General features: G+C 37.1%; 22 protein-coding genes across 26 annotated transcripts; 10 read left to right on the top strand and 12 right to left on the bottom strand.

Annotated features, from left to right (window-relative positions):
• Positions 1-40,648: 40,648 nt before the first annotated feature.
• Positions 40,649-43,985, top strand: LOC124637691. Of its 2 annotated transcripts, none has more exons than XM_047174311.1 (2): positions 40,649-40,826; positions 43,191-43,985. In XM_047174311.1, exons 1-2 carry the CDS (start codon positions 40,649-40,651, stop codon positions 43,892-43,894), a joined length of 882 nt encoding a protein of 293 aa, XP_047030267.1. In that variant the 3' UTR covers positions 43,895-43,985. The 2 variants fall into 2 exon arrangements, 1 of the variants encoding a protein (XP_047030267.1); XR_006985276.1 differs by lacking the exon at positions 40,649-40,826 and adding an exon at positions 41,907-42,040.
• On the bottom strand, positions 40,807-44,528 carry LOC124637690 (protein ALP1-like). The gene is made up of 2 exons (XM_047174310.1): positions 44,002-44,528; positions 40,807-43,046 (listed from the first exon to the last, which is right to left on the bottom strand). The coding sequence occupies exons 1-2, from the start codon at positions 44,307-44,309 to the stop codon at positions 42,140-42,142; spliced, it is 1,215 nt and encodes a 404-aa protein (XP_047030266.1). The 5' UTR covers positions 44,310-44,528; the 3' UTR covers positions 40,807-42,139.
• Positions 44,529-51,207: 6,679 nt separating this feature from the next.
• On the bottom strand, positions 51,208-67,665 carry LOC124637702 (protein hairy). Its single transcript, XM_047174320.1, has 4 exons — positions 67,404-67,665; positions 53,278-53,373; positions 52,654-52,948; positions 51,208-52,480 (listed from the first exon to the last, which is right to left on the bottom strand). The coding sequence occupies exons 1-4, from the start codon at positions 67,512-67,514 to the stop codon at positions 52,200-52,202; spliced, it is 783 nt and encodes a 260-aa protein (XP_047030276.1). The 5' UTR covers positions 67,515-67,665; the 3' UTR covers positions 51,208-52,199.
• A 5,342-nt stretch (positions 67,666-73,007) lies between these two features.
• LOC124637562 (sialin) lies at positions 73,008-83,138 on the bottom strand. Its single transcript, XM_047174128.1, has 11 exons — positions 82,785-83,138; positions 82,354-82,559; positions 81,853-81,933; positions 81,299-81,542; positions 80,712-80,926; positions 79,061-79,225; positions 78,631-78,763; positions 78,000-78,113; positions 76,818-76,948; positions 76,252-76,350; positions 73,008-75,896 (listed from the first exon to the last, which is right to left on the bottom strand). The coding sequence occupies exons 1-11, from the start codon at positions 82,876-82,878 to the stop codon at positions 75,822-75,824; spliced, it is 1,557 nt and encodes a 518-aa protein (XP_047030084.1). The 5' UTR covers positions 82,879-83,138; the 3' UTR covers positions 73,008-75,821.
• Positions 83,139-83,374: 236 nt separating this feature from the next.
• On the bottom strand, positions 83,375-85,479 carry LOC124637752 (transmembrane protein 19). Its single transcript, XM_047174389.1, has 5 exons — positions 85,104-85,479; positions 84,650-84,898; positions 84,395-84,544; positions 83,989-84,309; positions 83,375-83,904 (listed from the first exon to the last, which is right to left on the bottom strand). Exons 1-5 carry the CDS (start codon positions 85,243-85,245, stop codon positions 83,744-83,746), a joined length of 1,023 nt encoding a protein of 340 aa, XP_047030345.1. The 5' UTR covers positions 85,246-85,479; the 3' UTR covers positions 83,375-83,743.
• Positions 85,480-86,199: 720 nt separating this feature from the next.
• LOC124637509 (arf-GAP with coiled-coil, ANK repeat and PH domain-containing protein 2) lies at positions 86,200-106,832 on the top strand. The gene is made up of 20 exons (XM_047174023.1): positions 86,200-86,390; positions 86,495-86,611; positions 87,174-87,347; positions 88,366-88,450; positions 88,909-89,052; positions 97,670-97,765; positions 98,022-98,281; positions 98,543-98,659; positions 98,933-99,127; positions 99,462-99,568; positions 99,783-99,871; positions 99,954-100,048; positions 100,448-100,594; positions 100,875-100,945; positions 101,033-101,167; positions 101,941-102,098; positions 103,243-103,356; positions 103,706-103,812; positions 104,188-104,336; positions 104,455-106,832. Exons 1-20 carry the CDS (start codon positions 86,338-86,340, stop codon positions 104,472-104,474), a joined length of 2,433 nt encoding a protein of 810 aa, XP_047029979.1. The 5' UTR covers positions 86,200-86,337; the 3' UTR covers positions 104,475-106,832.
• Positions 106,833-108,583: 1,751 nt separating this feature from the next.
• Positions 108,584-113,316, bottom strand: LOC124637839. 2 transcript variants are annotated; one of them, XM_047174540.1, is made up of 7 exons: positions 112,968-113,316; positions 111,944-112,073; positions 111,517-111,615; positions 111,315-111,434; positions 111,030-111,178; positions 110,073-110,250; positions 108,584-109,874 (listed from the first exon to the last, which is right to left on the bottom strand). In XM_047174540.1, the coding sequence occupies exons 1-7, from the start codon at positions 113,016-113,018 to the stop codon at positions 109,690-109,692; spliced, it is 912 nt and encodes a 303-aa protein (XP_047030496.1). In that variant the 5' UTR covers positions 113,019-113,316; the 3' UTR covers positions 108,584-109,689. The 2 variants fall into 2 exon arrangements, with proteins under 2 accessions (XP_047030496.1, XP_047030495.1); XM_047174539.1 differs by having other exon boundaries at positions 112,828-112,971.
• A 3,999-nt stretch (positions 113,317-117,315) lies between these two features.
• On the bottom strand, positions 117,316-125,362 carry LOC124637701. Its single transcript, XM_047174319.1, has 3 exons — positions 125,190-125,362; positions 119,049-119,182; positions 117,316-118,470 (listed from the first exon to the last, which is right to left on the bottom strand). Exons 1-3 carry the CDS (start codon positions 125,256-125,258, stop codon positions 118,362-118,364), a joined length of 312 nt encoding a protein of 103 aa, XP_047030275.1. The 5' UTR covers positions 125,259-125,362; the 3' UTR covers positions 117,316-118,361.
• A 13,585-nt stretch (positions 125,363-138,947) lies between these two features.
• Positions 138,948-140,242, top strand: LOC124637747 (transcription elongation factor SPT4). The gene is made up of 4 exons (XM_047174385.1): positions 138,948-139,212; positions 139,313-139,419; positions 139,631-139,686; positions 140,072-140,242. The coding sequence occupies exons 1-4, from the start codon at positions 139,144-139,146 to the stop codon at positions 140,188-140,190; spliced, it is 351 nt and encodes a 116-aa protein (XP_047030341.1). The 5' UTR covers positions 138,948-139,143; the 3' UTR covers positions 140,191-140,242.
• Positions 140,243-140,606: 364 nt separating this feature from the next.
• Positions 140,607-141,830, bottom strand: LOC124637748 (TP53-regulated inhibitor of apoptosis 1-like). The gene is made up of 2 exons (XM_047174386.1): positions 141,562-141,830; positions 140,607-141,038 (listed from the first exon to the last, which is right to left on the bottom strand). Exons 1-2 carry the CDS (start codon positions 141,706-141,708, stop codon positions 140,940-140,942), a joined length of 246 nt encoding a protein of 81 aa, XP_047030342.1. The 5' UTR covers positions 141,709-141,830; the 3' UTR covers positions 140,607-140,939.
• A 123-nt stretch (positions 141,831-141,953) lies between these two features.
• Positions 141,954-145,915, top strand: LOC124637743 (ESF1 homolog). The gene is made up of 8 exons (XM_047174382.1): positions 141,954-142,517; positions 142,622-142,745; positions 143,243-143,345; positions 143,578-143,689; positions 144,218-144,408; positions 144,557-144,764; positions 144,945-145,139; positions 145,219-145,915. The coding sequence occupies exons 1-8, from the start codon at positions 142,064-142,066 to the stop codon at positions 145,905-145,907; spliced, it is 2,076 nt and encodes a 691-aa protein (XP_047030338.1). The 5' UTR covers positions 141,954-142,063; the 3' UTR covers positions 145,908-145,915.
• A 3-nt stretch (positions 145,916-145,918) lies between these two features.
• On the bottom strand, positions 145,919-162,721 carry LOC124637742 (DNA (cytosine-5)-methyltransferase PliMCI-like). Of its 2 annotated transcripts, none has more exons than XM_047174381.1 (8): positions 162,506-162,721; positions 154,334-154,433; positions 153,683-154,145; positions 151,376-151,589; positions 148,283-151,286; positions 147,619-147,799; positions 146,681-146,862; positions 145,919-146,164 (listed from the first exon to the last, which is right to left on the bottom strand). In XM_047174381.1, exons 1-8 carry the CDS (start codon positions 162,514-162,516, stop codon positions 146,081-146,083), a joined length of 4,239 nt encoding a protein of 1,412 aa, XP_047030337.1. In that variant the 5' UTR covers positions 162,517-162,721; the 3' UTR covers positions 145,919-146,080. The 2 variants fall into 2 exon arrangements, with proteins under 2 accessions (XP_047030337.1, XP_047030336.1); XM_047174380.1 differs by lacking the exon at positions 162,506-162,721 and adding an exon at positions 155,046-155,345.
• Positions 161,026-163,356, top strand: LOC124637744 (serine--tRNA ligase, mitochondrial-like). Its single transcript, XM_047174383.1, has 4 exons — positions 161,026-161,773; positions 162,304-162,491; positions 162,717-162,884; positions 163,029-163,356. The coding sequence occupies exons 1-4, from the start codon at positions 161,171-161,173 to the stop codon at positions 163,342-163,344; spliced, it is 1,275 nt and encodes a 424-aa protein (XP_047030339.1). The 5' UTR covers positions 161,026-161,170; the 3' UTR covers positions 163,345-163,356.
• On the bottom strand, positions 163,347-164,574 carry LOC124637745 (KRR1 small subunit processome component homolog). Its single transcript, XM_047174384.1, has one exon. It carries the CDS (start codon positions 164,449-164,451, stop codon positions 163,411-163,413), a length of 1,041 nt encoding a protein of 346 aa, XP_047030340.1. The 5' UTR covers positions 164,452-164,574; the 3' UTR covers positions 163,347-163,410.
• Positions 164,575-166,417: 1,843 nt separating this feature from the next.
• Positions 166,418-188,690, top strand: LOC124637319 (NFX1-type zinc finger-containing protein 1-like). Its single transcript, XM_047173680.1, has 27 exons — positions 166,418-166,651; positions 170,101-170,132; positions 170,875-171,042; positions 171,187-171,827; positions 171,932-172,163; positions 172,364-172,409; positions 173,166-173,391; positions 173,855-174,028; positions 174,124-175,188; positions 175,507-175,659; positions 176,147-176,300; positions 176,445-176,528; positions 176,960-177,228; positions 178,103-178,249; positions 178,872-179,046; positions 179,308-179,450; positions 179,802-179,956; positions 180,329-180,518; positions 181,096-181,224; positions 181,497-181,619; positions 182,163-182,321; positions 183,037-183,274; positions 183,802-183,964; positions 185,262-185,373; positions 185,588-185,805; positions 186,442-186,725; positions 186,815-188,690. Exons 2-27 carry the CDS (start codon positions 170,114-170,116, stop codon positions 187,555-187,557), a joined length of 6,210 nt encoding a protein of 2,069 aa, XP_047029636.1. The 5' UTR covers positions 166,418-166,651; positions 170,101-170,113; the 3' UTR covers positions 187,558-188,690.
• Positions 188,691-191,349: 2,659 nt separating this feature from the next.
• LOC124637340 (DNA (cytosine-5)-methyltransferase 1-like) lies at positions 191,350-201,716 on the bottom strand. 2 transcript variants are annotated; one of them, XM_047173707.1, is made up of 5 exons: positions 201,501-201,716; positions 198,907-199,006; positions 198,256-198,718; positions 193,886-194,099; positions 191,350-193,797 (listed from the first exon to the last, which is right to left on the bottom strand). In XM_047173707.1, the coding sequence occupies exons 1-5, from the start codon at positions 201,509-201,511 to the stop codon at positions 191,475-191,477; spliced, it is 3,111 nt and encodes a 1,036-aa protein (XP_047029663.1). In that variant the 5' UTR covers positions 201,512-201,716; the 3' UTR covers positions 191,350-191,474. The 2 variants fall into 2 exon arrangements, with proteins under 2 accessions (XP_047029663.1, XP_047029662.1); XM_047173706.1 differs by lacking the exon at positions 201,501-201,716 and adding an exon at positions 199,781-200,084.
• LOC124637342 (serine--tRNA ligase, mitochondrial-like) lies at positions 200,182-202,351 on the top strand. Its single transcript, XM_047173710.1, has 4 exons — positions 200,182-200,768; positions 201,299-201,486; positions 201,712-201,879; positions 202,024-202,351. Exons 1-4 carry the CDS (start codon positions 200,346-200,348, stop codon positions 202,337-202,339), a joined length of 1,095 nt encoding a protein of 364 aa, XP_047029666.1. The 5' UTR covers positions 200,182-200,345; the 3' UTR covers positions 202,340-202,351.
• Positions 202,352-202,405: 54 nt separating this feature from the next.
• Positions 202,406-202,816, bottom strand: LOC124637502 (KRR1 small subunit processome component homolog). Its single transcript, XM_047174013.1, has one exon. It carries the CDS (start codon positions 202,814-202,816, stop codon positions 202,406-202,408), a length of 411 nt encoding a protein of 136 aa, XP_047029969.1.
• A 965-nt stretch (positions 202,817-203,781) lies between these two features.
• On the top strand, positions 203,782-228,583 carry LOC124637339 (NFX1-type zinc finger-containing protein 1-like). Its single transcript, XM_047173705.1, has 27 exons — positions 203,782-204,042; positions 207,580-207,611; positions 208,394-208,561; positions 208,706-209,346; positions 210,465-210,696; positions 210,897-210,942; positions 211,024-211,249; positions 214,112-214,285; positions 214,381-215,445; positions 215,757-215,909; positions 216,397-216,550; positions 216,695-216,778; positions 217,210-217,478; positions 218,289-218,435; positions 218,674-218,848; positions 219,110-219,252; positions 219,800-219,954; positions 220,393-220,582; positions 221,164-221,292; positions 221,561-221,683; positions 222,245-222,403; positions 223,105-223,342; positions 223,867-224,029; positions 224,852-224,963; positions 225,160-225,377; positions 225,993-226,276; positions 226,359-228,583. Exons 2-27 carry the CDS (start codon positions 207,593-207,595, stop codon positions 227,099-227,101), a joined length of 6,210 nt encoding a protein of 2,069 aa, XP_047029661.1. The 5' UTR covers positions 203,782-204,042; positions 207,580-207,592; the 3' UTR covers positions 227,102-228,583.
• A 370-nt stretch (positions 228,584-228,953) lies between these two features.
• LOC124637343 (serine protease persephone-like) lies at positions 228,954-239,099 on the bottom strand. The gene is made up of 10 exons (XM_047173711.1): positions 238,687-239,099; positions 238,243-238,321; positions 237,942-238,036; positions 237,816-237,860; positions 237,522-237,613; positions 235,057-235,166; positions 234,058-234,201; positions 233,431-233,546; positions 231,338-231,495; positions 228,954-229,136 (listed from the first exon to the last, which is right to left on the bottom strand). Exons 1-10 carry the CDS (start codon positions 238,748-238,750, stop codon positions 228,972-228,974), a joined length of 1,068 nt encoding a protein of 355 aa, XP_047029667.1. The 5' UTR covers positions 238,751-239,099; the 3' UTR covers positions 228,954-228,971.
• Positions 239,100-239,635: 536 nt separating this feature from the next.
• Positions 239,636-248,914, top strand: LOC124637341 (aryl hydrocarbon receptor nuclear translocator-like protein 2). The gene has a single exon (XM_047173708.1). It carries the CDS (start codon positions 239,946-239,948, stop codon positions 241,524-241,526), a length of 1,581 nt encoding a protein of 526 aa, XP_047029664.1. The 5' UTR covers positions 239,636-239,945; the 3' UTR covers positions 241,527-248,914.
• A 23,657-nt stretch (positions 248,915-272,571) lies between these two features.
• Positions 272,572-278,867, top strand: LOC124637579. The gene is made up of 6 exons (XM_047174161.1): positions 272,572-272,794; positions 273,044-273,092; positions 273,303-273,431; positions 275,680-275,861; positions 276,246-276,420; positions 278,809-278,867. The coding sequence occupies exons 1-6, from the start codon at positions 272,729-272,731 to the stop codon at positions 278,841-278,843; spliced, it is 636 nt and encodes a 211-aa protein (XP_047030117.1). The 5' UTR covers positions 272,572-272,728; the 3' UTR covers positions 278,844-278,867.
• The last annotated feature ends 3,612 nt before the right edge of the window (positions 278,868-282,479 follow it).

Below are 282,479 nucleotides of genomic sequence, written 5' to 3'. Positions count from 1 at the left end.
ACTTCACTACAAATAAACTAAATGTTTAACAAAACTCAAACTGCAGATAATTCGAAATTATACATCAATATGACATTACTTTTTTCCTTATAATGCAATACAGTTAAATTTATTCTTGTACAAAAATACTACATACAAGCATTAAATGCTGACTGCACAGCAAATTTTCCATATGTCGTAGCAAAATAACTATCCCAGTCGCATATTAACCAGTAAGTACAACAAAACCTGTTCATCATATTTGTCTTAATTTTCAAGAAGCCATGCTCGGCAAATTTAATGATTATTGTAACCAAAAAATCCTGTCACATTGCATTATTTCTAAAAGCAGAACAAATTAACCGAAAAATTGAAGCTAGCAACGAAAACGAATCGCTGCAAAACCGACTCCACGTAGTCTTTTTTGCCCTACCCTTAGAGTGCAATTCAAAACCGCGTAGGCGCGGAGGGGCGAGGCGGCCTGCGAGCTGAGGCGCAGGTAGTTTCAACGCTCGCCGACGCGGTTGAGGCTGGCCGGCGCTGCCGGCCAGTAAGCCGAAGCTGCGGTGGTGAGCGTCAAAACCATCTGCGATGATAAGCTCGCATGGGACCGCCGGAGCCACGAAGTGCCGGAGCCGTGACAGAAGCCATGCTTGCTGCATGTTGCATGCTTACTTCCATGTTGCATGCCTGCTTACATGCTGCATGCCTGCTTGCATGCTTCAGACTTGTTTGCATGCTTCTTACAGGAAAATAAAAATTCCAAAACCATGCCAAAAAATGATTCTGACTATAAACATTCTGAAATATGATAGTTCTGCCTTTTAATGACTACTTATATGAAATGTATGCCAAAAGGAAGTACTGACAATACCTAAAAATGCACCTGACCCATTTTTTTAAGAACTATATGTGCAAGCCCCCCACCCTGTTGACCCCATAGTCAAACCATTACAACGGTTTTGTGGGGCTTAGCACATAAGATAAGGCTACATTTGTGATATAAGATAAATAAAAAAAAAGCATATCATCGGACTTGCGATCCGACTCAATTACGTGGCGCCACCTGCAGAAGCTAAAAATGTGCCTATTGGGCAAAAAAGGAAGCGTGGACGCTTATTAATAATTCAATAAATTACAATTTTGTATTTAATTTTATATTTTTTTGCTGATCTCATTATGTGGTAATTAATAAATAATACGATGACTGTGACTAATAAAATGCTGTTTTATTCAGAAAAACTGCTGTAAATAATATAAAAATAGAAGCTACATTTAAAAGAAAAAGAGTTAACATGTATAATGTGCATTAAGATTGTTAGCTGTGCATTGATGAAAAAGCTTTTGCTTTAGGAAAAATCGCTGTACGCTGCGAAAATAAATTGTAGTGTGTTTAGTGATATTTTGAGTTGAATATTTTGCTGTGCAATCAGTAATTTTGATGGGAATTCGGAATCTTATTGCATAGAAAAAGGATATTTTTTGATTTGCGTTTAAATACTACCCTTTGTTATATTAAGTTCGTAATAATGTGTTATCATTTTGCAGCATTTTGGGAAGTAGTGTCTAGTAGGTTGATTATTAAAGAATGTAAAGTTTACCTGCTGCAACAAAAGAGCCATCGCCTAGGTATGATATTTTTTAGTTAAATTATACCTAATTAATCATTGACTTTGACTTTGAGCGCAATTTAATTTATTTGATACATGTTCATATTGCTAATACATCATAAACTCAATTATCCTATGCTCCTTTTTTTAATATCCCTACCTAACGCGATCGCCATAAAATCGGGGAGCAGTAACGGCATTTCCCGGTATTCTTGTGAAGCAAAAATTTCACTCAATCGATGCGATCGCAAAAACGAAACCACAGAAAGGTAAAAAGTAAGAAAACAGCAGGAAACCAGGCGGCCATTGTCAACGTAATGTGTGCTAATAAAATCGGCACGTAGTTTACCGCTACCGAAATCTGGTCGGCGCAGGAAGCGCGCGCGTGCTCGGTACATCTCGGCGTTCCGACGCGTGCATTATTCAATACAATATTATCAATAAATTAATGCTCACATTCGGACGCCGGCACACATACTAATGGCGACACGCGGCGAGTCTCTTTTTGTCCCACCATTCAGCTCCATTGATACGGACCATGCAAAAACTGGTAGCTGATCATGTACGCGAAACTAACTAACGTTGCCAGTTTTTGTTTTCGTTTCGACAAGGACGTGATCCGTTTTTGTTTTGGTAAAGCGACGTGAATATAGGCAGGTACGTTTACAATTACTGGTATTCGAGTTCCAAGAGTAGTTATTTTTAGGTAGAGTAGGTTCTCTTTTTGTTTGTTTGCTTGGTCAGGTACATAAGATAGAACTTCGCCGTATGTTCATATTGTTCATGCAGAAATATGTGCTAGATACATACTTACATTGATAATACATAGTGATGAAAACGAAATGTGTAAGTTATCCTATGCTGCTTAAATATTACTTTATTTTTAAACTTAATAATTATCTCGGGACTAATTAAATAAACAGCTGAATGCCTGACACCTTTAAACACTTCAGGTGGTACAACTCTTAAAATTTTGCGCCTCGTATTTTTAATGTCATTAAAATGATCATAACGTTACAATGTATTTATTTATACTTTATTGTTCTTACGGTGGTGTACAGAGGCGAGTTTAATCCAGATATTCAATATGTATCCATAGATAGGCGTATATTATTCACATACAGTATATTACAGTATCAGAAGGTCTATACATATATACCTTCTAATTCTTAATATTAGAACAGGTTTGTAAACAGAACCAACCATGAAAAAAGAGTGTAGACTTCATTTCAGATGGCATCTCAAAAGAAGAGGTAATTAGGTATTTATGTAGTAAGTAAGTAAGGTGGAATATATATGAAACTCATATGAAAATTCTTGCAATAATTTTGGAGATTAGATATCTCATTAACAGACAGACAGTTAAGGACTTTATTTTACAACATGTAGTGATTTAATAGCCAAAATAGGCCGCGCAATAAAATGAAGTAACTCTTAAACTAGGATGGTAATCATTTATTGATTGCCGATTATAATTACAGCCTCTAACGTGTAATATAAAAACCATTAAGAGCAAGTTTCACGTTTGCTCGTATTGAAACCAAATTATCGTTACTGCTAAGGCATGCGTAATTTTTTGATAATTTATTTACAATGAGTCTACTATTGATGCGTTATTATTATATTGATTGCAGATTTTCAACACAGACATGTTAACTAAGTATGTATTTATATTGCATTCTAGCCTTCCGACTTCAATTATTTATTTTTTTATTATCTTTTCTATTTCTTCTTTATTGTAGTATGAAAAGCAAATAAATAGGTAGACGTCTGGGCCTAGCCTTAGTTTTATTAAATCTATAGTACAAGGCGAGTCGATTATAAACTTCGGCCGTTCAGAGAATGCGTTCCTGACACCTATCAGTTAGTCACGACTAGTGATGGGCACAACATAACACTGAGTTCGTTACCGTTCCTTCAAAATGAACCGCCGCATTATTTTAAGATTATTTTCGTTTTAAATTGGCGGAATCATTTGTTTTATATTTTAGTTATTTAAGTGGAAACCAAAAAAAGGTAATATTCATATAATAAAATTGTTTTATTTATTCTTTGTTACAAGTACATTGAATTGAATGTGCGAACAGAATATTAATCAGACTCCGATTTGCTTGAGGAGGTGGTGTCTTCATCATCATCTTCGCCTACATGTATAATTATATTATTATCAATAACAGAATCAATCCTGATATCTCGGTCTAACAAAAGCCGGGTAATCAAATAAAAACAGATCGAAAACACTTGAAAAACGTGGTCTATGCGCACGAAACGACAACGGACGACTGTTTTAGCGTCACAAAATGGCGGCCCATAACGCCATTTGGGGTTACCATTTTTAATCTAAGTATAAAAATGCGGTTTGGTCATAGTTTTATTTTTATATTTCATAAACGTTATAATTAAGTCTTATAGTCCATTATTTTCCAATTCTTAAAAAGAAAATCAAAACGTATTATTTTATATTATAACTGTATAAGAACAGATTACGATACTTGCCTGTTATTTTTAGCACAGCACTACAAAATATAAACCGCTGACATAACCTTGTAATAGCGCAGTATAGATTTAGAAAAATATTGTTTACCAAGTTATTTGACACTCAGTTTGGCACAAAATTATAACATTCATTGATTATTGATATAATAATGTTGTTTTAATGCTCCTCAATTGTTATACTTCGGCCGTTCAGAGAATGCGTTCCTGACACCTATCAGTTAGTCACGACTAGTGATGGGCACAACATAACACTGAGTTCGTTACCGTTCCTTCAAAATGAACCGCCGCATTATTTTAAGATTATTTTCGTTTTAAATTGGCGGAATCATTTGTTTTATATTTTAGTTATTTAAGTGGAAACCAAAAAAAGGTAATATTCATATAATAAAATTGTTTTATTTATTCTTTGTTACAAGTACATTGAATTGAATGTGCGAACAGAATATTAATCAGACTCCGATTTGCTTGAGGAGGTGGTGTCTTCATCATCATCTTCGCCTACATGTATAATTATATTATTATCAATAACAGAATCAATCCTGATATCTCGGTCTAACAAAAGCCGGGTAATCAAATAAAAACAGATCGAAAACACTTGAAAAACGTGGTCTATGCGCACGAAACGACAACGGACGACTGTTTTAGCGTCACAAAATGGCGGCCCATAACGCCATTTGGGGTTACCATTTTTAATCTAAGTATAAAAATGCGGTTTGGTCATAGTTTTATTTTTATATTTCATAAAAGTTATAATTAAGTCTTATAGTCCATTATTTTCCAATTCTTAAAAAGAAAATCAAAACGTATTATTTTATATTATAACTGTATAAGAACAGATTACGATACTTGCCTGTTATTTTTAGCACAGCACTACAAAATATAAACCGCTGACATAACCTTGTAATAGCGCAGTATAGATTTAGAAAAATATTGTTTACCAAGTTATTTGACACTCAGTTTGGCACAAAATTATAACATTCATTGATTATTGATATAATAATGTTGTTTTAATGCTCCTCAATTGTTAAAACGGTAAACAACCAGCAAAAATATTTTTATCGTAACTGCAACGCCATTGCAAAGTTACGTCGTCAGTTCAATCGCGACGTGTCAGGAACGCATTCTCTGAATGGCCGAACTATAAAACGGTAAACAACCAGCAAAAATATTTTTATCGTAACTGCAACGCCATTGCAAAGTTACGTCGTCAGTTCAATCGCGACGTGTCAGGAACGCATTCTCTGAATGGCCGAACTATAAGTGGTTACAAATCTATACATTATACATACAGTGTGTGTTGCCTCGTTGGTCTAGTGGTCGCAAGCGCGGCTGCTGTGCTCGAGGTCTCGGGTTCGATTCCCGAGTCGGGCCGAAATCGCTTTGTGGGTTTTCTTAAACTTTCACAAAGCAGCCAGTAGTCTGGAAGTTGGTGATTGATTCACCCGTGCATCGGAAATGTGCACGTAATGTGCACGTAAATGTCGGTCCTGCGCCTGATCTCTTTCCGGTCGTGTCGGATTGCCGTCCCATCGGGTTATGAGAGTGAAGGAATAGGGAGTGCACCTGTGTCTGCGCAAATGCTCGTGCACGTCTCGTTAAATGAGAACAGCCGCCGTGGTCGAAATCGGCCGTGGACGCCATTACAGTGTGTGTTGGAGAATTTATGAGAAATGATCGTCTAACAAAATGCATACCTACAAAATGAATGCATACCTGCAAAATGTATACCTACTTATATATACTTACCCATATCATTATTTCAACTTTACAAAAAGCCTGAAGACACGAACCCATTATACTACCTGCAAATTCCTTGCATATTCCTTTACCTTATCTTAAACATTTCCTCAGTCTCATTAAACACACATCGACAGATATTCGGCAATGCTTGAGGCGCGTCTCATTAACTCACGTTATTATTCCATCGACGCCATCTTGTCGCGCGTCAATTCCCGCGTCGCGTGTGTGCGCACGCGCCGATCGCAGCTGTTGTGCTGTAACTGTGCTTGAGATTTTTCGAATTTGATTCTGTTTTACTGGTTTTCAGTCTTGAGGCTGTCACGATATGTTGAGACGCTGTTTGTTAAATTTAAATGAGTTTGTAGCATATGCAATGGTGCACATGAAATTATTTTTTTTGTCATATATAAATTGTTTGCGTATATGCCTATCAGACATTACCAACCAAAGTCATGGGTGGATAAGTATAAACACCGTGGAATTATGGACTGGAATTAAATACATCTACAAGTATACACAGTGAATCGAAAATATCAAGACATCCAAAATGAAATCTCCCCGTCAATTGTACAAAACACAGTGCAGTAGTAAAGACATCAACGAGTGTGATTGGAGTGATATTCGAAATGACTCGGTACAAAAACTCATGATCCTTTTCTTTCATTGCAACAATACGAGGTACGAATGCCAGATATAACATTATATTTGTGTGATTAATCGGAGTGGCTGAGTGAAATCTCATTATTTTAATAATATCCAGTAAGTTCAGAGAGCCAATCGAAAATAAATTCTGCAAAAATGATTATCAAGTTACGAGTATAACCTTTAATGTATTTTTTAGCTCGTTGTATCTTTCCACAAAGACATTAAGCCACTGGAGTGCATCGCGTCCTCCACGAAAATGACTCGCGACAAATCGAAGGCCGCGTTCGTGCTTAGAATTAAAACGTGTCTAACGAGCTAGTCGACCTCCCTACAGACATCGTTTAATTGATAAATTCTTGAGAATAACGGCTTTGTATCTAATTGAATATGTTGAATTATTTCAATAAGAAAGGGCAGGCGGCGGCGCCGCGGCAAATTGTGCCTACCCGTGCCGTTTTCCTTTTGTAGTTGTTGCCGCGCCGACGCCCATTGGTCCATTTTAATGAGCTCCGATCAATGGGCGTAATTATTTCTTGTATCATTCTTTGTCCGACGCGAGCGCGCTGTCATCCTGTAAGGCCTGCCTTACATACGCACTTGTGCGAGTTTTTGCAACGGTTTTTGGTGAATATCCATATAGAGAGGTCGGAACAGGGCCCAAGGCGATATCGACGAGCGGCCTATCGACACCAACTTATGGCTGGCCGATATATCACGGTGCGGCAATCAGTCACAGTTAATCACCGTGAAGTATAATCATATATTGGAAGCGATTTATAAACACGGAACCTGCTGACTGGAGTAATAAGTCATTATCGTGACTGATTATTCGAATTTTTATTCCAATAAATTAACGTTATAATACCTAGTTAGTTTCCGAAGTTCCATTTTCAATATTTGCTTTATAAAATCCTTGGCGATATTTTTCAAATCGATTGAAGTGCATCGCTGGCGAGTCGAAAGGCACCTTGTTCGTGCCACAGATAAGTTAGCGAGTTCCAATTATCGAGTAGTGGCCGTGCGTATGGAGAGGAGGCAGCGCACCGATGTCGAACAATGCATAACAGACAAACTGCACTGCACAGGACAATGTCCGTAGGTATAGTACATAGGGAACCAAATGACTAGCGGAGATGGCATGGATGGGATAGGGAAAATCTCCTAAGAACGTAGCGTACCAAAGTACGAGTGTTCGGAGGACGAGGAACGTTACTGCCTTCCTTGGAATCTGGCCACTTTTTAAATGACATCACCGATCAATCGAGATCAATCTTTAGTGGATATCTCAGGGACCCCAACGCCTCGTTATTTTTGACAATGTAAATGCAACAAATACCTATTTTGGGAAATCAAATGTCTGGAGTTTACTGCTTATCTAGTACCTTATTTTGTAGTTAAGGATGGACCACCGTTCATATGTACGTACCGTGAATTGAATTGTTTCAATATGAAACTTCTGTTAATTTTCTTCACTATACTTTCGCCTTGTTGCAGTTGCCGTAAACGTAGGTCGAGGCACTTACCTACTGTTTTCATGTCACTTTAATGAGACGTGCGTACATAAGTAACTGATGTAAAAACTTTACATAAACTATAGGTTTCACTCTTATTTATTGAATACAACCTCTTTATGTACTGACCGTTTGTAAAACAGGTGAAGGTTGAAACAAAGTGACGTGGTCCGTCATTTATTTAAAAATGGAATAAAATAAAATCCCAAGAAGTATAACATAGCCTACACTATACTAAATTTCTAAATATTTGATTTTTAGTAGCAATAACACTTATGTTGGGTAAAATAAATCATCAAAAACTGGATCTTACTCTTTATATTTCTAGGTGGTCGTAAGTGTTAAAGTGGTTTTAGACACTAATTCTCACATCACATCGTAAAACAAGAATTCCAATTTTCTGTTTAACAATTAACGAGAACAGCAATGTATGACCAACATAAATCAAACTTCAGAAATTATTTCGGACCTCCTTTCACACATCCCCAAATTTCAAACAAGTCATTAAAAACGTTTTACAATTAAGAATCACATAAAATTTCTGCAGGTGTGATGTGTTGTAAAACTTAAATTATTATTATTGTTCGTGTATTGCAGTTTATTGCGAATCTTGTGGGTTCAATGGCCGAATTCGGTGAGAGAACGAAATTGAAAAACTTTTATTACTTATGTCAATGGAATATTAGGAAAAACAAGCAAAAGAAAGTGTTAAGTGTGCAAGTAGATGGATTGAAAGGGAGAAGAAGACCAAAGAAGATGAAAGATGACATGAATAAGAAGGGAGTGAGGTTTCAATTTACAGATTACTTAATAGTTACATATTGCGGCAACCCCAAATAAAAAAAGGTACAGGGATCCCTACTGTTTTTCAAAGTAGATAATCCAATATTATAGACCTCCTAAAAATCTCAGGAATACATAAATATAAATTTGACGCAGTCCTTGACATCTATGCTTTTCTAAGCAGTCAAGGTACCTACTGGTATAAGAGAAATATAGTTTTCAGCCTCACCCGAGCCTCTTTTAACGACCTACGCAATAAAACCTCCATAAACCCCGCATTTCTATAATTAAACAAACGTCGATCACTAAACGCTACCAATTACCGGGCTCCTTTGCATCGTAAATCCAGTAGTGTGGGTAATCGCCACCTCGAACCGCTCATTACGTTAATTCCATAATCGTGGTTTTAATTGAAATGTTAAGCTACTTCGATAACGATGCACGCGTTAATGTCCACCGCCGATTAAACTTAGGGTGAGTCTACACGGTGCACGTAGCTTGGGTATTGAGGCACATGCGCAGGTAACATGCATTTTAAAAACGAGCGGATCTAGCGACTCAAGCATGTACCAAGGCAAAATATCCACCCGCGTGCTCTTGTCGCGTCACTTGCGCATGTTAACTTGCTCCAGCTACATGCATCGTGTAGGCATACCCTAAGTTTTATCTTTTTGACAAGAGGTAGCTTAATGAGTGTAATGACACATTACTGGGCTGTAGTGTTGCCAGAGTGCTCGTGCCAATGTTGCCCACTTAGCGAGTTCGCTTATCTGTTGGGTATTATTTCTTGTTATTATGCTGTGAGCGTTAATGACTACTGGATGAGCTCGCGAATCATAATTGCATTAAGGGCGTGTTTTTTTTTTATTTTGTATTTATTTGTTTACTTCTTTTCTGCGTATATCCACATGGATAAAACAATATTTATATCCAGTTTTACCCATTATTTTCCATTAGCCAAAATTGATCTATTAATACACAGGTACTATATAGAGTTCAAGAATTGTTGAAAAAAACAAATATAGTAGTATAAAAACAACTTCCTAACGGGACGGGGTCATTTGTGATACACACCAATTGTTTAACTATTGTTCCTTTACCATGGACACTGAAGTGGTTAACTGCAATATAGATAAAACAAAATAACACTTCCAATTGACATATTGTAATGAATGTTAATTTCAGTCGTAGTTATTAGCAAACTATAAATCATATCGAGAAATACTCAATCAACGCTGTTTGTCTGCGCAGACGCTTGACGTCTCAATACGCGTCTTATAAGCAACAGTTGACAAGCCATCAATCTGCTTCTCTGTTTAGATCACAATTGCAACAAGGTTATTACGAAAAGAATATTATTTTTATAAAATGACTATTTTTTACATAGGTATAAGATTAACATTACGTGCGTGTTATGTAAATCTGTGTACATAATAAAGGTTTACCTATATTAAAAAAAAAAACGCGAGTTTAAAATAAAATTGAACTTAGTATTTATTTTTAACCAAACTAATCAGCGTATTTAGTTAAATAAAGTAAACAAATGTACACATATTTACAGAATACTTAAAATAAACTTATCAATAACTAAATAAAAATCTGCATTAAGTCAATCAAGTTTATTTTGTGTTCTAAAAACATTGCTCATTTTGCATTCTCAATATTACCCGAATATTATATAACAGCTTTTGTGTCCTATCGATGCTTTCTTCAGACTAAACAGCTATTCAGAATCTAGTAAGAAATAACACGCCTTTGAAATTGCCGTCCTACGCGCATGCCGCATAAAACATGAGAAGTACATAGAGCTGAAAATAAAACAACTAAAAAATAAGTTCTCGTGTTGATATGGCAGTAAAAACTGGTGCCATAGAAAATACCAGCAATAATAAATCGATAAATCTACAGTGCGTTAAACTTTTGAATAATTTAAGGCCCAAGCCGACAAAATATTCATCAGCTTTCTTGAAACAACTGTTTACTATGAATATTATTTATTTATTTATTTAATAGTTCATGTACACAGATACACACACAGAATACAGAAAAGAAGAAAGATAGAACACATAGTCTTATTATGTCTTATTTTCTAAGTAAACAGCAGTTTAAAAACAAAAAACGGACGGAAAAATGGGCCTCAGTACAGCACTACATGCCTACATTTATTCTACGTATTTTCAAATCTTGTCATGGATCTGTTGATCAAGCTCTAAAAACTCATTTCAAACTAAAAAAAGCAAACACATTCGATTAAATCACTCTCACAATAATGAAAATAAATGAGCATCAACAGGAAGTCTTCGCTGATTTATCGATACAATCAACAAACAGGCAATACCATGTCCTGACGAAACTTAATGTGAGCTTAAAGGCTCTGCCCACGCGCCGAAAGATTAAAACATCCTAGCGTTACCGCTCAGTGATAAATTCAGTACCTTTTATTGATTACCGTGTACCTCACTCCCGACGTTTGAAATAAGAGTCGTTTCGATCGATTTACGATCGCGGTATACCTACCTCGCGATTTGCGAAGCTCTTTTTCGTTTTAAGGATAAGATACAGAAATAGGTTAAGTGTGAGCGTGAAATATGTGCTTCGCTTTTTGTGTAATTGGACGCGGCATAAAACCTTTTTCGGTTGGCGATAGTTTTTTTTATAGGTTTTATGGTTTTAGGTAGGTCGATTACTGCTGGAAACTTATAAAAATACTTACTACTGAATGTAATAAAACTGTCAACATGAATGATCGTGCGGTACCATTAGATTGAAAGCGGTATTTAGGCGTGTGAAACGATACAGAAAATTAAATTGTATTAACATAACGGATAACAAGTTTACGGACACGGTGATCCGTGAGGAAGTGTTATTTGTTCCCCAAACAATGGGGTTTGGTTATAAAACGTAATAGCCTATGCGCACACTGGATATTAAACTGTCGGCTGACTGTTGGCCCATCGTTTGGTCAAAATATATTTTTTTAGAACATCGTGAAATCAATCACAGTTTTTAGTCTGTCTGATACCGGACAAATACCTGATCGTTGCTACGTGTGTACTTCCATTCATCTTCACACTGATTTGTAAGCCGAAACCAACTATCGGCCGGGTAACTGTGTTGAGGAGGTCAGATAGGCAGTCACTCCTTGTAAAACTCTGGTACTCAGCTGAGAACTGCATCCGGTTAGACTGGAAGCCGACCCCGACATTGTTGGGAAAAGGCTCGGAAGATGATGATGAAACCAACTATCGGCCGACTAAAAGTTGGTAGTTTGCGCGTACTGTTAGTGTTCAGTTACGCTTGAGTTCGGCTTCGTTCATGAGGAGGCCGCCATTCTATTGTTCTGCCGCTAATTGAATCGATGCCACTGATAGATTGCGCGGCGCTTGTGGTCGGAAGCTCCGGACCACGTTTAGTCTTCAATTTCACAGGAAAGTTCAAAGAGTTAAATGTTTGTTGTACGAGGATTTTTTTGATGTAAATATGTACTTACTTGCGAGAAAATATGCTGCGACCCCAACTAGCACACTAGTGGAAATAGCAGCCTATTTTGCAACTGTTAGCTGTACAGTAGTGCTTTAGGGGTTCCGAATGTAACTTTAAGTTCTACTATTGCTTCCGTAGCTGCTCATAGCTGTAAATATCACTTAAGGCAGCAGAAACTGAACCAAATGGCACTCTAGGTTTTACAAGAGATCATTCTACAACCCATTTGCAGCCTACATCTTTAAAAGAGAGTTCAAACAATTATGTTAAAGGTTAAAGCTGCTAAAGAGTTACTATTGCCGCTGATGTACGCGTTAGAACTGCATAAAGACTCTAATTGTAGACTTTTTAACGGAACTGTATAAAAGATATATTTATCATTTTTCTGCCACTAAAGGTTCCATTGCAGAAGTGATTTGTTCTTTTGTGCAGACTTAAGTAGGAATTTGATCCTCTGTTCTACTTATAGCCACATTAAGGTTCCACAATAGAAGCAGGTTAATAGACATTGCCTGCTCATTTGGATACATTCTGTTATTTTATTCATAAACACAAGCAAGGGTCCCGTAGATTTTGTTTTCTCAATTACTGATAACGAATCAGTTACAGAGGAAAAATAATGTTTGTTTTGAAGTAATAAAAAACTTATAACAAAAAATATGTATTTATTCAAGAATATAAAAAAAAATCAGTAGCTTTAGTAGTTTTTTCCATTTAGATGGACAGATGCAAAGTTCTTGTTTATTTTGTTGTGCATTAAAAGTTTGAATTATTTTGAACGGTACTCTGAAAACAAGGTAACACATGGTACTTAAGTGTTAAACAATTAACAATAATATATCATCGTATTATAGAGTTTCCAACTACTTCTACAGATCTCTAAACAAGTAGTCATTAATAGTGTGGTTTGATATCTGCAGTATCGCAGTGCAGACTTGAACTGCAATAGAGGTACAGATATGTATTACTTGGACCTTCAGAAGAGTGAAGCTTAGCGCTATGACGCGCAGAGAGGAGTTTTTAAGGTGGAAGTTGCAACTTAAAGCTGCTTTCAATGGACGCCATGTTTACAAGATAATTATTTATTAGTAGTCGAGAAATTTATAGGTTTTTATCGCATTTGTAGTAAAATACATCTAAATATCGAACAAGCAACTTACTAAAAACGAATGTAGTTCAGTATGTAATTTCAATATCGTGTAGGTATGTGATACAAAAATATTTATGTAATAATAATTTATATATTTTACGATATTCTGAGGTAATTATTGAGGCGCGTTAAAAATACATGAACAATATCAACTATATTCACGATAAACTGATCTGCGTTTGTAGCTACTTACCATATAATACAAAATATAGCTCAAAAACACTTACCTTCACTTAATATTTATTTGTATTCAGTAATGTATGACTCAGGAACAACAAATATATTTTATAAATGAGAGACAAGGTGAACGATCAGTGAAGTTTTCTTCATTCGGCTAAATTTTTCATTCATTCAATCATCGCCATAAGAGCTTTAGTATGGTGTTAATTATTAGTTGCCGCTCCTGTATCGCTTTTATACCTCTACTATGAAGTTCTAATGGAACTATAGACTGCAAAAAGTTGTGCCCCTTTGGCTGCAAAGCTGCTGCATAAGGTCTGTAGAGCACGCTCTGGCGCTTGATCTTGGCACCTTTGGTAATAATCGGATTGGCTCTAAAGCTCTTAAGCAACAGTTGTGTGCTACTTGGGACGACCCTATATAAAATGGGGATAAAGACAGGAGGATGATGATATATTTTCTTACTTTTTGAGTCTTTAGAAGGATTCAGACGAGATTATTCGAAAATATAATATTGACTCTAAAGCAGTACTTACATATTTAATTATTAGGTACTCAAAACAAATGACCTAGATAAATATACAAGGTGTTGATTTGCATTTGCGCCATAGTTCAGGAGGAGGTCATAAAATACGTAAATAATCGATTGGAATTACAGTAGACGGGAAATAGCTAATATGCACTGGTTTTTTTGTCATTGTTATGTCGTAGTTTTTCAGAAGTAATCCAATTTTATGAATGATCGTTGCGTATGCTTTGTGTTTGCGTTTGTGTGAGGGCGCAGCACGGTTTTAAGGCCAGTAACACACGCGCCAAGTTTAAATACGGCTAGATGACATTGACGGAATTCCGAAAAAAAAAATAAAAAAAAAATTACGTACCAATTTTTTTGTTGATTTGGGTCGAGAATCATTAGCATAATTACGTCCTTTAATATGGCACGGATGCAAATCAACAGCTTGTATAGACCTTGCTTTTTACGGCACAAGTCATTACTCTATTCTATTCACCTACTACGCACGTAATTTACTACACATTATGGACGTATGTATGTCAAAACATTCCAGTACCATCTTCAACTACAAAAAAAAGGTTCTGTTTACGCAAAACATTAGACATTAGCAAATCAAGTGCTTAACCTTCGTTTAATGGTGCAACCAACCGGTCCCGTGACGAATCGTTAGAGCCACCGGACAATGAACAAATCGAATCTGTCACGGCGCGCGCGCAGTGCCTTACTGAATGTACCGTCCGTGTCGCTATTACACGCGAACAATCGGCTAGTTGAGGTGGCCTAGTAGGTAAAGAACACACCTTTCAAGTATGAGTCTGGATTTGACTCCAGGTCAGGCAAGTACCAATGCAACTTTTCTAAGTTTGTATGTACTGTGTAAGTATATCTTGGACACCAATGATTGATTAAGGGTGAAGGAAAATATCTCGACGAAATCTGGACTATAAAGTCTGAAAACACCAACCCGCGTTGGGCGAGAGTGGTGATTAACGCTCAATCCTTCCCTGTGAGATAGGAGGCCTGTGCCCAGCAATGCGACGACAAAAAGGCTGATAATGTTTGCACATTGCAATAGCAAATCTTACTGGCGACTGCAGATCATTGGTATTTTGAACAACCTCTGTGTGTTGGTACCTACTCTAGTTGAACGAAGGAATGATAAAATCTGTTGCAAATATCTCAAACCTTTTTAAATCAGAAAAATATCACTTCAAAACAACAATCTACTTGGATTTGGGACTACTTCTAAAATAGACAGTGCGAACAGATATTACAATTTCCAGCAGCTACACTTATTTCAGTTAACACAATAGACTCACTATTTGCTGTTCAACGATAACAAATGCCATTAGCAAATTCTATTTCTGTCACAACGTGAATCTACACGTGCAACCGGAATAAACCGGATCATAAGCCTTTGTAGAGCCATGAAAGTGAATGAAATACATTCCCAGTAATAGAATTCAGAAAATAATAGCACCCGTAACTTCACATTAAACGAGATTGAAGAATTAAATTATCAAGACAAATGTATTGGATCGCGGTGTAGCCGTTGACGAGAACTACGCGAAGCTAAATATGGGACGATAAACTGGAGCTCAGTAGTAACTTACTGTCTCTTCTAATTGAAAGTGAAAGAAATTAGCATAAACAGAGCGACATGCTCTGAGTTCCATTGCTCGATAATCCTTCCCCGAGAGAGGCAAATGTTCACTGTTCCCTTTGTGTTGCCGTTAGTGTAATCGACTTCATTAAGGTTAAAAACATAATTTCGAAAAGTAATTACTTCAATAATTAACGGTTTGTTCGTTCGTACAGCTCAATTGACATAGGTCTTAATTTGCGTGAAGGCGCAACGCATTGATTAAGCAATCTATTCTATAATTCGTTATTACATTTTATTGTATAGTCGGAGTAATGTACGACTAAATTGCATTGTGTGCGGTGCTCCTTTTGTCTCTCATTTGTGTGAAAACAATGAGGCGCAATAAGACTCCCAAGATTGGTTCATTTTTGTTAAAATTGCTTCTGATTCGATATAGGTAAGTACATATATATACCTACACAGTTGCTGCCTCCCAAATAAGAATAAATAAAATATTATCAAACCAATGTAATTCTAGGCTTATAAAATTGATTTAGGTTTGCAACCTTTGTTCAGATCCATCACTACCAAAAGTTTACGAACCCATTTTTGGCATAGGTATGTTTTGAATATAAATCAAACGGCTTTCTATAAAAAATAATACCAATCAAAATATTTGCAACAACACAACACATACGTAAACCTATTTTTAGGACGAAATAATTAATGTAAAAGTAATATGAAAAAAAAAATATAACCTGATTTACGTTTAACTCGCGTAGATATTAAGTTCCGTTGATAATAATCGACACCTGAAACGCAGCAGTCAATTAGCGAGATAGCAATCGAAGATGAAATTTGCGTGAATTAGAGTGGGGCTCAATCGAGTTCCGATCGTATCGAGACACGGTGAATGTCTTGGACGAATAATCGTTCCGTAGTTGTAAACGATACAACACTATTTTGCTAAAAAACCTGTATTAAAAAAAAAATGAATATTTTCATTCTCATAATGGATAATTAACAGCATTAGGATAATTGTACGAAATATAAAGAGTGACTTTATGTTTACCGAGGTGAGTCCGACGGACACATAAAACGGTCGTTTCTGAATAAGAAGAGAAATTATAACGGACCCAATACTTACAGTCTAATTACCAGAAATTGTTTTTCAAGCTAATTTTACCTCATTAGGGAATAAACAATTTGGCAAAGGTTGTTTTTCTCATAAAAGTTGATGTGTTAATTGGACACGATATTATGGTAAATTAGGCAGCTCTGTCAAAAATGCAAAGTTGTTGGCAGCTACTATTTCAAAGCTTTTACTATAAGTGGAATACATCCTATATTTCTGCAAAAACTTGGATGTCGTCCAGCTAATACATTAGAGCCTGTTCATAAACTCGAGTTAACTATCTGCTAATTAAACGGGGATTATGTAGCACGCGTGTAACCGATGTTCATTATTTTTTACATGCTCGATACAACCTCCCGTAATAATCGCCGGAGAGATTTATCGATACACAGATTAATTATAAATTATCGTTAATTTAAAATTGTTAGACGAAAATAACTTTGGTGGTGCTTAAGAAAAGTTATTCCACTTTTGTTATATTCTTTTAGTAAATAAGCCTTTGTTTCCTCTGTTAAAGGTTTTGCTAAATGGAAAATTGAGAAAAGCTAAATGCTAGATTAAAGCTAAATTGAGAGGAGCTAAATGGGAGCAGTCGATTAACCCTTAAAAGGCAAGTATTCTTGCAGTTATATTGTCAAAACTACTTATATTGTCAAGACGTCTCGAAGGTAAAAGTGAAATAAACGCTTTATTGTCTCGGAAAAGTTTTCATTTCAAGCCAACAATGATGGAGATGGAAGGTTTGGTTTTTGAATGTGCAATTATTTATCTTTTCTGTTTTCTTTCAGTAAATAACCAGGTGTCACTTACTCAGAAAAGTAAGTAGGTAAGCTTGATAGTACCTTTTTGACCATAAGGTATATATTGTAAGTAGGTACCTACATTTATCAACAATTAGTCGTATGCAAACCACGACCGGATGTTATATTGTTATTAAATCTTTATTTATCATGAAAGTGATAATTTATGCCTCCAGGAATTTCAATGTAGGCTCTCATAAAATGGATACTAAATACTTACCTATAAACCAGAAATAAGAAAAGCTATAAACAGGGCAAGTTCCCGATCGATTAGACACGCTCAGGGCAAAGGTGTGAATCGACATTTAATAAAATAATTTATATGACGCTGATGCGTTTTTAATGGCCGCCAGACGAACGGACGCGTTTTTGTTACTCGTGTAACGACTAAACTGTTAGTGTTAATGGAAGGAGAAACAAGCAGTTACTGCTCATTGAAATACCATATTTCAAGGTTTTATCTACCTACTTGAGTGTGCACGCGCAAACAAATTGAGAACAGCTACATTATCAAATGATCTAAGAGATTGTTTATGATTGCATAAGTTTTCTTGCACATTTAAGCACGCATCATCACATTTAGCTTTGCATAAGTAAGCTCAAGAAAAAATACTCCAGTAAGTGAAAGTTATCGTCTTTTTGTTGGTCGTAAATGCCGTCGCGTAGCTCACTCATTGCTCAGCCATCAGCCGTAATTACATTGAAAATATATCATACTCAAAAGATATACACACTTTAGCATGATATAAATAAATGATACGCCAGTGCCACCTTCCCCCACTCGGTGGGTATCAGAGATGTTGCGTTACTTTTATTGGAGGCACCCGATGCACGCACGTCGATAGCACGGCGTCGTATCGAGAGACAATCAATTAACTCGCCTCTGCAATTCGATTATTGATTTTGTAATTAAATCGCGTCGGTGGGCGTGTCGCGCACCAACTCACATGAATTATCTTTATGGCAGAATTTTAGTGATGTTTGTTGACTTTTTCAATTAAGCCATTACGAAAGAGAAAACGCTAAAGGTTATCTCGGTGCAAGCAATCTTTTAAAATATTGTTCGGGACATTAATCTTCCAGCGCTGACGTCGAGGCATACCATTATATTGCACGGGATATCTGGCAGTATTATACATTGCTTGACAGTGGAGCTGAATGGAAATAATTATGGCGTTACGGTGACCAACAAAAAGGGACCGCACTAACGTAATTATTTACCGAGGGATTGCTTTATAGCCGTATATGCAAACATTTTAACTTCGTGCCCTGACTACAATCGCGCCACGAGAGAAACGTACGAGCACAAAAACTCCGGCACTTAATCATGTCTCTCTTAATCGATTTTTGAAAATGCTCACTCGATTCTTATTTTTCACCTCTCAAACCTGAGCGTATTAAATAATCTCGAGGTACAATGAGACTAAATTGCACACAGTTTAATCTTGTATTGTAGATATTACGGACGAACTTTAAAAAGCAATTAACGATTAATTAAGGGTTCTTTTTATTGTCCGGTCGAGTGTTACTACTTACTACGAGTTTTGAGATGAACTATAGATAAATAAAGTTATTTTTGAGAACCCTAGCTTTGTATTTATAATGTACCTATGTACGCAATACGAAACTGACAATGGCGGTGTAAGCGACGAACGAGACGCCGAAAAAGTCTGTGTATCACAATAGATGAGAGAGAAATAATTGTGTGCTCCAGTGTAGGAGGAGGCAGCCGGCAGCTCATCAGTATGCGCGCAGCGGAGCCGCCACATGCCACCGCCGTCGCCGCAGCCATTCATCCGCGCCGCACAATCCAAAACAAATTGCCTTAACCAGAGCCAACTCTTTGTGGAAATGGAACGCGCCGATCCTTTTTGGGTAAAAAACCGACGTGTCGCGCGTTTTTTAAGTCGGCTATATGAGTAATTGAGGACAAGTCCCGGAGTACGTGACGCACCGCCTCGGTGTCCGAGTGTGACCGGCCGACGCCGCCGTGAGATACGCTGATACTCTGCTGTTTATATCCATTTAAAAGTCAATCATTGTCACGAAAATAGCTTGTTTGAAAAGTTGCATTTGCATATCCATTTATAGGATAACCACGGCTGCAGCCACTTAACTTGTCGTTATATGGGAATCCTTAGTCCGGAACAAACGACGATTGTCCAGTCCACTAGTAAGTGAATAAGTAAACGACTGCTATACAATACGGTAGTTGTCACCGGCAGAGAGAGCTATCGTCTCAACTGAACGTAGCTTAAGGACAACAAGTGCTTATCTAGAGAACCACGTACAGAGTTTAATTACCCTCAAAATGGGTGCTTACGAAGCGCAAATTGAATAAGTTTCATTTTAAATAAACGCTTTGAGACAAGAGTGTGGAGTGCGGCCGGGGGTGCGCGGGCGCTCCACAGCGGCGGCAGCCAGAGTGCCATCAATTAAATTTTAATTTTCGATCGCCAACGAATGAGTCGGCAGTGCCGTAATTGGTCCGCCCGTCCCGATGATTACTTTATTGGTCACACGCATACCCCGCTATCACGTGAAGCATTTTGTTGCCAATTTATTTCTATTCGCCTTTATTGCATTCGGATGTAAAAAGAAAAACGCAGTCAGTGTTGAGTCTGCCTGTGGTCGATGTAGGCGTAGCGGTTTCGAGACAAGAGCCGAATTTAAATAACTTGTTTCGGCTACCAACCTCTTTGACATAACCCTTGAATTAGAAGGGATGCAGTATTTCTTTCCTTCTTGAAAGGTTTGTATAGTTTATCTCTTTCTTAGGCGGCTTCATCATTTTAGACGGGGCCGAGGCGGCATCCTTATAATAAGCTTCCAAAATGACGGGGGCGCAGGTAGCTGGTTTTTGCAGGTTTCTCTGGCCTAATCTGAAACCGCAGTTGTTTTTTGTTTGTATTGTGACCTCGTGCAAGCTTGGTGCGCGCGAGCGTGCCACGTGACTTGACAAATAGACCGTGTTTAGAAGAGCTGCTTGAGATTGTTCAACATGCAGTGCGTGCGATACGCGTGTCGCATGCAAATATACTGGACTTGATTAAGGATGCATCTTTAGACACTGTGTTACTACTAACATGCGAAATTATTAAAATGAATACAGATGCAAGAATTCAAAACATATAAACTCCTTTTAATGGAAATATACTTGAGTAAACCTGTTGCAACATAATTTCTAATGGTATTTCACTATACGATATTCGAAGAATGCCTCCTGCCCGGTACTTTGAATACAGAGAAGCAATATATCACGATCTCAGCAACAGGATCGCGGCTGTCACATTCTTTACTATCGCTAACACTAGCTTATAGATAGAAAATATCTATGAAATATTTAATCTTTTGACCTAAGTATCAGATTTTTCTCAATATGCGTACTTTTACCTACCTATTTAAAATTACCGTGGTTTGTAGTTGTCGTTATATTTTTTTTTAATTTGTGTTTGTTTCCGATATAACACTTCTAAGTTCTTCAGCTTCTAAGTTAATGTATGCAATATAGTCAGTAGATGGTAGAGCAATGAGTAGGTAATGGCGCATCTATATTTTACTTCAAAACTCAACCAGGTGTTTGTAATAATAAAAAAAATATTCCACTACGGTGTAATAAACTACAGAAAATACACTATATGGGAGTTTTAACACAAATCGAATAATCGAGAAATAGAGATGAACACAGCATTTTATTAGCAGGTGAAAATGAATTTATTGTGAGTGCAACTGATAATTCAGTATAAGGAATTAGTGTGGAGCACGACACGCATCGTGTAGGATCGCGAGGGAATTAAAGTCAGGGCTACAACAGACACACTACATCACGAGTTTCAGCTAATTCAATTAGCCTGGTTGTGTCAGCCATCGACTGACAGAAGCAGAATACAAATGAAGTTTCTTTAAATTCTTTAAAAGCATTGAAATATATATTGTCGCTGTAATACTTTATCATTGTTTTCATGGGACGACGTTAATTAAGAAATTCGGGAATTATTACCTACTGTAACAGCAACAGATGAAAGTTTCGCATGACTCTCTGAAATCTGGACACACCAAAAACAATTGACAAACCTTTGTCAATACATTAGTGCTATCGGACATCTGACCAAATCCAAATAGCCAGTAACTATCCTTAAAAAAACGTGCTGCTTAAACAAGTGTGGTCCAGCCTTAACCATTCGTTTCGTACAATGCAGATGAAGACGCGGTGAGCGTGCCGAGACTCCCGGCCACTTGTTCAAGCCAACATATTGTTCTTTACATCTCACGACACGACACAATATATGTACGGTAACCTTCTTTATGCGCACAACTTTGACGTAAATGTTCCTTACTTGATATTGATAGTAATAAAATAAGTTGCACTCAGTGTGATATTTGAAGTAAATTACGGTTTAAAAATGCAATTCTTTAGTTTATGATCCTGCTTTGAATATAGATGTGTCGATAAAATGTATAGGTCTGTGTAAGTTGTTAACGACTTTGTTTTGCAGCGAAGATACTACAATTGATTGGAATAAGTTTAAAAAGCAACCATATAGACTCCTATTTACTTGATATAAATGTCAATCACGGCAATGTCTCATTCCTGCATAAAATAAATGAGGATCAATTCCCAGCCGCTTAAACCCATCGTAAAATCGTCTTGCATATGTGTGTGTGCGCTGTGTGACATATCTAAGAAGTGCATCCAACATAGTATAACGTGATCCTAGTGTTCAGCCGCAGAGCTAATAAAGTAAACAGATTGCATCTCTGTTCTGTTGCCGTAAGTGCCTCTGGCTGCACGCGCCGCTCAATAGGCGTGTCGTCTTTGAAATCACTAAGCCGAAAGGTAAATCGCTTGATATCGAGCCGAAAAAGGTTTTTTTTGTAATGGATGCGTCAATATTGTAGCTCTGCAGGGAGCAGAGGTGCTGTACTTCTATTTGACTTGGAAGGTCAATAAGTGTGTTCTCGTATATTACTGTAACTTCTTCTAAAATAGCTCAACCCTTTGAGTGCATTTTACGGTAAATAAACTGGGTGCAAACTTTTCTTTAGTTTCGTTTATATAGACTCCCGGTAGGTAAAGCATGATAGCTAGGTGGAAAAAGAAACAAAAGAAAGTCTAGAAGCACTGCACCTTCCAATTTTAAATTCATAAAAAAGAACTATAAGCAGCCTAGCATAAAGCAGCCAGCCCTAGTTGAATGAGATGCGCAGAATCACGGAGCGGCGCGCACCTTAACATGCCTCCTCCGAGATAAGTGCGCGATGGCCCTGGATTACCACAGGCTGCGCCCGCGCCGACTTTGAACCGTTTTGTTACTCTATTCGTGTTTATTCATCGCTTAGTTTTTGTTGCCGCTGGCCTTATCAAACCTGCTACTTAGATATGCTGTGGAATAATTGCTTTTGTAAGGATAGCGCCTTTGTTCTAAGGGATTGTAAGGTATTTATCATACCAGACAAAGAGTTCCAGATCCTTTACGTTTAAGTACTTCAAGTCGCTCAATAGAGCGACTTGAAGTACTTAAACTAGAAATATCTAACAAATTAACTTTCATAATGTTAAACCGAATAAGTGTGGCTACTTTAACGAAATCACTTAAAGTCTTCTTCAACAAGACTAAATCTTTACCTTAACCTTTCAATAATTAAATGCGTATTTTATTACACAGCAACTGATCGCTCATTCTTTCCAGCCTTTTCCACATACACTTTGGCCACATTTTAGGCTCATAACATATCAGGCTTAATGATGATGTGCAAGAGAAAATGTTAGTGCTTATTGTGTAAGTCGAGGCAAAAAGCTCGGGGCGTACTGCCGTGTACCTATTAGGCCTTAATACACACTCGAGGCTTCGTGGGAAACTACGTAACATTCTTTTTCGGAGTCCGAACAATCATGAGCGCTTTGAAAAATAACGTTTGCGACTACATACAGTCTTTTGTTTCACGATTCGCTCGTGTAGACGTAGCTTTAAATTCGCGTGCTATGTACTATTTTTATATCTCCTAGTGAGTGCTAAAATGATTAATTGGAGAAGTAAATATGTTACGTATGTCGCGGATTTGTTTGCTGACAAATAGAAGAATTATGCTAATAGTGTTAAATAGCAATAAATATTTTGGTGACGTAAAATGGACTTTAAGCCGGATGAAGAAAATTCTCCTATGTGATTTTAGAAAAATCGATAAATAAGTGCAAGATAAGGATTTAGTTACATGTGACCTTATTAAAAATGCAGAAAGTGTCATCATCTTCTATCGTTCTTTAAAAACCTGCCTCAATATGAACAGACATACACACAAACTTTCTGTTCCTATTTACCTACAATATATTCACCATATAGCCCTCATATACTTACACTTATTATGAAAGTACACGTCCAGTTCATGTACACTTGATAGCAGATGATTACAGATACATCATCTGCACACACACATACATATAAATATTTTATAGCCACGTTACTCAATAAGACTGATGGGCTTGCTGTTTTCCTGATAATCTATCACTGGAAACAAAGAAACCAATACTTAATTAATATTTATTAATAATATTTTACGTCTTCTTCTGCCTATAACTTTTCTTGTATGCCCAAAGCACGGAGGAGAAAAGACTAGCGGAGGTGCCCTAACGTAAAATCTCCTAACAAAGCAGCGCGCCAAAATTCGGGTGAGCGGGGGACGAGGAACGTTACTGGCTCCACCCGTGCTCCACCCTTATACGCCTTTTATGGGAAGCCACCCATTTTTTGTAAATCCATCTAGCGTGGAATAGGATGATTAAAATCTAACCCTAAACTAACATCGACCACTAGTGACATACTCAAAAGTAAAGTAAATACTCAAAATTAATCATTCTTTTAAAATAGTAATTGAATTAGAAAGTTTGAAGAAGCATTCATTTGAAATGAACAAATAAAAAGAGAGAGATAAAAAAGTTAGAAAATTAATTCTTATATAGGTATTATTTTGTGCAGAGAACTTGCCCCACAACAATTTATTTACTCCCCCAGAAATGAAATGGGTATAATTCTACTAGGAACCATTAAACGGAGACTCGATGAAAAATCATTTTTATTCACCACGGGTCTAAAATACCCCCATGGTGTAATTTAAGTAACAACTATTGTCATTGTGTTAGTTCGTCTACTAGCCACTATGGCATCACAAGCACGAAAATTCGTTCTATTTGTTCTAGAACCGTGCTGCGATGACTGTTGTTATTTTCGATGTTGCCATATTACGAAATTCACCAAGAAAAATGGAAATTAAAATTATAGGGACAGTACCAAATTAGAGTTTTCACAACTGTATCATAACGGCGCATCCACTAAGTAGCAGACTTTATGTGAGTCGGGTGTTGCTCTGAGTAAAGGTACATTCAAAAAGTATGTACGGCAAGAGAGATATACCTATATAAAAATCTTATATTTGTTATAAATTTTTGGAGCCATTGCAAAAATACTGTTTTTATAAAATGTAGTCTTAGATCTTATTACATGTAACTGATCACAACGATGCTGCCTGGTTACTAAAAGAAATACATAGTTAGAGTTATGATTAATTTTAAGATAATTGCAGCTTTTTTAAATAAGGCCTTTTTTAAGAATGGGTGATTGAATTTTCGATGTCTGGTAGCACTTAATTTTGTAACGGGTGTCTCTGTCTTGATGAACACAATTTTACTTCAAATATACGTAAGTCGACTACTTACCGAAAGATGGTGTTTTTATAATTTTAAATTTTCATGATAATATATCATATGTTTTGGTTTGTAAATAATCTATAAAAAAAACTTGTAGGATGCAAGGAAAAATGAAGCTGTTTTTTAAGGCAAAAATTGGTACCAATAATATACATTGATACAAGATTCATACGAAAATAATACAAATTCACTTAGAGGTTCTAGAAATGCAGCTATTCGACGACAGATGTCTCTAGCAAAAAATATGCTTTATAGTAAAAATATTACTTACACGTGAAATGTTATCCTATGGTATGTTTGAGTTTGGATCCTGAGCAATTTCTACAATTAATGATAGCGCATTTCGTCGTTTTAATCGAGTAACAAATAAAATTTGTTGAAATTGTGGTAAAAATACAACTATGACAAGATGTCAGTTTGATGTGAAGGACGGTATATGGGCGGTGTCCAGCCACGCCTGTCGTGACGTAGTCGTGACGTATTTGACCTACCTGAAGGCGCGTGACCTACCTGCGTTAGGGCATCTCCGCTAGTCTTTTCTCCTCCGTGGCCCAAAGACACGTGACAATTAAGTGCATCGATCATTTGAAACAAAAGAGCATCTTTGCGCTAAGTCTTCTTCTTAGTAACTATGTGGACGTCTCATACTTAGTTCAACGTTATCTACTGTTATATCTTGTTTGGCGCACAACTAAGGAAAATTTCATAAAACAGGTATATGTAGTTACATCCATCAAAGAAATGTTTGCTAACCATTCAATCTTCGGCTCAACAAATTAATGGTTGCTGGTGAGTGTTCGGCGTTAGGAGGCGGTTACCCACACAGATGAGGCGTAAGGAAAGGCAGTTTCGGTGTGGCACGACTTGCCGAGGGGCGGGGGAGGAGGGGAGGGGCGAAGGCGCAGGTCATAGAGGCCGTGAGAACGTGCGCGCGCGTCGGGTTCCCAGGCACGCGCCGGCTGCGCGCGCGACCAACGCACGCCTCATGCTGCCAGTGGAACGTATGATTGGGCTTGTGATTTGGTCTTGTAAGTGGTTGCGTGACTAAGCAGTAGCTGTTTGGTGACGGTTGGTACGGGTTATGTATCTGATCATAGCGTTACTGTTAGATTGATTTTATAGAAAATTATAAATAAGTATACAGATCTTAGCTTATCCGTATGATCTGTCTTCGTATTCTCTAAAGAAAGAAAGAAAGAAAAGGTTATTTATTGACACAACACAAGACATACATACATATAGAACCAGCTTCTGCCAGCGGTTTCACCCGCATCCCGTGGGAACTACTTCCCGTACCGGGATAAAAAGTAGCCTATAGCCTTCCTCGATAAATGGTCTATCTAACACTGAATGAAATTTTCAAATCGAACCTGTAGTTCCTGAGATTAGCACGTTGAAACAAACAAACAAACAAACTCTTCAGCTTTATAATATTAGTATAGATAAATAATACAAAAACAACAATAGGCTGCGCCAAATAGATCCAGTTCAGCATTATGCCAGACAGCTAACATGGAATACTTTTGACACGCGAGGATGTCAAAAGATAAAATCAAAGTTCGATTTAAATTTTCGCTGTATATCAAACCTGCCTCAAGCCACAATGTATTGGCGGTGTACTGAATCTCGGCAGTCGGCCGGGAGGTCGGGGCGGTCGTCTCCTCGTGGGAGCTAGAGGTGAGACGCTACGTGCTTCGCCCGCATTGCAGCTACGAACCTGCCTTGTTATGTTACTTACATCGTATTTAGATAGCGTGAGATGTAGTCTTGCAGTAATAGGGACGGGGCCTATGCCCAGAGAATGTAAAATTTCATTGAAAATGGTCGAGGGCACTGGGGAAGATTAAGTTTGAATGAAGAGACTCAAGTGCCGTAATTGGAATCACATAACAGATTCTCTATCGTTATGTCCCGATGATACTAGAAAACCCAAAAAGACCAAAAACAGTATTATATTCATCCTCCCATATTTTAGCCCTTTAATTTCCTCAGCATCTCATACACGAGTCAGTGATGCAGTCACGCCGTCAGTCGGCGGTGACGGGCGTCATTTCTAATTTATGCACGGTCGTGCGCAGCTCGCCTTCTCAGACGCACGCGCCTCTGGGAGGGCTGCTACACATACCTGCATAAAAACATGCCCGCTACCTTTTTACCTGACTGCTTTATAGCCCTATTTGGATGTACGCTACTCCTTTTGTCGTTCAACTTTTTTAAGTTCGTTTAGAGGAGATTCTGTTGACTCCTTGGTTTTGGAGACGATTTGCGGATAAATAAGAAGTTTAACTAACAAATTATTATTTGTTACTTCGAAAGGTGAAGGCAAGACTTATAGCGCAACTTATTTTTGCTGACCCAAAAAATCTTAAGATGTCCGAGATATTTTTTTCGTTTTTCGGTCGCCTGACCGTGATTAGCTTCGGCCTAAATATCTGAGTCGCATCCCTGAGTCGTGACGCGCCAACTCGACCGAGAATTAGATCCTGCCGCCTCTCTGTAAGCCAGTTGACTTTGATCTTCAGAAAGGTGACAGAACTGCTTTATTCTGGTTCTTTCTACAATGGTTAGGGAGTACAAAGATTATCGCACGTGTGGCGATGCGTGAGGATTGTTCAGTCACGGCGCACGTTCCAACGTTCTGTTGTATAGATATTGCAACGCTACTGCACTGATTGATGTGTTTGACTTAAAATCTTTATCTTCTTAAGAATATTTGCTATAGTAGTTTACCGTGAAAGGGTGCTCTATTCGCACAATGAAGTTAGTGGGGCACAATAAGTAGCGGTTTGCTCTTGATATTTTGACGTGGATGTAAAGACGAATTGCGTTATAGATGTTAATATGACTTTGCAGCTTATGTGTATTGAGTAGAATGAGCGATATTTGATAATATAGAAGTGTAAAGAATGCACAGACACACTTCGGCGTTTTTACAAAGAATGACAGAAATACCCCAAACATTGTAACGTCAACATAGAAAATTATAAAGCAAATCCGGCAGATGTTTGCAGCGATAATTTCTAAGTCCAAAGTATACCCTTTCTTGACGGCAGATATAAAATTATCCGGAGGTAGAATTCCTGATCTCCTAGAGTTAAGGGTTCAATTTGAGGCTTCGGCTGTGGAATTAAGTCGGCTCGTGATGATGCGCCGGTAATACCAGTAGCCACTGCGCTTGCGCCACGACTCCAGTGTTGCCAGGTCACGAAAACTCCTACAGAAATCATATTAAAATGTAAGCACATTCAAATAATGATATAATGAGTTATATTGTACTCTCAACATATATTAGTTCCCTTTCCTATAGAAAATTCGAAAGAAAACTTAAACCTAAAATAAATAATCACGATTTTAATATTTGATTGATGTAATCGCACAAAACAATTTTAAAGTAAAAGGACAAAAATCAGGAAGCATAAACCAAAGATGACAAAGTAGAATCAAATTATTATTTTAAAATGATTATTTTGGAAATTCCTGCTTCACTGCGCTTGCAACACCAAGTGCAAAAAGGATTCAGCAGAATTACAAAGTTTGCACCCGCTTATTACTGCGCTATATTATTGAGCAGAAGCCGTGACGGCGTATATGCGTGTTTTAGAATTATTTCCATCGAGACACAGCCGACACGGGCCTTGTTACATACCATGACTTTGCTTTATGTTGGCTTGCATTTCTTGACGCATTAGGAGTTGGAAATGCATTGAGGATAGTATTTATAGTGATAATTATGTCTAGGAAGAAATGAAGAAAATTATGAATATTTTTCTGTAGAATATTTACGTATATTATTCAATATTTCAGAGTCTTTCTATCACGTAATAGTTACCTTTAGATTTGAGCAGAGAGGACTCGGTCTAGACAGCAGAAATATAACAAACAAATAAATCTTACATTGTCATCTTACATCTTTTGAATTTCATCAGTGGCGAATAATTGGCAAAGTTACACAAGTCAGCAATACGGGGGCGTGATCGTAAGCTTAGCACAGTACGAAGGAAGTCAGTCAATCATAGTAGTTGTCAGGAATGTCAGGCACTTTCGATAAACATAGACAACACTGGAACACTGGTAGCGGCGTGAGGAAATTCTACATCTAGCAGACTGTTATTATCTGCAGATATTTCATCGTCAAGTGAACAGCATTAACATAAAAGTACCATAAAATTAGAAAAACTAGGAATTAGGAGTATTTTTGCAATTATGTAATCTATATAAAAACATCGGTGAAGGTAAATAAAAGCTTGTAAAAATTATGTACCTTTGTCAATACAAAATGCCTAGAATTTTGATATCAGCTGTCATATCTGCAGAGATGATATGGGTATTACATGGATTTAAAACTCAAGAAATGCTCAATAATTATATGAAATATCGACGGCATGCAACGACAGGTGCATCGGTAGCACTATTCGGCATTTCATCGCATACAAATCCGTCTTACATACAGTCAACTACCCACCGTCCGTAGAGGTGGTCCAATTTGCAACCCAGAATGGAAAGACGATTATTGTACTACGAATAAATAAATGAAAATATCCGCGAGTGCAACAAAGAGTCACCGGCTAGACCACCCACGTACAACTGCCAGTAAATGCCAACTGCCAATTAATTTCAATCCAATATCACTTACAAATGTTACAAAACATCATTTTGAAATACTAAGATTGCACACCCTATCTTAACATTTTAACGGATCCAGTAATATTCTTACTTACGATGCCACATAAAATGCTCAAGTGAGAGGGCACTCGGAATTATCAAGGATGCCAGATATTAATTTTAAGATACTATTCAAGGCATAAAATGTGAACTGTTTTACGTCCTTCTTGGCACAAACGCCATTATAATTTATCGATATTAAAATTATTGGTTGTGTCTTTAACGTGGCCAATTAATTTGTCCAAGATAAGTTTCGTTGATTTTATTACGTCAGAAACGCTTTGCAAATTAAAGTAATGCATGTGTAAGAACTTTGATAAACTAAACAAATCCATATATCAGTTATTTTGTCCAAATAACATAGGTATACTTATTTTAAATAAGTGAAAACTAGTTGAAAATAGTCACGATATGTTCAGGTAACAATTATTGGGAGGCTTTCTCCCGTTTCTCCATTACATGTGCGGGTCATAAACTGCGCTTAATGGCTGTAGGTACATACGCAGGTATGTATGTATGTATGTATGTATGTAGGTACTTATATCAAGACGTGTCAGTGATGTACTGTGATTTAATGGTCGCTAAAATGAAAGTGAATGCGATTCGATTTAGTCGAAATATTTCTACTAATGTGGTTCGAGGCTTTACGCTCACGAGAATAGACTATATAATACGAGAATAGTATTTACGCTGATCAAAGCCTTCGAATTATCATTTTACCTCTTTTACTCCCAATTCCTCGATTTCGGGTAGTGAATTACAATTACAATTTAAGATTTCAAAAATGTAAGGCGGCGCCATACTTTCACGCCGGGATAGAGCTTCAGTGATCACCTATTAAGATATTGCTACACTTAAAGGAAGCTAGTCTTTCAATAGTTTTTGTGAACCTTCAACCACAACCAAAACAATTACATTTCCTCACACAACAAAACAACGCAAAGATTTATAACAGTACTTATAACAACAGGTTATTGGTGCTTAAAGCGTTTCCCTGGCCGATGGTTATCAGTTGTCTGATGTCTCAATTACTCCGTCTGCGAGGACAGAGGACTACCCGCACTTTATGAACGAACGAGTTCCGCGTGTCATTCGTAAGTAATAGCTGTAAGGGATATCTTCGTACGATATCTTTGACGATGAATAACACAGAAAAAACCTTGAGGGTAATGTTTTTTGCCGCTTTTTTGAAATTATTGTGTCTGTGAACAAAGTTGTCGTAGTTAAAACTATGTTCAACCATGTTGCCTGTTATTGTATGACTGCTCTCTGATAGACCTATGAATTTTCATTACATTACTAATTGTTTGATAGACTCCCTGTTATATATAGTTTGAGTTAAAAAATAACAAAACATAAATTACAATCACAATTAAAAGACGAAGTCTAGCTCCATCTCCTGGAACAAAACAAGAAACAAAACTTTAACCTAGTGAGACGACAGCTGAAGAATGGAGGACTATTAAAAACATTGTACTTATTACTTACAAGTAAGAAACATGGTAAAAAATAACGCCATTACACGTAGTACCGAGCACGAACAATACATGATATATGTAACTTCCCTTGGGGTAACACAGTATCGATGAAAAAACGCTTACAAAAACATCGCGGTTCGTTTCTCGGACCTGTTATTCTATAATTCGTGTGGCCCTCGGGCCCGTAATAACAGTAATAAGACATGCCACGGCCACCATAAGTCACATCGACTCCGAGTAAAACGGAGCCCTCATTACTAAAAGAACTTAGTAACTGCACGTGAAATATTTTTTAATTCTCTCGGGAGATGTCAAACGTGGGGTTCAAAGTCGTTCCGTCCTTAAAAGATAACAAATTGTAGCCTATTAAGAGAAAATTGTGTAGAGCGGTTAACAGGTATTCATTAACGGAAAAAGTTGCGCGCTTCAGCAAAATGCAGTCTTGTATGCAATGGTGAGCTTCATAGATAAGATTGTATTATGAAAACGATATTAATAAATGGAGAATCTTATTAAAACAGTACACTTAATCCTTGTAAATGAAAGACCGCTATTGTGAAAAGACATACTTATGTATATTACAACAAGAGTTTTTGCGATGTTCTCATTAAATACCTGTCAAAATATCATAGGCTTAAGAGCTGAAAGCGACGTACATAATGAAGAAAGTAACAGCTTCATTATGTGGAAATAACGAGTGTGGTGTATTTAATAGGTTCCCAGTGGCCCTCGGAGCGCCAACCGCATTGTGTGGGTAAAATAAAACACACTTATGACACAGTGCTGCAGTGAGAGCCGTCACGTTTCTCGTCGTCTTCCTTCGCCTCTCCCACAGTACTAGTCACGAACTTATACTTCACTTAATTAACGTAAATAAGACAGTTTTGCGAATGAAAAAACAAACGGGGCCGAGAGGTCGACGTTTCTGAAACCGGATTCGCGGATTTACCGAAGCACGGGCGGCGACGTCTTAGCCCACACTTTATGTCAGTTTTTATTTTTAACTAGCTGTTGCCCGCAACTTCGTCTGCGTGGGCAATATAGAATAGTCAAAATACTACTTATCCCGTAGGTGCATTCTTTCACGTGATAGTATAATTAGGATTAGCACTTAGCAGTCGCATAGATTCATTGATCAAGGTTGTGTTGTGGATGTGACCATTTATCTAAACAAAAGAAGTAAAGTTTGTGACGTTGTGAATATCTCTGGATCTAGTCAGCCAATTTGGAAAATTATTACGTATGGTGCGTAAGTAATTTTCACAGGAAACAGCTATAATCTATGTCTATATGCTTTGAGTCTGACAAAGCTGTCATTTGTACATTTTCTGCAGCTGCTGCGACTAATCAGAAGCCAGAAAGTCTGTCAGTCTTACCATGGATATCGTCTTGTGTAGTTGACTGGATTGAAGATAGGTAGATAGGTAGTCGCTCCAAGCAAAATATTGGTACTCAAACAGATTCGGTGACTGGAAGCCAACACCAACATAGTTGGGGAATAGCTGGATGGATGATAAAATGAGTCATCATCATCAGCAGGCGCATAGGGTAGCATAGTTTCACTACTGGGGAGAAACACTTGTATGACGGGGATTTTCTGTGCACTTACTCACTATGATAAGGCTGACCCCACATTAGGCGTGCGTGATCCTCGGGCGTGTGAGTAGCGCGGGCGTCGCGAGCGCGCTGCGTGAACGTCGCGTTTTGCTGCCCTGCGGCATGTGTGAAGAGTGCAAGCGACGCGCTCGCGGCGAGCACGCGGCGCTCGAGTTGCGTTCTTACCCCTTCGCCTGCTATCCCCGCCGCCCGCTAAACGCCTTAGCAGTTAAACGTCAAGGAGAGCGGTGCGTGCGCGCCGCGAGCGCGCTGCAAATGCCGCAGGGCAGCAAAACGCGACGCTCACGCAACGCGCTCGCGACGCACGCGCGGCGCCCGCGCTGCTCACACGCCCGAGGATCGCGCACGCCTAATGTGGGGGAGGCCTAAGCCGGGACTCCACCAAAATGTTTGCATTAGTTCACGAATAGGCAAAATGTACGTATCTGTGAGAGTCCACTTCATGTGTTCGTACTTGAAACCTGTAGTTTTGTCAAGATTTTCAGAATGTACGCTCGCAATTTGTCATTTCTTGGTGGAGCCAGCAAATCAAAAGAAACATAAGTGTTGTATACTGTGCGTCACTACCGCACACCAGGAAAATTTCGCTCTTGCGGAGGACGTTTATATACCATATTTTGTGTCACACGTAAACTGGACGACAGTAAGTATCCACCGAAACACTTTCAAAGATCTGATGAACGAACAAATCAGACCTGACTTGGTCACCTGGGGCCAATCAGAGCTCTATGAAGTGATAATACGCTTTGGCTCCTACTGTTATTGTGGTTTCTGAAAATTTATTCACCTCATTCAACGATGTAATTCTGATGGTACTATTAAGAACACTTGCTTAGCGCAGAAGCTGACGTTGGCAGGTCAACTCTTTTGACTTCTCGAATAGGATACCATTGGTTTTTGTGCAATGCACACCTGCAATGCATTCTGGATTAGGATAGGATATAGGTGGATAGGATTTGCAACAGAGAACAATTCTGTCTTTGTGATTAAATGACATCAAACGTAGTTTTATATAAATGGTGTTTTTTTGGGTTTTTAGACTTGGCTCGGGTCTTACTGAGACTGTTCGTAATCGTGAACAGTGTATTTGCGATCAGAAGTTAAAAGTAAGCATGTCTCTGGTATGCGGCGCGTAATTTGGACGTTTTCAGACGCATAAAGCATTTTACGTGTGTATGGTATTAAATCGAGAAAGCTCCCATTTCTTATCTGCACTTTGTATCTGGGCTTGTTTTTAAAGCTACAGAATCCTACATTACCTACCTCACGCTTAGCAGCGCCTGCGAGAGATAGATCCTCATTTCTTCTAGGATTAATTTTACATATTTTGCATCAGAAAAAATAATTAATGTCTACTTAATACTACTCACTCAAAGTAATTTGTTTTAAGGCCACCACATTAGTGGAAGATAAGCTAAACTATGTTTATGAAAAAATCCTGATATGAACTCCATCTGTAACTTTAAATGATAAGTAATTGTTCCACTAAAGTCATCATTTTTGACATAATGTTCAAAAAATAATTTAGATGGCACCGTTTTAAATTTGGCCGAGAACTATTAATTTTCCTTTCATCAAGGTAATAATTATAGTTGGATTTTGATGTGGCACGGCAAACTGACAAACACAATTGAAATGTCTATCGAAAAATTACACTTCGTGTTAAAATATAGTGAATTACGGAAAATACACAACTCCATCTGTTGAAATAATAATCCTCTATAAAGAATGTATGGTAATATTGTCATTTACCACCTCGCTCCTTTGACAAATTGATGATGTATTTTATTTACCACAGATGGAGCTACTTTAACCTTGGCTAAACAAAATTTTCATTTTTTTTTTCTTCCGAAGTTACTTATAAAGGTGTGATTTTCTGTGTAAAGATTAATAATAGGCCGATCAACTAATATAAGTACAACATTCAAATGTACAGTTTTGACAAATAGATTGCGTGTCGTAATATTTTACATCTTGAATTCACAAAATTAATCATATCTTTTGATAGAGTGAATCGATTTCGATGAAACAAAAACTAAGTAATACCCCAAGTTACGTAGAATTTTTGTATATAAGCATTGTCTGCATTTAATTCGTAGATTTTACGTGAATCCCGAACAAACAAACAGATAAACAGACAAACAGACAAAAATTACAAAAATGATGGAAATGGGTTCTGTTAGTTATCCTTTAACATGCTGGCTATTTTTTTTGTCAATTTCTTCAATGTACAAAAAATACTTTTCTACAGATTTATTATATGTATAGATGAGAGTTTTTATCGTGACAGTAATAATCGTCAGGGAAATTAATTTAACTATCCCGTAATTATTAGACAGCCGGCAAAGTGGCCGCAAATGCTCCAGTACTCGGGGAAAATATTTTTGAAACATTAATTAAAGACCATTCTTTGCGACACGGTTTTATTTCAAAAGATTTATTAAAACAATCTAGGAGTCGCATACATATTTTTTGTATTCCAATATTAAAAGAACCGTGCGAAAATTGTACTTATTACAACTGTATTACTTACCTATATTTTGTTAAGACTTAATTACACAAAAAAAAATTGCTACCTAGGAAATACCCCGTACCATAAACACCTTTGACATTGCTAATGATCACCTTTATACTACCGTAATAATAAAATCTGTCGGTAACACCGTTATAACCCTTCACTACTGCATCAAGGTACGAAGATGCAAGTCACTGGTCGAAAGCACCCCAAATTATGAACGCTCTCTACCGTGAAAGGATTTGCGACGGCGGGCGTTGAAAGACAACCTCCCGACTGGTATATTTAAAATGCTTGAGTTGCAATTTATTATGTGAGTGCACTACATAATTGTGGCGAATATGTGGTGAATATTTTTATGTGAACTACTTTTGTAAATTATGAGAAGAAAAATCTATAAAATTATTAAGCTACTCAAGATTTTGATTAAAAGATTTGTATTTGTACTTCGGAAAATCTCTGTAAGTAGTTCCTCATTAGAGGTGGTGTGATTTAAATGAACATAGTTAGAAAAAAGTAGGCAGTTTTTTTTTTTGTTTTATATGATGTGACCTCATACGATAACATCATAAAAAATTAGTCTTTAATGCTAATAAGTAATTTAATTTTGTCTTAATTTGCTAGGAAATCCTAGCAAGGCAGATGATGAAATTAACACTGACTTCGAATCATGTATTTATATCATGTATGTTTAAAAAATATTGCTTGCTCAAATTAAAAAGCAAACTTTATTCAAAATAAATAAAAAAATACATATTTATTGCGCGAATTATTCTCACTTCGAGTAGTTATGTTAAATGCTGAAATATGTAAAATAATAAATTTTATATTTTTTAATGTTTTTGACATTTTACAAGACATATAATTTATATGTATATTAAATTAATAAAGATATAAAATATGCTTAAGTGCAAATCAGTTTTTAACTTATCTCAAAACATTGGTTTCAGGTTTGAACTCGTCTATGAATTGAAAATTGTTTGTACAAAAAAAAAAATATAAAAATGTTCAGATATTTTAATAAAAGTCTATATGTTTTATTATTTTTTTTTATATTACGAATTAAAACACAACACGTGATACGAATATAAGATTGTCAAAAAAATATAAATTCCCAAAAAAACTTTTGTTTTGCACAATCAAGGATGTAGGTGCAGGTTGTGGTTCGACCAAATCATCGCCATTACTTACCATCAATGATGATTTTCACGGCATCACTCGTAATTTTATCTTTGAAAAATATGTAAGTTCGTATTCTGGTATTACAGGAGAGATTTATGACAAGTTTTCAAGTTACCTCAAATAGGTGCCCACTCAAAAATGTCTATATGTCGAACTCTACACTCCGTTTGAGTATGATAATAAAGTCAATCTTGGTATGACTTTTACTGAAACAATCAGAGTAAAAATAAAATACGGCTAGAAATCAATGTAAATACCAATATAATCAATGTAAGTAACTAGGTATTACCTAATCAATTGAATTGTTTTTTAAGCAGTACTTCATTTGTTAAATATGTATTTGTCTAAAAAGTTCTACAAAGATTGTTTACCTATTCAAATACAGAATAGCTAACTCTTTTAAATACAATACCCATATACGTGAAAAGCAGCGTTCGTCGCAATGTGTAATGTTGCACGTAACGCTAGCAGTAAGTGCGGTGTGCGGTATTGCGCAGAGTGGACCGGTCGGCGCACGCACCTGCCCCGGGCACACGCCACTAAACTGAGTCGCACACTGATGGGAGTATTGAGTAATTATATTTTGATAAATTATGGTAAATAATAGTTTTGTAAATTATCCTTAGGTTTCAAAAATGTCTACCATCTCTCAGGCTACTTTAAATACAATACCTATATGTGAAAAGCAGCGTTCGTCGCAATGTGTAATGTTGCACGTAACGCTAGCAGTAAGTGCGGTGTGCGGTATTGCGCAGAGTGGACCGGTCGGCGCACGCACCTGCCCCGGGCACACGCCACTAAACCATGGCGCACACTGATGGGAGTATTGAGTAATTATATTTTGATAAATTATGGTAAATAATAGTTTTGTAAATTATCCTTAGGTTTCAAAAATGTCTACCATCTCTCAGGCTACTTTAAATATAATACCTATTATATGTGATATTTTAGGGATACCAATTGAAAGCTTCGGAAATTTTCCTCACATCACTTTACAATATCGTGACTTAATGTAGAATTCATTAACATTTAAATTTCGTTTCGTGTTCCTATATACTGAAACCTGCCATAACATACAATCCTCCAGATTATAATATTGATAATTTTATGAAACTTGGATGACTGTTCGGTAAGATGGATTTCTGAGACTAACACGAGCGACTCGTGCGGTTTTGCATTCAGTTCTAAAAATATTGATAGCCATCCTTACGATATTTTCCTTGACCATTACCGTGGTGGTAATGAAACAAATTGCCCATAATGAAGTACGCGCGATTTTCACCTCTACATGTCGCACTCGTATATCACATCGCACATTATCATTACGTACTACACGCGTATAATTTCAATTTTTATACTCCTTACTGGGGTACAATTACGGTACAGCGGTACCTTCATTACAGATTCCGCTATGCTCAGTGCGCGCACTGCCTTGCCTGTCCTCGAGCTCGCTCAGATAAGCCGGGACGTGCGCATTTTATTTATTTTAACATTTTTAAGTCGGCGTGGGCGTTTATTTCTTATTGGCAGCGCACGCGGCGGGTAAGTCACGACCAGGCCGCCACCTTGAGGGCTAAATAGCACCTACGCGCGCAACCGAGACCTACACACCGCTTATTTAATGCACACTTAAATAGATCCCCGCTGGTACTAAAGATACCTATATCTGTGTCATCGGTTCGGTTTTGTGGCTGCGGACGCAGAAATGGGTGAAGGCTTATCTGTTCAAAAGATCCGGTGGATTTCCACCTTTAGTCGTTTTGTTTAATGGATTGGGAGATAGCCTAGAAAGAATGAATGTGGAGTATTTTGGAAAATATGTATACCCGTAAGGAATATCAGCAAATAAACAAATGATATGACCGATCATGAATTTTCTGCATAAAAGCAATTAGTGTTTTATTTCAATCCGATTGACTTAACTCGTGTTATACTCGTATTCTACTATTTCTACTTACATGTCATTCGGGTGCTGATGTTTACGTTGTCCCTTGAATAAACTTGATCGTTCTAAGTCGTTAATTTCTTCGTGGCTTGGACAGAATGAATTAAGGGAAACATAGGCTACGCAATGAGTATTATCTTTCTTTTGTTTTGAGTTTATTAATGATTAACATGATACACAGATGCCGAAAGGACACATCAGCTTACCAAACCAACGTTACACGTCAACAAACGTTCCCACACTTCAACATATTATGTATTTAAATATACAGTACATACAGCGCACGACACTTCTCACGTACAGTCGCGTATAATTATAGGAGCCGCAGCTTCCCAGACTCGTGACAAGCCCGTCCTCCGGACAGTCGCGCACAACGCGAATTATTAGGGTCAATATTGCACATGGAGGTATAATGGTTATTGGCTGTGTGCTATGGTACCCTTGGTAATAATAAGCAAAAACAGCAAGGTTAAATTCAAGATTGAATTTTTTTTTCGGGAAATTGGTTAATTTTTGTTACTCTTGTAATAGATTTAATTATTAGGTACTTTTCCATTTTTTAAAATCATATATTCACAGTGGTTATCTAGTAATGTATTTATCAAGTTCGACAAACATATAGATCATTTGTAGAAAAAGGTAAAATTCTAAACCCATTTCAATGTGAAATTCGTCACGCTACATAAACTTTCAGCATCTTGCTTATGTTTACTAAATTACAAGATATCAAGTAACTTATCTGCTATTAACCAGCAACATTTAAGTTAATAATCTACGTAAAAGAATGAAAGTAATTTCCAAGTAGGTTATATTCAACAGTCGCTACACGTATTCTACGCTACGCCCACAGAAATGGGAACTTTGGCTACGCCCTCGTAGCAGCTACATCATCGTAGTTAAAATTCGGAGATTTTTCGTAGCTAATGAAATAATATGTTATTGCTTTAGATAGATATATATTAAGTTTTACTTACATATGTTTTATTGTTTCTTTGTTTACGTACTCATATGGATGTCACTTGTTGAAATAAAGATTATTTTATTTTTATTTCATTTAGTTCCAGTCACATTTTTATGGATGCCAAACTTTGTAAAGAAAAATCTTTGTAAGTCTTCGACGCACCATTTTACATTTTATTTTCAAAATGTGAAAGTTGTCGTTTTAAATATTTGTTCCTCAATTGCTTCTTAATGGCTGCACGAAATGAACTGAAAGCACGTATATAAATTAGGGCCTACTTAACTTAAAACATAAGTGATCATGGGAGATAGTAGCGAGTGAAATGTTGCGTTAACGAATGTTGTCTACAAGCTACTTTATGTATATTAGACATACATAAGTATATGGTTTCGAAGCTTATTTTACCTTGCAGCAGCCAGATTACTCACGCCGACCGATTCTCCGAACAATACTTATCACCACAATATATTTAAATGTTTATGAAGCAATAAACTTTACTATAAAAAACTATAATCCTTATTCTCCAGTCAAAGACCTTGATGATTCGACGTTTAATATATCGTCACTATTTTTATAACAATTATAGTTTTTACGATCACATATTCGCTCATTACTTTATAGTTACAAAGTATTTAAGTGCTTGCACAAAGCGTTTAATTGTCGATTATAATCGCGGTTGCTTTGCTAGTAAAAAATCTCACGTGATGCTGCTTAGGCCCATAGCACACGGCGTTTTTTAAATGCGCTGATAACGCGCGTTTCAGGAACGCGCTTCTTCGGCGCTGTAAACGCTAATTGTTGCGTTTGCATTGATAATAGAAACGCGCGCATGAAGCGCGTATACGCGCATTTGAAGCGGTACAAACGCGCGTACAAAGGAGCGGAGTAGGGCAGAGGGGGTGGGGGTCCACCACTGCGCCCGCGCCTCAGTTGCAATAATGGTTTATTGTGTGCTGCGCGTGTATCTCGTTTAAAATGGAACCCTTCGACACCGACCGCTTTATAACAGAAATAAACAATCGTCCAGCTACATGGAATTCACTACTGCCCGAATATTCAAACAAAGTGTTAAAAAGAAATGCTTGGGATGAATTGTGCCAAATTTTTTATAACAATTTTAATGAAAAAACCAGTAAGGAAAAAAACCTGGCAGGTAAGATTTCTTATATTTATTTAAAAATAATTTATTATAGTTTATAGTGCGACGGTACATAGAACAGTAAAACAGTAGAACATGTAAATAGGTAGGTACCAGTGGCGTAGCCTCCATACAACACGATTCCCATCGGCTTCCCTTGGCAGATTCTAATAGGTATATGTATTTTTTTTATATTTACAACAATAGCTTCACTGAGCCCTAGTCTTACAAAAATCTATTCGACTAATCTACGTAATTATCGCAAACAATATAATTACATTACACCAGGGTGACCATTTGTGGCAGGTTCCTGCCATTTTGTACAGATTAATTAAGGACAAAAAAACCCTGGCAGTTGGCAGAATTTATTTAATTAATTTACTGAGAGTCTCAGTAAATTAATTATATAAATTATTAATCTATGCCAGGCTTTTTTTGTCCTTAATTAATCTGTCAAAATGGCAGGAACCTGCCACAAACGGTCACCTTGCATTACACGCTTTCACAAAATATTCTTCAATAAGCTGAATACAAAATACGCAATGTATTTGAATCGCGCAAACGCACACGTATATTATTTTACGCGTGCCGATTTTACTCGCTCATATTTATGGGAATTCAAATGTTTGAAATGTATGCGATTCACGCATACATACACATTACTACCACATGCAAACACTGTCGATAATATGAGCCGGGTAAAGCCGATCTGTGATAGCTTACAATCTTTATTATAAGAATATTATTTCGTTTCATTTGTCCGTTGCAATATAATGTTGTAAGTTAAATTTGACCCACTTGTCGGTTTCCAATTAAGCTGAAATTTTGCATAAATGTGTAAATCGCATGACAGTGGAATATTATGATGATGTATGACGTAGAACTGATCTGATGATAGAGGTGGAAGGTGGCCATAGGAACTCAGTAATAAAGCGATGTACTTCCATCGAGTTTGGACTCGTTTCATTTGTCTTGATGAGTATTTTGTATTCAGACAGTTTCCAAGGTCTCATGATGGAGCTGGAGGGTGGCCATGGGATCTCTGTAATAAAGCAACGTAATTCCGTCGAGTTTGGGCTCGTTTCATTTGTCTTGATGAGTACTTTGTCTTCAGACAGTTTCCAGGGTCTGACGATGGAGCTGGAAGTCGGCTATAGGATCTTCGTAATAAAACAAAGTAATTCCATCAAGTTTGGGCTCGTTTGATTCGTCTTGATGAGAACTTTTATGTAAGTAATTTAATGACGTCTTGTTTATTGACGCGGTAAACTTTTTTTTGTGCTGGCTTTACTTTTCTTTTTTTTCACCCTACGCTACTGGTAGGTACCCTAAATTTTAGAATCTTGCCATGGTACTGCACCTTCATCACTAATAAAATAATCAGCGTACATATTTCGTATCATAGTTCCGCTTAATTGTCCCTGTGACCGTCTTGCACCAATCGAAATCAAACTTGCATCTTCAGGAGGATCTTCTAAACCAACTATACTCAAAGAATTATGAAAATTATAACCGTCACGTTCACGTATGAAATTATGCAGTACACAACAGGCTTTCACAATAGCCACACTGAAGTCCACGCTAACGTTCAGTGGCCGATTAAAGATTTTAAATTTGTTGCTTAATATACCAAATGTACATTCAATGTATCGTCTGGCACGTGTCAAGCGGTAATTATATATTCTTTTCTCTCGTGGCAAGATTTTTCCAGCGTAAGGTCTCTGTAAATGTTGAGATAATGCAAAGCCTTCATCTCCAACAAACGTAAATGGTATTGGCACTCCATTATTAGATATTGGTCTCGCATTTGGTATATTATAATTTCCTTGCCTTATCTTTTTGGTCCATTCACTACATTCATTTATTGTTGAGTCTGCAGCCTTTCCATAGCATCCGACATCTATATCGATAAATCTGTAATTTGCGTCACATATTGCAAGCAATACGATGGAAAAATATTTTTTATAATTAAAATACTCTGATCCACTATGTTGAGGTTTTATAACTCTGATATGTTTCCCATCGATAGCCCCAAGTAGATTGGGAAAATTTGCGTATTTCATAAATCCTTCAGCAGTTTTTAGATGTGATTCCTCGGTTGGTTCTGGCATACAGATGTTTTTTAATTTATCCCATATTATTTTCACTGTTTCACGGACTATGATGCCTGCCGTCGTTTGTCCACACTTAAAGTCATAGTGAATATCTGAGAAATAGCAACCCGTAGCTAAATACCTGAAAAGAATAACATTTTTAAAGCTTCTCTTGTTATCGTAAATTTTACATATTTAATTAAAATTAACCTACAACTACTTATTTCAAATGAATTAAAATTAACCTAATAAATAACTAAACTATTTACATTATTATTGTTTTCAGTCATTGAACTTCAAAGAAAATGGAAGAGCATTAAGGACGCTTATAAAAGAGACAAGGCGAAGAACAATAACTGTTCCAGTGGATCTGGAGCTAAACCTAGAAGACCCTACATATATTCCAATTTGCTAACTTTTTTAGACCCGCTTTACGAAATAAGATCTCCAAGTCAAAATGATGATGCAGCACTGGGGAATAACCAAGACTGTGATTTTCAAAAACCACATTCACCAAAGAAGTCTAAAAAGACTCCAAAACATGAAGACCCACAAGACAAATTGTATGAAGCACTGACAGCAAATCTCAAACAGTCTAAGGAAGCGAATAATACAATTTTATCTGAAAATCCCGACATACTGTTCTTAATTTCGTTAGCTAAAGATTTTTCTGCTATCAAAGAGGAATTTAAGTTAGAGGCCAAAGCTGATATGATAAATTTAATTCGTAAATATAAAAATATGGGACACTCATCGAGAATATTGAATGAAAATAGATACCAAGGTGCATTTCAATATGAACATCAGTATGGATACCAGTCTGGATATCAGTCTGAATCTGGATATCAGTCTGAATTTCAACCACAATATCCAAGTAATCAATCAGCGCCAAGAAACGAATCTGTCAGTTCACTTCAAAATTTAGATAGCAATGAATCGGTTACAAATGACTCCGATATCATATCTGACATGTATGATGATATTGAATAAATCTTTTTCTCTTATTCATAATCTAAGTGCACTTATAACATTTTACGATTGATTTAAAAATGTAACAGAACAATAAATAAATAAATAAATACTAGTTGTTTTCTTACCTCAATGTGATGAGCAAACGTTCTTCTGCCGATATACATGATCTCATTGCTGTATTTTGACGAGTTAACTCAGGTTTTAGAATCAAAAGAAGTTCTTGGAATGACGAATATGACATTCGATAACAATTATAAAATTTCTTCCATCTTCTATGTATTACCAATTTTTTAAAAGTTGTATGATAATGACCACTCAATCTTTTTTCACTCGTAAATGGATCTATCCAATAAATTCGCTTTTTTTTACGTTTTTTACTTTTTAAAAGAAGTACTAAAGCCAAAGTAAGCAGTGTTGTCTCAACCGACGCCATTGTACAACTGAAGAAGAGGAGTCTCTGATCAAAACGCAAAAGGTACGAGCGACTACAGCGCGTCTTACCGCTGTACCTGCGCGTATACGCGCAGAAGAGGCAGGTTTTATAATCGCCCCGTGTGCTTAAGTTACAAGGTTGCGATCCAATCTCGTTTGAATCGTGTATACGCGCGTTCTCTGCGCGTCGTCAGCGCGTTTAAAAAACGCCGTGTGCTATGGGCCTTAGTTGGTTGGACGATTAGTACGCGTATAAACGCTATAGTAGAGGATAGCTTATTTATAAAGATAGGTGTGTTTTGTGTTTAATAAAATAAGTAATATTAAAGGAATAAAAAAATCGAAAGCCAATTTTACATTGGTTTATATCTAAGTATTTGCTGCCAATTGATGAAGTCAGTTCCAAACTACTGGCGAAATCCCATAAAACAATGTAAAAAGCATTTCGATTTTCATAACTTAAAAAACCTGGAATAACTTAAAGATAAGTATCGGTTCCGCTTAAAACGGCCGCGTGTAAGACAATTAAAATGCGACAAAATTACTTTGAAGCACCAAGCAAACAGTAAGAGTGTAGTCTTTTGTTTTTCAAGAACCCATGAAGGCTGTAGTCGCCGGCTCGATAAAATTCCCGTCTCGTTTATTTTAAGTCTCGCATTAACAACGGAGGTAATTAAGCATCGAAATGTCCCCGTGGTTGAGGCGTCGTTCTAAATAATCGTCGCTCAGCAATTTGCCTCATTATCTTCACGGGTTAAATCATAAAATTCCGCGCTGACTTGTTGCAGAGATGATTTATTCTAAGATGATATTATAGGTAACTAGATCCCAGATTTAAACGCATGGCAGTTAATGGACCAAGTATTAGGATAGCTGCCGAAAACCCAGTTCATTTTAAAATCATTAAATAAGCTTTCAGTATTTGTAAAGCACTGGTTCTCAGCTGAATCCGGTTAGACTGGAAGCCGACCCCAACATGATTGGGAAAAAGGCTCGGAGGATGATGAAGCTTCCAGTATTTGTGCTAGTTCATTTAGATTCTTAGTTCTTGTGCGACTAATTACGAACTAATGCCAGGACACGCTTCACATTCCCATACCATTCAACTGAAGAAAGACTCCAAGCAACTAATTGCAGGCCACAAAAAAATTAAGTCAACCATGTAGAAATTACCAAACAATGCAAGTGTATCTAATTAAAGCACGACGTCAGTGTTCGACTAGAGTAATCCTTGGTATTCTACGGTTTGTAAACTCTTGTACGCGCGCACGACGCTCCGAACAAAAACTGAATTGCGCTTAATTCAATTGGTTAATCAATTCAATTAATTTGAAGGGATAGCTACCGAGCGATCGACGCAGCAGTAATTGGAACGATTAATGTTCGGTTCGAATGAGCCATTCTTTCTTTATATCGAGATCGGACATATTGAAGGCATGTTCGGAATGAATCCGCCTGAAAACTGACTACCTACGCTTTGTTGAGCTCAGATAACATCTACAGACCTCTAGGTTTTATTTAATTAGCTAGACTTATATTGTGTTATTTATTTTGCGCGAGTTGGTATTTATATATGCCTGATTAGCAATCTAATTTATCCAATTTTATTTTTAGCTGATTGCCAAGGGTTATACTGGTTGTACTTTTACTATGAATGTAATATTAGACATAGTTATGCGTATCTATTTAGCAGTACCTGCTCTTATTTTGTTGGTATTTTCTAAAATCATAAATTCATCACGTAACTCACGTTATTTTTTGCATTTAACACCTAAAGTATAGGTACCACACGCCTAACATATGACACTTTCAGCATTTCCCAGGATCATCAGTAAAGAATGTTCAGAGTAAATTTTGCAAATCTCAATTTTCTAATAAACCCCCTATACACTTAAACTGAGACCATTTCTCTCCATACAGTTTCCAGCCAATAAAAAAAAGCCCACACAAATCAGCATTAACTAAAAGAATGACAGCTTAATACATGACAGGACGTTCGCTAGCCCGGCTTGTCAAAGTGACGTGACCACGTGCGCTCGCCGCGCCTCCGTGGGTGGTGGGACCCCGGCCTTGTTTTTTCGCATTTTTTATCTAATGACACGTGATGACCATATAGACAGCCTTAGGCAGACCACCGACATGTATGGTTTGGGTAGGAGACAATTTTTGGGTGGCATTAGAATTAAAAACAAACAAATTACTGTCGGAGCCAATTAAGTATGACAACTTAAGTATGTCCTACTTAGTTTATTTATTATCTGAAAAAATATCGAGAACTTTAAGATGTATTTATTGCTCATATATTTTCACCAAAAACTAAAAGTCTTTTCTGAATACAAATTATAATTAGGTATCACTAACCATCGCTAATTTTTAAGCCATTATGTCCGAAATTACAAAAGAAGTAGTCGGTAACTGCCGGCAAAAATGACTGACTTCCTAACTCTCTACACATTACATTATGCAAATTTGATGAATAAATCAGAACTTATTAGCATGCTACCTTGTGGAGCATTTCTTAATGTTTGCACAAATTCAGCGTCATACGAGGCTCTTTTACTTACAGAAATTACAACTGTGCAGTCCGTACCCCAACCGGAGGTGCTCAATTTGGGTTCTCTTCAAATTGCCATTATTAAAAGAATAAAAGCCCACCAATCGGCCCACCCAGATAGCTCAAAACTGTATTTAAGGCAATTGCTTTATTAAAAAGAGTAAAAGTAAAAAAAGTATTTATTAAAACAAAGCTGTCTAAACTCGTCATTATGTTCACAATTGAGATGCACCTGCGGTCCTCAGCGGCGGGTGATCACGTTGCTACCAATATCTAATTACATGTAAAATTGCTTTCAAAGCGACTTTCATAATTTGGTGAAGCAAACGCAAATAACTTTATTGTATGTTGCTATCAACAAACACAACATACATGTACTATTGTCTGGGTACTTACACTTGTTCGTCATAAATAGAGGAAAATAAATAGTTAAATATAATACTTATTTTGTATTCAGTTAAGTATGAGAAATGCGTGACATACTAGGGCAAAAACCATTTGCTAAATATCTTTAGCATGCTATTAAATTCAAATTAGTATAAAATAAAAAACAAACGACACCGAAATTGTTTTATTTATTCCATCAAATGCGCCCATTGAATCTAAATGTCTTCAAAATTAAATCAAATTACTTTAGAATGACTTCAACATAATCTTAAGCCTGATCTGACGTGGATTTCGCATATCCTTTTATAATCTTGCTTGTAAAAACCTTAACTGACTTGGACAAATACCTACGTAAATGCTACAGATATTTCTAACCCGGTGGGCCTAAGTTTGATCAAAATTCGATCAGGCTCCGACCACCTAGATTTCGTACTACAAAGGCTTATAAAAACCAAATTAACTGGACCACCGCTGCCTTAGTGTGGTAAAAAGTGAAATAAAGTGTATACAGACGTTATTGAAGATTAAGCTTCATTGTACTTGTAAGGTGTATATGTGAAAGTTTCCAAATGTAAGACTAATTGAAGCGTTTATTTTCAGCGATATAGTGAATCATTTGATTTTTTAATTTTTCACAAATTATGGTTATAGGTATGCTCCTTTTATTCATAAACCATTAAAGTTATCATGTGTTTTTTCCTTACATTAAACAGTGCTAGATGCAATAAACATTTCACTGAATGCCGTGTATGTTCTATTTCAATTTCAATCAGCACCATAGGAAACATAGTAATTATTGGTAATACGGCAATTTGCATGCGGCCGCCATCCTCCCTGCTCATTAGGTCGTGTCACGCGTCATAACACTGATTAATTGGCCTCCGACGCTGGATGCGAATACAAAGAGATGTAAAAAAACAATGACAAGCAAGCAACGACCTTTCGGTAACGAGGAGCCGTCAGTCAGGCGGGCGCGCCAGCATACACTTGACAAGTTCAATTTATATGCAACTCGATGCCTACACTCGTTTCCACTTGAATGATAGGCAATAAAGTCACAGCATCGATACCTATCGAAATTATCGCCGAATATTTTTCCAAACATTATCATAAAATATAGGTTGTATCAACGAAGTTTCTTTTCGATGCGAATCTTAATGCGAATTTATATCTCGTGCTCATTAAACAGGTAATCGATGAGGCTGTTCAAATAATATATTCGAAATCGAACTTATTGGGAGAAAATTACACGGGTACGGTATTATGATAAGCAAGACAGTAGTTAGTAACAGCGCCCGGGGACTGCGCTCCACTTGGGTGGCTCGGCAGATGTTACTCAGATTGATAAAAAATCACATTTCAATTACTTTCATCGTTAGTTCATATTACGGACATTACACGTAAACACATCATCTTATGAATTTTAATGAGCTGTGTAATGAACGTGATCAGATGAGCCGGCTCTCGAGATGTGCGCGGAAAATATTTACTGAGTGGGTATCGTGTTACCACTTTCTAAATTAATAATTACGTGCTCGGCGACAACGACTGCTTCCAGTATATTTATGTTTACGTAATGCGATGACGTTTAATTAAATGATGATACTCGTTCTTGCCAGTTTTAATGGAAATTAATCATGTAGGTGTTACGGCGGATTGGACACCTTTCGTCTTCAACTTAAGATTGATACGCAAACATCGCGTGTCATAGCTTAGCAAACATTAACGTTGATGTTTGTCATCTCATACTCTTTGCATTCTAATTAACACTGTCCAAGTGAATTAAATCATCGAAACTTCATTTACTTAAAGCTAATGGTTGACAGACACGTAAATGGTGGCCCGAAACATAAAAGATTTATTTTCTTCGTTTGCCAAAAATAAATTGAGTTCTTAGACATGAAAATTGTGTAAATAATTAGTGGACGCAGCGATTATGGCAAATTGCAGCCGCAGGTGCAATAATTCTTCAATACCCGTCATTAGTGTCGAGACAGCGCAAACAAACGGTTATAATTGAATGTTTGACGAATTAGTGCGACCACCAAAGGCGACCACGCGGTGGTTCCATATGAATTGCTATGTATTTGATTTGTTTGCATTTATGTGGGAGGAGTTACAGTCCGGCTAAATCAAAACAAAAGCAACGCTGGGTCGTATAACCATGATTTAAAATGCTATGTTTTTCTTGCGAAGGAGACATAAAAGGCCTGGGTAGATTTCTGTGATCTTTTTTTTTTTTTTTTAACGACTTAAAAAATCATCAAATGACCCCTCCCGCTGTGGGTTAGCAGCGGTGAGGGAGTGTCAGACTCTTACCACAGATTATATAATAGTTACTACGTAACAGATAAATCACTCCATACAAAAAAGTCCATACCTACTGTTATAAGCACCTACAAGTTCCCCAACTACCTACAAATTCCTATCTGCGTTATAAAATGAACCTTAAAAGCTCGAGCGCTTGATTGTTATTCCAATGCGATAGCGCACAGTTCAGTGACCGCAACCGTGCCGTGGCCGTGCTTAGGGTTGCTTCTTACAATTTATTAATATTTAAGTAGGAAAAAAAAGTTACGCTTATTTTAAGAGAGCCATTTTTAAAACTGAGTTTTTAAATAAAAAGTAATATCAAGAATATTTTTCTTTAGTTAACTATTGTATTGCCTACTAAAATGGAGTATGGGTATATATTACTAACTAAATATTACCTAATACGTAAGCATAGGTAAGTACTTAAGTAAAGCTTTCGTCAAAATCAAAGTCGGTTTCCAACTATTTTTCGAGCACAAGTGCCATACCCCATATGGTACAACTCCGTCGAGTGTGTTGATACATACCTAAAATTGGTTTCTGCGTAGCGACACGCGTAATGTTCCGAGTTGTCATTAAGTTGGAACTATACCTACTTACACTCGAGATGTGTTTTGACCTACAAAACTCACAATACAGTTCATATAACTAAGTAGGTATCTAAAGTAAAATAAGTACCTAATGATCTCTGTTGTTAAAATCATAAAGTAGAAATATATTAATTTATAAAAAAAAATAGAATTACTAGATAAGTTCATACATATAAACTGTTTCTAAATCTTACAATAGTAGCATATAAACCAACACAACTCAAAATAATCCATCAGTTTGTGAGGTAGCTTAAAAAACCTAATAAAAACCAACAGCATAACATGCCATGAAATAAAAATAATAATATTAGAGCGCGCGCGGCGCGTGTGACTGTTGAAAGCCCTGAGCCGCGTGGGGCTACCGGTAACCCAGCGAGCGGTAGGCATTTATCGCGCGCAAGTACGTCGAGTGACAGAGGCCTGCTCTTACTGACTAAAAGCCGTCGTGTTCCGTCGTAGGCCTTCTTATGTGCTAGGGCCGCGGTACCTCTTTCGAACAACCCGCAGCCCAGATTTCTGTGATCTAGCAGAGGAATAGACATAATAATCATTAATTAACAAATAAAACGAATTTGTCAGCGAGATTATCTGAAACTGCTATTTCTATGCAAATTGATATTTCACTATACGCTCTTTTTAAGAAAGCTATTGTAATTTTTAACCTCTAGAGGCTGATAATATCCATTCACAGTAGGAAAGCGTGACTACACAGTGAGTGACTAGTGAGACAAGTAATTATGACGTATGGACGGAACAAACTATTGACAATGTTGAATTTATTCGTGGCTGGTGATAGCTACCGCCTTTGTAATTTTATCTAAATTTTTTCTTTTATATCCTTATATCTTTGTCATTTGCGAATTATTTAATTACCGCTAATTATTATGATTTTTTGGAACGTTCCAATATTTCAATAGTAATTATTAACAACTGGGTAAGTTTTTCCCAGGCCTGAAATGGATGCGGTTAGTTGAATGAGTGACTTTTTAAAGCTGTCACTGCTTTTATGGGTTTGGTTTCATGAAATGGGATTTTTGTAATAAAACTTTTCATTCTTATATTCATACTTTTATTTCTACATTAATGGCATATTTCTTTTAGGTACATTTATTACTCATATTCTTAAATAATATCACGTTATTCTCTTAATAATTTACATTGAGACGGCAAATTGTTATAATTGTTTACAACTAAAATAAACTACAAAATTGTTCATACAACATTCAATTAGTTATAATAATAAGATGCAAACATAAATACACATCATTTGACATTACTTAAGTATGTAGTACTATGAAAGGCTTAATATTTCTTCACTCTTACAATTAAATTAACTATAAACTAAATGTATGTTAAAAATAAACTGTCCTCGATCGGTAACTGGTAAAGGAAGACCATAATGACTACTGGTTTATTCCGGTAACGTAACTAAATGAATATTGAGCGTAAATCAATCAACAATTATTTATCATTGCGATCAAGTATATATTACATGTTAAACATTAACATACGCCTATGTAATGGAAGACTATACGATTTTGCTGTATAAGGCACACGGAATTCTATCATATCAATTACATTCAAACATTGACCGTCAAGCGCTCAACATTTGCATAAACTCGTATTTACAAAAGCTTTAAGCAAACTAATTGTACAATGAAGAAAAATAATTAATGGCACTAGTTATGACCTAAATCTATTTTAATGAATACAACGTAGTAATGCTACATGACGCTACATAAATGATACATGAAATACTGCCTCAGATGTCATCTGCGAATATACACGATAATATTCTATAAGTTACAACTAAAATAAACCTCTCGTTAAACAGAAAGGAATTATACACTCTCATCAAAATTATATCTATAAATTCTATCACACATTCTAAACTGTCCGATCAAGTAACTCAAGTAAAAGTCGTTCTCTTTGCCGAAAGCATTTAATCTGTACTATCTATCACTAGGAACTATATTCTGTCGTATTTGACATACTAATATATACAGCTAAAATATATCACAGAGTTATGCAAGGAATGGAGGGAGCGTCACCATGGTCTCCAAGGCTTTTCTTCTGGGGGTTGTTTCCTTGTGACGAGGGCAAGAGGGGCTGAGTCTTCGTTTGGTGGAGGAGTCCCCCAACCTGAGCTCGCGGGGGAATAGCAGCGGGTTTCCGAAGACGTGGAGGACGCAGCATCACGCGGGGATAGAGGTACCAGCGTAGGGAGGGCACCCAAAGTGCTGGCATTCACCCCCGCTGGTAGAACCAGCGCGATGTCGCCATTCGATAACCTCGTCGGTACCAGTCTCACGCCCGAACCAGGACCGGCTGAAATAATAGAGAATAGTTAGCACACTAACAAATACCTACAAATCAGCTTATCTTCTCTTTATTTATGTCGCAATTTGAATTCCCAAATGCGTATACCCATGACTCAGTAATGATTAATGTTTTAAGGATGTAACAACTGTTGACAAATGTTGAGGACGCCTAATACTCACCAGATATAAAAATAGTTGAGTGTTGAGTTGGTGGCGCGTCTTCAACGTCGGAAGGCGGCGTGGGTGCCCCGGCAGGCCTCGCTCCCGGCGCATTGACGCACCCTTCCAAATGCCTGACAAGCCTCCTCCTTAACGCAGGCTCTATGCCCTGAAACTTGGACACTTCGGTGACGCAGTGCCGGTACCCGGCACGGAACCGGTCCGGGGAACCCGCACCTTCTGACCGAAGCCCTTCTAAATGCTTCACAGTCATTTCTAAGATGTCAGCCTTTTCTAGTTTGGAGTGTCGCGCCGGCTGTAACAAGGACAAAATAATTGTTAGGAACCTTGACGTTCTACATAATTTGCTCGTCTTTGGAGCAGGATTAAATAAGTATTTAATGGCCTTACTACAAAAACTTTAACCACTGTTTTACACTTGTCTAAAAAAAATGTGGCTCCAAAATGAACCATATGTCAACGTCATAATTTGAAATTTTTTTAGACAAGTCTTAAACTGACGTTAAAAATTTTTTGTGGTAAGACGGTAAATGTTTAAAGAGATAATGAACGTCTAGTCGTCAATGTAAATGTTTAAAGCCTATAAATACACGCGCAAAGACCTAATATTTGGTTTGAACTTACGTCTTTTTTCATAGCATCTAAAATTAGCGCCTTGAGTTCGTTTAGGCAGTTATTGATGCGCGCCCGTCGCCTCTTCTCCATAATCGGCTTGTTGCTCTGTAACAACACAAACGTTTCGTTAATAAACAGTCACGGTTCAAACATACAGTTGATAATAGGCAGGTATCCTTGCGACTTGCGTCAACACGCCGCATTTGCATCCATTAGCAACACGTGTACGAGCTAAATGTTACACGCAAGGTTAAGGCTCACTCTAGCACAAAGAGGTAGATAGGATAATATGTGAATTTTACATTTGTATTACACGGTCACGCGACGTATTGGTTACCAAGCGGACAGTTTTGACACCATGCTAACTATTTATTAAATTCTTGACCGTTATTTGAAGCTTACTAGTTTGAGATAGGCACCTACGTGTTTTCCGCTTTTATCTCTGTCCTTTTCTACCCCATATCTTGCATCTCTCTCGCACACCGACCAGTTTCACTCCCCACCAGGCAGGAGGCGACGAGTGTTCTCGGCGGCCACAGTTCGTCATTGGCGTCTTGTTTTCCGCCCGAGAAGGTTGGTCTAACCAACCGCTGTAGTATTTCGTTGAAAAATAAACTCAGTGCTCTCGCAGAACACAGGTGAGTTTATAATATTTTATACAATTTGTTAACGGTTTTACCGTTCGATATTCGATTTTGCGAAATCAAGTGTTAATATTTTGTACATCTACCCCTTTTTTGTCACGAGTTTCTTCCGTGTACTTTTTTTTTTTTTCAGTAATTTGTTTTCAGAATGAGTGACTTATAAAGCAAATACGGATGCGGTAAATAATAAAGCTACCACAGCCCGTGCACGTGACTATGGAAAAGAAAGCAAGCCCGAAGTTCCTAAGGCACCTGTGGCCCTAGTTCAATCCTGCAAGGCGTTCAACTTTTTGACAAAAAAGAATGGTGTGAGGTGCGGTCCAACCAGCATCTCCTTAGTTCGGACTGGTCACTACCGCACTTGAAGAGGGCTGGTGGTGTCAAGAAAGCTTTTCGGCCTTGAAAGACTTGGTACGCTCCCCTCGGACTGCCAGTAAGTCTGTTAGCCACCCCCCATGGGGGTCGGCTCATTATCACGGCGTGTGATGGTTTTCGGCCTTGAAAGACTTGGTACGCTCCCCTCGGACTGCCAGTAAGTCTGTTAGCCACCCCCCATGGGGGTCGGCTCATTATCACGGCGTGTGATGGTTTTCGGCCTTGAAAGACTTGGTACGCTCCCCTCGGACTGCCAGTAAGTCTGTTAGCCACCCCCCGTAGGGGTCGGCTCATTATCACGGCGTGTGATGGTTTTCGGCCTTGAAAGACTTGGTACGCTCCGCCTAGGACTGCCAGTAAGTATACTAGCCACCCCCCGCAGGGGTCGGTTCATTATCACGGACCCGCGCAGGGTACCAATCTTGCATTTTGCGAGTCGCAGCATCATTACAAAGCAGGGACCAGTAAGTATACTAGCCACCCCCCGCAGGGGTCGGTTCATTATCACGGACCCGCGCAGGGTACCAATCTTGCATGTTGCGAGTAGCAGCATCATTACAAAGCAGGGACCAGTAAGTATACTAGCCATCCCCCGCAGGGGTCGGCTCATTATCACGGACCCTCGCAGGGTACCAATCATGCATGTTGCGGGTCGTACCATCATTGCAATCTACCCTCGCAGGGTGGCTTTTTGGATCGACTTTCGAAGAGTCGCCATTATAACCTTCCCTCGAAGGGAAATGGTAATCACACTCACGCTGAATGGCGTGTGACGCAAAACTCTAAAAGCTCCCTTGGGATATCACGAGTAAATTACAATAGGAACCATGTCCAACAGAGGAAACAGAAAGCGTCCAGGACCGCAGGCGGACTTTGATGCGTCCAACAAGGCACGTAAGTTATGACTTTCCAGGCGGGTTGCCTAACATTATATCAGGACCAATGGAAAGAAATGGGAGCTCCGCCTTTCTTGTTAAAAATAATAACTGGGTATCGCATACCATTGGCCAAAAGCCACCTTTGATAGATAATGCCAGATTTGACCAGAGAGTCCAAAGAGATGGATGTCGTCATATCCCAAATGATAAAACAAAAAGTTCTATTGATAGCTGCAAATTCTGCCAGCTTTCTTTCCAATATGTTTCTTGTGCCCAAAAGGCGACGGAAAGAACCGTCCAATACTCAATCTCAAGGTTCTCAACAAGTTCATAATTACGGAACCCTTCAGTTTAATAAATGTTTTTCGGGTGCTAGAGTTTCTTCAGAAAGACGAATGGCTGTGCAAGTGGATCTCGCCCAGGCTTACTTCTACCTTCCGGTAGCCGAAGGTCACAGATATGTTCTTCGACTAGTATACAGAAGAAGACTGCTTCAGATTACGTGCCTACCATTTGGCTTAAGCACGGCACCCAAGACCTTCGCCACAGTGACCAATTTGGGTGGCTCAAACTTTGAAAACTCAAGGGTTACTCATAATTGTGTATCTCGATTTTCTGGTGGCTCACCAAGATATATTTGCCTACTTTGGGATCATTTGCACCATGTTTTGGATGGCAAGTGAATAAATCGCAAGCATTATCAACAAGATAATGACAAAACGCACTACGTGACAAACAGCACGACAAACTTAGAAGACCTGCATAGCTTGATAGGACTTTTAAACTTCGCAAGTTTTCGTTGTTCCATACGGCAGACTGCATTATCGGGCTCTCCTCACTTTCCTCAATGCAGTGTTGAACAGCAATCTATACCTACCCTATTCATGGAACCGTGAGCCAAACGGTGAACAAACCATAAAAAGGGTTCTTATAAGTCACGATTGAAGTAATGATCATATTTTATAAAAATAACTACGAAAGTAATATACTGACAACATTAGAAATGATATTTTAGAACGATGTCTGTGGAACTTATGCAATCTTTTCAAACTTAATTGAAATCAAATATGTATAATAAATGCCGTAAATTATTTTCTTAATTTTAATGAAATATGTAGTAAATCGTTTACATGTAAAATGAACCTAGAAGTCTTGACTGTCATACATAGAACCCTACTTAATTGAAGACCACAGATACTAAGAACATTTTACATAAAAATGTGACGTTTTTGTCATCGGTCGGGTTATACCCACCATTTTGAAAAAGTGTCATTCTTTGGTTACATTGTGGGCTCACGGCTCGGTGAATGGAGTATAGCAATGTTGAACCTACCAGCAGATACCTTAGCAGATCTAAAGTGGTGGCTGGTCAGCTGCCACCAAACCTTGGATATTCATTCGCCACTTCCCTGTCACCTTATAACCACGGACGCCTCCGATGTAGGATGGGGGCACAACTGAACGGAACTCCCGTAATGGGTTCATGGAACGAGAGAGAAAAAGGCTTTCACTGCGATCTGAAAGAGATGCTTGCAGTATTAACTGGAAAATCACGGCAAGTTGCTAAAGAGATCAACAGCCATTTTTCAATGCAGAAATGGGACTGTGGTGTCATATCTAAGAAATCAAGGTGGCACCCGATCAAGGAGCCTACCGAACTTGACGTACAGAGTATTCAGTTATCTTGAGCTGTATCAAATCTATCACGTCGTGAATCATATACCAGCCCTATTCAACAGTCAGGCAGACCATCTCTCCCGACACAAACCTCCACCGGAGTGGCATCTTGTATCAGCAGTGGACCTATTTGCCTCGAAGCGAGCCCAGGGACACATAGTTGTGTACTACGTGCCCCTAGATCTGAAGGACCCGAAAGCGGGGTTCCACGATGCATTTTTCTCAAGTTTTGACTTACCCGCTAGCATGGGTATTACCGCCACCTTACCTTATACCGTAGGTCCTCAGTCATCTCAATTCAGGAACGGGAGTTAATCTCATAGTAGTTCCTTCGGTGGCACCAGGTATTTTGGCGAGCAGATTCCCGAAGTCCCGATCATTAGCAGTACCCTACACACTGATGAACCTCGAGCAGAAACCGATAGACACAGCAACGGGGATACCCCCTGCCAAGGTCAAGGAAATGGGGGGGGGGGAGGGACAAGGAGTCTCTCCGACTGAAGTCTTCTTCAATCCACACGCAACACTTATCAATCAGCTTGGAGTCGATGGTTAAATTGGGGCGAAAAGTATGAAATTGGATCCTATGAATCCTTGAATCCCTATTTGGACCTATACTTACCCAATTTTTAGCGGACTTACACATAGTAAATAAACTAGCATACAATACTATTTTATTACACAAGTCAGTTATAGCTACACTATGCAATGCAGAAACCACTCTAGAGCTAGGTTCACACGTTCTAGTCGGACACATTTTAAAATCAATAGCGCTGAGCAAACCTGTTCCCCGGGAAGCCGTCCATCTGGAATATTGACCAATTGGTAACCTACTTAAGTGCAGTAAACGTAGACGAGAATAATCCATTTGCAACTTCCAGGCACACTGCTGCTCTTTCTTTTGCTAGCTTGTTTCGGAAAGGCGAGTCCATGATCTTTCCTTGCTTGCAATAGACCCAGAACATTTCAAAAACAACAAAGATAATTTAATCTTATGGCCAGTCTTTGGCTCTAAGACCGACAGTTCTAGTCATAGGCAGTCGGGTTGTTGTTTGATGGATAATCAGGAAAATATAAATCTAAGTCCAGTGTATTGGGTCAGAAAGACTAAAGCCTTGTTAGAAGATAGACGGACATCGGCTAATTCCTTAAATTTATTTATATCCGTTAGAGGCCAACCAAAGGCAGGCACCCGAACGATGATACGGGTGGATTAAGACATTGTTAAAAGGGGCAGGAATAACTACAACCCCAGGAAGCTTCCACTCGGCGGTAGCGTCAAAATCTGTGTTGACAATATACCTTTGGACGATATATTAGCAAAGGGTAATTGGCGATCAGGCAATACATTTGCCCATTTTTACAGAAGGGAAAGATACCCACTAAATAGAAGTAGCAAGTTATCTCCATTATTTAATTAATCCAGCTGATTAATGTCTATATTTTTGTTACTATTGTTATTAAGAAGTATCGCAATGTTTTTGTTAATTACTATTAGAAAATGAAATCAATTTTTGCTTTTGTTCTTGCATCTCTCTTTTAATTTTTATTACTCATCCTTCGAGCCCCTTTCCCAACTATGTTGGGGTCGGCTTCCAGTCTAACAGGATGTAGCTGAGTACCAGTACCAGTTAACTTTGATTACATTAGTATTCCAGGACGCAATACACATACTTACATGTGATTACTCGTGTACCTAAGTACCTATTTACATACACAATTTCATTGTGCTTTTGCTCACATTGGCGTCCACTTCCACCAGGCGATAACAAACACGTCTCAAACTAGTAAGCTTCAAATAACGGTCAAGAATTTAATAGCAGCGTTTTACCTGAAATAAAACGCATATTAAATACTTACCTTATTTGAAGCTTACATTTTAATTTCTGCCTGGTGTTTTCGACTCAATGACGAACTGTGGCCGCCGAGAACACTCGTCGCCTCCTGCCTGGTGGGGAGTGAAACTGGTCGGTGTGCGAGAGAGATGCAAGATATGGGGTAGAAAAGGACAGAGATAAAAGCGGAAAACACGTAGGTGCCTATCTCAAACTAGTAAGCTTCAAATAAGGTAAGTATTTAATATGCGTTTTATTTCAGGTAAAACGCTGCTATTATCAGTCATACGAGTTCGTGGTAAGTTCGTGTATTGTAGTATTATTTATTCTGTGTATAAACAACATTGTTATCGCTTTATCGCCGGGTGACACCAAGTAAGGCGCGTGACAAAAAGAGCCATTAATCTCTGGTTACACGGCGGTGACGGCGCGTGCGACTGCCTCAAGGTGAAGGTCGTCCGTGTCGTGATTGGCTGCGCGCGCGCCGTGACGCTAAATCACGCGTGGCGGGACCACGTGATGATCAAACGACCGATATACCTACTAATGTGTAACACGGCGACGCCATCCCTTTGTTACATCCTGATAACTGCCTGCGTTTCAATCCTTATCAACTATCAGCGATGCGTGTCTCTCTTTTCTGGCGCGAATCCAAAGCAAGAAGATCAAATAATTTTTATATAAAAATTCTCAGAATTGGCACTACGTCTGATAAATAGTGGCCGTCTCGTCTATCACATTTTGATCTTCTACGAATTTGTTTCGTTAGCACAGTGGTTCGAAGTACACAGACGTCACGGTTACGCGTTCAAAATTAGCTCTCGCTAACGTGTGACCGATACGCCAAAGTCAGACGGTGAGGCAGTTTATATTTTCGCACGAAATATAGAACGTGGTGGAGGGCAGAGGCGCGCGCGTACGATGGCGGGAAATGCCCGACGCCTTCCGCACGAGACTGCTTCCGCAGTCGAGGATAAAGAACCCCCATGTTTTATACGCTCGAGCTTGCAGGCGAAAATAATTAGCGTCTCGATAACGATACCTACTTACGTATTTGCACATTCAATATTTTCGCCGTCTCTAAAAATAAGATCGCAAATTGAAAATCACGAGCGACTGTATTTATTTTTTAAATTCATAGATAAGTACATAGTACCATGCCTACAATTTTTCATTTATAGCACCTACGTAATAAGCGGCGAGCCTTTATCCACCGTCTCAAGTCTAAACACAAAACCTCTGATACTGAAAAACACCATATGCAAAAACTCTATAACATTGAAAGTATTTCATTTATGTTATGAAACCGATGCTTTAAACGAGTTAACAATAGATAAATGCATTACATATTACATCATGTCGATGTAAAAAGAAAATCTCGTCATAGATTTTCTAGTTTATATTTTCTGCGCGTGCGGCCGAAGCGTGGCTCACGTAGAGCACATTAACGTAATTACACTGGTGTGCAAATTGTCGGGGCCAGTGCGACATTACTCTCGCCTTCAGTTAGTGTTTATTGAGAGATGACACACAGATTGACATGCGCGTTATTTATGATCATCAGTGTTTATGATGATTTATCTAACTGCGTGTTCGAGTTTTGTGGCCTGAAGTGTACCTACGATTGGAATAAAAAAAATTGTTTAAATCGATAGTTGGAGCTCAATTGTAATATTAAGTACACACGTGCCAAGATGATAAATATCATGACAATGAAATATTTTATTAATAATAAAAAAATACACGAATAAAAAACATGAAATTGAAAATTCTCACAGAAACTCGCGTGCCTAGTTTTCCGCAGGTCGTAAAGACGCCGTGCCGCCGACGGCGCCCCAGCCGCGCGGAGGCGGCGGCACGTGCGGCCGGGCGCCCTGCGGCGTCGCGGCGCCCCGATATAGCCAACTCACACATACACACCCACATCTACAAGTCTACAGTCTACAGTCTACAGCCACCCACTTTACACCCGCCGCAAGTGCAAACGCGCCATTTCAATTATCGCCTATATTTCTGTATGTATTAGCTGCTAACAAAATACCTGTCATGCGGCTCAAAGAAAACATGACGTTAGTTACACGCTTACATTCTTATTCTTTATTGCACACTTAACAATAAATACACAAAAAGAATACAGACAGTTTATGTACAATGGCGAGCTTAACCCAGAATTGGGTTCTCTTACAGCCAACCAAAGCCATAGAGAGATTCGATAGTGGTAGGGTAGATTCAAAAAAAGTGCACAACAAACATTAATAACCAAACAAAAAATATATATATATAAAATAACAATATACTAAACATATATATGTAGTAAAACTACACAATACATAAACATAATACATATAAAAATATATATTATATATATACATACGAATCATATATATATCAATATATATATCATTCATTTCGATAAATAGTATTCCTTTACTCGTCTCTTGAATGCACCCAACGATGGGCTTTCGCGTATCGAGTGTGGAAGGGAATTCCACAGTCTCACAGCACGAACAGTGAACGATCCATCATAGCGGCTCGTAGTGTGGGAAGGGACACGAAGAAGGAGAGATGAGAGATGATACATATTACAATCGCCTTTACAAAATATCAATAATAGCCGCTTGCTAGAACGTGTCCGCTGTTCTTCAAGAATGACAAAATACATTTTAATATGAAGGAAACTTCATCACTTGTTATTGATGAAAATTCGGGAAAATTTTAAATACCAGCTACTGTATTATGTTTATTTTGATAGCGAGAGGAGTCAATGTCCCATTGACCCAAAACAAAAAATGTTATCTGTCGCGACACGCTATCTGTCACGCATTCACGACCGCGGCTCGCGCCATGTGAGTGTCGATGATAACGTCAGCTGATAGTCTCGGATAACAGGTGGGCGATAAGGGCAGCACGCAGCCTGTAATCGATAAGTACATGAACCCACGAAGATATCATGTGGAAGACCACCTGTGTGGTCACCTTTCCGAAAGAACAAATCACAAAAACGTGAACTCTTGCCTTGCTTTCTTGCGAATTGAATTCAGTCTTCCTCACTTCGTAAAATATTTTTTTTGAAGTAGGCTGGGTTCCTGGATTGAAGATTTGTGTGGAAATTACACTACGATTCTCAGCTCTTCAACCTTCATATACCAGTCCACGCATGCTTACTACCATTAACCTTTAATTACATCATTATCACGCATTGTCCAACGTCCAGTGGGACTTCTGTCCGGTTCGCACAACGGTTCGTTTACGTAACGCTTGGCCCGACATGCGGAATGGATTTAGTCTCGGGCGCCGCACACACGTGCCGTCAGGGTTATCAACTGTCTGCAGTGACTTAGTGGCTGTGGGTTATCACGCTAACGATTACTTTTCCATTGTTGTCCAAGCTCATAAATCATCCGAAAGTGTGAAAATCTTAACATAAACATTATATGAAGTGTACCACGAACCTGTTCAAAGATACGCTGAAAAGCTATTCCATTCTTAACTCTCCTATAAATAATTCGATCGCTATTCGCTTCCCGCTCAATTCCCCATAAGTCAATCAAGTGTCACTTCATCACACTCTGTACAAAATTCCCAGTGACATTCCTAATAGATATTAACGTGGATCGAATGGGACGGGAGACATGATCAAGCCGTCAATTTCTGTTGGCTAGGAGCTGAGTCACGCGATGCACCCTGGTTACGCAGAGCGCTGTGTCATGGGCGATGGCGCTCTTGAAAACAGGGGAACACAACATTTGTAGATGTTATGGTGTAGATTGAAGTTAACCAACTTTGCATCTTGAATGAATCCACACTTGTAATAAAAAAACAGTGGTTTTATTTAATGGAAATATGATCCTGGACAAGACGTTATAGTGCTTTTGAAAATTCCATTGATATGATAACTTACAGGGGTATAATTCATCGCTCATACATAGACAGGGGTCTAACGCCATTTTACCTATCCCTATTCATTAGTAACCACAGCTACGTTCGCACTTCATAGGTTGAGTGCCTCTGTGTCAGACGGTTATTTTGTTCTGTCTGGCAGTCGCCCAGTGGTCAATACATTCGTATCGCCTAAATCTGCACGTTTGACAGGTCGGTGCTAATGCACGCGATTAATAGCGAAGCGACGCAGCGACGCAGCCAGGCGCCGACCTTCTGAAAGATAAGTCGTTTAATCGGCGCATGCGTCGGTGTTGCTCCTACCGCTTTGTTCGCGAACGGACATGTAGGTGATTCATGATAGTTTGATGTATTGCGCATTGAGAATTGTAATGAAACGTTCATAGATAATGCAAGTGAATAAGTTAAAACACCTACAGTAAATAAAATAGGTACTATTGTACTTAATAAATACATGTAGCAGATTATTATATCTCAATTTGAAGCGCCTTTTATAATAGTGAACGTCAAGTTGGAAGTATGAGGAAGTAGGAATTGAACAAGTTATTACACCAACTTACAGCATCAATTACGCCGCCTCTATCATTAGTCGTAATGATGGCTCAGGAGATTAATTAACGTATCTTTGATGTGAAACGATTAATATTGAACGGTGTTACCTAAGAGGTTTATTTATACGGCGTTTAATTAAAAGACGTCAGTCATTCGGCGGATTCACAGAATCTTCGAAATATCGGCGAGCGGTGATCTTTGATGAACGTTATATGTTTGAAATAAAAGGTCCGCTGGGGTTTAATATTTGATGGATCTTATAAATACGTGTTCTTTAACGATAGACTATTTTCCAATTTAATATTAAATCTCCTCATCATCTTTTCCTTAACTTAAATAACGTATCTGGTGAAAGTACTTTCAGAAGTTAGCTCCTTCATCTCCAAGCTAGCTACAGCACCGAGCAAAGAGTTCGCCTTCTGCGCGTGCCAGTCAGTTGGCACTTGGCACTGGTTGCCAGTAGCAGCGGCTGGCATGCGCTTGGCAGCCACGCGCCGGCCGCGGCGTCGCGTGCCAACGCGTGGGAGCGGACGGCGAACTTCCGCCACTATAATAGTATGCCAGACGTCTAGATGTGCTACAAGACGATGCTTTTTTGTTTAGAACAGCCAGACGTGTTATGACGATGTATTGCTATGAAATTAGTTTGAGCCAACAATATTTATAAGTGTTGTAATCCTGTTTGCGTTTTGAGATTTCGATGAAGAAAAAACCTACATATTTGTGTTCAATCATATTTCTATTAATACTGGTAATTGTTAAAACAATATCCCACCGCTAAATAGTCTTTAAAACAAGCCATAAAAGGCGAGCCCCAAGCCTACGACTTCCACGATACAATCACGAAGCCTTATCTAGCCGCGGTAGGTCACTGTAGGCACTGTAGGCAGTATCGGTCTGTGGCGTCGACGCGTGGGCGTTAGGCCGGTCACACGCGACGCGCCGACGGCTTATCTCACGGCAGTCATGATGTTTATCATCACATGATGGATTGCCGGCCGCCTAATAGCTTCCTCCAGTCAGGAGACGAGACGCGTGTAATTACGCGTCAGCATCCATCTACTGTCTACGTGTCGTGTAGCGTGATTAATATGGAGACTGATAGATCAGACAGTTGATAGGACCGACAGCCTTTCAAATAGTATCATATTAACTGACGTCGCCTTAGCGAGAGCAGGGCGTGGCGTGGATGCATGGTTCTTTGATTGCTCACATTCACGTATTCGATTCCCTAGGATACACATACGAAAGTCACAAAGCCACATAGTCACAAAGAATCGTTCAGTAGTGCATTGCAAAGTCCACTTATTATTTTGGCGTTATACATACCTACTTAATATCAAGCGACATTTTTAGATAGTCACCTCTAGCGACAGTCGTAAAAACACATCGCTGACAGGTCTGGGGCTACTCATTCATTATGCTATCCTATGACGCATTCTAGCGTCCTGGTGTAGGCGACGGCCGGTGGGGGGAAGGGCGGACGTTCCCACGACAATTAGCCCACGGCGCGTCACCCACGCGACGCCCACGCCTCCACTGACTCACGCTCCTACCGTCTGGACGGCTCCGAGGGCTGGCGACACCGTAATCATATAATTTATGGATTTTGGCAGCGAATTTTAGAACGTGTATCTTAACAGAAGTATGTAGGTATGTCGGTCTGATCGAAGGGATGGACCGAGCTCGACGAGTTATAGTTACGTTTTCCAGTGCTAAAAAGCAATACATAAATGGTCCGTTGAAAAAGACGTGAAAGTGGACAACAACCACATTACCATGTAAACGGCAAGCCCACTTGGCACGTATTTCAGGAAAGTTTTCATGTATGTATCATGTGATATGCATACAAACAAGGAAGCGGTCTCCCACGTGCGTTATCAATACGCACATTACCTACTTGAAATAATTACGATACGCTGTATCTTTGAAGTGATTTGAGCTCATAATATCAGACCACTGTGCTGCTGCATAAGTGATAATGGTATAGAAGTGACTAGTAACCAGAGTGCCTAGTGCAAGTTTTGCAAGTTAACTTTTTCCATTTAATCACGTAGCACTAATCTTAGAATTCTTTACATAATAAAGACTGTCATCGGTACTTGGTCGTATTACATTCGCGCTCACTTTTGCGAGTAAAAACATTATTATCCGACAAAATGAATGAAGATGTAATATCTAAATCATGTGACGTAGCATCTATCCACCGAGCCTTATTCCCAACTATGTTGGGGTCGGCTTCCAGTCCAGGGGCCCGATTCTCCTAAGTTAATAATGTCAAAATCGAATAGAAATCGAATAGCAATAGCAGTTTTAACCATATCGGGCATTCTACTGCTACTAATAAAAGACCAATCCTATTCGATTGACATTTGATTGGTGTGCGATTGGTCTGCTATTTTGGTGATTTTGGTTTATACGGTAGTTTGCTGTACAATCATTTTGCAATCGTAAATCATTTGCAGACAAAATGATTCATTACTGAATGACACAAAAGGATAAAAACGTTTATTTCAAAGAAAAAATAGCGGAATGCCACATACGCTTCAATCGTAATCGAGTCGGGATCGGATCTCAGTCGAATCGAGTCGAACGTCAGTCGTATGTCGCTTAAGTAAAATTAGGAGAATCGGGCCCCAGTGTGATTTAGCATACGACTCTTCATTTCAATAGAGTTATAATTACGTGTTGAGTGCGAACGCTCACGAAACTTGGAATCGGTACTTAGGTGATAACCCTGGGCTGCTAGTAAGTCGGCTCGAGTGGCTGGCAAGATAAGAGGGATGCGATGTGGGTGGCGCCGCGCCGAGTGTTGCATTATTTGCTGTTAACGCTCGCGTAGGAGTAACCGCTCGAAGCCGAAGCGACGCTGCGTGGGAAAATGTTTGCGCCGTTTAAATGTTAATTAAACCCACAAGGATTAAAAAAAGCTTCCTACATTTCGCACAAAAAAACCTTGTAGTTTTTGCAGCGCGATTGGAAAAACAACAATTGCTGATGTTAAACATCGAATATAAAATTGGAAAACTGTTGAACATTAATGCGATTTAAAACGCACTACTAGCATTTCAAATTCTAATGTGGTTGTTTTCATACAAGTAACCGTCTCCTACGCTTACTTTTCGCGGCAACGTCACGGGTTTTCCTGAAAGGGGCTGGGTGACAAACGCGACAATTTCGCCGATACGTGTAAGCTGTGGTGTAAGCCAACTATTTCAGACATGACCTTCAGACAGTTTACAGTCAACACATCGTCGCTAGGATTCCGCGGTGCAACTGCAAATGTGTGAAAATATTCGTACAATACTTAATCCAGTTATTGCATTTGTTTGTGCAATAAATGAAAGCCTAAATAGTTATCATTATCAACAGGCGTATAAATCTGTTCCTCTTTATTTAATTTCCATTTTCAGGGGTATGTACTCTCTGAAAATCAGTTTTACGTTAAATAAAAATCTAAAAAAAACTGTATCTAGGAACCTGAAAATTATGGGCCAAAATAAGGCCTAGGTATATAGGTACAAGTCCTACATAGCATATTAGTATATATAAAACGGTATAGCCCAGTTCGTGATTTGCACGTCTTGGCGAAACCGTGACAACAGCCAGTTGGCGACGCCTCGCTAAAATATTAACGTGATGCACCAACCAGCGGAGCTAAGAAGGAATATATTCCAGTCTAAGTTAAACAATAAATACACGATCATGATTCTAGAGGTATTTCTATAGTTTAAGCTATCGCAGGAATAAATCTTTTCGCTATTCTACTTAGGATGTATCTACGCGTAACTGAAAAAAAAAAATATTTGGCTGACTTTTCAGCTACTTCCAAAGCAGTTACAAATATGTATATGTAGATGCCGCAATACAATAATTTAGGGTTGGTAGTTCCTAAAGAATAAATACAATCGTAGAATAATTAATGAGACAGCAATTAAATATTTCAGGCGCTACAAATCCGCGACGTAGAGTCTACCCGGCGCTTCAGGCTGGAGCTGGAGCATAACTACACTTTTGGACTGAACTTTTGCTAGCATTTTATTCTGTGTTATTTTATAAGTAAGTGGCATTATAGTAACAAAGTAAATAAAATGTAATTTTATTAATAAAAATTAAAAAATATTACGCGTTGATGTCTTTCTTTAATAACATAAAAAATCCTCTAAATAAAAGATAACTCTAAAAATATCTTATTCCTAAATAGTTATGTGTACCATATCGACTTCTAACATAATCACATAATGTAAACAAATAAAAAGAGAGATGAAACTTACCCTTCTATTATCACCACTCTTTTTCTGTTCAACCTGCGTCGCTGAAGGGCTCATATTCACCACCACAGGGTTAGAAGCCTGTTGGGGGTTGCCGGCAATACCCGTCACCATAGTTACTACTTAACACTTCACTTAAAAAAACATCCAAATTCAAGTCCGTCGTACGTAAGTGCAATCACAGCATCGTTGGAGCGAGGAGCGTGGGTACGTAGGTACGTGCGCTGGGTGCCGCGGTTGACGCGCGACTGAGCGGTGCTCGTCGTGCGGCTCGCTGGGACGCGAGGCAGGCACGCGCGCCCTGCACGAGGCGCGGCGGCCGCGGCGCGAGGCGTCTCGCGTGCCTCCGCGTTATTACACCGAGCTCCATTATCATACGTCACGTTTTGTTTTTTTTGGGTGTGAGATTAGTGCGTTATGCTAATGACGTCATCTGTCTTTTTGTTTGTTTATGTTAGGAGTTATAAATAGCCATATGTACGTACTTTCTTTTTATGTTGCTATGTTTAGCTGCATGCTACTCAGCTTTCAGCATCAGTTGGATATAGAACTAAAAAACCAAACAATATTGCGATCAGTTCTAATTAGATGACGCAATTAGCAAGGGCATTGAATGTGAACCACCTTTGATAAAAGATACAGTCAATGACATTTATATACCAAAACGGAATGTCTTTGACCCGTTTCGGAAAACGTAGCCAAATTACGCATCAGTATTATCAGTGGCAGCCGGTACAGGTCACGCTATCGTACAATGGAGCTGCGCACTTATTATTCAAACACGGCCGAGTCTGACATCAGTCGCGACGCCGCTCTCCTCTAATGTATTGACACTGAGCATAAATTTGTTCGCGTCTACCGACCGACATCAAAGAGGCCGCCCGTCGCTGATGCAGCCTCTGTTTTGCATATGCAAAGGTTCGGGCCAGCCCACCCGCTAGCATTGTCCTACATGCTTGAGATCTTTATTCAAATGATCTATTGTGTTACTGAACGCAGCTAATTAGGCCTTAAGAAATGTCAACTACATAGTGATGTAAGGACGGGAAAGCGCCTTGTGCACACCACACTTGCTAATTAGCAAGTGTAGGTACTCGGTTTCAGTCTTAAACCAGTGCTGTACTGGAACATGATTAAGTAGTTAGACTATTCTTAATGGCACGTATGTTAGTAAAATATTGAAGTAAGTATATTCTTTTACCTTCCTTTGATGAACTTAGGAGATGAATCAGTTTAAAAAGCAATGTTCTAAACAACAGCCCTTTAGGATTTATATCAGTTTAATAGTGTATGTACCTACATGCCTCTTAACATCTGTTCAGGGAGCCACTTTTACAGAATTTACCTCCAAATCCGGCATTGTGTTTGTAGAGAAGGTCTGTGGTTACTCAGAATTTGCACTATCATATGGAAGTGGTACACCTTACTGCATTTATTTAGGGACCGCTGGATTCATGAATTTATAGATGGACTCAAGTGTCTTTTTAAAAGGTGACTGTTGAATCCGATATGCAGCCAGTGTGGTAATATAGGCGAGTAAATCCACATTCAACAGAACTTCCAGTTTTGACCTACCTGAAAGAGCTAGTTGCATGCTCACGTTGCTCTATTTGGGAACATTTCAAAACCGGTGGTGATCTGAAGCAGAGCATATTACCATTAGGTACACTAATTAAAATATTTGAAACGTTTCCCTGTTTCTTTCTAGAAAGGTGGATTAGATATTTAAAGTTCACCTTTTTAGTTGAGTCGACATTCCCGAGATTTCATTTCAACACCTATTTAGTGGGACTACATAGTTGCATAGTTGGGCGCGGGAGACGTTTCAACGTAAATCGTGGACTTTCATAATTACTGCTGCAGCAAGTGCAAGCAATTGCGTCATCATTTACCACATACAAATACCATACTTACCTAAACCTCCTTTTTAAATTGCGTCAAAAAAAAAGAATATAGATGTTTTAAAAAAGGAACCGTTCAATTTTCATTATACTATAAGATTTCTTAGAATATAACAGTGTCGATTCATTGCGGTATTTTCGGAAGGAAGAAAAACAACAAACTGTTACAATTAACGGGCCATATTTTTTACTACTGCGATCCTGTATACTTGTTTTGGTGCGCCGCCATAAAAGCTTTTTAGACAAAAGTCCTGCTCTATTTAACTAATTTTTATGGGTTCAAAAATAGAGCAGTCTTTTCAATAGTTTGCTGTTACAATTTTTTCTTTTGTTTTTTTTTTATCTCCGTAATGCCGTTACCAAAACAGTTTTGTTTTCAATACCAATTCTACAAAACTTTTACGTAACATTTGTTTATGTAAAAAACTGAACTAAATTGCAAGAATTCTAAGAGTGAGTCTCGGTAGCATCTTAAGCGCTATCTCGACCTAGTTTCCAGTATGTACAACCGCAAATTAACAGCCAAAAGCGATGCACGAGACGATTTTCCTTTACCGTAAACGGTATTTAAATAAAATGAGGTTTTCCTATAATGTTTGGTGCTTTTAGACGAACGAGGTAGGCAATCGGCAATTAGGCAAAGGAAAAGTACCTAATTACCTGAATGTGATTTGTGTGCCCGAAACAAAATGTTATGCGAAATATTTAGATTTTCTTTTTGTTAGTTTGTAATTATGGAAACTAGCCTGCCGAAATCTAACCTCATAGGTATATACACAATCATTCGTTCTTCAGTAAACCCTGATCTATGTTTGTTTACGCAAACGATTAGTGTGTCTACCGACATCCACGCCAGAATACTTTCTTGGGGTTATGTGCCAACGTCTATTAACACTTCAATCAGTGGTAACACGCAACACTAACTCACTAACAACATACACTAATCGAACTCTCGCCATAAACGAGCCTTTACTTCAAAACTCTTTTTATAAATACCATAAAACAGATTTAGTACGGTGCGACTTAGCACACAATACATAATGACGTACAACTTTCTGATGTAAATAAACCTATCTCGGTGACATTTCGAGTCCATTCTGTGCAGAACAAAGCTCGGTACGGGCTCATTATGAGCATCGCGTTTCTGTGTCCCGCCTATTATGTCACACGACACGTTATTAGCTCCGCTCGTCGGTAACCGCCGCGTACACCGTTTATTTGTTCGCTGGTTCCACTCCCGCTGTTCGAAGAAGGTCCGAAATGCTCAAAAACAAACCCTTTTGTCGCTGACAACGCAAGTTTTATTGCTACCGAAACCGAAACCGCTTTTTGGAACCGCGCTATAATTACTTTTCTGTAGAAAATCTTGTTTCGTACGCTTTAATTTACCATCGGAACGAATCGGACAATGCGTTTGTTTGTTGTTAATTTAGGTAGGACGAACCCTGCTTTCTCCAGACTAAAATGAATGCCTAAAAAAAGGTAGCGTCATACGAACGTTTGAATGAGAAGCCACGTGTCGTTCAGAAATATTTTTTAATTAATCGAATTTTGAAGCGGAAAAGAAAGATCTAGTGTTTTTTATATTCCGATCAGTAAATGTTAAGCTATCTGAGCATTCAACAATTTCTAAAATACAGACAGTCTCGACTCGATAGACTCGTAAATAATTCAAAGGATAGGTGGATACGTCTGACACACGTGTTGTTTCCTAAGTAAATAGGTACCTATCTATAATGCTATCAGTGTCGCACCACTCACTAAACGAGGCCGTATGAAACATTATATCTTACTAAATTAATATTGATTTGTGTGCGCTCATAAATCTGTTCGAGGTGTTGACTGAGAGCTGATGCAATCACTGCATCATCGTATCTATTAGGTACCTACTATAGTAGCAATCAAATAACTACATAATCATGATTAAACCGACTTAGATGAACCATTCTGAGAAAGATCAAAACCTATACGAAGGTTACGGAAGGTCAGAAAACTGTGGGAAAACCATAGGTACATCTAGGTGTAATCGCATCAAAAGAATTGGTTGAAAGTTCGCGATGAAACACTCGCAAGGCCAGCATCACGTTTTACGCAAATTCTAGTCATTTGGCCAACCACAAACATAGAAATGTCGCGTAGCGAATGGCTTACTGCAACACGAGTCGAATAAGCTAAAACTTTGGAATGACCATAATTGAACATGTTCAATTTCAGGATCTATGTTCAACTTGGTAGCCTTAATAATTCATATGTATTGAAAGAAATGGTAGACGAACTTCTGAAATTTTCACAATGCAGCCAATGAAACTGAAACCTGAGGGCCTATTTAATAGACAGACCTTATGGGTTATGGGCTACGGCTATGTGCTTAGGTATCTCCTACCCACCTATGTAAGTATGGAATAGAATAAGTAACAGGATCCATTTGATAAAGATACCGACCGACAACACAGAGCAACATAAACTAGTAGAGACAAAATCAATAAAGCTATCGCCGACACGCGCTGCTCATCAAAGCGCGGCGCCTTTACAAACGTTAACGACATAGGTGTCAACATAAAGCTGAAACAGACACTACCTACACAGACCATAACAACACCGTTATACCGTCACCCCTAACCAAGGAGACCCGAACGCAACTATTGTTTAACATCGACACAACAAAAAATATTGTTAAACAGCCCACCGACCGCCATAAACACATTGGCCGTTAAGCTTTGTTCCTTGTATTCGCGTTACTCGCCTTTGGCGGCTCGTAAAGTTTTTCTTTAACTTATCGCAGATCGACCGACGACGTCCTTTCGCCCATTCGCACACTGAAATTGACGGGTTGAGGCGAAATCGACAAAAGAACAATACACCAAAATGTTGGCAAACACGCGCTTAACAATAATACTTTGTTAACAGTTAATTGCAAGGGTTTGCCAATAACCTCGTCTTTGTTGGCAACTCTTTTATTTACAAGTTAACGACGTCGCACAAGTAATGTTTTAAAGGTTCGTTTTTAACTGTTATTTTCGGCAATTACTTTAGGACAGTAAAAAACATACTAAAAAGTGCATAGATTTTTTTTAACTGCGGCGAACAAGGAACCTATAATTTTAAAAATAAAACCAACGTCGTTTAAATTCTAAGTTTGTGGACAGGTACAATCACGTGCAGAACAGAATGTGGCACCTGCCGTATTTGCAGCAATCATTCGGAAATTGACGGCTGTCATAATTATACGAGAGCCACACCTCGTTATAAGATAAACGCTCACATCCCGAGCGAGGCCTCACTTCAGGGCGTAAGCAAATATTAGTATTGACGCCCGGGCCTCCTGGCTCTGTAATTACGTGCGAAGGGCCACGGGCAGACGCCTCGCTGATAGTGTCCAGATTACCCGTGAATTTCGCCCCAACCCAAAACTCAAAACAATCAAAAGCTCTCATTCTATTTTACAATCCACTGCCGTTTTTCTTCCTCGACATTGTAACATCGCTATACCCAAAAAGGTAATGGACTGGAAATAATAATAATCGTCGCTTTCTCTCGTAGTGGAGTCTGCCCGCAAGTTATAATTTTCTCGCAGTTGATGTAAAGCAATTAGGATCGACAAAAAACTAACGCTACACTCGACATGGTTTCAATTCTGAATTTGTTATTTATTTTTATAATTTCATGCAAATTTTCAATATTGGGAGTGTATAATAAAAAAGTTAAGTATTTTTTGTAAAATTTATTGGCCTTCGCTAAAAAAATAGGTACCTACGTCATCATATCATATACATTTTAGTTTTATATACATTTCGCATTTAAATGTTTTATAATCACAGCAAATGAACTCAGTGTGTTTTATATTGAATTTTACTGATATGAAAAACATTACTGGGAATCAAACATGATGAGACAAGCTAGAGATTCATAAAAATAACAAAATTTGTTTATTATCTTAATCTTATAAATACATTAGGAATAAATGAATAAGTATAACACAAAATGTTAAGTATTATAGGATATCTAAGTTAAAAATAAAATTAACATCGTAATAAAGTATTTGTTGTATGATTACATTTGTATTAAGGTCATCACATAATGAATACTGCTGATCGCTTACAGTTGAACTCTTTGAAACTTAAATTAATTGAGTAAATATATTTCATATTTGTAAGCTTGCTATGTTTGGAATGATTGTATATTTTAAAAATTAACTCATATGTTATTTTTGGTTGATTCAGAAGAAATTATTAAAAGTAGGTATGGAAAGCCTATTCGTTTTAAATCGAGCAGAAGGATAAAGTGTAATTATTTTAATTTATTATGACATAACAGGAAAGAAATAATGCAGAAAGGCTATAATTTACAAAAATAAGACATTTATCGTCTTTGGCACGCACTACGCTACATCATGCCTATCTACATATAATTAAATGATAATAAATTGTGCGAACAAGTGTTTCGATTGACGATTTAATGGAAATGAGCGAAGATTATGTTATGAATATATGAGGAATTTAACGTGTATTTTATATACGGTATGATAATTTTGGCAGGTAAACGTGCCAGTGAGGTTATATCCTAAACCATCTATTTACGCATAGAAAATATCTTTAATCTGCAAAATTATTTCAATGACTACTTATACGGATGGACATGATATGTATTCTAATGAATGATGAAATAAAAACATTTTTAAAAGAAAAATTGTCATAACAAGCATATAACGATGTTTAACACCACAGAACATTTATTTAAATAACCCGTTAGTTTCGGTGTTTAGTTTCCTCTGAATAAGTAAAACTACAAGAAAGCATGAGAGCATGAAGTACGTATGTAAAGCCCCGGTGATCACATCCCAACTCGCATTGGCTATGTATAGTGACGTGCGAATGGCAGCATTTGAAACCAAGAATATTTTAGGATAGGTTGCTACTGGATTCCAAGATCTGCACAAAAAAAAAACAATAAAGATTTGCGCCACTCATTATTAAAACTGTTCAATGTTCCAGACCTTGTTCTCCTTAACTCGGGCTACCATCCGTCCGGGTTTCCCCAGATTTGTCCTCGTTTGGTGGCCGTCCGGGGGCCGTCCGGGCGGGGTTTCAAGAAGTGTCCCGAAAACCCGGACACTTTTCATGTAAGGAAGCACCTCATTGAATTTAAGTGTATGTTAATAGTAAATGGATTACAAATTAGGTGTTACTTTGTTTTAAAAAAATCGTACTCGTTCGGGGAAAAAATGCGATTTACGCCAAATGTCCGGTTTTTTAAAATGTTTGTCCGGGTTTGGCAAAATTCGAGATGGCAGCCCTATCCATAACCAACCTTCTTGTTTTAGACCACAAGCTCTTGCGAGTTGAAAAAAAATAATCGAGAATCGTTTTTCGAATGTCAGTGGCCAGTAATAACCAAATATTTATTCCGAATTTAAATCTATAGCATCAATTTATTCTGGCCACTTATGTGGTGACTAATCTAGAAATCTCTAAGAATCATGATAGCTAATGCAAGTCGGAACGTGTATGGAGGGATGCTAATTTTTAAATATTAATTTAATTTTTTGTATAGTTCGCGGCCGTCATTTGAACTTTGTTCTACAGCCATGTTTTTTATAAATAAATTGGCTAGTTATTTGCTACAACTTCGACACGCAATATACGCTAAACTTAAGTTTACTCCCAAATCTATCAAGTTATGCAATTTATTTTTTTTATTTTTGAGCAAAACAATGACGTTATTATTTGGACACTTTTCAGCCCAAGCAAAATAATTGACAGTTTTTATGTATACCCCTTTAAAACTACTTCACTAATAAAAAAAACATTATTTCTCCGAATTCTATACATAAATCATTTTTGGTTTTAAAAATACGCTACACGGATAAAACATTGAAATATATGTATAAATCTTTAAAATCCCGAATGATATTTGGCCGGTAAACGAATGGTATGTATATCAAAGGCACCATTTAAGTTATTTAATATGCAAGTAAGTTAATATAAAATTGAAATATGTACCATTTACTATACATATCATATTGATAAAAACACTTCATTAACATTATTTCAAATTAAAACTTTCTTATGATATTTCCGAAAGCCCCGTTTTGGCTATTAGATATCCCATAGTGGGTATATTGAGCTACCCTTTTCTCTTATTTTGAAGGAAGTAACAATTATAGACCACGGGCCCGGCTTAAGAACAATACAAATAGTATTTGACCGGTTTCCAACATTCTTACCTATCACAGACTTTTATTACGAGTACTTATCACACACATAATTTAAGAGTTAATCCGTGATATACACATTAAAACCTTAGAATAAACATAAAAAAGAACAATATTAATGTTATTGCTGTTCAAGTTATTTATAAAGCAGACATTATTTTTCAAAATAAAAATAATTATACCACAGTTAGTTACTGCATTGATACTTTTTAAATTAATATAAACCAGAAACAATACAAACGTGTATCCGTACTAAGGAGTTTGAGAACCAAACGTTTTGGTTTATGCCATCTGTATTTGTGACATTGTCTATGACTCGGGGAACAGGATGCTCTCGACGGGCGCCGGAGCCGTCATGTCGTCATTGTCGGACCGCGACCAATCCTGATAAACAATATTGTTGTAATTAGAAATTATTATTTTCCAGAGCTAGACAATTTTACAAAAAGTTTATGATTGCTCATTAGCAATCATAAAAATAATCTTATTGAAAAAATAATCTTATTGACATTGTCGATCTACCATTCTACATCGACAAATGTACAATGGTACATCGACAAATGTACAATGGTACATCGACAATGTCAATAAGATTATTTTTTATTTTATGTAGGAAACCGTAACGGTGTTGCCAAATTGTAATGTTATTTCGTCATAAAAATGTCAACTCTTTGTAAAATTACTCTTACATATGCCTGGGAAAGATAATATTTTAAAATGACTTTAGAAAGCAAATTACCTGTTCCTCCGTGCTCGCGAAGAATAAATAGAAGAGATTTGTGCCGAGATCGATGGCTGCCGCCAAGTAGAACACCTCACGCCATTGGCCTAGAGTTTGCTGTTGAACGAAATTTTAATGACAGACTTAAGTGTTATTTATTGCAAGAAATGTTTAAGACAGCATCTAATAAATAAATGATGTCGAAAAGTTTCGAATCCTCTATCTCTCTACTCACGTGTATTATCCCAAATTAGGTGATAACGGAAAAAATTATTACATCTGGGGCTCATTAAGAGATTGTGTGAATTTCGACATGGCTACAAAGAATGTTAGTTATGAGATGACGGCAGACAGAATAGTATCGAAGAAAAAAAGCGCCTACCGAAAATAAATTGGTGTAAGGGCAGGAGGATGATGATGGGTTCATTAACCGCATAAAACGATATGGGTAGAGCTTATTGCCATTGATCAAGTGAAAACCCAGACATTCCGTTTTTTGAAAAAAAAAAAATATTTATAATATATATTAATAAATATAACAACCTTTAAAACTAACTACAATGCTTTAAATCTAACGTATTTACCTGTTCAGCCTTTATAATATGGCCCACAACATAAGGGGCCATGAAGCCACATATATTGCTCGCCGCGTTCGTAATACCGTACATAGTACCCGCGAACTGAGGCGACAGATCTATGTGGTTCATCTGATTACCTGAAATATATGGTATATTAAATATTAGTACATAGGTATATAAATCTTACTAAGGCCTGAGTTTCACTGGGCATCGATAAGGTGTCAGTTATTTACCGGTAAGGTTCCGAGACCTGTAGAACCAAAAGTTGTAGTTTATCTGTCAGATAAGTTCCTGATAGGTTGTACGACCATTTCTCAGTAACCCATTGTAACCTTACGGTCAGTTTCTTCATCAAAAGTTAAAGTTAAAGTAATGTCTAAAGTAAAAGTAACGGTCAAATAGGTTTTTTCAAGGCTAAAGTGACAGCAAAACTAATAGAAAAATTGAATTTGACCGTTACTTTTACTTTAGACATTACTTTGACTTTTACTTTGACTTTAACTTTTGATGAAGAAATTGGCTGTTAATAATTCAGGTAAAGAGAGACTGAGAAAGAAACATAGACTATTTTTTTTATCTGAGAGTGAGCACTAGTTCCCAAAGTAATTATTAAAAAGTGAAGTGACATGCACCTACATAAGATTTTCCATCAAAGTTAAATGACCTATAGTAATTTTCTACCTAATCGTACTACCTAACTACTTACTTCCGTTACGCAGATCTGACTCAAGTAATAGATAGGAAAACAGCTGTCTAGATATCGAGGTCACGAGGGCACAAGCCGTAGTGACCTTACTTCTCTTTAGATGTGCAAAGCCTACCATAAATATTATATAACCAATGTGTTTTAAAACAATGTATTTTTTTCGGGTTAGGTCGCAAAAGTGGACCTTTACAACCCAGTTACCAGGGCGACCCGATACCCCTTGTTAGGCTTAGACTGGCTGTCAGACTTTCTCGCTTCTGACTACCCGTAACGACTACCAAAGATGTTCAAATGACAGCCAGGACCCACCAATTCATCGTGCCTTTCGAATCACGAAACAACTCGTCATGACAAGATCCATCCATGAACCGACCATGGCAAGCTTTGCCTAACCTCATAATCGGTCGATCCGCGCGGCTTTGACTTAGCCACGAGCTCTTCGAGATTGTTATAAATAGTTTTTCGTAAAATGAATAACTCACCAGCATAAGCGGCGCCACCGAAAGCCGAGGCGAAGCACAGCAGCAAGATGACAGCAATCCTGTCGCACCCCGCCCAAGCTATGCCCAGCAGACCAAATGCTGGGATGAACGCCGCTGTAACATTACACAATAGGTCATCACATTGAATGAAATGGCACATATACAATGTGAGAACTTAAACCTTGTACAGTGGACCCCAGTAATCCGACAAACGTTTTACGTCGGGCGATCGAATTTGTCGGATTATAAAGTACTGACCAAGACCCCTATAGTCCGGAATTTGTAACAAAAGAGCATCTTGGTTGTTATCGGGATACTTATTTGTTAAGCAATTCCCTTGGGATGCGGGTGAAATCGAGGAACTATTCATTGGTATGACTACGTGGATTGTTTCTAAGTGCCTTAGTAATATTGACACTAGATAATGAATGACACTATGAACTCAAAGTACTTGATCTAGCATTCTAGCTTTCGACTTTGGATGACCAAAACCAGTCCTTTATTATATTACTAATGCGTAATGAAGTTTTGGTCTAAAAAACTTAGATATACATATACGCAAGTAACCGATAAAAAAAATACTGCTATTTCCAGTTAAGAAATTATACTAAACTAAGTGGTAATTACTTACACACAGTATTCCAAAGCTTCATACTATTAAGCCTGGAAATCCACCCTTTGGCTAAGGTCCAGTCAGCAAATATACATAGCACGATACCGCCCAACCATGCCGTTAAGTACGGGAGTGCACTCAGTCTTGAATTCTGAAAAACAATGTTCATATAATACAGCTTCGATTATAATAAACCTTTTTTGTCAGTAAAACGAACAAAAAATCTTGAAAAGAGGTCGCTAAGTTGCTAGAGCTGATAAAATAGATTATCTTACTGGCCACTTTTATAACTCTCAAATATAATGGCTACTTCCAATTTCGAATCACCCAAAAAGTTTGCAAATTCGATTGAACATCTTACCATAGGGTCGACGTTCTTGTCTAAGTTTATTTTTAAATTGTGTTTAAATTTTTTCTTTACCTACTGTAATAGTAAATGATTACTTACAGCTACAATATCGAAATGCAAAATATTGTTCATGTACGATGGTAGTTCTGTGAACTGTGTGTAGAATACCCACGCCTGGCCACATTGGGCGATGAGAATGGCCCATAGAGGCACGCATGTTAAGAACTTCAGCCACGGGATTGACATCGCTGGCTTTTCTTCTTGCTAAAAATATAAATAATAATTGAGTAAGCGGACGAATTTCTCAAGTCGTGGAACGTGTCGAGGTCGTCTTTTCAGATATTGTCGTATGATTGTAGGAATCATTAGCGAAGTAAAAATTATATTTTACAGCATCAAAGTTCTTTGTATAATATTTCAAGGGTTACCTATGCTATATAACTTGAACTGTCCAACCGAAAGACGAATATTGTAGTAGAATATTGTAGACTTTTTATAATCTCCTTGCGATCGATTGGATCTTACCAAGTTGGCATGTAATATTGTGCCAATCGCCGATATTGAAGAGAAGTTCAATGACATAGTTCCATGCAAAATAACGGCATGAATGGACAATAAATTAGTTTCGTTCGCATTGCAGCAAAAATAAATGACGTTCAGTGCTATTTACTTATCATTTTCCTTGAAAGATTCAAGTTAGACAAACAAAGATTTTTCTAATAACAATCTAGGTACGGCATAACGTTGCTTACAATACATAAACAATATGCATGATGCATGTAAATGTGATCATTAAGTATAGTATCCCATAGTAATTGAGTGTTTACCAAAAACATGATGTTTACCAAAGCGGGTCAGATACATAGATAGTTACAAAAACAGACAACTGTATTATAAACTAGCAAAATGTAATGAAAACACACCTGTGTTTGCCTTATCTAATACATAGTAGTGATGTCTACGTAAATACCACTGCTCGAAGAGAAAACTAGCGTAATGTGAGCAGTACGGTACGTGCTCGAGCTATGGTAGTTGGCATACTTTAATTAAAATATTTGACGCCGTTAATATGCACTGACAACAGAAAACTATTCGTTTTAATTAATGAAAGTTTTCTACTATTATGCAACCCTTATTAGACTGCTTTTACATTATTTTGAATGCACCCAAAAACGAATAAGCCTGACTTCTGTGATGGCGATAACATGGGTGGGATAAGTATAATTATGCACATACAAATAAACCTGCGTAAGCGCAACGCTTTGATACTTTTAATATGTTTACTGGGTAAAAAGATATGTAATACAATTTTCACGTAATTAGACAATGCGTTATTTAATATCGTAACTATATTATGTGTAAACTGTATATGAAACGCATCAAAACATCTGTGAGGTCGAGCCGTGACTCACGCTTGTCCCACATTGTGATAACTGTGCGCGAATCGTTACACTAATTCGTAATTCATTTTTATTGAACACTCATTTATTTACAGTTATTATGATCAATGTTTTAAATTTAATAATATTTAAAACTTATTAAAAGTTTAGTGCATAAATCTAAATGTCTCCTCAAAACAGTATTCAAATTATCATCTGGTCTGATAACACATATCCTTGAACTCAATTTTTTATGTTTATATTAAGATTATTCCTGGAAGTACTTATTCTCAGTTAATCATCCAAAAAATCCATATTAATTAGATAATTCTATAAAGTATGTTTTAATATTTAAACTGAAAAAATCTCACCTGAGGGCCAATACTCCGTACAATATATTCAATCTCTTTGGGACAGATTCTAGGGTGTCTTTGAGGCGTATCAAAGACTAGCAGTAGCCAGAATATGAACCATACAACGCCAATACCACCAAATATGTAAAAACAGAGTGGCCAGCCGCCACCAAATTCTAGAGTACAGAGCCATCCTGATATAGGTAGGGTGATTACTGTGCCTATGTTCGAACCTGAAAAATACAAGAGTCGTATTTCTGTTTAGATAAATAATAATAGCTGAGGTCAGTTAAGAAGTTATTGAGATCATACTAAATTAATCTTGCAGCAGCATTGTATCATATGGTGAACTTAGGTAAAAAGTATTCTGACCATTTCATTTATTATCCTCAATCAGATAAACATGCCTATTTATTAATTCAGTACAGAATTGAGGATGCCATATCACTGGAATTAAAATATACTAATTTCGCTAATGTTTTGTTGAAAAGTTAATGACATTGATACTAATCAGAGTAAACAAATTATCATGCACTAATTCGTAAATAGAACACGAAAGTACTTTTACAATTAAAATAATCAAGAAACTAATTGGTGGTACATACCAGCATAAACATAAGCTGCAAACTTTGATCTCTCTAGCGGTGGGATCCATCTAGCTAACATGGCATGCATGGCTGGGTAAGTTACACCTTCTGCCAAACCAGCCAGTGCTCGCACAGCAATGAAGAATTTAATGTCTGTGTATGCCGCAATTGGACTAAGAATTGTAAATACTGCTGTGAAAAATATTCCTAAACCATAAACGAGTTTCCCTCCATACATTTCTGCTATTCTTCCTCCTGGTACCTAAAAATTAAATACTCATTAGTGCTTTGTTTGGACTGAAATTGTTTGAAAGTTTTCCATTCCAAACATTTTTTTATCTAATCTCATAATACTTATACACATCTGTCTGGTATTTTATTAAATTACTTATACATTGTGTAGGTACTAGGTAAATACTATTACATGTTCGTGGGTACACTTAGTTACCATTCATTATCATCACAAATTGATTTCAAAGATTCTTATCTTTGTAATGAGTGTTACAATCAAATTACAAATTATGTGTATCATTAAGATTCATTTATACATACAAATATAAGTATTCCTTTACCTGTGTTAGTACATATCCATAGAAAAATGAGCCTAAAACTATACTCTGTTGCTCAACAGTCCAGTTGAAGTCGCCCGGCCTCTAAAACAAAAGAAGTCACATGTCTAGACTATATTAACTTAAACTCAACAGTATTGAATACATGACTCAGTCTTTAAAGGCTCTCTGTATTAACAAAAGATGTATTATTCCAAAATAAGTACAAGAAAAGTAACTAGTTTTCAATTAAAACACTGGTATCATTTCAATCAATGTTTTGAATCACATACCTATATTGAGATCAAAAACAGCTTCATATCAATGCTATGTTATTGCTAAGATTTGTTTATGAATGTAGTTCAAAACAAAACTAGACCTATCTAACACAATATATATTAAATAGTGTGTTATTACACATACTTAGTAATAATAGTGTGGAATAAACCTCCATTGCTATGTTCAGGTACTTTTTACTTACTTAAATCTATGGTTGGGCATCCAAAAAGTTTTAAATAAGTTTACCTGTGGCACAGAACTGTTGCTGACTGGACTAGCCGGACAAACATCCACATCTGTTGAAGAGTTTGTGGGCGTAGGTGTTGTTGAATTAACCATAGCCACTATGGCCACAGAGAGGTTTACTCTCATGGCATAAACACTGGCAAAGCCCAGAAACCCCATAATGCCAAGGACAGTCCGACATTTGATCCATCCTGTTGTTTCTTCCACTAAAAGTAATTTATTACATATATGTTAATACTTCTACAATAATTTTTATTTAAAACCCACAGCAGTCAATCACATCTTGCATTGAGTTATTAACTGCATCTAAACTCAATGTAGACATCAAAGTGCGTATTTGCGCGTGTTGTTTAATAGAACTTTGTTAGAATTGACCTTTATAATTTCTGCTTTTGTTTTCAGCTGATCCAAAACTCATGACAAAACTTTACCTTGTTCTGCCTCCACCAAGTTCCGACGACTACTTGTAACATCATTTTCGATATCCGAGTTTATTATCGGACTTTCTTCTGCTGACGATGACATTCTAATATTCAGATTACAATAACAACACCATTCCGTATTAAAATGATCACATAGATTGAACCTTTGTCATTGAACTCGATATCAACAAACAATAGAATAAGTTAGGAAGTAACTTTTAAAATCTATAACACTGCACTCGAAGTATGACTCACAACGATAGGATTTTTTTATTAGAGAATTATTTAATTTGTTCGTAAACAAAGAACAGAGGCTCGTTTCCTGACTGATCGACGCATTCAGTCGTAACTGACAGTGACAGCTGAGTAACTGACACTCACTTGTTGTCACTGTCACTAACGATGTGTGTTGCCAGACCGTAAATATTAGATTATTAGCATCACAAAAAAATACCAAATAGGTCAGACCTACAAACATAATAGTAAATTATTATTTCAATTACTTAACATTCAAGTTTTGTATGGACATAATTATATGCATAGGTTATTCTTGTAGGTGATAGTATTTTTTATTGTTCTTGAAGAAATAAAACAGCTGCTTCTAGTAAAATGTATAAACCAAATAACATTTAATATTAACAAGACAATGTATAGGTACAATTTCAAACACAATTTAAATTATTGGCCATTCATTCAACGCCAGTAAGTACATGAAGTGACTGCCTAAATAACCCACTAACACGATAAAACTCTTTATAGTTCATATTCATACATATTTTGAAACAAAGGCAATATATTTTGCTTATTATGTTAATAAGCTGCCATAAATATAAAAAACATTCATATAAAATTAATTGACATTTTAAACTTCACAAAGTATATAAAATTCCCATTCAATCTACGATTTTACACCCCTATCAAAATTACATCAATCACTTATTAGTTAAAATTCTATACATAAATATTAGTTAGAAGAGAGGCCATAAGCTCTTGCACAGTGTTGGCATCAGTAGTCCCATGATCACTGTTGATATGAGATTAACACTATGGTTGTCTAAGATATTTCTGCCACTGATATGTTTCACTGTGAGACTAGAGTGTGATACAATTTTTCCATCTTTGTCTAAACCTGGAATAAAAATGGAAAGTATAAAATAACTTCATCTTTAAGCTAAGATATTAAGAAACTTACATAAAATACAAAATATGGTACCTGAGTATTGCAAAGTTGCTCCCATCAAAGAATCTATTAAACTTCCCAAAAATCCTGCAAAAGCTCCAAAGAAAATGATAGGCCACTGGGGAGGGGCATAAGTCCATAAAGACCTTTCAGAGAAGTAGTAGATAGTTAAATATTGGGACAACCCTATAACAAGACCTCCTACAGTGCTAAACAGTGTCCCCATAACGCTGATTCCTCCATTTGTTCCTTTTGGCACCTTTTTAAAAGTAGTGACTAGATAGGGATCTGAGTCTGAGAATACAGTTCCAAGTTCAGATGCCCAAGTGTCACCATTGCAACATGAGAATACACCTGAAATAAATAAATTATTAATTAAAGAATTTTCATTCTTGTCTTATTTATTCAATGTCAATTTGAAAATAAAATGGAAACTTACCAAGAACTCCTATAGAAAGCCAGGAGGCTCTGTAATCACTAACAAAGTCAATAGGTAGCTCACACGCTCCTACATCCAATAAGTATAGTAGAGCCAGTTGAGTAGCCATGCCTGCATTACAAAGTACTTGCACCCAATTCCTCTGTCCACCTATAAAGTACAAGATGGCATATTTGAAAAGAGAATAATATAAATAGAGAATAGTTCAACCAGATAGTTGCTTAAAAAAGAAAAAAAGTATCCTCTGAAACATACCTTCTTTGAAATCCTCCTCAAACTTCCTTTTGATATGTGGCCGGATTTTGGTGGCCTTTGATGAAGATATGAAGAAGGTCATCAAGCAGACCAGAAAGGAATAGTTGCTCAATGTTAATACAAAAGCAAACACACAGCCAAGCACTGCTCCGTTTAAAGTTATACTTTTTTTCCTGTATCCATGGACAGCTATTATGAGTGGTATAAGACAAGACGCCAGCCATCTCGCAGGGGAAATCACTACCGGTTCTGAAACATTGTAACATAATTCCATAAATAAAATGTCAAGATTTATTTTTACATATGAACTATTTTTCTTAACTGCAGTTAAATCTACCTATTTCCAACAAATTACCTCATGCAATTAAGATTATGATGAATATTGTCAATCACTAAGCGACTAAAGTTCAGAGTTCGCAGACAAAGATAAGTAAATATTAAATAAATACCTTACCATCAAAACCTTCATTCTTTGTTAGGAATTTAGAATAAACTAAATTGGTAATCCACATTGACATCGACAAAGGTATTGCAAGGGCACACAACATTACAGTAATTAAATGTTCGTCCTTTAAAAGTTTATTCTTTAGAGCCATTTTTACACTTTGATAACTTTCCACGAATTTATTTTTAAACAGTAGAATAATGACAGAAACTTGTCGGTTATTGAACTAGAAGTATAGCATACTACTTATTTATATTCTGTCGTTAAATTAGAAACACAAAATATACACGAATTTATAAATATCGGTGAAAGTTTTAACTACGGCGTTAATTTCCACATCCACAACCTATTTACTTTTTTTACTGACAAACTGACAGCTGACGGCTGGCTGGTAAAACTTCAAATAATGACGACCTAGTGTTGGTCCAATGGTCCTTGAAAATGCTGCTTTGGCTCAAAACTCTTGTATAGCATACGACCTTGTCGAAATATTCATATATTCAAAACCTATTTTCATACTGTTGTAAGTTTCACCTTTGTGTTTTAAATAAGTATAAATCACAATTCTCGTTTTGTATTTCTGCGGTATGGGCTTATTCAAAAAAGAGAGACATAATACATTACACAAACAAATTACATACAAGTTTATAAAATAACAAAAAGTTTGAAGTTAGTTTGAAATAGGAGGCACATTTACATCCTACTTGTATTATTATAAATGCGAAAGTCCGTTTGTTTGCTACGCTTTCATGCAAAAACTACTTAACCGATCATCATGAACTTTCTACACATATTCTTGGTGGTACTAGAATGACTATGGGATATGATACTTTTTATCAGCACGCTAGGAAGGTAGGAAGCTACATGATTATTGTTCAAATGTTTGAGTTTTATGACCCGAAAAAGAGACAGGGTATCATAAATGTAATATTTCCTATAGTTTACAACCAAATAACAAAGGTTGCTCTAAATCTCTACATTACTATTTTTGCCCTAACAGCAGTAAATCCAATTAAATAGTTGATTTTAATTATGACTCGGTTCAGTTACTAAAACGACTGACGTTAGGATGTGAGGATATTTCACATCATTACCTATTCAAATACCTGTCAGTGTAATGTCAAATCATTGTCAAATTAGAAGGAAAGAAGTGAGTGAAGTTTCGTGTGTATTGTGTTCTGTGTGGAAATGAATTAAAATATTCGCGTAAACGTACTAGTGTAAAACAAAGGTTTTAGCAAATATGAAGCCACTAATAGATTTTGATGAATGTCTCAGAGATTCGCCTAAGTTTAGGTATTATGAAATTTATAATCAATGAAAGTTATAGATAGAAAGTGAAATGTTGTACGTGTTGTGCGTGGTAATTGTTGTATAAGCCATCCTGTTTGTTATTGTAGGGAGCAGCTGGAAACTGAAGAAGCCAGCATTGATTCATTGGAGCAAAAACTTGATAAAGTTTTAAAAGCATGCGCTGTAATGATCGACTCTGGTAAAATCTACATGAGTCATAGAGGGTAAGGATTGTACTCCTTTCTTTTTTGTTTGTATAGTTTTTCTCTCACGCCGCAGTACATCTGTACGCATTGATCAATATAGGTATCATTTCCATAAGTAAACCGACCTCATTTTTGTTCTTCAAAAAAGTATGGCCTAGATTCTTATATGTAGAAAAACCTCCTTGTTCTTAGTATGTACTTAGGTTTAATAATTTGATTATTATAGTGTATTGAGTACTTAATGTTATCAGATTAAGTCATTGTAAATTGAATTTGCCTTTTTACTTGTAAAATGATAAAATCAAGCATTTAAAAATAACAATTATAAACATTATCTATTGTCAAAACTTATATTTTTTCCAAAATGGTCTCTCAATTAATAATGAGAAAAAAATTGTAGGACTACCTAAAAACAATTGGCTTGATCTCTATCAATTGATGAAAACAACAAAAGAATTAAATAACATGCCAAAAATAATCTGTCAGTAGGAAACTACAATAATAAAAAATACAAAAGTTTTTTTTTTTAATTTTTCAAACAGCATACTCAAAGAGGTTTTATTTTGTTTGTTATCTATAGCACATTTACAAATGCACTATGGGATTTAACGGGAAGTTTCTCAGAAGACCCTCCAGTGATGGCAACACTGAACAGAATGATCCATTCTCTGCAAGAGATGAGTAAATTCCACTCTATCCTGCTGGATCAAGTCTCTCGCACTGTGCTCAAGAATCTCACTGCTTTTATTAAAGTGTAAGTACATCTACAATATTTTCTTCTTTACGTTTTCAATTTGCAAAAACATATTATAGAAAACCATTTACTAAAATATTTGTGAGATGGAAACCTCCTCACAATGTGTGCTGTTTCTTACTACTACTGTTGTGTGGTAGTAGTTATTACACACTATTGCTACACAGAATAAACATCAGCATCCCGTTCTTTCACTACAAAAAACTTATTATGTTATTGTGGTAGTAAGACCCAACTTGAAACAACCATGTGTATAATTTCTTAAAAAATATTGTCATAGAAGCAATTTATTTTGCAAAAGACTTTTTAACACATCAATTAACCAAGAGTATTGTACGAAAATAAACAATTCTATTTTTAGTTTTAATAGCTTTAAGCTGAGTTACTGAATAATATTTACCTTACAGGTCATTGATTTATGTCCGTAACTTTGTGAAACCATTAAACGTGATGATAGTCATAAAATTATTTTAGGAATTATGTTTACATTATTTTTTCATTGCCCACATGAACATTAATGAACAAGTCAACATTACTTTATCATTAAACTTGATTTGTATTAATTAGCCTTTGAAAATCTGCGATATGTACATCACATCTAGCTTTCCTTGGCAATCAGCTCCTGTAGCCACCAGACAAAATTCTTAATCAACGGTTCTGCTACCTATTAAACTTAAAAACTTTCTAGTTTTCTACATATATTGATAATGAAACATTGCCAGAGGTATAGCATAGTCTTTTTCTCATAAGTAATTTAATTATTGCTATACATGGCTGTACCATATCAAGATTTGAAAGAAAATCTTGTGATAAATAATTATAATAATTTTTATGAGAACATAACCTTAGGTTTTCGATGATACTACGAGGAAATTCAGCAGCAATTCTATAAAATACCTACAATGGTAGTATACAAAGCTGAGTCACAATTGATTGATAGCAATGCCGACACCCCACTTCCTTTATTCATGAATATTATTTCATTTATCACATTGAACAGCTTTTGTTTTTGTTGCAGGGACATAAAAGGTGTCAAAGAAAGCAAAAATCACTTTGAAAAAATCTCAAATGATCTGGATACTGCTTTAAATAGGAATTCACAGGTAAGTTTATCAGAAACCTTTTAATTTTATACCTGCAAGTAGCTAAACCAAAACAAGAAAATCACGCATTTGCGAAACGCAAATTGCTACAAAGTCATATTAAGTCGTTACCAAAACACAGATGTTTATATAGAAAAAATAACCTTAGAAGTTAGAACGCTACCCATTGCATGCTTAACAAACCACTACTTCAATTTTTGAGTGCTTCTTATATAACTGCTACAATTCTTGTCAATCAACATTGCTGGCATTGTCGGTACTAATTTAGCTATTTTATTCCTCACGCATGTGCAAATGTTTTGTTCATTCACTTCATAAAGCCACTAGTAGCAAGCTTCAGAGCCGCAAAGTTATTTGACCAGTACTGACTGCCTTCAACCGTTTCTTTCGGATATCAATATTTAACAGTCCTACAACTGAAATCATGACGATGTATAACCCTGAATGTCGTTGTTCAGGTGTCCCGTCACAAATGTGCCGAAGTGGAGGAGGTGATGAATCTCTTGCTGGCCACTCGGTCATGCTTCCGTCACACTGCCCTCGATCATGTACAGAAGATCACCATGCTTCAGGCCAGGAAGCGCCACGAAATACTGGCCACTGTAAGTTTTTTTTATTGTCTTCAAAAGAGGTTGTAATGACGAGTATTTAAGTTCACAATCTTATTTCAAAATCGAGTGTTACTCTTATGATGTATGAACAACTATAAACTTTTTTTTTTTATACTATAAATTCAAACACTAACAACCCACCTGCCATCTAAATAATGATATGTGGTTAGTATGTATGAGCACGTAGGAGCATAATGACTGCAAACTTCCATAATTATAGAATAAAAAACAAACCGATAACGTATAAAAACATGGTATATATTATCACAAAACACACACCCACACCGCTATTCAATCACACACACATACCATTACTCATTCACACACTCACACACACACATACCATTACTCACTCACACGCTCACACACACACATACCATTACTCACTCACACACACACACACCCACAAACACACACACAAACACACATTATGTCAAATCTACGATTCACGCTAACTATCTGTGGAAATCAATAACGAGAGCCCTGGTACCCATACCACAAGTTAAATCTTACTTTGGGTACCAGTGTTCAACAAAATTATTGTACACTAGCTTTTGCCCGCCGCTTCGCTCGCGTTAAGAAGTATACAAACTTTCATCCCCTATTTTATCCCCTTAGGGATGGAATTTATCAAAATCCTTTCTTAAGGGTTGCCTACGCCATAGTAGCTTTATGCATGCAAAGTCTCAGTCCGATTGGTTTAAAATTGACAAACTTTCATACAAACTTTCATCCCCTATTTTATCCCCTTGGGGGTAGAATTGATCAAAATCCTTTCTTAGCGGATGCCTACGTCATAACATCTACCTGCATGCCAAATTTCAGCCCGATCCGTCCAGTGGTTTCAGCTGTGCGTTGATAGATCACTATGTCAGTCAGTCAGTCAGTCAGTCACCTTTGAGTTTTATATATTTAGATGAAGATTGTTATAACTGATGTGTGTTTTCCCTTGTGTGTACCTTTTTTGAGTCAATAAACTATTTTTATTTATTATTTATTATTTATTAAAAACGCAAGGAATGTCCGCGAGGGTCGTGCAACGCACAATGTGTTTCTCATCGACATGTGTGTTCTCAGCTATTCGATATCAACGTATTCGACTGGCAGTTTTAATATAACTGAAAATATTATATTATTTTTTATATAGAATTATCTAATCTACGTTAGCGACCCATCCCGGTTTTGTAATGCTCTTAAACGTTCCTCATAAATCTTCCTCTAGGTATGTTATAGCGAACATAAAGACAGATGCGGTATGAGACTTCTTGTAAAACGTCATATACGTAAACCAAGCAATACGTGATAAATAAAAAAGGTTATCAGTAAAACAATACAGCATATTTACCGCGACTGCGAGCAACCGCGTGGTCATTGTTCATTTCAAAATGCATGTTTATATCAAACTCTTTCACGGTATTGTTCACAGTATTTATTTAATCGCAATATTGTTATCATGCAATTAAGAAAATCGTGACCAAGTTATATTTTTTTATTGACTTTGTATTATAAAGCGCTGGTAAAACACACAAATGTAATTCCGATAAGAGGGAATTAATTGGAGTTTTGTATAGGTATATGTGTGAAGATAGCAAAAAATCCGTTGCATTAACAATTAAATGGGCGGATATTTTGCATGAATGTAGATATCAAAGAAAATATTTCAAAATAATTGAGTCTGATAAAAATAAGTCTCAGCCTGAGCTTTGTTGTCTATATGGTGTTTATTTCCGTTCATTAATTCAAAATTATTCCTCCCTCTTGTCGATTCTGTGTAAATATGTTGTGAGCTGAGCGATTGGTTCACTGGAATAACAATTGCTGCCAATCAAACCAACTGAAATGTGATTTGACAACAAATTAAATTAAATAGGCCAAGAGACTCGATTCTTGAGTCGGCAGGATGTTGGAAATTGAACTTGACTCGTGACTTTTGCACCTATGAATAGATTTTTTTGCTTTTTTTGGAGATAAGTAGTGATACCAAATCTATGTATTAACAAATATCGGTCATGCACTTCGATTTTTGACCTACAGCTTTTATTAGAAAAATGAAAATGGCACCCGGATGAAGCTAGCAATTGAATTTTCTAAAGCGCAGTAGAAACTCTAAGTAATTATAATAATATTTATAGTGCCACGCAACGCGGAGCATACTGGTTCCGGTTGAGTTGCATACTAAACCTACATAGACCATCGTTTTTATGCTGCAATACAATGAAATAAGCATAAACATCACTCAGATCATGACACGAAAACAACATACACGCCGGCTCCAGTTTTCCTCATTCTTTAATCAAAATGCGTTTAATAATAGCTTGAGTAAAAACTGGTTAAATCAACGTGCAAAATACGATACGTATGCAACAAAAACTGCTTTTATAAAGATGGTTCATGTTTACTTTTTTTGGTCACGGTACCTACGTAAAAATATATAAATATACACAAACGTACAAGAGATATCCTCATCTCCGGAGTCCAGCATAGACAAAAAGCATTTGTTAACAAACAATGATATTTGCCTGCCACACCGGTCAGTGTCAAATAACAATAGGAAGACAATAATCACGCTCCACTCCGGGACAATGGGTTAATAACCGTAAGTAGCGTATTTTGCGAGGCTATTCATAGCAGCTGCCCCCGATGCCTAATTCTGCTAGCATCGTCACGGCCGGCCGAGCCGATGCGCTGTCCTTAGACTGTCTACGTAAACACAACATTTTAGGTGCACCTACTTTCACTGTCACTTAAATACTGGTCTCAGTGAAATTTTTGCGGTTGTCACTTGAATTACTATTATGTTGGTTTGGTGTCTTTAAAGGGGTTTTTAATATTTTCATTTGAGTTTCTTGCGTTGAGACTTCGATTGTACAGGAGACCAATTTCACCTGTTTCTAGATAATTTTATGTGCACCTGTCCTTGCCAATCTAAGCAATGTCTCAAAAAATCTGCCGTCAGACGTCCTTCCAAGAAATGTTCGAGAATCTCTCCTTGTTACTTAGTAAGCCTGTTGATAAGTTCACCCAAATAAGACAAAGGTCGTCAGTTCAGATTTTACCAATCTGAACTCATGACCTCCCCTGACCTTTCGTTTTATCACTTAACGGCTGATCATTTTGGGTAGCTGCGCCTTAATGGAGACAAGCTTAGGGGGTTCGCTCGCTATTCAACCATGTGGAATTATTTATGAGACGTTGACTGTCCTAGATTTCTCATTTCACCTGCTCAGTAATAATCCGCTTACGAGTTTCTAACTCGTTTTGACTAATAGCCAATGCTCATGTTATATTTCCCTTGTAATGTCGATGCAAATTATGCATCAACATTAAGTATATATCAAGGACAAACCACTGAGGTGAAGCGGGCATGCACCGTAAAATAATACTTCGTTTTGAAGATAGCTGCGTATAGCTAGATTATAAAATATACGTCTAATTAGTGCCTCAAGGTAATTCATACTAGGTAACATTGTATTTGTGTTGAAATGATCGCTTCGTGGGAACAACTGAGACCGTGCGTTGTTTATCGCGCATATAAATTTAAAAAAAAAAATCTACGTGAGTCATACATACGTTTTGTTTACAACACTTAACGTGACGCTATTGTATAAGGTAGCCTTTTAGAAAATGAAATTGCGATGTCGAATTTCATGTAACTGTCTTATGCAACGTGTTTGCATTGTTAGTTTATGAATATGCTGCCGATATGACCCCATATTTGTTTAATTTAATGGCCCGTTGAGAATTTTAATGAATGACAAAGAAGGCATCAGTGCTCAATTGCGGGGATTGCCGTGAGCTCATATCTAATCGTACAGAATTTGTTATGCTTGATTTGCATCTGTGTATTAGTCATTTAGGTGAGCAGATCATAAGTTAAATCAATACATACCGGTCGCCTTATTGTGTAGAAGGATATATTTTAAATTAGTTGATTTCTCTAATTCAGTTCTTAGTTGATTTGAGTTAATTAATGTTTAGTACAGTGCAGTGGTGTATTGTCGCTTTAATCTTAAACCCGTTACACAAATATATTTTCTGCTGTGTGTAACTTAGGTCTTGGTGCAGCAAAGATTACTTTCACAATTAAGTCCTAACAAATATTATTGCAATGCTCCGCTCTTAAAGATGGTATATTTTGATTAATTTGTTTATCAAGCGGACTTCCGCGATAACGATAGCGTATCTAGAACATAGTTGTTACTCATTAGCACGGTATTGTCAGGTATTATTTTGTTCAGTTTTGCAACGCACCTCTTGTTAGCTTTACTGGCGAGTGCACATCTAATCTGACGGTGGCGTCTTCAGACGACAGTTATGAATCGTGTTGCTAAACTTAGCTGTGTTTTTTGTTGGGACAAAGTAACAGTGTTTATACTTGACTAGTTCTGTGACAAATCTCCGAATAAGTTGACGCTGTTTTGGATTTTGCACCTGTCAGGTAATTTTATAACGAATTTTTTTTTGATAATATTCCTATTTTTTTCTCAATATCATTGTCACCTTACCAATGTACAAAAATTACAGAAATATTTTCCTAAGTATTTTTTTTTAATATACTGACGTGTTTTTTTAGGGTTCCGTAGCCAAAATGGCAAAAACGGAACCCTTATAGTTTCGTCATGTCCGTCTGTCCGTCTGTCACAGCCGATTTACTCGGAAACTATAAGTACTACAGTGATGAAATTTGATGGGAATATGTGTTGTATGAACCGCTACAAAAATATGACACTAAATAGTAAAAAAAAGAATTGGGGGTGGGGCCCCCCATACATGTAACTGAGGGATGAAATTTTTTTTTTCGATGTACATACCCGTGTGGGGTATCAATGGAAAGGTCTTTTAAAATGATATAAAGTTTTCTAAAAAACATTTTTCTTAAAGTGAACGGTTTTTGAGATATCAGCTCTCAAAGTCGTAAAAAGTATGTCCCCCCCCCTCTATTTTTATAACTACGGGGTATAAAATTCTAAAAAAAATAGAGGTGATGCATGCTAATTAACTCTTTCAACGATTTTTGGTTTGATCAAAGTATCTCTTATAGTTTTTGAGATAGGTTGATTTAACTGTAATTTACGGAACCCTTCGTGCACGAGTCCGACTCGCACTTGGCCGGTTTTTTTCAATTACATTTAATACGTGCGTATTGAATACTAGGGACGTACACCTGTCGATAAATCCTTTCAAGCCGATTATGGCACAAGTGCGCAGCGAATCGAATTAGAGCCTATGAAGTAAAAATAGCTTCAGTCATATTAGAACTCTATACACATGTATTTAAGCCATAAACAGAGACTGAAATTGCTATCTTTTTAACACTCGGTAAATAAATGGCATAGATAATATAATTAGCACAACTTTTTGAATCACCGTTTCTAAGAAGGCAACTTACACAGTACTAAATGACTCACGGGCATTGTGTTTAAACCTAGAAAAGGAAACTAACAAACGACCCGTTTCCGTAATATTGATTGTCATTGAAATTCATTATCAGGACATTTTTTTTGGAATAACTGTATGTAGGTATAAAACATTATTTATTTGTGATCGGTCAAAAACTTTGGACACGTTATAAAAACAGATCTTTACCGTTGTGATCTGGTATTCAGTATTTAAATTATCTTTTCATCTAGAATCTAGTATAACGTTAGCTAATACTGACTTTCAAACATTTTGTCGTGTCTCGTCATATTATGTCGTGTTAACACACCCCGTATTAAGGGTTAATAAACTTGTACAGGTTGTTCTATAAAAAACATAAATATTAGGTACCCATCAAATGACACCAAAGAAGGCTTTATTTATAATTTTCACATGGCACCGATATAATTCATATTGTTTATATATCTCAGAAGCAATCTCGTTATATCAGTAAGAGGAAATCAATAGTGTTTGTGGTGTATTTATTACGTAACAGATAATTGATTTACTGCGATTAGGTCACTCCATATGATCATGTTTATCCGTGTCACGACTGACATCAGGTTATATCTTTTATAATATAATGGAGATTTACCTTTATATATAGGTGCATATGCCTATAAAGAAGTCACCATAACAAACCTATTCATTGACCCTAAGATATTTTCTCACCCAATAAAGTTTGAAGTGCGAATGTTAATCTATATTTTAGATTCAAATTCTTGAACAATGAACCAAAGAACCATCTCTAAAGTAAACTTACGAAGAAAGTCTGATTAGTATTTATAGGTTTTGATTTCGTTCTAAAATAGGTACCTACTAAAGAAACTTGCTTATCAAGGTTGTTCTCGCTTGTAGTGGTCTTTAATATATTCCTGAATGAATATTATATTATAGTTAATCACTTCTATTTTGTTACCTGATTCCTGTATGAATCAGTGATTACGTGTGGTTGAGGGCGTAACCTATATTTTGTTTGACGTCATTCAGGTGTTTCATAACTGACTGATTATATTCATACTTAATCTTGTTACTTGTGGTAAGACTGTTCGTACACCATTTACAAAAAAAACCGGCCAAGTGCGAGTCGGACTCGCGCGAAGGATTCCGTAGTCCGTACCATTATTTAGAAAACGGACAAAAAAATCACGTTTGTTGTATGGGAGCCCCCCAAAATATGTATTTAATTCTAGTTTTCAGTTCATTTGCTGTTATAGCGGCGACAGAAATACATCATCTGTAAAAATTTCAGCTCTCTAACTATCACGGTTCATGAGATACAGCCTAGTGACAGACGAACGGACGGACGGACAGAGGATCGAAAACAATAGGGTCCCGTTTTACCCTTTGGGTACGGAACCCTAAAAAAGTATTGTATTTACATCCCACGTACCTCCTCCATTTGTTGATAAATCTGTTCCGAAAAACATTAGAACTCATCATGATAAAGTCAGTACCTACATGAACGTATAAGGTTAGCAAAAAACTGCGCTGTAGCTGCCTTTGATAGACAGATACAAGTTTGTAATTAGAATTGCAAAATAGCTTCGTCTCATCAGATGATATGCTGATTTTATATACAAAACTTCGCGACTTAAACAAACACATTAAAATATGGACTCGTACAATTGTCATCAATTTTAGATTTGCCGTGTTCGGGTTAAGACTTTGCTATACTTATTTTTGTCGATAAATCATCAAATGTCCCATCCCGCTGTGGTTAGAGCGTATCGGACTTTTACTAACTTAAACCCACCATGTTTCTTCGGGAGCTCTTCATGTACAAGAGCCACGGTAACTTTGAACAACCCCGCAGCACCAGCAGGCTTCGGCCCTAACTCTGTTATGCTTATTCCATGTTTTCAACGTATTATCTTTATGATATAATGTAATAAATATTTATTGTTGTAATGTCTATCTCACATGCAAGCACACGCCGACGCGTACACAAAATTGTTAGGTATCGATAACGCTATCGTGACATGACATCACTAGTTTTATTTAATTGGACGCATTGTCTCATTTTATACAATAGTTTTTCTGTAAAGTGTAAGTTTATTAATTACTCTTAATAACATGATTAACTTATTGTATCTGGCTAAAATTAATATTTTAGCCCCCCTAATGACGGGTTATTATTTAATGCTATTTTTATGCATAAACTAGGAATAATTAGATATCTAATCTGCTATCCAATGAGCCAGACTGAATCAATGAATCTTGTATACCTACCCAATATTTTTTCAATTGTTTTTATACTAATTGATGTATATTTATGGTCACACTAAAGTAGAGTATACCGTAAAGAAAGCTCGCTTACCAATATCAGAGCGATTTGTTCGTGACTTTCACCAAGGTGTTGTATAAATAAAAACTAAAGCAACAGGTCACGACTCACGACACTTGCTTCAGCTTTCTTTACTTTATATTTTTTGACACAAAACACATCCAGTACATTTAGGTTAATAGACACGACAGGGTGTGGCCTAGGGCAGTGCAAAAATAGAGTGAATATGAAAAGTGATAACATAACTCAAATTGCGTGCGAACCTGCCTTTTTTGTTTAGTGCTGATAGTCATTTTTAATTAAATAAAAAATGTAGGTCACTATAAGCTAAAGATAATTTTAAAATGTCTAAGTAAATTAATTAATGAAAACTGCTATCTATTGTAGATGTTTGGGCACTCCTCCAAGGCTAAAATTGCAAGATAAGTACGTAAAGTTTGGGTTTGCAATCTTAATCCGATATTAACTGATAATGATAACACTACTTAATTGAGCAAATAGCGACTCGGAAATGATATCGTCTACATAATCTAATAGATAATTTAAATATTGGTGAATGTCCAAGTACACATTCAGTCAAAGAAGTTGATATGATCTCCCCAGCCTTTTCCCAACTATGTTGGGGTCGGCTTCCAGTTGATAGTGCTCCAAAATGACGAACGTATAAAGAAGTGCCAAAAATAATCGAATATGAAACAATGCTAATCAGAACAGAAACTTCAATTTTTTAGCCTGGATGTAGCACCAAATACCAATAAAACGGAAAACAAGTACAGTCTTCTTATCTCTCGAGGAGGCTCTTTGAAATAAACTTTCTACTATAATCTGATTTTACTTTCATCGTGTGAAATATTTCGAGTGACTTATTTATAATTACAAACAACGTTCATTTATCTATTGCAGTTCCTGTCGTACTTGCAAGCGTGTTGCACTTATTACCATCAGGGTGCCGACCTGTCAGAGGATTTGGAGCCATTCCTCAAGACAACCGCTGAGGATGTAAGTCTTATTTCATTCTAGAATAGTTGAGTACTCGATGAGCCTCGGTCCTAATTGAGCTATTCTATAAGTACAATAAAAATTGCACTTCTCGCCGTACAATCAACTTTATTTACTGTTAACGATGTACTTAAAATTGACAACATAACAACGTCAATTGACCGTGGTACACAAAGCGCTTACAGCAGCACGTCATGTTCGTTACGAGAAATATTTAATCAAACGAGTATTCACCGCTAATGATGCACATTTTCAGATCGCAGCTATGCGTAACGACACAAAAATACTCGACAAAGAGATGGAGAACCGCCATACGATAGTTAACAGTAAGGATACTGTGCTGCCTAGCTGTAAAGCCAGTGAAGCCGACGGGGACTGTAAAGACGGAATGTTGACCACGCCATGCCTTAAAAACTTACCTCGGATGCAAGGATACTTGTTCAAAAGGACTTCGAACGCCTTCAAGACTTGGAACAGGAGATGGTTCTACTTATACGACAATCGTCTAGTGTATAGGTGAGCTCTTGCGGTTTCCGATCACAGGCTTGTTATGTAGCCCAGTGACGTCATACTCTGCTAATCGGTCTTCTTCTTTATCCGTATTATTTATTTGTTCGATTAGATCCGTTAGATAAGATTCGACGAAAAAATTTGCTCAATTGTTTTGGTTCTGATCGGATTGGAAATAAAGTTGGTAACGAATCATTAAGTAACTATTATTTTGTTTTATCGAGCGTAATGTAATACTTACATAAAGTTGGGTGTTTGATTGTTCAGGAAAAGAACGGGAGAGCTCAATGTAACTGTAATGGAGGAAGACTTGAGACTGTGTACTGTGAAGCCGGTGCTTGACGGCGAAAGGCGATATTGCTTCGAAGTATTGTCACCATCAAAGTAAGTAATGGATAAATATTTTGGGAACATTCCCTATATTATCTTGTTCCTTAAATAATGATCTTGTTCCTTAAATAATACAAAAAGAAAATGAAGTAATTTCTATTAAAAAATAAATTTTGATTAAGTTGTGTACCCGCTAAAGAAGATCTCTAATACCCAATATGGACAATAGTTTATGCATTCGAAGGTATATGCCCAATATTGCCAATAGTGCAGGGAAAAAGCAATGCGTCATGAATTACATATAAGTGTTTTTTTTTTTTTCATCAGAAGTCACATGCTCCAAGCGGATTCGGAAGAGATGCTCAACAGTTGGATCACGGCACTTCAGAACGGGATCCGCTCCGCTATACAACAAGGACAGAGTCGGGAGCATCCTGACACACAACTCATATTGGTGCCAGATGACAGGCCTTCAGAGAGTCGACACAGTGTTACCAACGTTAGGGGCATGAGGAAGATCAGGTAAAACCTCTTTTAATAGCTAAGTTGGTGTTCAATTGTTTATTTTTTGTTTAGTATTGAAACTCTCCAAGAATTCATGCATTCAATAATTCTGATCTGTGTTTTCTATGTGCCTTGTAATGAATTCATGGATTCAGTGGACTGTTTTCTCAGTTAGATTTGGTTTTCAAAGTAACGAATATAAAATGGCGTCGACAGTTTTGCCCTATTTGCATTTTGTTTACACCAAAATTACACTATGAAACATCTGTTGAAATTTATTTATTTATTCTTCTTTTTCGAGATAATTTTAACTATCTTTTCTTACTATCTGCATTGTTATAAATGTTTGCAGGATATGGGAGCAACTTTTGAGCATACCTGGCAACAACTACTGCTGTGACTGCGGCAGCCCGAACCCTCGCTGGGCTAGCATCAATCTTGGCATTACTCTCTGTATCGGTAAGTTTCTACGCCAAACATTTACTTTTCCAATTTCATATAATTGCATTAGACAAACATTTTGCATATTCCTCTGTTCCTTAAATTGTTCCTTCATTAAATAGTTCCATACATTTTTACCCAACTTCCAAAAAGGAAAATTTTCTCTCATATGCCTTTTTAGAAGGTCATCGATATACATCGATTATGTTCCATTGTAATGTTCTGCTTCTAGAATGTTCCGGCATACACCGATCGCTAGGCGTGCATGTCAGTAAAGTGAGATCACTCACCTTAGATGACTGGGAACCTGACATAATAAAGGTATGCATTTAAATCTCTGCACAATTATTATTTGATAACAGGTACACAAGTCTATAATATATTTTTTATCGACTTTATTCAGGTAATGGCAGAATTGGGCAATAAAATTGTGAATATGATCTATGAAGCCAAAACTGAAGGAACGACCATTCCGAGAGCAACTCCAGATTGCGACACGTAAGACTGTATATCTAATACTTACGATTAATTTCCTGTCCCATTTTTATATTTTTGATTACCCTAGTACTTAAAGGTGTTATTTCAATTAAAGAAGATTTTTGATGAGAAATATATACTTTTGTCATTTTATGCTGACGCCGCGGTCGACTCGAGTCACGCCGTTCAGCACCATCATTTTAGCTTACTATAAATATTTTACTTAATTAACTCAATATTTAGTGTGTAGTGTGGGTTCAACAGTAACTACATAAACTACATAAAGTGGAACAAATTACTAAACATTGTTTCTGTACCATTTGGCGCATTAAACATCACCAATATCATCATTATTGGGATTTACGACCCCAACCATTTTTTATCACATAAAATCTAATTCAAAATGTTGTTTCGTCATAGAGGTGTCCGTGAAACATGGATCCGCTCCAAATACGTGTCGCTGCTCTTCGTAAAGGATTTGGTGGGCAGTAGTGGGGCGTTATCTACAACTACAGATAGTCCGCTGAGAACTGGCCGACGTTGGTCGGTAAGGCGAGCTAGACGCAGGTTTGTTGTATATAGTTTGGTTTTCAGATTATCAATTTTCAACCTTACAGTACTGACAATAAAGTCGCCTTTTTGACGAGTTTATGTATAGGGTGTTTTTGGGGGTGCTGTCCAATGTTGTTGACGTGAAAAATTGCTAAGTTAATTTGCCTAATTACAACAAACATATTGGACTTAAAATAACAGTGGTTAAATGACCTCAACGTAGTTGGAAAAAGTTTAGGCAGATTATGATCATTTGACTTTTGACTTAGGATTTCTTGTATTTTTGCTTTTTCAGGGTCCGGACTACACCTTCAGTGCCAGAAACAATTACGGATGAAAAAAGTGATGCCAACAGTAATACAAGTGGTAAATAATCGCAAAACATTACTAAATATTTTATTACGTATTATTATTGTTCCTATGGTTTATATTACCTTAAATTTCTTGTTCCAGTGTCAGAAAGTTCAAGCAAATCGGATGGCAGTCCTGTGTTGCTGATCGGCAGTGAGTTGGCAAGCGATCGGGCCGTTGATCTCAGCTTACCTTCCGATCATGACTCTACGGAGGGTGAGGACAGTGATGAGCTAGGTAAGTTGATAGTTTTGCTTGAACATTTTCATTTTGTAGATGGGAAATTTCTCGGGTGATTTGAGTGCCGCTATTACTGATTAATACCCATCTCTGTTATTTCTGGAACCCTTTAAGTACTAGGGTAACATTTTTGAACGCTCCCGTAACCTAGCTTTGGTTTCAACCATGACACCTTTGTGTTCCTTAACTGCTCATTAAAGACCACCGTCCATAAACCACAGACTGTCCGTGTATTCCATACTCGCGTGTGTTCCGTATTCGTGTTGCGTGTGCTTTGTCCAAGTTATGCACTCTCGCAGGGTCTATGAACAGTGGTGGTACGAGCAGCTTGCCGACTTTGCGAGCAAACTTGAGAAATAAGGCTGGAAACAGTGCTCGGCCGATGGTCAGTGCTGACCGTACGTCCAGACCAAATCACGCGCGTACCGTCAGCGTAGCTGTGTGCGCGTTCATAGACTTGCACAGATATAGCTACGTCAGCGGTCAGCGCTGACCGTCGGTCGAGCACTGTTTCCAGCCTAAGACTCAATAACCGCTTGCGTGTAAGCGCGCTTTTATGAAAAGTGTAATATTGTGATATTGACGGAGGGTTGCACCATTTTAACTATGACGATAACTGAACCATTTTCTGTGCTCAAATTGCCGATTTGACCGATGAGCGGCAAGTATACGGATGATGGTTTGGCTATCGTTATAGTTGAGTGTTGCAACTTAACCTTGTTGTCGTTGATTTCGACGTGGAGTATGAATATGTATGTGTTGTTTTTCAGCGGCAGAAGACATGTCCCGTCTATCCCCGGACGCGGTGTTGTACCTCGCGGCGCGTGCACACAACGTGGGCGTGATGCGCGGCGCCCTCGCGGCCGGCGCCGACGTGTGCGCGACACTGCGGGACGCGCGCACGCCGCTACACGCCGCCGTGCTCAGTGTTAGTATATGTCCCGTCTATCTCCGGACGCGGTGCTGTACCTCGCGGCGGCCGGCGCCGACGTGTGCGCCACACTGCGGGACGCGCGCACGCCGCTACACGCCGCCGTGCTCAGTGTTAGTATATGTCCCGTCTATCTCCGGACGCGGTGCTGTACCTCGCGGCGGCCGGCGCCGACGTGTGCGCCACACTGCGGGACGCGCGCACGCCGCTACACGCCGCCGTGCTCAGTGTTAGTATATGTCCCGTCTATCTCCGGACGCGGTGCTGTACCTCGCGGCGGCCGGCGCCGACGTGTGCGCGACACTGCGGGACGCGCGCACGCCGCTACACGCCGCCGTGCTCAGTGTTAGTATATGTCCCGTCTATCTCCGGACGCGGTGCTGTACCTCGCGGCGGCCGGCGCCGACGTGTGCGCCACACTGCGGGACGCGCGCACGCCGCTACACGCCGCCGTGCTCAGTGTTAGTATATGTCCCGTCTATCTCCGGACGCGGTGCTGTACCTCGCGGCGGCCGGCGCCGACGTGTGCGCCACACTGCGGGACGCGCGCACGCCGCTACACGCCGCCGTGCTCAGTGTTAGTATATGTCCCGTCTATCTCCGGACGCGGTGCTGTACCTCGCGGCGGCCGGCGCCGACGTGTGCGCCACACTGCGGGACGCGCGCACGCCGCTACACGCCGCCGTGCTCAGTGTTAGTATATGTCCCGTCTATCTCCGGACGCGGTGCTGTACCTCGCGGCGCGTGCACACAACGTGTAGTTTGTCGCCAGCGCGCCGCTTATCACGCCCACGTTGTATGCACGCGCCGCGAGTCGCGCTGGCGACAAACTACAAAACGAGTAATCGACCAAGTACTGCAAAAGCGATCTCGTGCGAGCGTCCCGAACTATGCCGCGGACAACGGAAGAGTAGGAAGGGAGCGGGAAGACTCCCCGTCCACGTTCGCGCATTCGAATAAATAATAACTTCTCCCGTCAAATATTCTCGCTCACGCGACGAGTGACGTCATCGGGATTTTACTGCCATCTATTCGAACTCATGCCGCGTTTCATTTAGCGTCCTTGATAATTACCATTCTCTGACATATTAATAATATCTATATCGATATCCTGGTAAAAGACAATGTAATATTGTTACAGGGTTCAGTAATGGCGTGCTCGTTCCTCCTACTGAACGGTAGCAAGATGAACGTGCAAGACGACCAGGGAAAAACGCCTCTACACCTCGCAACAGAAGCGGGACATACTGGCCAGGTAAAAACACAATAATAAGAATAAATAAGAAATAAGCCACCTAACATGCAAATATGTTTTATTCAATCGTTTTTTTTTTTAATTAGTCTAAGATCCTTGAGATTAGCGGCTTAAAGCAAAAAAACAAGCCTTTTGCATTGATTGCAAAAATTGATTTCGAGTCAAAAATATGAAATTTATGCCAATGGATGAAAGAGGAAATTATTTTGAAGCGATTTGAAAAATTCGCATACTGTTATAGCTACACTTTTAACGAGTAACATATGCTTTATTTACTAAAAAGTAGTTACAGTATTAAGTAAAAAGTCTGTAATACATTATAATTTATAACAAATGCAATGTTTCCCAGGTGTGCTTGCTACTGCGGTACCGCGCGGACCAGTCAATAGTCGACAATGACGGTCAGACGCCGCTTGACATCGCCGTCAACAATGCCAATGCTGATATTGTTACTCTGTAAGTCATTATTTATTTTAAGAACTGTTTTTCAAGCAAAAGAACTTTTTCTAACCGTTTTACCAACCGATTAGAAAAAAAAATCGAGTCGGTTGGTAAACGACTGAGATATAGACGACCAAATATTAAAAATAAATATACAAACATCTGTATTGATAATTCTTCCTTTTGGAAAGTCGGTTAAAAAAAGATCCCGACGAATTGAGAACGTCCTCCTTTTTTAGGAATACGGTCCTTCGAATGTTACGAATTGTTCGAAATTCAAAATATAGAACTCACAAAATCGAACTGATTTTCATGCTATATATACAATCATCTCATCTTTAATTCTAATTCTTCTAAACCTTATATAAAATTTCCTGTATTTATCAACAGATTAAGGCTGACTAAACTGAACGAGGAGATGCGTGAGAGCGAGATGTCGTCCAACGATGACACGTACAACGAAGTGTTCCGCGACTACACGCAGCTCGCGCACTCGCACCCCGAGCGGCTCGTGCGAGCCAAGCATAACAACAACGAAGGTAGGCCGGCCTATTGGACCATTTTTTTTGTTAAATACTTCATATGTACTAAGACCCGTTTTGAGTTACTACATAGTTATCCATAAAGTGTATGTTTATATCGAGCTTCTTTTTATAGGAGAACAGTCGAGCGAATGACGTAGCGTACCAAGCAGTCGACGCCGGTGGCTGTGGTAGCACCGAATGCCCCCGACTGTTCCCGACTGCGCCCGACTACGCCCGATCGCCAAATCTAAGCAGGCCTACTATCGTTCGCGTACTATGACGTCACTGGGAAGACAACGACGCATATTGCAGGTGGCAGCACTTTCGACTCGAAACTAAGGTATCGGTAGTAAGAATTTACTATGAAAGAGATTGGCCTTGGATTTGCTTGAATAATGGATGGATACTTAAAACATGGTGAATGACTGCTAGCTGTTGTTTGTTGTACTAGTTCTTTAAGCAATTGTCTTCTCCAGTAACGTGTGTTTAAATCGTCCGCTACGGAAATGTGCTAAGTACACTCAAAGGCTGTAAGGACCTGTCCAAGCGACGTGTTACGAATCTTTTTATACACATAGGTTATTTCCTGTACTTTTACATTGATATTGACAAATCATAGTGATATACTAATCGCGATTATCAAATAAAATTATTCCAAAAATCGGGTAGTTTAATTTCGACTTAATGTTTTTGTAATAAGGTTATTAATTATATTATATTAAGTGCTTATGTGGCCAGAGGTCGGCAATATGATCTCCATTAAAAATTTAACGAGGCTTTGAAAAAAAACTTGCTGCCAAACAGACATAATCATTTTATAATAATTTAGAGAGATTTTGGTAGTTGTTCAAATATGACTAGATTTTTGTATTTACGCAAAAACATTATATGAAGTTGAACAAATTCAAGTCTTTCGCCGCGGAAGACATTTTATAACTTCATAGTATTGAATCCCGGTTGTCAGTATGAAATAACAATATAATTGATTCTGTCCAACAACAAATATCATAAAATAAGGATTATCTATAGAAAAATTAAGCTTTCATTTTGATACTTCCTCTCTTTTCTACCCCGGTTAGAAAAATATAGATTTTTCGCGCAATAGAATCAGGGTGTTACATTATGAAATGCTAAACAAATACGCTTACAAGCGATTTCTTCCATACCTGTTGACACGTAGTGCTGTGTACATAAATATCGATATTATTATTAAAATAATTAATGTTACTATTGTAATGAAATCAATGCTGGAAGATGGCGAGTGACGTGTGACGTGTAAGCTTTAAATGTTAAGTTTTAAGTACGTAACTAAATAAATAAGATGCTGAAAACTGTAATCCAAAATTCATGTAAGCCAAGTGACGGCACTATTTGTTAACTCGAATTTCTATACAGCTTTTTGTGCGTTATGAAGACGAATGGTGATAAGATTATAGTGGAAATCTTGCTTGGTTGAAATCAAATCCTGTTAAAAAAATCTTCCTATAACTTAGATTCAACATAATATACCATGCTGGGTAGTAGTACATAAAACACTGTGAAGGTTCTAGTTAGTTTTTACCAGGCACAATGCTTTAGTTACGACCGATTTCTGAACACCTGTATCGATTTCTTCAAATGTTTGTAGTTTCCTATTCAAATACCCTGGTAATTAACGCGATGAATTAATTTAACAACAGTTAATATTATATCTTGGAGTCTATAAAACCTGTCCTAAAGGGTCCTAGTACAATTAAGTATGTTTTATTGTTAAAACAATTGTATCCGACCCGTCACTACAAAGTCTTCAAGTAGGTAGGTATACGTTGGCCATAATTCTAAAGGTGGTGTAATTAATCTTATAAACCAAAGATTTTAGTATTGGTTTTATATTGTTAGACAAAATATGTAGAGTAGTTGAAAATAATCAATTTGTTAAACTTTCTGGCCTATAAATTCTCAAGGGATTTAAGTTTTTTTATGGAGTTAGTATGAGTGGAAAATAATAACTAACATTCCTGTGAAAAGCCATTCCTAAAATATTGGCATTTAATGTATTTTTTTACAAATTGGGCTCAGATGTGAATCTCAATCAAAACCCTATTTTGTAGGTTATTTTTGTATTTTTTTTATAAATGTAATGTAGTTTTATAAAATACGACTTGCCAAATTATTGCAATATTCTCAACTTGCCATTGCAATGAAATATAGCAATTCATCCAGTATTTTGTTTTGTTATTTAGCGTAAGCTCACCATTTTCACACTAAAATCATACTTATTATTTGTATAAAACAGTAAGAGCTTTTGCATAAACATTTTATTCATATTTTTATTTACATGTCAACAGTATACTTTACATCATATCCAAATATTTTCATGAATTATTAAGACGCATTTATTTATCTGGTACTAAATTACAATATATATGTTACGGGTAATGCTAGAAGGTGGAGTAAACCTAGGTTTACCCGGATTGACTTAGTAAAAAATAAATTTTAATTCGGGGTTTTAATAATAAATGTTTAAAATGACCTTGGATTTTCATTTCTCTAATTAATTAGACAAATTTTTAACATTACCCAGTCAGAGTTGGGTAGACCTAGAGAATTTATTTTACTTATTATTCGGACTTTACCCAAAAAGCTTGGGTAATACTAAGTCATCATCATCAGCCTATAGCAGTCCACTGCTGGACATAGGCCTCTCCAAGTGCACGCCACTGAGATCGATTTTCGGCTGCTCGCATCCAGCTCCTGCCAGCCGTCTTGCGCAAGTCATCACTCCACCGTGCCTGAGGACGTCCTACACTACGTTTGCCGAGGCGTGGTCTCAACTCTAGAACTCGTTTACCCCAACGGTTATCGGTTCTTCGGCTAATATGGCCAGCCCACTGCCACTTCAGCTTGCTGATTCGGTGGGCTATGTCGATGATTTTGGTTCTCTGACGGATTACCTCATTTCTGATGCGATCCCTCAGAGAAATGCCAAGCATAGCTCTTTCCATAGCCCGCTGAGCGACTTTAAACTTGTGGACCAGCCGTACCGTCAGTGTCCACGTTTCGGCTCCGTAAGTCATGACAGGTAGGACGCACTGATTGAAGACTTTTGTCTTTAGGCACTGTGGGATCGACGATGTTAGGACTCGACGTAGCTTCCAAATGCAGCCCAACCCAACTGAATTCTCCTATTCACCTCGTCCTCAAAGTTGTTTCTACCTAACTGCAATGTCTGCCCGAGGTATACATATTTCCGAACAACTTCGAGAACGGCGCCGTGTATCGCAATCGGTTCCGGTAGAACATGTTCATTGAACATGACCTTGGTTTTGTCCAAGTTCATCCGTAGGCCGATACGTAGAGAAGATTCAGCCAGGTCGTTCAGCATCTGTTGTAGGTCCTGCAGCGTTTCCGCCATGATGACGATATCGTCAGCAAATCGCAAGTGAGAGATACTAAGTCAATACTAAGTCAACCCGGGTAAACCTAGGTTTACTCCATCTTCTAGGATTACCCGTAACATATACATGTAATTCATCAAATATGTTCTAGCTCTGTATGCGTTACTGTTCCCTGTATTCATATTTTAATGAATTTACCTAATATAGTTAAGTCCTATACTTAAATGCTTATTAGATGTTATTCCTACTGTGTGTATTTTGAAATTCTAGAAATACCAGTTCAATGGGTGGTACCCTATACATATTTTCTAATTTATTCCTTCCGTACTATAAATGTCATTTTAATTGTTCGGATTCGCTATCTACGCTCGAACGAATTTATTCTTCTTGAAATGTTGCTATTGTCTGTAGTTTTGATTTTTAGTATACAATTTGGATAACTTGTCGATGTCGACGAATGTAATCAAATTAAAGTGCCATCGTGAAGGCACTTGTTGGATTAAATGCCGAGTTTATCGCGCACTTCACGTCTGTGTAAAACTAAATATTTTCTTTATTTTTCTTGAAGAATCTACTTTGTTTGTAATGAGAACTCGAAGTGCGCGTCAAAGCTCCATGAAGTTTGTAGTTATTGTTAGGACACGATTATGCTACTATATGAAATACTCTGTTATACACTGTTAATGTATCGTATATTATTATAGTTGTATTTGAATAAAATATTTGACAGCATTTTTTTGTATCTATTAATGAATTCAGAAACGATTGAACCCCACTTTTTTTTTACGTCTTGAGAAAGATTTCGACAACAAACCTACCTACTACAGTTACTGTACTATTCAATTTTAAAGGGAAAGGGCAAAGCTAATAAATGAAAGATCATTGTGATGCTCAGAAATATATATTAGAAATATTTTTCATTGGTACACACTGGTTTTTGCCAAAGTTAGGTATAATTACAGAAGTATGACAGTGTACATTAAATAATGAGAATTGATTATGTTATACAAATATGAATGAATCGACATTAAAAATAAATTCATTTCGATTTTAACTATTCAGTTGTTGGTTGACATGTAAAAATACTTATCGTGACGTCATGAAGATACAAATTACAAATTTTAATCAACTTTTGACATTTGATGATAATAATTATATTTATTTAAAAACCAATGAAAAATTAATTAGAGAAAAAACTTAAATAACTAATTATCTGAAACCACTCAAGTTTGAGATTAGCAAAACACGACCTGCGTGCTTTTGTAAGGTTGTAGTTTCCGTAGAACTAATGTTCTTTTAAAGTTCACTCTTTTACTAACGAAGTAGAAAAATGAACGAGATTAGTCCAAAATAAAGTCTTCTGCTAGAAAATACCATTTGTAATATTTAGAACAGAAAACAGTATTTCCAAACTATGGTTTCAGAGACAAAACGGTAGCCGTGATACAGAAGCATTTACCTAGTAAATTAACAGAAAGTCTTAAATACTCGTTTATATACTATAGAAGCGTTCTAAACAATTACAAGTTTTTGGAAATCCGCAGCAAGACAAGTTTGAAGGTAGGTACATTTTGAATGGCAAGCGGCATGTTTTGGGTCGAAGCGGCAACAGCACGTGCAGTCGTGCTCAGATACACTATTCTACTTAAAGAATTTTTGTCAAAAAGGTGAAATATATAATTTCTTGTAGAATATTTGATACATAATCGAGGTCCAGAACATAAAGTTGCACTAGCACGTCGGGATTTGAAGATTTAAACGCGATTTTTAACGATATTTCACCTTTGGGACAAAAATGATGTAGACCAGTGTATCTGAAATATAATAACTGGTACACCAGTGATATCGATTGTTTTCAAGCAGTCGGCAGCTCACATTCAAAACGTACCTTTAGTTTGAAGTCAAATTTCTCCGTACCGGTCATATTACCAATTCAAACAAAACACCATAATGTGTATATGGAACGCTTCTGTTCAAAGTTAATCCAAAAATCATTGAATTGATTGAAGACCTAAGCTGGTCCAGAGAGATGTGTACGACGACATAGGGTTGGGCTGTGATGTGACGGGCGAGGCCGAAGGTGTGGCCGTGCCCGTCTGACTGCGTGGAGCATTCAACAGCAGCGACGTGGATGGCGGAATTCGGCGACGAGACGCCAGGCCCGCGGCACTTGTACCTGTGGGATAAATATTTGACAATTAGCGACTTCATTTTTAAGTGTGCACTTCGCTGTCATGACTTTTGCAAAATACCTTTTTATTACCTAAGTTGATTCAAGAAGTAGATTTTTTGCTTAGTTTGCAACTTAACCAAAAGGTTATTTTTGTGACTCGAGAGTTACTACTTTTTGTTTGAAATGTTAGAACGATCTTACCCATGACAGGGCTCTCCGGGCAGTATTTGATTGTGTGGGCTCTATCGCCGGTGGCGCCGCAGCGAGGGCAGCGGAACGCGCGCAATACTGGGCACAGCACACGACCGCGCCAATCCTTCAAAGCGTGTGAAGAGTAGCACTCTTCGTTTTCTCCATTATTCTTGCAGAAGGCACATTCCTGTCAACAGAAATCTTAATTTAACTGTACATTTTGTACATTACTAAAGTACCTACTAACGGCCAGTTTCTTCATCAAAAGTTAAAGTTAAAGTAATGTCTAAAGTAAAAGTAACGGTCAAATTCGTTTTTTCAAGGCTAAAGTGACAGCAAAACTAATAGAAAAATTGAATTTAACCGTTACTTTTACTTTAGACATTACTTTAGCCATAACTTTAACTTTTGATGAAGAAACTGGCCGTTAGGCCTATTTAGTTATAAAAGCTACTCTTGAGGAAACCTGCACTAAGCGTGAAATCACCAATCCCTTGATTAAGCGCGGTCATGAGAGCTCCACCCTTCTTTGTATATAATGAAGCCCAAGTCATAAACGTCAGTTTTCTTAAACACCGGGGCCTGATTATGCAGACAATATGATTCATTATTGAATCACAGAAACGGATAAAAACGTTTATTCAAAAGAAAAAATAGCGGAATGCCACATACGCTTCAATCGTAATCGAGTCGGGATCGGATCTCAGTCGAATCGAGTCGAACGTCAATCGTATGTCGCTTAAGTAAAATTAGGAGAATCGGGCCCCTGATTCGATGTCAGTCGGATGTGAATCGTATGTCGCTTAAGTAGAATCGCGCCCCTGTTTACTACGAGTTTTTACATTCACAAACTAAACAGTAATTTTAAGAAACGGACGTTTATGTTGTCTGTAAACTTGGGCCTGAGAAGAATAAGTGTATATCAGCTATGAGACAATAATTAAAATTAAGGTCTTTGTTGCTTACGTTAGGCAAAGCGCGGCGAACGCGCCGGTCACTGCGAGCCTTCGCAACTTCTTGCAAGAATTCATAGAGCAGACTGGGCCGAATAGATTTCAGTACAAACGTCTGTTCACGAGTCAACGTCGACAAGAAGTTATTTGCCGATGATAGACCTGAAACATTACAATCATGGTGAAAACTGTGAGCTAATTAAGCTTTAAATATCATCCAAGTAGGTGCGAATTCAGAAGATAATCACACAAACGGAGTTGTGTGCTTATGTAGGTATAACATAATCAAATAACATACTTTTCATGAGAAAGTCAAACACGTCAATCGCGTCACTACTTCTGGAAATTTGCAAATTACTGGTCGCACTGTCGAGCCAAGCGTTAGTCGGTGACGCATCAGAACGGCTGCTATTGTAACCTGGAAGCAAACGAGTTATTAATTTCCTCATGAATATTACATGAAAGCTTGTTTGTCGGGAAGTAAATAAACAGCACTTTACCTGTGAAGTAGTTACTCCCGGCGTCTTCGTTAAATAAATCCGTTGATCCGTTTAAATGAATATTCATCATCATCTCCTCCATTTCTGACATTGATGGTGCTGAGGAAAGCAAATAACATACATTACATGTAAAAACTTACTTTTAATTCTAATGCAAAAATTACAGTTAACGGCTAAACCGCCTTTATAAACTAGCATTTGAATTTAAAAAAAAAACAGTAAAAACCTTACACACTAAGCTGAACGCTAGAAATATTGCTGATAAGTTGAAAATTTCCATGATTATTCTGAAGAATCTTTATTATTAAACCATGTGGGTCCGTTCCGTCCGTTGCCTTTTCCCGTGCATTTTAAAAACGGTGGCCTAAGTTCGATGCATATTATTTTAGTAGCATTATAGAAAAATCTTAGGTATTAAGGTAGGTACCTGAATCGGCAACTCTTGGCTCCTGCTGAGGCAGCATGCTACCACCGCCGAGTCCCTGCATCAGTGCAGAAATGGGCATCACACTATCTTGATTGCCTGCGTTCCTAGTATCCGGAAACGGGAAGCTATCCTAAAAAAATGATAACGGAGAACTAAACTTAAGTATGAATCCAAAAGTAGATAAAGTACGTTATATTACTACGTGCGTTAAAAACACATTGTGACCTTATTGCGCCAGAATGTGTAGCGAACGCATTAATTTAGGAATAGAAAAGAGGGTAGTTAAAAAATAAATTAGGGTACAAAATAAATCGGAATGAGCGCAGGACGTAAGTATACGTATTTTTTCAATATGTTCCATATAATTTCGATATTTATGCAAGCATAACACATTACAGATTGGACACATGTTTACTAACACGAGGTCTTCCAAGTATGAGAAAAAACCTTCAGAAATGCCAAAATAAATATCTATTAAATATTACGCTTAGCTAGTAAGATGTAAATTTATGTTTCCCGATGAGGGTGGCATAATCACTGCGTGATTAAACCCTCGTTAATAAATAAATCATCATCATAATATTATAATAAAAAATCGCAACGAGCGCGTGGCACAACTAAAGAAGCTTTATTTTACACTTATTTTTTCTATATGTTCCATATAATTTCTATATTATGCAAACATAACACAAATAATACAGATAATGGGCACGTGTTTACTAACTCGAGGTCTTCCAAGTATGAGAAAAAAACCTTCATAAATGCCAAATAACATAGCACAAAACGGTAAACAAGATGGATGACTATAGAAAATAACAAAGGAATGCCACTGCTTCGATGCCATTTAATTTTATTAACCAATAAAACGATTAAAAACTACTTACGGTTGTCGATGTGTGATTTGCATCACCAGCAAGCGTAAATATAGGTTTCTGCTGTTCCTCTGGATTATAACCGACCGATTCCATTTTTTAAACACACTTTAAACAAAAAATAATATCGCGTAGATTCTGAGTTGACTTACTTTATCCGTAGGCCGAAGACGAAAGGGGCTGCTACAACGTAGATGTGCCATTTATACTAATTAGCTTCTAACACACATTTTCATAGCTATAGATGCCTTGTCGTTGGAACTTGTTTTCGAGATAATTCTAACATTCTTCATCATCTACCCTCATCTAAAAATATTCGGAATATATTCACAACACTTTCACGATAAACTTTGCTGCAAAACTTAATATTATTATCAAATATGTAGGTGCTTCTCGATTAGGACGCACAGTGTTACCGATTAGTGAAGGCGTTTATTCGGATTTATATCGATCATTTTTGAGTAAGAATTTATTCAAGTTTGAAGGTGATTCTACAAAGGCGGGGTCGCATCCGTCGCATACGCACGTACGTTGCAAACGCCATCTGGGCTCGGTTCTGCTAAGTTAATAATGTCAAAATTGTATAGAAATCGAATCGTAATATTATCGCAATAGCAGTTTTAACCATATCGGGCATTCTGCTACTAATAAAAGACCAATCGTATTCCAACGACATTCGATTGGTTTGCGATTGGTCTACTATTTTGATGATTTTGGTCTATACGGAGTTTGCTCTACAATCATATTGCAATCGTAAATCATTTGCAAACAAAATCATTCATTATTGAATGACAGAAAAGGATAAAAACGTTTATTTCAAAGAAAAAATAGCGGAATGCCACATACGCTTCAATCGTACCTAATTGAGTCGGGATTGGATCCCAGTCGAATGTGAATCGTATATCGCTTAAGTAAAATTAGGAGAATCGGGCTCCTGTTTTCAATAATATGTTACCAATCGATTTGTGTTGGATTGAAGATCCAAAAAGATAGCGTTGTGTGATCTTATTCTTAACTAGCTTCTGCCCGCGACTTCGTACGCGGATCCTGTCCCTTATGCCAGCGACTATGGGGTCAGCAAAATCAAAGATCTGAATAGTCGCAATAGACGTGACCATAGGAATAAAAGTAGTGATTCTAATTAGTCCGCATTTAAGTTGTGTGTGGCAAAAATATTACACGTATTATAACGTAAAAAAACATTAAATAGATGACAAAGTCATGGTGACTTAGTGGAATTCGTGGTGGTTTAGTGGGTAGAGAACCAATCTCTCAAGTATGAGCGTGCGTCTTTGATTCCAGGTCTGGCAAGTGCCTGCCAATGCCACTTTTCTAAGTTCGTATGTACTTTCTACATATATTTTGGATACCAATGACCGTTATTTGGAGGGGATGTTAAACTGTAGGTTCCGACTGTCATTGAACATACTTGGCAGTCGTTATGGGTAGTCAGAAGCCAGTAAGTCTTACCAAGGGGTGTTGGGTTGAGCGGGTAACCGGGTTGTGGAGGTCAGATAGGCAGTCGCTCCTTGTAAAACACTGGTACTCAGTTGCATCGTGACTGGAAGTCGATCCTAACATAATTAGGACAAAAGCTCTTGAGATAATAACGACAATAATAATGAGATATAGGCACCGCAGGACATCTGAGTCTGATGACGGGGAGTAGCGACCCCGCGGGGCTATATATACTGAGTTCTCCAGGGAGTGTTTACTGTCCCCCATCTCCGGCCGGTCGGAGTGAACCATGACGGGGGAAGGTCTCACGCCTCTGGCTTGGCTTGGCCGTCCAGAGTGGAGTCGCTAGAGCAGGATTAGTAGCCCTGCTCGGAGGGTAGGTGCCTCATGGTAAGCACAGGGAGCGCGTAATCTGCGTTTAAAGTCCGCCGAGGTATCCTCACCCTTCAGCCGCTTATGTCCCTGTTACCCTCTTGTTGCTATTCAGTGACTGGTTCCCGGGGGCCCAGTAAGTGAGGTGGCGAGTCTCCACCTGCCGTTTTTACATGTACCTAATACATTGTCATCCACTAACATCCCATCACAATAGCCCAAGTAGTTTTCTTCCATAGTTAGCAATAGTTTAGCACAGAACCGGGGATTGTCTTTTTTTTAACGACGTCCACCGGGGATTGTCCTTGGGTTCATTTCTATAGTGTATAAAGGGATAATCGTCGGTTTTGTGTCACCATTTCATTAAAGTTGTCTCAAAAGGGCTTCAGCGTGTTGGCTTCGGCCCCACGTTTGCCTCCCAAAAATTCGGAACTCTGTAGTCCCGAGGTCTGGAAGAGACATACAAAATAATAATGAGATATAACGCAACAAAGTTAGAGAGTGGGGGCTCGTGACGCCACGTCTAGGTATGTAAAATTTGTACTAAGCAGTGACTTAACACGAAATTCAAGCGTTGTTGTATCTTCATTATTATTTGTTTGTGAGAGAGAGAAAAGAAAAATGCGTGTCCATTATCGTCGTTATCTAAAAGACGGACTAATTACTTTTTTTGATTCACCATACCTATTTCATAACATTCATTTATATACATTTCAAGTGGAGTGTTGCTCTTGAAGTTCCACATCAGGTGTTCCAGATCTTCGATGTTTATACGTCAATAGAGAGTGCTTATCAGATTGAACCACTTTTGCTAAAACGTCATATCTTCATATGCTTCATATAGTCTAGCAGGGCTCCTGGAGTTCCACATCAGGTGTTTTACATCTTCAATTTTTATAAGTCAACAGAGAGTGCTTATCAGATTGAACAACTTTTGCTAAAACGTTATACCTCTATATGCTATAGTCTAGCTGGGCCCCTGGAGTTCCACATCAGGTGTTTTAGATCTTCAATTTGTATAAGTCAATAGAAAGTGCTTATCAAATTGAACAACTTTTGCTAAAACGGCATACCTGTATATGGTACAGAGAAGCTGGGCTCTTGGGGTTCCACATCAGGTGTTCCAGATCTTAAAATTTATTATCTCAGCTGAAAATGCTCATCAAATGAAACAATTTTTGCCACGGCACCATATTTGTATCTCTTATAGTTTTATTGGTCTGTTGGAGTTCTGCATCAGGTCTTCAAGTTTCGAAGATAAATTATAGCCTATATGTTGACCAGGCCTAATACTGATACAACAAAGAAAAAATCATTGAAATCCGTTCAGTAGTTCGGAAGATTAGCGTGTACAAACAAACAGACATACAGACAGAATTTTTTTTTTGGATTTGTGCTCCATTACTGTTTCTAAACCCCACCCAATTACTATTTTTTTAATATATTCAATGTACAGACACAGTTTTTTTACAGATTTATTATATGTATAGACGTAAACAAATTAAAGGTTTTTAATTGATTGTTTATATTAAATAATTAGTAGGAATCATTTAGCGAGGTTATATGTTTTGACTGGAAATCATTTGATAAATTTATTTATTGTTGTTCACTTCTGACCTACTCTTCCCTATCGCACCTCTCTATCGCTCTAAGGTTTGCTGTTAGAGTACCCAACTCTGGGTTAAGCTCGCCTTTGTACATAACTTCTATGTATTGTGTTTGTATTTAAATATTTTTTGTGTACAATAAAGAATAATATTTTTTTCGGTCTGATGCATTCGTACTAAGGATCGGTTAGTCAAGTTTGACAGGAAATTGTTTATGACAGGAAGCGATCCGACTCTGTGGTCGAACATTCGAGATTGGTGCGTTGTCATAGCGGAGGGATGGAATTTTGGCTTGGACGTGAGGAGTCACGCCTTTTGGGTCTGAGCTTGGTGTCTGAAGGGGCCAGGGTTCCCTGCCGGGAGCCATATATTTGTCAGGCATCGTTTCCGCTCAGCCTTATCCAGAATCCATATGGAGTGGAAGTGTTCCTTGTTCCCGACTGTTTCTGTCGCTTGTCGGCCATTATTTCTTCGGACCCCCATATTTTGAAGTTTCCTGTCTGTTTTTTTAGGAGAGCCTTAATCTCAGGCTACTCTTGTGCACGTGGTCACCTCGTGGGTGATTGGTGTTGCCGTGGTCTTGCGATAGACCAAAAGGAGCTGTTTGAGAGATTCGAGGGATTTGTGCTGGGTCCCGATTCTCCTAAGTTAATAATGTCAAAATCGAACAGAAATTGAATCGCAATATGAAAAGCATAAAAACGTTTATTTCAAAGAAAAAATAGCGGAATGCCACATACGCATACGAGTAGGGATTGGATCTCAGTCGAATGTGAATCGTATGTCGCTTAAGTAAAATTAGGAGAATCGGGCTCCTGATCGAGCTGTTTGAAAGATCTGAGAGACTTTAGAGACTTAGAGACGGGATTTGTAAGCAGAGAGAGAGAATAGTCTGTTTGTGTCCTTTTGTAAAAAAGTTTTGAATTGAATGAGGTTCTTGATGCAAAGCCTTTCCTATGTAGTAACATGTACTTCCTTTTTAATTAGAGTTCGTTTTGTGTGTATGCGACTGCTAGTGAGAGGTAACTACGTCGTGAATTAACTCAAAATAAAACTCGAGACGCTTAGTTGTTGACCATTTATTACGCCAAATACTAAACACAAGATTAATCTGATCGAACTAATAATACAACTTTATTTTATTATGTCATTTTATTTGTCAACGTAAGCTAGTCGCTATCGGTACAAAACCAAATGTCTTAGAATAATTACTTAAACTTAGGTACATTAAACATAATCATTAAAATATGTATGTATATAAAATAGGAACTTTAAAAATGACGTGCTTGATCTCCATCGGTAAATTGTGATTGTGAATGACTTAATAACTAAATTATGAAAAGAAAAACTACAATTAGTAAGTACTTATCGTTATCTATTCTATTAATAATATAATTAGTTACTGAGAAAAGCTTATACTCAAAAAATAGTTCGAACAAACACTCCGGCAGCTACAAATTGTAATAAGAAAAAGAAATAAGGCGAGCTCAAAACTACGTAGAATGTACAGTTCGTAAAATAACATTACTTGACAAAATGGAAGCATTTATACGGATATTTGTATCGGTGGCTTGAGATGACTTTATATTAAGAAACAAATTAGCACAAATATACAGTTCGCAGCTTTGAAAACAGTGTTTGTTAATAATTACGAGTGAACTGCTGTCATTTAAATTAATATTGCTGAGACTAGTAGTCCCCGTGACTCTATCTACGTAGGTAGGTGTTTACTTTGGATAAAACATCTTATAAATTCATAATGATCCGATAATATACTTAAAAACCGATTGCAATGTGTGTGATGTGCAAGTGACGATACCTAATAATCATTTGCGTTCTGCATTTTATAGGAATCCATACTACAAATATGTTAAGGTAAAATATTAGAAATGCAAATATAGTTATATCTTTTGGATGTTAAGTGACCGGTAGTTTGGTAACTTGCAAAATATCTTGCAGGTGGCCTACTGCCGATTTTGATTTCAGTAATATCCTCTGAACATCTAATGGGATTTAGTATCTGTATCTACTAAGGAACAGTCTTTATGAGCATAGATTAAGTCCGGGCACGAAGATTAAGCGACCTCTCTTCATTTCTTGAGAAGCTCGCTAGCTCAACAGATCACCCTCCGAAGGTTTCCGACATTTGTGCACCAAGGCGTTTGTGGTCGAGTCATCCTCGATCATCTTGCACACCGTGCCATCGCCGCAGACGCAACTGAAAATGAGATAACGGTTATTGTAAATGTTCACAAAGGTTTGATGTTATTCGTGAAGACAATTTTAACCCTTGAGACTACTGATAAAATGTGCTCTGCTTCGTCCAAAGAATGACTGGAGGAAATTACAGATCGCCATAAAATCGCCCTGTATGCCATAGTTATGGGTAGAGTGTTCTTCAAACTTCTATGACTATCTCAAACTTCGTCATATGTATATTTGCCAGGTACTTTTTCATTCGAAAACTACTAGATGGATTTGGATGAAACTTGGTAGTATTGTAGCTTATAGGAACATCAGAATAAGACTTAGGCTACTTTTTATCCATGTGCCGGAAGTAGATAGATTTGAAGAAATCTCAAGTATATGTTGTGGGTGAACTATAGGCCCAATAAAAGCTTAGAAATAATTAGCCTAGAATTTACTGGCACATGACTGGCACTGGTCCTATGACGGAACACGACGGTTTTTAGTCAGTAAGAGTCTGACACTCCCTCACCGCTGCTAACCCACAGCGGGAGGGGTCATTTGATGATTTTTGACGTCGTTAAAAAAAAAAACGTGAAGATAACTTACTATGTATTAGTTAGATTTATCTGTATGACTTTGCTGTGCTGATCGTAAATGGCCCAGAAGCAGGGCGTCTGAGGGGCGCACGTTCTGGTGGTGTTCTCAGCCTTGTCCTCCACTTCCTCGGTGTCCACAGCTCTCTGGAAGTCACAAAATACTTCTTTATTATTATGTACCATATAAACGAAAATAAAAACAGTAGGTACCATAGAGATATAAAAAACCGTCAAAGTGCGAGCATGTTTGCTGCATGGAAGCCCTTTACGGTTTTATTTTATTTTAATTCTTAGCATTTGTTTTTAAAGCGGCAACAATAATAGGTACATGATCATTTAAAATTGTCTAACTTTCACGACTCTTGAGAAACAAACACTCTGGTAACAGTCGGATTACAGTCTTTTACGACCGTTCCTAATAATCTATCTATCTATGTATATTTGCTTAGGTACTATACGCATTTGACATTAATTGTATGGGGCTAATGTCAATTTCTATCTCTAGGTAGTAAGTAGGTACCTAAATCAACATGAAGATAGAAAATGGCCGTTAGTACTATGGGCCCGTGTTTCTCCTTCGATACGGAACCCTAAAGGACAATCATTCAGTAATAAGAATTATGCTGTCAACAAAATGATTCGAATTTGATTGATGGCATGTCGTAAATATAAACGATAGTACAATACAACTGAGAGGAAAAAGTAAGTAGATACCTAGTTCTCTAGCCGACACAACTAATTTTTATCTGGCCATGTAAGTTGATAACATTGTCTCAAAGGGCAATTAAGTTATCGAATACCTACGTGCGTCAGCTAGCTGCACTCAGTATACTGTGTAAGTAACTTGATCAAACTTACAAACTATAAACTCATAAATTTTTATATATAGGTACCTACGTGTGACTTGACTTATCATTTTTTATATTACCTACAGTAAGTTTAGAATAGAAATGTAATAGAAAGAGATTTGCTGAAAGACATGGTTATGCATAGTTTATATAAATTCCTATACCCAAACACTGCAAAATTTTAGTCTTCCGATAGTTTTGGGTTCATAAATCAGCATGAAGATGAATTATAGTATACGCATATTACAAAGATCGGGAATTTAGCCGGTATCGAAGCGACTGAAAACTTTGGTTGGAATGAGGATTGTCTTTGAAATATCGCACACACACATGGATGATTCTCGAAAAAAAAAACAATCAAAGACAAAAAAGAGCGAAAAAATACTGTTGTTGTAGTAAGATTTTTTGGTTCACAATCGTAGATCTCAACCCCATTAACATTTACGCCAGTACGAGTGTTCATGAACGCGTTATCATAGGGTCGGGCGTAAATAGAGCATCGTACGTTTTGTACGCGGCGCGCCCTTGAGCGTATCCGCCGGACTATGGCGCGACCACCACAAACCATAGAGAACAAAATCACTAGCGGAGGTGCCATGACGGAAAATCTGCTTAGAAAGTAGAGCGCCAAAATGCGGGTGTGCTGGGGACAAGGAACGTTACTTCCTTCATCCTTTTACGCCTTCTTTAGACCCACCATTGTTTCATCATCCTCCGAGCCTTTTCCCAAACTATGTTGGGGTCGGCTTCCAGTCTAACCGGATTCAGCTGAGTACCAGTGCTTTACAAGAAGCGACTGCCTATCTGACCTCCTCAACCCAGTTACCCGGGCAACCCGATACCCCTTGGTTAGACTGGTGTCAGACTTACTGGCTTCTGACTACCCGTAACGACTGCCAAGGATGTTCAATGACAGCCGGGACCTACAGTTTAACGTGCCATCCGAAACACAGTCATTGGTGTCTAAGATATACTTAGAAAGTACATACAAACTTAGAAAAGTTGCATTGGTACTTGCCTGACCTGGAATCGAACCCGCGCCCTCATACTCGAGAGGTTGGTTCTTTGCCCACTAGGCCACCACGACTTTTTAGACTTTTTTTTTTTTTTTTTAGACCCACCATTGTTTGTAATACTGTAAATCGTTGATGTCTGAAAGAACCCGAACGCCTCGTTAGTTCGTAATTGATCGTTTTGGTCATGCCCACCGTACGTATTTGACCTAGAAGAAGGCGCCTAACCTACCTGCACTATGGCATCTCCGCTCATCTTTCTTTACTCAGTGCCACAAACCATCAATGAACGAATGCCTGATGAATGACTAATACGAAATCACGTGGACCGACTCGCATAACACAAACAGGAAGCAGTATTCGGCTGTAGGTATGCGGGTCGATGACATTACTTCGCTGTTAATGTAAACACTATGAAAAGCCAATGGCTTGGTTACCTACAAAGAAAAATTTAAACATTTGGCTTCTACTCGTACTCTCGTTTCATTGTTTTGTTTGGAATATGTTGACCTCATTTTGATTGTTTCTGAGAAATTGTGTCGTAGATATTTCTTATTTTTATCATTTTAATTAGTTATTGCATACTATACTACATATTTGTAAGGTTGAGGATAACACGTTCATTTTATTTCATTCTTATAATGGTATTTTTACACTTTCAAAATATTGAATATTCTACATTATAAAGAAGCTACAAAGAGCAGCAACTGCACGAGAAAGGTAATCAATCAAAGGTAAGTTTTAATTCGTAGCGCAGTCGTAACCCAACGTGAAAATCGCAAATTCGTAGGCGAGGCGCTACGCTTTTTTAAGCGAAAGTGCTACGAGAACTCGTAGAAAAGTTCGTAGGTGTTCAGCGTAGCAAGAACCCGATTTCCGCAAATATAACATCTTGTTTTATTGCTATTGAAGAATTAAAACCTTATCAAAAGTTTTTCGTCCTTTTAGTCTTTACTCATACGATAACTGTCCTAAGGTAAAAAAAATAGCAGTTTTGTCGTCATTAAAAATCGTTTTGATTGAACGAAACATAAAAGTATAGCATCTTCGAGTTCAGTGCATTACCTTGAAATACTCAAATGTTAGTTAACTTTGACCTACACCTTACATAGTCAATATTTGTTTTCCGTATCTGATATAGTTTATATTTCATTTAATTAATGTACATTGACGCGATCACGTAGTCATATTTCCTTAGTTTTACTTACGTAGTAACTATTATAGAAATCTGTGGTTTTACTTTTAATACGATAAGATTTTTTTAAATAGCTTCCATTCCGTTAGACAAGGGCTGGCCATTCGTGCAATAATACATCAGGCCTACTCTCTAAAACTACCACACAGCAGATAATAGTTTTAAATAAATGCATAAAAAAACAATAATAATACATTGTACCTATCAGTGCCCTTGGCTGAATTTTTAAAATAAATGTCAACTCTGATAGAAGTTTTACTGATACAAAGTCTTTAAATATGAACTGAATACTAAAGATATTTGTTTGCTTGAACGAGGTAATCTCAATAACTACCAGCAAGATTTGAAAAAAATCTTTCCGTGTTAGATAGCCAATTGATCCAGGAAGGCTATTTATTCCGGGTACGCGAAGTAGTTCCCAAGGGACGCACGTGAAACCACTGGTAGAAGTTAGTATTTCTAGTAAGATTAAGTAGGTAAGTAAGTGACTGAGGTGACATGATTGTTTTCTATCTCAATATATAGCTGTGGCTTATCTACCAAGTTAGAACATAATGTAAACAAAACTTGCTATTATTGCTAGATACGCTCATAACATTGTGTAAGAGTCTCAACTTGTAGTGAGTAGGAATAGGTTAGCATTATATTCTAGATTATTCAGGGAGAAGCATAGATTTAGAACTGTTGAGTTTCATGATTATAATGGATACTAAAATGCATAACCCCATATGTGCTTTTGGACATAATAAAAAATGATCTATCGAATGAGGCGCTTCCAATAACAATAATTTAAAGTCTGTTGGAGGGTGGAGACGCTTTTTACGAATTATTTTACTGGCATTGTGATTTACAGCGCTTCCTCACTGGTGGATTTTCCGAGTGTAGCAAAACCGAGGTCATAGGTTCTCTGAATGACGGTTTTAAACGACGTTTTTTACCGGGAGTTGTTAATGTTTCCACGCGTGACGCCCATACGAATCCAACGTATCTACGTTGTCACTCGGAAAACCGAGCGGCAAATCCGCCAGTGGGAAAGCGCTGTGAAAGGAGAGAACTATCTTATTTATCTATACTAATATTTTAAAGCCGAAGGCTATTGGCTATAGGCTACTTTTTATCCAAGTTTGTGCAGAACCGCTGGCAGAAGCTAGTGTAAATATAGTAAACGTTTAACTTTCTACCGTCGTCTTTAGATATTATATTTTAGAAAGAAATGTTTCAAGTTCAACAACGCTTTTAGCTTAATGTTTTGAATGAACGCACGTCTCGGTCGGCCACACGCGACCGTTATTCACGGTCCGCAAATAGAAATAGTATTTGAAGACGCAGTCTCACGACGACGCACTTTTAGTTAGAATTAAAAGTATAACTTTTTACCCAAAAAATACAAACAACAAAATTTCTCATATTATGAAAATTTTGTAATTTGTGCATTTTTTCGAAGAATGCAAGATTATGACGATATCCTACAGGAATGTGTAGGAAACTCAAAATCAAATCAAAAATCATTCATTCAAACTTGGCTGCTAGACAGCAATTTTTGAACGTCAGGAATTTACAAAACATAGCCCACCCTTCACCACTTCCTATGTGTTTTTGCTGGGAAGAAGAAGTGGCGCAACAAACTCCCCAGCAACATATGTCTGTCTGTAGGTTAGAAGCTTATATTATGTACCTATAAGTTTAATCACAGAACGCGCCACTTTAATTTTCTTGACAAACTTCTCATCATTGATTTCCTAATCCATATGTTCACCTACATCAGATATAATTTCTAACTTGACTATAAAGTCATTTTACTCATGTGTAAGTAATTAAAAGATAAAAACCTTCCTACTGTTTATACCTCTATATTGTCTATCACAGAGATGTACTTAGGTAAGTACTGACCACCTCTTCGCTATGGGTTAATCTCCATCTTTATCAGGTTAACCAGTGAACCGAATACGAAGCGGTGCAAACAAGATTTCATTACTTATCATAAGACATTCAGTACTTGCATCGTACGCTTATATCTACGCCTATACTATGTAGGTGCAACTACATACCTATTATTCTACAATGTGCGTGTTATTGATGAGTTAAATCGCGCAATTTTGCATCAGTATTTTCATTTGAGAAAGTGCAAATCATTGTATTATAATTTATAACGCAATAAGACTTGTTTCAACTTGCACTTTTTACAAACTACCGAATCGTTCAAAGAATATGACGTAGTTTTTTTACAATATTGTAATTATGTCCTAATTTTATCAATTAACCAAACAACACAAATTAATTAACGGCGAAACAAATAATACATCTTGTTTACGATCTTGTTTGCGTTTGTGATCGTTTTACGTTTCATAAAAAGAAATGACGTAAAATGACCGATTACCGCTGAACCATAATATAAACATCGACTAAAGAGATAAGTGATTTTAGACCAGTTTTTAATCAAAGAATACAACAATGTGTTAACTGTAACACCTACAAGAAAAACGAGTAAAAGCTATGCAATATTTATTTGCCTAATGCAAATATTATGAAGTAAACTTATTTAGGTAATAGTTAATACAATAGATCAATCCTATTTGGTGTAATTCAGCTTTCATCTTTATATAAACTGAAAAGTCTGAGTCACTATTAACATTTTATTTTTAATTCTGCCTACCATCTACCCTACTTACCTATTTATCGTCAAATAGTTACAGAAAGTTAGATGGGACACCTTTTTTAAAACTTCACGAAATTAAACTAGCTGAAGTTAAGCCAGTTTTACTTCAACAGGTAAACTTTTCAAAGCGAGTTCCCAACAAACACTGAAATTCTCTTACACGTTAATGACAAAACGCAACTACACTACAAATTTTGCAATACACAGTTAACACTATCAAAATAATTAAAATGCAACACCATATATTTTAATTGTTTTTCCTATCTCAAGCGCTAAACCTTAGCCACCTTATTGTAAAAGCTTTAAACCACTAACTTTACTAGCGATGTCGGTTTATAGTTTAAACATATCACTAAAGCCGGTACTTTTTTCAAAACCACGTTTTATAACAAGTCGGCCACTTTTTATAAAAGCTGGTTATCAGGAAAAAGGCACTCACCCTATTCCTAGGCACCATGGCGACGGCTACAGCGCACACCGCGATCAACACCAACAACCCTTGCTTCATGGTCACAATTGTCGCTACTCAACAGAACTCGTGTACTTTGCAAAAAAAACTTTGGCGTGCGCGGTGACGGAGCGTGCCGGAGTGGCGTCGGCGGGCAGGCGCGCCGTTATAAGTACCTACGCGGACACACTGTCAAGAGGCCTGTGGCGGCGTCGCACCACCCACCGTAAAGATTTTCCTATCAAAACCACTACTGTACTACGAAATGAATATTTAACATCATTATTGTTTATAATTTAGCTGACATGAATGAACGTGCCTATGATAGCGATAAACTGACGCCACGCGTCACATAATAAATATTGTGTTGTTATTGTAGTGATTCACGGCGAGTTCGATCGTAAATACTTTTTAATAGCTAAGGACTGTAGATAAGTACTGCACTTGTTCTTTGATGAATGAAAATGAAAGAGGTTAGTTCACGAGCCAAGAGTAAATCTGATTCACGCAAACAATTTTCATTACCAGACATGACTATGACAGCCGTCGAGATACTCAATTTGCAGAACTAAAGAAAAGCTCAATGATAATATTTCCTTCAGTTTAAAACAGTTTCATTTTTTAACTACAGAAAAGGAAAACTGATGCAACAAAAGATGTCAACGTTATACACAGTGACCCACTTGAAATGAAGTACAATCGTAGAACCCATCTTGATCTAAAATACATTTAGGTGTATTCCAAAAAAATCACATAAAAATATCAAAATCTATGATAAAAACATCTATGGTATATCAAATTTCACGACGTGTAACCCTGACGACAAATATGTTGCCGGTTGCATCATCCACCTAATGCATGCAAATAGATTTACTTTTGCTATGGCATCTAATGGGACATACATTTATATAAAATTTTGACTTTGTAAACGTCTAAAAACTGCCTACCTTGTGCGTTTTCAAGGGACTCAGCATCCGCCATCATAGGGCCAACAGACGATAGGCGGGATTAACTTCGGCGTCAAGGCAAATATAAAAGTTCTCGCTACATGGGTACTCCAATGATAGAAGTTTGTAGAACATGTCCGGTATTAAGACAAGCTGTATTTAACGGAAAGGCACTGCATTCAAATAACCCACACTAAGGGGGGAAACACCTCAAATTAGGTCGGTTGGCTCCTTGGAACCCATAAGTATGTGCATCTGGAACTAGGTTTTACCTTATGATCTCGAAATTTTTGCATAATTAGCGCGAGAAGAAATATCTACTAAACTGAGCTACCAAGGCAAATCGCCTTGCAACAAAGAGTCCTTTTTTTAATAATTACCCAATTTGCCTTAGATTACATCATCCAGTAAGGGACTTTGTTAACGGTTAACTAATGCGTCAAAAAATTATAGAATTCTATGAAAACGATAAGATAACGTACTATCCGTAACTATAACGTACGTTACGGATCATTCTATGCGGTTATCGTGAGATGATTCACACATCGTTGAACCGTAAAACGTCAAAGTTTTCGTGGCGGCATATTTATTTGGGAGGCCCGCCGAGACCTTGTAACCTTATGGAAATCTACAAAAGTCGATCGTGGAACTTTTTTAAGGAAAACAACGTTCTACTATCTCTTGAAACAAAAACTTATGATTCTTAACAATGTGATAAAATACAATACCATACGCAACAAACTACTTAAATATAAGAAATTGTTTAAAAACGCAAAAAACACGCTTTTCGTAACGTTTCTTAGCTAGTCATGTATTGTCATCAGAACTCAGAGCGTATGTATTTCATCCTAATCAAAGGCCGGGAAATGAGTCGAATTAAGATTCCAAGATTTTCTTACGTACACAGTTACAAGTGAAGCTAATATTTAAGCGTGTTCATTAAAAAATAACTATAATAGAGGTATCAGACGTCATAGTACTTCTCCGCAACGCTGTCATTCAGTAAAGTGCCCAGATGACAGTATGGCAATGCTGATTCTTTGGCAAAGTATTCTCAACCGACTACCAAAAAGAAGGTTAACAATTTCGCCTTCAAAGGTATACCTACTATTACAAATGGACCGATATTATGAAAAATCTTTATTTGTACCTACCAAAAGGATAACCTATCAAGGTCCTATTGCCACCATGCCAGGATCTGATGAAGAGTCTGGGAAATTGATGGTAACTCCCGAATATTGTAGGAATGCACTGTATAAACTTCATAGCTGACGTGATGATGGCCACGACAGAGAGTTGAGGGAATTCCGCGACGGTATGTAATGAATGTACGTAACGTCATCTTTTCGGTATTGATAATAAAAAAATACCTTCCTACATATACGCGTCTAATTGAGAATCTCCTCCTTTTCTGTAAGATAAAAACATGGCAGTTTTAAAAGCCTGAAAAGAAACAGACTAATTTACATTTACACTGCAGAAAGCTTAACTTGGAATCTTTTAAAAAGTTATGACAATGTGAGCTCACTTGATAGTAGTTCACTATATTTGGAGGTGATATAAACTTATCATACGGATTCTGCTGAGTAGGAACAGCACGTCAAATAAAAATGTCGTAATCACAACAAGTACAAAAACTACGCAGAAGCTAATGAACTTTGACTTGATCATCACGTGAGCAAGGCTTATATCTATTTGTCTTCTATTATCTAGTTCAATAACATTGAAACATAAGGCACTTTTGTCAAATACCTCTATATACTCACCTACATACATAGTTAAGGTAATGGCTCAGGAACCTAAAAAGGTACCTAACTGAGAGAATATCCTTACCCAAACTATCAATGGTCATTTGAATAAATAAGAGAAAGTTTTATTTTGTTAGGAGATGATAATACCACATCGTTAGTTCTTTCTTATGTTCTTTCTCTCAGTTATAGCTGAAAATGAGCAAGAACGACCCTATGCTGAACGTTTAAGATAGTTGATGACTACATACATAAGTATTAGACCACAAAATCTCGCAAACAAGTTTGGAAAACAACATACAAATGAGACACGTGTAAAGATATTAACCTAATTGGAGTTCAATCATTCTGCTAACAAGAAGTCCTTCGGCCTTCGACCCCCAACAATATGTCTCATAAAGCAAACTAGATTAAGTATTTCATAGAAAAACTAGATAATTACTAGCACTAAGATCTTAGAAATGAATACTTACCAAGTCTGAATAGATACCTAACTATTTCATTATCCGAATTGAAAAGACTGAAATTCCTTACAGTTATCTTTTCTAAGTAATAGTCGTAGGCAAGTAGGTACTCAGTGCTCAAAGCTCTTAATTCTTCTTCGTAACGAAAAGGATATTATACGGCGTAGTGTAGCTACTAAGGAGTCAATCAAAATGGATTAGCACCACCCATAAACATTCAAAATTTGTGGATTTATCGCAAATTCAAATTTACCGTTTCTCTGATATGAATCCATTATAAGTTTGCATGTGTTGGATGTTATTATTGACAGGATTACCATGGTTCTTAGGTTCTCTGTCCACCTACTTCTATACCACAAATTAAATACCAAAAAACTACCTACATATGTATACGTAATCTTGGGGTCGGCTTGCTAGATGGGCTCAGCCCATGCCACAACTTTTAAAAGGGATTTGCTTACCAGCTACTTTAGACCTCCACTGCCTATTTTACAGATAACTCGATAGTCGATGCTCAGGGGCCCGATTCTGCTAAGTTAAGAATGTGAAAATTGAAATGAAATTGAATCGCAATAACAGTTTTAACCTAAGCGGGCATTCTGCTACTAATATAAGACCAATTGTATTCCAATGACATTCCATTGGTTTGCGATTGGTCTGCCATTTGGTCTATACGGTAATTTACTCTACAATCATATTGCAATCGTAAATAATTTGCAGACAATATGATTCATTATTGAATCACAGAAACGGATAAAAACGTTTATTTAGCGGAATGCCACATACGCTTCAATCGTAATTGAGTCGTGATTGGATCTCAGTCGGATGTGAATGTATATCGCATAAGTAAAATTAGTGCAATCGCACCCCTCATGTCGAGACTTTTAGGACAAGTAGTCACAATAATTCATTCTGCATAATACTTTGAGAAAAAAAAAGGAAAAACTGTGAAAAATATATGAGTAGGTCCCTTAATCAATATTTTATTGTTTACGTTAATAGATAAGACTTATGTGATCCATTCTGGATCGAAGGTTAGGTCAGAGTCAAGACGTGTGCAGTGCACCAATCGCGTTAACATCACCGACACGGATGGTACGTGAGCCGGTAAAAAAGCGTCTTGTCGGCAGCGTGTTTTTGAAATGTCATCGGCACGAAGAGCATTTTTTTTACTCATAGACATTACATAATCAACAAAATAAACTATTTAAGTGTATTTAAGAACTAAGAAAATTATTTTGTTGACTGTTGCGGGGCATTATAGCCTTTTCACCAGTGAAATAATTCTATAATTTTTCTAACCCTGCTTGCCACCGCTTTAATTGAGAAGGGCTTACAGTTGTGAGGTTTTTTTTCATACCAAATTAGCGAAACTGGCGACGATTTTAAGCCGATACGCCGATCGGCGGCTAAGACGTCCAAATAGCATCGGCGCGGTGACGATGGTGGATCGGTGGATGGTACGTGGATGGTGATCGGCCGTGGTGCCCGCTTTGTTTCAAATGATAAAAGCAGGATAACCGGCTACCGGGCTACCTACGTTGCTTACTTATGTATGACATCAACATAGGTATTATAATTTTTTCGAGTTGTCTGCCGGCATGTGAGCCAGTGTTTAGTTACCTATTCCCGATTTGTTATCGTTCCTATTCGTCATCCATAAAGCACGTGTTCCAATTTGCCTTCACACAAAATAAATAGTCAGACCTTATGAAGACGAGTAGTACCTTCCTATTCAAAGTTCCTACCCTTTTAAATTCATTTCAGTTCCTATTCTTTTATACCTAATCATAATGTAATCGTGTTAAGACCTTTCCGCTACAGTTTAAATTCTGAACAGGAGAAACGCCAACAAACACACACTACAGACTACTTTTAAAGCAGGTTACCTCCTAGGTACACCTACCTTACCTACACTCCAAAGTGCTACTTAATAATATTCATAAATCCTTAGGCCAGCGAGTCGTTACCTACGTAATTAAATATACTACAAGCGGCACTAACCTACCCTACCTACTATTTGATGATGTTTTATAATTACATTCTCTTAGAGATAAGTTAGAATGTGAGACCTTGATCGTCACACGTGACACGATCATGGAAAACCTAACACCCCGTGAACCGTCTGATCCGAGAATAGCTCGTGCATTCAGGTGCCAGTAATGCAATCGAGTGCAGTGGAGTTCACACCTAACTGCTGCTGGCACATGATTAAACCTATAAATAGAATTACAAAATAAAAAATGACAAATATTTCCATGCTAACATGTTTAGGAACCAAAAACATTATTACATACTATAACTGTGCAATCAAATATGGCTATCTTCTTAATATTGTGATCCTCAATATCCTACTCGCTTTCACAGTTGACAATAATATTAGTCAAGTAATAGCATCAAGTACATATTAATTAAGTTAACCTAAACTAGACGACTAACTGTTATCTAGCGACGCATTTCTCTCGCGATCAATGTTTACTAATAATATTAACTTCCTAGCTAACATCGCGTAATACGCACGTAGACAGAGCTAATTAAAGGTTCCGAAGAGGAGCGCATATAGAAGCGCACGTGCGTCGGCGCACGGTGCCGCCGCGTCTCGCCATGACTGGCCACAGCTGTAGGTTAAATGTCAAATTTTCACGCTGCCTACATTCGTGATACACTTCTTAGTTAATGAGAAATGCGTCTATGCTCTGACAGATCTAAGCGTCGATGTATTCAGATCCAACGGCGGCAGACACTGTGTCACAGCTGCACGTTAGTAGGGCCTGGACCATTGCCAGAAGTCGCGCTAATCCCCGACGCAATCTTTCAAAATCGCACCCAAACAAATCCAAATTTTACGACTCCACAAAAACGCGAACATTACGAGGTGTGACCGGTTGCACAAACAACAATAAGGCCCTAAAGCTGTTGATTTATGATTTTCTGTCTGATAGCCAGACGTCTTCAATCGTGACTCACTTCAAGCTACCGGTATTTTCACGTTATCTCGATACTTCATGATCACAATTCAGATTTTGCCACTCGTTGATGACATTATATTTCTTCGGGCCAAAACCAATTAACATATTATTTTATAAACACAGTTTTTTGCAGTTTTTTGTTTTATTTTTGGATATTAATCCGAGAAACCAGGATGCCCATTAAATACAACAGGCGAATATTAGTGTACGTTTCAAACTACTTTTAAGCTAATATAAAAATATAGTTAAACTACCATAATAATCATCAAATCATGTACTTAAGTAAAGTACCTAGTTCTGTAATTTACTTAAGTACATGAATTGTGTTAAGTAAATTACAGCACTAGGTACTTTACCTAAGTAATTTCATAGTCACAGTACAATATTAAACTTGCATTGCACAGCATACACGGCCAAGTTGGTTCTGTGTTGGCTTTTTGTCTGCACTCCTTCTGTACTCTCAATATTTTACTCATTTCCATTTAGGTGATCGTTTCAGCTTACAAATTTTGATTGAAAAAACATACATTCTAGGGGATTATCAATACTATCCTAGAATCTTTTTTTATATGTGTGTCACCTGAATACAGCAGTTTGTTCGCAAATGGATTGACGAGTGAATGGGCTCTTCGCTACAGCTAAGCCAGCTAAGCTCTGAATGCTGGGTGTTACGCGTTACTCCGGGATATTGAACTTAGCTATAAGCCTCCTCCCAGTGGTGCACTGGGCACCAACGGAATTGAGTTCCAACTTGAAAAATGCAAAAGTAAACTGTACACATTCACAGGTGTAAGGCATACAAAACATTTTTTCTTTCATGCATAAAAATACTACATACCTACTTAGAATTTTCAACAAATACTACGAACTTAAGGCCTGTGCCCAGCAGTGGGACGATAAAAAAAAAAGGCTGTAACAAACAAACAAACTACGAACTTAAGGAAATCTCAAACTAACAACATGTTCTTTCAGATATAATTAAATCGAAAAACGTGGCTGAAATCCTATATGCACCGGGTTAAAAGTTTACTATGACGAAATAACATCGCGTGATTCCAAATAACGTCTCACGGGTGTCTAACAAACGGTTTCTGTCTGGCAAACATATCACAGGCGACCCAGAAACACTTGGCTTGGCAGTTTACTCCGCAGGAGTTCAATGCTCTATCAAAAGAAGATCAACAATTTTGGATCGTATAATTACCGCTTACATAATGAGTTATTTAGATGTCTGGACTGTGACAGCAAGTGGGCAGTCTGTCTTTGCTGCACCATGTAGGTACAGGTACCTACCGTCTGCTTTAATTTACTTCAGTGAAATTAGTGCTCAAAGACATTTTCAAGACACTTTTAGTAGAAGCCTGTTTGCAAGTTAAGTCTATCAACCTTTTTCTAAGTTGTATGAGTTTCATTTTACCAATATATAAATAGTCCATGAATATTTTCATTGAATATGAATGTTTGTTGTAGGATTGTGTGGTAATGGTTTGTAGGTAATATGCTATAGTATATCCAATCTACATGAGACAAATACAGGAGGGACCCGTCGGTGACCATAACGCAATGAAGGCAATGTAGGAACGCAATGAAGGAAATTGGCTAATCAGCCTATCCAGAAATTGCCTAACATTTCAATAATCGGAGGGGATTTCCAAGTATGAGATAAGGATGGGTCAGCAATCGTAGAATACATTAGCGTACTCTTATCTACCGACTTATTATAATAATTCTTTTGAAATTGCAGCATCTTATGTCATTGGATTTTTTTCTTTTTTAGATAAAGACTTGAAATGTATCAAGAACAATTAGTGCCTATACCAAATATACGTATTATAAAATCTTACCCTGCAAATAATTTCATAGAACTAAATGAGTATTTTCAATTCCAGAAGTTACGAGAGCTTTCCTGAATCCTGCTGGTCCCTATCCCTATGTATGAATGTATATAACGTCATCACATGACAGATGTAAAACGATCGTAGACTGCAGGGCGGCGCGGGGCGGCCGCTCACCGCAACCGCATTCGTGATATTGCGACACTCGTGTACCTGTTCTCAAGCTTCGTAACCTGCACCTCTTCAACTAATTTGACACAATTAACTATCATCATCATCTCCCGAGCCTTTTCCCAGCTATGTTTGGGTCGGCTTCCAGTCTAACCGGATTCAGCTGAGCACCAGTGCTTTTAAGATATAAGAATTTACAATCATCATATATCCTCTCAAAAACTCTGAAAAAATTGCTCGACTATGAATCTGATACTACTTATAATTTTTGATGATACCTATTTATAATTTTTGACGTTCATAAGTGCTTGTAAAGGCCTAAATAAAATAAGTGATTTGATTTGATAGTGTTTATGTAGATAAGTTAATGATAGCTTAGTACTAAGTAGTTATGTAGGTAGGTACTTTCTTCAACCTACAACCTGCCTATCTGCCTACTTATGTTTTGCATAATCCTGAAAGCAGCACATGCTATTCCTAATTAGTAAATAAAAGTTCACACACGTTACTTATTTTGATGAACTGTGTACTTAAGCTAGAGACTAATAATATCTTTATGCGACTACAGAAGAATAAAGGGGAGGTTACCATCCCACCCAAGCATGAGCGGGAAAGCCAAAAGTTACACGTATTTGTGAAATCAGGTGACAACACAGTCCTACTGAAATAATACTCCCGTTATAAAAGTTCTGTACAAAAGTTAGAAACAATAAAATAAGCTGAAATAATCCCAGTTGACGACAAAGTGACCTTAAAGGTTACAAGAACTTAGTAGGTTGGCTGAAGGTGAAACAAATTGCATTGGTATATCTTACCTACCCTTTGTTTAACCTTAGTTACTTAAAATTGTATCTAAATATCTCAACTAGCTTCAAAGAGATTCGCATTATGTAACTGAAACTACTCCGCGAATTGCAAAATAAATACTACGTTTGAGCTTTCTTACACATCGGATCCGCTCAAAGTAATGACGAAAATAAAATGTAAGCTAATCTCGCCTATAAAACTAAGGCAAGAAGTTACACAAAATTTTATAGCTATCATTAGTGTAAGTATCCAGAATCCAGATATAGAGGAACTAGCTTGTGCCATCGGTTTCAGCCGCATCCCGTGGGAACCTCGGCACGAACCCGGATAAAATGTAGCCTATAGCCTTCCTCGATAAATGGGCTATCTAATACTGAAAGAATTTTTCAAATCGGACCAGTAGTTCCTGAGATTAGCGCGTTCAAACAAACAAACTCTTCAGTTTTATAATATTAGTATAGATGAGGAGTCTTTATAAAGTAGGTAACATGGTGAGCCTTCCGATGGTAGACATGTAAGTATGTACTATGAGCTACAAGTAATGCAAAAAAATCCGCCAATGCCGATCGACAAACCGGCGAAGTAGGTACCTAGGTGGAAATTTTAGTATCTTTGCGCCCCGATGCTAAGCTAAACTCACATGCCTACAGTAACTGCGTATGCTGTTCATACCTCTATCCTCATTCTGCAAAAGTACTAGTACAAAAACTAATCATGTAAATAAAATATTTAGGTACAAAGGCATCTGCATACTTTAAAAAATAACCCGATTTATTCAAGTAAACAAGATAAATCTAAAAGTTCAACGCATGTTTTATTTAACTTCAACATCGCGTGTTATGTAAAAACATATTTTAAAATGTTAAATCGATCGAAAAATATGTATTTTGAACTTTCCTGACGTGCTATTATTCTTTCATACATATTTTATTGTTTAATAATTTGTTTTCGTTCTACTTCAGCTTAATTTGAAAGCATAAATATTGCATGATAGACAGACTGAAAGTCTTGAGTATCTGTCCACTTTTTATACGGGTTGTGAATTTGATTAAGATATACTTTTTATACGGGTTTATTAACAAATGTGTAGTTTGTTTAGAGAAGTCTATCACCTTTATCCAGTCCTCAATAATATACCATCGTCAAACGATTTGGTTTAGATGGCGCGAGCGGCTCGCAGCGGGCTCGTGCCTACGTACTCACTTGACACGTTACGTGCTACACTTCTAAGTGAGTACCCAGCTTTACACAGACTATCTAATAGCCTAGCAAGGAGAACAGTACGTCACCCACTAGATTGTTAAATATTTTGGATCTACCCACTTTGTTAATGCGTTAATTATGCTACAATATGTTCTACTTTATATTAATAAAGATTTATTTATTTATTCAAATAAATTATCCCGTGATTTCTCACGGGATCCAGTGACCAATGTAGTGCAGAAACAGGATTTTCTGTCTACTTTTGAATAGAGTGGCTGCCGGGGCTGCGGGATTTTTCGAAAGAGTTACCGTGGCCCTGGTGCATAGAAGGCCTACGAAGGAACATGATAGTCAGTTGAGACTGGCACTCGCTCACGCTGCTAGCCCACAGCGAGAGGATTCATTTGATAAATTCCAATAAAAAAAGCACGGACATTGCAGTGCTACAGGATATATTATGGAGGAGGCCAATCCAGGCAATTCCAAAGCTGACAGAACAATTGAACAGCTCTTCCTCATTGTCACTGAAGTCATGACGATTCGACTACTTTAAATGGCGATATCACCAACCTCGTACATTCCAGTCCAACGCTACTGGGTTACTGGACTGGCCTGACCATTTCATTCTCATTTTAATTATGTTAATTCCTAGCCTAAAATATTCAAAAGAAAGTGGCCTTATTAGGATTGTGGCTATGCCCACAATACCAACTATGGTAGATTCGCCGTTACGTACTTTTTTCTACCTACCTACAATAATGATTATCATTCTAGTATCTATAGTTCGGCCATTCAGAGAATGCGTTCCTGACACGTCGCGATTGAACTGACGACGTAACTTTGCAATGGCGTTGCAGTTACGATAAAAATATTTTTGCTGGTTGTTTACCGTTTTAACAATTGAGGAGCATTAAAACAACATTATTATATCAATAATCAATGAATGTTATTACGTCGTCAGTTCAATCGCGACGTGTCAGGAACGCATTCTCTGAATGGCCGAACTATAATGGTTATCTTATTAAAGTTTTAAATCTTCAAATAAATAAAACCATTTTCATTTTGATTCTAAATAGCTTAATCTGGTGTTAATAAAATGAGTCAGTATTATAACGTTCATAATTCATAACGTATCATCATTGTCAAAGTAAACATAGATACGCAATTGGAAAACACATAACCTTTTATTAAAATAAGTAGGTAGGTACTAGCTGTTAAATCGTGGTATTTTCACTCACGATTGCCAATGAATATTCAAATCGGTTCAGTACTTTCGGAGCCTTTGGGGTGCTTTGGCTTTGTAGAAACAAACAAAAAAGTTTCGTCTTTATAATATTAGTACACTACATAGATTATGGATGGGTTAAAGAGACAGAAACCTAATTTATTAAACCTAGTACCCGACTTCATAAATTGCTTTGATCGCGCATCAGAAGACGTGAGTACGACCACTTGTTTATCAAAACACAATACTATGTTGTTTGTAGGGCCTACACCGTTATCAGAATATAATTGTTTTCTACTTACACATTTTGATAAGAAACATTGCTCAAGGGTTATTTATTTGATTAGTATAGATCTGTGAATGGACGGGTCAACGGGTCAGAGAGCCCTACAACTGTTGACGTCATGAGAGCAGCTGCGCCGGCAGCGCATATCTCCGTGGAAAATCGCTACTGCGTAGTAAATGTCATCGAAGTTATGAAAATCATAATGTTAATTAGGAGCCGTAATGCGCAGTTCATGTAAATTCATTGAAAACGACGCATTAAAATTTGATTAAGCTATTTATCTACCATAATTGGTAGGTATTGTGGGAAAGCCCGTAATCCTAATGAGGAATTTTCTCTCTTTTATCTCTTCCTAGCTAGAGATAGTGCCGGTCTTGGTACGTTACTACAAGGAACGGAGCGACGGATAATCTTAACTTATCAAGTTCGTCATCGCGAGAGATTTTGAAATTAATTTGTACAGAAATCTGTGACTTTATTGAACCATGTCACAGATAGGTATAATGGTCTCTGCACACAGCGGGCGCGGTGTGGCGGGACGGGACGGCGACGCGACGCTGGGCAGTTGTAATGTACTAGATATTACGGAGGCCGCCACACAGATCCGTCCCGCTCGGCGTGACGTGACGCGACAATCTAGTACATTGTGTCGCGTCGCCGTCCCGTCCAGCCGCGCCGCGCCCGCTGTGTGCAGAGACCTTAAGGGGCCTCGGCCCGCAGTATTCACAACGCCATCTAACGAGTTTTTTAAAACTATTTTTAAAATTCTTAAAAAAGAAAACCCTCCCATTTACCTGTGACGTAACACTTTTTTCGTCTGTTGATAATTTGAGATCGACAATCAGACCAATCGGAAATGGGAATATGCAAACAATGAGTCATTTTCTTTTTCATTCTTTTCCTATCTAATGACTGGATGGCGCTGACTTAGAGGTACGAAATGCAAGAAACGGAACGTAACATAATTTTATGTCGAATAACGAAACACTTAAAAAATAGAAAAAAGGGAATAAAAATAGAATAAAAGCAGAAAAGAAGTCAGGTTATGATGACCCGAGAGGTTTTAAAAACAATTTATGCAGAAAGCAGAATTTCTTGTGTCTCGGCTCAAAGGACTCCGCTCCTATAGTTTAGTTTAAATTTTTCTCTATACCGCGAGCATATTCGGACATTAGATAGAATTAGCAGTAATAAAAACGGGAAGATTCGAAGTGCAGACAGATTTTTTTGTATTTTTGCTTCACATATAGACTGCTGAGCCATTTATATTGCGTTTCTACATTTTTTTGGGAAGCTTATAACAATAGTACGGTAGACCGCACGTCAGTGGTAACTGTCATGCACCTTAACTCAATAGTAATAAGTACGATTTTCCTATAAAACTGTTACCACTGACCTGAAGTTGACTGTACAATACAACAGTTTTAAAATCCATCACCCGTATGTTGACTCATTACAAGAATTCATGGGCACCCTAGTTGTTTGATTTACGAAAATGTTATTATTAGCTTACCTGCGGAACGATATATTGCAACCACCATAGGATTCACTTTCACAAGTATAAAAGCAACACTTTTCACCATTTTAATAGTTTAAATTGATTTAATACAAACAAAATTTTAAATGCTGATTACGCGCCAAGAATGTTCAGGGTTATCGCTAGAAAATAAAAAAAAAGCAAAATAAAAATTTATGTTGTTTATGTTTTAAGAATAAATACGAATAAATTAATGCGATTTTTATTAATTCGTTGACTTGCAATTGTTAAAATAAGATAAAAATATAAGTGATTCAATTGTTTTTTTGGGCGAAAAAAACTGTTGATCACAACATTTTTTATGCTGGCAAGGTGTTAGAAAGAGACAAACGGCCTCCGTTCTAACTATCCCTCTCGGCTCGGATTTGCCTCTGTGTATTATGCAACCAATTTAGTACCTTATTGCGTTGGAATAGAGTTCATTTTCGTGAATATATATTTTGAGAGTGCGCAATCTTGTTTATAGTATATTACATCTATGCGTGGGGCATACTATTGTTATTTTAAGATAAAAATAATTAACTGGTAACATTTTAAGGTTTGACATTGACAGCAGTATTTGTTTGACAGTGACAGGAGAGGAAACTGACGGTGCTTAGGTTGCACGAAATTTTACAACTCGAATCAAAAATAAATAACTCAAAGCCACATTTTAGATAATAACAGTTTTTTTAGACGTAACTATCTGTATTAAACTAGTAGCTGTAATTTAACACCATAGTATAATTTTTTGAACAGTAATCTTGAGCAAGAATGTCGCTGGAAACCGTACCAAAAGATCTCCGAGGGTTACGGGCTTGTTTAGTGTGCTCTCTAATAAAGGTACGATATTTATTTACATTATATATTAATTAAATAGATCATTGATAATTATAAATATCCTAACATAGCCAACTCTTGAGACCCCCTCTTAACGTTTCAGACCTTCGATCAATTTGAATACGATGGGTGCGACAATTGTGACGAATTTCTTCGTATGAAGAATAATAAAGACAATGTTTATGATTGCACTAGTAATAATTTTGATGGGTAAGTTATTGAATCTATTCTCATCTTAAATTCAAGCTTTATCATAACTACAAATGTTTTATTTTGTAGGATTTTAATGCAATATTATTAACAACACCCCCACAGTGTTCGAAGGTTCTAAACATTTTCATTCAGAACTTATCAATATTTGTTTAAAATATATCTGCCTTTATTAAATAATATAACATAGATTTCATTTCTCTTTTTCTAGAATGATTGCTGTGATGAGTCCTGAAGATAGTTGGGTGTGCAAATGGCAACGCATAAGTAAGTGTTGGCAAGCTACCAATACCTCTATTGGTACTAATTGACTAACCACGCCAGTCCTTAGTGACAGATTCTCATAGAAGTTCTGCACTAAGGAACGGCCTAAGTAACCATTAAATGTCTCTGAGTATGTCCATTATTACTACTTTAGACTATAATATTTATTTATTAACTTCTGCTCATGGTTACTCCAGATGTGGACAGATGCTAACACTCAATAACATTTAATGTACATTAGTACCTAGTGATCATTTAATTGATTATAATGAAGTCTTACTAAAATAGGAATAATAAACTAGACCATTTGCTACTCCTTCTTCATAGCATTTTTGATTTGATTGCACTTTGATGTATTTGCCACTAATGAAAAAAAAAATGTTTTCAGATCGATTTTGCAAAGGGGTGTATGCCATATCAGTTTCTGGCCGATTACCAGCTGGTGTCATCAGAGAGATGAAGAGCCGAGGCTATGTGTACAGGCCCAGAGACACCAGTCAGAGATAATAGGCTATATCTGTATATTTAAGAACTAATTAAATAATTATTATGCCACTTATAGCTGCATATCATTTCCATAACTTTATTTTTCCCAGAAATTAAACAGTATCACTAATTTTTTATACAGAATAGTGAAAACCAGAAAGTTGATAGTTTGTGCTATATTCACTACTCCCAAAGATACAGACTGACTGATGTTCTGGCTAGTTTAGAAAACAAATTCTGTGACCCAATTCAAATGTGTTATACTGGTTTTATTTATTTATACCATCTAACACTTAAGACAACTTTATATATCATGTATAAACTACTTATTGAATAAGTTATTTTAATAAACGGGAAAAAAATATGTATGAAGTTATGTTACTTGTAACAGCTATCCAATTGGTTATTTGTGTGCATTCAAGAAAAACAAAGTTAAATTGTAATTTTAAAACATTTAATTAAACATCTATTACTATACAATGTAACTTAAATAAGATATTCTCTACATTTGAACTATTGACTGAAATGCAAGGCAATTAAATGTTCACACAGCAAATTGTAAAACACTGATCTCTTTTACTGAATAACAACATATACATAGACACGGAAATTGCACAACAAAAAGTTTGATTTATTCACAATTCACTGATTACTTTGTGCATGGCAACATTATTTTCATTACATTTGTATTCCTCTTGTTTCAGTTGTCTATTCCAATAGTGCGTTTTGTGGCATGTAGCAAGTTGCAATGCACACATGATGAAGTTGTGTCAACTGCTGCCCGTTGGTGGGGCTTTGTACTCACTGTCTGTACCAAGGACATCCTTGTCAATCTCTTTGAAATCTATATTTTGTTGCTTCATTGCATTCTGAAAAGAGTAGAAAAATATGAAATTGTTTGCAGTACTCAGGGCTACAAGACCAGTACACGTTTTTATATATGAAATCATAATGTTGTTATCCATTCCCAAAAAGTATTTTTACTGAATGATACTGATATAACAATAGCAGAGTTTAACTAAAGTAGGAACTGTAAGTTCATATTGATGGTTTTATCTTTACTGTTTTTTTAGTAACTTTACAAGTCATTGTGGGCTTTCAATACGAAATTGGGCATTGGAAGTGTGATATTGCATCATTTAATAAAAAAAATACTTTTTTGATTTTAGCTCAATTGTAATATAGGTCAGTAGGTCGTCTTAGGGAATATCAAAGTGAATCAGACAAACGACTGGATAAATGCCGGTATATTTTTAATAATAGAAATGGCCCTTGTTATCAGTGATGATAAGAATATTTTCACGTGTATAAAATTGGCTTGATTTTGGTTATGAAGTACATAATCACTGTTGTAAAATGTGTTGCGAATAAACCGTATATTTGTAACAGTACCTTTACACAATCCTGATAAACTTTGAAGATTCCAGCACAGACAGAATCATCGTGGTCGCCTTTTAAAAATCTTTCAGAGAACCAACTGTTAAAGCAGTCGTCGTATTTTTTCTTGAGCTCGGTACACTCTTCTCCAATACTGTTCATTGTGTTAGTGTAAGTTAAAATCAATTAATAAATTTATTGGTATATCTTCCAAGCTTATACCAATTTCCATTGATTTCCAATTTTTCAACAGTGATTGTGAATGACATTGACACTATTGATAAGTTTCCCGCCACAGAATATCATATCATCGTAGATCATTCTATAATCTGTCCTCTGCTAAAAAGTTTCTTTTCCTGCGTTTTCAAACTATCAGCTTATGCTGTCAGCTGTCTTCATCCGTTGACATTGACAGAGAAAGTAAACTTCACGTGCTGCTGTGCTCATGTATTTTGTCCTAACCTCAAATAAGTGATTATTTATTTTGATAATAAATTCTGTTAAATTAAATGCCAACATGGGTGATATATTAAAAGATGATCGTTTCACAAAATACCTTAATGATCCAAAGTATCGTCAAATTCCAAAACATGAGAGAAAAGTGAAAATCGACAAACGGTTTCAGTCCATGTTTAAGGATGAAAAATTTAAAGTAAAATACACGGTAGATAAACGTGGACGGCCCGTTAATGAAACATCGACAGAGAATCTGAGGAAATACTATGAAGTAGATGAGTCTGAAGGAAGCAGCAGTTCAGACGAATGTGACGAGGAGAAAACAGAAAATGAAAAACATGATGACTCTGGTGACAGCTCTACACCAGGCCGTTTTGTGAAACGACCACAGAGCGATGACGAAAAAGATGAGAAGGAGCCAACCTTTCTTAACGATAAATTAGTTCGCGGAAAACTAGATAAAAAGGTTAAGAATAGGTTGCTGGATTTAGATATTGATTATGCCCGTGGAGAAGGTAAGAAGTATTCTATGATAACTATAGGCAATTTTAGGAGTCAACACAGTATTTATTCACCTGTCCCAATAGATCAACTCCATTATTCCAATATTATATTTCAGGTGTCATATTGACGGACAGTTCATCAGATGAAGAAAGTAGTGCTGAGGAAGAGGATAGTGACCTGGAACATGAGTGGGGAGAGCTGGATGCTGATGCTGAGACCACAGACGAGTCTACAAAGAGGTATTACTTCATTTGGCATCCTAGTCTATGAATGTCATGTTAAAGTTTATTCTTGTGATTTGCAAGAATAAGACAATTTGGAATCTGAATTAATACTGACAAAAAATAATAACACATTTGCTATATAGTTTTAATTTTTAACATGCTTCTATTGGCTTCACTTGTAATTATGTACTTATATAAAATAATCTTTGAATCTTAATTTGACCCACTTCCGGGTCTTCAATTAAGATGAAATTTTGCACACACTCTGAGTTCTGATGACAATTCATGACAAGCGTGTTTTTTAATTTTTAAAACTATTAATTCTTGTAACATAAACTTTATTAATGTGCTTGTAGGTTACTGGTAATGAAAAAAATAATTAAACTTGTGTACAATGTACAAGACAGTGATTCACAAGTGGGTTTCATGTGAAACTTTTGTAACTTTTACTCATTGATTGTACCCATGGATAGAATATTTGTTACTAAATTTTGTTTTTCCTTTTCTTTCAGAATTGCCATTTGCAATATGGACTGGGATAACATAAAAGCAACAGACCTCATGGTGTTACTTAATTCTTTTTTACCAGTTGGTGGCGTAATCAAGAAAATTACAGTAAGTCTGACTTTAAGTTTTTAAAATAAAATGGATCACCTATTACTGTGAGCTAATTTTTCCTTAGTTTTATTAACAAGAGACCAAGCTATATTAGTATTTAAAACGTTACCTATTGAAGTTCTGAATATTTTTATATGTATTTTCGTGAACAGGTGCTCATTACCAGGTTATAGTTGAGTTTTGTACCACTTATGCATGCATATTAACATAATGTTATTTATGTTTCAAGATTTACCCATCAGAATATGGATTAGAACGAATGAAAGAGGAGGAAGTACGAGGTCCTATTGAATTAACAGAAGATAAACTTGATGATTCATCTGGAGAGGGCAATGAAGAAGGTTTGTTTTTTATAACTCTTCAAACTTCAAATATTTATTGCTATCAGGAGTGTTACATAGGTGTTATAGAATGTAGAGGCCCATACATGATACCATGTTAGGGCATAGCAATACAATTTTAATATACAAAGACCTACAAACTATTATAAATATGTTATTATATAACAACAATAACACACATTTGGTTGTGATATTGTCAGTTTTGCTTCAATATGTTTTTATTTTTTATTTATTGGTACTCAAAAATAACAAGTATATTTGTTCTTTTTTACTTACCAAGCTTCAGTTTGATTTTCATTCCGTTTGATGGCGAAAATATAAAATATTTTAATACTATCCGTTTTCCCGCGGTTTCACCCGAGTCACGTGGGTGGGAACTACTGTTCTTAACGGGATAATATCTAGCCTGTTACTTGGGAGGAGCTTTCCAACAGTGAAAAAAAAAATTAAAATCGCCCCAGTAGTTTTTGATTTAAATGTAACCAGTGTATTTTATAAAAACCATAAAATGTGGTCCTTTAATTACAGGATCGTCGTATCATATGGAGAAACTTCGTCGATATCAGCTAAATAGACTAAAATATTTCTATGCTGTGGTAGAATGCGACTCGGTATCTACTGCTGACAAGTTGTATAGCGAATGTGACGGTATGGAGTATGAGAGCAGCGCTACTCGCCTCGATATGAGGTTCATTCCCGATGATGTAACATTCGATCAGGTATGGGCTAACCAGCTTTGAAAACGTCTACTGTTTTCGCTAATTTGGTATAGACAGAATTTTAAAAAATAAAAGAGAAAGCCCCGAGATTGGAGTTCGAGCGATTATTAACCAATATAAACTTTACATATTCTTTTTCTAATTTCAGGAGCCTCGCGAGGAGTGCACGAAACTTCCAGACTTAACGAAATACAAACCTCGTTTGTTTACAACTACTGCCCTCCAGCAAGCTAAAGTTGAGCTCACATGGGACGCGACCAACCCAAACCGAACTGAAACCATAAAAAGTGCACTAGATGGCAAAATTGATGACCTGGATCTAAAAGATTACCTGGCTTCTAGTAGTGAAAGTGAAGGTAATGTATGTTTTACTAAAAATCGTGTTCTTTAAGAAATTACTGTTGTAGTATTTATTGTGCCTGTAAAAGCTGGTATTAAAATGTAGGTAGCTCACTTGCAATCATGAAAAATTGTTTTGTACATTGATATTAATAAATATAACAAGCTGTTCTATCTAACATAACATTGTTTTGTAGAGGAAAATCAAGTAGAAGATGAAGCAAAGTCAGACCAGGATGATGAAGATCCAATACTAAAATACAAGAAACTGCTTGAAGACATTGAGAAAAAGGACGAAAAGAAGAGCAACAAAGACATGGAAATGGAAATAAGCTGGGGAATCGGTATCAAAGATAAAGCAGAAGAGTTGGTTAAGAAAAAGATGAATTCAGGTATGTTGAATTTAAGGCTGCATCTTTATTTTATAAAAAGTATTGTAAAATGAATTGATTTCTATTCTATTATTTACAGAGACCAAAAATTTAACTCCATTCGAAAAGTTGGTACAAAAACGCAAAGAAAAGAAGAAGCTAAAGAAATTGAAAAATAAAGAGAAGAAAGACGCAAAAGAGGATGAAGATTCTGATTCTGATGGTGGCAGCATGTCAGATGATGTACCTTCCGATGTCGATATGAATGATCCATACTTTGCTGAAGAATTTAACAAGCCAGAATTCAAAAAGCCCAAATCTGAGAGCAAGACTAAGAAGCAAAAGAAAGGCGATGATGACAGTGACGTAGATCCAGAAGATGAAAAGAAGAGAGCTGAATTAGAGTTACTACTGGCTGATGACGATGGAAAAGCGCACTTCAGTTTGAAGAAAATTCAAGAGTCGGAGTCTAGCAAAAAGTCCAGAAGGAAAAAGAAATTAAAAGAGAAAATGAATGAACAAAAACAAAGCCTTCCAGAATTTGAGATAAATGTCAATGATGACCGGTTTTCAGCATTGTATAATTCACATCACTATAACATTGACCCAAGTGATCCTAATTTCAAGAAAACAAAGAATATGGAAAAGCTTATTCAAGAGAAGTTAAAGCGCAGACCAGCAGACACACCCCCTGAGGCTCAACCTTCTAAAAAATCTAAAGAAGATGTTGAACTAAGTATTTTAGTGAAAAATGTTAAAAGAAAAACAAAAGATGCATTAAAGAAATAAAAGCGCAATCATAATATTTTATTTTTTATTAATGTATTGGTCATAAACATAGTAAACTATAACATAAGTCATGATTGTATCAAAACTGTAGAAGGAAACAAACTTACATAATATCATTACTTCAACATGATGTACTAGAAAAGTTCGTCTAATAGCTATTTTACAATAATTGTTTATGTTGCTATACTGGAAGCTAATGCTGCCCTTATCTCTCTTCCCAAAGCGGCCCCTAAAGGCGGCGGCACAGCATTCCCAACCTGCCAACAAAAATCAACGTTATGTTACTCATAAGTTACATGATGTTGCTAATTCTCATTTCAGTATTTATTTTTAACTAGCTTCTGCCCGCGGTTTCACTCGCGTCCCGGATGGTTACAAAATCTATCTTATGTCCTTCTCCCGGGTCTAAGCTACCTCCCTTTTTTTTTTTGCCAATTGTCAGCTAAATCGGTTCAGCCGTTCTTGAATTATAAGTGGAGTAACTAACACGACTTTCTTATAAATATTCAGCTGAATCCGGTGAGACTGGAAGCCGACCCCAACATAGTTTGGGAAAAGGCTCGGAGGATGATGAGTTCTTTTTTTGCGTGCTTGAGAGAACTTCTGCACGAACTCTGATAAAAAGTAGCCTATAGCCTTCTTCGATTAATGGGCTATCTAACATTGAAAGAATTTTCAAATCAGACCAGTAGTTCCTGAGATTAGAGCGTTCAAGTGAACAAACTCTTCAGCTTTATAATAAAAAATAAAAATATAGTATAGATAAGAACTACCTGTCGGTGTTTGTCTTGTATGGAGCCGGCGAACACATAGGTGTCTGGGAAGCCCTGAGACCTGGCGCACTCGCGCACCGACACGACGCGGTTCTGTTCCGGGTGAAGCACTCGGCCTTGCTTGCCCATTGGCTCGGGGTCCGTCACCGTGGTGCTGAAGTAGCCGTCCCAGCAAACACGACCTGGAATTTATTTATTCATGCAAATGCAACATATTCTAAATAGTGAAAACTTGAAATTGGCTATATCCTACTTATAATAATTACTATTGTATTATGTACTATTGTATTATATTGTATAATGAAAAATAAAATACTATACCTACTCTTAGAGGAGCACGTGGTCAAGTAAAAGTCGACCAAAAGTTAAGTATGGAATAACAAACATTCACACATCCACCTAAACTTTTCCATTTATAAACTTATTTCTGCGATTTTGAGGCCTGCCGCGTCCTACCTGGATTAAATCTAAGGTTAAGGTAGAGTTCCGTGCATCGTGATCGATCGCAGCCGCGCGCGGCCTACGACAGTCGTCGATCGCTCGCGACAATAGTCACCTATGAAAATGTATGGCACCGCTGCCGAGGCCCGCGACAGACGCGCGGCCGACGAATGGCGTGCGCCGCGTGCGGCAATTCTTGAAATCGCGCGATTAATCCATGAATGGTTGACCATCTTGAAATAACCAGTTCTTCCGTGTTTCGGAAGGCATCATGAATTTGTAGTTTTCGGCTGTCATTTGAACATCTTTGGAAGTCTTTACGGGTAGTTTGAAGCCAGAAAGTCTGACAACCAGGTTTACCAAGAGGTTGCCCGGGGTAACTGGGTTGAGGACAGAGAGGCAGTCGCTCTATGTAAAACACTGTTACTCAGCTGCATTTGGTAAGACTGGCCCTGACATGGTTGAGAATAGGTTAAGTAGATGATGTGGTGACATACCGTAGAGGCCGGCCCAGTTGTTGTGCCGGTTGGCGGTGTGCGGCAGACACCAGGGGATGAGCGTGTTCTCCTGCTTGTCGTGCGGGCTGCACGCGCCGCCCGCCGCGCACGCGCACACGCCGCGCGGGGCGCCGCCTGCTGACCGCCCCGCCCGACGGTCGTCGTAACGGTACTGCAGCACCTGACACACACAACAGACAACTAATCAGAAACCATGATATACAAACTGTTGATTTGCATCTGTGCAATATTTCAGGAGGTTGACATAAAATACGGTCTATAATCGATTGGAACTACAGTAGAGGGAAAATAACTAACATGCGCTCCTTTTTGTCATTGTAATTTAGTAGTATTTCAGAACTAACCCAATTTTATGAATGATCGTTGCGTATGCAATGTATTGGTTTTAAGGCCAATAAATACCACACGCGCCAAGCTTAAATATGGCTAGATGACACTAACGAATTTCCGTAAATAAAAATATAAAAAAAATACATTATTTTTTGTTGATTTGGGTAGAGAATCATTAGCATAATTACGCCCTTGAATATTGCACGGATGCAAATCAATAGCTTGTATACGCAGTAACAACAAAATATGAGAGAAGGAAATCCCAACTCTTTTCAATGCTTTTGAATTACTTCCAACACTTAGCACAAATTACCTTGCATTTAGTTCCATCCGACAGTGTCACCGATATATTCGGCAGATCTCTCCAATCCGAACCTGGTGTGGTCGGTATTCTGCATATTCTCGCCTGAATTAATGGCGCCATGTTCTTGCAAATGTGGTCACGAAGCTTAGCGTTTTCGTCTTTGCTCCTGACCAGGCGTTGGAAATGGCTTTCAGGCATGGATCCATATTCGATTTCAATTTTGTTTGCACCATTGCATATTCGAGGAAGATCGCTCATAGCGTCTCGTATGGTACACGTTCTCCGGGGAGCAGATTCGTCCCAGTGAATGTTTGTACCAAATCGTTTACCGTCTATGGTTGTAGTGAGAGAGCACGCACGTCTGCTGAACACGTGCGTGGGTTCCGGATAGCTCGGCAGCTTGTACCCGGGGGCGGCTGCCAGGATAATCAGCCTTCGTCTCGTCTGTGGAACCCCATAGTTGCCAGCTTGCAAGATACCGAACGTGCACTGATATCCCATGTCGAGTAGTGCCCTCAAGGTTAGTTTCAAAACCATGCCTTTCTTGAAAGCCACGAAGTTTCTTACGTTTTCCAGTATAAAATATTTCGGCCGATAAAAATCACAGTACGATAAGTATGAAGCTACTAGAGAGTTTTTAAAATTAGAATACTCTCTCGAATTGAACCTGTTCATTCCAGAGAAACCTTGACACGGGGGCCCGCCGCACAGCAGTTCCACTTCACCCTGCTGGGGCAGGCGATGTCCGCCCGTGCTGTGCGTGGCGCCAGACATTACTTCCCTCAGGAGCGCATTACAATCTTCATTAAAAACGATGCAGTTCTTATTGTTCAGTGCATAAGCATGTGCAGCAGCCTCCACGTTCTCGATAGCCCACCTGCATTCGGCGACACCGGCCCGGTGTAAGCCTTCTGATAATCCACCGCATCCAGCAAACACATCGAGAGTTCTAAGTGGTCGTACCGAAATTTGTTCCAATTTGTTTTCAGTTGCTTCTACAGGCTTACTAGACTTTCCTTTACCCTTTCCTTTGTCTTTGCCGCGTTCAGTGCGTCCAACACTTACAGCGTGATGTGGCACATCTACAAACTGACCTTTGGATTTATCAAAAGCCATTCTAAAGTAAAACCGACTTGGGTCTCTCTCTAGCCATTCGGCCAAGGTATATTGTGGTGGAACATTTTGTTCATAAATTAGATGACATGGTCCTACAACTGCAGAAAAAGGCACGTCACGAATTTCTTCGCTCCAATAGACCACATTAACGTCTTCATGTTGAGGAAATCTGCTAGTCGTGTTTTCAGGTCTATAAAGTACATTAACTTTTAAATAGATATCTTGTGGAACTATTAAAGGTCCCTCTCCTACAGCAGTGACGGCTGCTACATAGCCAACACAGAATGGTTCCCCAGTGTCTATGTTCGACCCGCGCAAGTTATTGTCACTCTTCCTGTAATATTCAGGGTAAACATCCTCATCGACTTTCTCTAACTTTGGTTTAACATTGCTGCTAGCATTAGTGAGTGTGTTTTTCAACTTGAATGTTCCTGGCTTGAGGAACACGCCACAACCTTTCTTGTAATCGTGATCTTGCCACCTTACTAATGTCCACTCTGTTCTGTTTTCAGGCACCAAACTGGATTTTTCTAACAGTTTTCCAAATACTTTAGGTATGTTCTTAGCATCCCTTCTAGTTTTTCTCTCACAGGATGGACAAAAGCGGTGTTGTCTTAGCGGATTAGGACAAATAGGGTCTTTAGGTAAATCTTCGAATCGCGCTGTAAACCTTTCGTAATATTTATTGTAAAAATATGTTTTACCATCATCATCAAAGTGTTTGTCATCTACTTCCTTACCACCTAATTTGAACCAATCATCAGGAATCTCTCCTTTTTCAACACAGGCTTTCCTTAATATTGATGAAAGTGGAGCACCATGACAGCATCTGTCTGCTAAAAACACTTCCCTGGGGTCACTAACCTCACCTAGAACGGTATCTGAAGCTCTTATAAAAACTTCTGCATGGCAATACCCTGATTTAGAATTAATCGTTTCTCTCCACATGTAAACAACCCTGGCAACCAAAGCAGGAATATTGGGTTGAGAAGTTTCGACCATTACAAAGTCGCCATTACACAGCTCTGCTCCATCAATCTCGACTTTTTCATAATACACCTTAGTGGCATCAGATTTAGTAGGCTCGCCCACCCAATTAATTTTCCTGTTATTTGACCCAGTTAACTTGACAGGAACTGTATCCTCTATCTTGTCGTGTTGTTTTTTTTCAGCCATTTGTTGATATTCCTCTTCATCATCTGGGTCGGAATCTTCTGCCTGTTCTACTGCCATGTTAGGGCAAAATCTTCTTACGCAGGCTTTTTTAGTGCGGCCATGACCACCAAACTTAGCCATCGCTCGACAAGCATTGCATTCACCACAATCCGGTAGTTGACATGCTTCACAAACGCCACATCGTTTTCTTCTTAGAACCAACTCATGATTAGTTTTATCCAATTGATTTGTAAAAAAGCTTTCAAATGTTTTCCTAACAAGGGGGGTCGTCGTAGCTTTAGTCCAAGCCTTTTTGTCAACCTTTTTGTAATCAATTTTAGTGCGGAATTTACGTTTGCCGAATTTTATACCCATGAGCTTAATTAATTCTCTAATGCATGGTAATGTAATTAAAGGTGCATCATCTTCATCAGCTTCTAGGCTTAGTACTTGATCACATACAAACTGAGCATGCTTGTGAAGCATTTCTTCAGTCATTTTCATATCATTTAATTCAGGAATACTCGACTCTCTTATAACTTCTAGCAACTCCTCATAAGAGGGCTGAAGATAATGATACTCTTCTAAATATTCAACAACAACTTTACTAAGCCATATCTTCTCATATAGGTTATTCATAAGAGGTGTATACTGTTCACTTGGCTTTAACAAATTGTATTCTCCAAATTCTGTTGACAAGGTGATACAATTCCTGTTACCGCCATCAAAGCCATGTATGAACCTGAAAAAAAAAAACACTCAACATATTATATACTGTATGTATTCTGTATTTGTGTTACTATGAACAATTAGAGGAAATATGTCACTCACCATTCAATGATGGGGCCAACATCTTTGACAGGAACTGACTCCTCATCAATTTCAGTTGAATCGGAACATATCGATTTCAAATACCCAGACATGTAGATTCGCACGTCATTTTCAACAAGACCACCATCTATCGGGCATAGATGACCCTGTTCATCAAATATAGAAAAACTTGTGATATTGGTCTGTGGTCGCTCCATAATATCTCCATCGTCACCTGAAAATACAATAATTTATTATCATTTAAACAAATTAGATGACATGCCCGCAAATATTTTTACACGCTTTTTATTAGCTTCACCTGTATGTTTGTAACCGACTTCTTTGGGCGCGATTTTGACCCACTTTAAACGGCCAGATTTCGTTCAAACTTTGTAGATTTATTGAGGACCGATGACAATACACTAATTTGATAAAATTATTCCATTTTTAACCGACTTCCCAAAAAGGAGGAGGTTCTCAATTCGGCCAGTATGTTTTTTTTCTATGTATGTACATCGATTACTCCGAGGTTTATAGACCGATTTACGTGATTCTTTTTTTGTTCGACTCGGAATAGCTGCCAGTTGGTCCCATAGTCATCAGGTCAGGATCTGATGAAGGAAACCCTGAGAAATCGAGGGCAACCTTCGAAAGTTGTAGGCATACATATGATAAAAACTTGACACTCAGGTGTACGCCTAAAAGCACTATTCAACTGTGAAGATTTGGAGCTGACCTGATGATGGAGACCAGAGAGGGTCGAGGGAACTCGACAACTGAATATGTAAACTACCTCGTGTTTGGGCTTAAATTATTTGTATTGACAAAACCTTTGCAACAGTGAAGGTTTGGAGCTGACCTGATGATGGAGACCAGAGAAAGTCGAGGGAACTCGACAACTGAATATGTAAACTACCTCGTGTTTGGGCTTAAATTATTTGTATTGACAATACCTTTGCAACAGTGAAGGTTTGGAGCTGACCTGATGATGGAGACCAGAGAAAGTCGAGGGAACTCGACAACTGAATATGTAAACTACCTCGTGTTTGGGCTTAAATTATTTGTATTGACAAAACCTTTGCAACAGTGAAGGTTTGGAGCTGACCTGATGATGAAGACCAGAGAAAGTCGAGGGAACTCGATAACTGAATATGTAAACAGGCCCGCCGTAAGCGGGCGTGCAGCGCGTGCACAGCACACGGGCGGCACATCCTAGGGGGCGGCAAATCTAGCGAGTTATCACGTAATATTTAAAAAATACAATATCTTTTGATCATTTGATTTCAATAATTCCGAACACAGCAATAGCGCTAAGAATATTACTTACACTGCCGGTTTCAGTACATCTGTTGAAAGGACGTTTTCAAAATTATAGATTCTTAAAAACGATTTAAGATCAACCAGTGGCGTAGCGTGGAGCAAATGCTATTTAGGGGGCGGCAAAATTAAACCAATAAAATTTCAGAAAAAGCCGCCCTAGCTTTGGTCGTCTCTTATTAATTTTGACTGTTTCACCCTTTGCATCCCCAAAAAAATTCGCGCTCGCAGCGCTCGCTGCGCTCGCGGCTCCATGTCAGATCTCGCATTTTATCTTTGTTTAATTGTTGAGGCAATTCAATTCCGAAAAAACATTTTTCGCGCTACCGTTATGGCTTTTTATGATATGTTTACTTCATGAAAACTCTAAGGACCCACGCTTTTTTTTTATATATATTTTTTTGTATTCACACTATTATTAATTTATATTCATTGAAATTTTTAACACTATTTCCTTAATTTAAATTCATTAAAATTTATTTTTTATTTTTTAGTTCGGTTTTCTATAAAAAGCGTATTTTTTAGTTTTTTTAAACTATTATTTATTGAAATGACATCTATAAAAACATTCTTTTTAAATGTATGGTGATAAAACTATTATTTTATCTCACTAGCTCATCAGCTAATTTGTGGTTGTATAAATTCTGACTAGCCAGGTAGAAGTTGCAATCTCCCACTAGTAAAGTGGAATAATAAATAATAGTACATAATCACTAGATAAACACGCTTTTAGAAATGTATGTAAAAACCAAAAAAATCCGGCTCCATTATTAAACCTTCTCCTAACAATAACAAGTTTTGTTTAGGCTAAGATACAATGTTCCATCATGAAGTTTCAGTTCTCCTGGCTCCATCATCAGATCAGTTTGACAGTACCATATTATTATATGCCAATTTTTTCGTTCTACATTCCTTACTTAGTTACACACAGGTCAACTTAACAAAAAAGTGGTAAAAATATTTTACTTTTGGAACTATGAAGTTTTTGGACTAAATAATTTTATGACCAACCTGATGCTAGGACAAGTTTTTCATTAGTCAATGCAATGTACTCTTCAACAGCGTCCTGAGGGTGTCCTTGATAATATATTAGGTCAGAATTGTTTAAAAATTGACTGCAGATGTTACATTTTTCATTATCCGGAAGAGACTTTTGAGCACTAGCCAATTCATTTTCAGATTTGCCATTTTCTTTTGGTTCTTGTTCGGAGCCATCCTGTTTTTGGATTTGCATCTGATCATCCATTTTGTTGTCACCGTCTGGCGAATCTTGTGTGTCAGAAATTTCATCGACTTCGGTTTTTGAACTAGTTTCTTCATCATTTTTGAAAGTTTTAGAATCATCTTCATTTATTGCAGCATCTACACAACTTTTACCTACTTCAACTTTTAAGTTTTCGCTGTTTTTATTATCTTCAGTTATATTATCTACACTGTTTTCCTTAGATTCGTCACCATCATATTTAAGTTTTTTCTGGAACAGAGAATTATTCAATCAATACAATGTTGGCCACCTTACCTATGGATTTTAATGTGAACTTGCTGTTTCCCACAGCTGCCTGTTGGGCAAACTTCCCAATGGAAATAGTTTTTTTGAGTTCTGTACCTTTTGAGGCTTCATTAGAGATAACATATTAATCAGCACCAAATAAGATTACTTACTGGAGTAATTTCATTTCCATCAGGGCTCCTATTCCTTTTGGAGGGGAACATAGTAGTGATCTTCTGTTGATTGCCATTGCGTGGAGACCTCCTCGTAGCACTACAATTGTAAATTATAATTCACTTTCTATTAAAAAGTAATTTAATATTAAGAAATAGTTGATTGGCTGACGAACTTACACCTACTTGTTTCACAAAAAAAATATTTTTTTTCATTACTGAGACTAGTATTTTTAAGATCCAGTCAGTGTAACAAAGGGTGGTAGGACTTCTAATAAAAATCCTTTAAATGGTCATGTTTATTTCTATCATATAAAAGGGCTAAAAATAAGGCATTGTTAACGAGCATTGGAGCAGTCAGAGACTTGGGACACAGACTTTGATGTGGCTAGACCACTATTATATTATTGATGCTTATATAAAAAAATTACAAGATCTAAGCATTACTGCCACACTGTTGCACAGCATACTTGATCCTTGTATAGAAAAGTAGGTATACTAGGACTATCAGTAGCTAAGGACCTGTAGAATAATGCTATGAAACAAGAAGCTTAAAACATACTTCGAAGATCTTGGAAAGTTCTACTGCAACACTACTACTATTGCAACTGTTCGATCGCAGGTTAGCTCTATTCAGATTTGTGACTGCGTATTTTACAAGAAATATGCTCATGAGAAGAAGAAAAATTACATAAAGAAATAAAATACTTACACTTGAGAAGGAGACTTAGTTTTACCAGCAGGTGAAACAATTTTTTCAGCATTTTTTTGTAAATTTACAAGAACACTACCACTTTGCACAGGCATTTTTGGATATACTTTATCCCTATAACCGAATTTACAACTGGTTCACGTTAAACCAAGTTCATGTTTCTTATCAACAGGTTGTGAAAGAAAAAGAAATACTATCAGTGCGGTAATTATGAATAAAAGAAAGACTTTTGAAAGACTTGCAAGAAAAAAGGCGCCAAAACCAAGTATTGTGGTTTTTGTACTTTGACAATGACATACGAAACGAACACCATTGACAGTTGCTATTTTTTTTTAGTTCGCTGTGGTTACATTATTCTATTCTATTCTATTCTATTCTATTTTTGTATATGGCAATCCGTGTCGATGTCAACTTCGACGATTCTGCCAATGACAAGTGAAATGAGAAGCAAGAAGTGCTTACAATTAAAAAAATAAATAAAAAAATATATATATATATTGATTTAAGATGGTGCTGTGGCCGATCTTGTGTAACTTAATGTGTTAGTAAGACGACACTGAAACAAACAGAAATACATTTACATATATAAAAACAACAACAAAATGTTAGTAACACATAACATAAAATATATACCACAACCATACAAACTGTGGCCTAAATATAGGCCACAGTTTATAATTTAATATTGTTTTGATTAATAAACATCAACAGCATCTGGAGCAGTTCTGGACAGGAGTGGGATAGGAGGGAACGGAAATTAGTCGGGAGAGGGATTTTAAGTTTTTGGAGACGACCATATAAATCAAAGGATGAGTTGATAGGACAGTCAAAAAATATATGGTCCAGGGTACCTTCATCCAGACCACACTCGCAGAGGGATGAATCCTGCACCCGAATTTTGCGCAGAAAGACCGGTGTACAGCAGTGACCTAACCGTATTCTGCACAGGACTGAGATTACCCGTTTAGGGTATTTTTTGAAATTGGGAAACCACGGTTTTGGTTTTACAACCGGTTGAATGGCGAAATAAGAGCTACCCTTCTTTTTGCCTGAGATGTTCCACCATTCCTGCCACGAGGTCTCAAGACTCAATTTGGGGAGGTTTAGCAGGTCATGCCCTTGAAGGGAGAAGTGTGCAAGGTCAGCGGACTCAGATGAACACGCATCTTTGGCCAATGCATCGGCACATTCATTGCCCGCTATACCGCAGTGGCTAGGGATCCAGACTAAGTGTACTTCTTTCTCTTGCCTAGTGCAGGAGAAAAGGGACTTTTTAATATCCAGGACAATAGGACAGTGGAGTTTAGTTCTAAAGGGATTCTGGGATAGGGCTTGGAGACAGCTAAGGGAGTCAGTAAATATAACTCCATAGCTAATCTCATGGGACTCTATAAAACGACAAGCTTCCAATAGTGCCACACACTCGCCTGTAAATACTGAAGACTCCTTCGGACATCTGAATTTCAAAATTATTTTAGAGTTCTGATAGTAAACCGCGGCTCCAGTACAGCCACCATTTGATTTGGAAGCATCCGTGAAGAACTTTTGAAACCCAATCCATCGTTCACCCAAAACCGCATTAAAGGCCGAATTTGCAGACGGGGAGTTTTTGGATATGCCAATGTTATAAAATATTTTAGGGGTGAAGCAAAGTACTTCATAAGGGTAATTAAATAGAGGAAGTCTGGGATGTGGAGCAATGGGGGATTCTAAATTTTGAAAAAACCGATATGCTTTTAGGAATAGGGGAATTTCTTTGTGTTCCCAATATTTGGAGCTGTGACAAAGAGTGTCAAGCTCTCTGAGTTTTGGGATGAGGGGGTGAGATGACTTGGGTATAACCCTGGATAGGAAACGGGAAGCGAGGTACTGACGTCTTAGGGCTAGGGGGGGTTCAGCGCATTCGACCTGCAAGGCGTTAATAGGCGACGACTTCATGCAACCTGAGATGATTCGAAGGCATTGAGACTGAATCCTATCTAAACCGGCCAAGGCACCTTTGTTGCTTGGAATCACCAGGTGTGACCCATAGTCCAGGATACTACGGACTAAGGCGTTGTAGACCAGTTTCATAGTGAAGGGGTGGGCCCCCCACCAGACACCAGCGAGGGCTTTCAAGATGGAGATTGCTCTTTCGCATCTTTTGATCAAGTAATTAAAGTGGTGAATCCCGGATAATTTTGAGTCTAAGAAAACGCCTAAAAATTTTGTTTTGTTGCCTATGGGGATATCTTGTCCTTGAATGTTAACTGAGACCTGAGGGATCAGTAGTTTTCGGGAAAAAATCACTACCGAGCTTTTTGGGGCGGATAACGAGAGACCATGGTCCAAAAGCCATGTGTGCAGAGAGTCCAGGGAGAGACAGAGAGATGAGGCAGCGTCCGTAATAGATGGATTTACTACATACAAGACTAGATCGTCAGCGTACTGTAAAAGGTGGCAGTCAGAATTAAGGCAGGAGCCAATGTCTGCTGTATACAGGTTGTATAGTAGAGGGCTTAGAACTGAGCCTTGGGGAAGGCCCTTCCACGTCTGTCTCACCTCAAATACCTCCCCCTGCACTCTGAGCATCAAAGAGCGAGACATGAGGAGTGCGCATATACATTGTACCATCTTACCCGGAATCCTCAGCTGTTGCAATTTTTGCCTGAGAACAGGAAGAAGGACGCTGTCGTATGCGGAAGAGATGTCAAGGAAAGTGGCTACAGCGGATTCATTTTTGGAAAAGGCTGTACGGATATCAGTAACCAAAATTGCCACACTGTCCATGGTGCTAAGCCCCTTTCTAAAGCCAAACTGACTACTCGGCAGTAGATCCCTAGACTCCACCAACCACTCAAGTCTGTTTTTAATTAAATGTTCCAATATCTTGGCCAACACTGAGGACAAAGCAATTGGTCTAAGGCCATTCGGATCATCAGCAGTCTTGCCGGGCTTCAAAAGGGGAATTACTATCTGAGCTTTCCACTGTTCAGGAACCCAACCAAATTGATAGCAATAATTTATTATTCCTAAAAAATATTTTTTTGCTTCAAAACCAAAATGAACTGCAAATGAGTACGGTATGCCGTCTATGCCAGGGGCGGAATCCCTAACATGACGTAATACCGCATCAAGTTCCTCCAACGAAAATGGTTCATTCATAGGATCATCCACAATATTTACAGACGGGAGCAGAAGTTCTGAGGAAGAAGGAACATAGGCTGGAGCAATTTTGTCGAAAAAGGATTCAGCAGTTTCTCTCGAGATAGGGGAAGAGATAGATGGGGAGCAGCCTCGCCTGAAACGATTAATGCTCTTCCAAACTGCTGAAATGGGAGTGGAAGGGGATAGAGAAGTGCAAAACTTAACCCAACCGCGACGTTTCTTCTTGCGAAGAAGCCGCCGAGATTGAGCTAACACTCGTCTGTACCGTATAAGATTGTCGCTATTCATCGCATCATTGTACTGTTTTTCGGTCTCTTTTCTTTCTTTAATAACCGATGTGCATTCTTGATCCCACCACGGGGGTGACGGGATTTTATTTCTGGCACAGTTACGCAACGGAAATGTAGAGTCTGCGCTTGAGGTAATGGCCGAGATAAAGCCATCGTAACAGCTCTTAGCATGGCAGTGACCAGAAGAATCTTGGAAACTTGAAGTTAAATTTGGAAGCACACTAATTTTCTCCTCCAGTAAAGATGCAAACCTCGACCAATCAGGTTTGGACAAGTTGTACTTCAATAGTGGAGGAGACGTTTTCTCTAAATAAGTTTTATTAATTAAAGTTACAACAATGGGGTAATGGTCGCTACCATGCGTCAGAGTAGTACATTCCCAATGAATTGATGCCGCCAACTCTACTGAACAGAATGTGAGGTCTACACAACTCTTTTGCTGTCCTGGAAGGGATCTACGAGTAGGACTACCATCATTTAAGATGCAAAGGTCTAAATCATCCAAGATTTCTACTAAACCTTCCCCAAACGAATCACAACGATTGGAGCCCCATCTAAAGTGGTGACAGTTGAAATCACCCATGACGAGCACAGGTCCCACTATGTTATTCAAAATGTCCCTAATGGTGGTTAAAAACCTACGCTGAGGATGGGAAATATACACTGATAAAACAGTGATACCCTCAATTTTACACGCAACTATATTCATATCACCATCCAGAACCGGAAGAGTCAAGGTGGAAAGGGGAACACGATTATTAACAAGGAGAGCCGACCCTCCATAGCCATCAGATCTGTCACATCTGAGAATATTAAATAGTGGCATATTAAAACTGAGACTCGGGGTGAGCCAAGTCTCAGCTACAGAGCAAGCCAGAGGCTTGAATTTGTTGAGGAGGAATATGAGGTCGTGCTTTTTATGCCACACGCTCCTCACATTCCATTGAAGGAATACTTGGCGAGGCGCCATTTCTAATATTTAATAAAAGGTTAGTTAGTTGGTAGGCAACGTTGGACGGTAATTGGGTATTATTGGTGGATAGAATTGTAGATAGAAGTTTAATAAGAATATCTATTATTGAGGAAACATTATTATCAATGAATGGGTTATTCAGAGCGCAGCCATCAGGCTGTGAAGGTGCAGGGGAGTTAATAATCTGCTGATGGGCAGCTTTATCATAAGAGGGAGATAGAGGGGCATGGGTCTTTGGCTTAAGGAAAACAGTTTTGCGGTATGACTGAGTGGGGGCGGGAATAGCTTTTGCAGCATTAGCATAATTGCGAGAAGGAAGTGGGACAGATTTGCTAGCTTCAGCATATGAAAGGGACTTCTCAGCCATAACCGTCTTAATGGCCTTCTGTCTACCCAACTCCGGGCATGATTTGCTATTTGCAAAATGATTCCCTGAGCAGAGCACACAGAATGCCTCCGCCTCAGAAGTGCTGCAACCATCACCAGGGTGATCATGGCCGCACTTACTGCAGCGAGGCTTGGACCGACACACTAGTTCCACATGACCAAACCTGCAGCACTTACGGCACTGGATGGTGGGATAAACATATTGCTGAACTGGAAGGGAGGTGTAACAGCAAAATACTCTTTGAGGTAATACTTGGCCATCAAATGTAAGTACACATGTCTCTGTTGCCTTGAATTCAGTCACTCCATCAATAACTACTTTCCTGTTTATGCGACGAACTTTCAGGATTTCACCACAACCTGAAGGGACCTGTAAGTACTTTTGGACTTCCTCTTCATTTAAATCAGTGGGAACACCAGTCACAACTCCCATCCGAGTTATATTAAAAGTGGGGATAGAGGCAACATAGCGGTTCTTGTGTAAAATGCTGTTGATAATGAATGAGTTTGCATCCTGAGGGGATTTGAACTCTACAGATACACGGTTCCTACCAACTTTTTTAACACCATCTCGGACAACGTTAGTAATGCTATGTTTTTGTAGGAATATTCCGAATGTAACAGGGTGAAGAGAGGTACAGGCGTTAGACTGGGGCTCCAATCGAGAGACATGAACGATAAAAGGTGCCTTATCAGTAGCAGAGTACCTGCTGCGGCCAACTAGGTTTCTTTGTTGTTTGGATGGCGGGGTTGACACGCCAATGTTGGCATCATCTCCGGAGCGTTTTCTGGTATTCGAGGTTGATGGGGTCTGGGAGTCCGCGATGCTGCAAGCAACATCAGCGAGTTGGGATAGCGGATAGTTCGGGGAAAGTGGAGCATATGCAGAGATGTCGGGAGGATCGGGATCGGGGGGTTTATTTTGATCCATTATGCTTGTAAAAAAGTTGTTAGTTACCGAAATAACAGTACACCACTGGAGACAAACACAAGGACAACACACAAACACAAAACTAAGTCACAAAAGTTCACCAAAACACTTAAAACAGCTGAAAATTCTAGGCACACGTGCTAACCAAAGACACTCTGTGGCGAGAATCTTGGTTACATTATTCAACTTCAAACTAAAAGACGACAAGGCGGTATCGAGAGACTACCCTGCCCTATGGACTATGGGCAATAAAAAAAAAACAACAGGCAACAGCTGATTCTGTTATTTTGACTGAAATACTATTATTTCTCATAATATAATATTGTAAATTGCTCATTGCTATTTCTTAATTGGGTAACATCAATTACAAAGTGATTAATTATTCTTCCAATACAAAATGATATTTTACCCAATATTAAGAAATCATATTGTAACTAAATCTAAGTTTCTAAGGTTAAGTTCAACAGTAATTTTGCCGGATATTGATACGAACTATTACTGTAATTCTGAAAATTCTTTAGAAATTGACAACAATATTAAATTACGAAAAGGAGTGGGTGATGTAAATCGTGTAATGAATATGTATAAAAAATATAAAGCAACTCCTTTATCTGATAGTTCTTACCAAATAGTGCGAGAGAATCTGTACAAAGAACTAAGTTGTCTTCCTAACAAAACACACCCTTCCGTTCTGGAAAATGTCGAACCACAAGTTGTCCGAGAAATAAACCAGAAAAGAGATTTTCAATCACATCGACCTCTGGAATTCAGTGATATAACAAGGCGGCTCAATTTAGTGAGAACAGATAAATTAGGACACACTTGTGGACACAAAAGCTATTACTTCTTGGGAGAACTGGCCGAATTAGAAGAAGCATTAATCAAATACACTGTTGGTAAGCTTCTTCAAGAGAAGTTCCAACTGGTGTCAGTTCCGGATATTTTACCTAGTCAAGTTTTGGAGAGTTGCGGGATGACCATTAATAGTGATCGCACTCAGGTAACATTAGTCTACAACATTTTTGTTCCCAAAGTAAAAATATATTATTTATTGTACATTATTTGATACATAATCGAATTCCAGAACATAAAGTTGCACTAGTACATACATCCGGATATCGCTCACCTAGCAGTATAATGGCACATTTACAAAAAAAGCGAAATTGGGTTTTCACGGCCTAAGTGTTTAAAAGTGTATAATTTATAAAGTGGTAAAACGGCACGGCGTTAGTTGTTAAAACCATAAAATCTAAGATAAAATATAAAATGAAGTCATAACCTCGTTTCAAACGTTTGCAAAATCTTTGACCCTCATTTCTGTAAAATAAGAAAAAAGTAGATGTGTCATTATACTGCTAGGTGAGCGATATGGAGATACCACCTATAGTGAGATCTTATAGTTTTTAATGATATTTGTCAAAAAAATAACTGCAGCATAATTTTAGACTTACATGCCAATAAATAGAGCATTAGAATATTTTGTTATGTATGATTATGAAATTAGTATGTACAAATTTATTTCTTTTGTAGATATATTCTTTGGACCCAGTCCATCATGGTCCAGATTTGTACTTGTCGGGTACTGCTGAAATGTCCCTAGCAGGGCTGTTGATGAATACAACTCACACTGAGGAAGCCTTGCCTTTGAAACTGGCTGCAGTGAGTAGATGCTTCAGGGCAGAAACCTCAAATCTTATTGAAGAGAGAGGAATATATAGGTATTTGTTCCTACCTTATTATCATTTGCTATATTCTCCATAATTCCCCTGTTATATTTCATTATAGATATAAATTGAGTAAAACTTGTTATCATCTCAGGAAGGTGCATTTGTTTACTTTCTAGTGCATTGAGTCATGTTTTTTTAAATTATACTTTTTGATTGCTTGAACACGTTTTGTGGTACCTTTCAGGCTCATTTTTCATCATTTTTATCCATTTCCAGGGTACACCAATTTACCAAAGTCGAAATGTTTGCAGTCACTACTCCAAATCAATCTGAAAGTATGCTTGAATATCTGAGAACAAAACAAGAAGAATTATTTTCACCATTAGGATTTAATATGAGAATTCTTGACATGCCACCACATGAACTAGGAGCTCCTGCTTACAGGTATGCGTGAGGACAGCCATTTCTAAATCAACTTTATTCATTACCCTTCTGGTTTATTGCTGTCACGACATTCCTCGTCTGTCTATCCTAAAGACCGTATAGCTAGATCTTAATAAATAACATTGATTTCATTCCATTTTCCAGAAAATACGATATAGAAGCATGGATGCCTGGTCGCAATAATTATGGTGAAATATCTAGCTGCAGCAACTGTACAGATTATCAATCAAGAAGACTTCACATCAAATATGTTCATAATGATGGGACCTGCTATGTTCATACATTGAATGGCACTGCATGTGCAGTCCCAAGAATGCTGATAGCTTTATTAGAAACACATCAAGATCCAAAAGGAAAAATTTATATACCTGAAGTATTACAACCATATATGAATGGCAAAAAATATATTGCTAAAAACAACACAGTTCCAGAACTGAAGCTTATGAAAATAAAAAGATAATATAGCATTTAATAAATTTATTTATTTATGTCAAACATTGCTTAGAAATAGCACTCTAACACAGAATTATATTTCTGCCTTTTTTAGTTTAGAACCTTTTTGTTGTTTGGACAGCTTCTTCATCTTTGATTTAAATTGGTTTATGTCTACTGCAGTTTCTGTCTGGTTTTCACTAGTAGTTTGTTTCTCTTCAGGTGGTATAAAGTCTTTCTGCCGTTGTTCTTGTTTGGCACGTTTAACTTGTGCTTGCTTTTCTTCTTTTTCGTGACGTCTCTTAGCCCTCTTATGTTCATCCTTAAGGAAGTATTCACCAGTAGCGAGTTCACGATCAATTTTACTTTCTGGTTGTGGAGGTGGGAAAGGTGTGTACGGTTTCTTTTCAACTTTCTTCTTAGGTTGTTTCCTTGGGACATTTTTACTTTTGAATGTAGGTAGAAACCTATCCCAGCTCTCGTTTTTTAATCTCTGATCTTTCATGAGTTCCCTTTTGATCATTAAACTTTTAATGTTATACATAGGATGAATATTTTTCATAGTGTCCTCAACAATTCTTCTTACTTGCACTAAACCCTTGTATGGTCCTACGGCTGATACTGTGTTGCCTTGCACTAGCACATAGCATTCAGTTAATAGTTCTATAGACTTCAGAGTTACACCATTAGGGCCAATTAAACGCTGCCGCCTCTTTAAAAATGTTTCTTTTTTACGAACAAATGAATTAATCTTTATTATGTCGCATCCTATCTCATCCTCCAGGACTCGTACGGCTTGTTCAAAGGGCACACTTCGTGACAAAAGTTTCATTAAGTCTCGTGCTTTAATTATGATATAGGGATCCCATGTTTTCCGTGTCGTTTTCACAGTTATGCTGCCTTCGATAAGGTCAAGATCAGCAACAATGTAATGTTCCTTGAGCACTTTCTGCACAAGCGGCCAACATTCCTTCAAGTATTGTTCTCTGTACTTTGGAAATAGGGTTGCAAATTTGCTCTCTTCTAAAAGACCATGCGGATTATCTTCAGGTGTGAATTTCGGTATTTTCATAGCCCAAGCATTGTCTACAGGTCCAACACCTTCATTGTTAGTATCTGTATCTCCGTTTTCCATTGTTTTTGTGCCTCAAATTATTAAAATAAACGCTGTACAAATAATATTTACGGGTTATAAAGTGAGGCGCACAAACTACGAGCGGTAGGTCTTCCATTCAGTTGACAATACATACAATATTGACATTGGCAGCAATGAAAACGGCATTGACAGATCGCCTGATATGCAAAAAGCAAGGTACAAATGCATAGCTGATATGTGATGGATGATATAACTTCATAAGCATGTCTCTCCAATATAGTAATTATTGTTAAAATAAATAACGTTAATAAAGAAAATAAAAAGTATATGCTTACCATAAAAACACTCCTTATTCAGATAAATATAATTTAAAATTGGTAACATTTACGTTTTTGTACTCGGACAACACTATAATTCTAAAATTGTTGCTGGGAATTTACCGAGAATTTAAGAATAGTGATGGGAATACTTAACTTCGAAAGTAAAACTTTTGTTCGAATATATGTATTTTGATATTAAGTATAACCTGTTCTAAGTTCGAATTACTTCTTACAAATGTTTACTTCATAAGTTAATACCTATGTTGTTGTTGTTCTTATTTTACTTAAAGATCATTAAACGACATAAAATTATTAACAAACATGCGAATTGACAATTATCTCTTTTTAATTAAAAACACATTTTAGATAATAATGTTATTGGTGTCTAGTGCTCAATGTAATGTTTGTTTTTACAAGCTTTTATTTAACTTGTTATTTTTTTCTTTTAAATGTACGAACACATTTTAATGTTACGTATTTTTGCAATACAGAAAACGCCAGGGGCCCGATTCTCCTAATTATACTTAAGCGCCATACGATTCACGTTCGACTCGATTCGACTGAGATCCAATCCCGACTCGATTACGATTGAAGCGTATGTGGCATTCCGTTATTTTTGCTTTGAAATAAACATTTTTATCCTTTTCTGTCATTCAATAATGAATCGTTTTGTCTGCAAATGATTTACGATTGCAAAATGATTGTACAGCAAACTACCGTATAGACCAAAATCACCAAAATAGCAGACCAATCGCACACCAATCAAATGTCAATCGAATACGATTGGTCTTTTATTAGTAGCAGAATGCCCGATATGGTTAAAACTGCTATTGCGATCATATTGCGATTCGTTTTCTATTCAATTTTGACATTATTAACTTAGGAGAATCGGGCTCCAGAGAAGAAACTAGGTAGTATCTACCTGGGCCCCGAATCTCCTAAGTTAATAATGTCAAAATCGAATAGAAATCGAATCGCAATATGATCGTAATAGCAGTTTTAACCATATCGGGCATTCTGCTGCTAATAAAAGACCAATCGTATTCGATTGACATTTGATTGGTGTGCGATTGGTCTGCTATTTTGATGATTTTGGTCTATACGGTAGTTTGCTGTACAATCATTTTGCAATCGTAAATCATTTGCAGACAAAATGATTCATTATTGAATGACAGAAAAGGATAAAAACGTTTATTTCAAAGAAAAAATTGCGGAATGCCACATACGCTTCAATCGTAATCGAGTCGGGATTGGATCTCAGTCGAATCGAGTCGAACGTCAATCGAATGGCGCTTAAGTAAAATTAGGAGAATCGGGCCCCTGATGATGATGGATATGAGGACCTAGCCGATTATCGGCAACGGTGGCTGGTCTCATGTTAGGAGATTAGCCAACTGCGCAAGACTTATTATAGACTTATTGCACAAGCTTTTGCGCATACACAAAATCATCAAAATAGCAGACCAATCGCACACCAATCAAATGTCAATCGAATACGATTGGTCTTTTATTAGTAGCAGAATGTCCGATATGGTTAAAACTGCTATTACGATCATATTGCGATTCGATTTCTATTCGATTTTGACATTATTAACTTAGGAGAATCGGGGCCCAGGTGCACTCACTATTCCTTCACTCTCATAGCCCGATGGGACGGCAATCCGACATGACCGGAGAGAGATCAGAGAAAGTTTCTTTGTAGTTAAAAATACATTTTCGGCCATTCGTCATTGGAAAGTAAATAATTGTTTCGCATTCAACTTGTCACATCCCTAAACTGCGCTTTGACTCATGCCTCGGTGGATAAGAGTTTTCCTGTCTTCAACATAATACTGCGGAACGTTGAGTGAATCGGTTCATCACATCAGTTGCCTGCTTCAGACAGACTTCTACATTTTTGAAACGGAATCTTGAAAAGTGTGAGTACCTATTCTCATAGTAAATTATTATTCTTCTAAGCTTATAATATCCCAATGGTGTATTTTTATTGTGTGAACAGTGTACCTACAAAGGCAATAATTACGTGTCATTCATGTGCATCAGGCTCGTTTAAAATGATTTAATCTGAAAATATTAGGTCCTTCTTAGATTTAGCGTCATTTTATTTATTTCTGAAGATTTGTTCTTGCTTTACAATATTTTTAAGCTGGAATTAAAATGATTCAATGATTCAGTCTCTCTTAACTCAACCCTATATATATCTGACTTACAAAATGGCTTTTATTTAATACTAGTTTCCGCCCGCGGCTTCGCCCGCGTAGAGTTCGGTTAAGTTTATCGCGTTTCCAAGAGAATTCTTCAAAAGTCCGGGATAGAAACCATCCTATAATATGTTTTTTCTCAAGGTCAACTCTATCTCTGTACCAAATTTTATTAAAATCAGTTCAGTGGTTTAGACGTGAAAGCGTAACAGACAGACAGAGAGTTACTTTCGCATTTATAATATTAGTAGTGATGAAAATCTAGTATAGGTAGGTACCTAATCTAGTTACTCTGTCTGAGCAGTTAACTAGGTACCTTCTCGTACAAGTGAATATTCTAGAATAACGCTGACTTCTAGGCGTAAGTTGTTCCTTTAGTACCTGCGTTATTGCCGAGAAAATAGTCTTTGTTAGATTATGTAGTTACTCCATTTGAGTACCTATAGGTACTCTATCCACGGAAGCAAGAGCTTAAAGGAAAACAAAGAATGACGCTTTTTCAAGATGGCGGTATAACCCGACCGATGACAAAACGTCACATTTTTGTGTAAAATGTTCGCAGTATCTGTGATTTTGTCATCGGTCGGGTTATACCGCCATCTTGAAAAAGTGTCATTCTTTGTTTACCTTTTAGCTCTTGCTTCCGTGGATAGAGTATAGTCACTTAACTAAAGGTATACCGTTCTTAATATAACTTTTTACATAGATAATTAAGTACGTACCTGCCTACGTATTCAACAAAGAAAGTACCTACTGCATTAAATAATGATTCGTTATTTGTTATCAGTTACTTATTGGACCCATTAACATCGATTTTAGAAATTTATTATTAACTAGCTGATCCCGCGAACTTCGTATCGTTTAAACCTTCCCTGGACCTCTACGAACATTTTAAAACCAAAATAACCCAAATCGGTCCAGCCATTCTCGAGTTTTAGTGAGACTAACGAACATCAATTTATAAGATATAAGATAATTTAAATAAATTTTATTTTTGATATGAGTTTTCAAATAAATTGTCATATCAAGATTATTTATCTTTTGTTAGTTAAGTACCTACTCAAATGCAGTATAGGTTTGCATTATCTATAGTAACGTAATAAAGAGGAAACATTTTTTGTTTGTTTGTCCCCTAAAGGCTCCGGAACTACTTGACCGATTTGAAAAACTCTTTCATTACTGGAAGCTGCGTTATCCCCGAGTAGCATAGTTTATATTTTATTCGAGTTAATTTTTAATGAATAGGAATTATCAGACAGACGCACAGTAGATCGACGCCATACAAGCGTTGGGACATAGGATATTTAAATATCCAAATGTCAATTTTTGAAAAACGAGTTATGCCATCGTATTTGTCTTCTTATTAGCTGTTAAAAATGTTACTAGCATTTTCTGATTGGACTCTTACATCGAGAGCTATAGCGCAAAATGTGATTTAAATGTATGGGAAGTGACTTAAAAACTGATGTATCTCGAGATTCCCTTCGCCTTTCGACTTGATTTTTTTTATGGTAATAAGACATATATTTGGCACATTTTCTTCAAACAAACATGGTGCGATAAATGTGCCCGTTTTAAGATACAAGTATAGACCGATTTTTGCAATATCATCTACATATTTATTTATAAGTTTCACATATTTTATCTCTGAATCTCACTTCAGTGGTGACTCACTGATATGGTCAGGCCATAACTCATTGGTGCACCGATAATATAATCTCTGGAAATAATTATATACTACTAATGAGATAATTTGTTAATTTTTGGTAATTTGTTATTACCGATTAGTGCCAATTTTGGAAACCATATAAATAGGTGCATAAAAAACGACTGCTTTTATTTAATTTAATTTCAGTCAACCATGCGCTTATTTATATGGTTTCCAAAATTGGCACTTATGAGGGTAGGTATGTTAAAAATCGATTCGAGTTCTTATTGTAAACAATAAAAAGGTCTTTTATAAGTAATTAGCTAATTTTCCAAAAAAATAGCTAATCACCTCATTAAAATTTAGGTAATAACAAATTACCAAAAATTAACAAATTACCTCATTAGTAGTATATAATTATTTCCAGAGATTATATTATCGGTGCACCAATGAGTTATGGCCTGACCATATCAGTGAGTCACCACTGAAGTGAGATTCAGAGATAAAATATGTGAAACTTATAAATAAATATGTAGATGATATTGCAAAAATCGGTCTATACTTGTATCTTAAAACGGGCACATTTATCGCACCATGTTTGTTTGAAGAAAATGTGCCAAATATATGTCTTATTACCATATAAAAAAATCAAGTCGAAAGGCGAAGGGAATCTCGAGATACATCAGTTTTTAAGTCACTTCCCATACATTTAAATCACATTTTGCGCTATAGCTCTCGATGTAAGAGTCCAATCAGAAAATGCTAGTAACATTTTTAACAGCTAATAAGAAGACAAATACGATGGCATAACTCGTTTTTCAAAAATTGACATTTGGATATTTAAATATCCTATGTCCCAACGCTTGTATGGCGTCGATCTACTGTGAGACGTCGCGTCGGTGAATTACCTAGGTATTCTATTTCTTTTGTAGGTATCGAACATTGATATCAAAAACTCAATCCAATTGATAAAACCCAATTGATATACAAAGTTTTTGTATATCAATGGTATCGAAGTACTTAAATCCTCAATGACTCAAAATATATAAAGGTACCTTGACCTATCAGTTCATCATCATCATCATCATCAGCCTATCGCAGTCCACTGCTGGACATAGGCCTCTCCAAGTGCACGCCACTGAGATCGATTTTCGGCTACTCGCATCCAGCTCCTGCCAGCCGTTCAGTTAATTTTGGCAAATAAAAGTTCTAACAACACTTATACCAAACCTACATATACACACACACACCCACTGATTATAAACACAGTATTTGTTAGGTTTTATATCCTAGGACATGCCTAGGGCATATCATATACCCTAGGCATGTCACTGTAAGCAGTAAACGAAGTCACTATATCCGACTTTTTTTACAAAGAATTTTAAATATACCTAATAATAATTACTAATTGCGTCACAATAAACGGTTGGTCAATATAGGCGGAGTCATAATACAAACGGATTCTACTGTAATATTATAAACTTGCTATGACAATTATATTTTAAACTGTCTGTTTCAGGTGACGAGCAAAGATGGATGAAGAAGGTCCAGGTAAAAATTAAAATAAAAATTACGTAAAGCCCAGTCTCAACAAATTAAGAATTAAAATAATTCTTGTCGTGAAAACTATGTGTAAGCTATAAAGTAGTGGCGACACATTATATGTACCTATATGTTATTTTTTGTAATAGTTTTTCAGTTCCTAGAAACATTATTGTAGGTAGTAGGCCGGTACAACATAAATAAACAAGGCATGGAATTGAACAAAGGTTTATTCATCAGTACACACTACACAGTATAAAACAAAGTCGCTTTGTCTGTCCCTATGTCCCTTTGTACGCTTAAATCTTCAAAAATACGCAACCGATTTTCATCCGGTTTTGTTAATAGATAGCGTGATTAAAGAGAAAGGTTCATATGCATAGGTAATAACATAGGTACATTAAATGTGGGAAAATTATGTTATCCCGTGCGAAGCCGGGGCGGGTCGCTGTATATCTTAATTTGACGTAATTATTAAACATGTAGGTACCTAATGCGCGTATTACGTCGGATAATACGACTAGGTAGGTATTATTTATATGAAGAACACATCCATTATTACCAAAAACAGAAAGTGGAAGGTGAAAATAGAAGGTGTGAGGGTATTTGGTGTAGACATGTGATGGGCGGGGGCTTCCCCTTGATTTAGGTATTTCCATCCACGGAACACAAATTATAGATTGCCAAACATAATTAACCCGCGCATGTTCGTCATTCTCGATTTAGATCCATACTTAAATATATTTTTCAGGACCATCAAATTGGAGAAACAGACAAGGCAATCGTAGCAGATCCAGAAATGAGAACACTAGACGATTTGCAAACGACGATTATTCTCAACGCAACAGATTTCCACGCACCAATGTGCACATGAATCTACAAAATGAAGACAGACAAATGAGACGCAATGACGGTTTCGGTAGGTACCTATTATTGTCAAGAGATTTGAGTAATCGAAACTTAAATGTAAAAGTGACCTAGTCGAACCACGGGGAATAGTTTTGTTTGGTATATGGTAGGTAATAAAGTATTTTATGTATGGATTAAGAAAAATATTTTTTAGTTCAAGGGTATCGCCGAAATGACGGTATGCCCAATGAAAATAATGACCCGCCCCGAAGATATGACATGAGAGGAGGCAGAGGAAATAATATGAGGGCAGGTCGAGACCAAGACAGGTTTAGATTCATAGGCTTCAAAACACTGGAAGATATAGCAGGAGCGGATGAAAAGGATGTTCTTCAGAAAATAAATGAAAAACGAGAAGGTTTTATGAATCTTTTAAATTCACCAATCGAAAAACGTGATGTTTTTGTGTTACTGGTCGAAATATTAGCAAAAATAACTCAATCTCCTTTTGTGGAACTAAAATCAAAACTGATTTTCGATGTTTGTAATTCCGATTTTTTTAATTTTTTGCGGCTATATTTAACTGATTTGCCTTACGTGGAAAGCAAATCTGCCAATAATTTGTATTGGAGAGATCAAAGTGAATTTTGGAAGAACTTTTTTATATTTTGTGAGGATATCGTCGATACGGCTCCAGCTTTAGCTCTGAAGAAGTGTAGAGTGCTGATAGAAAGCGTGACTAAAACTTGCTTGGAATTTTTACAAGAAAAGCATGGGTTCAATTTGCCCGAATCTCTTGTCTTAAAGTTGGATGAGATTCGCCAGAAGATGACTGCATACACCGATAGATATCAGGTAAGCACAAGTTCCACTGCTTCACAGTGCTAGCAGTATGTAGTGCTAGGCTAGAAGGCACTAGCACGTTATAAATTCGTTTGTAATTTTTATTTTATAATTAGCAGCCGGAAGGAAAACGTATGAGAATAGATAATATGCACGATCCAGAGGTGCAACCCCCAGAGAGCTTTCGTACTCTTAGTCTGGTACCAAACAAGGAAGATTTAATGGGGTGCAAACCGTTCCTGCGACCGAACATTATTGCAGGCGGATATAATGACGTGGAACATTACCTGGACGTGCAATTCAGATTACTCAGGGAAGACTGCTTTGGACCATTCCGGGATGGCTTAAGTGAGTATTATTGTAAATTTAGATAACGATAGATTTTTTCACTGAATTAAATCTACCTCATCATATCAATGACTTTAATAGGTACTTACATTTAAATATTTATATATTCGTTTACGAGTTTTTGAGTTTCAAAAACTTTAATTTTTATGGTAGGTAGGTACATATCAAACGTAATAAATATAAGTTATATTTTTCAACAGATCAATATTTGGGAGATCCTAATAGAAGGAAATACGATCACGTGCGGTAAGTAGACACCACGTTTTCATTAACCGTATCATTACACTGGTCAACAAATTATTATTTTTTTTTTGGTGCAAAGGTGAAATATACAATTTCTTGTAGAATATTTGATACGTAATCGAAGTCCAGAACATGAAGTTGCAGTTGCACGTAGGGATTTAGAGATATACCCCTCCTAAAGTACCAAAAACGCGTTTTTTTATGATATTTGATGTAATTTTTTGGGGACAGCAGAATTTTCTAGTAATTTCTAACTAAAGCATTATATAGTACTACTTTCCCCGCATTAATCCCATTTTAGTATATATTTTTGCAAGTTTTCTTTCTCAATATATACCATTTTAAATGTAAAGTGGAGTTTTTTAATACTAACAGGCCAAATAAAATATAGGGAAGATCGAACTATCGTAGCTGTATACATATTTCACGAAAATTTAAACTCTTAGCGTTCGAAATAAAAATGAATTTCAATCGGGAAGAGTAGTACTATATAATGCTATAGATAGAAACTACAAAACAATTTTGCTGTCCTTCAAAAAAATCGTCAAATATCGTTAAAAAACGCGTTTTTGGTACTTTAGGAGGGGTATATCTCTAAATCCCTACGTGCTAGTGCAACTTTATGTTCTGGACTTCGATTACGTATCAAATAATCTATAAGAAATGATATATTTCACCTTTGCACCAAAAATGCTGTTGACCAGTGTTATTAATAGCCGTCAAAAGCCGGTTTTCACTTTACAATTTCTTCTGTTACAGTATATTTCCTAACGTACGATTTGTATGTCCATATGTGGACAATCTGAAAATCGGAGCCATTGCTCAACTTGATACGAAGAGCAGCAAGAATTTCCAACGCACCAATTGGGCACATAACAAGAGATTCCTATTTGGTTCTTTAGTATTATTTACTAAAGACAATTGTCACTCCTTTATGGCTGCAACGATTCTAGACCGTGATGTGAATCTTCTGTCGAGTGGCAGGGTAAGTGAACCTTTACTTTATCTATGTACTCGAAAGACTATAGCCTGCCCTATGGGCAAAAAAAATAAAATCTATGTACCTATGTATAGTATGCTTAGTCCTTCCTTGTAAAATCCTATAATTTAGGTTTTGTCGATTCAACATCAATTGGAATATAGGTACCTACGTGAAGTAGTTATTATTAGGTACCAACAAGAATGCAAAGCTTTTTTAACTGCTTTTGCGTTCAAATTCTTATAGAAAATAAAAATACAATTTCCGAGATTGGGGCGAATGTCTTTTTGCGCATGTATAACTGAAGCAGGTAGTACCCAGTTTACATAACATAAAAGTCATTCCTAGTGCTTAGTGCACCCACTTCAACTAATATTTTGACCTACCAAAAGATACAATATATACCTAGATAAGAAATGTATGTGAAATAGTTTCATAACTGACACAGTTATAATTATTTTATTTTCAGCTTCCAGTTTCAATAATTGACGCAGATATTGATAATAGTATCTATAACGACGATAAGTATACTATGATAGAAAGTGAAGTTTACTTTGAGCCATACTATCATGTTTTGAAAGCTCTACAAGAGCCTACATTTCCACAACATTTAGCAATGCAGCAGTATATTGTCAAAGTTGATGTGAGTTCCTACAGGCAAAATTTTGCCATTATTTGAGAAGTTAAAGTATTCCTTCAAAGCCTTTGTAACATTACAATATTTTTTCTCTTTCTCAGGCGGCTTCCAAACCTCCCGCTTATTTGACTGCTGAAACAGAATTCGTCATAAAGGATGATAAATTAAAAGACTTACATGCTGAATTATTAGAACTTCAGGTTGATGGTATTTTCGGCTCAGATAGTGACGATGAAAACATGCCTGGTGTTATCATGAATCAAAATCAAATTAAATTCAAAGTTCTACAACCTGAGACGTGGCCCACGAAAGAACAGCTTAAGTTTAACGCAAGCCAGTACGAGGCATACCGGTTAGCGCTCACCCACGAGTTTGCCGTCATACAGGGACCACCGGGCACCGGCAAAACATATATCGGCATTCAAGTAGCCAAAACTTTGTTACATAATGTCAAGTCAGATGGGAATTGCCTCATGCTTGTTATATGCTACACTAATCATGCCCTTGACCAATTCCTTGAAGCTATCTCGCATATCACTAAGTCTATTGTCCGTATCGGGAGTCAATCTCGAAACAAAGCAATGGAAGAATTTAACTTATCAAACTTAAGAAGCAAAGCCCTGAAACGAGATCTACATAGATCTCATATTTTTTTCATGGAACAAAAGGAACTTTTGCGTGAATCTATTATAAATCTTCAAAAAGCTCTAAAGACTCTTGATATCCTTAATTATGGGGTCCTTAGTTCCTTCGCTCTTAGAGAATATGAAGAAGTGCCGGTTATCAATCTTCTCGACATGTATTACAAAGAAAACAGAATGGAGATCGAAGACCCTATGGAACATTGGCTGTTCGAAGCTGCGCTAGAATACAACTCACCATATCGACGAAATTTCGAGGATTGTCTGTTGGATTATGATGTTTCAACCAACAACGAAGATGTTGATGAAAGAAGGGCAGAAATGATTCTAGAAAACGAGAAGGAATCTCACGAAAAAAGATATTTAGAAAGTTTTGTGAAGACGAATGCCTCATTTTTGACGTCTAGCGCTAAGTCTGAAATCCGTACGCTCATTGCATTTTATAAAGAGAGTCGTGAATTCAATGAAAGATATAATTTGCAAAATGCAATAGTAGACTTGGATTCGCGTATAAACTTATTTAATGTGAGTACAGCAGTATACTTACCCACTTAGCCAACTATAATCTTATCAACTATGTAAACTTTTAGCAGCTGTATTGTTTCTGAGTGACCTGACCTACATTTAAAATCAATCAAAATGCGTTTATTCAAACTTGGCTGCAAAACAGCACTTTTCGAACGTCAGAAATTTACAAAAGACAGCCCAAAACGCCCACCCTTCCCCACTTCCTATGTGTTTTTGCTGGGAAGAAGAAGTGGCGCAACCAACTCCCCAGCAACTTAGAGAGTAAGATTAATTCCGATCGCATAACATTCATGTTTGTTATTATATCTGTTTTAGGAAATGGTAAATGTACGTCATCGCGAAGTGCGCTTGCATCTACATAACAGAACAAACTTTTCTGCAATAACTACCCAAAATCGATGGGCACTGTATTTCACGTGGATACGAAACAAAATACCAGAAGTAAAAGAACAAATTGCACACTTGCAGGTTGGTATCTACAGTAAAAGCATGTTAGGTACCTTACAATCACTGACGCTCTTAAAACACTGGTTGAAATAACAATATCAGAAACGTAGATATAGAGAAATACTTTTTTTAATTACTTTATTTCTTCCCTTTATAACGCGTTTTTGTAGCAGGTATTCTTTTCATTTTCGTCATGCCTATTTTTTAAGCACCCATTTCACATCTCTCATCTCCTAAGAGCCATGGTAAGAAAAACAACCCCAAACAGCCTTAGGCACCTACTACAAAAACATAAACATCTGATGAACACTTGTCTAAAAACTGCTGCAAAAAGGACCTTATTTTAACGTCATAATCTGACATTTTTTTTAAGTGTTCAACAGACGTTTAAATGTTTTTGTGGCACGACGGTAAGTGTTTCGGCAAGTCTGAAATTAGCTTAGCTGCGCAGTAGACAGTCGCGCCAGACTAAATCACAAGGCTTAATTGGAATAACCTATCATTCTAGGCGTCAGTAAACCCTTCAATCACAGCGTATGATGAAGCTCGAATGATGATGGATGTACAATTGTTGAAAAATAAACGTGTTAAAGTTCTCGGCATGACGACCTCCGGAGCAGCGAGAATGAGGAAGCTGCTGCAGGCTATTGCACCCAAAATTGGTAAGTCACATAAAACAACTTATTTGATTTGTATCATAAGACACACAGGATCTACTTACCTATAGATTTAAGCAAATCATTGAGGCCACAATAAGTGTAGCTACTTGAAAACGGAAAATTCCTAATTCTTTTTTAATTTTACAGTAATTGTGGAAGAAGCAGCAGAAGTTTTGGAGCAGCACATAATAACTTCACTTACGCAGGACTGCCAACATTTTATACTCATTGGTACGTAATCTTATGCTGTAGCCGAAAATTTTGGCGCGCGGGTCTATATTGATGTAACATTAATCTGGTACATAGGTAGAAAACAATTTCATCTTCATAAAAGAAGAATTCATTTTTAAGTTTATTTATATATGTATACATCATATTGGTACCAAACAGCTCTCCAGTGCTAAAGATCACTGAGATTATCCGTGGTCGGACGAATGTAACAACAGACAGACATAAATAATAGTTTACTTTGTAACCAAGCTATTGTCAGTCACGCCCCCCCCCCCGCACCCACTCACCCCCGCGTGGACCGTGGGAGTGTCCTGAACGAGCTTTCTTTATGCAGGATTTAACTGTACCTAGTTAGGGATTATAAGGTGGTCCGTTTTTAATACCTACTTAGTTCAGGGGTTCGAAGGTCAAAATGGTTGTAATTTCTGCAGGTGATCATCTGCAACTCCGGCCATCGGCGGCTCACATAAAGCTAGCTAAGCAATACAACATCGAGGTGTCGTTGTTCGAGCGAATGATCACGAACGGCATGCACAGCCGACGCCTCAACGTGCAACATCGCATGAGGCCGGAGATAGCTGCACTCATCTCTCCACACATTTACTCGGACTTGGAAAACCATCCATCAGTTGAAGAGTACCCAGTCGTACCTGGCGTCGAAAAAAGTGTTTACTTCTTTACCCACGACTATAAGGAAGAGGTTAGTCTTACTGATATTATAAATGTGAAAGTAAGTTTCTTACTTTCTTTGCTTGACAGTCTTTAAATGAAAGGTTACAGGTATCTACTCCACCGTGAGAAAGGACAATAGGCTGTTTTAAACACGCTTTTATGAGGTCTTCCTACATAATATGTAGCTGTGTAGGTATAAGAATCTAAGGTAATTTGATTAACCTTCTTCCAAGGATAATGACTTTTATAAAACAAAATTTTGTTATTAGGGTTGTAGCGTCACGAAAATTGGCAGCTGTACAGTCGAACTGGGGCTCGAATCTCGATTCTACTAATTTTACATAATTACCTAGTGACTTACATTCACATCCTACTGGGATTCAATCACGACTCAATTACGATTGAAGCGTACCTATGTGGCATACCGCTATTTTTTCTTTTAAATAAACGTTTTTATCCTTTTCTGCATGTGATTCAATAATGAATCATATTATCTGCAAATGATTATTCCAATACGATCGTAGAGCAAACCGTATAGATAGACCAAATGGCAGACTAATCGCAAACCAATGAAGTTTCATTGGAATACGATTGGTCTTATACTTATAAGTAGCAGAATGCCCGTTAAGGTTAAAACTGTTAACGCGATAAAAAAATTATTCAACTGACATTATTAACTAAGCAGAATCGAGCCCCTGATCTGTTGAGCGAGCCGGAATATATGAACTGGAACTTCTTAGAAAAGTCTTGTAGTGAACTTTTACCATTTTTACGTGCATTTATAAAAGCGTGTTTTCTATTGTTTTTTTTACTTTTAATTTATTTTTCTGGGTGCGGGAAGTAGTTGTCTCATGTTGAAACGCTGGGAACAGCTAGTATAGGTACATTTGTTTTTATTTCAGAACTTACACGATAGCAATAGTCGAGCTAATTTCAAGGAAGCTGATATGACGCTAGCGTTAGCAAATTACCTGATGCAGCAGGGGTACGTGGCAGATGACATCACAATCCTTGCCGCATATTCCGGCCAAATGTTTTACATGAGGAAAGTACGTATGTGATTGATTAACGTCAAAATATAATAATAACAAATAAATGTGCATTTAGAAAAACTGAATTGTAAATTCAGTTTTTCTAAATGCACATTGCAAAAACTGAATTGTAAATTCAGTTTTAAAATCTGACTAGTAGTAGTCAAATTACTTATGCAATTTTCGTGCTGGCCAAACACAGGCCATTGCGCTAAGATGATCACAGTATAGTTATCGGCACGGATATTGAGCTCTCGGCGGAAGAGTGGGGGTCGCTTTGCGCACTGTACACATAAGGCAATAAACCAATAAATCGCTTCTGCGCAGGTGAAGGTCAGGGCTCAATATCCGTGCCGATAACAAATAACTTATGCAATTTTCGTGCTGGCCAAACACAGCCCATTGCGCTAAGATGATCACAGTATAGTTATCGGCACGGATATTGAGCTCTCAGCGGAAGAGTGGGGGTCGCTTTGCGCACTGTACACATAAGGCAATAAACCAATAAATCGCTTCTGCGCAGGTGAAGATCAGGGCTCAATATCCGTGCCGATAACTATAAAATACTTAAATAATCTGAAAATGGCTCTTATTATTCTAACCATGGAATTATAATTCAATATGGTTAAATGGTTCTCAGGAACGCCAAAATTATGCAAGTTTAGCGCACGTGAAAATTACGGTGGTTGATAACTACCAAGGCGAAGAATCGAAGATAATCCTTTTGTCTCTTGTGCGGAACAATTCAGAAAATAGTATTGGATTTCTTGGCACAGAAAACAGAATTTGTGTTGCACTGTCCCGAGCAAAACAAGGTTTGTAAAGTATCACCTTTAGTTTTCTTAACGTCAGTTGCACAAAGCTCCATTAAAGTTAAAGCTTCTTTAAATCTATTGCTGACTCTTTCTTTGTCAACAAGATAAAAAGTGTCAGCAATAGATTTAATGAAGCTTTTTTAGGTAATCATTAGCATTAAGTAGATATATATTTCTTCCGACTGAGTTGGAAGGAGGGTAATTATTATTAGGTGTATATTAATCTTGTGTATTACTTACTAACTGTTTTATAATTTGTAGGATTTTACATTTTTGGCAACATTGATATGTTGAAAACCAAATCAGAACTTTGGAGAAAAATAGCAACAACGTTGGAAAGTAACGGCAGCTTAGGATCGAAGTTGATATTAAAATGTCAAAATCACCCTGATCAAATAACAGAGGTTTGTATGATCTGTATTAGGTTCGTTTACCTACTTTTATAGGTATACATATTTTCCTTGAAAGAATGAGCAAACTACGCTAGACAAATGATGGTGCACAAGGGTACCTACTCTCTATTTCCTCACTTTCATAGTCTGATGGGACGGTAATCCGACACGACTTGAGAGATATGAGGCGCAGGACCGATATTACTCTCCGAGTCGGCCGTCTTGTAGGATACATTTTCGAAAATATGTGCATAGAATAATACACTTTATCTCTCGTTAGTTAGAATCCTACGAAATATTATAATTTTCCTAGGAAAATAAACTTGCGGTTCTTATTTTTTTTTTGTGTGACATGGGTTACAGATATCGACACCGGAGGATTTCAGCAAGTTGCCACCAGAGGGAGGGTGTTTCGAGAGATGTAACTACCAGTACCACTGTGGCCATAAGTGTCAACTTTACTGCCATGGATACGATCGTGAACACATCAAAACTAAATGCACTATGAACTGTGAAAGGTACATTTTAGAAAAGCCTTTTATCAAGTACCTTTTATCGTTAGAAAGCTTGCTCTTGGTTTATTTTATACTTACCTACTATCTATTTCCCTATAACATTGACTTCTACTAAATCATGTGATAAAAATAGATCTTAAGGATCAATCTGAGTTATCTTTCAACTAAGCCAACACTCGAGCATCTACTCGTAAATTAACTAAGATGTGGAGTTCTCTCCTATATCTATGGACCGCTGAAAAAAGGGGTTCGACATAAAAAGATAATCCATTTTTTTGTCAACTTTTTTCATAAAACGTTTATTTTGGATTTGTACAACTTTTTGTTATAAAGGTATCCAATTTTAAGGAACAGTCAAAACCTTTTTTGTTTCAGAGTGATTTGTGAGCTGGGCCACGTGTGCCCACTTAAGTGCCGCGATGATTGCGAACCTTGCAAAGTGTACGTATTGAAGAAGCTGCCTTGTGGCCACGATATGAACGTGTTCTGCCATCGCGAACCAGATGACCCAAAGAACCAGTGTCTTACCCAAGTTGAAGTTACCCTTCCTAATTGCGGACATAAGGTAGGTCAACATCATCACCATTAGCTTTTTTGTCGTCCCACGGCTGGGCACAGGCCTCTCACACAGAGAAGGATTGAGAATTACCTAATCATCGCGCTTGTTGAATGCGCGTTGATTTCAGATTTATAAGTCCAAGTTTCTTCGAGATGTTTTCCTTTACCTTTAATCAGCCATCGGTATCCAAGATATACTTAGAAAGTACTTACAAATAAGGCTTCGGTACCTACTTGCCTGACCTGGAATCGAACCCTGTGCACTCATACTTGAGATTTCGGTTCTTTAGCCTCTAGTAGGCCACCACGACTTGAGGTAGCAAACGGTTCTTATTATGGCTTTACATACGTTTTTCTCAGCGAAACTAGATATTGCTACGCCGTAGCAGCTACGGGTGCTACGGCCTCTAGTACGATGGTCTATCTTGGCGAGTCTGATGTTTGAAACGGTTGACTGCATAAATGATAATCTTTTCTGATCCAAAAAACCCACTGACACTTTATTCAGAGTCGCCACTAAGCCACTTCAATTTTTAGTATCGACATTGTATCAATCGTTAATACTCCATTTTATTATTTTACAGGCCAAGAAAGATTGTTACAGGGATATTAACAAAGTGAAATGTCCAGAGGACTGCGTGTTTCGTTTGGACGAGTGCGGTCATGTTTGTGTTCGCAAATGCCACGTGACTGACGACCCTAACCATGAAAAAGTGAGCTACCTATGTTCTTTTGTGACATTTTAATATTATATTAAGCAGTTATCGAGTCCCTGCGCCGAAATTATTTTTAGGTATTAGTGGGTCCGTATGGGCGAGGGCGTGTGCTCGAAAGTTATCTGCGACTTCTGCGGGCCGCCATTGAAATCTTAATCATTCTTGCCGAAAACTGTATCCAGCTGCATGCGGTTAGCCTGGAAACTTGAAGCAATAAGGCTTGCTGGAAGAAAGATGTTAGAATATAATGAGAGTTGCGTTTATTTCAGTACATATGTACGAAGCCATGCGCTCGCGCGCGGGCGGGCTGCACGGCCGAGCTGATCGGCGACCGCGGAGACCATCAGTGCAGGAAGAGGTGCTGCGACAAGTGCGACGACTGCCACGTGCAGGTGCGCTCCTCAAACAGCTTACCCAATATGCTATCTATCTGTTGTTTCGCATATCTCTTCTTCTTCGCGTTTATCCCGTCTTTTGACGGGGTCCGCTTTCCGTATTTCTTCTTCCATTTCGCTCTATCCAGGACATGTTCCTTTTCGCGTACCAAAGATAGAAAAACAATACTTGTAATGGGCTAATGTCAAATTCCATCTATAGTAGGCAAATCAACAGATATATAAAATATTAGAAACGGCTGTTGCCCGATTACTCGAAATATTACATCGGACAAACCCGATTGCTATGAAAATTAGGCTTTTTGAGATTACCTAACTTAAAGCGGTTATAACCATGCCCGAACAAGGGCAGCAAGCGCTGATTTGAAACCCCGCTTATTGCTAAATATTTATTCAATTCTGTGTATGAATTGTATTGGCAAGTGAAAATTAATTTTAACCGACTTCAAAAAAAAAATGAGAATGTTTATTCGCGATTATCTCACGGTTGGCTGAAGCTATTTGGATGTGGTTTTCAGAAGAGTATTTGTCTGTGTGTAGGTTGATAAGAAACGGTCGACATGTAAGCACGTGCAGCGCGTAGCGTGTTGCGAGAACATTGACGAGATTCCTTGTCAGAAGAAATGCGCACGCATCATGACATGTGGACATCACTGCAAGAAGAAGTGTTCTGAAAAGTGCGGGGACTGTAAACAAATGGTAAGTATGTTACTTAACAACAACTCGAACATATGTATTTTGAAACAGTTGTCACAGATTTCAAAATAGTTGCGACTCATATCTTATCTTAAAGATTTAATTTAAATCTCACAATTACGTCTCTCTCTTAACTAGTTCTATTATGGTAACTAAGTACTAGGTTCACTAAAATCAAATAATACCAAGTGAAATAATGAAAACAAATCATCATCACTAAATTCATAACTTTCTCCGATAAACATAATACACAAATACTCCGTGTGAGAGGAGGCCTGGGGCTCGATTCTCCTAATTTTGCTTAAGCAACATACGATTCACATTCGACTGCGATCCAATCCCGACTTGATTACGATTGAAGCGTACCAATGTGGCATTCCGCTATTTTTTCTTTGAAATAAACGTTTTATCCTTTTCTGTCATTCAATAATGAATCATTTTGTCTGCAAATGATTTACGATTGCAATATGATTGTAGAGCAAACTACCGTATAGACCAAAATCACCAAAATAGCAGACCAATCGCAAACCAATCGAATGTCGTTGAATTACGATTGGTCTTATATTAATAGCAGAATGCCCGATATGGTTAAAACTGCTATTGCGATCATATTTCGATTCGATTTCTATACAATTCAATTTTGACATTATTAACATAGGCGAATCGGGCCCCTGTGCCCAGTAGTGTGGACAAAAAAAAACTATAATCCTATTTTCAGGTGACGAAAGTAATACCGGAGTGTAAGCATGAGGTGAAGGTGCAGTGCATGCAGGCCGCGACGCGCGACCTGTGCACGGCTCCGTGCGCGCGCACGCTCTCGTGCGGGCACGCGTGCCGCGCTCGCTGCGCCGCGGCCTGCGACGCCGCCGCCTGCACGCAGCCCGCGCGCGCCGTGCCCTCGCCCTGCGGACACAGCGTCACGCTGCCGTGCAACCTCGCCGCCGCATACGATAAAGGTAACTTACCTTTTCATTTCCGACTTACGCGAATATGAGACCCTTCTTCTTCTTCCTCCTGCCCTGCAATATATTATGTCTTCCACTTCAATTTTTCCCTGTCACTCGTCATACTGACACTCACTCCCTTCTAATTCATGCCATCTTTCAGACAATCTATCTATCTTTTCTAAGGTCTACCTCTTCCTCTCCCTCCGTCTACATTCATACTGTGCACCATCTTGGCACACACTTTGTTGCATGCGTATCAGCTCTCCTCGTTACATTCCCAAACCATGACAACCTTGTACTTCTCTGTAACTGGCGCGAATATTACACAATAAGACTACTTTTATGGAAACGATAGAAAAATAATTGTCTCACGTATATCTGCGCTCCGACATACAACGGGTTAAGGACGAAAACAAACAATAACGGTCCTTGTCCCCCGAACTCCCGCATTTTGGCGCGCTACTTTCCTAGGAGATATTCCATCATGACGTTTCCGCTAGTCAGTTTGATCTCCATGGTGGTTGGTGGTATCGCAGGGCTGGTGGACGGGGCGGGCGTGGCGGCGCAGTGCCGCGCGGCGTGCGGCGCCGAGCTGTCGTGCGGGCACGCGTGCGGCGGCAGCTGCGCGCGCTGCCAGCACGGCCGCCTGCACGCGCCCTGCACGCAAGTCTGCAACCAGAACAACATCTGCGGACACCAGTATGCATCATTCGTTAAGGAAACACGCTTACGTGTCGTGTCATATCGGTTTCATACATTTCATATGGTAAGAGAGTATAGAGTCTGTTGTCGCAACACGTGTACTTAATGCATGGAACCGATGGCTTCTGGCGCGTTACGACATGACACGTAAGTGTGTTTCTGCCTTTATTTATTCGTTATCAACCTTTTTGTCGTTCCACTGCCGGGAACGGGCCTCCTCTCGCACAGACAAGGATTGAGTGTTCATCACCACGCTTGCTCAACTCACGTTGGTGATTTCAGACTTTATTGGTGTGCGATTGACACTTGATTGGTGTGCGATTGGTCTGCTATTTTGGTGATTTTAGTCTATACGGTAGTTTGCTGTACAATCATTTTGCAATCGTAAATCATTTGCAGACAAAATGATTCATTATTGAATGACAGAAAAGGATAAAAACGTTTATTTCAACGAAAAATAGCGGAATGCCACATACCTACGCTTCAATCGTAATCGAGTCGGGATCGGATCTCAGTCGAATGTGAATCGTATGTCGCTTAAGTAAAATTAGGAGAATCGGGCCCCAGGTTTCCTCGAAATGTTTTCCTTCACCTTTAATCAGTCACTGGGGCGTCTAAGATATATTTAGAAGTTACCTACAAACTTAGAAAAGTTGTTTGGTTAAGTACTTTCGTGGGGCCTGATTCTGCTAAGTTAATTATGTCAACATTTAATAATTTAAATAGCGGGCATGCCGGGCATTCTATACTACTAATATAAGACCAATCGTATTCCATTGACATCTCATTGTTTGGTATTGGCTATCTGTCATTTGGTCTATACGGTAGTTTTCTTTCTTTACAATCATATTGCAATCGTAAACCATTTTCAGACAATATCATTCATGTTGAATCACAGAAAATTATAAAAACGTTTTCACATACGCTACAATCGTAACTGAATCTTGATTGGATCTCAGTCGGATGTGAATCGTATGTCGCGTATGTAAAATTAGTAGAATCGAGCCCCTGACTGCCCCTGTAATGAAACTTTTATTTTTCAGAAGTTGGTTCTTTATCCACTAGACTAGACTTGTTCTATTTTACTATTCATACTTATATTGATAAGTACCTATGCCAATTGTGGTTTCAATAAATGCTGTCGGTATTAAAAAAACCTTTCAAGCCGTACCTAGAAATAATTAATGGAACCTTGAAAAGGCGAAATCGATAAAAATAAGCACAATTCTTTTACGTCTACTAAAACAGCCAGCTTATAAGCTAATGCAATTAATTAAGGACGTATACTTAATAGGTGTCAAGAGCCATGTAATCAAATCTGCCCGCCATGCAAGATGTTGTGCGAAGTAAAATGTCCACATTCGCACTGCAAGAAATTCTGCGGTGAACCGTGCATGCCGTGTCAGGTGAGGATTTTCTATTATTTACAGCTATCTACCTATTGATTATTTATTTATTTTGTAATTAAAAGTCCTATCCCTCCCCAAACCACCTAAAACACCACAAACCCTTCCACAATACCTTCCCAATCCAAAACCAGTCAGGAGAAAGACGCAGATATACCATCAGTGTTACCCTTTCTCCACAATGTCAATATTAATAAAAAAAAAAAAAAACCAGGAGAAATGCTATCGCCGGTGCCCACACGGCGCTTGCTCGCGGCGCTGCGGCGAGCCGTGCGACCGCGCGCCGTGCGACGAGCGCTGCCCGCGCCGCCTGCCCTGCGGACACATGTGTCGCGGCCTCTGCGGCGAGCCCTGCCCGCCCGTCTGCAACGTCTGCCGCCCCGACGACTTCCCCACCGACTTCCTCGGCGACGAGTACACCGATGACGACAAGTCAGTCGCATCTTCTACATTCTGTTACAGCCTTATTATCGTCCCACTGCTGGGCACTGGCCTTCTCTCACACGGAGAAGGATTGAGCCTTAATCAACACGCTTGCTCAATGCGGGTTGGTGATTTCAGACTTTATAGTTCATGTTTCCTCAAGATGTTTTCCTTCATTCTTTTAGTCCTAGATAGCCCATTTATTGGGGAAGTCTATACTTGAGTACAAGAATTAGTTCACAGGGATTATGAGTGGAACCTCGTGAAACAGCTGATATATAAAATATTATATTTATTCAAAAATAAACATCATCTGCCAAATCCAGTGTTGGATTCAGCTTCCAGCCTGGAAGCAGCTAAGTTCCTACCAGTGACATGGAGCGACTGCTTACCTGACCTACTCAACCTAGTTAACCGGGCAAGCCGATACCTCTTGGTAAGACTGGTTCTCAGATGTTCAATCAAACGACAGCTGGGACAAATAATGTATCTAAAAAAAGCGTGGCTGCAAAATGGACCTTATTTCAACGTCATAATCTGGCATTTTTTTAAACAAGTCTAAAACAGACGTTTAAAGTTCTTGTGGTAAGACGGTTAACGTTTTATGAACACACCCCATACGTTTACTTTTTTATCTTATTTCAGATTTATTTTACTTCAAGATTGTGGTCATGTTCTTGAGCTGGATAACATGGACACCTTAATGTTGGGTGACCAAGAGAACATAAAAATACGGACTTGTCCATTTTGTCGTAAAGCTATTATTAATACTGCAAGATATAAGGATGTTGTTAACAAAATGTTCAAGAATGATATAAATCCTATTAAGGTACGAGTTTACGGCACAAACCGCCAAATAGGCGAAAAAATCAAGCAGTTACGCGGAAATGTAGCAGTGTTCTCCGAAAAATATGATGTTATCTTGAAGGGTATGTAATAGTAATAGTATTTAATTGTTTTTCGTTTGTTTCTCTACAAGACCCAATACTTATGAAATATTTTTATTTTTATTTTTTAGGATATCCAGAATTGAAGACGACGTTTGCAAATTTTGTAAACCTTGTTATAACACAAAATAAAGTTTCACTTCTGCATTTGGAAATGGAGTGTGTATACCTCAATATTTTTGAAATGATCGTAGAATGTTGGCAAAAATATAAAAACAACAATGTTATAACTCTAAAACAAGAATTACAGAAGAATATTAAATTACTTCTCGAAGTGCTCAAGATCAAGCCAAAATCCAGAATTCCTATTAAGATAAGCCAACAACTACAAAAAGATATTGGAAATGAGATAAAGCGTTTGAATGTTATCGTGCAATTTTCTAAACTTCTTCATGCTGCAGAACAAATTAAAGGCGAACCAAAAGTGACACAGCATGTAGAGGCTGCGAAGGCGATCGTGTTCTCCCTGTCTGTATTTAACGAAGATGAGGCTTTAAAGTCTCTCAAAGAATTGCAAACGGCTATAAAATCAAGTGGCCCTATCTCTAAATATGAGCGTCAATTAATAGTGCAAGCTATAGGTTTGAAAGCTGGGCACTGGTACAAATGTCCTAACGGTCATTTCTACTGTATTGGCGAGTGCGGCGGCGCCATGCAGGAGAGCGTGTGTCCCGACTGCGGCGCGCGCATCGGCGGCCGCAGCCACACGCTGCTCTCCGGCAACGCGCATGCGCCAGAAATGGACGGATCTAGATTTGCTGCGTGGTCGGAGCAAAACAATATGGCTAATTTCAATGTTGACGATATATTATAATCAGTTAATTTAAGTGCTTTAAGAGCTTCATTCACATCACACTAAGATCAGGTCGCGTTCTTTGCAAGTCAGCAATTTTTGACATTACTTGGCACGATCGTCACGTGATTAGTGTCGTTATTTTGAGACTACACCTAGGGTTATGTGGATGTGTAGTGCTACCAACATCACTATAGTTTCGACACGTGCTCAACGTGAGTTTTTTTATGGTGGGTGTCCATTATGTTGTTTTATTATTTTTAATAATTCATACACTGGGTAATAATTATTCTAGTTTGACCAACATTATCTTTATATCAAAATTATGCAATTTATTAATATTTAATTAGTCAAAAATGCAAAGCTTTCGTATTTTATATTTTCTCTTTAATATTATGTAAGTACCTATATTTAGACGACTGTATCTTTAATGACTGTATCTGAAACTTCTACTTCAGCCTCGCTAAGAAAGGTATGTCGGATATATTGACAAGACACATGCATATGCTGCGTTACATAGGTAGGTACCTAGGTACCTACTATCAATTAATGGCATGCATGACCCACCTTAGGCATATTTTCGTATAGGCAGTCGTCAAATAAAAAAAGGGTTGAAATTTATTGTTTTGAAAATTCAACAGACTTTTCGACAGTGGGTCATACATACCTACATGTCATTGGTCGATAGTACATAAAAAGTAGATTTGTGAGACTGCAATGTAAAGTTACGTTTTGAAAGCGACTGCTGCCGATTGCACGTGCTGTTCCAAAACCATTTTATATCAAAAGATACAAACCATCAAACCAATAGTGCAGTTGCAGTCGACAGCTCGCATCCAAAACGTAGATTAGTTAGACCGCCCCGCGCGGCCAATTCGACCATGGGTAGTCATTGTAGTGTGAGTTCGAAGATGTGAATTTGAGGCCTGATAAATTCAATGTCGATTAAAAATTGGAATCATTATCACATTGATCACTGAGAGAAACAGTTTCAATTTCTATATCTATATCATTCAATCGCACGACTGTCATGTTTTTTAAAATAAGTTTTAAGTTTTGCTGGACTTTATTATACCTAAATATAAAAAATATATTATAAATAATTGTGATTTGTTGTTCAAGTAATAATCAATAAAATGTTTTATTGCATTAGAGGTGTTATTTGTTTTTATTAAACACACAACTGAAATGAAAAGAATACCTAATCATTATTTGATAACAATGAAGGTTAGGAGTTCCTGTGAATTGGAATTATCTGAGTAAACCCTTACTTTGAGTGGGCTTGTATTTTAAACGGATGCAGATAACTGTGAGAGTTTAGATTAAATATAATTCGCCGTACAAACGGCTACACGCGCTCAGCGTCGCATTATAACTCTGTGGCAAAAATATCCATAAAATATCTATACATATAATAAATCTGTAAAAAAACTGTGTCTGTACATTGAATATATTAAAAAAATAATAATTGGGTGGGGTTTAGAAAAAGCAATGGAGCACAAATCCAAAAAAAAAATTCTGTCTGTATGTCTGTATGTCTGTTTGTTTGTACACGCTAATCTTCGGAACTACTGGACGGATTTCAATGATTTTTTCTTTGTTGTATCAGTATTAAGCCTGGTCAACATATAGGCTATAATGTATCTTCGAAACTTGAAGACCTGATGCAGAACACCAACAGACTAACAAAACTATAAGAGATACAAAAATGATGCCATGGCAAAAATTGTTTCATGTGATGAGCATTTTCAGCTGAGATAATAAATTTTAAGATCTGGAACACCTGATGTGGAACCCCAAGAGCCCAGCTTCTCTGTACCATATACAGGTATGACGTTTTAGCAAAAATTGTTCAATTTGATAAGCACTTTCTATTGACTTATACAAATTGAAGATCTAAAACACCTGATGTGGAACTCCAGGGGCCCAGCTAGACTATAGCATATAGAGGTGTGACGTTTTAGCAAAAGTTGTTCAATCTGATAAGCACTCTGTTGACTTATAAAAATTGAAGATGTAAAACACCTGATGTGGAACTCCAGGGGCCCAGCTAGCCTATAACATATAAAGATATGACGTTTTTGCAAAAGTGGTTCAATCTAATAAGCACTCTCTATTGACGTATAAACATCGAAGATCTGGAACACCTGATGTGGAACTTTAAGAGCAATACTACACTTGAAATGTATAGAAACGAATGTTATGAAATAGGTGTGGTGAATCAAAAAAGTAATTAGTCCGTCTTTTAGATAACCCTAAAATAATGGACACGCATTTTTTATTTTCTCCTTCTCACAAACAAATAATAACGAAGATATAACACGCTTGAATTTTGTGTTAAGTCACTGCTAAGTACAAATTTTACATACCTAGACGTTTCGTCACGAGCCCTCACTCTCCGAATTTGTTGTGTTATATCTCATTATTATTTTGTATGTCTCTTCCAGACCTCGGGACTACAGAGTTCCGAATTTTTGGGAGGCAAACGTGGGGCCGAAGCCAACACGCTGAAGCCCTTTTGAGGCAACTTTAATGAAATGGTGACACAAAACCGACGATTATCCCTTTATACACTATAGAAATGAACCCAAGGACAATCCCCGGTGGATGTCGTTAAAAAAAAGACAATCCCCGGTTCTGTGCTATACCATTGCTAACTGTGGATGAAAACTACTTGGGCTATTGTGATGGGATGCTAATGGACTAGGAATGGGGAAACTACGGGAACTATGGCACCTGCCGATGACAATGTATAAGATACATGTAAAAATTGCAGGTGGAGACTCGCCAGCTCACTTACTGGGCCCCCGGGAATCAGTCACTGAATAGCAACAAGAGGGCAACACGGACTTAAGCGGCTGAAGTGTGAGGATACCTCGGCGGATTTTAAACGCAGATTACGCGCTCCCTGTGGGTCACTTACCACGAGGCACCTATCCTCCGAGCAGGGCTACTAACCCTGCTCTAGCGACTCCACTCTGGACGGCCAAGCCAAGCCAGAGACGTGAGACCTACCCCCGTCATGGTTCACTGCGACCGGCCGGAGATGGGGGGAAAGTATACTCTCCCTGGAGAACTCAGTATATATAGCCCCGCGGGGTAGCTACTCCCCGTCATCAGCCTCAGATGTCCTGCGGTGCTTATATCTCATTATTATTGTCGTTATTATCTCAAGAGCCTTTGTCCCAATTATGTTAGAGTCGACTTCCAGTCACGATGCAACTGAGTACCAGTGTTTTCCTAAGGAGCGACTGCCTATCTGACCTCCACAACCCGGTTACCCGCTCAACCCAACACCCCTTGGTAAAACTGGTCAGACTTACTGGCTTCTGACTACCCATAACGACTGCCAAGAATGTTCAATGACAGCCGGAACCTACAGTTTAACATGCCCTCCAAATAACGGTCATTGGTATCCAAAATATACGTAGAAAGTACATACGAATTTAGAAAAGTTGCATTGGCAGGTACTTGCCAGACCTGGAATCAAAGACGTACGCTCATACTTGAGAGATTGGTTCTCTACCGACTAAACCACCACGACTTCCACTAAGTCATCACGACTTTGTCATCTCAGTAACATTTAATGTTTTTTAACGTACGAATACGTGAAATATTTTTGCCACACACAACTTAAATGCGGACTAATTAATTAGAATCACTACTTTTATTCCTATGGTTGCGTCTATTGCGGTTCAGTTCTCAGCGTTTTGTTTAGTCTGCTGTGCTTTTGCCGTTGAAGTACAAAAATTAAATATATGGAACGTTTCTAATGGCTATGCGTATTCCGTTGTTTTCAAGTCAACGGGCCCTTAAAATTCAATATCAGACGATTCAGATCTTTGATTTTGCTGACCCCGTAGTCGCTGGCATAAGGGACAGGATCCGCGTACGAAGTCGCGGGCAGAAGCTAGTCACTTTTCCGGGGCTGCCACTCTTCACGGGGGCCCGCCGCACAGCAGTTCCACTTCACCCTGCTGGGGGAGGCGATGTCCGCCCGTGCTGTGCGTGGCGCCAGACATTACTTCCCTCAGGAGCGCATTACAATCTTCATTAAAAACGATGCAGTTCTTATTGTTCAATGCATAAGCGTGTGCAGCAGCCTCGACATTCTCGATAGCCCACCTGCATTCGGCGACACCGGCCCGGTGCAAGCCTTCTGATAATCCACCGCAGCCAGCAAACACATCGAGAGTTCTAAGTGGTCGTACCGAAATTTGTTCCAATTTGTTTTCAGTTGCTTCTACAGGCTTACTAGACTTTCCTTTACCCTTTCCTTTGTCTTTGCCGCGTTCAGTGCGTCCAACACTTACAGCGTGATGTGGCACATCTACAAACTGACCTTTGGATTTATCAAAAGCCATTCTAAAGTAAAACCGACTTGGGTCTCTCTCTAGCCATTCGGCCAAGGTATATTGTGGTGGAACATTTTGTTCATAAATTAGATGACATGGTCCTACAACTGCAGAGAAAGGCACGTCACGAATTTCTTCACTCCAATAGACCACATTAACGTCTTCGTGTTGAGGAAATCTGCTAGTCGTGTTTTCAGGTCTATAAAGTACATTAACTTTTAAATAGATATCTTGTGGAACTATTAAAGGTCCCTCTCCTACAGCAGTGACGGCTGCTACGTAGCCAACACAGAATGGCTCTCCAGTGTCTATGTTCGACCCGCGCAAGTTATTGTCACTCTTCCTGTAATATTCAGGGTAAACATCCTCATCGACTTTCTCTAACTTTGGTTTAACATTGCTGCTAGCATTAGTGAGTGTGTTTTTCAACTTGAATGTTCCTGGCTTGAGGAACACGCCACAACCTTTCTTGTAATCGTGATCTTGCCACCTTACTAATGTCCACTCTGTTCTGTTTTCAGGCACCAAACTGGATTTTTCTAACAGTTTTCCAAATACTTTAGGTATGTTCTTAGCATCCCTTCTAGTTTTTCTCTCACAGGATGGACAAAAGCGGTGTTGTCTTAGCGGATTAGGACAAATAGGGTCTTTAGGTAAATCTTCGAATCGTGCTGTAAACCTTTCGTAATATTTATTGTAAAAATATGTTTTACCATCATCATCAAAGTGTTTGTCATCTACTTCCTTACCACCTAATTTGAACCAATCATCAGGAATCTCTCCTTTTTCAACGCAGGCTTTCCTTAATATTGATGAAAGTGGAGCACCATGACAGCATCTGTCTGCTAAAAACACTTCCCTGGGGTCACTAACCTCACCTAGAACGGTATCTGAAGCTCTTATAAAAACTTCTGCATGGAAATACCCTGATTTAGAATTAATCGTTTCTCTCCACATGTAAACAACCCTGGCAACCAAAGCAGGAATATTGGGTTGAGAAGTTTCGACCATTACAAAGTCGCCATTACACAGCTCTGCTCCATCAATCTCGACTTTTTCATAATACACCTTAGTGGCATCAGATTTAGTAGGCTCGCCCACCCAATTAATTTTCCTATTATTTGACCCAGTTAACTTGACAGGAACTGTATCCTCTATCTTGTCGTGTTGTTTTTTTTCAGCCATTTGTTGATATTCCTCTTCATCATCTGGGTCGGAATCTTCTGCCTGTTCTACTGCCATGTTAGGGCAAAATCTTCTTACGCAGGCTTTTTTAGTGCGGCCATGACCGCCAAACTTAGCCATCGCTCGACAAGCATTGCATTCACCACAATCCGGTAGTTGACATGCTTCACAAACGCCACATCGTTTTCTTCTTAGAACCAACTCATGATTAGTTTTATCCAATTGATTTGTAAAAAAGCTTTCAAATGTTTTCCTAACAAGGGGGGTCGTCGTAGCTTTAGTCCAAGCCTTTTTGTCAACCTTTTTGTAATCAATTTTAGTGCGGAATTTACGTTTGCCGAATTTTATACCCATGAGCTTAATTAATTCTCTAATGCATGGTAATGTAATTAAAGGTGCATCATCTTCATCAGCTTCTAGGCTTAGTACTTGATCACATACAAACTGAGCATGCTTGTGAAGCATTTCTTCAGTCATTTTCATATCATTTAATTCAGGAATACTCGACTCTCTTATAACTTCTAGCAACTCCTCATAAGAGGGCTGAAGATAATGATACTCTTCTAAATATTCAACAACAACTTTACTAAGCCATATCTTCTCATATAGGTTATTCATAAGAGGTGTATACTGTTCACTTGGCTTTAACAAATTGTATTCTCCAAATTCTGTTGACAAGGTGATACAATTCCTGTTACCGCCATCAAAGCCATGTATGAACCTGAAAAAAAAAACACTCAACATATTATATACTGTATGTATTCTGTATTTGTGTTACTATGAACAATTAGAGGAAATATGTCACTCACCATTCAATGATGGGGCCAACATCTTTGACAGGAACTGATTCCTCATCAATTTCAGTTGAATCGGAACATATCGATTTCAAATACCCAGACATGTAGATTCGCACGTCATTTTCAACAAGACCACCATCTATCGGGCATAGATGACCCTGTTCATCAAATATAGAAAAACTTGTGATATTGGTCTGTGGTCGCTCCATAATATCTCCATCGTCACCTGAAAATACAATAATTTATTATCATTTAAACAAATTAGATGACATGCCCGCAAATATTTTTACACGCTTTTTATTAGCTTCACCTGTATGTTTGTAGGTTTGTTTGTAACCGACTTCTTTGGGCGCGATTTTGACCCACTTTAAACGGCCAGATTTCGTTCAAACTTTGTAGATTTATTGAGGACCGATGACAATACACTAATTTGATAAAATTATTCCATTTTTAACCGACTTCCCAAAAAGGAGGAGCTTCTCAATTCGGCCGGTATGTTTTTTTTCTATGTATGTACATCGATTACTCCGAGGTTTATAGACCGATTTACGTGATTCTTTTTTTGTTCGACTCGGAATAGCTGCCAGTTGGTCCCATAGTCATCAGGTCAGGATCTGATGATGGAAACCCTGAGAAATCGAGGGCAACCTTCGAAAGTTGTAGGCATACATATGATAAAAACTTGACACTCAGGTGTACGCCTAAAAGCACTATTCAACTGTGAAGATTTGGAGCTGACCTGATGATGGAGACCAGAGAGGGTCGAGGGAACTCGACAACTGAATATGTAAACTACCTCGTGTTTGGGCTTAAATTATTTGTATTGACAAAACCTTTGCAACAGTGAATTCCGAACACAGCAATAGCGCTAAGAATATTACTTACACTGCCGGTTTCAGTACATCTGTTGAAAGGACGTTTTCAAAATTATAGATTCTTAAAAACGATTTAAGATCAACCAGTGGCGTAGCGTGGAGCAAATGCTATTTAGGGGGCGGCAAAATTAAACCAATAAAATTTCAGAAAAAGCCGCCCTAGCTTTGGTCGTCTCTTATTAATTTTGACTGTTTCACCCTTTGCATCCCCAAAAAAATTCGCGCTCGCTGCGCTCGCGGCTCCATGTCAGATCTCGCATTTTATCTTTGTTTAATTGTTGAGGCAATTCAATTCCGAAAAAACATTTTTCGCGCTACCGTTATGGCTTTTTATGATATGTTTACTTCATGAAAACTCTAAGGAAAAAATCGCGCTCGCTTCGCTCGCGGCTTTTGCACTTCACTTCTGTGCATATCTTACTTTTTGACTTTGCTTTGTTAATTTACAGTAGTTTTTATTTGTTTTATGTCCTTAGACTAAAAAATTTTCGCGCTCGCTGCGCTCGCGCTCCTTACATATGGATTGTATCTTATAAGTTGACTTTTCAACGGGAAACTCACCAAATAACATATTTTACTGACTTTAAACATTGTTATATATATTTAAGTGCGTTAGTTTAAGTTAATCACAATCTTTCAATGCATAGGGGCCACTTGGGTAATGATTGCACTGCATTGATGCCCTAAGCAATTGCTTGTAGGTGGATTTTCTGCAATCAGAGCGGTGCATGTACATATTTTTTTCTGTTGGACAAGTAAGATGGATATCAATGGACCCCCTGGATCCGCCCCCCGATTTTTTGACAAAACGTATGTAGTCGAAGGGCGGCATAATCACTTTTGCACGCGGGCGAACAAACAGCTAGAGGCGGGCCTGTATGTAAACTACCTCGTGTTTGGGCTTAAATTATTTGTATTGACAAGACCTTTGCAACAGTGAAGGTTTGGAGCTGACCTGATGATGGAGACCAGAGAAAGTCGAGGGAACTCGACAACTGAATATGTAAACTACCTCGTGTTTGGGCTTAAATTGTTTGTATTGACAAGACCTTTGCAACAGTGAAGGTTTGGAGCTGACCTCATGATGGAGACCAGAGAAAGTCGAGGGAACTCGACAACTGAATATGTAAAATACCTCGTTTGGACTTATATTCTTTGTATTGATGAGAACTTCCCACTTGTATGGATAGTGACAACTATTCGTATCACTGAAAAGCTTTAATAAAAAAACTTTTTTACAAAAAAATTAAACCGACTTCCCAAAACACTAAAAAGCAAAAAAAATATTAATTTTAGGTGCATCTGCCTAGAAGTCGGTGGCAAAATTAACTTAGTAACATCCATTAGACACCGACTTCTAGGCTTTTCAATTTGCAAAATATGATTTTTGTTAATTTATATAATTTTTATCTATAGTCGATAAGGTAAGAAAATTAATTAAAATTTTCTATAATTTTTCTCTACAGTCGATAAGGCAGGACTCGATGTTAATTTTTATTTCCAATAATTATATTACTTTAGCCGTAATAATATTTTTATTACTTTAGCCGTTTTCTCTAACATTGACAAATTTTATACTAAAGAGAATTTTAATTCTACAAAACAAATAATAGTTTTAAAACAAACTAAAAAGTAGAAAATAAATAATAGTTTAAAAAAACTAAAAAATACGCTTTTTATAGAAAATAAAAATAAATTTTAATGAATTTAAATTAAGAAAATTGTGTTAAAAATTTCAATGAATATAAATTAATAATAGTGTGAATACAAAATAAAATATTAAAAAAAAGCGTGGGGTGCTTTTTAAGGTATTATCATAGACATAATATTAGTAAACAGGACTGCGCATATAAACCCAAAAAACGAGCCGAGTGAAACAGTTAGTACGGAGGCTGTCTGTCCCTTTCTAACAGGGTGACTATGAGATTAAGCTATGTGAGACAAATCCGAATTTTGCTAAGATTATTAAACGCAGATTGGTATTGAAGTTTTAACTTACGCAGTTTGTGACCTTAAGATACTTATAAAGGCTTTTAATAATTAGCGGGAATTAGCAGTATAAAAGCAGGAAGATTCGAAGTAAAGACTGTTTTTTTTGTATTTCTACTTCATATATAGACTGCTGAGCCATTTATGTCGCCTTTCTTCATTTTTTGGGAAGCTATAACAATAGTACAACAGTTTTAAAATCCATCACCCATATGTTCACTCATTACAAGAATTCATGGGCACCCTAGTTGTTTGGTTTACGAAAATGTTATTATTAGCTAACCTGTGGAACGATATATTGCAACCACCATAGGATTCACTTTTACAAGTATAAACACAACACTTTTTCACCATTTAAATAGTTTAAATTGATTTAATACAAAAAATATAAACAAAATTTTAAATGCTGATTACGCGCCAAGAATGTTCAGGGTTACCGCTAGAAAAAAAATAAAAAAATTATGTTGTTTATGTTTTAAGAATAATAATTTATATAAATAATTTATTCGTATAATAAATTAATGCGATTTTTATTAATTTGTTGACTTACAATTGTTAAAATAAGATAAAAATATATGTGATTCAATTGTTTTTTTGGGAAGACAAAACTGTTGACCACAACATTTTTTTATGCTGACAAGGTGTTAGAAAGAGACAAACAGCCTCCGTTCTAACTATCCCTCTCGGCTCGGATTTGCCTCTGTGTATTATGCAACAAATTTAGTACCTTATTGCGTTGGAATAGAGTTCATTTTCGTAAATATGTATTTTGAGCGTGCGCAATCTTGTTTATTATATTACATCTATGGGTATTATCGAAATGAAAATCACTCTACTCATATCTGTCAATAAAATATTAATAACTATTGACACCATGCACCCCACGCTTTTTTTTTATATATATTTTTTTGTATTCACACTATTATTAATTTATATTCATTGAAATTTTTAACACTATTTCCTTAATTTAAATTCATTAAAATTTATTTTTTATTTTTTAGTTCGGTTTTCTATAAAAACCGTATTTTTTAGTTTTTTTAAACTATTATTTTTTGAAATGACATCTATAAAAACATTCTTTTTAAATGTATGGTGATAAAACTATTATTTTATCTCACTAGCTCATCAGCTAATTTGTGGTTGTATAAATTCTGACTAGCCAGGTAGAAGTTGCAATCTCCCACTAGTAAAGTGGAATAATAAATAATAGTACATAATCACTAGATAAACACGCTTTTAGAAATGTATGTAAAAACCAAAAAAATCCGGCTCCATTATTAAACCTTCTCCTAACAATAACAAGTTTTGTTTAGGCTAAGATACAATGTTCCATCATGAAGTTTCAGTTCTCCTGGCTCCATCATCAGATCAGTTTGACAGTACCATATTATTATATGCCAATTTTTTCGTTCTACGTTCCTTACTTAGTTACACACAGGTCAACTTAACAAAAAAGTGGTAAAAATATTTTACTTTTGGAACTATGAAGTTTTTGGACTAAATAATTTTATGACCAACCTGATGCTAGGACAAGTTTTTCGTTAGTCAATGCGATGTATTCTTCAACAGCATCCTGAGGGTGTCCTTGATAATATATTAGGTCAGAATTGTTTAAAAATTGACTGCAGATGTTACATTTTTCATTATCCAGAAGAGATTTTTGCACACTAGCCAATTCATTCTCAGATTTGCCATTTTCTATTGGTTCTTGCTGGGAACCATCCTGTTTTTGGATTTGCATCTGATCATCCATTTTGTTGTCACCGTCTGGCGAATCTTGTGTGTCAGAAATTTCATCGACTTCGGTTTTTGAACTAGTTTCTTCATCATTTTTGAAAGTTTTAGAATCATCTTCATTTATTGCAGCATCTACACAACTTTTACCTACTTCAACTTTTAAGTTTTCGCTGTTTTTATTATCTTCAGTTATATTATCTACACTGTTTTCCTTAGATTCGTCACCATCATATTTAAGTTTTTTCTGGAACAGAGAATTATTCAATCAATACAATGTTGGCCACCTTACCTATGGATTTTAATGTGAACTTGCTGTTTCCCACAGCTGCCTGTTGGGCAAACTTCCCAATGGAAAAAGTTTTTTTGAGTTCTGTACCTTTTGAGGCTTCATTAGAGATAACATATTAATCAGCACCAAATAAGATTACTTACTGGAGTAATTTCATTTCCATCAGGGCTCCTATTCCTTTTGGAGGGGAACAAAGTAGTGATCTTCTGTTGATTGCCATTGCGTGGAGACCTCCTCGTAGCACTACAATTGTAAATTATAATTCACTTTCTATTAAAAAGTAATTTAATATTAAGAAATAGTTGATTGGCTGACGAACTTACACCTACTTGTTTCACAAAAAAAATATTTTTTTTCATTACTGAGACTAGTATTTTTAAGATCCAGTCAGTGTAACAAAGGGTGGTAGGACTTCTAATAAAAATCCTTTAAATGGTCATGTTTATTTCTATCATATCATCATCATCATCATCATCTCAGCCATAGGACGTCCACTGCTGAACATAGGCCTCCCCCTTTGATCTCCACAGATACCTGTTGGAAGCGACCTGCATCCAGCGTCTTCCGGCGACCTTTATAAGGTCGTCTGTCCACCTCGTTGTTGGACGTCCTATCATATAAAAGGGCTAAAAATAAGGCATTGTTAACGAGCATTGGAGCAGTCAGAGACTTGGGACACAGACTTTGATGTGGCTAGACCACTATTATATTATTGATGCTTATATAAAAAAATTACAAGATCTAAGCATTACTGCCACACTGTTGCACAGCATACTTGATCCTTGTATAGAAAAGTAGGTATACTAGGACTATCAGTAGCTAAGGACCTGTAGAATAATGCTATGAAACAAGAAGCTTAAAACATACTTCGAAGATCTTGGAAAGTTCTACTGCAACACTACTACTATTGCAACTGTTCGATCGCAGGTTAGCTCTATTCAGATTTGTGACTGCGTATTTTACAAGAAATATGCTCATGAGAAGAAGAAAAATTACATAAAGAAATAAAATACTTACACTTGAGAAGGAGACTTAGTTTTACCAGCAGGTGAAACAATTTTTTCAGCATTTTTTTGTAAATTTACAAGAACACTACCACTTTGCACAGGCATTTTTGGATATACTTTATCCCTATAACCGAATTTACAACTGGTTCACGTTAAACCAAGTTCATGTTTCTTATCAACAGGTTGTGAAAGAAAAAGAAATACTATCAGTGCGGTAATTATGAATAAAAGAAAGACTTTTGAAAGACTTGCAAGAAAAAAGGCGCCAAAACCAAGTATTGTGGTTTTTGTACTTTGACAATGACATACGAAACGAACACCATTGACAGTTGCTATTTTTTTTTAGTTCGCTGTGGTTACATTATTCAACTTCAAACTAAAAGACGACAAGGCGGTATCGAGAGACTACCCTGCCCTATGGACTATGGGCAATAAAAAAAAAACAACAGGCAACAGCTGATTCTGTTATTTTGACTGAAATACTATTATTTCTCATAATATTGTAAATTGCTCATTGCTATTTCTTAATTGGGTAACATCAATTACAAAGTGATTAATTATTCTTCCAATACAAAATGATATTTTACCCAATATTAAGAAATCATATTGTAACTAAATCTAAGTTCCTAAGGTTAAGTTCAACAGTAATTTTGCCGGATATTGATACGAACTATTACTGTAATTCTGAAAATTCTTTAGAAATTGACAACAATATTAAATTACGAAAAGGAGTGGGTGATGTAAATCGTGTAATGAATATGTATAAAAAATATAAAGCAACTCCTTTATCTGATAGTTCTTACCAAATAGTGCGAGAGAATCTGTACAAAGAACTAAGTTGTCTTCCTGGAGAACTGGCCGAATTAGAAGAAGCATTAATCAAATACACTGTTGGTAAGCTTCTTCAAGAGAAGTTCCAACTGGTGTCAGTTCCGGATATTTTACCTAGTCAAGTTTTGGAGAGTTGCGGGATGACCATTAATAGTGATCGCACTCAGGTAACATTAGTCTACAACATTTTTGTTCCCAAAGTAAAAATATATTATTTATTGTACATTATTTGATACATAATCGAATTCCAGAACATAAAGTTGCACTAGTACATACATCCGGATATCGCTCACCTAGCAGTATAATGGCACATTTACAAAAAAAGCGAAATTGGGTTTTCACGGCCTAAGTGTTTAAAAGTGTATAATTTATAAAGTGGTAAAACGGCACGGCGTTAGTTGTTAAAACCATAAAATCTAAGATAAAATATAAAATGAAGTCATAACCTTGTTTCAAACGTTTGCAAAATCTTTGACCCTCATTTCTGTAAAATAAGAAAAAAGTAGATGTGTCATTATACTGCTAGGTGAGCGATATGGAGATACCACCTATAGTGAGATCTTATAGTTTTTAATGATATTTGTCAAAAAAATAACTGCAGCATAATTTTAGACTTACATGCCAATAAATAGAGCATTAGAATATTTTGTTATGTATGATTATGAAGTTAGTATGTACAAATTTATTTCTTTTGTAGATATATTCTTTGGACCCAGTCCATCATGGTCCAGATTTGTACTTGTCGGGTACTGCTGAAATGTCCCTAGCAGGGCTGTTGATGAATACAACTCACACTGAGGAAGCCTTGCCTTTGAAACTGGCTGCAGTGAGTAGATGCTTCAGGGCAGAAACCTCAAATCTTATTGAAGAGAGAGGAATATATAGGTATTTGTTCCTACCTTATTATCATTTGCTATATTCTCCATAATTCCCCTGTTATATTTCATTATAGATATAAATTGAGTAAAACTTGTTATCATCTCAGGAAGGTGCATTTGTTTACTTTCTAGTGCATTGAGTCATGTTTTTTTAAATTATACTTTTTGATTGCTTGAACACGTTTTGTGGTACCTTTCAGGCTCATTTTTAATCATTTTTATCCATTTCCAGGGTACACCAATTTACCAAAGTCGAAATGTTTGCAGTCACTACTCCAAATCAATCTGAAAGTATGCTTGAATATCTGAGAACAAAACAAGAAGAATTATTTTCACCATTAGGATTTAATATGAGAATTCTTGACATGCCACCACATGAACTAGGAGCTCCTGCTTACAGGTATGCGTGAGGACAGCCATTTCTAAATCAACTTTATTCATTACCCTTCTGGTTTATTGCTGTCACGACATTCCTCGTCTGTCTATCCTAAAGACCGTATAGCTAGATCTTAATAAATAACATTGATTTCATTCCATTTTCCAGAAAATACGATATAGAAGCATGGATGCCTGGTCGCAATAATTATGGTGAAATATCTAGCTGCAGCAACTGTACAGATTATCAATCAAGAAGACTTCACATCAAATATGTTCATAATGATGGAACCTGCTATGTTCACACATTGAATGGCACTGCATGTGCAGTCCCAAGAATGCTGATAGCTTTATTAGAAACACATCAAGATCCAAAAGGAAAAATTTATATACCTGAAGTATTACAACCATATATGAATGGCAAAAAATATATTGCTAAAAACAACACAGTTCCAGAACTGAAGCTTATGAAAATAAAAAGATAATATAGCATTTAATAAATTTATTTATTTATGTCAAACATTGCTTAGAAATAGCACTCTAACACAGAATTATATTTCTGCCTTTTTTAGTTTAGAACCTTTTTGTTGTTTGGACAGCTTCTTCATCTTTGATTTAAATTGGTTTATGTCTACTGCAGTTTCTGTCTGGTTTTCACTAGTAGTTTGTTTCTCTTCAGGTGGTATAAAGTCTTTCTGCCGTTGTTCTTGTTTGGCACGTTTAACTTGTGCTTGCTTTTCTTCTTTTTCGTGACGTCTCTTAGCCCTCTTATGTTCATCCTTAAGGAAGTATTCACCAGTAGCGAGTTCACGATCAATTTTACTTTCTGGTTGTGGAGGTGGGAAAGGTGTGTACGGTTTCTTTTCAACTTTCTTCTTAGGTTGTTTCCTTGGGACATTTTTACTTTTGAATGTAGGTAGAAACCTATCCCAGCTCTCGTTTTTTAATCTCTGATCTTTCATGAGTTCCCGTTACAAACATGAGAATTGACAATTATCTCTTTTTAAGGAAGTCTGTTAAAAACACATTTTAGATAATAATGTTATTGGTGTCTAGTGCTCAATGTAATGTTTGTTTTTACAAGCTTTTATTTAACTTGTTATTTTTTTCTTTTAAATGTACGAACACATTTTAATGTTACGTATTTTTGCAATACAGAAAACGCCAGAGAAGAAACTAGGTAGTATCTACCTGGGCCCCGATTCTCCTAAGTTAATAATGTCAAAATCGAATAGAAATCGAATCGCAATATGATCGTAATAGCAGTTTCAACCATATCGGGCATTCTGCTGCTAATAAAAGACCAATCGTATTCGATTGACATTTGATTGGTGTGCGATTGGTCTGCTATTTTGATGATTTTGGTCTATACGGTAGTTTGCTGTACAATCATTTTGCAATCGTAAATCATTTGCAGACAAAATGATTCATTATTGAATGACAGAAAAGGATAAAAACGTTTATTTCAAAGAAAAAATAGCGGAATGCCACATACGCTTCAATCGTAATCGAGTCGGGATTGGATCTCAGTCGAATCGAGTCGAACGTCAATCGAATGGCGCTTAAGTAAAATTAGGAGAATCGGGCCCCTGATGATGATGGATATGAGGACCTGGCCGATTATCAGCAACGGTGGCTGGTCTCATGTTAGGAGATTAGCCAACTGCGCAAGACTTATTATAGACTTATTGCACAAGCTTTTGCGCATATACAAAATCATCAAAATAGCAGACCAATCGCACACCAATCAAATGTCAATCGAATACGATTGGTCTTTTATTAGTAGCAGAATGTCCGATATGGTTAAAACTGCTATTACGATCATATTGCGATTCGATTTCTATTCGATTTTGACATTATTAACTTAGGAGAATTGGGGCCCAGGTGCACTCACTATTCCTTCACTCTCATAGCCCGATGGGACGGCAATCCGACATGACCGGAGAGAGATCAGAGAAAGTTTCTTTGTAGTTAAAAATACATTTTCGGCCATTCGTCATTGGAAAGTAAATAATTGTTTCGCATTCAACTTGTCACATCCCTAAACTGCGCTTTGACTCATGCCTCGGTGGATAAGAGTTTTCCTGTCCTCAACATAATACTGCGGAACGTTGAGTGAATCGGTTCATCACATCAGTTGCCTGCTTCAGACAGACTTCTACATTTTTGAAACGGAATCTTGAAAAGTGTGAGTACCTATTCTCATAGTAAATTATTATTCTTCCAAGCTTATAATATCCCAAAATCCCAATGGTGTATTTTTATTGTGTGAACAGTATTCATGTGCATCAGGCTCGTTTAAAATGATTTAATCTGAAAATATTAGGTCCTTCTTAGATATTAGCGTCATTTTATTTTTTTCTGAAGATTTGTTCTTGCTTTACAATATTTTTAAGCTGGAATTAAAATGATTCAGTCTCTCTTAACTCAACCCTATATATATCTGACTTACAAAATGGCTTTTATTTAATACTAGTTTCCGCCCGCGGCTTCGCCCGCGTAGAGTTCGGTTAAGTTTATCGCGTTTCCAAGAGAATTCTTCATAAGTCCGGGATAGAAACCATCCTATAATATGTTTTTTCTCAAGGTCAACTCTATCTCTGTACCAAATTTTATTAAAATCAGTTCAGTGGTTTAGACGTGAAAGCGTAACAGACAGACAGAGAGTTACTTTCGCATTTATAATATTAGTAGTGATGAAAATCTAGTATAGGTAGGTACCTAATCTAGTTACTCTGTCTGAGCAGTTAACTAGGTACCTTCTCGTACAAGTGAATATTCTAGAATAACGCTGACTTCTAGGCATAAGTTGTTCCTTTAGTACCTGCGTTATTGCCGAGAAAATAGTCTTTGTTAGATTATGTAGTTACTCCATTTGAGTACCTATACTCTATCCACGGAAGCAAGAGCTAAAAGGAAAACAAAGAATGACGCTTTTTCAAGATGGCGGTATAACCCGACCGATGACAAAACGTCACATTTTTGTGTAAAATGTTCGCAGTATCTGTGATTTTGTCATCGGTCGGGTTATACCGCCATCTTGACAAAGTGTCATTCTTTGTTTACCTTTTAGCTCTTGCTTCCGTGGATAGAGTATAGTCACTTAACTAAAGGTATACCGTTCTTAATATAACTTTTTACATAGATAATTAAGTACGTACCTGCCTACGTATTCAACAAAGAAAGTACCTACTGCATTAAATAATGATTCGTTATTTGTTATCTTATCAGTTACTTATTGGACCCATTAACATCGATTTTAGAAATTTATTATTAACTAGCTGATCCCGCGAACTTCGTATCGTTTAAACCTTCCCTGGACCTCTACGAACATTTTAAAACCAAAATAACCCAAATCGGTCCAGCCATTCTCGAGTTTTAGTGAGACTAACGAACATCAATTTATAAGATATAAGATAATTTAAATAAATTTTATTTTTGATGAGTTTTCAAATAAATTGTCATATCAAGATTATTTATCTTTTGTTAGTTAAGTACCTACTCAAATGCAGTATAGGTTTGCATTATCTATAGTAACGTAATAAAGAGGAAACATTTTTTGTTTGTTTGTCCCCTAAAGGCTCCGGAACTACTTGACCGATTTGAAAAACTCTTTCATTACTGGAAGCTGCGTTATCCCCGAGTAGCATAGTTTATATTTTATTCGAGTTAATTTTTAATGAATAGGAATTATCAGACAGACGCACAGTAGATCGACGCCATACAAGCGTTGGGACATAGGATATTTAAATATCCAAATGTCAATTTTTGAAAAACGAGTTATGCCATCGTATTTGTCTTCTTATTAGCTGTTAAAAATGTTACTAGCATTTTCTGATTGGACTCTTACATCGAGAGCTATAGCGCAAAATGTGATTTAAATGTATGGGAAGTGACTTAAAAACTGATGTATCTCGAGATTCCCTTCGCCTTTCGACTTGATTTTTTTATATGGTAATAAGACATATATTTGGCACATTTTCTTCAAACAAACATGGTGCGATAAATGTGCCCGTTTTAAGATACAAGTATAGACCGATTTTTGCAATATCATCTACATATTTATTTATAAGTTTCACATATTTTATCTCTGAATCTCACTTCAGTGGTGACTCACTGATATGGTCAGGCCATAACTCATTGGTGCACCGATAATATAATCTCTGGAAATAATTATATACTACTAATGAGATAATTTGTTAATTTTTGGTAATTTGTTATTACCTAAATTTTAATGAGGTGATTAGCTATTTTTTTGAAAAATTAGCTAATTACTTATAAAAGACCTTTTTATTGTTTACAATAAGAACTCGAATCGATTTTTAACATACCTACCCTCATTAGTGCCAATTTTGGAAACCATATAAATAGGTGCATAAAAAACGACTGCTTTTATTTAATTTAATTTCAGTCAACCATGCGCTTATTTATATGGTTTCCAAAATTGGCACTTATGAGGGTAGGTATGTTAAAAATCGATTCGAGTTCTTATTGTAAACAATAAAAAGGTCTTTTATAAGTAATTAGCTAATTTTCCAAAAAAATAGCTAATCACCTCATTAAAATTTAGGTAATAACAAATTACCAAAAATTAACAAATTACCTCATTAGTAGTATATAATTATTTCCAGAGATTATATTATCGGTGCACCAATGAGTTATGGCCTGACCATATCAGTGAGTCACCACTGAAGTGAGATTCAGAGATAAAATATGTGAAACTTATAAATAAATATGTAGATGATATTGCAAAAATCGGTCTATACTTGTATCTTAAAACGGGCACATTTATCGCACCATGTTTGTTTGAAGAAAATGTGCCAAATATATGTCTTATTACCATATAAAAAAATCAAGTCGAAAGGCGAAGGGAATCTCGAGATACATCAGTTTTTAAGTCACTTCCCATACATTTAAATCACATTTTGCGCTATAGCTCTCGATGTAAGAGTCCAATCAGAAAATGCTAGTAACATTTTTAACAGCTAATAAGAAGACAAATACGATGGCATAACTCGTTTTTCAAAAATTGACATTTGGATATTTAAATATCCTATGTCCCAACGCTTGTATGGCGTCGATCTACTGTGAGACGTCGCGTCGGTGAATTACCTAGGTATTCTATTTCTTTTGTAGGTATCGAACATTGATATCAAAAACTCAATCCAATTGATAAAACCCAATTGATATACAAAGTTTTTGTATATCAATGGTATCGAAGTACTTAAATCCTCAATGACTCAAAATATATAAAGGTACCTTGACCTATCAGTTCATCATCATCATCATCATCAGCCTATCGCAGTCCACTGCTGGACATAGGCCTCTCCAAGTGCACGCCACTGAGATCGATTTTCGGCTACTCGCATCCAGCTCCTGCCAGCCGTTCAGTTAATTTTGGCAAATAAAAGTTCTAACAACACTTATACCAAACCTACATATACACACACACACCCACTGATTATAAACACAGTATTTGTTAGGTTTTATATCCTAGGACATGCCTAGGGCATATCATATACCCTAGGCATGTCACTGTAAGCAGTAAACGAAGTCACTATATCCGACTTTTTTTACAAAGAATTTTAAATATACCTAATAATAATTACTAATTGCGTCACAATAAACGGTTGGTCAATACAGGCGGAGTCATAATACCTAAACGGATTCTGCTGTAATATTATAAACTTGCTATGACAATTATATTTTAAACTGTCTGTTTCAGGTGACGAGCAAAGATGGATGAAGAAGGTCCAGGTAAAAATTAAAATAAAAATTACGTAAAGCCCAGTCTCAACAAATTACGAATTAAAATCATTCTTGTCGTGAAAACTATGTGTAAGCTATAAAGAAGTAGCGACACATTATATGTATATGTTATTTTTTGTTATACATAGTTTTTTAGTTCCTAGAAACATTATTGTAGGTAGTAGGCCGGTACAACATAAATAAACAAGGCATGGAATTGAACAAAGGTTTATGCATCAGTACCTACACACTACACAGTATAAAACAAAGTCGCTTTGTCTGTCCCTATGTCCCTTTGTACGCTTAAATCTTCAAAAATACGCAACCGATTTTCATCCGGTTTTGTTAATAGATAGCGTGATTAAAGAGAAAGGTTCATATGCATAGGTAATAACATAGGTAGGTACATTAAATGTGGGAAAATTATGTTATCCCGTGCGAAGCCGGGGCGGGTCGCGGTATCTTAATTTGACGTTATTATTAAACATGTACCTAATGCGCGTAGGTATTACCACAGATTACTATAATAGTAACTGCGGTATTACGTCGGATAATACGACTAGGTAGGTATTATTTATATGAAGAACACAACCATTATTACCAAAAACAGAAAGTGGAAGGTGAAAACAGAATGTGTGAGGGTATTTGGTGTACCTAGACATGTGATGGGCGGGGGCTTCCCTTTGATTTAGGTATCTCCATCCACGGAACACAAATTATAGATTGCCAAACATTAACCCACGCATGTCCGTCGTTCTCGCTTTAGATCCATACATAAATATGTTTTTCAGGACCTTCAAATTGGAGAAACAGACAAGGCAATCGTAGTTGGTCCAGAAATGAGAACACTGGACGATTTGCAAACGACGATTATTCTCAACGCAACAGATTTCCACGCACCAATGTGCACATGAATCTACAAAATGAAGACAGACAGATGAGACGCATTGACGGTTTCGGTAGGTACCTATTATTGTCAAGAGATTTGAGTAATCGAAACTTAAATGCAAAAGTGACCTAGTCAAATCACGGGGAATAGTTTTGTTTGGTATATGGTAGGTAATAAAGTATTTTATGTATGGATTAAGAAAAATATTTTTTAGGTCAAGGGTATCGCCGAAATGACGGTATGCCCAATGAAAATAATGACCCGCCCCGAAGACATGACATGAGAGGAGGCAGAGGAAATAATATGAGGGCAGGTCGAGACCAAGACAGGTTTAGATTCATAGGCTTCAAAACACTGGAAGATATAGCAGGAGCGGATGAAAAGGATGTTCTTCAGAAAATAAATGAAAAACGAGAAGGTTTTATGAATCTTTTAAATTCACCAATCGAAAAACGTGATGTTTTTGTGTTACTGGTCGAAATATTAGCAAAAATAACTCAATCTCCTTTTGTGGAACTAAAATCAAAACTGATTTTCGATGTTTGTAATTCCGATTTTTTTAATTTTTTGCGGCTATATTTAACTGATTTGCCTTACGTGGAAAGCAAATCTGCCAATAATTTGTATTGGAGAGATCAAAGTGAATTTTGGAAGAACTTTTTTATATTTTGTGAGGATATCGTCGATACGGCTCCAGCTTTAGCTCTGAAGAAGTGTAGAGTGCTGATAGAAAGCGTGACTAAAACTTGCTTGGAATTTTTACAAGAAAAGCATGGGTTCAATTTGCCCGAATCTCTTGTCTTAAAGTTGGATGAGATTCGCCAGAAGATGACTGCGTACACCGATAGATATCAGGTAAGCACAAGTTCCACTGCTTCACAGTGCTAGCAGTATGTAGTGCTAGGCTAGAAGGCACTAGCACGTTATAAATTCGTTTGTAATTTTTATTTTATAATGGGAACTATATTTTTTGTCACCAAAATTTATATTTGTCATCAAGTTGTATCACCTAATAAATAGATCTATCGCCACGAAATATTTTCGTTCTCAGATAAACAAAGAGTGTTCCCAGGTATGAATTAGCAAATTATTGTTAATATAATGTGTAAAATATGAGATGGATTACCAATAAAATTGTAGTGCATTACATGAATATAAACTTCGTTCTTATAATAATAGTTTTATTACTTAAATAATAGCTTGGTGCTCAAAATGGTAGATCTGTCACCAAATAAATCGATTAATCGATCCCTGACTGCGACTCCTTTTTATTTGTTATTTTGTCACCAATACAGTAGTTACATTTTATTTCGTTCAGTTATTAAAATAATGTATTCGTTACCAATTTAATACATCAGTTTATAATTTTAATAAAAATATGTTCAAAGGGAAGAGGAAGGGAAGGGAGACAAATTGGCGCGCTTTCGGGCCTCAACGAATGGGTTGTAGGTTGGTTGTAGGTACGATCATACGATGCGGGGCGCGGGCAGTGAGATTTTTAACAATAAATATTGATTATTTTGACTTTGATTAATTGTTTTATTTACTATTCAGCTAGAAATTTAATTTAAATATATTTATACTACCTGTGGAAACTAAAGCCCTTGGGGGGAGGCACATGGCCAGTTAAGTAGTAGACTCTTTTGGTTGAAATGATGATGACGACCACCCTACATTTTTAGACCTTCATGAAATTTTCTAGTGATATAATATATGATTTATTGGTGATCTCTTTAAATTAGTTTGCTTAAATACTATTAGGACAAACCTATTATAATACATACAAAATCATTTATTTGGTACTTGACCCCATATCTCCATGATTTTCGGTAATTTATTGTGGAAATGATTTTATATTGTTTGGTGACTACATTTGGTGACAAATCTACTATTTTGAGGGCAAACCCTATTATTTAAGAAACACAAAATGAATTAAATTGGTGACAGCTTAAATCATACCCTTTTATAATTAGCAGCCGGAAGGAAAACGTATGGGAATAGATAATATGCACGATCCAGAGGTGCAACCCCCAGAGAGCTTTCGTACTCTTAGTCTGGTACCAAACAAGGAAGATTTAATGGGGTGCAAACCGTTCCTGCGACCGAACATTATTGCAGGCGGATATAATGACGTGGAACATTACCTGGACGTGCAATTCAGATTACTCAGGGAAGACTGCTTTGGACCATTCCGGGATGGCTTAAGTGAGTATTATTGTAAATTTAGATAACGATAGATTTTTTCACTGAATTAAATCTACCTCATCATATCAATGACTTTAATAGGTACTTACATTTAAATATTTATATATTCGTTTACGAGTTTTTGAGTTTCAAAAACTTTAATTTTTATGGTAGGTAGGTACATACCAAACGTAATAAATATAAGTTATATTTTTCAACAGATCAATATTTGGGAGATCCTAATAGAAGGAAATACGATCACGTGCGGTAAGTAGACGTTTTCATTAACCGTATCATTTTAATAACCGTCAAAAGCCGGTTTTCACTTTACAATTTCTTCTGTTACAGTATATTTCCTAACGTACGATTTGTATGTCCATATGTGGACAATCTGAAAATCGGAGCCATTGCTCAACTTGATACGAAGAGCAGCAAGAATTTCCAACGCACCAATTGGGCACATAACAAGAGATTCCTATTTGGTTCTTTAGTATTATTTACTAAAGACAATTGTCACTCCTTTATGGCTGCAACGATTCTAGACCGTGATGTGAATCTTCTGTCGAGTGGCAGGGTAAGTGAACCTTTACTTTATCTATGTACTCGAAAGACTTTAGCCTGCCCTATGGGCAAAAAAAATAAAATCTATGTACCTATGTATTTAAGTTGTGTCGTTTGAAATAAATACATAGAATCCAATAGGTTATTACTGTTTATTGTTTCTTTAAGAATACTTAGGGATATTTAATGCACTTTTGCATACGTTCAAACCAGTTTTTGAAATATTTATTCCATTCCAAAGAGGGGGTAGTCAAAACGGCCTATTTGCAAGCGTCACCAGCTTCTTCAGGTGTGCTGAAAGTTAGACCACGAAGAATTTGCTTAATTTTGGGGAATGTAATAAAATAGTTAGTGCTTAAGTAAGGGCTGTCAGGTGGATGATCCAAAATTTCAACATTTTGGGAATTCAAAAACGCATTTATTTGGCGGGCGGTGTGCGAACTTGCACTGTCATGGTGCAGGATCATTCGACGTCTTGATTTATTTTTTCCAAATTCGGTGATGACCTTGTGGCAAACAAATAGTAGTATACTAGTCAGCGGTAACCGTTTTGTAATATTCTAGTACAATAGTGGGGAGGTGGCCACCCTTTGCCATAAACGAGGCAACCATTTTTCTTTTAAGTGATTCTTGAACGAACGACTCCGGTCGGTTTTGGCTCGTCTTGGAAGACCCACACAGTTGACTGCTGCTTCGAATATGGATCGCAAGCATATATCCAAGACTCGTCACCCCTGACTATATCATAGACATACTTTGACTATCCTCCGTTAAATCACTGCGGAGTTTTGCGACACCAACTTACTCGGGCTGTTTATTGGTCGTCGCTAAGCAAATGGGGTATCCAACGAGAGATCAACTTTTTTACGCCAAGTTCTTCGTGCAGAATTTTTTGGATAGTAGTCCCTGAAATGCCCACGGATGCCTCTATTTTACAGTGTGTTACATATCGGTCTGCGAGAATTAGCTGTCGCACGGCGTCGATATTATCTTCCGTCATGGCGTTTTTTGGACGACCTTCACGTGGCTTGTCACTGAGGCTAGAGTGGCCACGTTGAAATCCTAAATATTAGCGTTCTACGGTCCTAAGGCATGATGCCACATTACTAAATACAGAACTAATCTCTTCAAAACACTAAAGTCGCGACAACCCCCTTTTAAAGTTCTAGAAAATTATCACACGCAAAGAAGACGGATCACAATCCATACAAAATTGCCCCACGTCCTATAACAATGTGACGTACTCAAAAAAAAGATAAAAATGTTAAAAAAAATATGGCATACTCTCCAATTCATTTTTTTTACACCTTCATACGAAAAAAATGCTTTAAAAATTGTTCAGGCGCTATTATGAAAACATCGTTCATAGGACTATTTATGGACTATTTTATAAAATTATTTTTTTGTTTGATAGGGTATACCTCACAGGTGGTCCCATATTCATCTGGTCCGGATCTGATGATGGAAACCCTGAGAAATCCAGGGCAACTTTTGAAAGTTGTAGGCATGCGCAGGATAAAAACTTGACTATAAGGTGTATGTCTTATAACAATATGCAACAGTGAAGGTTTGGAGCTGACCCGACGATGGAGACCAGAGAAGGTCGAGGGAAATCGACAGCAAAATATTTAAACTACCTCAGAAGTCGGTGTCTAATGGATGTACCGTAAGTTTATTTCCCCAACGACTTCTAGGCCGATGCTCCTAAGACTAGTTTTTTTTTTGCTTTTCAGTGTTTTTGGAAGTTTTTTTATCGTAAAAAGTTTTTTTTATTTTTGGCTTTTCAGTGACAAGCACAGTTGTCACTATCCGCATAAGTGGAAAGTTCTTATCAATACGAATAATATAAGCCCAAACACGAGGCAGTTCACATATTCAGTTGTCCAGTTCCCTCGCCCTTCTCTGGTCTCCATCATCAAGTCAGCTTCAAACCTTCACTGTTGCATATTGTTATAAGACATACACCTTATAGTCAAGTTTTTATCCTGCGCATGCCTACAACTTTCAAAAGTTGCCCTGGATTTCTCAGGGTTTCCTTCATCAGATCCTGACCTGATGATTATGGGACCATCTGTGAGGTATACCCTATCAAAACAAAAAATAATTTAATAAAATAGTCCATAAATAGTCCTATGAACGATGTTTTCATAACAGCGCCTGAACAATTTTTAAAGCATTTTTTTCGTATGAAGGTGTAAAAAAAATGAATTGGAGAGTATGCCATATTTTTTTAAACATTTTTATCTTTTTTTTGAGATACGTCACATTGTTATAGGACGTGGGGCAATTTTGATCCGTCTTCTTTTCCTTAGACATTTCCATTTTTACAACCGACCTGTCACGTTTGAATGGACGATACAAAAAAACTATTCGACCAATTTAAAAACATTCTTTTGTTTTCGAATTCTAAATTCAAGAAGATGAAAGTGGCATATATATTTTTTTTAATAATCGCGGGAAGTTAGCAAACGACAGAACTTAAAAGGCAGCCTTACGTATAGTATGCTTAGTCCTTCCTTGTAAAATCCTATAATTTAGGTTTCTCGATTCAACATCAATTGGAATATAGGTACCTACGTGAAGTAGTTATTATTAGGTACCTACAAGAATGCAAAGTTTTTTTAACTGCTTTTGCGTTCAAATTCTTATAGAAAATAAAAAATACAATTTCCGAGATTGGGGCGAATGTCTTTTTGCGCATGTATAACTGAAGCAGGTAGTACCCAGTTTACATAACATAAAAGTCATTCCTAGTGCTTAGTGCACCCACTTCAACTAATATTTTGACCTACCAAAAGATACAATATATACCTAGATAAGAAATGTATGTGAAATAGTTTCATAACTGACACAGTTATAATTATTTTATTTTCAGCTTCCAGTTTCAATAATTGACGCAGATATTGATAATAGTATCTATAACGACGATAAGTATACTATGATAGAAAGTGAAGTTTACTTTGAGCCATACTATCATGTTTTGAAAGCTCTACAAGAGCCTACATTTCCACAACATTTAGCAATGCAGCAGTATATTGTCAAAGTTGATGTGAGTTCCTACAGGCAAAATTTTGCCATTATTTGAGAAGTTAAAGTATTCCTTCAAAGCCTTTGTAACATTACAATATTTTTTCTCTTTCTCAGGCGGCTTCCAAACCTCCCGCTTATTTGACTGCTGAAACAGAATTCGTCATAAAGGATGATAAATTAAAAGACTTACATGCTGAATTATTAGAACTTCAGGTTGATGGTATTTTCGGCTCAGATAGTGACGATGAAAACATGCCTGGTGTTATCATGAATCAAAATCAAATTAAATTCAAAGTTCTACAACCTGAGACGTGGCCCACGAAAGAACAGCTTAAGTTTAACGCAAGCCAGTACGAGGCATACCGGTTAGCGCTCACCCACGAGTTTGCCGTCATACAGGGACCACCGGGCACCGGCAAAACATATATCGGCATTCAAGTAGCCAAAACTTTGTTACATAATGTCAAGTCAGATGGGAATTGCCTCATGCTTGTTATATGCTACACTAATCATGCCCTTGACCAATTCCTTGAAGCTATCTCGCATATCACTAAGTCTATTGTCCGTATCGGGAGTCAATCTCGAAACAAAGCAATGGAAGAATTTAACTTATCAAACTTAAGAAGCAAAGCCCTGAAACGAGATCTACATAGATCTCATATTTTTTTCATGGAACAAAAGGAACTTTTGCGTGAATCTATTATAAATCTTCAAAAGGCTCTAAAGACTCTTGATATCCTTAATTATGGGGTCCTTAGTTCCTTCGCTCTTAGAGAATATGAAGAAGTGCCGGTTATCAATCTTCTCGACATGTATTACAAAGAAAACAGAATGGAGATCGATGACCCTATGGAATATTGGCTGTTCGAAGCTGCGCTAGAATACAACTCACCATATCGACGAAATTTCGAGGATTGTCTGTTGGATTATGATGTTTCAACCAACAACGAAGATGTTGATGAAAGAAGGGCAGAAATGATTCTAGAAAACGAGAAGGAATCTCATGAAAAAAGATATTTAGAAAGTTTTGTGAAGACGAATGCCTCATTTTTGACGTCTAGCGCTAAGTCTGAAATCCGTACGCTCATTGCATTTTATAAAGAGAGTCGTGAATTCAATGAAAGATATAATTTGCAAAATGCAATAGTAGACTTGGATTCGCGTATAAACTTATTTAATGTGAGTACAGCAGTATACTTACCCACTTAGCCAACTATCATCTTTTGTAAACTTTCAGCAGCTGTATTGTTTCTGAGTGACCTGACCTACATTTAAAATCAATCAAAATGCGTTTATTCAAACTTGGCTGCAAAACAGCACTTTTCGAACGTCAGAAATTTACAAAAGACAGCCCAAAACGCCCACCCTTCCCCACTTCCTATGTGTTTTTGCTGGGAAGAAGAAGTGGCGCAACAAACTCCCCAGCAACTTAGAGAGTAAGATTAATTCCGATCGCATAACATTCATGTTTGTTATTATATCTGTTTTAGGAAATGGTAAATGTACGTCATCGCGAAGTGCGCTTGCATCTACATAACAGAACAAACTTTTCTGCAATAACTACCCAAAATCGATGGGCACTGTATTTCACGTGGATACGAAACAAAATACCAGAAGTAAAAGAACAAATTGCACACTTGCAGGTTGGTATCTACAGTAAAAGCATGTTAGGTACCTTACAATCACTGACGCTCTTAAAACACTGGTTGAAATAACAATATCAGAAACGTAGATATAGAGAAATACTTTTTTTAATTACTTTATTTCTTCCCTTTATAACGCGTTTTTGTAGCAGGTATTCTTTTCATTTTCGTCATGCCTATTTTTTAAGCACCCATTTCACATCTCTCATCTCCTAAGAGCCATGGTAAGAAAAACAACCCCAAACAGCCTTAGGCACCTACTACAAAAACATAAACATCTGATGAACACTTGTCTAAAAACTGCTGCAAAAAGGACCTTATTTTAACGTCATAATCTGACATTTTTTTTAAGTGTTCAACAGACGTTTAAATGTTTTTGTGGCACGACGGTAAGTGTTTCGGCAAGTCTGAAATTAGCTTAGCTGCGCAGTAGACAGTCGCGCCAGACTAAATCACAAGGCTTAATTGGAATAACCTATCATTCTAGGCGTCAGTAAACCCTTCAATCACAGCGTATGATGAAGCTCGAATGATGATGGATGTACAATTGTTGAAAAATAAACGTGTTAAAGTTCTCGGCATGACGACCTCCGGAGCAGCGAGAATGAGGAAGCTGCTGCAGGCTATTGCACCCAAAATTGGTAAGTCACATAAAACAACTTATTTGATTTGTATCATAAGACACACAGGATCTACTTACCTATAGATTTAAGCAAATCATTGAGGCCACAATAAGTGTAGCTACTTGAAAACTGAAAATTCCTAATTCTTTTTTAATTTTACAGTAATTGTGGAAGAAGCAGCAGAAGTTTTGGAGCAGCACATAATAACTTCACTTACGCAGGACTGCCAACATTTTATACTCATTGGTACGTAATCTTATGCTGTAGCCGAAAATTTTGGCGCGCGGGTCTATATTGATGTAACATTAATCTGGTACATAGGTAGAAAACAATTTCATCTTCATAAAAGAAGAATTCATTTTTAAGTTTATTTATATATGTATACATCATATTGGTACCAAACAGCTCTCCAGTGCTAAAGATCACTGAGATTATCCGTGGTCGGACGAATGTAACAACAGACAGACATAAATAATAGTTTACTTTGTAACCAAGCTATTGTCAGTCACGCCCCCCCCCCCGCACCCACTCACCCCCGCGTGGACCGTGGGAGTGTCCTGAACGAGCTTTCTTTATGCAGGATTTAACTGTACCTAGTTAGGGATTATAAGGTGGTCCGTTTTTAATACCTACTTAGTTCAGGGGTTCGAAGGTCAAAATGGTTGTAATTTCTGCAGGTGATCATCTGCAACTCCGGCCATCGGCGGCTCACATAAAGCTAGCTAAGCAATACAACATCGAGGTGTCGTTGTTCGAGCGAATGATCACGAACGGCATGCACAGCCGACGCCTCAACGTGCAACATCGCATGAGGCCGGAGATAGCTGCACTCATCTCTCCACACATTTACTCGGACTTGGAAAACCATCCATCAGTTGAAGAGTACCCAGTCGTACCTGGCGTCGAAAAAAGTGTTTACTTCTTTACCCACGACTATAAGGAAGAGGTTAGTCTTACTGATATTATAAATGTGAAAGTAAGTTTCTTACTTTCTTTGCTTGACAGTCTTTAAAGAAAGGTTACAGGTATCTACTCCACCGTGAGAAAGGACAATAGGCTGTTTTTAATACGCTTTTATGAGGTCTTCCTACATAAGATGTAGCTGTGTAGGTACAAGAATCTAAGGTAATTTGATTAACCTTCTTCCAAGGATAATGACTTTATAAAACAAAATTTTGTTATTAGGGTTGTAGCGTCACGAAAATTGGCAGCTGTACAGTCGAACTGGGGCTCGAATCTCGATTCTGCTAATTTTACATAATTACCTAGCGACTTACATTCACATCCTACTGAGATTCAATCACGACTCAATTACGATTGAAGCATACCTATGTGGCATACCGCTATTTTTTCTTTTAAATAAACGTTTTTATCCTTTTCTGTCATTCGTTAATGAATCATATTATATATTATAACCGTATAGACCAATCGCAAACCAATAAAATGACATTGGAATACGATTGGTCTTATATAAGTAGCAGAATGCCCGTTAAGGTTAAAACTGTTAACGCGATAAAATTATTCCATTGACATTAACTTAATTATAAACCAAGCAGAATCGAGCCCCTGATCTGTTGAGCGAGCCGGAATATATGAACTGGAACTTCTTAGAAAAGTCTTGTAGTGAACTTTTACCATTTTTACGTGCATTTATGTGTTTTTTTTTTTACTTTAAGTTTATTTTTCTGGGTGCGGGAAGTAGTTGTCTCAGGTTGAAACGCTGGGAACAGCTAGTATACATTTGTTTTTATTTCAGAACTTACACGATAGCAATAGTCGAGCTAATTTCAAGGAAGCGGATATGACGCTAGCGTTAGCAAATTACCTGATGCAGCAGGGGTACGTGGCAGATGACATCACAATCCTTGCCGCATATTCCGGCCAAATGTTTTACATGAGGAAAGTACGTATGTGATTGATTTACGTCAAAATATAATAATAACAAATAAATGTGCATTAAAAAAAACTAGTCAGATTTTAAAACTGAATTGTAAAGTCAAATTACTTACGCAATTTTCGTGCTGGCCAAACACAGGCCATTGCGCTAAGATGATCACAGTAAAATACTTAAATAATCTGAAAATGGCTCTTATTATTCTAACCATGAGTATTACAATTCAATATGATTAAATGCTTCTCAGGAACGCCAGAATTATGCAAGTTTAGCGCACGTGAAAATTACGGTGGTTGATAACTACCAAGGCGAAGAATCGAAGATAATCCTTTTGTCTCTTGTGCGGAACAATTCAGAAAATAGTATTGGATTTCTTGGCACAGAAAACAGAATTTGTGTTGCACTGTCTCGAGCTAAACAAGGTTTGTAAAGTATCACCTTTAGTTTTCTTAACGTCAGTTGCACAAAGCTCCATTAAAGTTAAAGCTTCTTTAAATCTATTGCTGACTCTTTCTTTGTCAACAAGATAAAAAGTGTCAGCAATAGATTTAATGAAGCTTTTTTAGGTAATCATTAGCATTAAGTAGATATATATTTCTTCCGACTGAGTTGGAAGGAGGGTAATTATTATTAGGTGTATATTAATCTTGTGTATTACTTACTAACTGTTTTATAATTTGTAGGATTTTACATTTTTGGCAACATTGATATGTTGAAAACCAAATCAGAACTTTGGAGAAAAATAGCAACAACATTGGAGAGTAACGGCAGCTTAGGATCGAAGTTGATATTAAAATGTCAAAATCACCCTGATCAAATAACAGAGGTTTGTATGATTTGTATTAGGTTCGTTTACCTACTTTTATAAGTATACATATATTCCTTGAAAAAATGAGCAAACTACGCTAGACAAATGATGGTGCACAAGGGTACCTACTCTCTATTTCCTCACTTTCATAGTCTGATGGGACGGTAATCCGACACGACTTGTGACTAAGAGATATGAGGCGCAGGACCGATATTACTCTCCGAGTCGGCCGTTTTGCAGGATAAATTCTCGAAAATATGTGCATAGAATGCAATAGAATAATACACTTTATCTCTCGTTTAGAATCCTACGAAATTTTATAATTTTCCTAGGAAATGTATAAACTTGCGGGTCTTTATTTTTTTCGGTGACATAATCTATATAAATAAAAATGAATTGTTGTTCGTTAGTCTGATTAAAACTCGGGAACGGCTGGGCCGATTGAGCTGATTTTGGTTTTAAAATGTTTGTCGTAGTCCAGGATAGGTCTAAACGGTGAGCAAGTAAGGAAAAGGCGGTACGAAGTTCGTCGGGTCAGCTAGTAAATAATATATTTGGGTTCCAGATATCGACACCGGAGGATTTCAGCAAGTTGCCACCAGAGGGAGGGTGTTTCGAGAGATGCAACTATCAGTACCATTGCGGGCACAAGTGTCAACTTTACTGCCATGGATACGATCGTGAACACATCAAAACTAAATGCACTATGAACTGTGAAAGGTACATTTTAGAAAAGCCTTTTATCAAGTACCTTTTATCGTTAGAAAGCTTGCTCTTGGTTTATTTTATACTTACCTACTATCTATTTCCCTATAACATTGACTTCTACTGCTTCTACATGCTTATATTAATGTCTGCAGAAACAAAAAGGCATGTAACAATTCAGGGTATGATTTTAAATCATGTGATAAAAATAGATCTTAAGGATCAATCTGAGTTATCTTTCAACTAAGCCAACACTCGAGCATTTACTCGTAAATTAACTAAGATGTGGAGTTCTGTCCTATATCTATGGACCGCTGAAAAAAGGGGTTCGACATAAAAAGATAGTCCATTTTTTGTCAACTTTTTTCATAAAACGTTTATTTTGGATTTGTGCAACTTTTTGTTATAAAGGTATCCAATTTTAAGAAACAGTCAAAACCTTTTTTGTTTCAGAGTGATTTGTGAGCTGGGCCACGTGTGCCCACTTAAGTGCCGCAATGATTGCGAACCTTGCAAAGTGTACGTATTGAAGAAGCTGCCTTGCGGCCACGATATGAACGTGTTCTGCCATCGCGAACCAGATGACCCAAAGAACCAGTGTCTTAACCAAGTTGAAGTTACCCTACCTAATTGCGGACATAAGGTAGGTGAACATCATCACCATTAGCTTTTTTGTCGTCCCACGGCTGGGCACAGGCCTCTCACACAGAGAAGGATTGAGAATTACCTAATCATCGCGCTTGTTGAATGCGCGTTGATTTCAGATTTATAAGTCCAAGTTTCTTCGAGATGTTTTCCTTTACCTTTAATCAGCCATCGGTATCCAAGATATACTTAGAAAGTACTTACAAATAAGGCTTCGGTACCTACTTGCCTGACCTGGAATCGAACCCTGTGCACTCATACTTGAGATTTCGGTTCTTTAGCCTCTAGTAGGCCACCACGACTTGAGGTAGCTAACGGTTCTTATTATGGCTTTACATACGTTTTTCTCAGCGAAACTAAATACTGCTACGCCGTAGCAGCTACGGGTGCTACGGCCTCTAGTACGATGGTCTATCTTGGCGAGTCTGATGTCTGAACCGCTTGACTGCATAAATAACAATCTTTTCTCATCCAAAAAACTCACTGATACTTTCTTTATACAGAGTCGCCACTAAGCCACTTCAATTTTTAGTATCGACATTGTATCAATCGTTAATACTCCATTTTATTATTTTACAGGCCAAGAAAGATTGTTACAGGGATATTAACAAAGTGAAATGTCCAGAGGACTGCGTGTTTCGTTTGGACGAGTGCGGTCATGTTTGTGTTCGCAAATGCCACGTGACTGACGACCCTAACCATAAAAAAGTGAGCTATGTTTTTTTGTGACATTTTAATATTATATTAAGCAGTTATCGAGTCCCTGCGCCGAAATTATTTTAAGGTATTAGTGGGTCCATATGGGCGAGGGCGTGTGCTCGAAAGTTATCTGCGACTTCTGCGGGCCGCCATTGAAATCTTAATCGTTCTTGCCGAAAACTGTATCCAGCTGCATGCGGTTAGCCTGGAAGCTTGAAGCAAGAAGGCTTGCTGGAAGAAAGATGTTAGAATATAATGAGAGTTGCGTTTATTTCAGTACATATGTACGAAGCCATGCGCTCGCGCGCGGGCGGGCTGCACGGCCGAGCTGATCGGCGACCGCGGAGACCATCAGTGCAGGAAGAGGTGCTGCGACAAGTGCGACGACTGCCACGTGCAGGTGCGCTCCTCAAACAGCTTACCAAATATTATATCTATCTGTTGTTTAGCATATCTCTTCTTCTTCGCGTTTATCCCGTCCCGTACGGGGTCCGCTTTCCGTATCTTCTTTTTCCACTTCGCTCTATCCTGAACGTCTTCCTCTTCGAGTTCGCAGGGTTCTTTCGCGTACCAAAGATAGAAAAACAATACTTGTAAGGGGCTAATGTCAAATTCCATCTCTAATAAGCAAATCAACAGATATATAAAATATTAGAAACGGATGTTGCCCGATTACTCGAAATATTACATCGGACAAACCGGATTGCTATGAAAATATTAAGTGTCATTAGGCTTTAAAGCGGTTATAACCATGCCCGAATAAGCGCAGCAAGCGCTGATTTGAAACGCCGCTTATTGCTAAATATTTATTCAATTCTGTTTTTGAATTGTATTGGCAAGTGAAAATTAATTTTAACCGACTTCAAAAAAATGAGGAATGAGAATGTTTATTCGCGATTATCTCACGGTTGGCTGAAGCTATTTGGATGTGGTTTTCAGAAGAGTATTTGTCTGTGTGTAGGTTGATAAGAAACGGTCGACATGTAAGCACGTGCAGCGCGTAGCGTGTTGCGAGAACATTGACGAGATTCCTTGTCAGAAGAAATGCGCACGCATCATGACATGTGGACATCACTGCAAGAAGAAGTGTTCTGAAATGTGCGGGGACTGTAAACAAATGGTAAGTATGTTACTTAACAACAACTCGAACATATGTATTTTGAAACAGTTGTCACAGATTTCAAAATAGTTGCGACTCATATCTTATCTTAAAGATTTAATTTAAATCTCACAATTACGTCCCTCTCTTAACTAGTTCTATTATAGTAACTAAGTACTAGGTTCACTAAAATCAAATAATACCAAGTGAAATAATGAAAACAAATCATCATCACTAAATTCATAACTTTCTCGGATAAACATAATACACAAATACTCCGTGTGAGAGGAGGCCTGGGACTCGATTCTCCTAACGATTCACATTCGACTGCGATCCAATCCCGACTTGATTAGGTACGATTGAAGCGTACCTATGTGGCATTCCGCTTTTTTTTCTTTGAAATAAACGTTTTATCCTTTTCTGTCATTCAATAATGAATCATTTTGTCTGCAAATGATTTACGATTGCAATATGATTGTAGAGCAAACTACCGTATAGACCAAAATCATCAAAATAGCAGACCAATCGCAAACCAATCGAATGTCGTTGAATTACGATTGGTCTTATATTAGTAGCAGAATGCCCGATATGGTTAAAACTGCTATTGCGATCATATTTCGATTCGATTTCTATACAATTCAATTTTGACATTATTAACATAGGAGAATCGGGCTCCTGTGCCCAGTAGTGTGGACAAAAAAAAACTACAATCCTATTTTCAGGTGACGAAAGTAATACCGGAGTGTAAGCATGAGGTGAAGGTGCAGTGCATGCAGGCGGCGACGCGCTCGCTGTGCACGGCTGCGTGCGCGCGCACGCTCCCGTGCGGGCACGCGTGCCGCGCGCGCTGCGCCGCCGCCTGCGACGCCGCCGCCTGCACGCAGCCCGCGCGCGCCGTGCCCTCGCCCTGCGGACACAGCGTCACGCTGCCGTGCAACCTCGCCGCCGCATACGATAAAGGTAACTTACCTTTTCATTTCCGACTTACGCGAATATGAGACCCTTCTTCGTCTTCCTCCTGCCCTGCAATATATTATGTCTGCCACTTCAATTTTTCCCTGTCACTCGTCATACTGACACTCACTCCCTTCTTATTCATGCCATCTTTCAGGCAATCTATCTATCTTTTCTAAGCCTCTTCCTCTCCCTCCATCTACATTCATACTGTGCACCATCTTGGCACACATTTTGTTGCATGCGTATCAGCTCTCCTCGTTACATTCCCAAACCATGACAACCTTGTACTTCTCTGTAACTGGCGCGAATATTACACAATAAGACTACTTTTATGGAAACGATAGAAAAATAATTGTCTCACGTACCTATATCTGCGCTCCGACATACAACGGGTTAAGGACGGAAACAAACAATAACGGTCCTTGTCCCCCGAACTCTCGCATTTTGGCGCGCTACTTTCCTAGGAGATTCCATCATGACGTTTCCGCTAGTCAGTTTGATCTCCATGGTGGTTGGTGGTATCGCAGGGCTGGTGGACGGGGCGGGCGTGGCGGCGCAGTGCCGCGCGGCGTGCGGCGCCGAGCTGTCGTGCGGGCACGCGTGCGGCGGCAGCTGCGCGCGCTGCCAGCACGGCCGCCTGCACGCGCCCTGCACGCAAGTCTGCAACCAGAACAACATCTGCGGACACCAGTATGCATCATTCGTTAAGGAAACACGCTTACGTGTCGTGTCATATCGGTTTCATACATTTCATATGGTAAGAGAGTATAGAGTCTGTTGTCGCAACACGTGTTGCACACGCAACACTTAATACATGGAACCGATGGCTTCTGGCGCGTCACGACACGACACGTAAGTGTGTTTCTGCCTTTATTTATTCGTACCGCACTGCCGGGAACGGGCCTCCTCTCGCACAGACAAGGATTGAGTGTTCATCACCACGCTTGCTCAACTCACGTTGGTGATTTCAGACTTTATAGTCGAGGTTTCCTCGAAATGTTTTCCTTCACCTTTAATCAGTCACTGGGGTGTCTAAGATATATTTAGAAGTTACCTACAAACTTAGAAAACTTGCTTGGTTAAGTACTTTCCTGGGGCCCGATTCTGCCAAGTTAATAATGTCAAAATTGAATAATTTAAATAGCGGGCATTCTACTACTAATATAGAGGTAAGACCAATCGTATTCCATTGACATCTCATTGTTTGGTATTGGCCTGTCATTTTGTCTATAAGTACGGTAGTTTTCTTTCTCTACAATTATATTGCAATCGTAAACCATTTTCAGACAATATCATTCATGTTGAATCAAAGAAAATGATAAAAACGTTTTCACATACATACGCTACAATCGTAGCAATGTAATTGAGTCTTGATTAGAACTCAGTCGGATGTGAATCGTATGTCGCTTACATAAAATCATATCGATAAAAATAAGCATAATTCTTTTACGTCTACTAAAACAGCCAGCTTATAAGCTAATGCAATTAATTAATTAAACTTATATTTAATAGGTGTCAAGAGCCATGTAATCAAATCTGCCCGCCATGCAAGATGTTGTGCGAAGTAAAATGTCCACATTCGCACTGCAAGAAATTCTGCGGTGAACCGTGCATGCCGTGTCAGGTGAGGATTTTCTATTATTTACAACTATCTACCTATTGATTATTTATTTATTTTGTAATTAAAAGTCCTATCCCTCCCCAAACCACCTTTAACACCACAAACCCTTCAAAACCAGTCAGGAGAAAGACGCCGACATACCATCAGTGTTACCCTTTCTCCACAATGTCAATATTAATTTAAAAAAAAAAAAATCCAGGGGAAGTGCTATCGCTTGTGCCCACACGGCGCTTGCTCGCGGCGCTGCGGCGAGCCGTGCGACCGCGCGCCGTGCGACGAGCGCTGCCCGCGCCGCCTGCCCTGCGGACACATGTGTCGCGGCCTCTGCGGCGAGCCCTGCCCGCCCGTCTGCAACGTCTGCCGCCCCGACGACTTCCCCACCGACTTCCTCGGCGACGAGTACACCGATGACGACAAGTCAGTCGCATCTTCTACATTCTGTTACAGCCTTTTTATCGTCCCACTGCTGGGCACTGGCACTTAATCAACACGCTTGCTCAATGCGGGTTGGTGATTTCAGACTTTATAGTCCATGTTTCCTCAAGATGTTTTCCTTCATTCTTTTAGTCCTAGATAGCCCATTTATTGGGGAAGTCTATACTTGAGTACAAGAATTAGTTCACAGGGATTATGAGTGGAACCTCGTGAAACAGCTGATATATAAAATTTTATATTTATTCAAAAATAAACATCATCTGCCAAATCCAGTGTTGGATTCAGCTTCCAGCCTAGAAGCAGCTAAGTTCCTACCAGTGCTTTACATGGAGCGACTGCTTACCTGACCTCCTCAACCTAGTTAACCGGGCAAGCCGATACCTCTTGGTAAGACTGGTTCTCAGATGTTCAATCAAACGACAGCTGGGACAAATAATGTATCTAAAAAAAGTGTCGCTGCAAAATGGACCTTATTTCAACGTCATAATCTGGCATTTTTTTAGACAAGTCTAAAACAGACGTTTAAAAGTTCTTGTGGTAAGACGGTTAACGTTTTATGAACACACCCCATACGTTTACTTTTTTATCTTATTTCAGATTTATTTTACTTAAAGATTGTGGTCATGTTCTTGAGCTGGATAACATGGACACCTTAATGTTGGGTGACCAAGAGAACATAAAAATACGGACTTGTCCATTTTGTCGTAAAGCTATTATTAATACTGCAAGATATAAGGATGTTGTTAACAAAATGTTCAAGAATGATATAAATCCTATTAAGGTACGAGTTTACGGCACAAACCGCCAAATAGGCGAAAAAATCAAGCAGTTACGCGGAAATGTAGCAGTGTTCTCCGAAAAATATGATGTTATCTTGAAGGGTATGTAATAGTATTTAATTGTTTTTCGTTTGTTTCTGTATAAGACCCAATACTTATGATTTTTTTTTAAATATTTTTTTAGGATATCCAGAATTGAAGACGACGTTTGCAAATTTTGTAAACCTTGTTATAACACAAAATAAAGTTTCACTTCTGCATTTGGAAATGGAGTGTGTATACCTCAATATTTTTGAAATGATCGTAGAATGTTGGCAAAAATATAAAAACAATAATGTTATAACTCTAAAACAAGAATTACACAAGAATATCAAATTACTTCTCGAAGTGCTCAAGATCAAGCCAAAATCCAGAATTCCTATTAAGATAAGCCAACAACTACAAAAAGATATTGGCAATGAGATAAAGCGTTTGAATGTAATCGTGCAATTTTCTAAACTTCTTCATGCTGCAGAACAAACTAAAGGCGAACCAAAAGTGACACAGCATGTAGAGGCTGCGAAGGCTATCGTGTTCTCCCTGTCTGTATTTAACGAAGACGAGGCTTTAAAGTCTCTCAAAGAGTTGCAAACGACTATTAAATCAAGTGGGGTTCTCTTTAAATATGAGCGTCAATTAATAGTGCAAGCTATAGGCTTGAAAGCTGGGCACTGGTACAAATGTCCTAACGGTCATTTCTACTGTATTGGCGAGTGCGGCGGCGCCATGCAGGAGAGCGTGTGTCCCGACTGCGGCGCGCGCATCGGCGGCCGCAGCCACACGCTGCTCTCCGGCAACGCGCATGCGCCAGAAATGGACGGATCTAGATTTGCTGCGTGGTCGGAGCAAAACAATATGGCTAATTTCAATGTTGACGATATATTATAATCAGTTAATTTAAGTGCTTTAAGAGCTTCATTCACATCACACTAAGATAAGGTCGCGTTCTTTGCGAGTCAGCAATTTTGAGTTATTCCCGCTCGGTAACACCCTTTCATCAACACTGTTGACGATCGGGAAAAAAAAGTTTCGTTCGTTCACAGTGTTGACGAACGCTACTTATTATATTTAGAGTAAAATCGTTATTATGCACATAATAAGACCACTTTTATTTTCTAGTTAATTGTGTTTTAAAAGATCTAACATAATCCATTAAAACATTTAAAAAATCCATGACATTTTATTTCTATATTTTAAAAATAAAAACCACCATTTGTGGACACTGTGAACGAACGAAACTTTTTTTTCCCGATCGTCAACAGTGTTGACGAAAGGGTGTTACCGAGCGGGAATACCCCGCAATTTTTGGCATAACTTATTGGCACGATCGTCACGTGATTAGTGTCGTTATTTTGAGACTACACCTACGGTTATGTGGATGTGTAGTGCTACCAACATCACAATTTTACAAATTGCTTTGTTTCGACACGTGCTCAACGTGATTTTTTTTATGGTGGGTGTCCATTATGTTGTTTTATTATTTTTAATGATTCATATACCTACTGGGTAATAATTATTCTAGTTTGACCAACATTATATCAAATTATGCAATTTATTAATATTTAATTAGTCAAAAATGCAAAGCTTTCGTATTTTATATTTTCTCTTTAATATTATGTAAGTACCTACCTATATTTAGTTTTATAATGACTGTATCCGAAACTTCTACTTCAGCCTCGCTAAGAAAGGTATGTCGGATATATTGACAAGACACATGCATATGCTGCGTTACATAGGTAGATACCTAGGTACCTACTATCAACTAATGGCATGCATGACCCACCTTAGGCATATTTTCGTATAGGCAGTCGTCAAATAAAAAAAGGGTTGAAATTTATTGTTTTGAAAATTCAACAGACTTTTCGACAGTGGGTCATACATACCTACATGTCATTGGTCGATAGTACATAAAAAGTAGATTTGTGAGACTGCAATGTAAAGTTACGTTTTGAAAGCGACTGCTGCCGATTGCACGTGCTGTTCCAAAACCATTTTATATCAAAAGATACAAACCATCAAACCAATAGTGCAGTTGCAGTCGACAGCTCGCATCCAAAACGTAGATTAGTTAGACCGCCCCGCGCGGCCAATTCGACCATGGGTAGTCATTGTAGTGTGAGTTCGAAGATGTGAATTTGAGGCCTGATAAATTCAATGTCGATTAAAAATTGGAATCATTATCACATTGATCACTGAGAGAAACAGTTTCAATTTCTATATCTATATCATTCAATCGCACGACTGTCATGTTTTTTAAAATAAGTTTTAAGTTTTGCTGGACTTTATTATACCTAAATATAAAAAATATATTATAAATAATTGTGATTTGTTGTTCAAGTAATAATCAATAAAATGTTTTATTGCATTAGAGGTGTTATTTGTTTTTATTAAACACACAACCGAAATGAAAAGAATACCTAATCATTATTTGATAACAATGAAGGTTAGGAGTTCCTGTGAATTGGAATTATCTGAGTAAACCCTTACTTTGAGTGGGCTTGTATTTTAAACGGATGCAGATAACTGTGAGGCCACACGGCGAGTTTTGATTAAATATAATTCGCCGTACAAACGGCTACACGCGCTCAGCGTCGCATTATAACTCTGTGGCAAAAATATCCATAAAATATCACTAAATAAAAATACAAAAACTCATAAAAGCTTTACAGGTATTTAGTTTCGCAAGTATTCAATTGAGTATTTAAACAATTCTGGCTAAGGACTAAATAAAAGTGCAATGTTTAAGTATAGTGTTTATTTAAGCGTTGGGCCACACGACGCTCTCGATCCAGTCGAGGTATCGGCTGACGCGCGTATACACGCCGGGCACGGGAGACCCGCAGCCGCGCCCGAATGACGTCACGCCCACCAGACGGTTCAGCCCGTCCGCTGTCGTACTCTGAAGGGGGCCCCCAGAGTCACCCTATACAAGAAACAAAATCTTTTCACACATTCACACCACATCTCCAATAGTTTTCACTGAATAGTAAAATAAATTGATAAAATACACTCTACATACTTAGTCCATAGAATTTCTGTGCGCGTTCGCGCAGCGGAATGATGTTGAATTTAAAGATTTTAATTATGCAGATAATTAGTGTAAGACGTGTAATTGTAAAAATCTAGACCCCAAACTGCATACTTTAAGAACTAAGACCTAATAAGTGTATTTTACGTTTATATTTTTATCTTTTAAACCCTACGACTTTTTCTAAATCTGTTTTTTAAACAAATATAAACAAATTCAAAACAACGTATGTAAAAAATCTACAGCTCTCTATGTAAGCGCTTGATATGAAAACTAGCTAATGACCAAACGTTCGCGTAGCGGAAACTTGAATTTCTCCGAAGTTTATGCATGCACTGATTTCATTCATACATAAATAATTATACTCAAATACACACTAATTTTTGGACACATCTCTTTTCTTCTAAAGTCTATGGATTTAAAAAAGTTCCGCCAGGACAACGTTCGCCCAGCGGAATCAGTTTTTGGTGAATTTCTCCACAATGGCTGCATACACAAATTTTTATTTACCATACACAATTATAGAACGTCTTACACTAATTATCTGCATAATTAAAATCTTTAAATTCAACAACATTCCGCTGCGCGAACGCACACGGAATTTCTTGCCGGTTCTTCTTCATGAGACCAACTATTTGTAACGGTGCAACTAGCTTGATGTTTCAAGAGTTTTTATAGACCTTATTGAAATAAAAAAATATTGACTTTGACATAAAATACGCTTTCTATTGTCGTATCACTTAAAAATGCTAGAAGAGATGTAAACCAAAACTCTCATTCCCCTTTATTTTTTGGTATTGCCTCGTGTTCCAAAGCTAATATATCAAGACTGCTAAGCCGCATTGGGTCATTGTTGCAAATAGTTTTTTTTTTATTTTAATTTACTGAGACTCCTCTCACTGCTACGGACACTTAAAGCGAACAATTTCAGTGCAATCATAAGATTTGGCAGAGATTCTGTAAAATGCGATTTTAGAATAAGTTTAAAAATCAATCTATCTTTTTACTCTTCACAAAACGACATTTATGTTTCTAAAATATATATTTTTTACTTCATCATAGAATAATACGCGTTTAATTTAAGCCGACCAATCACAACACACTTCACGAGAAAAAAGAGACACGTTGCAACTGAGACGTCAAAAATCACGAGTATGGGATGGGGAATCCCAGCGTCGGGCTCTTTTGCGGGAAACCCCGAATTATACATAGTGCTTAACTAGTGCTTGTGGAGGAATCCCCGAAAAGAAATGCATGTGCTTTAGATAGATAGATAATTCGTTATCGTACACCGATAAAAAACTAGTAGACGACTACAATAAGCGGTCTTCTCATAATTTTATGTTCTTTTTCGTTTTACATTGTTCTTAAAGTTGAGACACCGGGGTGTCACTCCAAAAAAGGTGAAACTTTATCCGGGCAACCCGATACTCGTTTGTAAGACTAGTTGACTACCAACTGCTGACAGCACGTGAAGCAACTACATGGGTCTCGCTCGAACGGTTTTAGCGGTGATGAAAAATGTTTTTCATTTTTTTTTCAAACTAATAATGCTGATTCTGAACACACATTTTTCTTTGCGCACTGCTTAAAAAAATATACTGTGGGGCCGTTCAAATATTACGTAAGCAGATTTATTACAATTATTTACCCCCATCCCCCTTGTCAGCAAAAGTAAGCAAAGCTTTTACCCCCTCCCCCCATGCTCACATAAACATTTTTCAATTAAAAGTGTATATTTTTTATATTATAATTATAATGTTATAGTATCCGAACAAAACAATACACTGACAGAAGAAATTTAGACAAGTGAACAGCGCGCGGTAATTCCCCGAATCGATTCTAAAGCGAGTGCCTAAACGTATGCGTGTATATTTGCGGGAGTCCCCGAAAATGCGTTTCGTTTTCAAGCATAGACAATGTGACGGTTGCCATTCGTGTAAAAAAGTAAATAACTATCGATGAAGTAATCATCATCTGGACTCCCCTAAACCCCATGTCATCCAAAATAAGCAAAACAAAGACCCCCCACGCCCCTATAGTGCTTACGTAATACTTGAACGGCCCCTGTATACCTATTACATAGACGTTATTACCTGACATGTATCTCTGATGCCCTGAGGGTCGCCGGCACACATCTGGTCTGGTGAGATGCCGTCGGGCAGTTTGCGCCAGTTCGTGTACGACTCGCCGCACTGACTCCGTCCTACGGTGGTCACATTCGCTTTCAGTAGCACGTTGCTTCTCGTGTCCCCTGAAATACAATAATTTCTTACGTTTTTATTAACAACATAAATGTAAACAAGTTTACTTTTACTTCAATTTTAATAAAAAGTGTTTTTTTTGTTTTGTATAATTTTCTAGTTTTAAATTCTATCATTATTTAGCGTATGTTGGTTAACCTATAATTGGCGACTGTGTTAAGTCCTAGTAATAACAGAAATTGTACTCTAAGCTTTATCTACACAGAAGCTGTTGGTAAACCCTTTAATAAATAAATAAACATATAGGTATAACATAGTGTGGACTCCACTCTGTGGAGTCTCGTGTTGGACGGGAACTTCTGGGCACAGGACGTGGTGTTCCGTCGCTTCCGCGGACAAGTGCCAGAGGACCGCACAGAGACATCGTGCATAGCTAGTGAAGTGTTACTAACATAGATTTAAGTTTTTATTTACTAACAGATTTTGTATAAAACATATATATGCTAGTTTTAAGGTAGGCCATTGATGCCTGAATGTAAAGTTTTAAATAAAAAATAGTCCAAGTTCACGGAAAGCATAAATATCCGTTCCGTCTGTTTACTTTGAAATGAACGTGAAAATTCGTAGTTTTATTGTTAAGTATTTATAATTCTTAATTTTGGTATTTATATACCATGTATAGTAATCATTAATCGTTATGGAGATAATGTTCTATTCGTATTACAAATCAACGATTAACAAAAGTTCCACAGCCGATTAGTCCCACGTAGAAAAAAAACGATTAATTCCGATTTTTAGTTGATTCACAACATATTCTTGAGTATATGAAACATAAAAAAAAATGCTCATGTGATTTTATAAATACATAGCTTTATGAAACACAGCACATTATTATTGAAATTAAAACAGATTTTAACTTTTTTACGACCAGGGGCCCGATTTTCCTAATTTTACTTAAGCGACATACGATTAACGTTCGGCTGAGATCCAATCCCGACTCAATTACGATTGAAGCGTATGTGGCATTCCGCGATTTTTTCTTTGAAATAAACATTTTTATCCTTTTCTGTCATTCGATAATCAATCATTTTGTCTGCAAATGATTTACGATTGCAATATGATTGTAGAGCAAACTACCGTATAGACCAAAATCAACAAAATAGCAGACCAATCGCAAACCAATCGAATGTCGTTGGAATACGATTGGTCTTATATTAGTAGCAGAATGCCCGATATGGTTAAAACTGCTATTGCGATCATATTGCGATTCAATTTCTATTCGATTTTGACATTATTAACTTAGGAGAATCGGGCCCCAGGCTTTGCTCCTATCCTACCGTAATTGCTACTACAGTATCGCCGTACACCCCAACATTCAAAATTTCTAATTTCTAAGTCATAATGCAAGTCCTCATTACTTCAATTATGTATAACAATAACCAGAAGACTTATATAAAAGATAAAACAACTTTGTATGACGTCATCTTATTTATTACCCATGACGTGATTATTTCCTCGTGAAGTCATTATAAACGGATTCCACTATATTTTCCGTTCGGTTTTTTCGGCAATTCAATGGCGTTGTCGGTGTGAGACAACCGCAAGCTAAGGTATGTTGACGTAACGCGAGAAGGTAGAATCGAGAGTATACTCGGTAAACTTCGTTAGTGTGAAAAAGCCATTATGCTGTCTCTTAGCGGTATTTCCAATGTACAGACGCCAGCAGGTCAACTCGAATCTGTAAAATTTTACTAATCGAACATTAACCTTCCATTATAGTGATAAGGTTGAAAATCTATTGAAGAGAAATTTAACAGATTGCAGTAGGTTGATCAACTGTCGTCTGTTCTTTGAATAAAAGTATAGATAAAAAAAAAAACAACATTTTGATAATGGCATGTCCCATTAAATTATGATTTTCCTTCAACCTTTCCATTTTAGAGGCAAACATTGTAACCAATTATATTATAATAAACTATACGTACGTGTGTTACTAGTTTTTCCCCATCCAGTTATTGTAAGCGGTGTGGTGGGATCCCTATCATTTGTTTCTAAACACACAGCATTCAAATTACTGGTGAACTGTAGAGGTCTCTCCAATCTACAAGTAAAAAACATAGGTAAGTAAAAAGTGTCAAAAGTTAAAATAAAAACCATGAACAACTTGACGTGACCATATGCCTACTAATCTGAAACAATTAAAAAATGAGAGAGTTTACTAACTTAGTTTTCAGAGTAAAACGGCTAAATCTCTCTCTAAGTTAGTGAGGCTCCATTTATAGCCATTAGGTATGCTCCAAGATTTACGTATTCAGCCCTAAAATTATGCGAGACTGAAATAATTTGGTATGTAGTAGGTAAGTCTGTGTAGGGATTCATATACCATTGCAACTTTTTAAGATAGTATGTACTTTCTAAGTAAATAGGTACCTATATCTTGGACACCAATGGCTGATTGAAAAACTGAAAGGTTTGAAATCACCAACCAGCATAGAGTAAGTGATTAATGCTTAATCCTTCTCTGTGTGAGGGCCGTGAGTGGAGGCTTGTGGCCAGCAGTGGGCAGATAAAAAGGCTGATGATGAGGTCCGCAAGTAGAAGTTTGTACGTACCTGAGCAACGCCAAATCATGATATTTCTCCCGTCTTGTGTACCTCGGGTTCAATATGATCTCCGCTATTCTATCATCAGTTTCTGGGTTGAACTGTTTGCCACCAATTTCTATTACACCACCGCGAATAACTGTCGGCTGTATCCTATAATACAAAAGCTACTTTTAAAGTAATTTATTAGTCTTTGACCTTTTCTTAACATGCTTATATTAGCTTCACTTGTAACTATGTATGTAAGAAAATCTTGGAATCATAATTTGACCCACTTCCCGGTCTTCGAATAGGATCTTTTTTTTATTGGAAGTTTACGCATTGCTTCCTTTATCCATCATCTCGTTTCTTTCTATCATCCGTGACTTTCATTCGGACTGGATTATTATTGACGGACCTAAGAAACCTACAACTCCATTTGAATGGGCAGTTAACTAGAGGTGAACTAGGTATCTAGAAATGTATTTTAATTTAAAACTCAGTTAAAAATATAATACGGCTAGTGACTAACCCCCTTACTTATAAAAATCTCAAATCACCCTCTAAGCAACATTTTAACTAATTACTACTTAAAGCCTTAAGTAGTGATTAAATGTTAGTTAAGACATGCTTAAGCAACATTTATGAGTAAGAATTTTCTTAAACAGCCCTTAAGTATTACTTAATATTTAATTCACTTTTATAAATAAGGCTGTTAATCAATTGAATCATTATTTTCAGCAGTAATTTATTTGTTTAGTATGAATTTGTGTAAAAAGTGCTATCAAGAGTGTTTGCCTCTTGTTAAGTGCCTACTCTAATGTAGTTCATGTATCTCGCTCAAGTGTGATTTTACATTAAACGTAATTTATCTTTATCACAAATTCAGATACGAAGCGGTAGGTATACCATTATTCCTGAAAAAAATCGGCTTCTACTAAGAAAAATTTCGTTACATTTCTACTGGAGAAGACAAGTCAGGTATTTTTTCGAGAGCTTTACATACGGAAAATAGGGACGAAATATTACCTATCCAAGGTGTCCACGCAATGTGCGGCGCTCAGGACATACCTCCGTGACAACACAGACCCACCGCAATCGAACTCGTAGCCGTCTCCACGATCGTATCCAAGAGCTACCTGGAATTCAAAATGTCTTTGTTATAAAAACAAACAAGTACTAAAAATCCCAACTTAGGTATGCCTGTCGAGTTACAATTTTATTGGGTTAGTATCGGAGGTACCCGAACCCCGAGGTTTCCGTATTATACTAGCGAATCGCCCGCGGATTCGCCCGCGTCGAGCTCGGTTATATCGCGATTTCAAGAGAACTCTTCAAAAGTCCGGGATAAAAACTATCCTATCTTCTTTCTCAAGGTCAACTCTATCTCTGAACCAAATTTTGTTAAATTAGTCCAGTGGTTTAGAAGTGAAAGCGTAACAGACAGACAGTTACTTTCGCATTTATAATATTAGCAGGGTTTGACAAAGATATTTAAGTCAGTTTTGGGTTGTTCTGGTACGGGAACCACAGAGATCGGGTGCCTGCGGTACCAAACCATGTTTTCCGATTTTTCTTTATACTAATAAGTAGACCATTAATTTCAGGTATAAGTAGAGGCATACACGTTACAATATATAACTACCTACAAATTACTACCGCCTTCTTCAAGTAGCAAAGATTTCATTCTTTGTTTTTCGACAAACCTAATAAAATGGGTAAATATAGGTAGGTATTGAAAACGAGGATTTATAAACAATAACAGAGGTCTAGTGCGAATTGACTCGCGCACAAGTGTATCGCACCATGAACTTTGACACAGAGATGATAAAAGATCATTCGGACTAGCAATAATATCCAGCGACTGCATTGGTAGAATAAACTGTTATCTATACTAATATTATAAAGCTGAAGAGTTTGTTTGTTTGATTGAACGCGCTAATCTCAGGAACTACTGGTCCGATTTGAAAATTTCTTTCAGTGTTAGATAGCCCATTTATCGAGGAAGGCTATAGGCTACTTTTTATCCCGGTACGGGAAGTAGTTCCCACGGGATGCGGGTGAAACCGCTGGCAGAAGCTAGTAACAAATAGTTTGTAATACTATACTAGCCACCGCCCGCGGTTTTGCCTGTGTGTTGGCAACTAACTTCGCGCATCCGGTTACAAAGACTGTCCTCTTTCAGACTCTAAACTTTTTGAACTCTGAACTCTTCCCTTCACTATGGGATTGTTTTCATAAACATTTAAAAACACTTAAGAAGTCCATACCTACCTAACAAACTCGACACTATAATGTCTTTCTTATGTATGGGTATGTAGGTATTAAAAGTACCTAGGTACTGTAAGAAATAACGAATACCTATATTATATCATCATATGTTGTTTTTACGGTAAGTTAAGTTTAGGTCTAAAAAAATCTTTAAACACGAATTTGCTATTAAAGGAGCAATAATTGGTTGCTGTATCTGAATAACATTACGAGCGATGCTCAGATCATGTTTGAAGTAGTTATACAAAAAAGGAGGAAAAATAAGAAAAAAAACCCGGCCAAGTGCGAGTCGGACGCGCGCACGAAGATCCGTACCACTGTCTACAAAACGATAAAAAAAAAACACGTTTCATGTTTTTTTTTACTTTTTACGTTAACATTGTTATTGTTAACGAACCGGAGAGGTACGTAAATAATAACGTGGGTATCGACCACGGGGAGTTGAGAAAAAAATATATACCTATCATCACAAACATATTGGTTTATAGTTGATTCATTCTTTCATTAGCACTTCACTGCAATTAAAATTTAATGAAGTAACCAATTTGAGTCACTTTAATTCACATAAAATAAGGCGGCCAACCGTCCCGCATTCTGCGGGACCGTCCCGCAATGCTTGACGAAATCCCGTTTTGAAATGATTAGTAAAATAGTCCCGCAAAACGTTGTATGCGTCCCGCATGTCCCGCATCCCTACTTTTCTACCACGCTTCTACACAACACCCACCTGCGCACACGCTCAACAGTGCAGGAACACAGATTACCTATAATATAATCTCGTTCTCTTTATTTCTACTGAATTCGTGAGGCCTAATGATTTTGAAAATAAGACATTAGTGCACGCTGTGACACGATATTGATAGGTTAAATTATAGCTTTTTGCTTACGATTTTTATTTTATCAGTTCCGTCCGATCATTTTTCAATGTCCCCCCCTCCCCCCCTTTTCACGAAAGGTTAAGTCCCGCATTCAGTTTTCGGAAAGTTGGCCGCCTTAACATAAAACAGCTGTCATTTAAAAATCCAGAATATTAGTACAACTATAGAGCTCTAATGTTGTTTTCTTTATTTACTTTAGATGAAAACTGGATTTTGAATTCACAATGAAATATCTTGTTATTGCAAATAACAGGTTATTTCCCTAATCAACTAATTTGAACAGAAGATTAAAATGCTATGCAACATTATTTTATTACCAAAGGCTAAACAAAAAAAATATGTTACCATATGTGGAAATTCCCCCAGAGACGCTGCCTCACCTCCCAAGATATGCAGGTCCAAAGGAGGTATACTTGATTGAATAATTTTTTGGCATTCTAAAACATGTAATTATATATGAATGTTTGAAAAAACACCTCTAGTTACTAATACTACACAGTCATTTCACACTATAAAGAATTATGTTCTTATCTCTTTCAAATTGCTTACCAAGAAAACTACTTATTGGCTATCTGCAGTACATAGACTCTAGAACTTCTAGAAGTCTGGGGAAAGTTTAAAAATGTATAGGACTTTTACCTCTATCTGCTATTCTCTCTGCCTTCATTCTTGTTTCATCTCCAACTAAAAAAGATATTAGAAAATAATTAAAATACCTACTTAGCTTCCAACAACATAACTACTCATAATTTTTGCAAATCTTACCAAATTTATTAGTAGTGACGGGACAACAGACCACTTCATCAAATCCACTAAAACCACATCTTTTAAAAAGATGAAATTGCTTGTTTTTTATTGCTCTGAAAACAAGTTTAAAATATATCAGTCAGCGCAATTCAAATTGTATTAACAGAATATGCAAAATATCTTGGACAAATACAACAAATGAACTAGTTTATGAAAGTCATAAAGTTATTAAAAGTTTATTGTCCATTCTAATAGTAGCTTTAAAGAAAAATAATGGAATGAACCACTCCATAAAATACTAAATATTGTTATCACTTACATGCGAGCTGCCTCACAGTCGGAAACGGTAGTACATTTACCTTCTGATATTGGCTCATTTGTCATACAGCTCTCGCCAACTACATTCAAAAACATAAATATTTGTCACCATGAAATCAATTTACACCTCATTAAAAATATAATTGAACACTATTTGTATTAAGCCTTGTAATTTCAAGTAGGTAGCAATAATTTGCTTTCTTCAGCAATTTTGTGATATGTATTTAAATATGTTTAAATATTTTCATACTTGACATGACGTAAAGTTAATTATACTGATAAAGAAACAGTTATCAGAAAGTCATTTAACACACATCAAAGCTTAAAATTGAGACTTAAATGATGCATTTATGTACGTAAAAATCTAAATGAAGCATAAAATTCATACGAGCTGCACTCAAAGCAAACAAAAAAATATTTAAACTTTAATAAGTGAAAATCTTACCATCTTCTGATATTACAGAATGTAATAATATTATATTTAAGAGTAGGAATCGTATTAACCACATATTCAGCTAGATGAATTAATACTTTTTACACCAAAGCCGCCTTTTCCTTCTCAGAGGCACTAAACTCTTCAAACTTCTTCAAAACCGGTTTAATATTTTCAAATAAAACTTTTCCTCTTAGGATAAACAGTCTTTATAAAAAGTTTCTAAACACTAAATTGACCTAAACTTTAAGAGGCATTCGTTCTTAATAAATAATTGGCACATCACTAAATAAAAATAAATACTTTTATACTTTCAAATAAAACCGGTGAAACGTGAAGTTATAAAACTATGCAATGCAGTGGCTTAGTACCTGGACTCAGACTACGAATGCCATTGACTGCTGCCGCCACAAAAACAAGTTTAACTTTTTTGCTGTCACTTTGACATTTATTATCAAAACAAAGCAAAAAGTGGCAATACTATTTGTGCACTGGATGGATGTGTCAGTATGAAGATGGTATGAAGGGATAATGATAATGCATTGACATATGTGATAATGTAAACCTATATTATGTACCTGTAATGATAGCTGTGTTTGTTATACATAAATATTTAAAAAATGCCAACCTATAAGGTGCTTGACATACCGATTTTATAATAATAAGGATGCACTGCGCAGATATTATACGGTATAAGCTCCATTTTGTGACAGTGAGGGGCAGCCTAGACGATCAATAAAATTGCTCAATATAATATTAAATGTTTAATTTTTTGTTAGGTTAAAGTAGTTAGAATTATTTATTTAATATTCTAAAATGTATGTAAAAATGAATAAATAATTTTCATTTAGTCAATTATCTGCTAAGATTTAGTCGATATTCACTGATGAAGTTAGTGGGCAGCACTATTATAGATTAATAAACTTGCAACACTGTTTTCATGCGGGAAATGTCAAATTCAGAAATATAATACGGCAATAGTAACACTGCGCTAGCCGCTGATTGATAGTCGGCAATCCAAGTTCAATTGAATCATACCTGAAGTCTGAAATTAAACAAATACTTTGAAGTGTGTGCATTTAGAAAAACTTGTTGTTCTGATGTGCTGTGGTTGTGTTTTGCTCCTATTCTAACGGTTATGCGATAAAATCCTGAACAGCATGGTTTTTGGTGTATATTTACGGTTTTACTACGTACCTACGTAAGGTTATTGGATTGTAATGATACCAACAAGTACATAGTTAGCGTGCAGCAGTATCGGTCACGGGAAAATGACATCTTCAGGCGGAGCAAGTACGCATCTCGGGATGCATTCGGCGATGGCGAGCCAAATAGGCCTCGGGGCCCCTCCGAATGAGTTCGGTTTATCGGTGGGTGTGCCAGCCCCGACTATGGGTTATGATATCCAAGCCACTCACAGCGGTGATTCCTCTTCTGATTCACATTCTCCAGGTATGCCCACTGCTAAAGCTAGCGACCGAGAATCCCGTATCATTGCAGAAAAACAACGGCGGAGCCAATACAACTCTCAAATTGGTTTAATTATGTCTTTGTTGTCCGATATAGTGCACTCGCAACGCAAAGTTGATAAGACGAGTGTGTTGAGACTTGCCGCTAATAAACTCCGCAATGAGCATGTGTTTGGTGATACAATTAAATGTGGACACATAGAAACTTGGTCCTCTTCATTCTTAAAGTTTTTCGATCTGTTTGGCGGGATTATGTTTGGTGTCACGTGTCGCGGACGTTTGTTTATCGTATCGCCGAACGTGCAAGAGAAGCTGGGTTATTGTCACATAGATCTACTTGGCCAAGACATGTACCACTATGTTCACCCAGATGACAAGGAAACCCTCCGCCACCATATTTACCCTCAAGAGCTACAGACTAGCTGTGACAGCAGGCTCTTTGAACATCATCATAATTTCCATATCCGCATGATGAGGGCCGGTGCCCGCTCAGACCCGGCTAGATATGAGAGGTGCCGCATAGATGGCATTCTAAGGCGTTCTGATAAAGCCACATCAAATGGTGTTCAGGATGAGCAAATTATAAGAAGGCAAAGAGTAAGAACTAATAGAACATTTTCATCCAGTGGGAATGATGTTGTTTTTATTGGTATGATTCATGTTCTATCCAGTGCAATGCCACCTCGAATTCTACCCCCTACAGCCTATTCAGAATACTGGACGAGACATTTGATTGATGGTCGTATTGTTCAGTGTGACCAGAGTATATCATTAGCAATTGGCTACATGACAGAAGAAGTTACTGGAACATCTGCTTTCGTCTTCATGCACAAAGATGATGTCCGCTGGGTAATTTGTGTATTACGACAAATGTATGATGAGAGCCGGGAGTTTGGTGAGTCTTATTACAGACTGATGACACGATCTGGCCACTTCATATATATGAGAACACGAGGGTTCCTTGAAATTGATAGAGCAACAAAAAAAGTTCAAAGTTTTGTATGTGTCAATAGTGTTATTGGTGAAGATTATGGATGTCGAATGATGGACGAAATGAAAAGAAAATATTCAGTAATTATTGATGTAGATAAACAACAAACTGAACCGCCTCCCATTGATGATGCTCCCGTGGAACATCCTAAACGCTTAGAGCGTATTGTAATGCACCTGGTGGAACCATCGGTGAATGAGAACATTGATGAGCTGCAACTTGTTCCACCTTCAAAAGAAAATATAATTTCTGCAATTCAAAATAGTGAAAAAGTTGTTCAAGAAACTGGAGTGAGATTTGATTCAAGGAAGAGGCGAAAGGTGGACTGTGATGACAATAGTGAATATTTAAAAAGACATAGTGGGTTGCAAGATGTTAATGTTGATCTGTAACTTTTGAATAAGCTTTGTGATGTCTGTTCCTAAGATTGTTAGTTAAGTTTCCAAAATGGTTAATATTACGTAAGTAGTTGGTATATTTGACCAAATGTTTCAGAATTAAACATTTATAATGTAGTTCTAATTGTAAGCAAACAAAACTGGACTGTGTGTATAGAGTCCCACTGTGTGGGCAGACTTCATTGACAAAAGGATATTCAGAATTCCTGAATGACTGTGCCTCCCTTATCAAACCCCTTTACTGAACCAAGAAAACTTTAGGACTGAGTGTAGTAGCTATGCTTTATCATTTGCCTAAATCCTGTATTGATAAGTACATTAATATTTCATGTAATTGACTGGAGATGATGCTTGTGAAGTAGATAATCTCATCTGTTTTTTTATTTGTATACATACCTGCATATAAATCGTAAATTGAATGCATTCATTTTTTACTGGTTATTCAGGTTTTTCCTGTAGGTACTTAATAAGAAATGTAATTGATTTTCTCAAAAAGATGTCAAGGTATGGGATTATTTTAATATAAATTGATTTTTTAATATAAATTGATTTTTTAATAAGTAAATGGCTTTATAATTTCAACACAGTTCTTAATAATTCAGATTCAGACTTATTTGTTAGACAAGAGCTGCTCAAAAGAGGTTTCATTTGCAAAATGTTGCATGAACCAATGTCTGGCTGTAATGATTTCAGCTTAAATGAAATTCAAATTAGAATTTTCAACTCATTAACTTCTAAAATATAAAGATGCTTCATATCATATTTAACAGCCGAAATTAACCAGAACCATGTACGACATTGTCAATACGAAAAAATCACGGAGGGACCATGTCGGGATAAAGCTCAATTAGTTATTGTTTAGGAATTATTATAAGAAAAGCACTGATCACGGTTAAAATGTCTGCAGCACTACAAACGTATTTTACGTACTTCGCGTATTTTTCTCATTCTGCAAAACTAAACGGATTGTTACAATTGTCGTTACAATAGCTCGATATCAGAAAATTCAATAACAATACTCTCCCGTTGTATTGATAAACTTTCATTTCTACGTTTATAATGGGTCAAAATAGGTCTCATTTCAAAGTTTCGCGAAGAAATTGCTTTTAATTTTTCTAAATAAATATACATATAAAATTGCACGTGACTGTAAGTTATATTTTTCTCTCTGACACTCACGGGAGTTCGTGCTTATTACTTTAGAATACACCGTCCTTGAAATTTATTCAAAAATTAGTGTGAATCCGGAAAAGAGTAGGTCCTATCTATAGAAATGCTAGACATAACAAACTTTGAGTTGTTATTTTTATATTCAATCGTGGTTATGCCCCTGCTTTCACAAGTACATATATCTAATCAATTAAACATTGATAGTAGAGTAGGTTACATATAAATAGTATTTTTCCTTGTCTAGGGAATGTTTTACTTGTTTACATCGGCTTACCACGGTTATGTTGTAGATTGATATTGCGTGTAACTGTGCACTGAGCGACGATCGTGTAACTACTGCAGTACGATCAATAAGGGTAATTGATGATTTGCAGCACACCAGAAAAAAACAAAAAGCTGTCATTTAAAAAGTAAAAAATAATTCTTCAGTATTCACCTACAAGATATTGTTAATCTTAGCAGTACCGCGACATAAAGGGCCCTCTATCATTTTAGGCTTTAAATGTTAGGAGTTCCCTATCGCTGTGTTAACAAATGGCTAATAACTTTAAAACAGCTGAGCCAATTTTAATGACAAATACCGCTTTAAACCGCTGAAACTGCAACTTTTATCTAAAAAACTACATCCAAATCAGTTCATCCCTTTAAGAGCTACTGTACCTTCCACAGGCAAACAGACACAATGGTCAAACTTTAACACCCCTATATTTTGCGTTGGGGACTATAATTACACTTAAACGAGATTGATACGCACGTAATATATGAAAATTATTAATTACCTGCACTTGTGCCAACAGCCGTGCAGTGTTCCGTGAGAATCCACTTGGAGTCCGATCGATGACTAATATCGCTGGTCAAGCACAACTTTGAACGTCCTCGTCGACTACAGTTTCATGGAAAAGCCGCTCTGCAAAACACATTGCCACAAGTATAACACTACCATATATTTTTATAAGACTAAGAACAATCCACATCAAATCAGCAGCGATGAATATATTCCATAAATGCAATTGCTGTTTACTTGCACATTTCATTGCTAAACTTGAAGTTCATTTCATGATAATTTCTGTAAATTGCTAATCCTTTGCTGTGCGATAGGAAACCACATTTGCTTGCTACTTATTTAAAAGGAGTGTAAGCTTTTGCGAAAATAAAGCAAATTTTAATGAGCCTCGGCCTTGTTATAATATGTTGTTTTAGTAAGACGGTGCAATAAGTTTTTATTTATTACTTTTATTTACTTGTGCCAAAGCCACGAATATTAACTACTTTGTAATAAAGTAGGTAGTAATACCGATTTATTAATAAAAAAATGTAAGAACAGTATGCTGTTTGTATGGATAAACATTTTTTGGCTTCCACATTTTTGTATGTGGTGTTGCCTGGTTAAAAATGCTTAATACAATAGTCAATTAAAATGCCTACAAAAGAACTTGAGCGCTTTAAAATTAGCCGATTTTTAGCTCGGTTTTTCTTCATGGACTAGCTTAAAATCTGACAACTACCAATTCAGGCGATAATCGCCTGATTCCATTTAACGAAAAAGTTTAATTGCCGAATAATATCAGATATTGTATTTTGTATCGACACGAGAAAGTTTGAAGTGGCACCGATCAGTTTTTGTGAATAAGGGAAATAATTTTCGAGGCACTGACAGCTTTTATTCTATTGAAAAAAAAAATAACGAAAAAGGATTTTAAGAAATTACCTATTAATATCGGATTGGCATATTGTTATTGTTACGATAATTCCATCAAAGCACATTACAATTTTTTTTAAGGCACCTAAACATTATAACATCTTCAATATGAAATTTGATGAATGAAGATGATCAATTAATTTGTGATCTAATATTTTCGATAAAAATATCAGCCGACAATATTACAAATAAGACTTAAAGGAAACGAATTACTTACAGCCAATTTAACAATAGGTACCTAACGTAAAAATAAATAAAACCGTGACTGACTTGTTTAGGAGATGGAATAGAATTGCATCGAGAGTCGATTGATGGAAAAAACGGCTTTTCCCATCTATTTTAGTGCAAGATTATTTTATTACCAAGTTTTTAGGATTAATGAATGACTACACCAATGATGGTCTGGTGAATCGTATCAAATATTCAATTTCTTGTGCAGAAATAGGTAAATATCAAGTTTTGATTTTACCTATTAAAATATCAAGTTTTGTAAAAAACGTGACGATTGGCCCTTTAAATACCGCAGTTATTGTAAAGCTCTGAACGAATTCGATATTACTATAGTCCAAATTTAGTTGACTTTCTCTTATAATAAAACAGTAAAAATAATAATATAATGTCGGGATACCTTTTTCACACACGGTCGGTTAGCCCCATGGTAAGTTATTTATTAACTTGTGTTATGGGTGCTAACACAACTGATAAACTACATATAGCTACATATATACATATTTATAAATACATATCATAACACCCACGACCACGGCCAACAAGCATGCTCATCACACAAATGTCGACCGAACCGGGAATCGAACCCGAAAATCTATTATAAAATTCCTGTTTCACTGTTTTTATACGCTACACAGAAACTCCATGGCAAACATATTTTTCTTTATATTTCTTCGTCTGATAACGTGTCAGGGTATTAGTACTGGATAGGGAAAGTAAGTAGCCATCGCATCGACCAGGCTAAGTTTACATAATTATGAAGATAAATTGACGGGGTGCGGGTCGATAGAGGGCTGATTACTAACTAACCGAGTATGTATTCAAAAGAAACTGATGTAATGAAAGGTAACGTGAATGTTTGTAAATTGGCAATCACATTGTGTACAGCTTGGCAAAAAAGAGTGTGGAATAAATGAGGTCAGCAGTATCGCACCTGTGGCAACCCGGAATACTACGACTCACAGATTTTGATATTTGTTATTTTTGGAGATATTCAATCCTAAGTAGGCGATGTCCCTTGGACACTTCAATGTCCAGTATTAACGATGTTAACAATTTTTATTTGATTTTGATTTTTAGTTCCAACTGTCACCGCGTCAGACTCTTTTTTGCCAAGCTGTATTTAGGTACACTTTTTTTTGTGACATAACGAGAGAAAATTGAAAAATTGAGGTGTCACTAGATAGTTCTTGATTCTTTGAAAGAGACCGGTCATGTAGGTATATACATAATAGTTATGGTGGTTTATGGGCACAGGCTATTATGAGACTAGACCCTTGCGGGGTATTATAAAAAGAAGACTTGTCGCGAAAATTACAAATAATGTGAAAAAATAGTAAAAGGGCGATCAAAATATTCTCATTAATGTGAATGTTACGTGTTTATACAAAAATGGACCCGGACTGCAATTGATTCCTTATTATATTTGATTTTAATTGAAAACTTCTGAGCAATTTAATTAAAAGTTATTGGTAAAAAATAACGACAAAACGTATTTCAAATTGCACAAGTGTTTAGTAGAAAGCAGCTGTGTAAAGAGGATTGTGTTAGTTTTTACACTGTTCGGAATATTGATAGGGTAGTAGGTACAAAATACAAATATGTATAAAGTTTTTAGTTTCATACATGTTTTCATATTAAACTAATTTTCCTAACTCTTCTGCAAACTGAACAGGATATATTTTTAAAGCACAAGTAATCACCGCTCTAGTACATATAATCGTTACCGATGAGGGTTCAAAAAATGGCTTAATATTGTTCTTCAATTATTTCCGAAATGAAAAATAATGAATTATAATGTTAAATTAATGAAATCCAGAGGATTTATCTAGTAGTATCTGCAACTCCCACTCCCTAACTTGTAGGTGTTTCCATTACCTACGGTCAAATTACAACGGTAGTTGTAACACTGTTGTCATTTCATAAACTAGTGATAATATCTGTTGTATTCACATTTTGAAATATTGTACCCCATTTGCTTATGAGATAAAAACACTATAGTACTAATTTAATCAAATGTACAGTTCGAGTTTGTGTCACATGCATTGTATACTATATTATGTTTAGAGATAAGCATGTTCCATAGCTCACAGAAAAAAGGGAAAGTTGTATTATCATCTAGTAGAAGTAATTTTGTCTATACGTAATACTTTAAGCTAATTTCAACTATCTTTTAAATGAACGAGAACGACGTTACATTAATTAGTAGTAGCTTATCAACATGGTTTTGCTAAGAATGTTGTATGTTTTTCCATTTCTCTGCAATTAAATATTGTTCCTAAGTGTCTTTCATGAATTCTATTTTATCTATTGTAAAATAAACTCCAAAGATAACGAACGTTTTTCAAACGTTTACCACTGTTGTTAAGCGAAGTTAGCGAGGTAGTTATTTCCAAATGTATGTTATACATAGACTTACATAGTTCACCGCCGGTTGTAGCATTTTTGATTAAACGGGAGTTAACAAGTGAGTGATTGATTGAATGAATTACCGTAGTATCATCGTCCAAGGCCAAGTTTATACTACAAACCTGGGTACGTACATAATAAGTGTAGGTGTATTTGTATTGAAATATGACGTGACTCAACTTGAAGTAGCACTCATTTGATTGCAGATAGTTTATACTAAAGCTTATGCATAAATATAAATAGGTCACTAATGTGTTTGTTTACTAAAGTTTTAGCTATACATGGATGATTGGGTTTGTGTGAGTACTTTGGGAATGTATTTGATATTATTATTTTTTCTGACTTTTAGAGTACCTTACTATGTGAGTTTGTATGCATAGATAGAACCCTGCCCTACAATGATGCGCCAAAGTTGTTGTCGATACCGTTGCCAGAATGGGATGTTACTGTCTTCGTGGGGAGACCTATGTCGTTTGGAGCTTGTAGCTCCTCACTTCTATTAAGTAAATAAGTATATGCCATAATGACGCGTCATCGTAAATTTCCCGGTCACTTAGCGTTGTAATTATTTAGAATGCACATAAATTGAACTCTGTCTGATTTATCATGTAAGTGTACCTACCGGGTTCTTTTTGTAAACTGTGTTTAAAAAGTAATGTAAGTCTGAATTTTTACAAGTATGCAACTGTGTAGACTAATAATACATGTTAGCAGTGTATTGAATTTATCTAAAAAATCAATGGCCTCTAACTTATACACCGTCTATGAATATTATAAAGTAGATTGTTGAATTAATATATATTTATTATGTATGAGGTTTCAGGGGCACTCTCGTCTGATTTATAAAAATAATATTTCTTGTACAGTGGTGTTTAGCTATGTAGTATGATGTAAATAAATGTTGTTGTCAAATTATATCTTGCGTAATATAGGTTAGTGTTAATTGACCATTAAGAGAAAAGTTACAAAAATGACCGTTTAAACTAGACTCGGCGCTATGTTTAATAACTAGTTAAACTCCATATTCCAATGAAATGCTTTATTCAGTAACCTTCAGTGATTGCAATGTACATACATTATCAGTTTTAATTAAGTATTGACTTCCTGTTTGTTACTTTTTTATTCCCAGATTATAAGTTTTATGTTCACGTAAGGCAGTAGGTAAACTAGATAGTTTCAGGAGATAGATATCTACCAGAGTAGAAAATTACCGGATGTGTCAATGTGTTATTGATTTTCTATTGTCTGATTACTGGCATGCGAGCGATTATATAATGCATGATTTATTAAAATTAATATTGTAAAATAGTGATCGGTGGGATTGAAGAATCTTACTAAACTGAACATTTAGCTTACATGTCACTGAGTCCATTTGTATTGCAATATTCAGCATCAATGTTAATATTGTTGAGGTTGCTTTTGGGGTTGTTTTTGTAAATAAATTATTATCCTAGGTTAGACTTAAAATGAATGGTTAAAGGGTTGTGACACACTAGATAGAAGGATTTATCGGCAATTTTGAATAATGTCATGAATGTACTTTGAAACGAATTATTCAGACTTACGTATGTTAAGAAAAATATATATATTTGTCTGTGCTTTGATCTGAAATTGCATCCCGAGTATTGTAGTTGAATTTATTGATTGTAAATATATTTGATGATGAAAACGGTAGCTACTGATAAATCTGTTGTCTTCATACGCGCTACAATTTATATTTAAATTCGATTGTAGTGATTATCACTGTGTGTATGTAAGTTGAACAAAATTCTTGTGACGGGGCGCATTTTACATTGAAAATTCTTTACTTGTGTGTAAGAATAAATTAATGTTACATTGATATTATTTGATGTAATAAAAAAAAAAACTAAATTAAGAGGTGTTTCCTTTACAAGTACGGAAAAAATCCTGAAAACCATATTCACAGAGGGGTTCTACTTCTCATTCCACAAACAGTGTGGTGCACAATATTATACTACATATATGTAGGTATATCCGTGTAGTCTGGCGTATCCCTGCTAGTCGGCCGATATCGATCAGCCAACTGGCCAATTTTAGCTAGTTCGTTGCTGGCAGTTGAATTAAGATTGAAAAACAGGGTAGACGATGGCGCTGCTTTGGTTTAAAAAATCCGGCAGCTACTGTGTTAAATAAGTACTGAAATATATATTCATGATCGAGCTACCCATCACTGCTACAGTTGACTGCCTAGTGCTAGATACATAATAATTTATTAATCGGAATTCAAAAATGTTCTAGTGGCCTTGCCAGAAATCGAACTGAACACCTAAGACAAAATCTGCACACACACTCAACTGTTTAAAAACTGCAGAGTTTTTGATTCGGATGCAAATTAGGATATCTGTCTCTGTCCTACCTGAGACGTGGGATGGACGGTAACCCTGAGTTTAGACGGATGTCGTCTGTTCGTAGTTGGAGTGAGCTCCGACGGTCCGGTCACTGACACTCATCGGTATGTGATTTTTTAACGTTGAGGAAGGCTGGTCAGTGCACACATCCCCAGAAAAGTCTATTTATAAATGTTAAGGGGAATTTGTGTCTGCTGCCCGGTAACACAAAATTTTATACATTTTCAGGAAGTGTGTCGTAGTTATGTATTTTGTTCAGATTACGACCTACAAACTAAGATAGGTGGTATAGCTTCTATAGCTAGGCTTCAGGCCTTGGCTAAAACAATATTTAAAGGAATGTGACGATAAAACCTACTTTATTTAATAGATAATTCCTTATCGAACCTGTTATTGCCGTGCCTGAAGGACTTACGCGATTACCTACCTAGCACCAATCATCATGCAGCTTGCAGCAATGCTTATAATCTTGGTTCCAGAAACAGTTAATTCATGTTTGTAGGCGTGTCTCCTAAAAATACTTAACAATTTACACAATGACTTCCGTAAACTCTTGAATTGAATGAATCTATACGTCTGCTAACATCATAATGGAGTTAAATTCTTTGAAACTATATAGCATGGCATGAATCGTAAGCGGCATTATTACGTCACTGTGATTTAGGCCAAGCGCAGAATGTTCCGGCGAACGGCGCGACGGCACACGGTCAGGGCCCGCTCGTCCCTGACCACGGTCAACGGCATCGTTTGAAGGTGCCCTCCGAAACGGAATACACGACTCACAACACAATGCCAGCCAGCGATCGTAACCATGTAGCTACGTAGCTACATCACGTATGTACGTAGGCAGACAGATAGACGTTTATATTTTTTACGCTGCTATGCCAGCGCCAGCGCGCAGCATGTTATAGTTAACAATCTATAAACTGGTTAGTCATACTCGTTCCATCGACTATTACGCTCAATTAGATACAATTGTCTATGCACCTGACAGTGTTTTTTAATAAATAAAATTGACGTTCTTTAAGGTGCATAATAATTACGTATGATTCAAATTGCTATGCTAATTCTTTATCAATACGCCGTGTGCATTCTTGATAAGCTCAGTGCAGTTATGTAGTGTAGGCAACTGTATGAGTGTGTGTAGTATATTATATTCAATAAGTAGATAAGCGGGAGTGGCGCGGGTGTGCGCCGGGCGGGCGGTGAGGTTTTATCTTGTCATTAGGCGCTAAAGGTGACATTGCTCGGTCGTCGACCCAAAAACCGCTTTAGTTTTATTCCTATTTCGGATTTCTCTTAGTTTTTAAAAGCTTCCCTCCTATCCTATACTTAGAAGTAGTATTCGTTGATCTGCTCGTTGCCCAATTTTATCTAGCAAATCGTATGACGACATAATATGATTATCCTGATGTTCTCGAATGTTTCTTTGTTACTTAATTGCTTGAGGAAATAATTAGTGTTTTCATTATTGGAATTGCATTGTGTCATTAGTTGCTGAGATAAAAAGTAAATGATAACTTGTTACCTAGCTATCACTCGCTATACCTAAGTACATTTTATTGGCTGAAATCCAACATACCCAGGAATTTCTATATTATTTTTTAGCCTGCAGTTAAATGTAATTCAGAATATAAACAGGAAATATTTTAAAAGTAATTTACTGGCTCATTGACTGATAGTATTTGACAGTTGACGGTCTTTTTTGCAATTCATTTCGTTGAATTATTATTCCTTAACTCTAGACCTAAATAAACTATAAATACCTATTATATGAGCAAAGTTTTCCAAAAACTTAATATTTTTTTTTGTCTGGTACCTATTTCGCAGTTCAGCTTAGAAGGGCGTGTATTCCTATGGATGTCTAGAATTTAAGGCCTCCAGCCAATAACTTAATCACAGCTTCAATGTGGTTTTATAGTCTTTGGTCTCATATGAAGGAGACAGCAACCTATATAGTTCCACCTCTTTCCCGCAACGGATCTATTCCTGTTTTTTTCCCTCTTCCAAAGGTCATAGAGCTGGGTTTAACGGTCAGTCAGAAGTGGTCACATATTTTCTCATCATTGTGGAACATTAATTGGAACCGATTAATTATTTATCTATGTCGCGTTGACTAACTGACTGCACTATCTAAGGTTATGTAGCTTCTAGATTTTGGAGAGATAGGTATAATATGCTACAGATCTGAAGAAAGGAAGTTCTAAGCTGAAATAAATCCTATTTTTTTATGGAGCATGTTCGAATATAAGCATAGGAAGCGCCTTTGCTAGATAATTCGATGACTAATATTAATAGCTGTGGAGGACTAAATGCGGAAGGCAACCCACAGTTAAAACAGAGATAAACAGCGCTAATGTTTTCTAATTCCAGTACAATATATATATAAAAAAAAAAAAATGTTAAAGAAGCCACTGTTGTCAACTTAAGTTAAACTCTTTGGAGACCTTTGTAATGTGCAGAATAACATAAATTATGGTAAATAGCCAATGAACGGCTAACGTGACCTCGTTACTAATTTATTTTTTATTATGTTAGTCAAGTGAGTACGTACAAAGTATCTTTTGATAACAAACATCCATTAATAAACCTATCTTGTTTGACCCAATAATTTTATATTCTACATTATGTTTACTCGTTTTAATCCTCAAGATATCTTGTGGGTGAAGTATTGCAAAGATAATAAGTTGATTAGATTTTTATTGATATATGTATTCAGTTTGGCAAATAAAACAGAAACGATTAAGCAAGCGCGGATAGTTATTACTTTTTTGAGATCGTTTCTGATTTACCTACATATATTTATACTTGGCACTAATCTGCAGATGATCTCTGGGTTTTACCTGTATCAGTATTTTATCTTTACCTTGAAATAACATGCAAAATTCATCCCGTTTTCAGCCTACAATCGAGGCTAGCTGTCTAAACGCCACTAAACTGAAATAATGATACTGAAGTGTTCAAGTTCTTGTGGTCAGAAACATTATCTACCGAGAATTTTCTCAACTATGCTGGGGTCGGCTTCCAGTCTACCCGGCTTCAGTACCAGTGCTTTACAAGAAGCGACTACCTATCTGACCTCCTCAACCCGGTGTCATGGTTTAAAAGATTAGTTGTGCATGTTTCTCCTTCATCTCACTCTTTGGGAAGGTTTCAGCTAATATTATCCTAACGAAGTTTTTTTTTCATAGCGCATTTGTTACAAGTCGCCGCCTGCTGGTTACGCGACAAAATGGCTTTATTATTCTCAAACCAAAATCGATATCTGTCTATCAAGACTACCTATATCTTTATCTGCCCATTTTCCTAGTTCGTTCCAATCAAGAAGATAGTTCAACTACCTATACAGAAGTTATCTGCCGTCTGCTTCATTCATACTTTCATTACCATGTTTAAGTTCTTGATCTGATAAAGGTGTTCTTCACTTCTACCAATAATACCGAGTAACTAAATGTGGTCTTCCGATATACTTAATATTCTACCAAACTCGAAACTCATTCAATTGCGGTAAAGTATTGGCGTCAATATAACTATCGAAAGGTTAGTGACACGTCAAAGAGTATGAGTATATTTAACAAGTGTCATTAACCTTTGGCTATTTATTTGGCTCTATTAGTAGATATTTACTATTCGCCGGTAGCACGTTGACTTCTCAATATACCTCTTTTCTCTTTCTTGATAGGAGAGAAAGAGATGGTATGTGCATTTAGTAAAGATGTCGCAAATTAACGTGCCCACAAAACTTTGAAAGAGGATTTCTGGAAATACGTACCTCTATGGAACTTGGGTTCAAAAATCACGCAAGCACATTATCCTCCTTGTACTGAACAATTTATGCAGTACCCGAAGATACCTTTATTTATTTATAGGTTTAAGATGATCAGATAAGACTGGAAGCCGACCCCAACATAGTTGGGAAAAGGATCGGAGGATGATGAGGAGGTTTAAGATGAGATTGTGACTTGACTGACAGACCCTGACTGTAAATAAAAATCCAAACGAGGAGCCCTTGTGTTTGTCCGAGTATTATACACTGCAAGACAGCAAAACGGCTAAGAAGTTATGGCAGCCAAGAAAATATGGTCGCAAAAACTAAACCTTTCAATATCAATCAACACAATAGGGTTGTTTCCTAGTATTCAGTCAATTAAAAATTTGTATATGCACCGAATGTTTACAAAACTAGAAATACGATAAGCTATATTATATTAATAATAACTGACCACATAATTTTTAAATAATTTATGAAATTTAAATTTATCGTCTATTACGTCATGCCCTTGAAAACGGCGAATCGAGTCCAATGTCGTCACTTTACATTGACAATGACAAGTATTTGACAGTGACAGTTTATGACAGGTATGAACTGAGAATTGATGTGATGTTTTCTTTAGTTTTTATTTGTATTTGAGGGAAAGAAAGTTAAAAAAGAATTATGGAGAAAGGATTTATGAAAGATGATAGTTTTATTGTGGCTCAATTCTTTGCTAATAACCAAGATGACACAAATATAACCTCAATAACAAACACAAACTTTACGTTCCTTTGCACAGTTTTATTTTACCGCGTACACAACTCAAAACATTACAGGTATTTTCTTTTGTGCCCAATGTTTAAAAATAATGTAAATGTTTAAAATGTTTGTTTTTGTATCTATATTATAAGAATACATTATTAGAATTTAAAAATCAATGACTTCTTTCTGATTAGTTTCTTCTCTTTAGATGTGCAAAGTGTAAAGGAACACATAGTATACTCTGACGTCACAGTCACGTGATCGAGCGTTTTCTGGGCAATGTTTTAAGAAAAATAGAAAAAAATCGAATACATAAAAAGTAAAGAGATTTAAGACGCAAAATCATAGGAGGGGTGATCTTTAAATTATTTGGAAGCTATTTAAATAGATTTTCGAAAATTGGAAACAACCCTATTGAACAATATACGTAGTCATGGACTTTCAAAATACTGGTAGAACAAAAATATAACACTTTGCTCTGTGCAAATAGTGACTCCGACTAAAGTTGTTATTAATAAGGTAATTCGTAGTACATGTTGGTCTGCAACGAGCTGCAAAGGTACATAATATTCCATACAAACGATGTAAGTATGGAAACCTTGGCCGAAGAGTATCGTTGTGTTATCAAAATATTTCTGTTAGAAGTCATGTTTGCTTCTAGACGCGTCTGGTCTATCAATAATTATAATCGGTCTGATAACAGCCCAATTAGCTATTGCTTTATAATTAATTTACTAACTTCTGCGAGCGGTTTCACTCACTTTCGGATGTTCTTCGTGCACCCGATGAAATAACCTATGTCACCCGTGGATAGTGTAGCTTGCCCACTGTGAAAGAATTTTTTAAATCGGTTCAATCATTTCGGAGCTTTTACGGTACAAACAAATAAATCATTTTAAATTGTAGATAAACTAAAAAAAAAAGGAGGTACTGTTCTTGTTCTGCTTCTTAGGCCCAAAATAGTCAGTTTTCTTATAACAACTGTTTACTTTAAAGAATTGATCGTGAAAAATATGTTTTGTGACATTAAAATTAATTATTATAATCCTATAAGTAGTTTTGATGTTTACAGTCATCGTGCAAATTAACATGACTCTAGAACATGACGGTAAGTGTATGAATCAATACTCATTATTAATAACTAATTAATTATGTAGATTCATTGGGTTAAGGGTGTCCAGTATACATAGGTTAACTTGATTACATGGAAAATACAGGTGTCCTGATTGCTGATCATTTCTGCCATTGCATATTACTTAACATACTTATTTTTTTATGGGTACAAATAAACAATTTAAACATAAACACGTAATAATGTCTTCTTTGGCACGCCATTTCTGTATGGTAAAAAAATATAGTTTTCACAGAAAGGAAAAAAATACATTGAAAATCCTGGTGACTTTTTGAAAATAGACAGTTACCTAATTTGTCATTGCTAAAAATAAAAATTACTTTATTTATACTTAGCCTATATCTTCAAATTGTAACAAGAAAAGAAAAATAAAAAACTGGCCAAGTGCGAGTCGGAAAAAAACGGACAAAAAAATATTTATTGAATTCTAGTTTTCAGTATTTTTTTCTTATAGCGGCAATAAAAATATACATAATTTGTGAAAATTTCAGCTCTGTAACTATCACGGTTCATTAGATACAGCCTGGTGACAGACGGACGGACGGACAGGGGAGCGAAAACAATAGGGTCCCTATTTTAATTTTACCTTTGAGTACGGAACCCTAAAAATCGGCCGACTGTTTAGTCTGCAGTTTGCTGGTATTTTTACAGTGTTTATCTTGTCGTAACATTATGCAAAGTAAACAAGCACACACGGTTATACAAACGTTATATATCTCACACATAAACATTATTATGACACACCCCCACGTGCATAAACGCTATTGTCTGCGCTTATTTCTGTGTGTAATAAAACGAAGTCTACTAACTTAGGTATACAATCTTACATCCTAGATATTATTTGTACAGTAAGTTTGTTTAAAATTAAATTATCCTTATTTCAGACATTTAGTCCATAGCTTTTTACACAAAAATCACAAAAAAAACGTTAGTAGGGTTGTTATTATACACAAAAATAAAGCTAGATAGGATAATAAAGTTTAGATAGGGGCTCATCGGCCTGTGTACCTAATATAAACAATAATTAAAAACGTCATCAAAAACAAAGCCGAGAAGCCGAAAATCGATCTCAGTGGCGTGCACTTGGAGAGGCCTATGTCCAGCAGTAGACTGCGATAGGCTGATGATGATGATGATCAAAAACAATTAAACAAAAAATATTTTTTACAGATATCGCCCATCTCGGTATCTATAATCATTATAAGTTTCTCATCTATACGAATACAATGAGCCCAAAGACGAGTTGGCTGCTATCAACTATCAACCATTAAGGAGTTCCGCAAATTGTGCTTCGCCTTCATTTTTGACCTCGTAGTGACAGTCATAACCAAATAAACTCAAACAAACACGAGGAGTTGAGGAGTTCCCTCGATTATTTGTCGACTCCATCATGAGATAAGCCCTACATCTCCATTGTAATGAATTGTCGCCAGAAATACACATACCTAAATAAAAAATGTTCAGTGTAGCCTTTGACTTCTGTGGGTTGTCATCAGATCCTGACTTGCGGTGGCACCTGGTTGATAATGGGACCACATGGCCCGTAACTTTTTTGTACAATTTACACTTTTTCAAAACGGTCCAGGCGTATTCGTGGAATTCTGAAAATAAAGTATGTACATGCAATCAAATCGAGGACCTTCTTTCTTCCTTTTAACCAAGTTCTTTTATTTTAGAACTAGCTTCCGCCAGCGGCTTCGCCCGCGTGGTGTGTTGATAAAAAGTAGCCTATGTGTTAATCCAGGGTATCACCTATCTACATACCAAATTTCAATCAAATCGGTCCAGCCGTTTTTACGTGATTAAATAACAAACATACATCCATACATTCTCACAAACTTTCACATTTATAATATAAGTAGGATTCTGTAGAAAATATTTGAACACTTATCAATATCCGTTTTTTATTTCTATACGCTACTAGGTATACCTACTTTTATACTTAAACATTTTATTTTTATAAGGCAAGTAAGTACACAGACAAAGTATTCCGGTTTTAAAACATATTTACTGACTGAAAAGTTGAAGTGTCATTTTCCCGGGTGGTGAACACGTGTAACCTATGGTCTTTATATCGTGTTTTGTTATTTTCTGTTTGGGACCTGGTGTTTCAATTCCTTCAAATGGTTGCATGCATCATCTCTTTCACTGTTATGTTATGTCATCAATCGTAACAATGGATGGATCAAGAAGTAGTGAGAAGTTAGTAGGTTTGTTAAATTGAAAATATTCCATTACGTTACACTGATAATAACCCAGGAAAAAACTAGAAGATTACACAACTTATTGACACGTAGGTATCTACTTATTGCAGTCGCAACATTGTTGCATCTATCTACATTCATGAGATCACCAATAAAACAACCTAGGTAGGTATTAGTCGAGCTTTGGAATTGAGAAAAATGATCCCTATGCTTAACACGGAAAACAGATTTTCCTTCAGCACAGAAGCTCTTATCATAAATGGTTCTAAGGGATATTAATTGGCAAAGTGAATTGGCTCGAATGGTTGTACAGTTAGGGTTGAAAATCGTTTGTCTTGTAGTATCGTAACGCCCACACAGAAGTAGCCGGGCACTGAAATCGATGGATGCAGCCGGCTGGGGACCGCTACTGGAGCGGCCGGGAGCACCGCGCGGTTGCTCGGCAACCAACTACCGGCGCGTGTTATTGTACTCTACGACTGAAACTCGTCTTATTTTCACATTGATACCAAGGCAATATTTTAAGATATTACATTACTTATACACGCTAAATGATCTTTGATAATTTTGAAAGGTTTGTTTTAGCATAATTAGAATTCAGCACATGTCTGACAGAGGTTAAACAGTTAACATTTTGGCATACATTAAAATGTTCATGAACTGTGTAGTTGGTGACGTGAGTGAGTATATGGTGAGTTGTGTTCGAACGTAAGCTGTTGTTCAGCTGCCCCAGCGCCCTTGGCACGCGCTCCCGGTCGCCTGGGTGACGTGACGTGCGCTGAGACACGACCTTGTTCCCACTTTTCGCAATTTTGCTACCATTGACATTCCATTTTCGAATATCTTAGCATGGTCATTCACGTCATACGATAGATAGGTATAAAGTTCATAAGTAATAAATAGAGTCTAATCGGGTCTTTCCTGTTGACAACATTTTCAGCAGCGAGATTTACTGCATTTATTTTTTTCAGTAGGTTTCATCGACTCCTGTAGCCAATTGAGCACCTAATTAGGAAACATGTCGATAATTGGGCAACCACTATTTGTAGCAAGCTCTTAGATATCCAGAAGACCACTATCTACTTAGGTATAACTTCTTGTTTTTGGAATTTGAAATTTTATGGAGGAAAGTCCAGATCTGAAACTAGACTTAAATATTGCGTTAAGAAAATATCCTCGATCCTACTGGCATGGTGTGTAACCGATATCCGTGTTTTCTTCAACTTAATGAAAACATACCTTTTAGTTTAATCTTCCTTTGTGTTATGGTTTCTTCCGACTAAAACCACATTGCTTCGGGCATTGTAACGGAAGCGCTGCCTGCCATCTGCCATAATATAACAACATTCTTAAGTTGCCTTTTGAATGCTATCTGCCGACCGCACTTGTGACCGATGTATCGACCGATGTCATGCAGTCGCTGCAAGTGCGGTCAGCAGTTGCAGTCGGCAGTTTACATTAAAAACGCACCTTTACGCATTACGTACTTACATCTGTCGTTTAACATGCACCAACGTCATTATCGTGAAATGCATGCATTATGCGCAGGTACCTACCTACTTCATTATAATTTCTTGCTCTCTATGAATGATTGGATATGTCTATTTCAGTTGTGAAATCGTTGTGACGTAATATTTTGTTCCGGGTTTTAGTTGTTGACAGTCAAGAATCTCGTATATTATACGAGGGTATGGGTTAGTGCAGTGTGCAATATTATGCGTTGCATTATGCGGGCTATGCAATATGTATGACATGTTAGGGGACCCAAAAGGGGTGGCTGTGGCCAGTGCATTCATACATTTAAACTTGACCAATCTTGCAATGTAATGCAGTTTCAATAAACCTGTCCGTTTTATAATAAATCGCCAATTTTTATAAGTTTAGAATCCTTATTAAAATAATTTCGTTTGAAATTAATACCGATTATTCGCTTTAGGTACGTGAAAAGTTTGCTACGGCCATCTCCATCGTTTGCCTTAATTTTAGTACCTTCTGCTACTTAATAGTTTTACTAGGAAATCCACTAAAGCTACGTGCCTACGTTATTTCTGTGGTGTAGGTCGTGATTAACTCACCAACTGACGCGTTATGAGTAGGTAGAGACCTAAAATCAAATTAAACATTTTTCCTTATAATATGCCTACTGTGATTTATATTAAAAAATACATAACCCTCATTTGGAATTCGGGTTATGACAGGTATTCTGAGCGATATTTTAATTGAAAATATGAACAAACCTTCCGGTTTTGGGGTACCGTGAACATAAGCCTTATTGCCTGTTGAGAAATTAAAATAGTACCTATGGGTCCTTAATAAAAAAACTGCAACCCTAGAACGGTAACCTAGCAACACAGTATTTAGTTATTTATTTATTTCTTCCTTTATTTCAGGCAACTAGGGCCCATAAAAATACAAATACACATATTTCGTATATTTCAATACTTATAAACTAATACATAAAAATTATCTCTTCTCTGAATACATATATAACAAATATTCTTATTTAGGCACAAGATCACCGATAACATAAACGACAGATTTTTCAAATCAATTGTATACTATGAATTTTCACGTTAAATCAAACAGTTGGTTTACGAAAAATTAAACCGACTTCCCGAGACACTAAAAAGCAAAAAAAAAACTATTTTTAGGTGCATCGGCCTAGAAGTCGGTGTCTTATGGATGTTACTAAGTTAATTTTGCCACCGACTTCTAGGCCGATGCACCTAAAAATAGTTTTTTTTTTGCTTTTTAGTGTCTCGGGAAGTCGGTTTAATTTTTTTGTAAAAAAGTTTTTTATTTAAAGCTTTTCAGTGATACGAATAGTTGTCACTATCCATACAAGTGGGAAGTTCTCATCAATACAAAGAATATAAGTCCAAATACGAGGTATTTTACATATTCAGTTGTCGAGTTCCCTCGACTTTCTCTGGTCTCCATCATCAGGTCAGCTCCAAACCTTCACTGTTGCAAAGGTCTTGTCAATACAAATAATTTAAGCCCAAACACGAGGTAGTTTACATATTCAGTTGTCGAGTTCCCTCGACCCTCTCTGGTTTCCATCATCAGATCAGCTCCAAATCTTCACTGTTGAATAGTGCTTTTAGGCGTACACCTGAGTGTCAAGTTTTTACCCTATGTATGCCTACAACTTTCGAAGGTTGCCCTCAATTTCTCAGGGTTTCCATCATCAGATCCTGACCTGATGACTATGGGACCAACTGGCAGCTATTCCGAGTCGAACAAAAAAGAATCACGTAAATCGGTCTATAAACCTCGGAGTAATCGATGTACATACATAGAAAAAAAAAAAAAAAAATATACCGGCCGAATTGATAACCTCCTCCTTTTTGGGAAGTCGGTTAAAAACGGACGTTGGTGATTTCGGTAAAAAAAATGGGCTCGATTGAGCTCGCATAATATTGGTTAGCTAACTGAGTAACGCCATCCTTACCTTCAAGCTACGCCCATGCCGCGACTGGCTGCCACTGCGCAAGACACCTTGCCCTTGATAACTGGTCTTTGGAGATTAATATTTAGTATGTTCAACCAGTCAAGGTAGTTGCTCGCTAACTTGTTGGCATAATGCTGCCTTCTGAAGTTTATCTTTTTTAGCATTTCCGAACAATAACAAGAAATCTTTTAAATCGATTTGTCAAAAAATTTAATTCATCAATTTGAGTGTTTCATTGCCTGAATTAAGACCAAAAAGAAGAATGAAACATAAGTATCCAACTACCATTGACAGAAGACATTCCCGAATTTTAAATGGCCGTATATTTAGCCAAAAGATAACATTAGCCTCTGTTTTGTTATAAGTGTTCTATGCTATGATATTTAATTAATGGCTGTGTCACGTTCCGCTCCACGCGTCACTATGACAGAGTGCGCGTGCGACCCATCCTATTTATGTTCGTACTACTGTGGTACTACATACAAACGCAATTCTTAGAAAAGAAGGCCTGGCCAGATTAGAGGCCGTACGTGATGACGTAGCATAATATTGTGTATCTACGTCAACTATTTACAAACATTATGTCAATTCTTTATAGTATGTTCTTACAGATACAAATCAATCTTTCGTTAAATTGAAAAAGTGGTTTAATATCGATAGTGCTGCTGTTAGGACACTGACTTTCTTTAAAAAACCTGTTTTTCATATTTAAGAATGCAGTGAGAAACATGCTTAATTAGGATTTCTTTAGCCAGCTATTAGATATTCAACTAGTGCCAACGTAACCGTACACCTAACCAATTTAGCTATACAGATTGCCGTTTCGATGTTAATTTTATTATATAAAAAATTGCTATCTCTTTTGTGTCGAAATATGTGTTGAATTATTTTTTTGTATAGATACGATGTATAACTTTAGATACAAATAAATGAATTCCGATTGAATAGATATTTCTTTACCTGCACTATGTAGGTTCTTCTATTCCTTTTGGTTTATTCGCAAGATAAAGAGGTTTGTTTGAATATTAAAATGCCTTGACATTTAACAATGGCTTCTAGCCATGAAACCAGAACCAGCCTATTGCTACTCCCGTTAGATTCGATTATCGTCAGAGATGTACGCACCTGTTTTTCTATTTTACATTTTTTCACGGAATTGAGGGTTATATTGTTAAATCGCTCGACAAATTTCGTTTGTTATTTTCCGTTAAGTACTCAAAAAATGTCATCAAAAACTCCATACACCTGGATAAAATTTTGCCAATATGGGTCACCTGGTCAGTCGTTTTAACCCTCCATTTTAGTGTGTATTTTTAGGATCTTTTTAAATTCTATGAAATTATACTTGTAGATAAAATGACTTTTATTATAATAAATTAAATTAGAAAACGAGTACTATCAAACACGTCCCAAGAAATATGTTAATTAATTTCCTTAAAATAAAACACAATTTCTTTATTTGTGTTGTATTCGATGTAGATAATTGTTATTTTTAAACGACTTGTTTTTGTGTTCTATTTATTTAATATTGTGTTATATTATATTCACTTCAGTGAAGAGTAGGCAAGTATGAGTACCAACTTACTGCTACCAACAAAGAGTAAAGTAAGCTACCAATAACGGTTACTCTGCCCCACAAATGAGTCAATTAAATAATAAGAGCAAATTATGGATTGTAAAACATGTAAACCAAAATTTCGAGCCCAGAAAGATTTTTTCTTTCATAAACCTGAAAATCTCGGTCACGGGATTGTGTTTAGCAGTTCTATCCCTGTGCTAGAGATGGTCAATGTTACTCAGTCGATCGGGATAACTTGCAGAGTTATAAAAGATCGAGTGATTCCGAAATAGCGTTTTCTTTGAATACCGATGCATTGTGGTTATGTAAAATTCATGTGACCGGTGGCAGTCGCGGCGTTGTTTCATTAACATATCTACACTTCTCTGTTGAAGAAAATCCGGAATTATATGAAGAAATAGTAACTGAGACGCATAGCTGACGTCTGTTTATTGTTTACGCTGTTTTTATATAAATAAAAAAAAAACCTATTTGCATCTGAGTCGCTCCTAATTTATCTGTTCTAGACAGCTTTAGGCTTAGTTAGGTGTTTAAGTATTTCCTAAGTTATACTCGTGTAAGATTTTTGAGAAATGCTCATGCTTTTTTTAGTTGTATTCGGCTATCAGTGTAACCTTATGCAGCTGAGAGATACAAGTGTTTTGATGGATCGACTGCCTATCTGAGCTATTCAGCGACCCAGTTACACGGGCAACAAAACGAAAACAAACAAACATGTAATTAAATTATCCAAAATAGTTTGATTGTTGTTACATTATTTAGCAACACCATAGATTTGAAGAGCAACACATTTATTTATTTAAATGTTGCCGACGCGAGGGGTCATAGGTCTTACACGTGCTATTTATCTGTATAATTAGAACTAAGAACTTATTTATCTTCAAATATACATGTACGTACATGTAAATCTTTTTGCAGCGAATATTACTTAATAATTAATTATGTCAACATGAACAGAGATTGTACAGCTGAGGTCGACCTTGGCCCGCCCGGGAGTATACCTTCAAGCTCATCTATTTTTGGAATTCCTCCTGACCTTATTTTTTATGCTACACATTACGCCACCTAAGTCTCCAAGTGACTGTCTTTGGTTAGTTAAGTGATAATTAATTATAACCTGAAATCTGAATAGTAATTTGTCGATTACAGATTACTTTTACGTGGCCATGGGTGTGACCTAGCTGTCATTCGACAAAAAATGATAAGTGAGGCAGTAAGTAATGAGTAATGAGTGCCTGACAGACATCAGGCATTCTCCAGCTATCAAGTAATACAACGTAACGGTGCGATCGAAGTTACGGATAAAAATAAAGTCGGATGAAGTATGGAATAATAGAACTCGCGGAACACGTGTCGGCGGGGGAAGCTTTTAATTTGTTGTTGTAACAACAAGAACATTTACCCATTTTCAGTTCTCAATTTTTTTTTTACCAAAAGGTATTATCCGCTTTGAATATAAAGAAGGCTGATATTTTAATGCGAAGGTTTTTGAGTTAAGAATACCTACTTATTAGATTTTTTTTCATGTTGCTTCAGGATATTATCTTGGATTATTTAAGATTGTATTTTTCTGAATAGTTTCTTTCCGTCAGTCCTACAAACAGATGATCCACCTTTAGATCGAAAATTCATAAATGAGGGATGTAGCTACCTAATAGGTACATGTAATTAAGTGGTCAGATAATACTACTTACGAAGAAAACTGAAGAGGATAATCGTTGCAAACTCGAGGGAAGTTATGTAATACTTAGATGGGTACGAAACCTAGGTATCATAATGTACGTAGAGGTTTGAGATAGGTGTTAGAGGTCCCTACATAACATTGTAAAAGCACGCGCAAAAATACGAAAAACTCTTAAAGAAGGAAATGAGAAAATCGAAAGTAACGGCAAACTTTGCTGAATGATAAGATAAAAATACCTAAAAATAGGTAGGTAACGTAAGAAAAGCATAGAAAATAAAAAACGTGTGCACGCGATAAGAGCCTTGAGAAATTGCATTGTACTATCGTTATCAGTGACGACTGACCACGTTACGCATTACTTGCCTACGATAACGAGTAACCAGTAGAGAAATGACCAAATAAATGTACCTACTCATGCTTGGTGCGTGTCCTGACGCTTATTGAACGACGCGATCCCAATGACGTAGTTGACGTTTTACGTTTTTTTTATGAGGCACGTGAATGCCGTTTATAAATTCTAGAAAGTCCACTGAGTTCGGGGGTGGCGGTAGCAGGACTCTCGCGCACTAGACTAGCTTGAAGACTAGCTGTGCTTTACCAGAGGTTAAATTCGATAATACTTGATTGACTGAACCATCTTCTTGGATTTCTAGATCGTCATTTGTTTTGGTTTAGTGCCATGGTGTTGGCAAAGTATCAAGTTGGTGACTGTACCTACTTGTGACAGTTTCGGCTAGATTGTATCTTGTTTCTTTTGGCTGTGCACTTCAGTTTTCAGTTTTTAGACTTCATTTCATTAATGAATCTCCAACTTATAAGGAATGTGGCCACATCCAGTTGTTCTGGTAGAGTTGTCCAAGTTGCGTCGTCTCATAATCGAAAATCAATATTTTGTTCTGATAAGGCAGCTGTTATACTTACTAAACAATGTGATTAAACAACTTAGAACTAATTCTAACCAAAGCCAAACTAATTCTTGGTTATTTTGGTCTCTTTTGATAGGATCTGAAGGGAAACTTAGTGCTTATATAAATGTACTTACTAGCTTTCGCCAGAGGTTTCATCCCCTACTTAAGGGAACTTCTTAACGCACTCTGCTTAACAGACTAAAATATATTATTCTTAAGTGTAAGTTACTTGAAAGTTGCATCAGAATCCAATCAGTCGTTTTTTCGTGTAAGAATAAGAAACATGCACACATACAGTCATACAAACTTTCGCCTTTATAATTTACCTAAAGTAGGAAACTGGTACCTGACTGACTGTGTTTCGGATGGCACGTTAAACTGTAGGTCCCGGCTGTCATTGAACATCCTCGGCAGTCGTTACGTTACGGGTAGTCAGAAGCCAGTAAGTCTGACACCAGTCTAACCAAGGGGTATCGGGTTGCCCGGGTAACTGGGTTGAGGAGGTCAGATAGGCAGTCGCTTCTTGTAAAGCACTGGTACTCAGCTGAATCCGGTTAGACTGGAAGCCGACCCCAACATGATTGGGAAAAAGGCTCGGAGGATGATGAGGAAACTGGTACCTACGTCTTGTTGAAAGGACTTAATACAGCCTTATTGGTTCAATAGATACTTTTCCTAAGTAAATAGGTACCTAAGCGAAGTATATTGATTTAATTCGTGACCTTCAGTTTCCCAGCCCGTGGATCCCATTATTTCAGGTAGCTGTCCTTGGCATACAAAGGAACTTTATTTATTTTAAATTAGTTTGACTCGTTCGTAGATAGCAGGAGAAAGTAATTTATATTTTATGAAGGATTCTGGTCTTATGGACTGTATCTAAGTAAGTAGGTATGTATATACATATAGTCTATCAGAGACGGATGGTAAAATATTTTACTTAGAGATATTTATTTCTTAAATCTTCTCTAATTTATTATAATACATATATTAGATACTTAGCATTATTCAACAACTAAAAGCTAAAATATGTAAGATCTAGATAGCGGCTAGTAGAACAGGAACATAATTATAATTTCGAAAGTATTTTTGAAGTCATTTAGGTAAATGTCGGCCATTACGTACCTATCGGATGATTTTTTTACAATTTAACCACGGAGTAATTTATTTAATTGTATACATATAGTTACTTATAAATAGGATTCGCTTATCGTACGCAATCCCTAACTACATTACATTATTTTTGAAATTTTTTGGACGGTTCGGTACATTTCCACTGAAACATACAATTTCTAATAAATCGGCAAACTGAACATGCAATGTATACTAATAATAACACTTTGCTCGTTTTATTTCTTCGGCCTTGGAAACATCGAATCTCTTGCCAAATCTCGTAAGTACGGAACTTGGCAGAGTGCATTCATGAAATACTGAAATGAAGCGATTATCACTATGATAAGAATTTATGTCGGATATATCAAAATTATTATCAATTTTAATGGAAAATAACTAAAGTTCTGGACCACACCCACCTTCTGAGGTAATAATCGCACTGTGGACACACGATAGCATATTAATTTGTATTTACAGTACTTTTTAGGATTCTATGTAATGGCATGACCACATGGATTGAAAAATAAACCTATGTATAGGTAAGTATACGAGGTAAATTTCAGTTACAGTTTACAATAAATGAAGTTTATGTAACAGTAGGTTTAGTTCACTACCTATATATTTCAATTTTCCTCCCTCCGGTTTTCTACGAAGTCAAAATTATTATTTAACAAAGTAAAAAAAAAAACAATTTTATAGTTCATTACAGATGTCAATTACACAAAGGAGGAATTCAAGGAAATTAAGGACTCACTAAAATCACTAAAATGAACTAAAATCACTTAATCAATAAAATTGAGCGAATGGACTGTATCGTGTAACAATGCTCCCAAGTTGTAAAAGATATAAGATACCTAGTTTGTTTAAATATAGCATAGTGTACCTACATAGAGTTTTGCAGGTTGTTATAAAATACAAAGTAAGTCCATCGTGTTTGGCCTCTTAGGCGTACAAATATCAAAGTCTACAGTTTTGTTCAAAAGTCCATTTTTTATCTTCAATAGCGTGAATTTCGCGAAGTGAATTTTAGATTTAGATCAAACCGGCCAATTGTGGTTCGGACTTGCACACGGAGGATTTCGTATCAAAAAATTTGTAAAATAGCAAAAAAATATTAATTTTACTATGATTTTCGAATTTGAACATATCACCATCTCAGCCATAGGACGTGCACTGTTGAACAAGGGCCTCCCCCTTAGATCTCCACAGATATCTGTTGGAAGCGACCTGCATCCAGCGTCTTCCGGCGATCTTTATGAGATCGTCTGTCCACCTTGTTGGTGGACGTCCTACGCTGCGCTTGCTAGACCGTGGTCTCCACTCCAGCACTTTTCGACCCCATCGGCCATCTGCTCTGCGTGCAATATGGCCAGCCCATTGCCACTTCAACTTGCTAATCCGGTGGGCTATATCGGTGACTTTAGTTCGTCTACGGATCTCCTCATTTCGGATTCGGTCACGTAGAGAAACACCGAGCATAGCCCTTTCCATAGCTCGTTGAGCGACTTTGAGCTTTAAGGTGAGGCCGATACTGAGAGACCACGTTCCGGTGCCGTAAGTCATCACTGTTAACATACATTGATTGAAGACTTTCGTCTTGAGGCACTGAGGTATGTCGGACGAAAAGACGTTGCGTAGTTTCCCGAACGCTGCCCAGCCGATTTGGATTCGGCGGTTGACCTCTTTCTCGAAGTTGGACCTGCCTCATTGGACTACTTGTCCTAGGTAGATATATGATTCAACAACTTCGAGTACCGAGCTTCCAACAGAGACTGGGGTGGGCTCAACATGGACATTTGACATAATTTTCGTCTTGTCCATGTTCATTAGTTGTTACATATATCGGCAATATAAATGTATCATCTGAGTAAAGCACGTGCATGACATACAGGCTTGCGTGATGGACAGCGAAGTCTTAGTAATAGGATCCCGATTTACCTACCATTTGCGTACGGACCTCTAAAAACTGAAATTGTTCAGAGCCGGGGTACCAGAAGCCGCTGATAACAGAAACAAGGAAATAACGTTTATCGGCTTTACGCAGAACCGTACACGTTTATTGTAATCTAACGTTCTATTGTAAGTTATAATCAGCTATTAGATATTTCAATATTATTTTTATCCCTTTCAAGGGATAAAATAATCTTTGAACAAAGGTATAATTTCTAACTAAGGTTTAACTTTCTGTAAATATTATTGCATAAGTGCATCTCTCGGACTGGCTATCTGCTATATTTTCATCGCACTAATGTTGATACTTAATATCAGTTATGTTAACGGTTACGCAATATTTGCAATAGATGTTCTAGACGATATGGTTTTCTGACTGTCACTTGTTTTGACCAAGCCATGAGTGAGCCATTCAGCCATACCTTGATAAAAACAAACGAGATATAACAATATCTAAGAGATAATCGCAAATAGTTTTGGTGACTCACAGTTTTAATTACGTCGCAAATATGAATAGTATCATAAAGTATGAAGGGTAAGTATTTATTAATATGTAAAGGCAAAGGATAATATGAATACGACCTACCTTAATATCTATCACAATAATGTACCGATATCTAAATTAATCGGATATCAGGTGCAGCACTACTTATCTAGACACACGGCAGTGTGTCCGCCAAGTTCGAGCAAAAAAAGCGACACACCGGCCGTGGGTTATATTACACGAACCATTTCGGGCCAAATTCGACCCCCCTGTAACTCAAAATCTATTTTAGTTTCTGTATAGTAGTTTTAATAGAAAATTAAATACTTGATTCATTGCGTTTAGTAGATTTATAACGGTGTATGAAAACTTGCCAAGTAACATCATTAAAAAGCAACTATTTTTAACTGAGGTATGTGTATGGAACTTGGTACTTATTCAGATCTCACTTCTTTTATAGGCGAAGCATTCCCATATTATCGAACTTGGCAGTCTTTCACATTTTTGTTTTGGGTGGTCTATTTATCATGCACAAAGACCTTGCGATTTTTTCACACATTCAGCCGATGACAACGCCAGGAAAATCAAAAACTACAGGTGCAATGGATTATAAATATTATCTATACTAATATTATAAAGCTGAAGAGTTTGTTTGTTTGTTTGAACGCGCTAATCTCCGAAACTACTGGTCCGATTTGAAAAATTCTTTCAGTGTTAGATAGCTCATTTATCAAGGAAGGCTATAGGCTACTTTTTATCCGGGTTCACGCAGAGGTTCCTACGGGATGCGGGTGAAACCGCTGGCAGAAGCTAGTGTATTATATTATTATTACATACTTTTGTTCATTAATAAGTATATTTTGTAACTAGCATGGCACTAGAACAGGTCACCATCTTGTCTTGAAGAGTTCTTCGTTGTTCATCATCTATTGAAAATCTCTGGCAGGCGTTGCGGTTAGTCAGATAGTCAGGAGCAGTCTGTCTCTCGGGTTAGTGGGCTGAGGTGAGGAGGTCAGATCACGCTATTAAATAATGTTTAATAGATGGGAGCTTTATTCCTCATCCCCCATAGTTGATAGCGTGATAATTTGTAACTTGACTAAGTACATTACTGAAAACCGCTCGAAAGTGAACATAGGTACCTATCTACAGACAATTATATAGAGGAGTTGCTACATTTTCAGAAGCCTCATAATCTTTTGAATTAATATTTTCCTTTTTTGTTACTATTAATTGGAATTCTCGGTAAGTATATTTTCTATCAAAGAACTTAACTATACTACTTGAAAAAAACACAAAAAAAGATGTTGAATATTCAACACTAATTCTGATATCGTTATTTCTCTATACATTTTTATTATCATCAGACGAAAGTCAAAAGACGGTTTTGCTCCCGTGAAACAGGTTTGATGGATAGCTTTACTGAAATTTAAGTTCTGAAATTAAGAATTCTGTTTACGTCCCAAATGTCTGAGGCTGCTATATCTCGGAGCGGAGATCCTGAATAGTGATAGCAAAATCTCGTTGCTGTCGTTCAGCATTGCCTGAAGTACTTTATAATCATTAATTATTCATAAACAAAGACACGCCAAAGTAACGCCGTATTTATAAATCAACGTATTTCCTTTACGAACGCCAATGTAATATTTAATAAGCTGATGAATTTTGAAGCAAGTTTAAATATTGTTATATTATACAGAATCTTCGTTACTTCGCTGGTAACAGGCAATATGATATCTTCGTTTTCACGCGGCTGTGTGCGAAGTGGTGTAACCTAATTTTGCATGTTCAGTGTATGATAAACCAGATCAAACAGGCACTATCGACCGACAGATACCGGGAAACGACAATCTAATAATCCATGAAGACCAAAATACCTCACTGTCTCTTCGTGTCAAATGGGTCGATACTAACACAATTCATGGCTTGATGACATTGTCCTTGAGCAGTATGGTAGTGGGCTGCCTCAAACTGCCCTGGGATTTTAATAACATATTGCTGTCAAAGTATGAATGTAGATGGATGGAGAGGAAGAGGAAGACCTAAGAAAAGATGGATGGATTGCCTGAAAGATTATATGAATAGGAAGGGAGTGAGTGTCAGTATGACGAGTGACAGGCGAAAATGGAAGAAAATGACATATTGCGCCGACCCCAAGCAAAATTGGGAACAGGGCAGGAGAAAGAGATTGCTGTCAAGGCGAAATGTCATGGCTAAAGGAAATGGGGATTAATAAGGAAATTCAGCCGTGCATCAGGCTTTAGACATAAGAGACGATTCTAGAGTCACATACAGTTTCTACGTTATTATCCAATCACAGACTTGGTAGATCGTAAATTGAGTCCACGTGTGAAAACATTACAAAGTACGTATAAATTTACTACTTTCATAATGTAACGTAACGCCAGATGTACGTACCGAGGTACGTACGCTAGCTTATCGGTCACACGGAGACGTAGTTGTAATAAAAAGAACATTGGAGTTATATCACGATGTCGAGCCACGCAAGCTGTGCGCGTCACTAAATAAATAACGTTTGAGTACAGAAAAAATACTTCACAATGATAGTTTTTATTATTTATTATATATTTATAAATCACCGATGAGGTGTTTTGCCTAAGTTCAAAGGACGTCGCCATTTTCCCATGCGATTTCATAATGTTGTACCTACTTATACCTACTGGAATGAAGTATTGTGAGTGCGGAATTGTTAAGGTATAGAATATCTGCTTACTTCTTAGTTTTGCGATACTATACCTGAGATGTAATCTCCGACGATGTACCTTGTGTGCATTGCACCACACCAATCTTAGGTTTAAATGCAATACTTAACGATATTTGCCAATTCCTGGGATTTCAAGAACTTTTAGATTGAAAAGGGTGTTGTCAAACAAAACGTTATCGTCGTATTAGATTGATAGAACACTGAGGGAGAAAAAGTTTACTCGTGGATGTCGCACACTTTGGAGAAACTGAGATGGCTTAAACGTGAATTCTAGACAAAAGTTACGCATGCTTACATCTACGTGCCAATATTAGTGGTTATCTACTAAATAGCAAAGTATTACCAAACCTTCATTCACATGCAACTGTTCAGATAAGGAAACTACATTTACTAAATTATACAAATCTTCTTTAGATTATTAATATTTTTAAAGTTTCTTTTTTTTTTAACTGACAAATTTATTCACAAAATATTTACATTAATTGAAAAACAAAAACTTATATACAACTTAAAACTAATTTTTAAAGTTAAAAGTTCTACTCAAGAAACATTTGGATTCCAATTAAGCGTAACGTCGACACGTCAACTTTCCTACAAGGCCGTCCAGTTGCCGTTGCAAATACCTGTTATTTATTATACACATGTTTGTTGCTAAAATACCGGCTCAACTATTTGAAACTCCATTTCTCAAAAGTAGATCCAGATGTGGATTTCATTACTATGCTAATTGGGTGTATATGCTAATAATATGTAGTTTTGCACATTCGTCAATGTGATTGAGCAGCATCTAACAAGATAAAATAGATCAGTTTCTCTCTCATTTAAGGATTTTAAAGAGATAGAATTAGAATAAGATTTGTAACACAATTTATCACTCAAGTTACCCGCATACCACCCTGTACGCTCACAATGTGATGTGGCCTTATGAAACAGTATTCCGATTGTCCTATAATGGCTTGAGATTTTTCCGTACTGACCCATTGCAATAGATTAGACAGATAAGGTCGGTTTGCTGTGAGTATGGCTGTATGTCCTTCTGTGTGTGAGTAAATAATCGATTGGCTAGTAATCTCCCACCGTTATTAACCTGAACTTTTTATAGGAAATCATCAAATGACCCATGGGTGCACCGTGAGGGAGTGTCTTACTGACTAAACCCACCATGTTCCTTTGTTAGCCCTTTATGTACCAGGGCCGCGGTAACTGCCTGACATACGATGATAATAAAAACTAAAAACAGCTATTTAATAAATTATGGTAGTTATTTCATTACGTATAACAGCAAAACAGCAGTTTACCAACTCCTGGGTAAATGAGATTACAAACCGGTTTGCAATCTTATTAGTCTATACATCGACTAATTGGCAGGATTTTATTACGTAGCAACACTAGCGTTTTACCCAGTATTGATATCAAGATACCCTCACAATAGCTTTATTAATCAAAAACTTCCTACCCGACAATAGTTTTCAACATTTTCGAAACTTCTTACTTCACCTCTGAGGCCCTAAGCACATTGTACAGTTACTTGTGTAAAGTACTCTAGTGTTTTAATTTTTCATCTCTTACCGAATAATGGAAGTGAAATCATTAACCTCTGGTTCAGCCGACTTCGGGGAATCGCCTATTAATTTTCTTAAGGTACTTAGTTCTAACCTTAAAATATTTGCTACGTATTTTAAACATCTGTTCACACGCCTATAGTTGTATGAAACCGGTGCCGTTCGGTCTGCTTTGCGTTTATTGTAATACACATAATTCTTATAACAACCATTTATTCGTATCTAAACAATACGGAGCATAGCAAATTGCTCGACTAAACACGCACGCTTCATTTATTTAAAATTGAAAAAAATATACCAAACGTGGTCCGTTTCTGTTTTTTCACAGAGCATTTTCAAAGAAAATAGCGGCTCGTCGGCTGAGAATGTTAAGCAAGGTGCGTTTTTAGATAGAAATGATTTTATTAGTGGCCTGATCCAATCTTAATTAAATACGATATCCAATGAAAAAGTTTATCTAAAAAACGATTATAGAATCCGTCGATTTCGATTTGATTAAAAAACGGTAAATATGCTAAAGATCTTTTGGCCAGTATATCCGGTGTATTATACCTATCACGTGTTTGATGAGCCTGTTTTGCTTTTAGATCCTTTGGAAGCTGTCAAACAAGATCCTGCGGTGTTAGAAGCGCAGGTGACGATGCATACGAAAGAAGAATCTATTAACACTGCGAATTCGCATAGAAGTCTTAACGTCATTGCTGAAGACCCTACCGGTAGGTATCCAACAAATGAGGTTAGTTTTTAAGTGAAAGATACTCCTTGGTTCGCTGGAATTTTGCCGCCGGCCTTTAAATGTCCAAGAAAACAATCATCAATATTCTTAGATAAGTTTTTCAAGGTCTTAGTTCGGTTATTAAAAATGTAATGTCATTGTAATTAACTGTCTCAGCGCTAACCTTTAATCAATTATACTAAGTAGACTCTTTGTTATATAATACAATCTACGCAAATGGTTTGCCTGGCAACTGTGACCTTTATCTCGTTACTAGGCAATATAAATAACGCTAAATTAGGTTTCGTTTCGTCTCATATTATGTTGGCATTTCTATAACACGAGTTTTGAAGTCTAGAAACTCGATTGGATATTCTTATTGGCAAATATTCGGTGTACAATATTACCACATAAATTAATATGGCTTATGTTTAACTGATCACCAGATATAGTAACAAATAGCAGACAAAAATAGTAAATGATCACCAAAATGAAACTCGCATTTTAATGTAAAACTATAACCAAAGTTTTAACACTTTGCTATCCTATTTAAGTGAAATTACTCCAAAATAAATCATGCGTAAGCCAAAAATAGTAAATGATCACCAAAATTAGACCACCATTTTAAAGTAAGATTATAACCAAAGTTTTTAAATTCTGCTATCCTATTTAAGCAAAATGAGTCCAAATAAATCATTGTTATCCCAAAAGTAGTAAATGATCACCAAAAGTAGTAAATGATCATCAAAATTATACCAGCGTTTTAATATAAAATGATAATCAAAGTTTTTACATCTTGCTATCCTGTTTAAGTAAACTGACTCCAAAAAAATAAGTTCGGCCTGATACAATAAATTTTATAACATTATGGGGACCCTTTTCCTGCACTAGGGTGGAAAATTGTCTATTGCATGCCTCTAAACAGTGCGATAAGAGTGTGTTTTCGAGGGAGTGTATTGAGAAACACATTCTTCTTCTTCTTTCTCCTGCCCTGTTCCCAATTTTACTTGGGGTCGGCGCAATATGTAATTTTCTTCCATTTTCCCCTGTCACTCACACTCACGCATGCATTGCAAGCCGGACACATAACTTAATATGGCATCATAATACTTTATTTGGTAATAAGCCTACATTTTATGGCAATCACAGTGACTTATTTAGGCAAAAATAATACATTAATTTGGTCGTCAAGAGTTGGTGATCATTTACTAAATTTGGTGGTCGAATACAATTTAAAGTGAAGTCGTGACTAAAATAGCTGGTACTATTACATTTTTAGACTTTATTTTTCTGGTGTTCAGTAGATATTTCTGGTTACAAAACTAAGGGTATCAAAGCATTTTATGGTGGTCATTATATTTGTTCCCAATTAATATTCATGAATTATAAACATAGACAATTAGGAACACAGAAGTGACACGATTGTGTTTATTGCATTTATTATAAGACAGCTGGTTTTTTAATGGTGATTTGAACGTCTTGACTACATATCCGCGTAGATTTGATGTGTCAAAAGAAAATAATTTACTCAAGTTGATCAAAAAATACGAATGCCAAATTACCAACATATTGGTTTAGTATTTTGGAATCATATTTATATGTAAATAAAATAAACATAGATGTTTGAATGTTTCCGTATTCAGTCTGCTTAATATTATAATCAGGTTGGCAGACGCATTTATTAACTGAGTCGATATTGTAGAAATAACCCTGGGAACTGGCAAAAATTAAATCATATTCACACGACGATGTGTGACCAAAATGTCACCTTTGAAAGCTTAAATAAAATTTTTCTGACTGCTATTTAACCATGTAAGCGGGTATCACAAATCCATCACTTTAACTTACTTAATGAGTCATAATTTTGTAGGATATAAGATTTTGTTACAGCTAACCACTGTTGATAATATCAGGTGTTACTCAAATATTCTGAAAGATACCTAGGTATTCAAAAATACAATCTTATCTATGTATCATGAATACCGAATCATTTATATTATATTCTCTATATTTAATCAGAAAATCGTTACGACTACTCCGATTGTGGGAATACAAAGTGATTCAATCAGAAAAAAATCGAAATCCACGACATGTTCACGCCAATAATTCTGTAAAAATTTGGCAATGGGTCGCTAAGTATGCGAAACTAACCAGTTGCTTAGTTTTTCTCAGAAACTTTTGGTTACATAAACATATTCTGGCGCAATAAGGAGGAAGTATGATAACTTTTGATTTTTGATTAATTGTAGAGGAACCTCCGTCCCCTCGGCCTCCGTCACCAGAGGCAGCTTCGTCGCAGTTCCCAAGCTTCGAAGACGTGGTGAGGCAGCAGCAAGCCGCCCTGCTTTCGCTAACCCCTCACCAGCTGGATGTCCTCATGAAGTATGCTGCCGTTCTGCGTAGACAGAGGGCGATTTCGCAAAAATATTTGGTAAGTTCTCAACTTGGTTTACTTTGTAATATGATCTTCTAGATTTGACCTACTTTTTCAAATTTGAAAATATTTAATTTAATGGCTAAAGTCTGTTGAATAATTAAAAGACTTGCAGTTTTAAACCCGGTGGCATTTAGTGGTCAATGTTACCAATGCTTGCGGCTAATCATTTTGCTGTAATCCAAACCTTATGTTATAAATGTGCTACTGGGTGTATTTGCTTCGTTCTGAACGTAAAAGAGTAATTATTAAGTAATCTGTGATAAAAGGTCGACCTGGATGCTATGATTATGGGCTAAGAAATAGTGTTCTCGGCAGGTTTACTCTGCCTGTGTCACGCAGCTGAAGGAGCTATGAATGCTTTTTTGGCTTTGGTTTCAGGAGTGTGCATTTTGCAAAAACAATGGAAAGCCGTCGAGCTGGTACACAACGCATGCTCTTCGAGACGCCCGTGGTCGTGTGAAGTGCCCTATTCTTCGCTCCTACTGTTGTCCGCGATGTGGCGCCACCGGCGACCATGCTCACACCATCAAATACTGCCCAGAATCGCTATACGGTTAGTACTTCCAACAAGTCTGGCAAATTGGACCTTTAATTTAATAGTGCCATGCGCTTTTGCGTAGGAAATACTCATTGATTGACTTTACTTAATCTTCTTTGGCATGAATGTAGCAATTAAACCGAAGGACACTGATGCTATTGTGATGAATCATAACAGTTTATACCTAAACACTTATTTTATGGGGACTACGTCTATACAAAGGAGTACCTAATGGTGAGAATTATTAGGTATTGCGGGCTTATTGCGCATTACAGTAACTCGAAATGCGTCTTAAAGTTCACACAGCCATTATTAACGAAGATCGATCTATGGAAGTTGAGGGCTATATGTAGATACTTTTACTACTTTATTACTACACACACAGTATTACTGTTATGGACCAAGTGATAAATTGGGCAGTATACATAATGCCCGGTCATTATGAATAATGCCCAATATGAGAGCGCAATTTGATAATAATTATTCAAATAATCAAATTGACCGGGCACTATACATATTGCCCGTGACATTTTGGGCAAAGTAATACAAACATATTTAATTTCACTTTTTTTTGTTTTTGCCATTTAACTTAAAATAAACTAAACATTAAACCACTTAAATAATCAGCCTCATGATTTGGATTAATAATGAAGGACTTCTGCCTTAAAAATCCACTAGTTTTTGCATTTAAAAGTTAAGGAAAGTCATATTAAAAATATAACATAAAATATAATTAAATTTAAAACCAAAAATTTACAACGTATCTTTGTTTTATACAAATGACTTATTATTATAAAACAAAATAAACTAAAGTTTAAGCGATTGGACTCATTATTTGGCATAATTAACTTTTATTATTTAGCTTCTCTAAATAAAAGTCACATAGAAAATATAATTCAAATAGGGTGCTATTTAAACAGGCTTCTTTTTTTAATATCATTAATCGCCCCCAAAAATGTATGTTGCCTTCTAAAATACTAAGTCAGCCACAATTAAATTTGTAGCATGCTAAACTAAAGTAAACTTCTGAAATACTATTAAATGACATCATAAAATATAAAATGACAATATTTTTTTTACTCAGTACGTTTAAAATATAACACATCCCATATCAATTAACAGAGCATGGAAGTAAGCATGCAACATGCAGCAAGCATGGCTTCTGTCACGGCTCCGGCGCTGCGGGGCTCCGGCGGTCCCATGCGAGCTTATCGTCGCAGATGGTTTTCACGCTCACCACCGCAGCTTCGGCTTGCTGGCCGGCTCAGCCGGCCAGCCTCAGCCGTGGCGGCGAGCGCTTCAACTATCTGCGCCTCAGCTCGCAGGCCGCCTCGCCCCTCCACGCCTACGCGGTTTTGAATTGCACTCTAGGGGTAGGGCAGACAAGACTACGTGGAGTCGGTTTTGCAGCGATTCGTTTTCGTCACTAAGTTCAGATTTTAATACAATGTTTTGAATCCAAATTAAATTCTACCATAAAAAAAAGCAGCCAAGAATAATGAGATCAAGAAAAACGAGGCCGAGTTAGTAAATTAGATGACAATTGTCCAATTAATAATTTTGTGGCTAGACTTATAATTTCCCATTAAAATAGAACATATAATTTAAAACAATAATCATAACATATGTAGCAAGTATCAGGATTTATTTATTAGAACAACTGCCACCCTCGCACCGCATAAAATATAGCTTTATTATCAATTTGCCCAACTATCATGTAGCAATATAATAATGCCCGTGCAATGTGATAAATAATGAAGTTAAGATAGTTATTAATCATTTGGCCCGATAAAGCTAGACATTATTCATAATGCTCGGGCATTATAAATAATGCCCGAATTAATCACATGGTCCATAACATTACTACTTCATACATACAGTATTACTACTTCATCCCATGAATATCTCAACAAACTTAATAGTTGGAGTTAACAGGTCGATCCTAACGGGATCTAAACATGCGTACCGTTGTAGAATTGCTCGCGAACACTTGATTGCCTAAAATTGGCAAGTCAATAGCTATAATTATGCCATTTCTGAGAGCTATGTCAGTTTCCTATTAACAACATTAAGATTAAATTATGTAAAAAATACATCAATTGGTTTCCACACATTAAAAATAAACTAGCATTAAAGCCCTCTGTAATCACATATTTTAAAGAAATGTGTATTTTTTATTGAATACTTTGTTTCTAAATAGATATGCGTGGGATAACTATAGCCACTAAACAGCCAAATAATTGTCTCATATCGCTAATTTATTCATGATTACACATTTTTACGTACAAACATACATTTTACCGTCAAGGGCGAATAATAAGTATTTGAAATAAAAACGAATAATTATGAAGAAAAATAAAAATCACGTACCTTTAATGTAACCAAATATTTTTTCTGTTTCAGACACACAAAGCAGCTCTGGAACATTTACGTTTTAAATGAATATAACGTTTTAACCAAAATTGTCTCTTTTTAAACCCCGACGCAAAAACGACGGGGTGTTATAAGTTTGACGTGTCTGTGTGTGTGTGTGTGTGTGTGCATGTGGCGTCGTAGCTCCCAAACGGATGATCCGATTGTAATGCGTTTTTTTTTGTTTGAAAGGAATGTCATTCGGGAGTGTTCTTAGCTATGTTTGGTGGAAATCGGTTCAGGTCTTCAAGGTCATCAGCTCGTTTGTAGTGTGTGTGTGATAGGAATGTTACACGCTCAGTTTACTTGCAAGCATATGTGGGATCTGAAATTTGAAATACTAATGTCTTCTGGAACCACTGAGCTGGTCTGCTCTTAGGACACGAAGATAGGAGACGTAATCCTGAACTGCCTCTTAGTAAACCCATCGAGTTTGGGCTCGTTAAATTTGTCTTGACGAGTTCTCTTCATGTTTCTAATTGACGAGAACCTGATGCTGGAAATGAGATGTGGCGGATGAAACCTTGGAATGCCGGAATGAAACGGATAAACCGATTTATATTTTTGCTGAAAATCTAGAATAACCAAAGGTTAATCTTTGTTGTTTCTCAATCTGTGCAATTCTCCCAGAGCCAGTTTGTCATGAGGATTGTTAAACAGCTTCTTTTGGCCGAGATCGCATATAGCGACCCCATCTTAAAATAAAAGAAATTAAATGAAAGAAGGAAAAATTAAGGAGCTCCTTCATCAAAGCATGAAATAAAATTAAATTATAAATTTAAAAAAACCCCCGACCCAAAAAAGGCACGCAATTATTATGACAAAAGGTTAAAAACGCTAAACCCTATAAAAAGCAAAAAATAACTTTTAACACTACGTAAGTACCAACTAAAGCATGTCAGACTAAACTAAATTTTGACGTGTCGGGGGACCGCTCTAGCAGCAGGCTGACTAGTGATAATATTAATTGTTCTTTAGGCCCTTCTGTTATTAAATGCCGATACAAGTTAATTTGCTTTATCTTATCGTTAACTTATATTTATCATCAATATTGTCATAACGAAATGTAAGTAGGTAATAAACCAAAATTAAAATCCAGTACTAGACTTAGATATGAGATATTTAGGTAAACGCACGAATATGCTGTTTCCAAGGAGTTTTAAAAGGCGAGCCATGAAAAAAAAGGTGATTGACTGACCTATTTAGATCACCGCTATATTAACCAGAGTTTAGCTCAAAATATAGTCTAGCTTACACGTGGCTCGGCTTCAGTTATCAGTGGGAACGATTGGACGATTAAGACCTCCGCACAATTCTGTGCCACTTAAATCTTTGTAAATAAAATAAATGCAAATTACAAGTCATGTACGAAAATAATTCAAATAGAGCTTGTTTGCCGTTAATTAGCGTATTTATATTTACCAACTAGGTAATTTACGTTTGTGTGAAATAATTTATTTAGGAAATGCTAGTAGGTTTTATTTCTTTTGTAAACTTAACCAAGTATATCTAGGTTTAGCGCTGTACTTTTAAAGGCACCGTTGATGGGATTATTATTAAATCATAACGATGCTTTCCGGTTAAATCCCATTTCGTGTCTTGAGTGAATGGATGATTTACGAATTGGAGTAACTTAGTCGGCAAAGTTATATTTGGGCATGTGGAATTGTGAATAAGGCAGGGTTTTGCTCAGGCTAAAGTGACCTGAAGGGAAATGGAATATTTCGTAATTCAGTTTACATGACGAATGCCGAAGTACATAGGGGTTGCGTTAAAATAAAATACGCGATTTTAATGGTGATGTCATTTATGCATTGGACCTTATTATGTTTTTACTTAGGTACTTTTAGTTTCATAGATACAATATATCTTATTTGAGTGCTTAGTTAGATTTCTCTGGTATATACTATTAAATCCACAAAGGATACGCCACAAAAATATCCTCAATCAACCCCTAATCGGGGACATTACAAAAACCTCTACTATTAAGTGTACAATATGAACAAATTGGACCAATTTCCGATTCTCAAAACATGCTCAAAATAACTTCTCCGAAATTAGAACTGTGGCATGCGTAAGCCGAATCAATGACTTATTGTACACAGACGTATATGTGTATGCACGGTGACATAATTATTGATAATACGACCTCATTAAACAACCACCCAAAAAGCTAACTTACAAGCAAAAAATATTATACATGATTTAATTTTTAACTTGAAAAATATTGTATATGATGACGTATCATCAGTCCCGACTTGTTATCACATTATATAACTACTTACAGGCACAGATAAAATGACATACTACGTAAATTCAACAACCGTTTTACCTATTTGACGTTGGCTATCTTGTAAATGAAAACAAAAGAAGATAATAAAATACTGGTGAATTATAATGACAATGTAGTTTCCGTATAGCGAGTGATCTGTAAACGATATGATAACAGCTGGGCTGCTAGATATGTTTTATCGTACTAAGCAACTGTGCCATGTTTATTTTTGGCATATAATTTAAGACTCATTCACAATCTAGATAACATAGAATGGTGTGAATTCGTGTGTGTGATTTAAAGGACAAAGTTCATGCCACGTCAGTAAACGTGCTTCTAGCGCTTCATATTAAAAGCTTGCATTAAAAGTTTACATCAACAGTTGTACCTTTTTATAATTATTAAGTACCCATACATGTATTTTCAAGTCTTATTTCAGTTTCGATAACTGATGACTGGGTGACATGGGGTCACTAGGTATTGAGATTTTTCAAAAATTATCCGTCACGTTTTGAGTTTCTTTTTTGGCGTGAGACTTCCGCCTTTAATATTTAAAACGTTTGTGTTCGTGTATAACCTACATAAATTCAATGTTTATGTTTATAGTGTCGGTATCTATAACACAACAATTGTTTATTTTTATAATTTAGTTTGTGTTGCTAAGCATGTATGTGTGCCTGAGGCCATACGCAAAAAGCAACAATTATTTTTATAGGACAAGGTAACTGCGATTTGTTCTAAAAGAACGTAATAAAATCAGACGTTATTTTTAGGCATTTTATCTCCTGGGAATTTAGTTCTTAAGTTCGAACTATTATTTATTTATTACTTTATCTTCTGTGGTTTCTGCGGTTCCGTAATCGCCAATTCGCATTGAGCAAGCATGGTGGCACTTTTTCTGAGTAAAAAAACTTATTGTTACTTATTATATGTATAATTTATACTTTAGAAATATTAGGTATATAGAAGACAAACAAATAAAAAAAGACTATAACGGCATAGAAGGCTTTACAGGTTACAATTTTTTAGAATCTTTATTACATAGGTATATGGTACCATAGACTGTGTGTAAATCCACATCCACTTAGCGATGTTCATGAGAAAACTTAAAAAAAAAACATTACCATAATATAACCTTAATTGGTCTCATACAATTTTTTATGATTATTGTCAGTTCAGAATAATGGCGTAAGCGTAATGATCAACGAGGCATGTTATGGGCAACTGTGAGCAAAACTATGCTGTATGCTGTACTTAGGGATATTAATGATAACAAGGCCATACTCATGACTTTTTTGAAGTCAGAATACTAACCTACGAGTACATAAATAAACAAATCATCTGCCGAGCCTTCTCCCTAGTAGTTGGGGTCGGCTTCCAGTCTGACCCG

Source organism: Helicoverpa zea, chromosome 16, assembly GCF_022581195.2.
Source record: "Helicoverpa zea isolate HzStark_Cry1AcR chromosome 16, ilHelZeax1.1, whole genome shotgun sequence".
Lineage (NCBI taxonomy): Eukaryota > Metazoa > Arthropoda > Insecta > Lepidoptera > Noctuidae > Helicoverpa > Helicoverpa zea.
This window is presented reverse-complemented; position numbering and strand designations above follow the sequence as displayed.

Bases quoted from the DNA above. Each gene is read 5' to 3' on its own strand.
- LOC124637744 (XM_047174383.1), top strand. From the start codon at position 161,171: ATGATATTTTACCCAATATTAAGAAATCATATTGTAACTAAATCTAAG. The intron at 161,774-162,303 runs GTAACATTAGTC...TTTCTTTTGTAG, and splicing joins TTAATAGTGATCGCACTCAG to ATATATTCTTTGGACCCAGT. The intron at 162,492-162,716 runs GTATTTGTTCCT...ATCCATTTCCAG, and splicing joins GAAGAGAGAGGAATATATAG to GGTACACCAATTTACCAAAG.
- LOC124637340 (XM_047173706.1), bottom strand. From the start codon at position 199,875: ATGCCTGTGCAAAGTGGTAGTGTTCTTGTAAATTTACAAAAAAATGCT. The intron at 199,007-199,780 runs GTAAGTATTTTA...TTACAATTGTAG, and splicing joins ACTAAGTCTCCTTCTCAAGT to TGCTACGAGGAGGTCTCCAC. The intron at 194,100-198,255 runs GTTGGTCATAAA...TTGTATTTTCAG, and splicing joins AAAACTTGTCCTAGCATCAG to GTGACGATGGAGATATTATG.
- LOC124637562 (XM_047174128.1), bottom strand. From the start codon at position 82,878: ATGTCATCGTCAGCAGAAGAAAGTCCGATAATAAACTCGGATATCGAA. The intron at 81,543-81,852 runs GTAAAGGAATAC...TTTAATTTTTAG, and splicing joins ATGGATATGTACTAACACAG to GTACCAGGAGGAAGAATAGC. The intron at 78,114-78,630 runs GTAAGTAATTAC...GTAATGTTACAG, and splicing joins GAAGCTTTGGAATACTGTGT to CGGCGTTCATCCCAGCATTT.
- LOC124637509 (XM_047174023.1), top strand. From the start codon at position 86,338: ATGAAGCCACTAATAGATTTTGATGAATGTCTCAGAGATTCGCCTAAG. The intron at 88,451-88,908 runs GTAAGTTTATCA...GTCGTTGTTCAG, and splicing joins CTTTAAATAGGAATTCACAG to GTGTCCCGTCACAAATGTGC. The intron at 101,168-101,940 runs GTAAGTTGATAG...GTTGTTTTTCAG, and splicing joins TGAGGACAGTGATGAGCTAG to CGGCAGAAGACATGTCCCGT.
- LOC124637702 (XM_047174320.1), bottom strand. From the start codon at position 67,514: ATGGTGACGGGTATTGCCGGCAACCCCCAACAGGCTTCTAACCCTGTG. The intron at 53,374-67,403 runs GTAAGTTTCATC...GTGTTGTTACAG, and splicing joins AGAGTGGTGATAATAGAAGG to AGCAACAAGCCGATTATGGA. The intron at 52,481-52,653 runs GTGAGTATTAGG...CTATTATTTCAG, and splicing joins CTCAACTATTTTTATATCTG to CCGGTCCTGGTTCGGGCGTG.
- LOC124637343 (XM_047173711.1), bottom strand. From the start codon at position 238,750: ATGTGGTTAATACGATTCCTACTCTTAAATATAATATTATTACATTCT. The intron at 238,037-238,242 runs GTAAGTGATAAC...ACTTGTTTTCAG, and splicing joins GACTGTGAGGCAGCTCGCAT to AGCAATAAAAAACAAGCAAT. The intron at 229,137-231,337 runs GTAATAACGTCT...TTTCTTGTATAG, and splicing joins GCATCAGAGATACATGTCAG to GGTGACTCTGGGGGCCCCCT.
- LOC124637743 (XM_047174382.1), top strand. From the start codon at position 142,064: ATGGGTGATATATTAAAAGATGATCGTTTCACAAAATACCTTAATGAT. The intron at 142,518-142,621 runs GTAAGAAGTATT...ATTATATTTCAG, and splicing joins TGATTATGCCCGTGGAGAAG to GTGTCATATTGACGGACAGT. The intron at 144,765-144,944 runs GTAATGTATGTT...ATTGTTTTGTAG, and splicing joins TTCTAGTAGTGAAAGTGAAG to AGGAAAATCAAGTAGAAGAT.
- LOC124637691 (XM_047174311.1), top strand. From the start codon at position 40,649: ATGGAACCCTTCGACACCGACCGCTTTATAACAGAAATAAACAATCGT. The intron at 40,827-43,190 runs GTAAGATTTCTT...TATTGTTTTCAG, and splicing joins TAAGGAAAAAAACCTGGCAG to TCATTGAACTTCAAAGAAAA.
- LOC124637747 (XM_047174385.1), top strand. From the start codon at position 139,144: ATGTCGCTGGAAACCGTACCAAAAGATCTCCGAGGGTTACGGGCTTGT. The intron at 139,420-139,630 runs GTAAGTTATTGA...CTCTTTTTCTAG, and splicing joins ACTAGTAATAATTTTGATGG to AATGATTGCTGTGATGAGTC. The intron at 139,687-140,071 runs GTAAGTGTTGGC...AAATGTTTTCAG, and splicing joins GTGCAAATGGCAACGCATAA to ATCGATTTTGCAAAGGGGTG.
- LOC124637341 (XM_047173708.1), top strand. From the start codon at position 239,946: ATGACATCTTCAGGCGGAGCAAGTACGCATCTCGGGATGCATTCGGCG.
- LOC124637339 (XM_047173705.1), top strand. The intron at 211,250-214,111 runs GTAAGTGAACCT...TTTTATTTTCAG, and splicing joins ATCTTCTGTCGAGTGGCAGG to CTTCCAGTTTCAATAATTGA. The intron at 215,446-215,756 runs GTGAGTACAGCA...TATCTGTTTTAG, and splicing joins CGCGTATAAACTTATTTAAT to GAAATGGTAAATGTACGTCA.
- LOC124637690 (XM_047174310.1), bottom strand. From the start codon at position 44,309: ATGGCGTCGGTTGAGACAACACTGCTTACTTTGGCTTTAGTACTTCTT. The intron at 43,047-44,001 runs GTAAGAAAACAA...TATTCTTTTCAG, and splicing joins CGTTTGCTCATCACATTGAG to GTATTTAGCTACGGGTTGCT.
- LOC124637748 (XM_047174386.1), bottom strand. From the start codon at position 141,708: ATGAACAGTATTGGAGAAGAGTGTACCGAGCTCAAGAAAAAATACGAC. The intron at 141,039-141,561 runs GTACTGTTACAA...TACTCTTTTCAG, and splicing joins TTTATCAGGATTGTGTAAAG to AATGCAATGAAGCAACAAAA.
- LOC124637745 (XM_047174384.1), bottom strand. From the start codon at position 164,451: ATGGAAAACGGAGATACAGATACTAACAATGAAGGTGTTGGACCTGTA.
- LOC124637701 (XM_047174319.1), bottom strand. From the start codon at position 125,258: ATGAAGCAAGGGTTGTTGGTGTTGATCGCGGTGTGCGCTGTAGCCGTC. The intron at 119,183-125,189 runs GTGAGTGCCTTT...TGTGACTTCCAG, and splicing joins CCATGGTGCCTAGGAATAGG to AGAGCTGTGGACACCGAGGA. The intron at 118,471-119,048 runs GTAAGTTATCTT...TCTCATTTTCAG, and splicing joins ATAAATCTAACTAATACATA to TTGCGTCTGCGGCGATGGCA.
- LOC124637319 (XM_047173680.1), top strand. The intron at 173,392-173,854 runs GTAAGTGAACCT...TTTTATTTTCAG, and splicing joins ATCTTCTGTCGAGTGGCAGG to CTTCCAGTTTCAATAATTGA. The intron at 178,250-178,871 runs GTACGTATGTGA...AATGGTTCTCAG, and splicing joins AAATGTTTTACATGAGGAAA to GAACGCCAAAATTATGCAAG.
- LOC124637742 (XM_047174380.1), bottom strand. From the start codon at position 155,140: ATGCCTGTGCAAAGTGGTAGTGTTCTTGTAAATTTACAAAAAAATGCT. The intron at 147,800-148,282 runs GTAATTTGTGCT...TGTGTGTGTCAG, and splicing joins CGGATGGAACTAAATGCAAG to GTGCTGCAGTACCGTTACGA. The intron at 146,863-147,618 runs GTATGTCACCAC...AATAAATTCCAG, and splicing joins CAACTGGGCCGGCCTCTACG to GTCGTGTTTGCTGGGACGGC.
- LOC124637752 (XM_047174389.1), bottom strand. From the start codon at position 85,245: ATGGCTCTAAAGAATAAACTTTTAAAGGACGAACATTTAATTACTGTA. The intron at 84,310-84,394 runs GTAAGTTTCCAT...TATTTATTTCAG, and splicing joins GCTTTCTATAGGAGTTCTTG to GTGTATTCTCATGTTGCAAT. The intron at 83,905-83,988 runs GTACCATATTTT...TTTTTATTCCAG, and splicing joins AGCAACTTTGCAATACTCAG to GTTTAGACAAAGATGGAAAA.
- LOC124637342 (XM_047173710.1), top strand. From the start codon at position 200,346: ATGATATTTTACCCAATATTAAGAAATCATATTGTAACTAAATCTAAG. The intron at 200,769-201,298 runs GTAACATTAGTC...TTTCTTTTGTAG, and splicing joins TTAATAGTGATCGCACTCAG to ATATATTCTTTGGACCCAGT. The intron at 201,880-202,023 runs GTATGCGTGAGG...TCCATTTTCCAG, and splicing joins CTAGGAGCTCCTGCTTACAG to AAAATACGATATAGAAGCAT.
- LOC124637579 (XM_047174161.1), top strand. From the start codon at position 272,729: ATGGAAGTGAAATCATTAACCTCTGGTTCAGCCGACTTCGGGGAATCG. The intron at 272,795-273,043 runs GTACTTAGTTCT...GTTTTTTCACAG, and splicing joins CGCCTATTAATTTTCTTAAG to AGCATTTTCAAAGAAAATAG. The intron at 276,421-278,808 runs GTTAGTACTTCC...TTTCTGTTTCAG, and splicing joins CTGCCCAGAATCGCTATACG to ACACACAAAGCAGCTCTGGA.
- LOC124637502 (XM_047174013.1), bottom strand. From the start codon at position 202,816: ATGAAAGATCAGAGATTAAAAAACGAGAGCTGGGATAGGTTTCTACCT.
- LOC124637839 (XM_047174539.1), bottom strand. From the start codon at position 112,911: ATGGAATCGGTCGGTTATAATCCAGAGGAACAGCAGAAACCTATATTT. The intron at 111,435-111,516 runs GTAAAGTGCTGT...GTTTGCTTCCAG, and splicing joins CGGGAGTAACTACTTCACAG to GTTACAATAGCAGCCGTTCT. The intron at 110,251-111,029 runs GTAAGCAACAAA...TTCTGTTGACAG, and splicing joins TTCGCCGCGCTTTGCCTAAC to GAATGTGCCTTCTGCAAGAA.